The sequence below is a fragment of the Mirounga angustirostris genome, unplaced genomic scaffold (genome assembly GCF_029215605.1).
Source record: "Mirounga angustirostris isolate CCGP_5_RB_7025 unplaced genomic scaffold, mMirAng1.0.hap1 SCAF_2, whole genome shotgun sequence".
NCBI classification, from domain to species: domain Eukaryota; kingdom Metazoa; phylum Chordata; class Mammalia; order Carnivora; family Phocidae; genus Mirounga; species Mirounga angustirostris.
Genome location: NW_026991710.1, coordinates 100762167 through 100976738, shown reverse-complemented (window position 1 = coordinate 100976738; position 214572 = coordinate 100762167). Strand labels below are relative to the sequence as shown.

The following is a 214572-nucleotide window of genomic DNA, read 5'->3' as shown; positions in this document are numbered from 1 at the left end:
GCCATGTTTTTTTGCCCCTTTTATTCTGGATTGTTGATATTTAGAAGAAATTTAATACAAAAATGCAATTATTCCCAAATGCATCACACCGATATCAGATTTTTTACATAATGAATAAAAATAATATATCCCAGAACTTGTGAATAAGGCTGTGAAGTCATATCTAAAAAAATTGGTCAAACTGATGATGTCTTATTGCCACCCATTGAAATTCCATATGTGCTGTATTCTACCTCTTCAGTTTTAAAACTTGCAGTTGCTACCAATGTGTATAAAATCTCTACACCCTTCGAAAATTGAACATATTCATTCATATTTTTTTGAGTAGAAATTTAGCCAGGCATTAAAAGTAATATAAAACTAACACAAGATACAGTTGTTTACCACAGGAATTTGGATTTGCTGAATAATGTATGAACACACTGGCATAATTCCTGACGGTGCAAAGCAGCATACGAGCCAATGTCTAGTAGGGGCAAGCGCTCATGTAAAGAACAATTAATTTGAGATCAGGAAGGCTTTGTGAAATTCTGGGAGTGGAGAACCCAGATGGCTACCTAGTTAGTGGGTGGAAACGTAGAGACCAAGGAGAGGTGAGGATTATAGTTAGAAAAGTGAGTGTGACTTATTCAGGGACCAGTAACGTTTCTGACCTAGCTAAAGCAAAGGATCTACAATGGGAAAGAGTGAAGACAAAATTGATTACTAGAGCAGGTTGCATTGTGGAGGATCTAAAAAAGGACATTTTTTTCTGAAAAAAAAAAAATTCAAAGATCTATTGATGGCTTCTTAGCAGGTGAGTGAAATGGTAAAATCTGTGAGTTAAGAAGAAATAAATTCAGAGCGATGTTTATTAATGTATGTTCCCAGGATCATTAATTAATGGGGTTACTCCAAAAGGGCCAAGTAATGTCAAATAAGTATGGAAAAAACTGGAGCATTTGACTTCAAAAGGAAAATACAGAATTTCCCTAACCTATTTGACCAGGGAACCCTTTCTAGGAAAACTGTGCTTGGATCATATATTCTATATATATTGATACCAACCTCAATGTATACATTGACATATGTAATAAATGTCCAATTCTGTGTTTTTAAATAGCTCGCTTGGTGTCTAGTTTGATTCTCTGTTCCCAGATTGGTAGAAATTCAGGATCTCTTAATTTCCCCCAGGAGTGTGTCTATGTTCTGGAGTCTTCTAGTGCCAGGGAGTTAGAAGGCTATGAAATGGCGAGGTGGCACTTATCTGCTGCTTTGGGTCATTGATGTATACTAGCATCTGCTGAGATGTCCTAACTGTTCTCTGGTCCTGGGGAATTGGTCAGTACTACTGTTGTTGAGACATGTCTTTCAAACCTGGTGGCTCTCTGTAATTCTTCCATACTATTCTGGAATTGATGGGAATACTTTTCTTACTGATCTGTTCCACACTGAGGTATAAGAAACTCTATGTGGACCCACAGGGGCCCCGTCTTTCTTAGACAAGTCAATTAGCTATTCTGTGAGGTCTTCCTGCTTTCTTTTGGCTTCTATCCAGGAAAAGGGGCAGATGTCCCATGTACCTAATGATTTTGGGCTTTTCCCATGAGATTTCCACCTAAATCTTCTACTCTATGCCATGAGTAAGTTTTGTTTCCTAGAAAGCTAAATTTTTAAAACTCATAAGCAACAAAGGGCTCCCTTTTCCTCATATTCTCCTATAGCTTCTATTCCCTGAGGAAGTGATTTAGTTGTCCGTAAGACAGCTTAAGACCGGGACAAGGATAGAGGCAAAGAATACCTGAGGTAAAAAATCAGTTATTATTTCAAAGATACTTCCTACCACACTTTGAATGCCTTTTAGGAAATGCTGATTATAATCCACTGAGGATTAAAAGCCGATGAATAAAAGGATGTGTGTAGTAGTGGTGCTGCCTTGAGCTTTGATTATCATGTGTGGTCTTAATAAATAATGAATACCTCCTTGTCTTGTAAATCACTGTCTTTGGCATGGTGCTTTGCACAGTCCTCTCCCACATTAACTCTTGAAAAGCCTTTCTTGCTTCTGGCAACTCTTCCTCCACCATATGCAGAAGGACAGGCTAGCTCGTTGAAGACATGGGGACCAGCTGAGAGCCAACACCAATAAACAGACTCCTAGGTTAGCTCGAGATGAGCTGCCAGCTGACTGCAGGTGCTCAAGTGACCTCAGCTGAGACCAGAACTGCTCAGATGAGCCTCCACTGAAGTGTTGATATGAATCATAAACAAGTAAAATGGATGTCTAACCCACTGAGTGATGGAATTACTTTTATTGCATCAGTATAAAAATATGCAATACACTACAATGCAACAAAGTACATAATATGAGATGGTAGGTATTGAAGACAGAGGAGATACTTTGTGGGAAGATTTCCTCAATATGGGTAATATGAGATGAGGCAAAAGAAAAATTCTAATGGGATGAGCAAGTTCCTTGGAAGGGGCTCATTTTTCATTCATTGGAAAAACAGTTCATTTTATTTTCTATTTTATAGGAACTAAAGAAAACGGAAGAGTCAAGTGTCATTATGTAGATGGTAGTCTTCAGTGACTTAGAAAACTGTAGACAGGTAGCTGGGTGGAACCATGCCAGATGGGGTCTTCGTATCATTCTGCAGTTGTGCCTTTTTGTAAATCACTCTCACTCTCACTGGCTTGGATTCAAGAGGTTGATTTCCTGACACTACTGAAATGAAAAATAAACAGTTGTCTTATATAAGCATATTCTCAGACACTACACTAGATTTATCTTAATTCCTGATGACATGTATTTTCCTAAAGATTTCCTCAAAGCAATGACAAAAACGTCATAAAAGCAAGAAATGTCAAAAATATAGAGGGATTGATGAGATGTGTCTCCAAGTTCTGAATCGAAAGTCTATTATAAGGTGGACTGCTACGAGTTAGCTGTGATTAGCTAGGCTCAAATATACTAGCTCTAGTCTCAGGGGCACTTCTCCTAGTCCTATTAATGGCTTTTTTTTGAAATTTATTTTACATCCATCACCTTATTTAATCTTTACAACAATTCTAAGATTTAGACAATATTTTTATCCACAATTTTAGAGAGAAAGAACTGATGCCAGTTCTTTTCAACCCAGTTCAAAGGGCACTGGAATCCTGTGGTGCCTCAAGAGCCCCTGAGCCAAAAGAGGAGGGAGGGGAAGAAAGGCCACTTGCTCTGGCTTCAACCAGAGCACATCTAATATACATAAGTATATATATTCTGTTTAAAAATTAGATATTCTAAATTTCTAATTATATATTATACATATAACTAAACATATATGTATGATATGACATATATATATGTCACCCATTCAAATTTTGTTATAGAAATTCCCAAACACTGTAGCATACCATGATGAGTCCTAATGCCCTTATGATCTACACTAGAAACTTCTTGAAGTCAGAGACCTCATCTTATCCTTTCTTTGGTCTCACAACAGTGTGGAACCTCCCTTGACCTGTGAGCCAGCCTTCGGAAGAAGGAGCCCATGGAACTCCTTGCCCTGGCGATGCTCTGGGCTCCAGAACAGCTCTGTCTAAGCATCTCCCATGACCCCTGGCAACCTTGCTGTCTGCTTCTCACTAAAGCCAATTAAATTACTCCCAGTACCTGCAGCCTTCTCGCTGTTACCACGACTCATTGAATTCTCGTCCAAGAGGGAAGTGATGTCTTCTCCAAATATCCTGAGGCAATTTTCAATGAGAAATTGTACAAGACAAATCTGTAACACAAAAAGACAAGAATGGGGTGCTCTTTTCCATACGGCATAGTTATAAATCACATTTTGTATATAGACCTTGGATCTAAGAAAAAATGGGAAGGACTTCCCAGTAAAATTCAGAGTTGATAAAAATATGTAGAAACCAGGGGCACATGGGTGGCTCAGTCGGTAAAGCGTCTGCCTTCGGCTCAGGTCATGAAAGCAGGGTGCTGGGATCAGCCCTACATCGCGTTCCCTGCTCAGCGGGAACCCTGCTTCTCCCTCTCCCACTCCCCCTGCTTGTGTTCCCTCTCTCGCTGTGTCTCTCTCAGTCAAGTAAATAAATAAAAGCTTAAGAAAAAACCAAAAAAACAAAAACACATAGAAACCAGAGTTCTCTCAGAAATAACTTAGAAAGAGTGATACTTGCCCGTGTACTTTGGGTACACATTTTAAAATACTGCCCATACGTGGGCTAAAGTTACAATGCGTGGCCTAGTTTAAGAGCTAACATTTTGGGATCAGTGGTTACGTCTTTATGCCTAGGATAAATTTCGGGGCCCCTCAGTTGAGCGTCTGACTCTTGATTTCGGCTCAGATCACGATCTCATGGTGGTGAGATCCAGCTCCACATGGAGCCAACTATGGGCTCCGTGCTCAGCGGGGAATCGGCTTGGGCTTCTCCCTCTCCCTCTTCTTCTACCCCTGCCCCGCTCACGCTCTCTCTTTCCCTCTCTCAAATAAATACATATCAAAAAAGTAAATAAAACTAGGATAATTTTCAAAGTAGCCTACCTTATTAAAGTTTACTTATTTTTTGCTTTTAAATTTTGTTTCCAGTTTTACTGAGCTGTAACTGATGTATACCATCTTATGAAACTTTATAAAGTATGAACAAAAAGTTAAGAAAACCATTTCTTAAATGAAGAAGTATCATAAAGTTGGGAAGCAGGGATTTTGGTGGGGTTGTGAGGGAAAACCCACACAGCTGGAGAGAAAACGTATCTGTCTGTCTAACTTCAGTCCCTTCTCACGCATTGCTTTGCCTCATGCTGGCTCTCTCTGGGTGAGCTTGGGGAAGACCTGTCATCTTATTAGGATATTCTGGAATCTCTTGCTAGTTTCCATATGACGTAGCAGAGGTGAAATAGTAGCTGAGTACTTTCCTAGATGAGCCACAATTGGCAGAGGAAGGCCAATGTGTTTGGAGGCATGGGGGCTCATATTGCCCAGGCCACCCAGGATGTGCCAGTGATGACCGGAGGAGCTGGCTGTTGTCGCCATTGTGTAGTGAGGAAACCATGGCTTTGCCCAAGGTTACGAGTCCCTCAGGGATTAGGCTGAGAGTTGAACCTTGACTGGTGAAGCTCCAAAGCCCAGGTTCTTTTCTATCGTATCACACGACTCTTCTCTCCCTCATTTAGTCAGTCTAGTGTTTAGTCTCCTGGAGGGGGAAGAAGTGACTCGACTGCTCCGAGTTTCCCATTTAACGACACCCCTTCCCAGACCCCGCCAGAGTAGGATAAAGAACTCTGCCACTCCACAGGGGCCTAATGAAAATGTGCACTTCACAAAGTTCCATCCGTCAGAGTTACTACTGCACATGTCCGGTTCAAAGTAGGGATTCTACCCCCTGGGGGACAAAAATGAGAGCTCTCATTACCTTTCTTATCAAGTTGTCTTCCAATTCCAAGGTGCTGGAATCAGGTGGGTAAAGAACGCTTGGGGCTATACAAACGGATAAATTATAAGCTGTCATCTGATTGGATGAGGAATGTTGCTCAATGTTGTATAGCACTCCAAAAAGGTATCGCAAGAGAACAACATTTGCTCTTGGCAGCTGGGCTAAAAGCCTAAGGTCAGAAAAACACACTTTTAAATTAGGCAAGTGATTCCACTTAGGAGATTGGAAAAACAGAGACAGGGAACAGGATACATCCTTGTATATCTAGCACACAACCCGCTCTAGCAGAGTTCCAGGCATGAATGTAGACAAAATTGTTGCACTGAATTCAGTCCCTGAGCCACATAAACACTTCTCTGGTTAGTTAAATGTTTGACAGACTTTTAAGGCCATAGCCCTGGCAGTTGATGCTCTTGCATGTGTCTTGAACCAGGGAATTTCGTCTACAAGTTTCATGGATCCAGAAGGTGTCAAACGGCCAAGGAGTCCACATTAATAAGATCAGGAGAAGAACAATAATAGCCCTAAAGCGTGCCTCTATTCTGAAGCTGGGCCCCATGGGTGTGAAGACTTGAAACTCTTTGGCGTTGGTCATGATTATAGTGGGCAAAGCTGCAAAACGTAAGCCAATGTTTTCCTAATAGTATGTTGGCTGTATTTTGGAGATGTGACCAGAGTAGAGTAATTATGGCATCATTACCTCTGGGCTGCAGTTATCTTCTCCTCTTTGTTGCCTTGATCAATAACACCGAGCCATTTGTCATAGAGATCAGATAAAAATACACTTCCCGGGATATTTCTTAGAAAGTCCTTAGGGAGATAAAAAAATATGTGTATATATTATAGAAAATATGTATTGGAAATATTCCAGAGAAAATATGTAGTTAAAAAATTCAGTTCAGCCCCCACTTCCTTTACAGAGACCCAAACTGGGACCCACACGGAGCTCGGCTCTGACTCTCCATTGACTTGCACACGCAGGAGCAGGTGCTTGGATTTTCTCCCGCTAAAACTTAGAGGCATAAAAGCAGAGCTTAGCCTGTGGTGGCAATGAAGATAAAGCTCCCTTCTATCATCTGGAACTTATTTTGTGTGTGTGCTTTTTTTTTTCAAAGTACCACAAACTGACAGGGTCTGGCTATAGACCATCCTAAATCCTATTAGCTTCCTGGACAGAAATACACATACCCATGTTGCTTGTTTTAGACAAGGTGCTAGCTCTTAACTCTAGCAAGAAAAGGCCTGAAACCATCAAAACACAAACAGGTGGGCTCTTGCACACATATTAGGAAAGAACTAGGTCTTCTCACTCGGGGTATGTGTGCTCCCTGGAAGAAAGCTACTCGCACAATTGCTTCATTCTTCCTTTTCTTAACTGTCTAAAAGTCGAGAGTCTAAAGGCAGACTCACTGTGGTCCTGAGGATAGATTCATTTCTAGTTTAGGCCAATTGTCCAGTTAGTTTGCCATGATATTATCAAGGCCAAGGTCGCAGAGTCTGATTCTCCACCAAGATCCGTCAACTTCAGGAAGAGAAAACTTTAGAAATGTCTAAGCACTCTCCCCACAAGTGCTCACCCTCTTCCTAGTCGGTGCTTATAACACGGAATCAGGAAAGAACCTCCTAACTCTTGCTAGAAAATCGATTCCATGTGTGCACCTTACAGAGGGCAACACTCATCTTGCTACCTAGTGTATCATCATTCTTCTCCTGTCTCCTGATGCCTGTATGTATATTACTACTGGATATCACTATGACCCCAGTGTAGGAGTGGTTACCTAAGACATTTCTGGACCTTGCTATTGATCCCATCTTCGAACATTAACGGGGGACAAGGGAAGACCAAATGTGACTGAGATTCTACGACTGTAGTCATTACTACGTTAACATAGGGTTGTTCAGAGCTGTTCATAAGTGCCAAGGTGGATGGATTAAATTCTTTCCCTGTTCTATTTCTTTGGGAAAGTTTGCCTTCATTAGGAGGGGGGTGAGGATGTTTTCATGGGTAAACTGTGTGTATGTATCGGTGCGTATTTCGAAATTTATTATCATGACTAGTAGTCATTTCAGTATTAGTATTTTGCATGGAGTCTTCAGGAGTGAAGGTGGGGAGGGCGGTGTGTAGTGAAAACAGAAAGTATTTCTAACACATGGGGCTTTTAACTCCTAAAGTAGCTTCCTTACATTTTGATTTTGTCAAGCGTTTTTCAGCTTGTCAGGTTCTTAATCTATTATGCCCGTTATGGTTCTTGAGCAGTCATGATGAAGGACACCAATCATAGCTTCAGTTACTCGTGTGTGGATAATGCTAGAACCTTCCCTACCTTTAAGACGGATGCGACCACATGAACAGATTCGCTGTACGGGTTCACTTTGACGCCAGAATTTAGTTTCTCCTTTAGCACATGGCAGGATTTTATATTGGCTGATTTTCTGAAGATGCCTTTTGTGAGTGGCCCTTTTTGATGAATAAAGGAAAGCATACCCTGTAGGAAGAAAAGAAAAGTATATGGTATCTCATATCCACAAACGCAGAGCACAAGCTTGCCTCCGTTTTGAAAGAGGAGGGGAATGTACTGGTACACTGTTTTAGAGCGGGAAGGACCAAAGGCAATTTAGATTGTTTTGGTTTTTTTTTTTTTTCCAGTGTCTCTCTCTATACTTTCTACCCAAATATCCATTTTACAGTCATACACTGAAACATTTCAAACACTTCTTTTAATCAGATTTTCCTTTCCATTGAGTTTCCACTCTTAAAGCAAACTTCTCTGCTCCAAGGCCTTTGCGGAATCACCGTCCTTTTCCTACTTTACCATTCTTTTCTCATTATTCCCCTACGTAGATGCTCTTCCCCAAGTATGGAAGTCTATTTAGGGAATACTCATTTCCCATTTGTTTATTTCTCTTTAAGTGACTGTATACTCCTTTCCTACTTGTTCTATTTCCTTCCCTCTTTTAAAGCCAGGCTCAGAAACTCTCTTGTCCTTCTCTGATTACCCTCCCTTCTCATGAGTCTTAAATTGTCTTTTGCTCTATCTTCATGTCCTCTCTCTGCTGTGTAGAATCTTAATAAGGGCTGGACTCAGGGAATCCAACGGATCTGAAGTCTATTATGCTACTTATCTATTGTGTGAGCTGGGGCACATACATCCTGTACTGAGGCTTCTCTGATTCGGTTAGGAAGTGTGGAGGATATTAATCCTAGCTAGCCCCTAAATTTGCTGTGATGCAAGGACCTGCGGTTGTGGCTAGCAGGTAACAAAGTAGCTAATATGATACATTTCTTCATAGCTAGCAGAACGTTCCCTACATCCCGGACAGTGCTTGCAGAGACACCGAATACTCAGTGAATGTCCACACTGACAATTCACTACAGCAGCTTGAGATAACACAGGCCAAACTCTGTGGCTTTCATTTGACATATTCTGTTAGGATTAACAGATTCCTATTTGCCAGAGGATGAGTCTATGCTCGTGTCAGATGTTTGCAGTTGTTAGACTGAGTAGACTCCGTTGAAGGAGACTTGAGACTCATGTGAGTGCAGGAAGGCAATGAAGGGAGAGTGTGAAGATGAGGTGGACTCTCAGAGACTCACATACACAGAGTCATTTTGACTGATCTGAACAGGCCTCGGTGGGTCTTTGCGGAAACAAGACCCAAGTGGAATGGACAAGAATGTCTTTCCCTGTTGTATTTGCCTCATGACTCTGCTGGACCTAAGTCAGATTCTGTTCCTTGAAATAACAGTAACAGAGCTTCTCAGCCAAAGCCAGGGGCTGTCTAATGACTTCTCCATTTGGGGATAGATTTGGATGAGGACACGTGGCCTCTCAGAGTGTCCCCTCCTCAGGAGGGCTCTAGAAGACCAAAAGGAGATGACCTACCAGAATTGGGAAGGGCAGGTTGTCTTTATCACACACATCAATGAGGGGAACTCCAAAGAGCTGTCCTGGCTTTGCGGAAGGTGGGGCTGTGCACTGGTTGTGCTGACAAGTGCTGGAACCCTGACAAATGGCCCTGTCACTGAGAAAACGGCTTGTCACAGTCTTCCGGCCGGAATCTAAGGAAGAAGAGAGAGTACTAGTAGTAGTAGTTGTTGTTTAATACGCTGAACCTTCCTTTTCCTTTTTTTTTTTTTTTTTTTTTTACAGATTTTATTTATATTTTGACAGAGGGAGAGAGACAGCGAGAGAGGGAACACAAGCAGGGGGAGGGGGAGAGGGAGAAGCAGGCTTCCCTCGGAGCAGGGAGCCCGATGCGGGGCTCGATCCCAGGACCCCGGGATCATGACCTGAGCTGAAGGCAGACGCTTAATGACTGAGCCACCCAGGCGCCCCAGACACAAATTAATTCCTGATGACTTGTATTTTCCTAAAGATTTCCTCAAAGCAATGTGGTAAGCATCATAAAACCAAGAAATGTCAGAAATATGGAGGGATTGATGATACGTGTCTCCAGGTTCTGAATCGAAAGTCTACCTTCTAAGGTGGACTGCTGCCAGGTAGCTGTGATTAGCTGGCTCAAATCGTACTAGGTCTAGTCTCAGGGGCACTTCTCCTAGTCCTATTAATGGCTTTTTTTGGATTCCATCCATCATCGTATGTAGTGTTTACCACAATTCTAAGATTTAGACATTATTTTTATCCACATTTTAGAGATGAATAAACTGATGCTGAGCTAGAAAAACTGATCAAAGGTAATATAGCTGGTAAATGGGGGCACAGGATTTTACACTCTGGAGAGGTTTTTTGACATCAAGTCACGTCCTTTTTTCTCAATGATGCCAGTTCTTTTCAACCTGTTTCAAAGGGCACTGGAATCCTGTGGTGCCTCAAGAGCCCCTGAGCCAAAAGAGGAGGGAGGGGAAGAAAGGCCCCTTGCTCTGGCTTCAACCAGAGCACATCTAATATACATAAATATATATACTATGGTTATATTTATATAGTATAAGTATCTAATTATATATATTATATATATATATATATATATATATATAACTACATATATATGTATGATGTTGTATATATATATATAGATATATAGCACCCACTTAGAATTTTGTTAGAAAAAATTCCCAAACACTGTAGCATACCATGATGAGTCCTAATGCCCTTATGATCTACACTAGAAACTTCTTGAAGTCAGAGACCTCATCTTATCCTTTCTTTGGTCTCACAACAGTGTGGAACCTCCCTTGACCTGTGAGCCAGCCTTCGGAAGAAGGAGCCCATGGAACTCCTTGCCCTGGCGATGCTCTGGGCTCCAGAACAGCTCTGTCTAAGCATCTCCCATGATCCCTGGCAACCTTGCTGTCTGCTTCTCACTAAAGCCAATTAAATTACTCCCGGTACCTGCAGCCTTCTCGCTGTTACCACGACCCATTGAGTTCTCGCCCAAGAGGGAAGTGATGTCTTCTCCAAATATCCTGAGGCAATTTTCAATGAGAAATTGTACAAGACAAATCTGTAACACAAAAAGACAAGAATGGGGTGCTCTTTTCCATAGGGCATAGTTATAAATCACATTTTGTATACAGACCTTGGATCTAAGAAAAAATGGGAAGGACTTCTCAGAAAAATTCAGAGTTGATAAAAATATGTAGAAACCAGGGGCGCCTGGGTGGCTCAGTCGGTTAAGCGTCTGCGTTCGGCTCAGGTCATAATCCCAGGGTGCTGGGATCAGCCCTACATCGCGCTCCCTGCCAAGCGCGAAGCCTGCATCTCCCTCTCTCACTCCCCCTGCTTGTGTTCCCTCTCTCGCTGTGTCTCTCTCAGTCAAGTAGATAAATAAAAGTTTAAAAAAAACACACAAAAAAACAGAAACACATAGAAACCAGAGTTCGCTCAGAAATAACTTAGAAAGAGTGATACTTGCCCGTGTACTTTGGGTACACATTTTAAAATACGGCCCATCCGTGGGCTAAAGTCATAATGCGTGGCCTAGTTTAAGAGCTAACATTTTGGGATCAGTGGTTACGTCTTTAAGCCTAGGATAAATTTCGGGGCCCCTCTGTTGGGCGTCTGACTCTTGATTTCGGCGCAGATCACGATCTCAGGGTGGTGCGATGCAGCCCCACATGGAGCCAACTTTGGGCTCCGTGCTCAGCGGGGAATGGGCTTGGGCTTCTCCCTCTCCCTCTCCCTCTTCTTCTGCCCCTGCCCCGCTCACGCTCTCTCTTTCCCTCTCTCAAATAAATACATATCAAAAAATAAATAAAACAAGGATAATTTTCAAAGTAGCCTACCTTATTAAAGTTTACTTATTTTTTGCTTTTAAATTTTGTTTCCAGTTTTACTGAGCTGTAATTGATGTATACCATCTTATGAAACTTTATAAAGTATGAACAAAAACTTAAGAAAACCATTTCTTAAATGAAGAAGTATCATAAAGTTGGGAAGCAGGGATTTTGGTGGGGTTGTGAGGGAAGACCCACACAGCTGGAGAGAAAACGTATCTGTCTGTCTAACTTCAGTCCCTTCTCACGCATTGCTTTGCCTCATGCTCGCTCTCTCTGGGTGAGCTTGGGGAAGACCTGTCATCTTATTAGGATATTCTGGAATCTCTTGCTAGTTTCCATATGACGTAGCAGAGGTGAAATAGTAGCTGAGTACTTTTCTAGATGAGCCACAATTGGCAGAGGAAGGCCAATGTGTTTGGAGGCATGGGGGCTCATATTGCCCAGGCCACCCAGGATGTGCCAGTGATGACCGGAGGAGCTGGCTGTTGTCGCCATTGTGTAGTGAGGAAACCATGGCTTTGCCCAAGGTTACGAGTCCCTCAGGGATTAGGCTGAGAGTTGAACCTTGACTGGTGAAGCTCCAAAGCCCAGGTTCTTTTCTATCGTATCACACGACTCTTCTCTCCCTCGTTTAGTCAGTCTAGTGTTTAGTCTCCTGGAGGGGGAAGAAGTGACTCGACTGCTCCGAGTTTCCCATTTAACGACACCCCTTCCCAGACCCCGCCAGAGTAGGATAAAGAACTCTGCCACTCCACAGGGGCCTAATGAAAATGTGCACTTCACAAAGTTCTATCCGTCAGAGTTACTACTGCACATGTCCGGTTCAAAGTAGGGATTCTACCCCCTGGGGGACAAAAATGAGAGCTCTCATTACCTTTCTTATCAAGTTGTCTTCCAATTCCAAGGGGCCGGAATCAGGTGGGTAAAGAACGCTTGGGACTATACAAACGGATAAATTATAAGCTGTCATCTGATTGGATGAGGAATGTTGCTCAATGTTGTATAGCACTCCAAAAAGGTATCGCAAGAGAACAACATTTGCTCTTGGCAGCTGGGCTAAAAGCCTAAGGTCAAAAAAACACAGTTTTAAATTAGGCAAGTGATTCCACTTAGGAGGTTGGAAAAACAGAGACAGGGAACAGGATACATCCTTGTATATCTAGCACACAACCCGCTCTAGCAGAGTTCCAGGCATGAATGTAGACAAAATTGTTGCACTGAATTCAGTTCCTGAGCCAGATAAACACTTCTCTGGTTAGTTAAATGTCTGACAGACTTTTAAGGTCATAGCCCTGGCAGTTGTTGCTCTTGATCTGTCTTGGACCAGGGAATTTTGTCTACAAGTTTCAAGGATCCAGAAGGTGTAAAACGGCCAAGGAGTCCACATTAATAAGATCAGGAGAAGAACAATAATAGCCCTAAAGCGTGCCTCTATTCTGAAGCTGGGCCCCATGGGTGTGAAGACTTGAAACTCTTTGGCGTTGGTCATGATTATAGTGGGCAAAGCTGGAAAACGTAAGCTAATATTTTCCTCATAGTATATTGGGTGTATTTTGGAGATGTTACCAGAGTAGAGTAATTATTGCATCGTTACCTCCGACCTGCAGTTATCATCTCCTCTTCGTTGCCTTGATCAATAACACCGAGCCATTTGTCATAGAGATCAGATAAAAATACACTTCCTGGGATATTTCTTAGAAAGTCCTTAGGGAGATAAAAAAATATGTGTATATATTATAGAAAATATGTATTGGAAATATTCCAGAGAAAATATGTAGTTAAAAAATTCAGTTCAGCCCCCACTTCCTTTACAGATACCCAAACTGGGACCCACACGGAGCTCGGCTCTGACTCTCCATTGACTTGCACACGCAGGAGCAGGTGCTTGGATTTTCTCCCGCTAAAACTTAGAGGCATAAAAGCAGAGCTTAGCCTGTGGTGGCAATGAAGATAAAGCTCCCTTCTATCATCTGGAACTTATTTTGTGTGTGTGCTTTTTTTTTTTGCAAAGTACCACAAACTGACAGGGTCTGGCTATAGACCATCCTAAATCCTATTAGCTTCCTGGACAGAAATACACATACCCATGTTGCTTGTTTTAGACAAGGTGCTAGCTCTTAGCTCTAGCAAGAAAAGGCCTGAAACAATTAAAACACAGGCAGGTGGGCTCTTGCACACATATTAGGAAAGAACTAGGTCTTCTCACTCGGGGTATGTGTGCTCCCTGGAAGAAAGCTACTCGCACAATTGGTTCATTCTTCCTTTTCTTAACTGTCTAAAAGTCGAGAGTCTAAAGGCAGACTCACTGTGGTCCTGAGGATAGATTCATTTCTAGTTTAGGCCAATTGTCCAGTTAGTTTGCCATGATATTATCAAGGCCAAGGTCGCAGAGTCTGATTCTCCACCAAGATCCGTCAACTTCAGGAAGAGAAAACTTTAGAAATGTCTAAGCACTCTCCCCACAAGTGCTCACCCTCTTCCTAGTCGGTGCTTATAACACGGAATCAGGAAAGAACCTCCTAACTCTTGCTAGAAAATCGATTCCATGTGTGCACCTTACAGAGGGCAACACTCATCTTGCTACCTAGTGTATCATCATTCTTCTCCTGTCTCCTGATGCCTGTATGTATATTACTACTGGATATCACTATGACCCCAGTGTAGGAGTGGTTACCTAAGACATTTCTGGACCTTGCTATTGATCCCATCTTCGAACATTAACGGGGGACAAGGGAAGACCAAATGTGACTGAGATTCTACGACTGTAGTCATTACTACGTTAACATAGGGTTGTTCAGAGCTGTTCATAAGTGCCAAGGTGGATGGATTAAATTCTTTCCCTGTTCTATTTCTTTGGGAAAGTTTGCCTTCATTAGGAGGGGGGTGAGGATGTTTTCATGGGTAAACTGTGTGTATGTATCGGTGCGTATTTCGAAATTTATTATCATGACTAGTAGTCATTTCAGTATTAGTATTTTGCATGGAGTCTTCAGGAGTGAAGGTGGGGAGGGCGGTGTGTAGTGAAAACAGAAAGTATTTCTAACACATGGGGCTTTTAACTCCTAAAGTAGCTTCCTTACATTTTGATTTTGTCAAGCGTTTTTCAGCTTGTCAGGTTCTTAATCTATTATGCCCGTTATGGTTCTTGAGCAGTCATGATGAAGGACACCAATCATAGCTTCAGTTACTCGTGTGTGGATAATGCTAGAACCTTCCCTACCTTTAAGACGGATGCGACCACATGAACAGATTCGCTGTACGGGTTCACTTTGACGCCAGAATTTAGTTTCTCCTTTAGCACATGGCAGGATTTTATATTGGCTGATTTTCTGAAGATGCCTTTTGTGAGTGGCCCTTTTTGATGAATAAAGGAAAGCATACCCTGTAGGAAGAAAAGAAAAGTATATGGTATCTCATATCCACAAACGCAGAGCACAAGCTTGCCTCCGTTTTGAAAGAGGAGGGGAATGTACTGGTACACTGTTTTAGAGCGGGAAGGACCAAAGTCAATTTAGATTGTTTTTTTTTTTTTTTTTTCAGTGTCTCTCTCTATACTTTCTACCCAAATATCCATTTTACAGTCATACACTGAAACATTTTAAACACTTCTTTTAATCAGATTTTCCTTTCCATTGAGTTTCCACTCTTAAATCAAACTTCTCTGCTTCAAGGCCTTTGCGGAATCACCGTCTGTTTCCTACTTTACCATTCTTTTCTCATTATTCCCCTACGTAGATGCTCTTCCCCAAGTATGGAAGTCTATTTAGGGAATACTCATTTCCCATTTGTTTATTTATCTTTAAGTGACTGTATACTCCTTTCCTACGTGTTCTATTTCCTTCCCTCTTTTAAAGTCAGGCTCAGAAACTCTCTTCTCCTTCTCTGATTACCCTCCCTTCTCATGAGTCTTTCATTGTCTTTTGCTCTATCTTCATGTCCTCTCTCTGCTGTGTAGAATCTTAATAAGGGCTGGACTCAGGGAATCCAACGGATCTGAAGTCTATTATGCTACTTATCTATTGTGTGAGCTGGGGCACAGACATCCTGTACTGAGGCTTTTCTGATTCGTTTAGGCAGTGCGGAGGATGATAATCCTAGCTAGCCCCTAAATTTCTGTGATGCAAGGAAGTGGGGTAGTAGCTACCAGGTAACATGCTAGCTAATACGATACATTTCTTCATAGCTAGCAGAACGTTCCCTACATCCCGTACAGTGCTTGCAGAGACACCGAATACTCAGTGAATGTCCACACTGACAATTCACTACAGCATTTTGAGATAACACAGGCCAAACTCTGTGGCTATCATTTGACATATTCTGTTAGGATTAACAGATTCCTATTTGCCAGAGGATGAGTCTATGCTCGTGTCAGATGTTTGCAGTTGTTAGACTGAGTAGACTCCGCTGAAGGAGACTTGAGACTCATGTGAGTGCAGGAAGGCAATGAAGGGGGAGTGTGAAGATGAGGTGGACTCTCAGAGACTCATATACACAGAGTCCATTCTGACTGATCTGAACAAGCCTCCGCATGTCTTTGTGGAAACAAGACCCAAGTGGAATGGACAAGAATGTCTTTTCCTGTTGTATTTGCCTCATGACTCTGATGGACCTAAGTCAGATTCTGTTCCTTGAAATAACAGTAACAAGCTTCTGAGCCAAAGCCATGGGGTGTCTAATGACTTCTCCATTTGGAGATAGATTTGGATGAGGACACGTGGCCTCTCAGAGTTTCCCCACCTCAGAAGAGCTATAGAAGACCAAAATGAGATGACCTACCAGAATTGGGAAGGCCAGGTTGTCTTTATAACACACAACCATGAGGCAAACTCCAAAGAGCTGTGCTGGCTTTGCAGAATGCGGGGCTGTGCACTGGTTTTGCTGGCAAGTGCTGGAGCCCCACCAAAAGGCCCTGTCTCTGAAAGAACGGCTTTTCACAGTTTTTTGGCCGGAGTCTAAGGAAGAAGAGAGAGTACTAGTAGTAGTAGTTGTTGTTTAATACGCTGAAACTTCTTCTTCCTTTTTTTTTTTTTTTTACAGATTTTATTTATATTTTAATAGAGGGAGAGAGACAGCGAGAGAGGGAACAGAAGCAGGGGGACGGGGAGAGGGAGAAACAGGCTTCCCTTGTAGCAGGGAGCCCGATGCGGGGCTCGATCCCAGGACCTCGGGATCATGACCTGAGCTGAAGGCAGTTACTTAACGACTGAGCCACCCAGGTGCCCCAGACACATCTTAATTCCTGATGACTTGTATTTTCCTAAAGATTTCCTCAAATCAATGTGGTAAGCATCATAAAACCAAGAAATGTCAGAAATATGGAGGGATTGATGAAATGTGTCTCCAGGTTCTGAATCGAAAGTCTACCTTCCAAGGTGGACTGCTGACAGCTGTTATTAGCTAGGCTCAAAAGATACTAGCTTTAGTCTCAGGGGCACTTCTCCTAGTCTTATTAATGGCTTTTTTTGGATTACATCCATCATCTTATTTATTCTACACAACAATTCTAAGATTTAGACATTATTTTTATCCATATTTAGAGATGAATTAACTGATGCTGATCTGGTATAACTGCCCAAAGATAATATAGGTGGTAAATGCGGGCACAGGAATTTACACTCTGGAGAGGTAGTTTGACATCAAGTCAAGTCCTTTTTTCTCAATGATGCCAGTTCTTTTCAACCCATTTTAAAGGCCACTGGAATCCTGTGGTGCCTCAAGAGCCCCTGAGCCAAAAGAGGACGGAGGGGAAGAAAGGCCCCTTGCTCTGGCTTCAACCAGAGCACTTCTAATATACATAAATATATATATTATGATAATATATTTATATAGTATAAGTATCTCATTATATATTAAATATAACTACATACATATGTATGATGTGTTTTACATATATATATATGTATATACAAATATATACATACATATACATACATCCTGTACTGAGGCTTTTCTGATTCGTTATTACATATATACATATATATACAAATATATATGTATATATATGTATAGCACGCTTTTAGAATTTTGTTAGAAAAAATTCCCAAACACTATAGCATACCATGATGAGTCGTAATGCCTTTATGATCTACACTAGAAACTTCTTGAAATCAGAGACCTCATCTTATCCTTTCTTTGGTCTCACAACAGTGTGGACCTCCCTTGACCTGTGAGCCAGCCTTTGGAAGAAGGAGCACATGGAAATCATTGCCCTGGTGATGCGCTGGGCTCCAGAACAGCACTGTCTATGCATCTCCCATGACCCTTGGCAGCCTTGCTGTCTGCATCTCACTAAAGCCAATTAAATTATTCCCAGTACCTGCAGTCTTCTCGCTCTTACCACGACTCATTGAGTTCTCTCCCAAGAAGGAAGTGATGTCTTCTCCAAATATCCTGAGGCAATTTTCAAGGAGAAATTGTACAAGAGAAATCTGTAACACAAAAAGACAAAAATGGGGTGTTCTTTTCCATAGGCCATAGTTAGAAAACACATTTTGCATATAGACCTTGGATCTTAGAAAAAACGTGAAGGACTTGTCAGAAAAATTCAGAGTTGATAAAAATACGTAGAAACCAGGGGCACCTGGGTGGCTCAGTCAGTTACGCGTCTCCCTTCAGCTCAGCTCATGATCCCAGGGTGCTGGGATCAGCCCTATATCTGGCTCCCTGCTCAGCGGGAAGCCTGCTCCCACTCTCCCTGCTTGTGTTCCCTCTCTGTCAAGTAAATAAATAAAATCTTAAAAAAAAAAACCCAAAAAACATAGAGACCAGAGTTCTCTAGGAAATAACTTAGAATGACTGATGCTTTCCCGTGTACTTTGGGTACACATTTTGAAATACTGCTCATCTGTGGGCTAAAGTTTTAATGCGTGGCCCAGTTTCATAGCTAACATTTTGGGATCAGTGGTTATATCTTTAAGCCTAGGATAAATTTCGGGGCCCCTCAGTTGAGCGTCTGACTCTTGATTTCGGCTCAGATCACAATCTCATGGTGGTGAGATCCAGCCCCACATGGAGCCAACTTTCGGCTCTGGGCTCAGCAGGGAATCGGCTCGGGCTTCTCCCTCTCCCTCTTCTTCTGCCCCTGCCCCGCTCACACTCTCTTTCCCTCTCTCAAAGAAATAAATATCAAAAAATAAATAAAACTAGGATAATTTTCAAAGTAGCCCACCTTATTAAAGTTTACCTATTTTTTGTTTTTAAATTTTGTTTCCAGTTCTATTGAGCTGTAACTGATGTATAACATCTTATGAAACTTTATAAAGTATAAACAAAAACTTAAAACGATTTCTTAAATGAAGAAGAATCTTAAAGTTGAGAAGCAGAGATTTTGGTGGGGTTGTGAGGGAAAACCCACATAGCTGGACAGAAAATGTATCTGTCTGTCTAAGTTCAGTACCTTCTCACGCATTGGTTTGCCTCATGCTGGCGCTCTCTGTGTGAGCTTGGGGAAGACCTGTCATCTTGTTAGGATGGTCTGGAATCTTTTGCTAGTTTCCATAAGATGCAGCAGAGGTGAAAAAGTAGTCGAGTACTTTTCTAGATGAGCCACAATTGGCAGAGGAAGGCCAATGTGTTTGGAGCCATGGGGGCTCATATTGCCCAGGCCACCCAGGATGTGCCAGTGATGACCGGAGGAGCTGGCTGTTGTCGCCATTGTGTAGTGAGGAAACCATGGCTTTGCCCAAGGTTACGAGTCCCTCAGGGATTAGGCTGAGAGTTGAACCTTGACTGGTGAAGCTCCAAAGCCCAAGTTCCTTTCTATCGTATCACAGAACTCTTTTCTCTCTCATTTAGTCAGTCTAGTGCTTAGTCTCCTGGAGGGGGAAGAAGTGACTCGACTGCTCCGAGTTTCCCATTTAACGACACCCCTTCCCAGACTCCGTGAGAGTAGGATAAAGAACTCTGCCACTCCACAGGGGCCTAATGAAAATGTGCACTTCACAAAGTTCCATCCGTCAGAGTTACTACTGCACATGTCCGGTTCAAAGTAGGGATTCTACCCCCTGGGGGACAAGAATGACACCTCTCATTACCTTTTTTATCAAGTTGTCTTCCAATTCCAAGGTGCCGGAATCAGGTGGGTAAAGAACGCTTGGGGCTATACAAACAGATAAATTATAAGCTGTCATCTGATTGGATGAGGAATGTTGCTCAATGTTGTATAGCACTCCAAAAAGGTATCGCAAGAGAACAACATTTGCTCTTGGCAGCTGGGGTAAAAGCCTAAGGTCAGAAAAATACACATTTAAATTAGGCAAGTGATTCCAGTTAGGAGGTTGGAAAAAAAAGACAGGGAACAGGATACATCCTTGTATATCTAGCACACAACCCGCTGTAGCAGAGTTCCAGGCATGAATGTATACAAAATTGTTGCCCTGAATTCAGTTCCTGCACCAGATAAAATCTTCTCTGGTTAGTGAAATGTTTGACAGACCTTTAAGGTCATAGCCCTGGCAATTGATGTTCTTGCATCTGTCTTGTACCAGGGGATTTCCACTAACAGTTTCATGTATCCAAAAGATGTAAAACGGCCAAGGATTCCACATTAATAAGATCAGGAGAAGAACGATAATAGCCCTAAAGTGTGTCTCCATTATGAACCTGGCCCCCATGGGTGTGAAGAATTGAAACTCTTTGGCATTGGTCATGATTATAGTGAGCAAAGCTGCAAAACGTAAGCCAATGTTTTCCTAATAGTATGTTGGCTGTATTTTGGAGATGTGACCAGAGTAGAGTAATTATTGCATCATTACCTCTGGGCTGCAGTTATATTCTCCTCTTCGTTGCCTTGATCAATAACACCGCGCCATTTGTCATAGAGATCAGATAAAAATATACTTCCGTGGGTATTTCTAAGAAAATCCTTAGGGAGATAAAAAAAAACTATGTATATATATTATAGAAAATATGTAATGGAAATATTCCAGAGAAAATATGTAGTTAAAAAATTCAGTTCAGCCCCCACTTCCTTCACAGATACCCAAACTGTGACCCACACGGTGCTCGGCTCTGACTCTCCATTGACTTGCACACGCAGCAGCAGATGCTTGGATTTTCCCCCACTAAAACTTAGAGGCATAAAAGCAGAGCTTAGCCTGTGGTGGCAATGAAGATAAAGCTCCCTTCTATCATCTGGAACTTATTTTTTGTGTGTGCTTTTTTTGCAAAGTACCACAAACTGACAGGGTCTGGCTATAGACCATCCTAAATCCTATTAGCTTCTTGGACAGAAATACACATACCCATGTTGCTTGTTTTAGGCACAGTGCTAGCTCTTAATTCTAGCAAGAAAAACCCTGAAACAATCAAAACACAAACAGGTGGGCTCTTGCACACATATTAGGAAAGAACTAGGTCTTCTCACTCGGGGTATGCGTGCTCCCTGGAAGAAAGCTACTCTCACAATTGCTTCATTCTTCCTTTTCTTAACTGTCTAAAAGTCGAGAGTCTAATGGCAGACTCACTGTGGTCCTGAGGATAGATTCATTTCTAGTTTAGGACAATTGTCCAGTTAGTTTGCCATGATATTATCAAGGCCAAGGTTGCAGAGTCTGATTCTCCACCAAGATCTGTCAACTTCAGGAGGAGAAAACTTTAGAAATGTCTAAGCACTATACCCAGAAGTGCTCACGCTCCTCCTAGTCAGTGCTTATAACACAGATCAGGAAAGAACCTACCAACTCTTGCTAGAAAATCGATTCCATGTGTGCACCTTACAGAGGGCAACACTCATCTTGCTACCTAGTGTATTATCATTCTTCTCCTGTCTCCTGATGCCTATATGTATATTACTACTGGATATCACTATGGCCCCAGTGTAGGAGTGGTTACCTAAGTCATTTCTGGACTTTGCTATTGATCACATCTTCGAACATTAATGGGGGACAAGGGAAGACCAAATGTGACTGAGATTCTAAGACTGTAGTCAGTACTACATTAACATAGGGTTGTTCAGAGCTGTTCATAAGTGCCAAGCTGCATGGATTAAATTCTTTCCCTGTTCTATTTCTTTTTTTTTTTTTTTCTTATTCATTTGAGACACAGAGATAGAGAGAGAGAGCATGAGGAGGGAGAGAGGCAGAGGGAGAGGGAAAAACAGGCTCCCCGCTGAGCAGGAAGCCCTATGCGGGGCTCGATCCCAGGACACTGGGATCATGACCTGAGCCGAAGGCAGACGCTTAACCATCTGAGCCACCCAGGCACCCCTCCCTGTTCTATTTCTTTTGGAAAGTTTGCCTTCATTAGGAGGGGGGTGAGGATGTCTGCTTCGGTAAACAGTGTGTTTGTGTCAGTGCGTATTTTGAAATTTATTATCATGACTGTAGTCATTTCACTATTAGTATTTTGCATGGAGTCTTCAGGAGTGAAGGTGCGGAGGGCCGTGTGTGGTGAAAACAGAAAGTATTTCTAACACATGGGGCTTTTAACTCCTAAAGTAGCTTCCTTAAATTTTGATTTTGTCAAGCGTTTTTCAGCTTGTCAGGTTCTTAATCTACTATGCCTGTTATGGTTCTTGAGCAGTCATGATGAAGGACACCAATCATCGCTTCAGTTACTCACGTGTGGATAATGCTAGAACCTTCCCTACCTTTAAGACGGATGTGAACACATGAATAGATTCCCTGTACGGGTTCACTTTGATCCCAGAATTTAGTTTCTCCGTTAGGACTCTGCGGGATTTTATATTGGCTGAGTTTCTGAAGACGCCTTCTGTGAGTGGCCCTTTTTGATTAATAAAGGAAAGCATACCGTGTAGGAAGAAAAGAAAAGTATATGGCATCTCATATCCACAAACGCAGAGCACAAGCTTGCCTCCGTTTTGAAAGAAAAGGGGAATGTAATGGTACAATGTTTTAGAGCGGGAAGGACTAAAGTCAATTTAGATTGCTGTTTTTTCAGTGTCTCTCTATATACTTTCTACCCATATATCCATTTTACAGTCATACACTGAAACATTTTAAACACTTCTTTTAATCAGATTTTCCACTAAGTTTACACTTTTAAATCAACCTTCTCTGTCTCAAGGCCTTTGGGCAATCACCGTCTCTTTCCTACTTTACCATTCTTTTCACATTTTTCCCTTACATACATGCTCTTCAGCAAGTTGGAAGTCTATTTAGGAAATACTCATTTCCCATTTGTTTATTTCTCTTTAAGTGACTGTATACTCCTTTCCTACTTGTTCTATTTCCTTCCCTCTTTTAAAGCCAGGCTCAGAAACTCTCTTGTCCTTCTCTGATTACCCTCCCTTCTCATGAGTCTTAAATTGTCTTTTGCTCTATCTTCATGTCCTCTCTCTGCTGTGTAGAATCTTAATAAGGGCTGGACTCAGGGAATCCAACGGATCTGAAGTCTATTATGCTACTTATCTATTGTGTGAGCTGGGGCACATACATCCTGTACTGAGGCTTCTCTGATTCGGTTAGGAAGTGTGGAGGATGATAATCCTAGCTAGCCCCTAAATTTGCTGTGATGCAAGGACCTGGGGTATTAGCTAACAGGTAACATGCTAGCTAAGAAGATACATTTTTTCATAGCTAGCAGAACGTTCCCTACATCCCGGACAGTGCTTGCAGAGACACCGAATACTCAGTGAATGTCCACACTGACAATTCACTACAGCAGCTTGAGATAACACAGGCCAAACTCTGTGGCTTTCATTTGACATATTCTGTTAGGATTAACACATTCCTATTTGCCAGAGGATGAGTCTATGCTCGTGTCAGATGTTTACAATTGTTAGACTGAGTAGACTCCGCTGAAGGAGACATGAGACTCATGTGAGTGCAGGAAGGCAATGAAGGGAGAGTGTGAAGATGAGGTGGACTCTCAGAGACTCACATACACAGAGTTCATTTTGACTGATCTGAACAAGCCTCCACATGTCTTTGTGGAAACAAGACCCAAGTGGAATGGAGAAGAATGACTTTTCCTGTAGTATTTGCCTCATGACTCTGCAGGACCTAAATCAGATTCTATTCTTTGAAATAACAGTAACAGAGCTTCTCAGCCAAAGCCAGGGGCTGTCTAATGACTTCTTCATTTGGGGATAGATTTGGATGAGGACGCTTGGCCTCTCAGAGTTTCCCCTTCTCAGGAGGGCTATTGAAAACCAAAATGAGATGACCTACCAGAATTGGGAAGGACAAGTTGTCTTTATCACACACATCCATGAGGGAAACTCCAAAGAGCTGTCCTGGCTTTGCGGAAGGTGGGGCTGTGCACTGGTTGTGCTGGGAAGTGCTGGAACCCCGACAAAACGCCCTGTCTCTGAAAGAACGGGTTTTCACAGTCTTCAGGCTGGAGTCTAAGGAAGAAGTGAGAGTACTCGTAGTAGTAGTTGTTGTTTAATATGTTGAACCTTCTTTTTCCTTTTTTTTTTTTTTTACAGATTTTATTTATATTTTGACACAGAGAAAGAGACAGCAAGAGAGGGAACACAAGTAGGGGGAGGGGGAGAGGGAGAAGCAGGCTTCCATTGGAGCAGGGAGCCCGATTCGGGGCTCGGTACCAGGACCCCAGGATCATGACCTGAGCTGAAGGCAGATGTTTAACGACTGAGCCACCCAGGTGCCTCAGATTCATCTTAATTCCTGATGACTTGTATTTTCCTAAAGATTTCCTCAAAGCATGTGGTACGTGTCATGAAAACAAGAAATGTCAAAAATATGGAGGGATTGATGATACGTGTCTCCAGGTTCTGAATCGAAAGTCTACCTTCTAAGGTGGACTGCTGCCAGGTAGCTGTGATTAGCTAGGCTCAAATCATACTACCTCTAGTGTCAGGGGCACTTCTCCTAGTCCTATTAATGGCTTTTTTTGGATTACATCCATCATCTTATTTATTCTACACAACAATTCTAAAATTTAGACATTATTTTTATCCACATTTTAGAGATGAATAAACTGATGCTGAGCTGGTATAACTGGCCAAAGATAATATAGCTGGTAAATGGGGGTAGAGGAATTTATACTCTGGAGAGGTTGTTTGACATCAAGTCAAGTTCTTTTTTCTCAAAGATGCCAATTCTTTTCAACCCGTTTCAAAGGGCACTGGAATCCTGTGGTGCCTCAAGAGCCCCTGAGCCAAAAGAGGAGGGAGGGGAAGAAAAGCCCCTTTCTCTGGCTTCAACCAGTGCACATGTAATATACATAAATATATACATTATGTTTATATATTTATATAGTATCAGTATATAATTATGTAATATATATAACTACATAGATATATATATAGCACCCATTTAAATTTTGTGAGAAAAAGTTCCCAAACACTGTGGCATACCATGATGAGTCCTAATTCCGTTATGATCTACACTAGAAACTTCTTGAAGTCAGAGACCTCATTTTATCCTTTCTTTGGTCTCACAACAGTGTGGAACCTCCCTTGACCTGTGAGCCAGCCTTCGGAAGAAGGAGCCCATGGAAATCCTTGCCCTGGCGATGCTCTGGGCTCCAGAACAGCTCTGTCTAAGCATCTCCCATGACCCCTGGCAGCCTGGCTGTCTGCTTCTCACTAAAGCCAATTAAATTATTCCCGGTACCTGCAACCTGCTCGCTGTTACCACGACTCATTGAGTTCTCTCCCAAGAGGGAAGTGATGTCTTCTCCAAATATTTTAAGGCAATTTTCAATGAGAAATTGTACAAGAGAAATCTGTAACACAAAAAGACAAAAATGGGGTGCTCTTTTCCATAGGGCATAGTTATAAATCACATTATATATATAGACCTTGGATCTAAGAAAGAATGTGAAAGATTTCCCAGAAAAATTCAGAATTGATAAAAATACATAGAGACCAGGAGCGCCTGGGTGGCTCAATCGGTCAAGCGTCTGCCTTCAGCTCAGCTCATGATCCCAGGGTGCTGCGATCAGCCCTACATCGGGCTCCCTGTTCAGCGGGAGGCCTGATTCTCCCTCTCCCACTCCCCCTGCTTGTGTTCCCTCTCTCGCTGTGTCTGCCTCTGTCAAGAAAATAAATATAATCTTAAAAAATAATAATAAAATAAAAAACAGAGACCAGAATTCTCTAAGAAATAACTTAGGAAGAGTGATACTTTTCCGTGTACTTTGGGTACACATTTTAAAATACTGCTACTCAGTAGGCTAAAGTTTTAATATGTGGCCTAGTTTAATAGCTAACATTTTGGTATCAGTGGTTACATCATTAAGCCTAGGATAATTTTGGGGGCCCCTCAGTTGAGCATCTGACTCTTGATTTTGGTTCAGATCACTATCTCATGATGGTGAGATCCAGCCCCACATGGAGCCAACTTTGGGCTCTGTGCTCAGCAGGGAATCAGCTTGGGCTTCTCCCTCTCCCTCTCCCTCTTCTTCTGCCCCTGCCCCGCTCACGCTCTCTCTTTCCCTCTCTCAAATAAATACATATCAAAAAATAAATAAAACTAGGATAATTTTCAAAGTAGCCTACCTTATTAAAGTTTACTTATTTTTTGTTTTTAAATTTTGTTTCCAGTTTTACTGAGCTGTAACTGATGTATACCATCTTATGAAACTTTATAAAGTATGAACAAAAACTTAAGAAAACCATTTCTTAAATGAAGAAGTATCTTAAAGTTGAGAAGCAGGGATTTTGGTGGGGTTGTGAGGGAAAACCCACACAGCTGGAGAGAAAATGTATCTGTCTGTCTAACTTCAGTCCCTTCTCACTCATTGCTTTGCCTCATGCTGGCTCTCTCTGTGTGAGCTTGGGGAAGACCTGTCATCTTATTAGGACATTCTGGAATCTCTTGCTAGTTTCCATATGACGTAGCAGAGGTGAAATAGTAGCTGAGTACTTTTCTAGATGAGCCACAATTGGCAGAGGAAGGCCAATGTGTTTGGAGCCATGGGGGCTCATATTGCCCAAGCCACCCAGGATGTGCCAGTGATGACCGGAGGAGCTGGCTGTTGTCGCCATTGTGTAGTGAGGAAACCATGGCTTTGCCCAAGGTTACGAGTCCCTCAGGGATTAGGCTGAGAGTTGAACCTTGACTGGTGAAGCTCCAAAGCCCAGGTTCTTTCCTATCGTATCACACGACATTTCTCTCTCTCGTTTAGGCACTCTAGTGTTTAGTCTCCTGGAGGGGGAAGAAGTGACTCGACTGCTCCGAGTTTCCTGTTTAACGACACCCCTTCCCAGACCCTGCCAGAGTAGGATAAAGAACTCTGCCACTCCACAGGGGCCTAATGAAAATGTGCACTTCACAAAGTTCCATCCGTCAGAGTTACTACTGCACATGTCCGGTTCAAAGTAGGGATTCTACCCCCTGGGGGACAAAAATGAGAGCTCTCATTACCTTTTTTATCAAGTTGTCTTCCAATTCCAAGGTGCTGGAATCAGGTGGGTAAAGAACGTTTGGAGCTATACAAACGGATAAATTATAAGCTGTCATCTGATTGGATGAGGAATGTTGCTCAATGTTGTATAGCACTCCAAAAAGGTATCGCAAGAGAACAATATTTGCTCTTGGCAGCTGGGCTAAAAGCCTAAGGTCAGAAAAACACACTTTAAATTAGGCAAATGATTCCACCTAGGAGGTTGGAAAAACAGAGACAGGGAAAAGGATACATCCTTGTATATCTAGCACACAACCCGCTGTAGCAGAGTTCCAGGCATGAATGTAGACAAAATTGTTGCACTGAATTCAGTCCCTGAGCCAGATAAACACTTCTCTGGTTAGTTAAATGTTTGACAGACTTTAAGGTGAGAGCCCTGGCAGTTGATGCTCTTGCATGTGTCTTGAACCAGGGAATTTCGTCTACCAGTTTCATGGATCCAGAAGGTGTCAAACGGCCAAGGAGTCCACATTAATAAGATCAGGAGAAGAACAATAATAGCCCTAAAGCATGCCTCTATTCTGAAGCTGACCCCCGTGGCTGTGAAGAATTGAAACTCTTTGACGTTGTTCATGATTATAGTGGGCAAAGCAGCAAAACGTAAGCCAATGTTTTCCTAATAGTATGTTGGCTGTATTTTGGAGATGTGACCAGAGTAGAGTAATTATTGCATCGTTACCTCCGCGCTGCAGTCATCTTCTCCTCTTCGTTCCCTTGATCAATAACACCGAGCCATTTGTCATAGAGATCAGACAAAAATATACTTCTTGGGATATTTCTTAGGAAATCCTTGTGGAGATAAAAATAAATATGTATATATATTACAGAAAATATGTATTGGAAATATTACAGAGAAAATATGTAGTTAAAAAATTCAGTTCAGCCCCCACTTCCTTCACAGATACCCAAACTGGGACCCACACGGAGCTTGGCTCTGACTCTCCATTGACTTGCACACGCAGCATCAGGTGCTTGGATTTTCTCCCCCTAAATCTTAGAGGCATAAAAGTAGAGCTTAGGCTGTGGTAGAAATGAAGATAAAGCTCCCTTCTATCATCTGGAACTTATTTTCTTTGTGTGCTTTTTTTGCAAAGTACCACAAACTGACAGGGTCTGGCTATAGACCATCCTAAATCCTATTAGCTTATTGGACAGAAATACGCTTACCCATGTTGCTTGTTTTAGACAAGGTGCTAGCTCTTAACTCTAGCAAGAAAAGGCCTGAAACAATCGAAACACAAACAGGTGGGCTCTTGCACACATATTAGGAAAGAACTAGGTCTTCTCACTCGGTGTATGTGTGCTCCTTGGAAGAAAACTACTCTCATAATTCCTTCATTCTTCCTTTTCTTAACTGTCTAAAAGTCGAGAGTCTAATAGTAGACTCACTGAGGTCCTGAGGATAGATTCATTTCTAGTTTAGGCCAATTGTCCAGTTAGTTTGCCATGATATTATCAAGGCCAAGGTTGCAGAGTCTGATTCTCCACCAAGATCCGTCAACTTCAGGAAGAGAAAACTTTAGAAATGTCTAAGCACTCTCCCCACAAGTGCTCACCCTCTTCCTAGTCGGTGCTTATAACACCGAATCAGGCAGGAACCTCCTAACTCTTTTTTTTTTTTTTAAGATTTTATTTATTTATTTATTTAAGAGAGAGAGAGAGAGAAACAGCATGAGAGGGGATAGGGTCAGAGGTAGAAGCAGGCTCCCTGTGAGCCAGGAGCCCGATGTGGGACTCGACCCAGGACTCCGGGATCATGACCTGAGCCGAAGGCAGTCGCTTAAGCAACTGAGCCACCCAGGCGCCCGGAACCTCCTAACTCTTGCTAGAAAATCGATTCCATGTGTGCACCTTACAGAGGGCAACACTCATCTTCCTACGTAATGTATTATCATTCTTCTCCTGTCTCCTGATGCCTATATGTATATTACTACTGGATATCCCTATGGCCCCAGTGTAGGAGTGGTTACCTAAGTCATTTCTGGACTTTGCTATTGATCCCATCTTCGAACATTAATGGGGGACAAGGGAAGACCAAATGTGACTGAGATTCTAAGACTGTAGTCATTACTACGTTAACATAGGGTTGTTCAGAGCTGTTCATAAGTGCCAAGGTGGATGGATTAAATTCTTTCCCTGTTCTATTTCTTTTGGAAACTTTGCCTTCACTAGGAGGGTGGTGAGAATGTTTGCATGGGTAAACAGTGTGTATGTGTCAGTGCGTATTTTGAAATTCATTATCATGACTAGTAGTCATTTCAGTATTAGTATTTTGCATGGCGATTTCAGGAGTGAAGGCAGGGTAGGCGGTGTGTGGTGAAAACAGAAAGTATTTCTAACATATGGGGCTTTTAACTCCTAAAGTAGCTTCCTTAAATTTTGATTTTGTCAAGCGTTTTTCAGCTTGTCAGGTTCTTAATCTGTTATGCCCATTATGGTTCTTGAGCAGTCATGATGAAAGACACCAATCATAGCTTCACTTACTCGTGTGTGGATAATGCTAGAACCTTCCCTACCTTTAAGACGGATGCGACCACATGAACAGATTCGCTGGACAGGTCCACTTTGACCCCAGAATTTAGTTTCTCCTTTAGGACCCTGGTTGATTTTATATTGGGTGATTTGCTGAAGATGCATTCTGTGAGTGGCCCTTTTTGATTAATAAAGGAAAGCATATCCTGTAGGAAGAAAAGAAAATTATATTGCATCTCATACCCCAAACGCAGAGCTCAAGCTTGCCTCCGTTTTGAAAGAGGAGGGGAATGCAATGGTACACTGTTTTCGAGCTGAAAGGACTAAAGTCAATTTAGATTGTTTTTTTTTCAGTGTCTCTCTATATACTTTCTACCCATATATCCATTTTACAGTCATACACTGAAACATTTTAAACACTTCTTTTAAGCAGATTTTCCTTTCCATTGAGTTTCCACTCTTAAATCAAACTTCTCTGCTTCAAGGCCTTTGCACAATCACCGTGTTTCCTACTTTACCATTCTTTTCTCATTATTCCCCTACGTAGATGCTCTCCCCCAAGTATGGAAGTCTATTTAGGAAATACACATTTCCCATTTGTTTATTTCTCTTTAAGTGAGTGTATACTCCATTCCTACTTGTTCTATTTCTTTCCCTCTTTTAAAGTCAGGCTCAGAAACTCTCTTCTCTTTCTCTGATTACCCTCCCTTCTCATGAGTCTTTCATTGTCTTTTGCTGTATCTTCATGTCCTCTCCCTGCTGTGTAGAATCTTAATAAGGGCTGGACTCAGGGAATAAAATGGATCTGAAGTCTATTATGCTACTTATCTATTGTGTGAGCTGGGGCACAGACATCCTGTACTGAGGCTTTTCCGATTCGTTTAAGAAGTGTGGAGGATGATAATCCTAGCTAGCCCCTAAATTTGCTGTGATGCAAGGACCTGGGGTAGTAGCTAGCAGGTAACATGCTAGCTAATACGATACATTTCTTCATAGCTAGGAGAACGTTCCCTACATCCCGTACAGTGCTTGCAGAGACACCGAATACTCAGTGAATGTCCACACTGACAATTCACTAGAGCAGTTTGAGATAACACAGGCCAAACTCTGTGGCTTTCATTTGACATATTCTGTTAGGATTAATAGTTTCCTATTTGCCAGAGGATGAGTCTATGCTCGTGTCAGATGTTTACAGTTGTTAGACTGAGTAGACTCTGCTGAAGGAGACTTGAGACTCCTGTGAGTTCAGGAAGGCAATGAAGGGAGAGTGTGAAGATGAGGTGGACTCTCAGAGACTCACATACAAAGAGTCCATTTTGACTGATCTGAACAAGCCTCCGCATGTCTTTGTGGAAACCAGACCCAAGTGGAATGGAGAATGTCTTTTCCTGTTGTATTTGCCTCATGACTCTGCAGGACCTAAATCAGATTCTATTCTTTGAAATAACAGTAACAGAGCTTCTCAGCCAAAGCCAGGGGCTGTCTAATGACTTCTCCATTTGGGAATAGATTTGGATGAGGACACGTGGCCTCTCAGAGTGTCCCCTCCTCAGAAGGGCTATAGAAGACCAAAAGGAGATGACCTACCAGGATTGGGAAGGGCAAGTTGTCTTTATTACACACATCCATGAGGGAAACTCCAAAGAGCTGTCCTGGCTTTGAAGAAGGTGGGGTTGTGCACTGGCTGTCCTGGCTAGTGCTGGAGCCCAGACAACAGGCCCAGTCTCTGAAAAAACCGCTTTTAACTGTCTTCTGCCTGTAATCTAAGGAAGAAGTGAGATTAGTAGTAGTAGTTGTTGTTTTATTCGCTTAACCTTCTTTTCTTTTTTTTCTAAAGATTTTATTTATTTTTTGATAGAGAGCCAGTGAGAGATGGAACACAAGCAGGGGGAGCGGGAGAGGGAAAAGTAGGCTTCCCACCCAGCATGGAGCCTAATGCAGGGCTCAATCCCAGGACACAGGGATCATGACCTGAGCCCAAGGGAGACGCTTAACAACTGAGCCACCCAGCCATCCCGCTTAACCTTATTTTCACCATTCCCATTCTACGGTACATTCACTGCAATGGCTAGAAGAGGGAAACTGAGGCATTTTTTGTGTAGAATTTTCCATGTTTTGAAATTGGCCAATAGCATTCTTATGGTGTTAACAGTTGTTCCCCAGATCCTGCAAACTGATGGTTAAACCTAGAGACTTGATCAGACTTAGTGTCAATGCTTTCAATCCCATCTATTGCCCGTTGTGCTTTATCATGAGGCACTTAACTTGTTGTTTGTTTCCTATTGGTAAGTATGATTAGTGGATTCATCCAGTGTCAGATCTGATTTTAAAAGCTCAAAAGATCTGGTATTCAAATCAAGCTGAGTTTGTTAATCATCTGCTTTCACAGTGAGTCTCCTTCCAGTCTTAAGTTTCCTCTTTGGCTTTCTGAGTGCTCAACTTTTTTTTTTTAATTTTATTTATTTATTTGGCAGAGAGAGACAACGAGAGAGGGAACACAAGCAGGGGGGGATTGGGAGAGGGAGAAGCAGACTCCCACTGAGCAGGGAGCCCGATGCAGGGCTAGATCCCAGGACCCTGGGATCATGACCTGAGCTGAAGGCAGACGCTTAACGACTGAGCCACCCAGGTGCCCCTGAGTGCTCATCTTTCTATGATCAAAAGGATCTGCCTTTCATGACATGATCCGCCTGACCCCACTTCTCAGGCAGCCTCTGGTGTCTCTGCTCTGGGCCATCCCCAAGGATGACTCCCTGCAGTCAGGGTTCTTGGGAAATAGTCATTACATGCTGGCTATGTGGTAAGATTCCAGGTGACTGTGTTCTCTTGTGATACCCCACCAAGCTACCCAGAGATGACTTTTTTTTTTGTAAATTATGTTTGATATTTACGGAAAAGAGTCTGATCCACAATGAATTGCACCCAATTCCTCACACATACTCAAACATACATGTATATACACCATACCAGTATAAGGCTAGAAAGAAAACATACAAAAAGAAAAACAATGAGAGATTATGAATGCCTGATTTATCCCCAATTTCCAGAGATGATTTTGAATTACCCAACATTCCCTATCAAAGGAATGCAGAAGAAGAGCTTTACAAAGAAAAGGTGATCTGCAGTGAAAAGCTGAGTTGAAAGTTTCTACTGCTCAGCTATGAATGTTTTCCTTATAAGATACCTTAACATTTGCTTATAAAATCTGCTTAAATAACTGAATTCTTTAAAAGTCCACAGAGGAGCCAAGCTGTAGAAGGATAAACAATTGAGCAACATTTCACCAAACACCCATAAACACCTGTCCACTGGGCTTTTCTGGGATGTAGTGAGTGCATCACCGTATCCACTCACGTGGGTGGCAACACTCATGGCACTTGACCAGAGAGACCAGGATCTAAGAACCAGAAGCATCCTGGTTCTGCCACCTAGTTAGATTACTCAAAAATTCTTAAGCTTTGGTTTGCTTAACTTTAACATAAATGCTGCTGCCTACAACTCGTTGAACTAAATGTAATGTACTACTCAGCACAAGGCATGGCTCGTGGCAGCCTTGATAAAAGTAATTTCCTTGCTCAGAAGGCCTCAGGCAGTCTAGACATCAGTCTCTTCCCCCTCCAAAGCAGACATCACTCCCATTCTCTATTTGATTTTGCAACCTCTAGAAGGTAGGCAATCATGAAGGATGGCTACCACTTTACTTAACTAAGGCTCTTTCTTCCTGCTCTGAAATTGATACCGCTACCATTTTAAAAGGAGAGAAGAAAGAAAGCAAACACATTCTTAAATCCAGGAGGAGATTCCTGTACATCAAAATGTATGCATTTGCTGAAGATACGTGTTAATATGTAAGTTGAGTTGTTGTATGCAACCTGGGTTCCCTACTCTTCCCCTAGTTTTATTATTTCTAAAACTACCCAAATATATTCCATTCTTCAGCTTTAATAAGAAGAATGCTCTTAAGAAGAATGTTGTATCCCTTGGTACAAAGCTATATATCTAGCTACTCTATGAGTATACAGAAAATAAGTACACATTGAGTCCTATACTTTCTCCAAGGTATTTTCAGGCTTAGCTGGATGTTTCATAATGTACATTATTTGCTGTTAGAGGTCATGTTGCCTCTATTACTAATAAAAATATATGCTATAGCCATGAAAAATATAGGAATGATTAAACAAGCTAACTTTATGGAAACCTATTCTTTCTTAAACAGTCCTGGCAAGATTTGGGTTAATGTTTCCTAATGCTTGAATTAGGGTATGAATATTAAAAAATAAAATTTTTGAAACTTTGTGCTTATAGAATCACAATCATAACAATAAAATACTTTCTATTTTGGCCCAATACTTCTCAGATGAATAACACATTTTCATCAGAGAAAAAAATATCAATGGGAGAATACTGGAATGGTAGGGAAAAAAATAGCAAGAAGGAAGATGAAAAAGCCCTGACCATAAACATTCAGTCTAGCTCCAGCCTTGACCTGTGTCTGAAGCAGACATGGAAAGTGGGGGCAGAATTGAGACTTGAATTCTAACTGTAAGCCCAAGGCCACTTCAGCCTAAGCCCAGAATAAATCCAATTCAGTTCCATAACTCTTTACTCCACTGGAGTTCTTCCATTCCAGGTGCGTCTAAGCCATGCAGTCATTTGATTCCATCCTGTGATGGCCTGAGATACTAGATAAAACCCTGGAATAGGGAAGACCTGTTTCCAGGCCACAAACAGCTTGTGCTCTAAGAAGACACACAGATGTGTACTCACATAATTATATGTAGAAAGTGTTCTGGGGATACAGAGAAAGGAGCTAACAGTCTACCTAGGAGAATTAAAACAAGCACACAACCTTCCTCGAAGTGAGTTGGGTCCTAAGACCTTTGGGTTTCTCTAAGCTCGATTCTGTGCAGTTTTGGGGTTCTTGCCTCTACTGTTCCTCCCCACCCCCCACAGAGAGAGTGAGCTCTGTGTCCTCAATTTGTGGGCAAGAGTGGAGACATGAGCCAAGAGGAGACACCTGAAGAAAGGGAAGGGGCTCACCTCTCCCTTGCTCATTCTGCGCCGGGTGCCTGGGCTTCAGGATGAACCGGCCTTGCATCTCTGCGAACCCCTGCTCCAGAAGGAGGGACTCCTGGAGGGTGGAAGGAGAGATGGAGTCCTCTGGTGTCTGCGGCAGCAGTGTGGTAGATGGAAGATGGCTCATTTTAATTCCATAGGGATGTTTATGTCCTATATGGAAAAAATACAGATTCAGGCTGATGGTGATGGCTCTGATCAAATCCCCCTTCCCATGAGTGTATGCATCACACTGGTATATGCTGCTATTCTCCTGGGGCTTCTGGCACTCACTCTGTGCCTCCTGAGTGAGCATCATATTCGCTCTTGTTGGAGACACCCTGCAGAAAGCAGGTGCCCAAGGAAAAGATTTTAAAAAGAGAAAAAAAATGTAAAGCATGTTACTTTACTTGGAATACAAAGATTCATCAGTGCATTGCACAATGCTGACTTTTGCTGTGTTTCCATCTGAGAATATTTAAGGCCTTCTAGTTTCTGCCTTGACACTAACGAGATCTGCACATCTTAGGCAAATTACTTGACCCCTCTGAGCCTTACATTCATCCTTTGAAATGCTTGCCCTCACACAAACTTATAAGGATCAGAGTAAATATATTAATATGCATTGGTGGGTAATATTTTTTAAATAATTGAACATATATATTAAGAATTGCTATTCTCTCTCACATAATGTCAGTGGAGCAGATTTTTTTTTCATTTCCTTTTGTCAATTTCTAGAGGCAGAGCTACTCAAGGGCAGTGGGATGGGTTGCCTTTATGCTTTATACTTCCCTCCCACTGCTGCCCTTCCTCCAAGGGGAGTCCTGCCAGGTGATGATCAGAGGGAAGGCTGAACAGTGTTGGGAACCCAGAAGCAAAGTGCAAAACGATGTTTACAGAGTGGAAAACTGCACCCAGAGTCAGTGAGAGTTGCCTGCCAAGTGATTTGTTTTGTTCTTGTATGCTTTAAATTGTTTCCTCTCTATAGAATTCTCAAAGACCCTGTGCTATAGGATATGGATCTCATTTTTTAAGAACAGAATGGAAGTTCTCTTTCTGTCATTTCTGATTTATTATTGAATGTAACTTGGGGAGCTTTTGCTGTTCCTTCTCATCTGTCATAGATGCAGTGTCAGTGATGTGTTCACAAGAATCACAGTGACTTCCCTCTTTTAAGGAAAAAGAAGCTTCTACGACAGCAATACAACCAAATCACAAAGATAACCAGGAGATAATCCGCAATTGAGAATTGAGAGCATTGGTAAAAAATGCATTTTGAATGCTGCCAATGGATCATCATGAATGACAGGCTCTCCGGATTCCTTAGAGCTGCCTTGGTGTGTGAAGCTGCTCAAAGTCTAAAAAGTTATCATCTCTATTGTTTTACCTAAATTAATGCACTTTATTAAAATAAATATATTTAAGTATTTGACTTTTTTCCTTTTTGTGGTTGGCCGACTTTTACAGAGATGTCAATATTAATATGAAACATGAAATGGTGGGGGGGATTTTTTTCCTCAGCTATGCCCTTGGTGACTCTCTGTATTCTAAGACTGGGAATATACATTTTGTAGAAAGAAATTGGTTATTTAGATTTCTAGATCACTTGAAAATATTCTTTAGATAACTTGAAAAAGAGTAATAGCCTCACGGGATTATTTTCTTTTTAAGATTTTATTTATTTATTTGTCAGAGAGAGAGAGAGAGCACAAGCAGGGGGAGCGGCAGGCCAAGGGAGAAGCAGCTCCCCACTGAGCAAGGAGCCCAGGACCCTGGGATCATGACCTGAGCCAAAGGCAGACACTTAACTGAGCCACCCAGGCATCCCGCCTCACAGGATTATTAAAAAGATTTTGAAAAATGCATGTAAGAAGGAATGCTCTAAGATTTCTAGCAGAAATCATTGTCACCATTACCATACATTACTATACTTCAAGGTCTGCTACAGATCCTCTCTTTTTTCTCTTGTTTTTTAATCCTTCTATTTTTGGTAAGCACTGAACAATTTTGCTAATCCAAAGATTTTTTTTTAGAGGACTTGTGCTAATAACTATTTTAGGAGAGGTGTAATCTGTTTATCAATAACCTTAAGAACAGTGATGGAAAAAGCCTGAGAAACAACAAAGTGCAGGTAGTTTAGTCAGTGAAGACTTGAGGAGTTTAAATGTGATTATCTCATTCTCTTTATGATGCTGAGAAAACTTCTGGGCACAGAGCAGGTGTTAAATACATACCTATACCTGGATTCAGAGACATGATTGGATTTTAGCGGATTCTCACAAAATAGAGGCTATTTAGTTGTTAGGAACTGGAATTCAAGACTGGAATATGAAAAATAAATGTATGGGAAAAAGAAATTCCAATTCTATGCTTTCATACCTAAGTGAGTAAATAAGTAAGTAAACAATAAACAAAAAAAATTTTAAGACAGCTCCGTTTGTCAGGTAAAATGAAGTAGAAACGAAAAATTTACATTTCTCTCCCTAACTAGACCTTAAGCTGATGAATGAAGAGATGTCCTCAGTGCCTGGGAACAAGTAAGCACCTGGTAATTCTTTAATAAACGTGAGAGTGAATATTGCATGTGATTTTCACTTTTAAGGGTATTTAAGCTGAAGACAGAACAACCATTACTTTGAGATGTAGAGTTACAATTTTGAACCTAATCAATCCCATCTTAGATTTTCCCTGACACTTACCAGTGAGTGGGTGTGGGGACGCTTCCTTGCCAGCACTCACCCACAGCTGGTAGTCTTTCTCAGAGCCCTTGGAAACAAAAAGAACTATGCATCATAACAAATCTTTCACAGTACTTGAAGAACACATTTCCTTTGCATTTCTCTGTTTCCAGAAAGAAAGAATTGGGGCCAGAATAAATGCCATTTGGTCCATGGAGGTAGCTACAGTACTTGTTAACTTGTTCCCTCATAGCCTCCAGTGGACCGTCCCAGGTTCTTGTCATTTTTGATAAAGGCCAGGAAACCACAGTACAATCAGCCCCTCACGGTGTGGGTGGCCCATGGCCTAAGAAATCACAGTTGTGCCCCTTCGCTAAGGAGGAAACTTCTAATCTCAGAGTCCTGCCTTCCGCTGTCTCTAGATTCCTTGGATAATGCTGGCTTTTGCCGCCAAATGTCCCTGCCCTGACATGCATATTGTCCAGAGAGCCATATACCCTGCTATGACTATTCCTGAGCAAAGTAACTTGAAAGGCATCAATAGCTCAGCAGCCCTGGGCAAAAGGAGACAAACGCCCAAGAGGCCTTGAGGAGATAGTGGACTGAAGTCAGCCACTGGCTTTGGTGCAGGCAAGCCCCACTTCAGGGAGAGAAAGAACAAGGACTCTAACCTAGACAACATATCAGATGCAGAAAACAATTACTCCCAGCAGAATTACCGCCCAGTAAACCTGGAAGTCCTACTTGAAACAAACACATCTAAATTATAAAGACCGCTGAACTATTTTAGAGAGTCTTCCAGGAGACTAAAGCAAAAAATGTTTGACATGGAGTTGTTGGTGATAGGTACTATGCTTGACCTGGACTCCTGATTAAAAATCATGGTCTTGCCCTTATGAAGAAAGGTCATAGGTATGGACACAGACACACACACAGACACACGCAGACACACAGACACACACACATAGCTAAATCTGCTCAAAATTGTATTGCAAATAACTCGTGAGAGCTAGTAAGGTAGGGTAGGGTTTGGAAATGCTATGCTGGAATCCCTTAAATCAGGCATACATAAAGCCAAATAACCCCAATTCTTCATTAAAACAGAAATTCTTTGTGTGGTGAGATTGATCACTTTATGCAAAGGAAAATCACAAACATGAAATAAAATGAGCTTCATCATTAATCAATCTCCTCAACTTCATCCCTAAAACCACTCACTCTCTGTCTAAGACTTAATTCCTATTTAGGGTATATATATCATACAGGTTAGAAATCAATGCAGATATGTGCTTTACTCAGTACATATAAATTCAATTTTATTTCAGATATATTATTAAATTTTGTTTGTACAGAAATCATTGATTTCTTATGCTAAATTCCAGTTGCCCTGAATTTTTAAGGGGCTTTATTATACCATTGGGTCAGACAGAATTTAAGTAAGAATCTTGTAATTATGTCATGTCATAATAGCAAGACATTTTTGCATTTATAGAGGATTTTATATAAGAAGCTGTGCTTTACAAGTGCTCCCTTCAGTTCTGTCCATCTGACTATCACTCTCCCTCTCTTTTCCCTTAGAAAACCTCATCCTCAAATATGTCCATGTCTTTCATCAAAAAAAAAAAAAAAAAAATCCAGCAACTCACACCAGCACCATCAAAACATAAAGGAACAGGCCGTTAAAACCAAAACAAGATGAAAGTGATATGTACGCAACTGCCCCCAGATCATGGTCTTATTCAGAACTTGTCCTCTTTACCAGTTCATAAGGGGTGTGAGCCGCCTCATCCCAAGGAACTGCATCAAGAGGAGGTAGCTTCTAGCCATGTGGTCTTTATGTCAAAATGTACAACAAAACATATAATTTAGGATTCATCTAACTGGGATTGAGTCCTTGGGTGATGACCAGGGTAAACAGGGATGGGGAGGATTCAGGAATGAAGACACAGACAGAAGAGTCCAATAGAGGAGGAAATATTTAGAAACTTAGAAATATTTTATTGTCTGTGTATAAAATATATACAATAAACTGCATGTTGTTATTAGCACTCTAAAATTATAGCCCAATTTTATGCTATGATTTTGAATTCGCAGAAAATTTAAAATGGGAAGACAAGAAGAGCACCCATGTATAGGCTAATAATATAGCTTTGCTGCCTTCAATTTCTAAATCTGGGGGACAAAATATGACTATGATATGTATAATAATCAGCTGTCTTATAACGGGAGGTACACAACACACACACACACACACACACACACAAATCTCAAAAGTCAAAGATGGTTTTTAAATTAAAAATAGTTTGCAAGGGAACTTACAGTTATTCCTAGCATTGGTAGTGACATGTTGATAATGTCATTCACTGTGTCTGAATTTGTTACTGTTACAGTTACAGACTGTAAAAAAGAAATGAGAAAAATTGCTATAAATTTTTAAAAATTTAAAGCAGGTGACCAAATAATTATTGTCAAATTATTATCCATACTCTAAAGGCAAAGCTTGTTTTCAGTTAATGACAAAGTAAAGCATATGTAGAGCACACACCCTTGATTACAATATTTTCATTTCTTTACATAACATGAGGCTAGTAGGAAACATTTCAGTGAAACATATATTTCCCTTCAAGGATTTGTGGCTTACAAAATATAGCAGCTTAAGCAAGAAAGAGAAAAACAGAATTCCACGAGGGGACATGAATTGACCCTCAGCTCCATAAGGCTATTCCCAAAATAGAGAGGGGAGATAGTTTAAAAAGGAGGAGCTAGATACTTTTCTCTCTTCGCAATTACATACTCAGTTTCAGCAAAATCAGAATAAGAACCGTCTGTGACAGACATTTTTTTTTTTTAAACTACTATTTAGTCAGTACTGTCTTTGTGTCATCATGGTTACTAAGATTTCCATTGTTGAAATCTGTTGAGACAAATAAAACCAATGAGTCTAGGAAATGAGACTGAAAATTTTAGAAGTTTATATTCCATTCGCAACTCTGACAGTGAGTAGTTACTTATAATATCTCTCTATCACACCTTATATTGAGAAACTGCTCCATACAACAAGGAAAACAGTTATTGAAAATTATCTGAAAGGGATGGATAGGAATCTGAGATGATATCGATAAAAGTACCCGAATTCCAAAAGACATTTTAAAAGAGGACAATATGTAACCAACCACGCATACACTTTTTATAACATTATTAGGCAATGAGGCCTGTGTTCTTTGAGAAACAGTGCATGAAGAAGACAAGCAACAGAAGTGGACACTCACAGTCCTTAAAAATATTAAAAACAAAGTTAAAAGAAACTTGTTCTTTCATTGTATTTTTCTTCTTATGAATTGAAATGCAATTGCTTGATATGACAGATGGCCCAAAAGTTGCTTGATAATCGAACTTGTATAAACAAAAGTGTTCATTGATTTCAAACTACTTGAGCTTTAAGGATTATAAAAAAAAGTGTTCAGAACCTAGCAGTAGGACTCAGAGCACCCAAACTCAAGGATATCCTATGTTAAATTGTCTAGGAGGGGCTTCCTATGTTCAATTGTCTAGAGGATTCAAGACTGGGTCTTAGCTTGAAATTTAGTTAGAAGTAATGGCTCTGCTATTTTTTTTAAGATGTCTGAAATCCTTTCAGTACAACTTAAAAAGTTTCCCACAAATTTTTTTTTTTTTTTAAGATTTTTGTTTATTTATTTGTCAGAGAGAGAGCACAAGCAGGGGGAGCCACAGGCAGAGAAGGCAGAGGGAGAAGCAGGCTCCCCTCTGAGCAGGGAACCTGATGCAAGACTCCATCCCAGGACCCTGGGATCATAACCTGAGTCGAAGGCAGATGCATAACTGACTGAGCCACCCAGGCATCCCTCCCATGAAATCTTTTTAAAGAAAAAAAAATCTCTTTTGAAATACTAATAATCACTTTTTAATTTATCTGGTCTGCAAGATAATGGTTTTCATGGTATAAGGAACATACTATGTTCAAAATAGTAATTCCAGAGATGTATGTATATTTTCCTGCATGTTGTAGGTTCTCCAAAACAGATAAATTCCAGTAGATAGAGCTCTCTGTAAACAAATGACTTCAGAAAAATAAGCTGCTTTTTGAAATAATTTAAAAGAAAAAGAAATGTTACTTTTTTTTATATGAGTCAAAGTGTTACTTAATATATGAAGAACAAGGAATATGTGATCAATTCTCAAGAGCTGAAGCCAACCCTGAGATGATCTAGATGTTCAGACTGTTAGCCAAAAACGGCTATTACAATAATGCTCAATGATACAAATGAAAATATGCTCACAATAAACGAAAGAGGCATCTTAGCATAGAAACTAAAAATATTTAAAAACAGAAATTTTTTATCTGAAAAATATCTTAAAGAAAAAATTTACTGACTAGGCTACATTGCATAATGGAGATGACAAAAAGAAGTCAGTGATTTGAAAATAGATAATAGAAATTATCCTGTCTGAAGAAGAAAAGGGGAAAAAAAGATTGAAAAAATTAAGAGTCTGAGGGATCTATGAACAATATGAAAGGGTCTAATATACATATAACTGGACTCTCAGGAGGAGAGGAGAGAGAAAATGGGGAAGAAAATATTTGAGGTAATCATGATTAAAATTTCCCAAATTTGGTGAAATTAAATTTATAAATTCAAGAAGTTCAGAATATGCCAAATAGGACAGATTCAAAGAAAACCATGCTTTGATACTTCATAGCCACACTGCTAAAAACCAAAAATAAAGAGAAACTCTTGAAAGCAGCTAGAGAAAAATGACAAATCACCTACAGGGGATTAATGTTTGATTGATCACAGACTACTCATCAGAAAGCACAAAGACAAAAAGACAGTGGAACATCTTTAAAGAGCTGAAAGGAAAAAGTTTGCGAACAAAATTCTACATCCCTCAAAATATCCTTCAAGAGTGAGTGTGAAATAAAGCCATATTCAGATAAGAGAAATTAAGAAAATCTGTTTGCACCAGGTCTGCACAAGAAATGCTAAGGATCATCTCTCTAGGATGAAATGAAAACAGTGTTAGAGGGAAACTTGGATGTTCAGGAACAAGTGAAGAACATTAGAAATGCTTATTTTGTGTAAATTATACATAAATAAAGTTGATTTTTAAAGATTTCAAGGTAATTTTCCATGGAAAATTCTGAGTGTAACCCACTGCCACAGCTGAAATCAAAGCAGGCAGAGACAAGAGTGTGCTCTGCTGCTAGAGAACCCTCTGGCCTTATCTCCTTCATGCAATGCATCTACCTGGTGCTTAGAAACCAATCAAAATATTTGCATGGCTTTTGCTTTGGCCAGGAATAACTACCCCTTTTTCCACCTTCAAATACTATTTTGTGTGACCTAGAGCTACTGTAAAGTATAACAGGAAAAAAAAATGTCACTTAAAGATACCCAAAGTATCTTGTTCATCATTGCAAATGTCTTGGCTACTGCACTACAATTTCAGAAATCAAATTTTATACCAAGAATGGGCAACTGGTTTGATTTTTTTTCCCCCAACAGCCAAAAGAAAATGAGATAGAAATATGCTGATCCCTTAAAAGTGTCATCCCTCTGAGCTCAATTCAACCCTGATATTCCTTGGATCAAAAGACCTTTCAAAACCCCTCTGCAGTTGATATAACTACTAAGTGAAATACCTGACCCTTGAGTAGATCCTGTACTGGAAAGGAGACATTATTGAGGTCAACTGACAAAATGGGAACATGGAAGGCAGAGTAAAGTATTACACCGATGTTAAATTTACTAAAGGTGATAACTGTGTGATGGTGATATAAGAGGATATCTTTATTCTTGGGAAATACCTAGGTTTAAGGATAAAGGGCCATGGCATTTGTATGACCCTCAAAAATAAGTATAACATACACATAATAGGGACAGAGAAAGAAAATAAATGATAAAGCAAGTGGAGTAAAATGTTACTAATAGCTGAATCTAGGTAAAGGGTGCATGGGGTGTTTTTTGTTTTATTTTTATACCTACAACTTTTCTGTGAGTTTACAGTTATACCAAATAAAGCGTCAATGGGGGGAGGGTGGAGAACTGTGGAAACAATCCAAACCATTCTGTACATAAGTAGTAACCATTGGGAAAAAATGTTTACTTCTAGTAGGAAATACCTGCATGTGAAAATCACCTTATTACAAGCCAGTGTTGTTGCTATTAGAAAGAGCCAGGGAAATATTATGGATATTTAACATGCAATATTCTTTCCATGCTTAAGTACTGTGGCATGGATTCCTCTCGCTTCATATTACCTAGGATTCACTCTTTATGTATACAAAGACACGTGTAGACAGGAAAATACATTTTCCCACATGGTACTTTTCCAAATACTCTCTCTCTTCTTATCTCTTGCTCTCTCCTTCCTACCTCCCCATCTCTCCCTCCCTCCCTCTCTCTATCTCCATCTCCATCTCCATCTCCATCTCTTTCATTCTATCTGAATCAGGAACATGGAATTTAATTTTTGGTCTTAAAAACACTTACACAGGCACAGTTCTTGATGTCCTCAGTGAAGATTCTGAGAGGAATGCTTTTGGGCTGGTCCTTCTCTTTGGCCAGATTGATGTACCTAATCAAATTCAATAATAACCCCAAATAGAGTAGGATGAATTAGCTATTAGCTTACTTTCAAATTGATCTATGTGGCTAAAATTTTCAACATACTCTGTTATTTTTAAATGCATGTAAACAAACTCAGCAACATCAAATTATGGGTTGGAAGAAAACATGCAAAACTATTTCAGGAAAATAAGACATGACTCAGAAAACAACAGGTTGCTCTCGTCATGTAAGATGTGAGTAGCGGATCCAGTCATCAAAGCTTTCCTGCCTAGACTGGAGGGCCCAGCACCTTCAAGGGTAGGAATGAGAAGGTGCTTTGAGCATCACTCAGGAGAGTAAATTGCACTTAAGAAAATTTAATATGTATCTTTTGAGAATAATGTTAGCTCCAATCATTAGGTCTGAGAGAAGGGGAAGATGAGAGTGATAACCAGAATTTCATCAAAAATAAGCAATATGTGCATGTAAATAAGAGCAGATTATTTGCAGTAGCAGCCAGGGTACATCTAAATAAGAAATTATTTGAGGATAGTCTAACAATTTCTACTAAGTAGGGGAAGCATAGTGTGTGGGGGCACTGCTTTGAAGAGATTTATTCTTTTCTCATGGGTTAAAGATGTATAATATGTATAGTGACAAGATACCTTTGAAGGAAAGAATGCCATTTTTCCTTTTGTTCCGAAGAACTGCAATTTAAAAAAAATGGGAAGAAAAAATTAAGATACATACAATACTTATACTAGCAAAATAAGATCACCATTCCAGAAAAAAATAGCAGCAGCCAGTTGTTAAGGATGTGGATGCATGTGTTAATATCATACTGTCCTCATAGTTGCGCTTTGGAGGGACCCCACTCTTTTATGAGCGTATTAAAGCAATGGGAAGTAGATCCTAAAGTGGGAGAAAAGTTGGTTTTGAATCTGAACACTTAATTGTAACTATGTGATGCAAGCTATGTGATCATGGGCACTTTGCTTAACTGCGCTGATCTTCAGTTTCCAGAACTGGAAAAGGGTTAATTATACCCCGAGTGTTCCTGCAGCTGCAAGTGCTATTCAGATATAAAGAACATTATTATTCAAATTAAATCATACTTAAGGAATTTGGCATTTGGATGGAACTATCTTGGCCCAGAAACAAGAATAGCTTTTTAGGAAGAAACACCTGTAATATTTTTATTTCTTTATACACATAGCAGATTGGAATGTGTTAAATTAGTTTCTAGAAAACATTCTTCGTTACTGTGATCCTCTGAGCAAGATCGATCCAGCTAGTGCTAAACTACTAAAGGTTAGTCTTTTCTCAACTAAAGTTTTCACAGCATTTAATACCCAAAGTTGCGAATGTTTTAAGCCTCATGCATACATGGCCTTACCACTTACTAGCGTTTTTTTACCGTGGTAAACTACACAAAATAAAATTGACCATTAGTGACCTTTAGTACATTCACAGTTTTGTGCAACTACCGTGACTGTTTAGTTCTGGAACATTTTTTCACCCAAAAGCAAACCTGTGTCCACGAAGCAGTCACTCTTCCTTCCTTCCTGTTTCTAGCTCCTGTACCATATTTTGTGTATTTGTTGATAAACACGTGGGTTGTTTCTACTTTTGTTTGTTTGTTTGCTTTTTGGCTATTGTCGACAATGCTGCTATGAACGTTTGTGTATCAATTTTTGTGTGGACCTACGTTTCTCTTGGGTATCTATCTGGGGGTGGCATTGCTGGGTCGTATAGTAATTCTGTTTGACTTACTGAGGAACCATCAAACTGTCCACAGTGGCTGCCACATTTTATACTCCTCCCAGCAACACTGCTCCCCAACCCCTCCATCGCTGTGTCAGGATTTGTCCCATCTGGAAAATGGAACGCCCACTTAGCGTCCCAGCCTGCCTATGCGCATGGACACAGCTTCTAGTTAGCCATGCTGATCTGCAGAACAGTCATAACCACAAATAGCAAAAGCACTAGGTGCCAGGAATTGTTATAAATGCCTTCTATATGTTTACACAGCTTTTTAACTAATATAACATGTATAAGCCTGGCTTCCACATTGTCCTCCTTGTTAGGGAAAAAAAGTCTCTTGGAAACTCCCCTGTCAAAGACTTTATACATTCCCAATTGAAACTGTTTCCTTCCATTTGCAACATGGAGAAGACAGGAAGCAAGAGGAACTGAGAATCTTTACAGAAATGCGTCGTGGAAAAGAAGACATGCGGAGAGCATATAAATACATATTTCTTCCCAATAAGCTTTGAAAATTTCTCCTTAAGTCAACGCTGCATTATAGGGCTTAATAAATTAACAACTTGTAAACATTTTCGTTGTCTTCCCTTTGTGATGACGTGGGACATTTTGGTGGAGTGGGGTGAGGAGAAGAAAGAAGGGTGTTAAGTGCATGTGATGAACACTCATTGTGCAACACAAGAATGAGACTTGGGGTGTGGTTGTTTCAAACAGCAGATGTAAGTGTTGCACCACCCCTGTAAACTCAGGAGTGTCTGCTCAGGATGTCCGGGGTAGAGAGTCACATTCCCCATCCTCGTGTCAGCCTAAGAATGTGTCTTGCACAACTAACCTCTACTCAATGCAATCATACTTTTGTTTTAGATGGTCACCTCTCTAGAGACACGAACTAAGATAATCAGTACACACCAATTCAGGCAACCTCATATTCAATGACATGATTAATTTATTTGTATAATTCCATACTATTTTTAAAGGAATGACCTTGGGAGTATAAGAGCAATTTTTCAAATTTAATTGGACTCTTTAATAGTACTTGCTCAAGAAAAATATGCCAGTGATTTAGAAACACACATACCCCCTGGGAATTAGGGGGCAGGATATTGGAGAGGGGTTCTAGAACCTCACTCTCTTGATTCTCCTTCCATATGCCTAAAACACCCAATTCCTCAAGTGGCTCCTAGAGCCCATGGGAAAAACCACTGATCAAAACCAAAAGAAATTACTCCAATAGTTCCCACTCTATGTTATCTACTTGCTCCCATTTGTACATACCTTCTGGGGGGAAGTACAAGGCAAATGAGTGTCATTATGGGAAGTCAAAAAGGGAGTCACTGGCTTGACATATAATCAGATTAAAATGTTTTTCTTTTTATCCCATGTAAATACAAGACCAAACGGTCGGTCTTACCCGAAGGTGGCCACAAAGGTCACCGTGGGCCAGCCCAGGATAAAGGACCTCCCAGGACAGATGTTGGCATCCTCCACTCTGTCCATACAGTTGGCAGTCCACATGGTGTTCAGTGGTATTTTCTTTTTTATCTTAAGTTTTTTCTTATACCTAGAAAGATACCCAAACAAGACCTCTGTTAGTTTGTTTCATAAATGTTATGGGAACAGCTGTGCTCATCAGAGACCAGTTCTCACTGCTCCAGGGCACAGCATGCCTCCCTTGTCTCTATTACCCTCTGTGCCCAGCACAGCAAATGGTGACATGACCTTTACAAAGTGTGTGTTGAGCGAAGTCTGGCCCTAGGAAGGCCCTGAAAACACTTCCTCAAATGGCAGCAAGTGGCCATTTTTCTGAATGTTGAGTGTTGAGTAAAGACTATATATTCCAGAGCTTTTTAAGAAAACCAATTCATTTATTATTGTTAGAATTTGTTTCTTATTATATATAGTTTTATGGTTATTATTATAGTTAATTATTCATTTATGACTTGCTTACTTCAAAAAGTATTTGAGGGGCTGAACAAAGCTACCTGATACACGATTTATAAAAATAGTCATACAATTTTTTGCTTAAGAGACACAAACCAGGGGGCGTGCCTGAGTGGCTCAGTCGGTTAAGCATCCAACTCTTGGTTTCGGCTCAGGTGGTGATCTCAGGGTCTTGAGATCGAGTCCCCATGTAAGGCTCCCCTCTCAGTGGGGAGTCTGCTTCCCCTCTCCCTTTGCCCCTCCCCCCGCTCACGCTCATTCTCTCTAAGATAAATAAATACATAAATAAATCTTCAAAAAAGAGAGAGAGAGAGAGACAAACCAAGAACAAAAAATAAACTTGGATCAGAAAGATTTTTTTTTTTGGGGGGGGGGATCAGAAAGATTTAAAAGTTATTTTCAACCTTAATTTAAAAAAAAATACTTTCTAGCCTTTAAAGCATAGGTTATTTTCAATTTCCCTTCTTAAAATTTTATCCATATCATTTTCCCTTAGATTCTGGCTAAAACTGAAAAACTGTTAGCCTACAGATTGAGCCCAATTTAAAAATCATCAATCCATCCATCAATCAATCCCAGATCAGCGGTCAGGAGGTCTTATATGTGAGTGATGGATACTTCCCATTTCTCTGAGGAGTCAGAAGGTGATCAACTTTGTCAGTGGTGAAATTGCTTTTTGACAATTTCTGCCTAATCTTCTTTGATCTCTAACATGAAAACCACCATATTGATTGATTTGGTTAATTCACAACTTTAACTCTCAGGTGGGCTTGGGATTTAAATAGTTATAAGCCCTCTGAGGGATGCTTAGGGAACTTGGACACACCACTCTGGAACTCCTTACTATTCAGAAACACATGTGGAAACACTAAACTAAAATGAGATCAAAGACACCTCATGTGCAAAAATCCCTGTGACTCCAGTGATTCATGGAACAATTAAAGCTAAGACTCTCCAATGGGTTTTATGAAATAAAAATAATTTTGCTGGACGCACACTTGAAGGATAATCTAGATTCAAAGTTTATGACACAATGAATAAAGTCATCGGATAAAATCATTATCAGATATCAGATGTCTGATTATCAGATAAAATCATTTTTCTAGATAGTAACTCCAAAGGCATTGTCAGGGTAAAAATAGATGGCTAATGGGAAAGATAGACATATATCTGTTGGTTTTTAAGATTTTTTTTTTTTTCCTAATGTAGGTATCTGTGTGTATACAGACACCCAAGGTACTGTGTGGGAACTTCCAAATACATTGACCTGGAAAAAGGCATTTCAGTAATTCTCTCCTTAGTTCAAGAAAGCACCAAGATTATCTACTCCAAACCAAGGAGTTATCCCAAAGCCCAGAGCATGGTTTCGACTGTCCTATCACATTTGGAGCACTTATCATATGCCAAGCACTGTTCTAAATACTTTATAAATACAAATATAAAAAATGTAATCCTCAAACAACTACACTAGGTGGTCTTTATTAGCTCCATTTTACAAATAAGGAAACTCACAGAAAGGTCAACTAAATTGCCAAAGGCAAGAGAGTTTGAACCCAGACAGCCTAACTCATGAGCCCATGTTTGTAACCACTTGGCCTCTGTGGGTGCTGACCTATCGTTCCATGAACTACCCTTCTCATGTTTCCTACCCTCACTCAGCCTCACTTTGGTCCCCAGAGCCATCAGGCTTTCTCATTGGATTATCTGGGGAGTGAGAGGATAAATCTCAAGACATTATATTAACAAAGCTGGTTACTAGCTTGGAAATATTTAAAGTTTATTACAACAAAGCTTCATACTTCAGTGGATTCTTCTAGGGTCTTACTGCATTTCTTCACTCTCAATCACTGACCCAACTGGATTATCTCAGTAGAAATTAGAAAGTATTAATCTAATGTAAACTGACTTGAGGAGAAGAAAGAGGAGGAGAAAGAACTGTGGTTTTTATTTCTAAAATAGTCCTTTATTATATTTGTATTAACATGATGGATATCACTCTTGCTTTCTGCTACCTCAACCTTTATACCAGAAGGGAAGCCCCAGTGCACTGAGGAAATTTACAGGATTCTAGGGGGATTTCCCCTGTTCTAAGATAGGGGTATCCTTTTACAGATGTTGGGAGTGGGGGTCCTGTTATATTCTGTAAGTAATTCTTTGTAATTTCACGGATAATGAGTTAATAGTCATCTTCATCTTTTGACCTAATTTAAATTCATTTTTTGTTTCATTTTATATTCTTTAATAACTACATATGAGGAATGTGATGTCTAAAGAACTAAGTTCAGTCCCTTCCTTTTTGTAAATTCTTCATGGGCCTCTACTAGTATTAATATCTTAATATTTATCAAGCAGATACTGTTCTTAAAAATAAAGTAATAATTTTCTTTGAAAAATAACTTATTTAGTATTCTAATGAATATCAAAAGTAATAAGGAAGGTTCCATCTGACCTCAATTCTTGAGAAATTTCTGAAGGCGTATGAAAAGAATCCCCAAACAATTTTCACTATTATTAACATCTTGTACGACTAGAGAAATATAATTTCTTTGTGAAGAAACAAACATTTAAATTCCTTTTATTATTACACACAAACTAAAATTCACTAATTTTGACAGAATACAGAGGTAGCAATTAGTCAACTACTTACCCAATTTGTGTTAATTTCTATAGCGTCAACCTAAAGATGAGAGTTTCCAGCTGAAGCCTGCAGGTGAGCTGAGGTAAAACAGAACCTGGGTCACCCCAACCCCTTCTTATGGCTAATTGGAAAACGTAGGCCCTAAATTCAGATGATTAATTTGAACAGATTGATTCAGGGCATAACACAATCCTCCAAGAACAAGGATGACAGGGATGAAACAAGGTTGTTAATGCAGGAGCTATTTCTTTTTAGTTGTTTCCTTCTAGAAAAAAAAAATGTAAACTTGTCCAATATTCACAGTGATCATAAATATACCCAAATGTTTACTATGGGAATGTTCTCATGGTCGTTTTCTAAAAACTGTGGCAAAAACTTGTACGCGGCCACAGCATGAAGTGCTGCTCGTGACTGCTAGGGACAGAATTGTGTCCCCTCCCCCACTGCTCCCCACAGTCTTACCGTGAAGCCCTCTCTGCCAATATGACCATGTTTGAAGAGAGAGCTTTTAAGCGGTAACTAAGTGTAAATGGGGCCATCAGGGTAAGGGCTTAATCCAGTAGGATTGGTGCCCTTGTAAGAAGAGGGAGAGAGAGCTCTGTGTGTGTGTGTGTACATGCAGGCGCTGAGGAAACCCCACAGGGCATAGGCGAGAGGGCAGCCATCTGCACGCAGAAAGACAGCTCTCGCGGGAACCTGACCCTGATGGTGTCCCGAACTTGGACTTCCAAAAATCTGTGTTCTCTCTCTGTCAAGGGCCTTGGTTTTAGAAGCCAAATTCAAGTGCCTGAGATCACTTACATTTTCTAATATTCCAAATGGATGTAAAAAGTATATAAGATAATCTTTCAGGAGCTGAGTCTCTTAAAGAGAACATTATTAAATACATTGATGTAGATTTTGTCACATCATAAAAACCCTTGCGTAGACACAAAGACCTATCTCAAAAGCAATATGTGAAGAGGAAAAATGTTGCACTTCTTTTGTAATAGTGAACCAATCAAAATAAAAAATTCAGCTCTTAAAAGGATGCAGTTCTCTCATGGGGAAAGAACACTGCCTTTATATAAAATCTTTTCAGCAGAACACCGTAGGTTCTGTAAAACCCGCTGAGAGGTAAGCAGTATCCAGGACAATAAATGGCTCTAGTAAGAAAAGAAAGGTCTTCTCCTCTCCCTAAGTGCTATAATAATTACAAAGATGAAAACAAAGTGAAGGACAACCTGTTCCCCTTATAAATCGAATGGGAGTGGTCTGCAAGGTCCCAAGGAGCAGGAAAGGAGTTTGCTGTTTGTTAGCGTGTCTCGGGCTGAGCATGCAAGAGTAGGTGTGGCATGGTGTGGCAGGAAGAGTGTGGCCTTGGGATGAAGGCAGGCCTGGCTTGGAGTCTCTCCCACCATTTCCCTGTGGATGACAGGTCCATTCCTGAGACTTCCTCCATCCCCACTTTCATTTCTGCAGTCGGTGGATGGTAACAATACTGGCCTTGGAGGGCTGTGGGGAAATTACACGAGGAATCTGTAATGCTCCTCGTGTGGTCCCCAGCATGCATCCCACACATTTTAGTCTCCTGTACTCACCTTGGTTAAATAAAGGGAATGGTAACTAGTCTGCTTTTTTAAAAATAATGATGTGGCCCTCTATCAGGAGGAGCAGAGTGCGTCATACGGACCTCATGCCAGGACCTGGACAGTCTTTTTCTCTCTGTCCTCCTCATGACATCACCACCTCCAAGGCTACATCTGTAGGCAATATCACTCGTCTCAAATATATTTTACTATTTCTGTCTTTGCCTCTGATTTTTTTTTTATTTATTTATTTTTTTTTGGACAGCTACACTACCTTCATTTCTCAGTTCACTAAGCATTCTGACCTATTTCTTACCAGATACCAAGCAGATTGGAGTTGTTTACTCAACATAAAGGAAAGGTTGATTTCAATAATGAGAGAGAATCTAGGTGTTCATGGAATGTTGTATGAAATTCAGAAAAATAGAAATAATAGAAACAGCAGCACCACACGTAGAATAAAAGCCTGTACTTTGAAAGAAACGGACCTAATTTCAAATGTAGACTCTACTCATCACTAATATGGTGACCTGGGCAAAACCTTCAGACCTCTGATTTTCAGAGGTCTTCTCTAAAATAAAAATAATCCCATCTCACAGGGTAGTTGTAAGGTTGGAGAAGATTGCATACATGAAGTTCTTAGCATAACACCTGTCATGTAGTAAGCCCCTGATAAATTATCATTAATGTCACTCAGATTGAGTAGAGCATTTTGCCAAATTAGTACTTGCATGGCTTACTAATGGCATGGCATAACTGGGAGCTGGTGAGGGCAGCAAAATAAAGGGGGCGTAGTTTTTTTTCTGGTGACTAAAAAGCTTCTTGATATTTGGTTGGTTGGAATAGTCTTTGTCTTTCATGATGTTTTGTGAATAATGAAAACAGAGACAGAGCAAGTAAACAGCTGACCTCCCATCCACCTGCTTTTGGACATTTATTGAGCAATCATCAGGTTCCAGGCTGGCTATCAGTTACCTTTGTGTTCGGGGTTGAGAGGAAAGTGCACGCAGTTAGTTCTGTCTCCAGCATATATTCCCAATCTGTCTGCTGCCTCCTTCCTTTTTACTGCACTCCTATCCTGGAGCCCTTGAGAGCAGGCAACAGGACTACTGCCTCCCCTCACCAGTCTCCCTGCTCCCACTCTTGCTCAACCATCCATCCATTACCTACCAACAGTCAGAAAAATTTGCGAGAGCTATAAATCAGATTCAGTCAGTCCTAGTTAAAAATGCTTTGGCAAAATATTTCCACTTTTCACCATGGCCTGTGAAGACCGTGTGTGACTGGACCCCGAGCGCAGTTTCACATCTGATCGCATGCCCCATGCTTTCGGCTCCCATCAAATCAGCCTTCCTGAGCCCCTCCCCCCAGGGGTCAGGTTGCACCCACGTAGCCTGCCGGTCCCTCAGCCTAGAAGGTTCAGGCACCTTGTCTAGGACTGTGGCTGCTTCTCATCCCATAGATCGAGTTTCAGTGCTGCCACCTAGGAGAGGCCCTCCTGGACTACCCCTCTCTCATACGTTCCCATCATCTCCACACGGCCCCCTGCCTACTTTCTATCAGAAGCACTAATCACAATCTATAATTGCCCCTCTTATTTTTGTCATTTGTAAGTTCCAGGCAAGAGACACACTGCTTGTCACATTCTCTATTGTATTCTCTGCAGGCGGGGGGGGGGGGGGAGGGGGGTATGGCACAAAACAAGACCTCCATAAGTACTTGTTGAATGAATGAAGGATCCAAACATGGGCAAAAACAAAAGAAAAAAAATGTCATGTCTTCTTATGGTAAGGGTTAATGGAAATGTAACTTCGTGATCATCACAAGGGCACGTTGCTTAGTATACATACTTGGTATCGGACACCAGCAAGAAATCGCTGAATAAGAAGAGGTGCCGCTTCTGCCTCCTCCAGCCTCTCTTGAGCTCGACGGGGCCGTGGATAAGCAGGGTATGGGCGGCACCCTCAGATGATGTAGTGCTTTTGCTGCAGGCATCCACCTCAACAGAAGAGCTCTTCCTGCAACCCACCAAACACCACGGAGCAGCTAGTTACTAGTCAAATACACAATAGAGTTTTATGCTAAATGTCAAGGTTCGCATAACACTAAAATTTAGTCTCAACCCCGAAAGCAGAGCTCCAGAGCTCACATTCAGGGATCGCTGAGTTATAGAAAGCTATTGAAAGAGATGAGGTCGGACGTCTGGGTGGCTCAGTCGGTTAAGCGTCTGCCTTCAGCTCAGGTCATGATCCCAGGGTCCTGGGATCGAGTCCCACGTCGGGCTCCCTGCTCAGCGGGGAGCCTGCTTCTCCCTCTGCCTCTACCCCTCCACCCTGTTTGAGCTCTCTCTCTCTCTCTCTCTCACATGCTCTCTTTCTCAAATAAATAAACAAAATATTTTAAAAAAGGAGAGAGAGATGAGGTCACTTGGTGAATTGATGCAGATGGAGAACAGTTTCAAGGACAAAGCCCTTGGGCATGCCAACACTTAGACGTGGGGTGGAGAAAGCAGCAAAGCTAATCATGAGCTTTTAGGAAGGGGAGGATCAAGAGGTAGAGTGTATTACAAGAAGGCAAACAAACAACAACAACAAACAGGACAATTGGTGGCCTAATATAAAACAAAATGATACGGTGTGTGTGTGAAGAATTAATTACAATTTGCTTTCATGTTAAGATAAAAATGAAGACAACTGAAGATTCTGGAAATTTACTTATCTAAATCTATCTAAATCTTATCTAAATCAATATTCAAACTTGGGGGAAAAATTCTCAAAGATCGGCAAAAATACTGGAAACATCAAAAAGTTTCTAAACACAAGAGTTTAGCTATTACTTGGCTGAGCTCTGACTGAGCTCTGATAGGACTTTCGGTCATCATAGGTAAAACAGCTAAATTGAACAGAATGCAAAAGTTCTTTCATAAATAGGACAGATATTTTCATAGACCTGGGAAAATTCTCTCTCGTGGAGCCAAGAAAGTGTCTCCTCCGAGAATGTAAACCCTGCTCTCTTCAGCTCAGCAGCACTGAATCTTACGAACCTGAGTAGCCTTTCACGAAGCTGGTGCTGAAGTTACTCATTAGTGTACACGTATTAGAAGAAACAAAAGAGAACAACACTTCCTGTTATTGTCAGTCTGTTTTGAGGCTCAAAAATAGTATATCAAAAGACTACCTTCTGCAGTGAAGCCTTGAATGACCACCTATAAGTTCTGCATACTTTCTGAATGATGTGAACATCCTTTTGTCTTCAGTTCTCAGGACTGAAAATCAAGTGAGTCTACAGCACTAGGCAGAGTACTGTAAAATGCTTGAAGCCTGAGGATTCCATAGTAACCTGAGATCACTACCATTATGATGTCACGGATCTAAGGCTCATGTCGTAACTGCCAAACTGACATACTTGTTTCCCTGATTTGGCCTGCACGTTTTGATTTTTTAAAAGTAATCTTTTTTATTTTGAGATAACTATAGATTCATATGTATCTGTAAGAAATAATACAGAGAGATTACATCAATTTTCTACAGATAGAGACTTCCAGACACTTCCATCACCACAAGGATCCTTCCTATTACCCTTTTACAACCACACAAACTTCCTTCCACCTCCCCCACCTCTTTAATCCCTGGCAATCACGAATCTGTTCTCCATGTGTATAATTTTGACATTTCAAGAATGGTATACAGAGAGGATCATATAGTATGTAACATTTTTGTGATTTGCTTTTTTCCACTGAACATAACGGGAGAGTCATCCGGATTGCCACAGGTGCTCACAGTTCATTTCTCTGTGTCTCTTAGTAGTATGCCAGGATATGGCTTTATCACAGTTTGCTTCACCACCTGCTGAAGGAATTCTGGATTGTCTGCAGGCTTGGGCGTTCACTAATAAAGCTGCTGTAAACATCTGTGTACAGGTTTTTGTGTCAGCGTCGGTCTTCTCTCCTCTGGGCTAAATGCCCAGGAGTCCAATTGCCAGGTCCTAGGGTAGCTGCTCTGTTTTGTTTTTTAAGACACTAACTGTTTTCCAGAATGGCTCTGCCATTTCACATTCTCACCAGTACTGTGGGAGTGATTCAGTTTCCCCACATCCACACTAGCATCCACACTGGCAACTAGTGTTGTCATTTTTTATTTTAGCTGTTCTGATAGCTGTGTCATGATATCTCACTGTGGATTTAACGTGCATTTCCCCAATGGTTAGTGATGCTAAACATCTATTTGCCGTGCGGACATCTTCTTCAGTGTGACGGAACCTACAGTAGTCTGTTAAAAACATTTTCCGTGGAGACGGTGTTCCCTGTCCACTAGAAAACTGACCATTTTACAGATGAGGAGGTGCTTCACGGACAGGTTAGACGCTTTCAATTCAAGCAGCTGCGACATAACATGAAGGATTCAAATCCAGCTGACTCAGGAGGTCACTCAGCTTCCTGTGAGGGCCCCCCACTCTTCTCACACGGACAGTGTCTTTCCTTTGACAACAGTGGAGGACTGAAATTTGATCCTACTAACAAAGTTCATGGTTTCCCTTATAGGCACCTCGAACAGGTATGTGAATCCCTCTCTTTTATTCCCCACTCGACTCTATGGGCCTCAAGGAAAGAGTCTATGTCTGATTTATCATTTTAATTCTCACAAACATTGGCACATTGGAGGAATTCAAAAATTCTCTTGAATGGGTGAATGAAATAGTTTTCTGGCATGGATGGATGGGGAAAAGGCATGACCTAAACTAGTCTCTCTCTCATTTACTTCATTCTTTCAACAGATAGTGTTTGAACCTGTACTAGGAGAAAGACACTTGCTAGGTCTGGGCAACAGAGAGCCAGGCCCAACTCTCACAAAACCAGGATTTAAATGGGGGGGTGGGGGGCAGAAATTAAACAAAGAGTGTCATCAATAACTGTGTAACACCAGACTCTGGAAAGTACTGCAGAGAAAAATTAAAGAGTGAGATGAGAAATTAAAAGAGGGACCTGACACCTGATTTCAGTTGTGAAGAAGTCTCCTTTGAAGAGCTCCTTTAAAATGAGCTTTAAAGAATAATTAGGGATTGATTAGAGAGAGGAGAGAAAAGAGGAAGGCAGAGGGAAGGGACAAGAAGAGAAGTGTATTGGAAGGGAAGATACATTTTTCAGCTGAAGGGACAGAATGCGAATATGTGACGTTTCAGAGACATGGAAGAGTTTGCTAGTTTGGAGATACAGGCAGAAGGTACAGGAGCATGAAATATGCCTGAAAAAGTAGGTAGAGGCAAGAGCACAAGTCCTGGTAGACCTTTTAGACTTTACTGAGGCCTCTCATCTTAAAACCAAACTAGCACAGAAGTGACATGTAGATAGTGGCCTTCAGACTTTTCACCACTTTTATTTTTTTTAAGATTTTATTTATTTATTTGGGTGGGGGGTAGCAGAGGGAGAGGGACAAGCACAAACAGTGCTGAGAGTGGAGCCTGACCTGGGGCTCGATCTCACAGCCCTGAGATCATGACCTGAACCAAGATCACGACCTGAGCCGAGATCAAGAGTCAGAAGCTTAACCGACTGAGCCACCCAGATGCCCCTTCTCACCACTTTTAAAGGGACAAGTGCTAGTCTGGACATGTTTGATTGTATTAGAACCATGGAGGCTCATGGGGCAACACTTTCTGGCCTCCCATCAAGCATCTGTCAACAGTTATTTAATGTAAAAATGTAGGCAAACTTATCTCTGCACCTTCCCCAACTCCCAGATTATGTCCCATTTCTCTGCCTCTCCCTTCAGAGAGGTTAGAGATTTAGAGACCAGGAAAACTCTCCTTCTAGAATCTAGTATCTGCTTATCAATACTGATATGCATCAGTCTCACTTGGGGGAGTTTTCAGGCACTCCCTCTCTAACCCCCAGAGGTTCTGATTCATCAGATCCAGAAAACCTGTATTTTGAAAAATTTTTTGAGTGATTCTTGTATGTAACCAGGATTGTGAGTTACTAATCTTCAGGAATTAATTGAGAAAGATGTAGTGTTCTGATTCTATCTTCCCCTTGTAGTAAAGCCAAGGAGAGAAAAGTTTTCTTAGAAAGATAAAGGGAGCTTTCCTTAGTCATGTAATAGTTACATTTACAGTAATAGCTAAAGCTTAATTTCTTCTAAAATACCATTGCTACTTATTTTAATTTGATGAATGAGCTCTAAATAGAATCACAGTGATAGGGTTTGTTTTCATCTATTTCATTGAACACTTAACTTTTCACCCTAAATATCAAATAGAAGAGATAGTATAAGGTAATCCTATGCCCATAATACCAATATTTTTAAGCATGTTGCAAAGACAAGACTATTTAAAAATTTTTTTTGAAGATTTTATTTATTTGAGAGAGAAGTGAGAGAGAGAGAGAGAGCATGAGCAGGGAGGGGGGTCGGGGGGAGGGGGAGAAGCAGACTCCCCTATGAGCAGGGAGCCCGATGTGGGGCTTGATCCCAGGACCCTGAGATCACGACCTGAGCCGAAGGCAGATGCTTAACTGAATGAGCCATGCAGGTGCCCCTAGACTATTTTCTTAATTCAATTTCTTTCTTTTAATTTTTTTATATTTATTTTATTTCAATTCCAGTATAATTAAGTGTTATTATTAGTTTCAGGTGTACAATATAGTGATTCGATAATTCTATACATTACTCAGTGCTCATCATGATAAGTGTACTCTTAATCCCCATCACCTACCATCCATCCCCCCACCCACCTTCCTTCTGATAACTATCAGTTTGTTTTCTATAGCTAAGAGTCTGTCTTTTGGTTTATCTCTTTTTTATTTGTTTTGTTTCTTAAATTCCACATATAAGTGAAATCATATGGTATTTGTCTTTCTCTGACTTATTTCACTTAGCATTATACCCTCTAAATCCATCCATGTTGTTGCAAATGGCAAGATTTCATCTTTTTTATTGCTGAATAATATTCCATTGTGTGTGTGTGTGTGTGTGTGTGTATATCACATCTTCTTCATCCATTCATCTATCAGTGGACACTTGGGCTTGCTCCATAATTTGGCTACTGTAAATAATGTTGCAACAAACATAGGGGTGCATATATGTTTTTAAATTAGTGTTTTTCTCTTTTTAAAGATTTTATTTATTTATTTATTTATTTATTTATTTATTTATTTATTTATTTGAGAATGAGAGAGGGTGAGCAGACAGGTGGGGGCAGGGGCAGAGGAAGAGGGAGAGGGAATCTCAAGCAGACTCTGTGCTAAGCACAGAACCCAATGTGGGGTTCGACCCCATGATCCCGAGATTATGACCTGAGCTGAAACCATGTGCTAGATGCTTAACCGACTGAGCCACCCAGACACCCCACAAATTAGTGTTTTTCTATTTGGGGGGTAAATACTCAGTTATGGATCATATAGCAACTCTATCTTTAATTTTTTGAGGAACCTCCATATTGTTTTCCACAGGGGGCTGCACCAGTTGGCGTTCCCACCAACAGTGCACAAGAGTTCCTTTTTCTCCACAATCTTGCCAAAACCTGTTGTTTCTTGTGTTGTTGATTTTAGCCATTTGGACAGGTATGAGGTGATAGCTCATTGTGGTTTTCATTTGCATTTCCCTGATGATGAGTGATTTGAGCATCTTTTCGTGTCTGTTGGCCATCTGTGTCTTCTTTGGAGAAATGTCTGTTGATGTCTTCCGCCTATTTTTAAATTGGATCATTTGGTTTTTTGGTGTTGAGTTGTATAAGCTCTTTATATATTTTGGATACTAACCTTTTATATCATTTGCAAATATCTTCTCCCATTCAGTAACTTGTCCTCTCGTTTTATTGGTGGTTTTCTTTGCTGTGCAGAAGCCTTTTATTTTGATGTAGTCCCAATAATTTATTTTTGCTTTTGTCTCCCTTGCCTCAGGGGACATATCTAGGAAGATGTTGTTACAACCAGTGTCTGAGAAATTACTATCTGTGCTCTCTGCTCGGACTTTTTTGGTTTCAAGTCTTACATTTAGGTCTTTAATCCATTTTGAATTTTATTTTTGTGTATAGTGTAAGAGAGTGGTCCAGTTTCATTCTTTTGGATGTACCTGTCCAGTTTTCCCAACACCAGTTTTTGAAGAGACTATCTTTTCCCCATTGTATATTCTTGCCTCCCTGCTTGTACATAAAATCATGGGTTTATTTCTGGATTCTCTATTCTGTTCCGTTGATCTATTCTCTACTTTTCCGTCAGTACCATACTGTTTGGATTATTACAGCTTTGTGATATACCCTGAAATCTGGGATTGTGATACCTCCAATTTTGTTCTTTCTCAAGATTGCTTTGGCTATTTGGGGCCTTTTGTGGTACCATACATATTTTAGAATTATTTGTTCTAGTTCTGTGAAAAATGCTATTGGTGTTTTGATAGGGATTGCATTAAATCTGTAGATCATTTTGGGTATGGGACATTTTAAAATATTTGTTCTTCCATCAATAAGAATAGAATATTTTTCCATTCATGTTGTCTTCAATTTTTTTCATCAGTGTTTTATAGTTTTCAGAATATAGGTCTTTCACTTCCTTGTTTAAGCTTATTCCTAGATAGTTTATTATTTTTGGTATAATTGTGAATGGGACTGTTTCTTAATTTCTCTTTCTGCTTCTTCATTAGTGTATAAAAATGCAGATTTCTGTATATTGATTTTGTATCCTGTGATTTTCCTGAACGCATTTATCAGTTCTAGTCTATTTTTGGTGGAGTCTGGAGGGTTTTCTGTATATATAGTATCATGTCACTTGCAAATAGTGAAAGTTTTACTTCTTCCTTACCCATTTGGATGCCACTTATTTCTTTTTCTTGTCTTATTCCCGGGGCTAGGACTTCCAGTACTATGTTGAATACAAGTAGTGAGAATGGACACCCCTGTCTTGCTCTTGATCTTGGGGAAAAGCTTTTAGTTTTTCACCATTGAGTATGATTTTAGCTGTAGGTTTTTATATGGTCTTTATTATATTGAAATATGTTCCCTCTAAATCTACTTCGTTGAGAGTTTTTATCATGAATGGATATTGTACTTTGTCAAATGCTTTTCTGCATCTATTAAAATAATCATGTGCTTTTTATCCTTTCTCTTGTTGACGTGATGTATGATGTTAATTGATTTGTGAATACTGAATCACGTTTGCATCCTAGGAATAAATCCCACTTGATCACGGTGAATGATTTTTTAATGTATTGTTGGATTTGGTTGGCTATTATTTTGTTGAGGATTTTTGCATCTGTGTTCATCAGAGATATTGGCCTGTAGTTCTCTCTTTTTGAAAAAAGATTTTATTTATTTGCGATAGAGCAAGAGTGAGAGAGCGAGAGCGCACAAGCAGGGGGAGTGGGAGAGGGAGAAGCAGGCTCCCCGCTGAGCCAGGAGCCCGATGGGGGACTCGATCCCAGGACTCTGGGATCATGACCAGAGCTGAAGGCAGACGCTTAACTGACTGAGCCACCCAGCCGTCCTCTTTTTTTTTTTAAGTGTCTTTACCTGGTTTTGGTTTCAGGGTAATGCTGGCCTCACAGAATGAATTTGTGATTTTGGAAGCTTTCCTTCTAACTCTTCTTTAAATGTTCGGTAAAATCCACCTGTGAAGCCATCTGCTCCTGGACTTTTGTTTGTTGGGAGTTTTCTGATTACTGATTCAATTTCATTCCTGGTAATCAGTCTGTTCAAGTTTTCTATTTCTTCCTGATTCAGTTTTGGGAGGTTATATGTTTCTAGGGATTTATCATTTCTTCTAGGTTGTTCAATTTGTTTGCATACAATTTTTCATAATATTCTTATAATCCTTCATATTTCTGTGGTGTTGGTTGTCCTTTCTCCTCTTTCCCTTCTGATTTTGTTTATTTGAGTCCTCTCTCTCTCTCTCTCTCTCTCCTTTATGAGTCTGGCTAAAGGTTTATCAATTTGGTTGATCTTTTCAAAGAACCAGCTCCTGGTTTCATTGATCTGCTCTATTGGTTTTTTTTTAGTTTCTATTTCATTTATTTCTGCTCTAATCTTTATTATTTTCTTCCTTCTTTAGGTTTTGGGTTTTGTTTGTTCTTTTTCTAGCTTCTGTAGGTGTAAGTTTAGGTTGTTTCTTCAATGTTTTTCTTGCTTCTTGAGGTAGGCCTTGATTGCTATAAACTTGCCTCATAGAACAGCTTTTGCTGGATTCCAAAGTTTTTGGACCATGGTGTTTTCATTTTCATTTGTCTCCATGTATTTTTTAATTTCTTCTCTGATTTATTCCCTTACAATTTTAAATCTTTGATTAAATGTGTATATTGGAAAACATTATGTAGTGTCGAGAGCATGAGCTCTGGAATCCAATTACCTAGTTTTAATCCTTCCTTATGATTTACTACCTACATGACACTGGGTAAACCAGTTATACTTCTAAAGCCTCAATGTCCTTATCTGCAAAATCAAAATGATGATAAAAGCATCTGCTTCATAGGGTTGTTGTGAGAATTAAATGAGATCATACTGCAGAAATGTTAGTATGGTACCTAACAGATTAATCCTTCAAATAATTTAGTTATGCTTACAGGAGACAATGAGACTTTTTATTCAAAAATAGCAACAATATAATGGGTATTCCCCCCATGAATAAAGACAGGGAGAGAGAACAGGTAGTAATGCCAATTGAGTAACTACAAATTGCCAAGTTCTTTGCCAGGCAGTTTATGGACATCATCTCATTTGCTTGCAGCAGATTTGTGAGGTAAGAATCATTATTTCCATTTTATAGATGGAGAAACTGAAGCTCAATAAAGTGAAGTAACTGAGAACCACATACCAAATAATCTGCAGAGTCAAGTTTGTCTAATTTCAAAGTCATATAGTTTTTCCTCACCTAAACAATGTTTTCCTTCTGGAGGAGGAAAGAAAATATATTTTAAGCCACATCCCATTTAGGTTGGCTCCCAAATTATTTAACTGACACATATGTGAGTGTTTTCATCAGCTGTCAGTGTTTGCCTATGGTGCCCCTATCCCACTCAGTCTCTCCTCCCTGAAATGGCTGGTTGAGGAACACTTAGCCACTGCTGGTACCATGTCCTAACTCTCAGTCAGGAAGTTTGCATCAGCTCCCAAGATGGACAGGAGACTCCTGTTATTTTACGGAGCCAGATCTGAGGTTTTAGACAGGCAGGGAGTAGGAGGAGTCAGGACTGGGAAAGTCGAATGATTCCCCTCCTGATGTCTAGTGGTTCACATCGCTAAGATAGATACCAGGCTGTGAATTGTGCCTCCTCAGCTGATCCCCATTCTGGATCAGTATCCCTATGAGTAATTTCTCTCCTGATTCTGGCACTCTGGACTTTCTACTACCACTGATGGGTTTTTATCTCTATAGAGGGGAAAAAAGGGATGCCCAGGCCTTGGCTGCGAGTGCTCACTCCACTACCCTTTGCTGCCCTCTACTGACCATACCTGGAAAGTACATTTAACCTTTCAGGCCCTTGGCCCAAATAGATACTACAGTGAGTGAAACCAGGCACACAAAATTTGAGGTGCACCAAAAAACTAAGTAAATAAGATATGATATTTTAATTTTAATATAGTATTTTAAAAAGTCAATTTGCAAAAAATACATGGTGAACAAAATATCTAAATGTACCCTAAAACAGTACTACTAGCTTATATGTACACAGAACCTGCCATCCATCTTTTCATTCAAGAAAGAGGTCTAATACTGCAGTGGCAAATCATGCTATCAATACTGGTCAACCTTTTTCATCACTCACATATATGGGGGGAAAAAACCCAGAAAATTTAGAGTAAGTGAAAAACAAAAATGAGGAGGTCTAAGTGGAACAGATATTGTAACAGTCGAATCCTAAAGAAAACAAGTAAGAGAACAGGGAAAAAAAAAAAAAAAACTGATTAAGAAAACAAAACCAACTAACATCTTCAGAGTCAAGAAGCCAAAGAATGGGTGGCTATAAAATAAGAACAAAGAAAAAGATTTTTTGGAAATTAAAGATATCATCGACCAAATTAAATGTACTAGAAAGTCTTGAAGATTGAGTTTAAGGAATCCCACTTGACTTTGACACTTGGAACATTCATCTTTCAGTTTTAATGACATAAGATTACCCTTTCTTTCTCAGTAAGTAGAGCTATTTGGTCCTTCGGTAAGGAGTAATTTAATCATTGGAATAATGGAAATGCTATTTTAATTTGTAGAATCAACGTATAAACAAAACTTGGAAGACAACAACTGTAAAAGAATCTGACTAATACTAACATTGATAATATAAAAAAAATGGAAGTCTGAATATTAAGGCAGCAGAGACGTGGAAGAGATAATGTCACAGATCTTTTTCACCTATTTATTTATATAGCAAAAAATCAAGATACACTGTCTAAAATTGATGTAACAAAATACAGACGTAAGCATACTCTTTAAAATGGTAATAACCAGAAAAACCAAAACAATGTAACTGGAAAATGTAGAAGCAGATGGATAAAAGAAATAAGTTTCTCATCTTTCAATAGATGCTATTTCAAGTTCATAAAACAAGAAATGAAAGTATTAACATAGGTTTCAGAGGTATTGTGATAACCACCAGCAGAACAGAAAATATTTAAAAATAGGGAGCTGGAAATGAGGAGTTGGGGAACAGGTTCAGGCAGGGAATTTACTTTTCATTTGGTACCACTCTGTACTGCTTGTTTTTTAAAATGTGTGTATGTATTAATTTTACACTATAAAAGTTAAAAAAAAAAACAAACCCTCTTTGCAGCTGCAGCTCTTGGCATCATTTCCTTCCCAGCTGCAGTCTCTTTCCTTACACCAGTGGTCAGATCCTACTGAGACAGGAAGGAGTAAGAGAGAAAAGAAAAGTTTCTGCCCTTAATTTAAGTGTCTTGGAATCTTTTTTATTTGTTTGTGCTTGTGTTCTGTCTTTTCAAATGGCGCCACTCTTTGGAATACTAACTTTTGACCACTTTCATCTGTGATGTCTAGAATCTTCTTAAAGTCTTGCTAAACTTTGGTATCCTTCTGTTCCTTCTTGACAAAGAGTAATCCTGACTCATTGGCTCTTACTGCGACCGTGGTATTTTATTTTCTTAGAATCTTGGTTCTGGTCAACTACTTCCTAGCCAGGTCCAACTCAGCCTGCCTAGGTAGGAATGAAAAGTCTATGGAAGAGTGATGACAATTACTACTATCAGAACAAGTAAGACGTGGCATATTTGTAAGTTAAACATAGTGCTAAGGGAGCAGGGTGACGTTCATTACCCCATTCCTCATGCACTGACAGAGGAGAATGTGTTTCACTCCACTGTTCTGGAGAGAACACACTCGGAGGAATTTGGGAGTAGACGTTTTCTCTAGACCACAATCTTGCACCAAAGTGCCAAAAGCATGGGACACGAGACACAAGGAAATGAAACCAGAATATCTAAATTTTCGAAGAAGGCAATAATGTCTCAGGGTCACTCTCTAAATTTGAGAAACAAGGCAGAGGATCATAGGGGAAGGGAGAGAAAAATGAAACAAGATGAAACCAGATGGAGACAAACCATAAGAGACTCTCAATCTCAGGAAATAAACTGAGGGTTGCTGGAGTGGTGGGGGGGTGGGAGGGATGACGTGGCTGGGTGATAGACATTGGGGCGGGTATGTGCTATGGTGAGCGCTGTGAATTGTGGAAGACTGATGAATCACAGACCTGTACCCCTGAAACAAACAATACGTTATATGTTAATAGAAAGAAAAAAAAAGAAAAGAAAAGGTCACTCCCTGACAGTAGGCAATATATATGGGAGATAACTACACACGAGTCACCAAAACAAAACAGTAACAACAACAAACACAAAGAAATACACACACATATTAAACATAAACCGTTGTGGAAGCACAACAGTTGCTGGGCGCTGTGTGCTCAGTGAATACGGACTCACAGGCTGTGGACTCAAGGCGGGTGCCTCTGGCTGGCTTGCCGTGGGACTGAAACCCAACAGTTCCCAGGTCCTCGCTGTCTCCAATAGAGGGAGCACTAAGTTACCTGCCACGCCATTACCTATTCACTTAATTGGGGGACCACAGTTTTGTTTGTGACAACTTTTTTTTTTTTTTTAAGATTTTATTTATTTATTTGAGAGAGAAAATGAAAGAGAGAGAGAACATGAGACGGGGGAGGGTCAGAGGGAGAAGCAGACTCCCTGCCGAGCAGGGAGCCCAATGCGGGACTCGATCCCGGGACTCCAGGATCATGACCTGAGCCGAAGGCAGTCGCTTAACCAACTGAGCCACCCAGGCGCCCCTGTTTGTGACAACTTCTATAGGGGAGATGCAGTTTCTTTGGTGACTGCTGACCCCTTGGAGACTAGAACTAATTCGAGGTTCGAACCAACTTTGAAGAGGCTGAAGAAGCTACGCCCATTCCTGTGAAATCCCCGGACACCGCTACAGCTACCGGAACCCAGGCTCTGCGTAAAAGCCTCTGGCTGACACTGAGCCAACTGTATACGATTGAGAATGAAGGCACTTGGACTTTAATTTCTATGGGCTTTTGTGAGGGGATTTAGTTTGGGGGGAAGTGGAGTCATAAACAAAGAGTGTCCTAGTGTTCAAATCTGGGACATTTTCATGTGGATACAGTCTCTGTGCTCATTTCATCAAAGGCTGGTGAGCCCCTTTGGACAACATGACTGGACGTAATTAGTGATACGAAATGGAACGGCGAGTTAACTTTCAGCCTAGGGCGCTGCATGGCGTTCTACCGGACTCATGGGGCCGGAGTCTTTTGTGGGCAGAAAGCAAGATGCCCTTCAGCAGTTCCCGAAGGACTCTGTGGGGAGGAGGCGAGTTCAGGCGTGTGTGAGCGCAGCAGTAGCGGGAGCAGGCGCGGCTCCGCTAAGGGGACTGCTGCCCTGGCTCCCTTCGGAGGCTGGAGCACCATGGGCTACGACACTGCTTCGCAGCCTTCCATCATGAGTGCGCGGCCTTCTTCCCTTGTCTACATTTGCATCATCCATACAAAATACTGATCGGTTTTTCTTTAAATATTCAGAGTGGACTGTAGAATCTTCGCTCATGGTAACGTGTTAGAACATGTTATACGTTTTTCTGAATACAGACTAAAATACATAGCTACTAAAATTAAAAAAAAAATGCCCGTGAGCATGCTACCTAAAGCAACTCACAGGACGCCTGTGGAACGCACAGTGTAATACACTAAAAAGCTTAAAAAGCTGGCAAATATTCAACGAGAGGGATGCATGCTACTCCACTCTCCGGGTCTCCACTCCAATCCTGATGACAGAAGGTGGTGTTGGGCAGAGATTTGGGGCCCCTCTCTCCACTTTCTCTCTCACACCATCCCAAGCAACAGAGAAAAGACCTTTCTAAGACTTATAGGAGTTCGAGTCAAGTGCTTTCTTATTGTGCCCTTGGCGTTCAGGACGCAGGGCTTCTTGCTCCCACGTTGGAGTGGGCTTGCGCGAGGATGCCTGCAGTTGCCTGGCCATTCCCGGCTCATTTCTGGAGGTGTAGTAGCAAACCCTGTTTCTGCTTGAGATCTAAGCCTCACTCTACCCAGCTTTGCTAGGGAACCCCATGATTTGGATGATAACATACATCTCAATCGCCTTCTGTCTCCTCTTTCTCACTCGTTCAAATTCCAACACAGCATGTAGTTACAAAAACAAGTGAAAGAATGAGAGAAGAAACTGTTGATGGAAGAAGATGCATGCAGCTATCGTACAGCAAAATACTGTGTGTATATAAACATCTAATGATCGCTTGTTATGAAAAAGTGTTTTTTAAAAAATTAATGAAACTTGATACTCAAATACTGTTGAGTTCTCCTTCCCCAACTTGGGGTTAGAGTCATGTAGCAGTCTAGTCTTTTTGGCTGAGTCTGTGCACACTGGGGCAGGGGCACCCTCCTTTGTTCCCTAGTCTCTGAGAAGCAATGAGATATACTAGAAAGAATATTGGCCTTGGGGTCGGGCCTGGGGACAGATTCTGGATGTTTGAAGTTGGGCAAATTACCTAGGCTCCCTGAATCTCAGGCTTTACGTGTGTAAAATGGCAACAATAACCCTCCTAGGGTTGTTGTGAGGATTAAAGGAAATGAGTGTGAGTCAGTGAGACTGCCATTCAGAAAGAAATTCACATCCATGTCTAGGTATCCACTGGGCATGTCCATATCTAGATAGCTTTTAAAGAGGTTTGACATCTTTCCCCTGCATGGAAGTGGAGCCTGAGCGGTCGTGCTTATATTCAGAGGCCTTTTTCAGCACAGATAAAATGCCAAAACAATAAAGATTTTGATAGGATGTGTACCTTTGTGCAAACAAGCTTACACAACAAAATGGTGCAGATAAACGCAGATGACAATGGACTTTATACAAATAAATGAAATTATGTTTCTCTAGTATAAAAATAGATCAAATGGTAAGAGCACAAAAATAGGTGAAATGGTAACATAAACTGACTTGTGTAATCAGAGGGTCAACTCTTGACATTTTTCTCTCTAGGCCTTTTCTAATAGTTTTGTTGCTAAGGCTACAGTGTTTTTGCCAGATTGGAACAGCATTGTCCACTCTAATGAAGCTTAAGTAGCTTTCCCAACTAGATTTTTTTTAATAAGCATCAGTTAATACTGCTGGCTTTCAAAGCCATGTTCGTGATGAATGGAAAGATCTTTAAAGATCTGTTCTTAGAAAATGTAGCTCATAAAATTTGGAATTTAGCAGCATTTCTATTCCATAGTTATTCCAACACAAATTTTTATCACGGTTACACTGAACAAAATAACTTAAAATCTAATTTCACATATGTAATTAAAAAAAGAATAAGAAATTATTATTTACAACTTTAGCCAAAAATTAATTCCCTAAAGAGTAACTGAGGTTACTTAACGAACAATTCTTTTGACTAGTGGGTCAAGTGTCTCACAACTGCTCACAAATGCACACTTGATTTATTCTTTGCACAATATGGATAAGTTACAGGAAGTCATCTGAGGAAAGTGTAAATACAAATGCACCCAAAGAAACGTAGAGTTTTGTAAAGCGGAGTAAATGAAAACCAGTTTGCTCTGGACACTCAATTGCTAAGAGGATGTCAAAGGTAAGAGCCATTAGGAAACGGGTGAAGAAACACTCCTTTTGATGTGCTTGCTGAGGAGCCAGATGAGCTTCCTTGGTCATGGACAGAAGAGACCATCTAAACTCTAAAAAATGTAGTGCAGTTTGCATGCCCGCTGATTCCGCAATTCTACTTGTGCACTAAAGCATGAGAATTAAATTAAATAATTCATGTGAAGTGCTTAGCCAATTACAGATGCTGTATTTCCTTCCTTGGATGTCTATATTTTTGTAGCCAGAAATCCCACTGTTGATTTCCAATAAGAAAAGCTGAATATTACAGCCTTTAAAGTCAAAAGTTCACCTTAATTTGAATATTGCAGCATTAGTGACATCTGGTGGAAAATGAGTTACAATGTGGCATTATAGCTATTCTGATCTTTCCTGTCTAATAATAATATTATCACTTTCATCACATTTTCACATACCCCTTTCCCCAACTCCATGGGAGGAGTATACTTCCCTGCCCCACTGAAGTTTGGCTCAGCCACAAGACTTGGCCAAAATCAGTGGAATGTGGGCAAAAATGTCAGTGTCAAAGTTTGGAAACTAAGCTTTAAAAGTCCTGGCTAGCTATTGCCCCTTCAATGGTAGAATGAAACATGTGACCTGCAGATTTGCATGAAATAAAACAAGCACCCCAGATAATCCACAGACTTACAGGGAAAAAAAATGCTTACGGTTATTCTATGGTTGTTTGCTATGAAGCAAAAGCCAACTAAAACATGAGATCGTTATACCTCTGTGTAAAATTCCCATCAAGGCTTGACTTCTCTGTCCAATTGATGACACTGGGAGAAGAGTCCTGAAGACCGGGTGTGGTTCAGTCCCATCTGGGGCTCTGTTTCAGACCTCGACAGGCCCAATCGGAATATGTTGTTTTCATTCCTGTACCTACGGTAAGCAAAACCGAGTCAGAGTCCAGGCCAGGCCTATCAGAGGCCTATCAGACTCTCTTGGAATCTTGGCTTCTCTGTTTAACATGGTATGGAAGTCACGCACGTTTTGTTTTTGTTTTTTTTTTTCCTTCCAAATCTTTATTTAAATTCTACTTCATTAACATATACTGTAATATTAGTTTCAGGAGAATTTAGTGATTCATCACTTACACGTAACACCCAGTACTCATCGGTCATTCACAATTCTTGAACCTGTTGGTTTAAATAGCTCCCTCCTAAGGTGAGCTTCAGGTATAGGAAAGAAGGCAGGACAAGTTTAGTTGGAGCCATAGGCCAAAGCTTTTCCAATTGAGCTTTACCAACAAAGCTCATAGCTTTGTATTTGTATTTCTTAAATGATACATAATCTATAAGGGGGGGAAATTAGCAATGTTAGAAATCACAAATTAAAAGTGATAATATTAGGGTCATTTAATTTGGTAAATAAAAACACAAATGACAGAAATTTAAGTATTACCAATGATATATTAAGAAAGTTGCTACCAGTGAGCTTTTGTGGGGGAAGAACCACATTATTTCCGGCCATTTAGCAGAGGCATTGTGTTTCCTAAAGCAGTTACTGCTTTCTGAAAAGAATTTCAAACTTTTGTCCCAAAAGTAGTTCCAGAATTTTCAACTCTCTCCATATTTTTACTGAACTTCCATTTCTGCTTTCTTTCTCAACCTAATGTGTCATGTTATGAAGGTTATGTACAGCCAAGAATGCAAATGTTTTAATCTTACTAGTGACCACTTTGTACTATATCTCATGTTGGAAAACCAGACTCTTGACCATACCTAATTCAAAATCATTTCCATTTCTGCATAACTACTTTTCTTATTCAGGCAAGAGTTGTGGGTGGACCTCTAAAATTAGATAGCTTCAACTCTCAAGGGAATGGGCTTTCGCAGAAGCATTCACTATACCCATCATCAAATACGGGGACCCATACTTGTCTTGTAGTGAAAAATTGCCCTTTATTCTTAACAAGCAGGCAACAGGATCAAACAGATCATTCAGGTGAAATAACAAAGACAAATACATATGTGATAAATCTGTGTAGTTACTTCTTGGAAGCTTGCCATGTACTTTCCTCTCCTTCATATCTCAAACTTCAGAAAGGCCAGGACCCTGTTTCATTCATCCCAATACTTGGCACGTTAACAGGTGTTCACTTTGTAATTTTTGAAGGAATGGATACAGGCTATGTGTTTTTACTTTATAGTGAAGATTAACGAGTTAATACATATAAAGAGCTTAGAACAGTGTGATACTAAGCACTTAATTATTACAAAATGAGATAAGATTTAGAACAGAGATTAGAAGAGACTTTTTAGAAGTCTGCCTTCAACTGACCTTGGCAAAATAAGGAAGACTAGGCTAGCAATAAGGCTAGGAGTATAGAAAAGTTCTACAGCCCAACATATGCTAAAATGAATTAATTCCAAATGACATGTATTATTTTATACAAAGAATGATGCTTATTTTAAGTCCACAGTTATAAGATTAAAGGGGTATAATCAAAGCTTGTCCATTAAATTGAAAGCACCTCCAGACTGACTCAAGTTTGTATTCTTAGGCCCTGGTAGGTACAAGATATTATTTGCTATACTGAATCCATCCTACTATTTAACTGTGTTAATACCACACCAATATAAAAATGTTAAGACAAATTAAAATATACATACTTAACTTTATTACATCATTTAAAGCTTGATTTTATAAAACAAAAAAAAAATTTTAAGTGTTCTGTATCACAGGAATTTAAACAGTGGCAATATACATAGCTTTGTAAGTTCAAGTTATATAAATTAAAATCAAATAATTGGAAATGCTTTTAATACGGAAAATATACGAATAAAATAAATGGCAAAAGGACCTAACAGGAGCAGCATTTCATTACTTACAGATTATCATTAGATAATTTCAGGATCTAAACAAAGACTCTGAATATTCGGACTTCTTTTGCTGTATTTTATATTTAAATATCTCCCTGCCTATATTCCGAATCAAGGTACTTGACCAAAAGGTTTAAGAAGGCATTTAGCTTTATGGCAAAAGTTTTCCATCTACAGTTACCACCTTTAAAGGAATTGACATTAACAATGCTGATGTGATCTGCTAGTTCCCTTCTGAACAATGCAATAATTTATACCAACCCTGTATAAAGTCATACAGGTACCAAAAAATGTAACAATTATGCACAGTTCAATAGAAGTATAATGTTAAGTTTTCCCCATCTAAAAATTAACCAGTGAAACAAAATGTATCAACTATAGTTGACTTGGTTTCAGGAAAACCACATCTGAGAGTTATAAGTACATCACTGTCCTTGTCTTATCCTCAGTCATTGACAGGAATTTTGTAGGCCACCATGCTATTTACTTTGTGGATTGTAGTAGTAAATGAACGAAGACGGACTTCCTCAGAATTGGTAATAAACTGTGGTCCCGACTCTTCCCATTTTTCAGGTACAACCAAATCTTTGTCTGTATATATCAGTAGATCAAATGAACCTAAATTGGGGATAAGATCATTAAAGTACAATTATTTTTTTCTAAAGTACAACCACCCTTCCTGTGTCTTTCACATTTGAACCATCTATAGTGTCAGAAAAGCTAGTTTACCTTGATCTCTAATCAATTATATTAACTAATTGCTTTTCCTCAATGAATAATTTTAGTACAGAAAATACTGCACTCCTTTTACTTTATGAAAAACTCAAGTTTTTTTTTTTTAAAGAGAAAACCACTAAAAATATTTGCAGAAAGTATAAAATTAATCATGAGACAGCATGAATCTAAGCCATAGAAAAGATAACACCTTGGTTCTGTGACAGCTGTATCCCAGTGCCCAGAACAGCATCTGGCATGTAGTAGGTATTTAGGATATATCTGATGAATGAAGGAGTAACTAAGAAAACAAAGACACAATTATAGCTATAAATCTTAATTATATACATAGAAATGTGTAGAAAATAAAAATAATGACAGAAATTACATCAAAATATTCAAGAGTGAGTACTGTAGAATACTTTCATTCCTTTCCTTTTCAGCACTTGTAAATAAAATGCAAATAGCATTACTTTAGCTTTACCACAGTTTTCTCATTCATATAACATGACATTTATAATTAAGAAAAAACTTAATGAGCGCGTTAATTCTTAAAGTAGTAGCTTAGTCTTTTCCACAACAAATTTAAGCCAGTGTGAAGTTGTATAATACTTACAAGAAACTTCCAATAGTGGCAGAAATGTCACCGTAGCTGTGATCTGTCTGATCACTGAACGGATTTCATCTTGGATAGCTTTCTGAGACTTTTCTCTGGGTGCACTATCAAAGAAACCAATTAATTCATTTTAAGTTTTAACAAGTTATTTGAAACACAGGTAAGATTATTTATCTGATTAAATGTTTCCAAAATCAAATAAGTAATGCATTCAAAAGGAGTTTTTTTTCAATGAAAATAAATATACGTCCTTAAGAAACTTAGTAGGCACAATATGTATCTCTATTATTTCATTTATCCTTCCAATCATTTTTTAGGGTTGTTCTTAGTATCAGGTCATTAAATAACAGATGACTAGAAAACCTGCCAAGTACTTCAAGTCAGGAAAGCTTCAGCATGTCTTAAAATAAAGATAACAAGCAGTATCTAAAATATTGAATCGGTATAATCATTTTGGCATTTTTAGTAATGCCTAAATGTCTAATTTCCTATTGCCTCAAATAAGATGTTACTCGTGTATGGCGTTAATAATTAAACATTTTCTAAAACAGACCAAAGGCTTCAGGAGCAAACTCCATCATTTCATTATGAGAGATAGTTCAGAGTTTACAGGTAAGAATGCCTAGGACAATGCTAGAAATTAGCATATAATGATGGGCATCTCCCATCCAGATAATCTAAAAACTTCAGTTTAGTAAGTGTCTAAGGAGGGGCGCCTGGGTGGCTCAGTTAGTTAAGCGACTGCCTTTGGCTCAGGTCATGATTCCCGGGTCCTGGGATTGAGCCCCACATCGGGCTCCCTGCTTGGCGGGAAGCCTGCTTCTCCCTCTCTCACTCCCCGTTTATGTTCCCTCTCTCGCATGCTCTATTAAATAAATAAATAAAATCCTAAAAAAAAAAAAAAAAGGCAGTGTCTAAGAAGTTTGTAGCATTAAATGAAATACAGTAGAGCTGCACAGTAAGCTGGGAGAAAGTCTAGGATAATACTTCATGGTTAAAAGTACCTTTCTACAATTCATGAAATGGCCCACCTAGGACGGACACCATGGTAGCTTTACATACAGCATCATAAACACTAAAGTTTGAAATTTATGGATTTAGCCTAAGCGCAATTATGTTAAAAGTCCGTGATAGGCAAAATTCTTTCGTGAGCACAATTTGTGAGCCCAATCCTTCTCCACAGGAGATTAAAGATCACATCTAACATACTTAGAAACAAACTACCTTATATGAAACTAGTTCAATATAAGTAGAACTCATCTAGTAAAAGAAAACAGTTTTGGAAAAAGATCTGTAAAAATGGAAGCAATTTACTTCATACTTACCTGTCATCTTTTGCAGTCTTGTCACACTCAATATCAAATTGCCACCTTTCAAGGACCTCACCACTTTCAATATTTGAGATGACAACCACCAGTTTCTGAACTGAACACTTGTATAACCAATCTGCAATACATAACAAGGAATCTTTTTTGTTTCACTGCATTACAAAACAACTCTCTTCCCAGGTCTCACTTTCTATCCTCAGCAAATTCCTACCGCTAGTATTTCGGAACTCTGCCAACCTGTACAGAAAATCTGCCCCACAATAACCTAGCTCCTGTTTTCAAATTCTCAGTATTTGTACCAGATATAGTACTGAGTGCTGAAGACAGAGTAGAAAACATGAAGTACACCCTAATCCAAGTAAGATGCAGGAGATGGCCATTAATCTAATCACTGCACCGATAAATATAAGATTATAATTGTGATAAATGCTATGAAGGTGCAGTATGTGACGCAATGAGAGCATAAGAGAGGAAAATTGGACTCACTCAGGGAGTTCTCACTTGACTTCAGTTCTACAAATAAATTATCATTAAATATGCAAAATGATACAGAAAAGGGTACAGGTCTTAAATATTGAAAAGGGAAGAGCATCTGACCAGAGGATTGAAAGAAGGGTAATACAACTGCAGTAAAGAAAGGGGAGAATGAACAAGGTCAGTTTGTGTACGATACACAGGGGTCAGACCATGCAAGGCCATATGGGCCAAATTAAAGAAGTTACACTTCAAGAACCAGGGAAGTCATTACTGTATTTGAAGTATGGTGTGATGTAATTAAATTTGTATTTCAGAACTATCCTTCTGGCTGTGATGTGGAAAGTAGAGTAGAGGTAAAGAGGGGATCTAGAGACACCAATTAATTAGCAATTCAAGCAAGAGGTAATGAAGGCTTAGAGAAGGATAAGCTGGTAGAGATGGATCAGTAGATAGATTCAAGAGATTTCATGGTTCAAACTGTTAGGATTTATTGACTACTTATGAGTAAGCAAGAAGAAAGACTGAGATAGCTCCCAACTTCCTAGTTTATATCACTAGTTGGATGGCTGATCCATTCACTGAGAAAAAGAATGCAAATGGGAGATGATGCTTAAGTTTTAAGATTTTATTTTTAAGTAATCTCCACACCCAACATGGGGCTGCAACTTCATATCTCGAGATCAAGAGTTGCATGCTCCATTGACTGAGCCAGCCAGGAGCGCCTTAAGTTTAGTTTTCAGGTATCACTGCGATAGCCAGATGAAGATATCAACGGAGCCACGAAATATATGAGCACAATTAGGAGAATTGGGTTGGATGTACAGTTGTGAGTCAACTACACCAAGGTTGTTAGTGAAGCTATGTACATGTCAGAGATCATCCTAGAGAGAGATTATAGTGAGAAGAGGGCCTCAGGACAAGCCCTGAATTAATCTTGGAAATTGGGATAGTATACTCAGGAATCTGTAGTGGTTTTTTTTCTTTTTTTAAGAGACAAAACAATTTTGTAATATTTAGGGCTTGTGGGCCACCTAGGTCTCTGTTGCATAGTCTTTAAAAAACAGCCCTTTAAAAATCTGAAAACAGGGCACCTGGGTGGCTCAGTTGGTTAAGCGACTGCCTTCGGCTCAGGTCATGATCCTGGAGTCCCGGGATCGAGTCCCGCATCGGGCTCCCTGCTCAGCAGGGAGTCTGCTTCTCCCTCTGACCCTCCCCCCTCTCATGCTCTATCTCATTCTCTCTCTCAAATAAATAAAATCTTAAAAAAAAAAAAAATCTGAAAACATTCTTAGTTTGCAGGCAGTACAAAAATAGCCACTTGCTAGACACGGGCTGTCGTATGTATCAACTTTTTCTTGACATATATCGATTTTTCTCAATTTAGCTCTGAAAAGGAAGAAATTGGGTAGTAACTTAAGGATTTGGGGTGGGTGGAAATTTTTTTCTTTTAAAACTGAAGAGAGATCAAAACAAAGAAATCAAAAATACCAGAGAAGAACTAGGATAAAATCCTTAAGGCTAGAGGAATGGGGATTCAGATTGAACAATTTGCCTCTAAGAAGAGCAATTCCTCCATTTTAACTAAAATAAAAGGGAGAAATTAAATAGGAAGGTCTGCATACATCCGAGGTGAAGAAATATCCTCAGTGTAGTCTTAAAGGAGACAACCCAAAAACCAGTAGCTTAGGTGGGGCTTGCTTCTCCATCAAATTAAGATGACATAGATTATTAGTTGCTTACTAATAATCTTACTTTTTAGCCCTGAATAAAAAAAAAAAAAACAATTAATCTAATTTTAAAAATAAAGCTACTTGATACAAAGAAATATATATGACTCATGAATTAAGAAAAAAAGATGACTAGTGTTTTTTGGAACTAGTTTTGGAAGATCAAATGGGGAGCTAGGGAGAAACATCCTACAACAGAAAAATTAGAAGTGGGAATCCTAAGTAGAGAAAAATATGAGGGGAAAAAGGAATAGATGGAGAACAAGTATTGATTCAATATAGTAATTTCTTGAGCTAAAGAAAAACAGTGAGTGCTCAGATAGAAAAGGCTTACTGATTAAAGGCAGGATTTTAAAAAAGACAAATGGAAATATATAAAAAATAAAACTCTACTGGGTGCTCTATTACTTAGTAGTTCTTTTCTTTAAGTTTAGTTTCCAGGTTGGATCCAATTTTATTTTCCTTTAAGTAATGATGGCTTTAAACTCTAGGCAGTTACAGAAAATATATGTTAAAAATATACAGTGGATTTTTCTCCAATAGTGAACACCATCATAAGGACAGAAAATTCCAACTTGTTCCATCTGGCTACATGAACTGCAAAAATCATTTCTAAGGAAGTTGATGGAGACAGTTTTGTGAAGCCATATCAGATTCCTAATATCAAAATATTCAACCCACTCAAACTGCAGTATGGGAAGGGTGGACTTTCTTTCAATTTATATATTATTTGCTTCCTTCCAATTAAGAATCACTATATTTGAGGTTGTAGTGTTTTATACCTTTTTGTACAGAGCTGAAAAATGACCACCAAGATGCCAGAAAATATGGGTTCTACAAGGCCTGCAAAACTCAAAATGGTTTGCAACAATTAAATACCTTTCAGCTGTTCCACCACATTATTTAGGTATTTTATGAGCTCAGGATCAGTTGTTACAAGCAAGGTGAGTCCATATTTCTGCACTCTAGTAAAGGTTTCAGATGGATATATGCCACGCTGATATAAAATGCTGTTGATGCCAAATGCTGGAAACAAAAGGAATGTTAAAGAAAAGTCATTATCACTTTGTAACTCTGGAAAATAAAACATTTAGATGTGGCTACGTTTCATTAATGGCATAAAACCATAAATGCCTTAACGTGTTTGTGGGTGTTTTGCTGAAAGCAGAGTAGGTAAAAAGTGGCATTAAACATTCTTAAAACCTTGCTTCTAATTAAGAGAGAACACGATACCTGCATTTCTGTGGCAAAAAAAGAGAAAAACGCCAAACTGCATTAATCTACTGTCAAAGTAGTACTACAACTCACTGTAATCCAAGTCCCAATTCAGATTATGTGGTTAGAGGCTGTCAAAATAGGCTTTTGCATCTCAGTTAGCAACTGATTAACTGTTCTCTGCAATGCTCTCAGCAAACCTTTCCCTCTTTTTCCTCCTTTTCTCCTCACAAGTCCTGCCAGATCCTATCAGAAGGCCCAACTGTCCTGGTCCGGAATGGCGTTTCCTAACTCTAGTCCATCACCGCCAATACCAGAATCAAAGAGGGGCCGAGGGGTTGTTAAAAATATACGTGGCCCCCACCCCGGTCCTACTCCGTCTGAAGTCGCGGAGGCTGGGGGCGGGCGGAAAGTGCCTGGCTCTGTAGTTGAAAGCAACGCTGCAGGTGGAGGGGCTACATCGCGCCGCAGGCCTCAGCAGCACCTAGGCCTCAAGCCCCACCATTAGCAAGGAGCCCGGAGGCGGCGTCTGCATCCGCTTCTTCCTAGATTCTCCCGCCGGGCAGGAGGCTGGGGCAGAGAGAGCTTAATTCGCGGCCTCGCGGCCTCGCGGCCTCCCCTCCACCCCCTCCCGCTTCCCCCGCCTCCGCGGCTGAGCCCCGGGCCTACCGGGCGGCCTGGCCTCAGTTCACCCCGCCCTCCGGCCTGCGCGAGGACGACTTACAGAAGAACTCGGCCACGATTTCGGCGCTCCCGCGCAGGGTGATGCCTTGCTCCCGGGAGAGCTGCAGCGCCATGGCCAGTCCTACAGACGAAGGAGTGCGCTTCCCCCGGCAGAGAGCGACAGCAGAGACGCCCACAGCAGTTCCCCGCCACTCGTTTCAAAAGTAACGGGCAGCCCGCGCTCGGGCCTCCGCGCAGGCGCGATGAGCCTCTAGGCCCCGCCCCGTGGGGCGGGGCCTGCAGGTCCTCTGGGCGCTTTTCGGAGCTGGCCTGTCCGCAGGCGCAGGGGGTAGGCGTGGTCGCCCAGTTCTGGGTGGTCAAGCTCCGCAGGGTCCCGGCTGGGCGTGTGTAGTTGTGGTCTACTAGACCGGCCTGAGGGAAGAAGACGCCAAAACCTGGTGTGTTTTTTTGTTTTTTTAAAGATTTTATTTATTGGGGCGCCTGGGTGGCTCAGTCGTTGGGCGTCTGCCTTCGGCTCAGGTCGTGGTCCCAGGGTCTTGGGATCGAGCCCCGCATCGGGCTCCCTGCTCCGCGGGGGGCCTGCTTCTCCCTGTCCCACTCCCCCTGCTTGTGTTTCCTCTCTCATTGTCTCTCTCTGTCAAATAAATGGATAAAAATCTTTAAAAAAAAAAGAATTTATTTATTTATTTGAGAGAGAGAGAATGAGAGAGAGCACATGAGGGGGGGAGGGTCAGAGGAGGATCCATGATGACAGTGGCTAGTCCAACAATATTTGTTGAATGAATGATCATTTGAATACTTGCCTAGGAAAATTTCATGGAAGAACCCAAGACATTTTCAAATTGGAGAGCAGGTTGGATGGATGGGGTGAGGCCACATTTTGGGAGCTTTGAATATCCATCTGAAATAAGTTGGACGTACCAGGGATTTCTAGGCTCTTAGAATTGACATAATTAAAGGGGTATTTTTTTCAAGTGTAAATTCAGTAGTGGTTGTAGAATGGATCGTATATAGGACGGTCTCGAGTGGTGGTCCTCAAACTTGAGAGTGTGAAAGAATCACTTGGGTATTTTGCTATATGTAGATTCCTGACTTTTATTCTCCCTTCTCCAAATCTAATTCAGTCCAGTACCATAGCCACTAGCCACAGGTGGCTCTTAGGCACTTGAAATGTGCTTGTCTGAACTGAGATATGCTACAAGTATAAGAATACCAGATTTCAAAGACTTAGTATAAAAAAAAAGAATGTAAAGTATCACAGTGATATGTCTTTCAATCGATTACATATTGAAATGATATTTTCACATGTATTGGATTTATTTCACTTGTTTCATTTTAGTTTTTTAATCTGACTACAAGAACATTTAAAATTACATGTGTGACTCATGTGAGATTTCTGTTGGACAGTGCTGGTCTACTTTATGGGGTCTAGGAGATGACATGTTTTAACCAGCATCCCAAATGATCCTTACATTACTTTTAGAAAAGCATTAGACCATAATGGATATTTTAGTATTGCAGGCCCAGGAGGGCCTAGGAGGTTGAGAACCTGGACTAGATGGATGCCAAAGAGTTGGAATAATGAATCATGGAACACTACATCAAAAACTAAAAAAAAAAAAAAAGAAGGTATACATATACATATGTATATATATGAGAGCAAGCTATTTGGAGGCAAGAATTGAATCGATGACTTAAAAGGGAGAAGAATGTACTGGTAGTACAGATAAATCCAAGGTGGCAAGCCTGCACTACAGGCTAGTGTTGGTGAAGTCTATGGGTATGTTAGGAAGAACTGCCCAAACTCAGCCTATTTTATTTCTTATTTACCACATAAACACTTAAGTTTCCAGAAGCTTTGGAGAGATGTCTTTCCTATTAATTTTAATTGCTCCATTCGACATTGACCTATCTTATCTAAACCATCTTATCTTTATAGAATGTTTTTTAAAAACTTGTTTTCAGTTACTTGAGTTTAGATTTATTTATAATTCAGTGAAGTCCTTCTAATATTTGGGGGAAAGCTATTTGGACAGTGAGAAGTATAAATATAAATTAAGATTTATTTCTGAAGAAAATTCAAGCAGAGAGCATAACCAAACAAACCCATATCACCAAAAGAGATAACTATGAAAAAGTGTGTCATAAACAGGCTTAAATTCAATATTAGGATGCTAAAACCAGAAATGAAAATTTCTAAAGCTAGAATCAAATGGAATTTTAGACTGAAAGTAACTTAATTAATGACTTAGTAGAACAATCTTATAGTTGAGGAAACTGAGGTCCTGAGTGGATACATGGTTAGTCTAAGATTCAATATCTAGTTAGAAGATTTAATAGTAGAATCTAGAGTTTCTGACTTAGTCTCTTGTTAAATTTTATCAATTTGAAGACATGCTAATTAATGCTATTGTTTTTAAAGGCTATTTTTAAAAAAATCAACTGATTTTAGATTAAGGTTTTTTTTTTTTTTTTTTTTTTAAGATTTATTTATTTATTTTAGAGAGAGAGAGAGGAGCATGAGTGGGAAGGGAAGAGGGAGAGGGACAGAGAATCTCAAGCAGACTCTATGCTGAGCGAGGAGCCCCACACGGGGCTCAGTCCCAGGATCCTAAGATCATGATCTGAGCCAAAACCAAGTGTTGGACCCCTAACTGACTAAGCTACCCAGGTGCCCCAAGATTAAGGGTTTTTATTCAATAAACTGTACATATAACTTGTCAAGAAAACGGCAGTTACAATCCATAATGCATTTTATGTTAATACACAAATTGTTTCAACTGCGCCAGAAGATGGCGCTATTTACACGTGAAATAATACCTTTTAAAAATTCAGTGCATATGTTTCAATTTGTGCTTCAGTTCAAAGTAAAATTAAGGGAAAATGTATTTAGTGGCTTCTAAGGTATCTGTATATGTGAAATACATCAGAATGAAAGATTGATCATAATATACTACAGAATTCATATATTATAAACATTTAGTATATGGATGCTCACTATATTTACACTTAATTTACATATTGTTTTTTACATGGAAAAAGGAAACATTTTAGGTAGTTGAATCATTATTCTTACAGACTTAAGAAAGTTTTCCTTCAGATCACTAGGTGTTATTTTATTCTTGAGGCCAACATCTTGACATAAAGCAGTTTGTTCTAAATCTGTTAAAGCAGAGGGATAGTTTATGATAATTTTAATAAGGTGCATTTACTAAATTTTGAAAAAATTACTGTGCACATAGGTAATAAATTAATTATTAATTATGTCAGTTTGCAGAATTTGCTTTTTTCTTTTTAAAAAAAGGATGTTGTCATAAAGACCTATTTTCCTCACATACTTTCCCGCTAAGGACTTTCTTTGATTGTTGGTCCACATGTTCAAAAAGATAGCACAACACATTTGAATCATGACATTGTATTAATAAGCAATGGCTTAATAGAGTGAACAAATATAACCCCATACTGGTGTAATTTATAATTTTTAATGATCCAGTTGATATATAGGATATTATAATCTTTTCTTTAGTAAAAATTGAGAAAATATTATTGAGAACCAAATATTATTGAGAACATAGTAATAATTCCATAAGTTCTTATAATGAAAAATATGGGCTGTTTCTTATCAGAAAGTATTACTGTGTTTTGTTATGATTTTGTTTTGATATTATAATTCTCTTATGATAATGGCATATAATCACTTAGAAGTCTTTTCATGGCTCAACCAGGATTAGGTGTCAAAGGTATAATTTTAAAGGCAGGTGATAGTCTTATGCATAGTTAATCCCCAGACTGATGGAATGTGTGTGTGTGTGTGTGTAACATATATATGAAGAATGGGTTCTGCAATCAGTTGGATTTGACAGCACGGTGTATTTTGAAATGTAATTGAAGCTCAAAACAACTTAGAACAGTTTCAGGTACAGAAACTATCAACACAAAGCCTCTATGAAGAATGAAAAAGCCATGGTTGCTATTAAATTAATAAAAATAGATTGAATTTCTTAAATGATTTTATAATTATATATTAAATCTCATCAAACATTCTATGCCTATCATACATTTTTTGTTTGTTGTTTCTGAATATTCTGTATATAGGATTATTTTTATTATTGCCCATATGTAAGTAAAGGTGAATTAGTTCTGCTAAATCTGTCAACTAATAATTAGACCAAAATTGTATCTGAGTGAATAGAAAGATATTTTTTGAGGAGTTCTACAGACAAAATAAAATAAACCATAAATTTGGGTCTTTCTCAAATATTTGTGAATACCAACTTATAAAACACTCATGTGAAAACATGGAAAATCACTTTACTTTAAATTTATATTTTTCTATTTAGATAAACTTGGTTCTGTCAACTGGAACTGTTCTCTTATAAGCTGCCTTGTGTTTATAGCTCATTCAAACAATATAGTAGTCAAGCCATATTTATCAGGTTACAGATCAGTCATGCACGTTAATTCTATTATTTCTGCTGGGATTTCCCACTTCAAAATTGATTATGACAGTGTTTTTTATTCTTGAGTAATGTACATAGTCTGTTTAACATCAACTGACAACAAAACGTCTTACTGAACCCTAGAGTTTTTGGTTTAGTGTTGGAGATCAAGTGGATTAAAAAATAAATGGTATCTTTTTATTATTGCTTAGTTTCGGTATAGTTGTAAATAAAGATGCTAACTTTTCACACTGAAATAGATGGCAATTATCTGTTGTAAGGCTGTCTTTTGGATGATCCAGAATATACCTTTTTAAGCCCGTGTTACATTCATATCAAAAGGAGACTTGAAATGAAGTTTCATTAATTCGTTTATCTCCAAGAATATTCTTGCAGACCCTTGTCTGAGAAACAGCAGGCCGTAGCATTCAGATATTCAAAATGTATTCACAGAATTTGGATATTCTTAAAAGTGAGGTGTGGTTATGAGTTTGTATAATTAAGAGTTATTGATGAGATGGGTTCCTTTTTGGGTTTGGAATTTTACATTAAGATTCTTATTAAATTTGAGTTATCTTTAGTTTCCATTGAATTAATAAGAAATTATAATATTTAACTCCTAAAGGCAGCCGAATATACTACTGTAACACTGTTAAGCGTCTTAGGGACTTAAAAAGTTCTGTGCTGCTCTCAGATGGCTGCCTGCCTGAGGAAAAAGATCAGGAGTGTGGGAAGGGCAGGCCATTACTTAATGCCTCAGGTCCCCCTGGACCTTGACGGAAGGTTATTTGAAGGACCCTGGAAATGTGTATACACCTTCCTCTTTTCTTTCTCAAAGATCTTGTTTAAAATAGTGTATCCCATTAGGAATAGAAAAAATGATGAATATACACCAATATAGGTTTATTTATCTCTAAATTATAAACTTTTCCAGACTATTAGGTACATGTAGTATATACTATATATTTATATATATTTAAAATATATAGGTATTTCAAATGTTATATTTTATATATGTTATATTTAAACATAATAAATATGTATATATTTAAAACATACACAAGTTAGAAATTAAAGAAAGATGAGATGAATGTTTCTTTCGTTTTTTTTTTTTTTAATTTATTTATTTGAGAGAGAGAGAATGAGAGAGAGCACATGAGAGGGGGGAGGGTCAGAGGGAGAAGCAGACTCCCTGCCGAGCAGGGAGCCCGATGCGGGGCTCGATCCAGGGACTCCAGGATCATGGCCTGAGCCGAAGGCAGTCGCCCAACCAACTGAGCCACCCAGGCGCCCGAGATGAATGTTTCTTTTAAAAATGATACTTGTTGGAGCACCTGGGTGGCCCAGTAGGCTAAGCGTCTGACTCTTGGTTTCAGTTCAGGTCATGATCTCAGGGTTGTGAGATTGAGCCCCCACCTCTGGCTCTGAGCTCAGCTCAGCTCTGAGTCTGCTCCAGATTCTCTCTCCCTCTCCAGGCTCTCCCACTCTGTTCCTCCCCCCCACTCAGGCTCGCTCTCTTTCTCTCTAGAATAAATAAATAAAATCTTTAAAAATGATTCTTGTTATATCACTAGAAAATAATTTATTTTTATGTTCACTAAATGTATTAATAACTCTATTAAAATTTATGTGGTTAATATGCCTCATTTTTAAAAAAAATTTGGTTTAATTATTTGTAAATGATTTAAAAGTCTGATACTGAGTTCAGTTTATTTTAATACTTGGGAGTCTTTTGGTTTGTTTTTGAAGTTTTTGTTTTTAGGAGGATACAAATGGAAGAAGTCCATTAATGACTTATTTATTTATATTTATCTGTATTTTTATAGTTTTAACAAATGGATCTAAAACCAAAGATTTAAGCAGTTTTCGCCCATTTCTTAAAAATATGAAAACACATCTTTCTATTAGTTTGGAATTAATTGTTCCCATCTTTTAATTGCCTTTGGAACTAATTTGTAATTTAGAAAAATTACAAATGGATTAGAAAAATTTGTTTCCAAGGTTTTCAATTGTACAGATGAAGTTTTTTTTAAAAAAATAATCGATACAAACATGCTGTCTCAGCAGCATGACTGTCTTTTGAAAAACATTTGCTCATTCATTTAAAAAAGTCACTTTTCCTTTTTAAGAACATATTGAGTGTTAATTTTTCTGAAATTCTTCTTAGATAGCACAGTACCGAGTGTTGCCTACATAGAGAAAGGGTGAGTAAATTTGAAACAGTTGACCTTCATTTCCTCAATCTACCAACAGTGACCTGTAACTTTCTGATAGGGTGCTGGTGTCAATCTATTTGTTACATTTTAGTACAGTTTAGTGTATTTTCTTAGATTAAAAAATCAATATAAGTAGACATTCTAACAGTTCTTCTTATACCCCCAAGGGACTATTTTGTGCACATATTCCACTTTGGAAACCATTAGTTAAAAGTATGTTTACAGGAAGGATAAGGTACCCTGAGTTGGGGACAGTAGTGTTCCCTGCTTGCCCCCCCCTCTCAGGTACACATGGAATAGACAAATGTAGCTTGGATGACTGACTTGCCTGTGTGGAATGTGAGCTCTCATTCTCCATGCCAGCTTCTGCCAGATCAATCCTGTGAGGAAAAGACATGATTTTTATTGGGAAAAGGTGCCCCAGACTTTTGAACACCATTCATTTTCCACTTAAACCTGCTGAAGGCACAGAATAAAAACCCTCTTCGGAGTTTCAACAGATTCTTATATGGTAAAAGTCCACTTGGAACACATGAAAAAACTTTACTACTTGTAGCATAGAGGTGGAAGGTCATGGCATTGTCTAAGGAAGCAACAATGTCCAACCAATCTACCAGAAGCAGAGTTCACAGGCACATGTGCAAGTAAAAGGTGTCATCCTCGCATGTTCTAGAGAAATATTTTAGAGGTGGAATATCTGGACAATTTAAGAAGAATTCTGTAAGGATATTTTTTCCCTCACCTGTAAAATGGAGGTAACGATAATACTTGTGACAAAATTTTTGTGAGGATTACAGGAGATAATACAACTGAAGCTTTGGTTTATTGTTAATATATTATTCTTGTTATTGCTATATTCTTGTTATTATAAATTATTGTTATTATTATTTAGATAGCTTTTCTTCCACTTTCCCAAGTACCTTTCCTGAGTCTGATACATGTGTAGTCTAGGATAACTAGAGGAGTCCTCAGGTAACGCAACTTCAGGAAAAAGATGAGGACAGACCCTGTCTTACCACTATGGTAAACAAAATACAATTATAATAGCTAGCATTTATTGAGCACTTCCTTTCTGCCAGACACTCTTCCAAGTGCTTTATGTGAATCTACTGACTTAATCCTTTCACAAGCACACAAGTTACGTACTTTAATTACCTGTGTGTTATAGCTAAGAAAACTAACTTATAGAAGGAAGTTGAATAATTTATCCAAGATCACCCAACTCAGAGAACTGAAGTCAAGTCCAAGCAATCCAGATGGTAGCAGGATATGAATCCTGAAAGTATGAAAGGTCTGGCTATATTTTAGATAATCTATCATGAGGTGATGCATAGTGGGTCCTTATGTCCTGTCCCTCCCTCCATTCTTGATGTGAAATATTAAGTGAAGTGAGGAATTACCTTCAGTTTCTCAGTGGAGGAGGAGGCAAGATAGGGGAGCGGGGGAGGGCAAAGATAGGCAGACAAGAAAAAAGGGTTGGAAAGATTCTGGGGGCAGCCATTGTGCGGAATGGGAAGAGAATTCAACCAAGAAGAAATAATAGTACAGAGCATTGTTCCTCGATAGATGTTTACTGAGTACTATTTATCTCATGATGTGGAGGTATATGGATGCAAAAAAAGAGCCTTTCTTTTCCAGGCAAATGTAGCTGGGGACCCAATATACCAAAATAGCTGCAGAGAAGGAGGGATAAGATAACAACCAAGTGAATGTATGCAGTAAATGCAAAATGAATTCAAAAATAACTATGGGAATGTGTCTTGGAGGACATTGCAGTACTTGAAGAGTGTTTAGAACTTTAGCAGGCAAAGATGGGTGGCTGTTAGGGAAGGTTAAATTGAGAACAATTAAGTCTGGTGTGGGTCATAAAGAAAAGGTAGGACAATAACCTTTTTGGATGTAGACATAAAGGTAGGACATTACAGGCACAGAACTTAACATCAATAGACCAAAAGTATGGAAGCACCAAACCAGCTCACTTTTACCCACGACACAGTCTTGATGTAATTAGATCACATCTGGGTCCTTTTTCTAGAGAGCCTTTGTGTGGCAGGCTGAAAAGTTGGGACTTCTCCCAGGAGACATGAGGAAGCCATTGGAAGTTTGGGAACTTTGGAAGAATTTAATTATAGTGATGTTTTAGTAACATGATGGTAGCTGACATGAATTACAGGTTGGAAAGCTATGTAACAGTCCAGGCAAGAAGCACTCAAGACTGTTTCTTCACTGTTTAAATTGCAGCACGTGCTGTAATCATCAGGAGAATCCTTCCTTTGGCCTCATTATCATAGATTCATCAGTTTCCCCCCTTTTCTCCCTATCTTTGGTGTCTTTGATTTCTGGTTCTTTAATTCCTCCAAATTTTTACTCTTCTTCTTAGCTCCTACCCTTTCCTCTTGGCCTTGTTAACTTGTCTTCCACTGCTCTATGTGTATGAGCTGTTCTGCTCTGATCTGACTCGATTCAGAGAGTAGGCCTGCACATTTCAGCCCCACCACAGAGATTTCAATCAACTGAGGCCCTAACTCACTCCATTCCTTATGTTACTGCCATATCCCATAATATTTGCTTAGCTGTAATGGTTACTAATGTTTGATGTCATTTTATTATTTAAATTCAGTAAAATATTTCTGCCTTTTTTCATGGGATTATGACTAACAGAGGAGCATGTTAAACTTTGTGTTTGTGAATAGAAGATAAGGATAGTAGCTCTAGTAACCCTGTCTGTTTCTTATCATTTTATTAAGTTTTCACATAAATTTATTCAAATTTGAAAGTCTTTAAAATTAAAGACAGAAAATCATATACATTAACTTGATGTTCCCCTTAAAATACTAAAATATTGCCATTGGTTTCTATTGGTTACATTGTTTTTCTATTTAAGAAATTATCAGTTTCCGCCTTCTCTTACAGTGACTTAGTATCCAAAACATAGTGAACATTTAAGTATATGAGGTGAAAATATATTAAAAAAAAATGAATGAAAATGAATAGAAAGAAGTCTTGAATCTAGAATATGGATATATCTACACACATACACAATATGTCCCTATGCCATTTGAATCCATAATAACCTTCCTTTAAAAGCATCATTGCAGGGGCGCCTGGGTGGCTCAGTTGGTTAAGCGACTGCCTTCGGCTCAGGTCATGATCCTGGAGTCCCGCATCGAGTCCCGCATCGAGTCCCGCATCGAGTCCCGCATCGGGCTCCCTGCTGGGCGGGGAGTCTGCTTCTCCCTCTGATCCTCCCCCCTCTCATGTGCTCTCTATCTCATTCACTCTCAAATAAATAAATAAAATCTTTAAAAAAATAAAAATAAAAAAAATAAAAGCATCATTGCAGTAGTTTCTAAGTATCTCAAAATTATTTTTAAGTTAAGGCTTTAGGAAAGTAGTAATTTTGAGTAATTAATGCTTAATACAAATTTACCAAAGGCAATAAGAAAGCATTTATAAGATCAACTTTTTAATTATGAGATATTTTATAAATGATTCAGTCCTACACTTCTGCTTGCACAATTCCACATGAAACCTTTTTTCTTCTTTTTTTTTTTTCAGTGGAAGAGGACAATCAAACTTGGGTTTTATCTTGAGAGCTCAAGAAAGGGTAAAAAATGGGTAGCAAGAAGTCTTTTTTGTAGAAAATGAATCCATTTTGAAGTTCAATGGGAAGAAGCAATTTTTGAATTTTGTATAGAAAATTTATCTAACTTCATAATTAACTTGATTATTTGATTTATTATGTAAACAAAGTATAATGTTTCTTAAAGCCTACAAATAACCACTTTTTCTAACCATGAAAGATTAAGTGAAAACAAAGGGAGTGAACAAAAATGGGAGGGGGTCACAGATCTGTATCTGCATGGAGGAAGAGGGCAGTACTTTGGGGGAGTGCAATTTACATGAGCATCTGGGTCTTTTGTCATGTTTTGGATGGATGACCTGAGTCTGATATATTGGTGAATAGCATTAAGAAAGGTCTGGTTGTCAAAGGCTAGAAAGAAAAATGCAATTAGCCACAGCAATGAGGTGATGTCTGTGTTTGGGGGAAAAAACTGACACCTAACTGGCAATAGAAAACACTGAAATGATAACATCAGTAGAAGGCCAGATTGTGTGTGTGTGTGTGTGTGTATCTATTATATAATGATCTTAACTCAGTAGGATATGACAAAAATGTCATTTTTTGGTACTATTTGGCTTATGTGATGAAAGTGAATGTGTACCTGTTACCAAAGAAATGACATGAACTCAATGCATTTTTCACTCATAACACACTAATTTCACCAACCTGACATTCGCAATACTGTTTGTTTCTATTAAAGAAAATTAGAAATAAATAAAAGTGCACTTGGAGTCTAAAAGAAGTTTGCTCTTTTTCGGTCCAATTTTTTTTTTTTCTTTATAAACCATGCCATCCATACTAGAGAAGCATATCTAATCTCCCAATTAGTCAGGCCCCAGGATAATCAATCTCTTTAACAGCAGATGCCTTGTTTTAGCAAAGGAATGCTTGGTTTCAAAAGCAGTTTTGTGTTGAGAGAGGAGTGCAGTTGGCACGGGTGATTAGAACTCTTTTAAACCCTATAAAAAGCTTCTGTAGATTGTTTTATGCCCACACTTTGTGAACTGAAGTAAATGTTGTATATCTCCATCTTAAAATGAACATGGTGGGGACTTTATACAGTCTGTGAGAACATCTACATGCATATAAATGGAATTATTTGAAGTCCAACATTTTTATGGCCATTTGAATTAAACTGTGATTTCAATAACATCTAAAACTAGTGAATATGTTTTTAGTAAGTGCTCTTCATGTTAATTAAATATACTCCTTAACTAGTATAACTTAATTATTAGGTTAGCATTTTTTAAACTGAAAATACAATGGCAAGTTAACACGATTCTTACATTTATTGTTTGGCCTACATTTACATTAGTCTGTAAATGCCTTTCTTCGTGTCTGATGCCTTTTCAGTTCATAGTCACATCCATGTGTAAATGAGCAGTGTGCAAGCCAACTTTGAAATCAAGAAGAAATCATTTAACAGTAAAGTTTATAAACTGTATATTAAGTCAAAACTATAGATTGACTTTATTTTGCTCAAAACAACTCATTTAATATATGATAGACTGAAATATAGTGACATACCTTTCACTGTGGTATAACAAAAAAATCTCTAAGACTTCAGTAAATTATTTCAGATAATATTGTTCAAAATCTGATTGCTGGAACTCATCAGTAAGGCCTCAATGTGATACATAAAATAATTCAGAAGGCCACAAGAGTATGTATTTCCTTTTTTAAGAGAGTAGTCACATAATTAAAAGCATTGAGTTGAAACATTTGCAAGGTAGTTAAGAAAAAAAAGCATTCACCTGCATATTTGGGATGTTCTCATTTCAACTTTATTGTATAATGGTCAGTTCTACCAGTTTTTCTCCCCTCTTAAAAATTGTTTCAATCATGCCTAATCTGTGGAAAGTTAATATTTTCCATAGTGAAGGTGGATAGGACATCTGAGGAAAAATTAAAAGCAGATGGCCTTTAATTTAAGAAACATTTGATACTAATTACTTCCTACCTTTCACATGACTTAAGTGTCGGTGAGTGTATAGGATTACATTACTTTTTTAAGAAAGGTTGTAAGGCTAAATTTGGTAGATAAGGTAGAGATCCAGTGAGATGAGATTTTTAAAATACAGGCATTCTTTTTTTTTTTTTAAATACAGGCCTTCTTAATAATACCAAATACCAGAACAGAACTGTGACAATTTACTTGTGCTTATTCTAACTCATAATAGCATTTTAATATGATTAGTAGAATGGCTTCTGCGTATTAAGATCCCTAAAGTTTTTAACTGGAAAACAGTTTAATGACCAATCTGTTACTCAGCTATATTTTATTTTTTTATTTTTTAGAAGATTTTATTTATTTGTCAGAGAGAGAGAGAAAATGAGTTCTTAGAGGGAGAAACAGGCTCCCGCTGAGCAGGGAGCCTGACGTGGGGCTTGATGCCAGGACCCTGGGATTATGACTTTAGCCGAAAGCAGATGCTTAACCAACTGAGCCACCCAGTCATTTCAACTCAGCTATATTTTAGATTTAAAACTTCATTTTATTGCTGTAGCATGTAAAGCAGTTTACGTTTGATTTAGTGGAATTAACACTTAGCTTTATATGATAGCTTTCTTAGACCCCAATGATTTTCAGAATCCAGAGATTTCCAAGCTGAAACTTTTTCTGATCATAGAGCTTTCGTAGCTAAGTTTATACATGGATTATTTCTTCCTTAGACATGCACACACATTCACGCGCACACGCAAACACTAGAATATAAAAAAAAAAGTCAGAAAGAAAACATACCAAAATGTTAACACCATCTTTGGGTGATGGATAAATTTGGGGTTATTTATAGAATTGGCTTCCATTTTTAATGACTTTTTTTATACTTAGGAAGAAATGTAACTATTTTCAGTTTCAAATAACAGACATACTAGGATCCCAGCATAGGTAGTGTATAGTTTGACCATGATTTTCTCCGGTCCTCTGAAATCTCTGCAAGGGCAAATACCTGCAAGGGCAAATACTCTGTTCTTTCCTTGGCACTACCACTTTGGCCGTGATATTGAAGCAAACCACTCCGTGAAAGTTACAGTTTAATTCCAAAATGGAAGAAGTAGGTTGTGTTTAAAGCATCCCTGGAATGATCCAAAATAACAACTAGTAACCATGGTAAACAGGAATTGTACCTATTCAGGATCTCAGGAGCACTTTGCAGTTCTATTATTGAAGACCCCCAAAGACATTTTGTTGATATTGTATCTATGGGTATTTATCACATTAGATATTAAATCTGAGCTATTTTTGAAATATGTATTAATTCATTTAAAATATTCATTTAATTCATTTAAAAATAACAGTGAATACGCGTTACATGTTAACACACATAATATAGTTTTTTGAAAACAAAGTAAAATATATCGAGAAGAACGGCACTATTTTCCATTTTTGTAAATGTCTTTTATGTATGTATGTCTTAGCAGAAGACCGTTAGATTCTCTAACCCGCTTCTGCATTCAATTTCTTAGAGTGTGGTATTTTGATTGAAGTATATGAAGAAAACTCGGCTTCATACAAATGTACAGGAGGAAAACGGAGGGACATTTTACTAATTTTTTCAGATAATTGTGGGTATTCTTCTTTAATATTACTCCAAATCTCCACAAGTACTAGTTTGCTGAAGATCCCATGCAATGTGCAATCTGAAACTATATCACCAAACTTTTAATACCTTTGAAACTAGCCCCAAGAAGATTTCTAAAAGGAGTCTAATTTTTGCTTTAAAAAAATAAATTGTAATGTTGCAACAATAATAACACAACCCCAAGGTTAAGAGGGTAACATTTTAATATGCACCAAAGTTGTTTCCTAACAAACACTGCTCACATTTCTGAACCTGATTTCTTTTCTTTTTTTTTTTTAGATTCTATTTATTTGTCAGAGAGTGAGAGAGACAGAGAGAGTGAGCACACAAGCAGGGGGAGCAGCAGACACAGGGAGAAGCAGGCTCCCCGCTGAGCAAGGAACCTGATTCAGGGCTCCATCCCAGGACCTTGGGATCATGACCAGAGCTAAAGGCAGACACTTGACCAACTGAGCCACACAGGCATCCCTGAACCTGATTTCTTAATTCTTTAGGTGAATCAACTTTCACGTTTACTTTTATTGCATGGATGAGGTCTTAATGCCTTCGCTTTTTATCTTTTTTTGAGATAACTTTATCTCTATGTATTAAACAGATATGAGCTGCATGGGAATATCAATAAATGTTTGATCAATGGTTGTTGGCATGGTGATCTACTTTCCCAGATTTCTGTCTTCACAGTCAGTATACAAGAAAATAATTTCCAAATAAAACCTTTGCTTGAGCCCTGAGAACCAAAATATTGATTTCCAAAAGAAAATATTTGTTTCAGTGGTGAATTTGTATTCCAGAAATCAAAGCCAAACTACACATTTCCTTTTATGGCACTCATATAATATGTCACATATTATTAAAAATAATTTAGAATGTTCCCACACATTGTTTTGATGATGTCTCTTTTCCTTGTAAACATTGGTACAAAATGTTCTAACAATGAACTAATTATAAAAAAAAAAAAAAATCTTTTTTTTTCTTTAATCTTTAAAATCCCTTTTCTTTTAAAATTGATGTCTGGTTGTTTCCACTAGGAAATGTAGATGATACATTTTCATGTATTTTTTTTTTTTAATGATGAAAACAGTAATGTCACTCTTTGCTTGTGAGTCCAATAGCCACGCTAGAGGATTTCTGCAGATGTGGCTATCAATATATTCAAGACCCAAGGAAACCATCTTTTACCTTTCATACTCTCCCAGAATAGATAAGGTTCCCCTATTGTGCAATCTCATTTCTACAGCCTTGGATTTCCACACACTGCGCTCATTGTAGTTGATAATTATTTATTTGTACAATCAGTTGATTTTTTTATGCCTAATTTTAGCTAGGTTTTTATTTTTTTATTTATTTTTATTTTTTATTTTTTATTATGTTCAGTTAGCCAACATATAATACATCATTAGTTTTTGATGTAGTGTGCAAAGATTCATTAGTTGTGTATAACACCCAGTGCTCATTATAACACGTGCCCCCCTTAATACCCATCACCCTGTTACCCCATTCCCCACCCCCCTCCCTTCTGTAACCCTCAGTTTGTTTCCTGGAGTCCAGAATCTTTCATGGTTTGTCTCTCTCTCTGATTTCTTCCCATTCAGTTTTCCCTCCCTTCCCCTATGGTCCTCTGCACTATTCCTTATGTTCCACATAGGAGTGAAACCATATGATAATTGACTTTCTCTGCTTGACTTATTTCACTTAGCATAATCCCCTCAGTTCCATCCATGAGGCAAATGGTACGTATTCACCCTTTCTGATGGCTGAGTAATATTCCATTGTATATATGCAATAGGTTGATTAATAACTGTTTCTTTCACTACACTGTAAGCTCCAAGAAAGAAGGGTCTGAGCTGGCTTTTCTATTTTCTGCCCAGGACAAGGGCACAGTGTTGGGCACAGGTTAAGAACTCTGGAAAAGCTGCTGAATATATGACTAAATCAATGCTGTTGAACATTTGATGCACTTTAGATTCCCCAGAATATTTTCTTGAACCTTGTATATTTTGAGATTAGCCATCCTTCTTGAATTAGATTTTGTCATAAATCTCAGTTGCTTCTTTCTCACCTCCTTGACTATTCCTTTCTTATCTTCTTTCATGGTTTTTTTCCCCTTATGTATATATTTTATTATCTTTATTTTTTAAGTTTTTACTTAAATTTCAGTTAGCTAACATTCAGTGAATTATTAGTTTCAGGTGTACAATATAGTGGTTCAGCAATTCCATACATCACCCGGTGCTCAGCACGAGTACACTCTTTTTTCCCCATCACCTATTCCCCCCATCCCCCTGCCCCTCTGGGAACCATCAGTTTGTTCTTTATTATCAAGAGTCTGTTCCTTGGTTTGCATGGCTTTTTGTTTTAATTTCTAGCTCCTTAAGGTAAGCAGGAAGTTCTGTATTGTTCCTTACTATTTTTCTCTTTTTACCTACTTTCTCTCAATTAGCCATAACCTCTGTGATTCCCATAGTTAAATGTCCAATCCCAGTCTCTCCCTCAGACTGTTTCTGCATTTTCCAGGTATTCTCTGTACATTTCCAACCAGATGTCCATCTTTTTGCAGCTCACAGGCCTAGGACATCTTCCATACTATATCAGTGATCTCTTGTGCTCGCTTTGTGTACCAGGGAAGCACTGCTTTTCCAACTTTTGTGCTGCTTCCATCCGTGCTCTCACCGAGTCCTCTCAGGTCCAAGTTTTCATCCCAAATACCATCACACTAGCTCACGCCTTGACCATCTCATGTCTGTCCTTGTGATAGCCTTTCCACTCCTCCTTCTACATGCTGGTTTTCTTGGCTTTAATATATCCTGCACACTAGTATGGGAGTAGTCTTTCTAAATCACATAATAATTCCTTTTTAAAAACTTTCAGTCTGGGTTGCCTGAATGGCTCTGTCGGTTAAGTGTCTGCCTTTGGCTCAGGTCATGATCCTGGGGTCCTGGGATCGAGTCCCATGTCGGGCTCCCTGCTCAGCGGGGAGTCTGCTTCTCCCTCTGCTCCTCCCCACTGCTCACACTCTCTTTCTCTCAAATAAATAAATAAATAAAATCTTAAAAAAAAAAAACAACCTTTCAGTCTGACACTCTAGGTAGTCATAATTATCATCAAAGAACTCTCCGTAACTTTTCCCTCTGTTTCGCTCACCTTCTTCATCATTTATTTGCTGTGTAGGCAACAGAAACCTCCGGGATGCATTTGCATCTGCTGCTAAAGACTCTTTGACTGGAGTGGACCTTGTGAAAAGATGTAGCTTCCCCCACCCCCACGCATTCTGCAACCACATGGCTCTTATTCCAAGAAGAGTGACTATATACTTGAGTTCCCAGAGCTGGTGACACATATCTCAGAACCAAACCAGGCCCAGTTAGCAGCCACATGTTAAGGCCATGCCACATGTCTGCCTTTGGACCTTAAAATGAAGGCCTGAAGACTTGACTCAAAAACACTACAAAAGCTGCAAATATTATTACACCCCAAAATGCCTGAAAACACCTAATCCCTGCCTCAGCCACACCTGCAGGGTCAGCCAGAACTGTCAAGAGTCTCAAGTTACCTGCCAGACTCCATGCCCCACCCAGGACCAAAAGCCCACATAGCCCAACACACTAAATCTCCAGCCCTGATCAAAACACTGTGATTTCCGGGGCAATTTTGTCCCCTCCCTCATCCATCTCTTATTTATTTCTCAAGGTTTCCTGCCCATTTACCAAGGTGTTGGAGTTTGACTGGATCACTAAGTACTACTCTTTTGTCCTTACCCTAAGTCTGGAACCAATCCACAGACAGATGCAGGATTTTGAGAGAAGAAAATAATCACTTAATACATCACTTTTATTAAAGAGAAAGCTGCTTTCTAGAATCAGAGTATTCTAGCATAGTCCTTTTAAATTGAACTCTTAGCCTCTGGATTCCATATGTTCATTGAGTAGTATTTTTACTTTTCTTAACCCCCAAATTCAATGTGTTCTTCTCATAATATAAGCCTTCACTAATTGTTATTTATTCATTAATAAATTGTTATTTATTCATTAATCCACTTTTACCTAGATAAAATGACAGTTTGGATTTCTTACAATCCATGGCCAAATAGGTATGTGCACCTCCAATTTAGACAGGGTTACCCACTTTGCCACTGGCACAAGCCTCCCTCTCAGGGCAGATCCCTTTGTCCACCACAGAGAGCTGACCCCAAAGCAGACTTTCCAAGGTCAGGTTGCCACTGAGAGAGGAATGGCCCATATTGAACCACCCGGTTTGTTCTAAAATTTCCAATCCGGTAAGTCACTCCTTACCTGGTTGGAACAGAAGTCAGAAAGGTTACTGCAGTGGATAAACTTCCATGTGGAACCTGAAACCAGGTAAGTGGAGCTCCCCTCCCAGTAGATATATTCTCTATCCATATGTGAGAGGTAATTTCAGCACCCATCCCCCAATCTTAACTCTGGGTAATTAGCAAAAAAGCAGCTAATTCAGTAGATTAAGCAGTCCGCAGAGGAAAGTACCAGGAACACATCTAGTCTCATCCCTGAACAGAAATGATAATAGATGATGAAGATAACCTACTAGTCAGTGGAAAGGTTCAAATTTAAATAACAGAAGGTTTAGTTAGAAAGGACAAATCAAATTTATTGTTGTTTGACTTTCATTTTGTCTTCTCCAGTTTGAATTACTGAAAAAGAAATGGGAATGACCAGTTAGCATTCCTCATGCCACCAGGAAGCTTCCTGCCAAATTCTGTGGAAGCTTCCTGCCAAATTCTGTGGAAGCTAGGTATAACTTGGGGAAAATGTTCTTGTTTTGTTTTATGAGACATCAAGATATCTGTCTTCTATTATTTTTATTTTCTATAGAGATAATTTGAGAAGTGTTGAAGAATGAGAAACATGACAAAAAGAAGAATAACTGATTATATTTGGAAATAAATGTTGCAATTTAAAATACAGTGTGGTACATGATAAGATGTATTGATTTACATTTTTAAATAACTGACTGTGGGATTTGAAGTGATTGTAATATAGGAGGTAGAGAGAAAATTATATTATTGTGACTATAACCCAGTGCATTAAGAGCAAGAAATATCATAAAATTCCAAAATTAATTTGCCATATCGGATATATACAATATTCCTTCCCCCTCTTTTAAATTTGTGTTATTTAATAGATTGCTAATATGCTAGTTTAACTTAATGGGATTCCATTTTACTTCCTTTGTGAGTTTATTAGTTATAACTCTCTGCTATATTATTTTAGTGGTTATTTTAGGGTATATATTATACCTCTTTAACTTCTCACAGCCTACCTGTAAGTGATATTCTAATACTTTACATATAGAATAAGAACTTTAAAGTGTTCTTCCTTTATTTCCCTCTCTGTCTTTGTGGTATTGCTGTCATGCATTTTACTTATACATCCTTTTTTTTTTCCTTTCACTTATACATGTTATTAAGCCCCTTGGACCTTGTTATCATTTTTACTTTCAATAGTTGATTATATTTTTAAAATATTTAAGTAACAAGTTTAAACACTTGGGATGAGAGTGATCTAAGCAAAGCATAAGTGCAAAGTCCTGAAAGGGGAAAAAAGCTTGGTGTTATTCAATGTACAGTGTGATGAATACAGTGATGGGGGAGTGTGTCACAAAATGAGATCTCAGATAGAGGCAGGGGCCAAATTATTATGGGCCTGTGGACTTGGGTTACAAAATTTACATTTTATTCTAATTTGGATGCTAAACAGAGGATTTCTATTTTTAAAAGATCATTTGGGGGACGCTTGGCTGGCTCAGTCAGTAGAACTTGTGACTCTTGATCTCAGAGTTGTAAGTTTGAGGCCCACGTTGGGGATTATGGGAAGATTACACACAACACATATAAAATATAAATATAAATATAAAATATAAATACCATGATGTCCGGCATGTACTGGGCACTCAATAAATAGGAGTTATCATTCTTATCATGTTATTGTAGCCCATCACTGAACTTTCCCTGTCCCATGCTCTCTTCACAAACATATATCTCCACATGGCCACTAGAACTATCTTTATAAGTCACACATCACGTCAGTCCCTTGCTTAAGAAAACCCTCCAGTCCTGCTCATCGGTACAAACTTCATGGCACATATGAAGGACATTATTTGTCTTTGCATAGTCATTTCTCACATCATTCTTCTCCCAGTTACGCTTGGCTCTAGAGTAGTACTTCTCAAGTTTTCATGTGCTTACAGCTTTCCAGGGGATCTTATTAAAATGCAAACCCTGATTCTGGGGATCTGGGTGAGGCTTGAGGTTTGGCATTTCTAATAAACTCCCAGGGATGCTTTTCTGCTGGTCTGTGGATCACACTTTGAGAATCATAGCACTAGAGTACATCAAGTTCGGGCAAGGTTATTTTGGGTTTCTTTAAAAAAAAAAAAGTTGTGGGGCTTTTTTGGCTTAAACTATTGACCTTACATTTCTTTATGTAAAATAATCCTACCCTTCTTAAATTTTCTTCAGTGTTGTAGCTGGGCACCCACAACAACTATATAGCCATAACCTATCTATTAATTATTAACAGAGCAATATACCTTTGCCAGGTTGGAAAGCCTCAGGCTTTCTCTTAGCTAATGCCATGATAAAAATTTATAAATATTATACATACTGTGACTTATAATTTCATGATTTCTTTTAACTGTGCTACCAGAGGGTAACATGGTTAAAAAGTTTTTTGCCTGAAGCTGGTAAGGAATGAGAAAAAGAATGGAAATATAACTGCCTTTTTAACATTTAAATAAAATAAAGAATGGGAATGCTACTTAATTTATATTTTAATATCTATAGCCAAATCCCCACAAAAAGTTCATTTCAAACTTTTAAAAAAATCCTATTTGTCTAATGGAAAAATTTAGGAATCACACGGATGAAAAGTGTCTTCAGGGCATACATGTGTAATTACTTCCATTTCTCGAGAATACTTTAGCCTTTATGAAATTTTCTCAAAGAGAGAAATCAGGTTTGTCTTCTGCTTCTGGACAGATACACCCTCACACCACCAGTTACCAACCAGGGAAAATCTCTTTGGAGTCAATTAGAACTCCTCGCTTACACTGTAACATAGAATGGGAGCAATTCCTAAAATGGCCAAGCTGGAGATAATGTAGAGCTCTCAGCAGATTGGACAGCTCTGTTCTTGGCACTGAGGAATTGTGTTTTCCATATGCACAACTCTTGGTGTTACTGAGTTACTGATTTCAGTTAAGTTAGACTTTCAAATTTTAACTTACATAACATTAACACGTTTCCCTGAGAATCGACAGTTTTATGGAGACATTTCCTTGTCTGTTCTCATGAAGTTAAAAAAAAAAAAAAATCCACAGGGCATTCATTAACACTTCTAAAAGTGACAGGCTGTGTCTTTATGCCATTTTCATTTGCGCTGCTTCTGATCTTGCCATCACTAATTAAAAAGGGAGTTTAGGGTAATATAAACAATGCTTTTTGGCCATACTAGAAGCTATTTCTTGTCTGATAAAGAAGAAAAGTCCACAAGGCCTCTTGGACAAAGGATAAGGATATGTTCTTTATGGCTTGGCTCTCAAAAGGCCTATAGTCTATGATGTTTGAGGTCCCTTCCTTGGGAAACGTTCTTCTAGTGTAGCTTCTATTACTTATCATTCTGTTCTTCTATCTCAGCCTGGGAGGATACCCTTAAACCAATCATTTGGGAGGGAAGGTAGGATTTAAATTTGGCCTTGAAATAGGAATATAATTTTAATATAAGGAAGGAAGGTAGTTGGTTATGCTTGCTCAAGGAAAAATTGTCAGCTGAAGCCCCAAAGGTGGGGAGAAGTCAATAATATTTCAGGGACAGCTCAACGACCAGCTTTGTTGGATAGTAATAGATAATTGAAAAAGGAAACTTGAGACCAGATTGCTGAGAAACTTCAATTTGGAGCAAGTTGTTTGGACTTTATTCAGTATGTATTGATGTTAATAAAAAGTATTCCTAAATGGCAGGATGATCGTCATATTAAATTTGGATGGGCGTTAAGTTTGAGATATCCTGGGATGAGAGTGATGTTCCATCAGAAAGGAAAAGGAGGAAATAGTGTAGATGAAACAGCCTTGGCAAGCTGACTCCCATGTATATAGTTTGGTCCATGGAAAGGCATAAGCCTAAGTAACAAATGGGAAATTATAGTAACAGGAATCATTCTTTCTGCTGGAGAACAGCAATAAAGAATATTAAATAGCAATTTTGGAAGTCAGGAAAAACAGGGTGCATGTCTCCAAATCTCCAGATCCCCTGCCATTGGTGGACAAATTCAGAGTATACTAATCAGGTAAAGAAAAGGGCTTATCATAATTGAGGCAAAAGACTAGGGACCTCTTGTTATTTATTGAGGTTCAAGGCAGAATCCCAATTCTACAGTTTGTGTGTGGGGTGGTATGAAATAGGGTAAACATGGGCGCTGGAATTCTAGGCCAGTTATTTTGGCAGAATGTAGAGAGGGAGATAGAGCCAGACACTCAGTCTAATGGATTAGGCCAACAGGATCTGGCTACATGAACACCCCAGACTTATTCCTCACTCACTGGGCCCTGGGTTTGGTTGGTGATGAAGGAGGCTGTAGGTTGAGGAAATTCAGCTGTCAGTGATAGATCATTAGATCTGCAGAGGCCAGTCTGATAGCGGTATTGAGGTTTCAAACTGCTATGGGGCAGTCTTGTCAGACTGGTCAGGAAAAAAAAGAGAGGAGACACATATTGCAAGTGTCAGGAAAAAGAGAGGTGCCATCACCACAGATTATACAAATATTTAAAAAGATAATTAGGGAAGAAGACATACAAATGGCCAACAGATACATGCAAAGGTGTTCAACATCATTAATAATGAGGGATGTGAACCAAAACCACAATGACCTCACACTTGTTAGAATGGCTGTTATCAAAAGGACATGAAATAACAAGTGCTAGCAAGGATGTGGAGAAAGGGAACCCTCATGCGCTCTTGGTGGGAATATAAATTAGTGCAGCCATTTTGGAAAACAGTGTGGAAGTTCTTCAAAATATTGAAAATAGAACTACTCTATGATCCAGCAATTCTACTTCTGGGTATATATCTAAAGGAAATGAAACACTAACTTGAAAAGATTGATGTACCTCCATGTTCATTGCAGCATTATTTACAATAGCTAAGACATGAACATTTCCTAAGTATCTATCGATGGGTGAATAAAGAAGATGTGGTATATATATGTACTTTACATTCATTATATTACACACACACACTATATATATATAGTAATGGAATATTACTGAACTATATAAAAGAATGAAATCTTGCCATTTGCAACAACATAGATGACCATGAGGGCATTATGCTAAATGAAATAAGTCCAACAGAGAAAGACATATACTGTATGATTTCACTTAGATGGGGAATTAAAAAAATAAAAAAATTAAATCCATAAGTACATAGAACAGATTGGTGGTTGTCAGATGTTGAGGGTGCAGGTGGGGTATAGAAAAAATGGTTGAAAGAGGTCAAAAGATCTAAACTTCCAGTTATAAGATAAATAAACCCTGGGGATGTAATGTACAGGATGGTTACTATAGTTAACAATATTATACTGTATATTTGAAAGTTGCTAAGAGAGTAAATCTTAAAAGTTTTCATCCTAAGAGAAAAATTGTACCTAGGTACAGTGATGAATGTGAATTAAACTTATTGTGGTGATCATTTTACAATATATACATGTATCAAATCATTATGTTGTGTACTTATTTTTTTTTAATTTTTTTTTTCATTATGTTGTATACTTAGAACTAATACAATGTTATATGTCATTTTGATCTAAAAAAAGAAAGATAATAGGGGAATATTATGTATAATGTCATGTTAATAATTAAGGTAACTTAATTGGTATAGACAAATTTCTTGAAAGACATAAACTATCAAAGAAAATTTTTAAAAATCAATTACAGCAAACAATGAATCATGGAACACTACATCAAAAACTAATGATGTAATGTATGGTGATTAACATAATAAAAAAATCAGGGGCGCCTGGGTGGCTCAGTTGGTTAAGCGACTGCCTTCGGCTCAGGTCATGATCCTGGAGTCCCTGGATCGAGTCCCGCATCGGGCTCCCTGCTTGGCAGGGAGTCTGCTTCTCCCTCTGACCCTCCCCCTTCTCATGTGCTCTCTCTCATTCTCTCTCTCTCAAATAAATAAATAAAATCTTAAAAAAAAAATCAATTACAGCAGTATACAGAAGTGATAATATGTCATGACCAAGATAAACCCAGGAATGCAAGGTTAGTTTAATATTTGAAAATCTATCAATTTAATACCCAATGATAAGCTCAAATATATGCAGAAAAAGCATTTGACAAAATCCAACATCCATTCCTCATTAAAATCTTTCAGAAAGCTAGGATTAAAAGAGAGCTTCCTGAGCCTGCTAAAGAATTATAAAAAACCTTATTTAAAATTATACTCCATGATGAAAGACTGAGTATTTTCCTCTCTAAGACCAGGAACAAGTGAAGGTTGTATGCTTTCACCACTTATATTCAATATTGTACTCCCTCAAAATCCAAAGGCCTACAGATTGGAAAGGAAGAAGTAAAACTATCTTTATTGACAGATGGCAAGATTGTCTCTGTAGAAAATCCAATTGAATCTGCAAAAACTTATTCAAAGTAGTAAGTGAATTTTGCAAATTTGTAAGACACAAAATCAACACACAAAAAATCAATTGTAAAATGGCCTTTACCAGTAGAGTTTTGCTAAATTGAATTGTTTTAGGATTAGTTGAAAATCAAGTGCCTCCCTATGAGTATATATCACTTTTTCATGGATACCAAGTTGTTAATACCCACATAGAAACCAAAATCTAGTTTATTTTCTCTCTTGAGAAATTTATTGCTCGTCCTCTGAAACAGCAGTGATTGGAGTTATACTTAGGATTCTTCAACTCTTCAACTTTGTTCCATTTATTTGTTCTGTTCTTTATTTGTTCTACCTAATGCTATTTTACTGGCAAGTATATTACCTCACAAAAATCAAGGATCTTATCTGATGTGGGGATTCATAATGTTCTTCAACCTTTTGTTTTGTCTAACTTGCTTACTTCACTCAAATATTCTAAATTGCAATATTCTAGGATTTTTTATGTCAAGTATTTAGACGTAGAATAGAATTCCAAGAAGTAAATAAACATGTTATCTGCATCACATGATCCTTACCTCTAGACCAATTTGACACAGGTGGGCCTTAAAAAGTTGGTCCATTTCCAAGCCATCTCCTACACAAACATTGACGAAGAAACTGGTTTCGGTGTCAGTTATGGTCCATACGAGTGATTATGCTTAACTGACATTAAGAATGTTCCTTTTTTGTATTTCCATCCAAGCGGTCCGTAAGTACGTGACAGCCTATCTATGCATTTGAGTGAGAATAACACTGATTGATTTGGGTGTATTTTTAGGATGAGAGAGGAGGGTTTTTTTGTTTTTTTTGATGGAAATATTTCATATTGTGAAATGATGAAACATAGTAGAAAACATTGAGTCAAAGATATAAATACAAAATAAGCCATAAATCTACTTATTCTAAAATAGCTTTTTATGGCGCCTGGGAGGCTCAGTTGGTTAAGCGACTGCCTTCGGCTCGGGTCATGATCCTGGAGTCCCGGGATCGAGTCCCGCATCAGGCTCCCTGCTCGGCGGGGAGTCTGCTTCTCCCTCTGACCCTCCTCCCTCTCGTGCTCTCTGTCTCTCATTGTCTCTCTCGCAAATAAATAAATAAAATCTTTAAAAAACAAAAACAAAAACAAAATAAAATAAAATAGCTTTTTAGGTTCTTTGACACATGGGAAGTAAGAAACTAATGACAACCATTATTATATGGTAAAGTGTTATATAGTGAAGCAAAGATGTCCCATGTACTCCAGCTTTTTGATATTACCTACAGTTTTTTTCTATGTCCAAATGTAATAGATGAACTCCCATTTTAAGTATTGTGAGAGGCCTATTGCCTTACTCGGTATTTCTATTAATTCTTGGTTAGTGTGGATGATTTCCAGCCTGCTCTAAATTACTACTCTTGTATATTTCTCGATTCCTATTTGTAATTTTCCTTAGGTTCTGTCCTTTTCCTACTCTTCTTTCCTTTTTCTTTCCTTCCTTCCTTCCTTCCTTCCTTCCTTTCTTTCTCTTCTTTCCTAAGTATAGGACTCAGCCTTGGGTTTTTAGTTTCCCCAAGCTATACTACAACAAGGGTATTTATGTAAGTAGCATAGGTTTCATGGTTAATACAGGAGGATTAAACACAGAAAGAATTAAAAAAGCAAATTAAATCAGGACAGTAGTTCCTAAAAGTCCTCTCGCCATGTTGGCTACTAGAAATTTCTCATTAGCCATCTTTCTTCTCTGTTGTCATTTTTCTGAATTCCTTTTCTTCCCTCCCTCTGTTGGATGGTCCTGTCATCTCTAGTAATTCAAGTAACTGGTCACCATATCTCTATCATCTCTTGCCTATCAATGGAAAATGTGCACATCTTTTTGTAAACATTTGATCCGTCCAAGAAAATGCAAAAATCTTCTAGTAAGTAAAACAAACAAAAAGTAGTAGACATCTTTCATTTATTTCTCCCATATATTGGGATGTTGAGCAATTGGTGGAGCACATCACAGGCTGACTTGCTGGCTTGGTATCCAGTTGATAATACATATGGTTGTTCCGGCCATTGAGAGCAGTGCCATTCTCATTGATTGGTGTCTGTGCCCAGCACTTACAGATTTTGAATATCATCTCAAGCTAAATCTACTTTCCTATTTGAAATACAGGTACATGCTAATGTAATTTCATTTTTAGTGTTTCGTTGTTATTATATATATTTTTTCAGTTGACCCATTTTAGATTGCTTTTCTTTCATGCTTTTAACTAAAGATTCATAAAACTTATGTTTCTTAAAGAAGTAATAAACATACATGAAGAAAATGTCTAGTAAAACATATCGTTCACTCTTTACTTTTTTTCCTAATCCCCCTTTCTCAGAATCTAGTTGCAAATTATGTGATTTTCCCAGTGGCAAACAGATCAGAATTTAGCATGTAAAAACATTTTACATTTAAATTCTAAAAAATATTTTGCTATTTCTGTGTTTTTACTTTCTGGGATATTTGGTAAGTTTGAAAAAAAAAATATCAAAGCTGATCTGAGTTATTACCGCTATGAACGCTAAAAAACTAAAATTTCAGAGTACATAATATATTCCGGCATACTATTTGTTTAGATTCATCTTGTAGCTGATTTTCTCTGGTTTAAGTATAAACTTGCAAAAGTGAGCACAGCAATGCCTTAATCATATGTATCATACTAGTCTGACTTCTAGGATGTTTACTTCAAGAGTATTGCTTGGCTCGGTGTTTATAGCCTCAAAAAATTTGAATCTCATTTCTAGAAGTCAGTCTATAACTTGAAATAAGATGACAATATTTTCTCAAAACAAACAAACAAACAAACAACCCCAACAGAAAACACCATTTCCCTTAGATTTACTTATAACCTCCGAGAAGCAAGGACTTTGCTTGTTTGTTTGTTTTAAAAATCTTGGGAATGTGGGGATAGGATGAGTTCAGTTCTACATAAATTTAACAGGTCCGAAGACGTAAGTCCAAATAGATGGTTTTGCCTTAGCTGGTGAGGATGCCGGGGCTGCTTCCTTTGTTGGTGTTGACATCATTGAAGCAGTAGAAAGGCCACTGCTTTCCTTTTTAAAGTTCCAAATTCACCCTTTAGAGTAGGTTAACACTTTGCAAATGTCAGATTTACAGTTTCTGGTGAACAGCGAAGAAGGTCCAAGAGCCTGTAAGAAATTAGAGCTGAATGGTGAGCACAGCACCAGGTGTAGAGTCACTGAATCACTGGGTCGTACACCTGAAACTAATGGAACCGTGTGTCAACTTTACTTCCATGAGGGGAGGGGGTCAGAAATTAGAGCTGTAAATCAAATTTCTTTACTATATCTTAGCTCTTAAGATACATCATATTTCAAAGATTCTAACATTTACATTTCTTTTTACATTTTCACATTTCTGGAAACAGGTTGTGTCTTGTGGTTCTGATGTCCTTGTCATTGCTAGTCCACGTGCATAAAAACTTACAGTATGAATATCAGCAACTTGGAATAAAATTGCAGAGACGATACTGTAGGACCAGCACTCTTGATAGCATAGATGATAGTATTGTGTGGGAAACATGGTCATCCATGACTCTGAGTTGAACATGTTTGGAAATACTGGATTTGGGATGGGAGTAAGCTTTAGGAATACCCTAACCGATTTGTTTTGCTTATACTTTATAGTTTTTCTAAGATTTTATTTATTTATTTGAGAGAGCTCGAGCACACATGCACGTGAACAGGGAGCAGGGGGAGGGGCAAGGGTAGGGAGAGGGACAAGCAGACTCCTGCCCGAGCCTGGAGCTCAATCTGGGGCTGGATCCCATGAGCCCCAGACCATGACCTGAGCCCAAACCAAGAGTCCTCCGGATGCTTAACTGACTGAGCCACCCAGGCGCCCCTCTTATAGTTTCATTTTTATATAGATTCAAGCAGGGCATAAGATAAAAACCTATACCTCAGTAGGTATTATAAAGCTCTTTCAGTAAGTATGTAGTGAAAGTTCTGAGCTACAAAAAACACGTGTTATAACTTGTGTAGCTTTGTTTTTATTCCTTTCTTTGTGGTACATACAATAATGTCATCCTTGCAATCATTATGGTATTATGATTTTGAGGTGAACATAGATTATGAGATTTTAGAATTTTTGATTTGCTAATTTTAAAGAAGTTTTTACTGTTGCTATGTCTTTTAAAGTGGTGATATGAGTCATATATCAAAGGAGGCATTGAAGCATTTCTTTGAAAATAAAATTTTACAGGACTTAATCTATCCTTTCATTCTCATAATTAACATTCTTTTGGAGAACTACTAACAAATACGTTCTTTAAAAGTGAACTTCAAAGTCTAACTTTGGGCCATAAGTAAACTACTCTGCCTTGTTTATTATAGACAATCATCGTTGAGGGTTTTGAAGTTTAGTTTGGAAGAGGATTTAGCACTCTGCAAGTTTATATTTAAGATTGCAATATCGACTGATTGTCTTTCTGAGAATGTAATAGACATAATAAATTGCTTGCAACACTTAATATTTTCAGAGTGTTTGCCATTACCGTACTTGATGATTATTATTAAAAAAAATCTCTCTGATCCCCCCGTTCTGAAAAGGAAACCAAAATTACTTCTCAATCCCTTCACTGTCTACATATAATCTCTGATTTAATATCGCTAACCCGATACAGCAACACCTCATTTTCCCAGCATTGCTCAAGAAAAGTTTGTTCCATGCCAGTACACTTCCCAGATATCCGAAGAATATGCATTTAAATGACAAGCCTATTTTTTTTTTTTACTATTTCTGATAGAAATATTTCTACAACACACTGTTATTCTTATATAGAGAATACTGAAAAAAATCTCTAAAATTTTGTGCTTCGTGGCAATCTCAAGAGACTGCTTTATTCGTTGATGGGTCTTCAGCACACAGTAAAGAATGGAATAAGAGGAAGCAGTTAGTGGACGTGGACTACACTCAAAACTCAATGAACTTCTTTTTCGTAGAACACGGGGACTCATTTTTGCGAATATCAGTTACAGCAGATGGCGTGCTCCACCTGGCCCAGCAGGCTATGTGCACAACCTCGGCGCCCCCCCACCCCCACACCCCCACCTCCCGGGTTCGGTCACGGTGTAGGCGCAGGACTGCATATACTTTTCTCCAGAGGGCCGCGTCCATAATCTCAGTGCGCTATTTGAGAGTTCCAACGTATAATGAGTAATAATCGAATTAAGCATCACCTCACTCTAAGTTAGGAAACACGACTTTCTTCTTTCTAGTCATGGCACAACTATTCACTTAGCCATCCAATTTTGAAATCTTGGCATAGTCTCTGATTTTTTCTGTTTCCATCTTCCAGCTAGGTCAGTTGTACTGCTGCTTTTCTCTTTATGTCTCTACTATTAACACCCTTTTGACTTTTACTTTGTATTTCTTACCCTATTACTGCTTTTACCTAGAATATTCTAGTTTGTCATATGCTTGATCTTTAGGCCTCCAGTCTCTTCAATTTCCAGTGTATTAGGTACAGAACTGACTGATCTTTATCAACGAGAGGTGTTTCCCGTTCAAAAATCTCCAGTGGTTCCCTACTTTTGTTAAAAAAAATTTTTTTAACCAAATAATGAAAGACAATTACCAGCAGAGGCTGAGTTCTGTTGGGTCACATATGGATAAAAGGATATATAATTGTTTTGACATTAAGCACGACAATCCCTTCTGATCAATCACCTGTATGGCAATCTGCTCTAACATCTCCTTGGTCTTTAGGATTGAATGTATCGAATACATCAATTTTCATTTCCAGGATAAATTATTGGAAAATCTCTACACACTCTTCTGAAACCGTTCAAGAGATTCGTTGATGTTTTGAAATTTATCTACAAATACTGAGGACATACCTGGACATTTTTTGAGCAACTCGATATATCACTGAATTTTTTTGAAGTCCTTGATACTTTAAAAAATATATATTTAAAAAATTTTACCCCACTTTATTGAGAGAGAATTGACATATAACATTGTGTAAGTTTAATGTATACAGGGTGTTGATTTAATAAACTTGTGTATTACAAAATGATTATGACTAAGTCATAATCCTATGGCTAACTCCTCTGTCCTGTCACATAATTACCATTTCTTTTTTGTAGTGAGAACATTTAAGAGTTACTCTTTTACCAACTTTAAAGTGTATTATTAGCTATAATAATATAAATATAAATAAACATATATAATACAAAGTATTATTAGCTGTAATCACCATGTTATACATTAGAGCCCCAGAACTTGTTAATCTTAGTTTTTTTCAAAATTTTATTTTTTTATTTGAGAGAGACAGAGATAGCGAGAGAGAGCAAGAGCGAGGAGAGAGGGAGAAGCAGGCTCCCTGGCAGGCTCCCCACTGAGCAGGGAGCCCAATGCCGGGACCCCGGGATCATGACCTGAGCCAAAGGCAAATGCTTAACCCACTGAGCCACGCAGGTGCCCCTGAACTTGCTAATCCTGTAACTGGAAGTTTATACCCTTTAATCAATTATCTTTGCATATCTCCCACTTCTAAGCTACTGATAACCACCATTTTGGATACTTCTCAGCGTGTATTCATTCTTATACTTAGTTGTTTGTCACAAGTTTAACTGAGATGGTATTATGTGCCAATGTGCCCAGTGTCATAGATGTGATGGTACACAAACACAGGATTTTTATCTTTATCTAAACTATGGACTACTAGCTTTCTTCACCATTTGGTGTTGAAATTTACGTTTTCTTTGCATATTCTATTTGTAGAATTTGAAGATCATTTTCCTGGCTGGAGAAAAAGAAATTCTAATGTTTGTTAGCAAATTGCTCTCTTCCCCAAGCAGTACGGTTCTTTTCCTGCCTTGTCTTTTCTCATTGCCTAAAATATGATGGAAGAGTATTTTATATTGTCCTAAGTATTTTTCACAAGTCTCGGCTCATTTTGAACGTAGCACTTTTGACACTGATTTAAAACATACTATATATACGGCTGTGCATGTTTTTTAACTTCACAGTATCTCGTATTTTTCCATTTAATTAAATATATTTTGAAAACATAATATTTAATGTCTGTTTAATAGTCCATCTTATTTAACTATCCCATATTTTGGGCTATTTGGTTTGAGTCCAGGTTTTTTTTTTTGGTTGTTCTGCAACTTTAAATAATGCTTCTATGAACATCCTGGTACATAATTCTTTGCCTGTGCTTCTGATGATTTCCTTATGTTGTACTCTTGCCTCCAAATACTGTCCATGTCTTGGGCCCAGGGACTAAGCAGACTGGCTGTTTTTCCAATCTATGTCCAGTGAATATATTTTTTACTCAATGATCTTTAGAACTCTTTTGATGGCTGACCAGATGGAGTGTTGCCCAGTGTGCCGCAAGATCTTCCATAAACCCCTTTAACTTACCCCTTGCAGCAGGCTAGGACCCCTGTAAGGCCTGGAGAAGGAAGAGAGGGGCCTACACAGCTTCCCCGCTGCTGACGGTAGGACACATAAACTCTAGTGCCCTTTCCCGGGGCCGCGCCTTGTGAGTGCGTGCGTGCGCGAGAATGCGTGCGTGCGTGCGCGGGAATGCGTGCGTGCGCGAGAATGCGTGCGGGCGTGCGCGAGAATGCGTGCGTGCGTGCGCGTGTGCGTGAGTGCACGCCGCGGTGGGGAGAGCTGAACTATTGCTGCTTGCCACAGATTGAATTGTGTCTCCCTCCCACACCAATTCGTAGGTTAAAGTTACAGCCCCTGATGGGAGGGTATTTGAATATAGGGCATTTGGGGAGTGATTAGATTTAGATGAAGTCATGAGGGTGAGGCCCTCGTGATGGGATTGGTACCCTCATAGGAAGAGCCACGAGAGACCTTGCTTTCCCCTCTCTCTGCCATGTGAGGACAGCAAGAAGACAGCATCTGCAGCCGGGAAGAGATCTCTAACCGGGACCCCAATCGGCCCACACCTTGATTTTGGACTTCCCAGCCTTCAAAACGTGAGAAAATAAATTTCTGTTAAGTCACCCAGTCTGTGGTATTTGTTATGGTGGCGCACCCTAACATACTGTTTAAGTCAATTTGTTTATGATTCCCTATGAGTTGGGAAAATGGTGATACACAGATGTTTTAAACTGCTAGTGAAGATTAGCCTAAAAAAGCCTGAAACTCCAAAGCCAAAAGCTTAGTCAACTAGAGTAAAATATTTGGACTCATTTTTATTAGTATTTTTTTAGTGTTGCTACTTTTTTCTTATTTCTTCCCCATTTTCTTTATGTAGTATTTTATAGATGTTTAAACTAGGTAAACCATACATGCTATTTCAACTTCAATCTCTATCGGTTTTATCCTATAGTTCAAATCAGGAAAGAATAGACTGATAATCATTTCAAAGAGGGTCTTTTTAAAAGGCATACATCCAGTCATTATATAGACTATTTTCAATTCTTGCTAACCAAAAAAAAAAAAAAAAAAAAAAAAAATTTGAATGCGGAACATTCTTTTTAGCTCCTCCTTTTGGTTAACACTTCCTGTTAAATTATAATATTACAATTTTTCATTCTTACGAATTTTCTATAATGTTTCTGTTTTGTTTGCTTCGTGATTGAGAAGGAAGTTATTCACGTAGAACCATGTTTCTGGCTCCTTGTGGCATGGAGTTTTCTTCTCCATGTTGACTGTTTTGCCTCATTAGGCATGCTGTTGTAAAGGAATTGTTGGACGTAATTCATACCAGGAAATAGTTCTCTTATGTGGCCGCTGTATGTTGCAGGGAGGTAGGAGTGGAGAGATCTGCCTGGCTGTAAGTTTTCCTTTAGAATGTGTGAAGAGCCCTCAGGTGCTGTTGAAAGTGAAGGATAGGACTACTCTCAGGAAAACAAAGGTTTTATTACATTTTCTCATGTAATGAGGATATCCAGAGGCGGGGGGGGGGGGGGGGGGGGGAGGCAGTAAAAGTCGCACATGTAGTGCCATGTGCCAACAAGAGAAGTGACTGACCAAACAGAAAAAAGTCCCCAGTGGGTCTCCGCTAGCCTATGTTTATTTCCTTATTCAGCTTTTGGATCTTTCAGAGAGGAAATCAAACACCCTGACTCACACCAAACAAGTACATGTCCCTGGAGTCTGTGTGTGTCCCCCCCTGTGAATCCGACTATTTTCAAATAAACAGAGTAGGCTGTAACGGTAGGAAATTAAACCTTGACTGGCCAAATATCACTGGAGATTATGGCAGTTATGTGAGTTCAATATGGATATCTATTTGGTGTGATTCAGTAGGGATCTAAGAGTTGATACCAAAACAGATGCTCCTAAATTCTTGGGTATTTTTATTACGTGAAAAAGTCTGATAGACTTAAGATAAACTATCATGCTAGTAGGACAGTCAACAGCATCTGTGTTCCTCTGGCATGGCAAGCTAATGGAGTTGCCAGGGATGGAGGTGAAGAAAAGTCTTGGCTCCTATATTTTCCAGAATATGGAAGCAGCAGGATTTCTGAAGATGCCAGGTTAAACATTTGGGTATACCTTACATGTCTGAGAAAATAAGGAGCACATTCAGGATTCTACTGGATGGGTTCTATGAACTCAGCTCCATAAATAAAGATCTTTCATTTTATTAGCCACCCTTCACTCCTACGCTGGGATGAAGATGAATTTTTTAAACTTTTTTTTTTTTTTTAAAGATTTTATTTATTTATTTGACAGAGAAAGACACAGCGAGAGAGGGAACACAAGCAGGGGGAGTGGGAGAGGGAGAAGCAGACTCCCTGCCGAGCAGGCAGCCCGATGCGGGACTCGATCCCGGGACTCCAGGATCATGACCTGAGCCGAAGGCAGTCGCTTAACCAACTGAGCCACCCAGGCGCCCCTAAACTTTTTTTATTTTTCAATTCTACCAGAGTGCCCAAGATACTTTGGGCACTCAATGAGAAGTCTGATGGGTGGCGTGCCTACTTGTATTTGTTCTAACTGGCTTCAGTAGCAATTACGTCGAAATAAGTGTGGATGAGATGACAATTCTAATCTAATTTAACTGGACACGCACCAAATCCAACTTCTCGGTTCTCAGTGTAAAAAAGCAACTTGTGACTGCTATGACAAAATGCAGCTTGTTCTCCTGACCACTTGATTGTTTTCTCTAAAAGAAGATTCATTCTTGGGACACCTGGGTGGCACAGTTGGTTAAGCACCTGCCTCTGGCTCAGGTCATGATCCTTATCCCTCTCCCTGCTGCTCCCCCCCGCTTGTGCTCTCTCTCTCTGACAAATAAATAAATAAAACCTTAAAAAAAAAGAATATTAATTCTCAATGAAATATAATAGGAGGTGGGCTCTTTCTAGTTCCCTGCGCTTTGGCTGAGACCGCAGAGGTGGTGTATACACTTACATAGTTAACTAAGGGCAGTTCTCAGATTGAAACATGGATGCAGACATTCTCAATCAAGTCCCCAAGCTATGGAACACCATCAGTTACTTTTTTGTATACACTTGTCCTACTTTACTTAAGAAAGCACATCCTTTAAGCTCTGGATCTCAACTGTTTCTAGAAAAGTGCTGTTTTATTCTAATATCCCGTGTAAATCTGGATGTTCTTTTTATGTGTAATTCTGGAATGGTTTAGGTAGGAGAGCCCTTGGTCTTTCACTTGAGTGCCATGCCTTACTGTCTCTGAAGGTTATGGGTCTCTATCAGGATAAACAGGCATTTGAGTCATGGTGGCGGGCAGGATATTTAAAGTTCCTTTCCATGGGAGTCACTTTGAATTTGAAGTCTAACCTGAAATGTCTTCACTGGTGCCCAGCACCATGACAGTTTCTGTGTAACAGCAGGAAACCCGCAGGAGACAGCAATGATGGGCGATATCATTTCGATGCTTGGTGACCACATCATTCAGTGTCCCTGTTCGCATTATGAAGAAGACACTGGAAGATGCACAGCATCTATGTGCCCTTCCTTAGGTAGAAAAAAAACCTGAGAAAATGACTGATAGAACAGTTTTAGAAATAGAGTCTGGGGCTATGTCTGGACAGTAAAAGGAGCAGGTAAGGAGGCTTATATTTCAAGATTCGGGAGACAGTTTGGAATGATCAATATGAGCAGCAAGAGGCGCTTACATAGAGAAGCGACATTCTAGATTTTTTGTTCCAGGGTCAAGCTAAATCTTTTATCAGATAGAGAGAAGCTAGGTCCCACACAAGAACAGATCCCAGGGGGGTAAGTGAAATCTGCATCAGGGAGCTGAATAGGCATCCATGTGTACCAAGAAAAACAGGGTAAAAGTAAGCAAGGGTGGCTCTGAGAAACTTGTCAGAGGGTGAGCTGCTTTGCCGATTACTTTTGTTGGTGGGAGATGCTCCCATAGTGAGGTGAGCAGACCACTCTGATGTAACGACTTTTCACATTCATTTTGATACAGTTATTTTGCCTGAGAAAAAATTTCATAACGTAGCTTTGGTGAAGCCACATCAAAATGACTCTGAAAATATGAAAATTCCAGCTTTTTATTAGCAAAAGGTATCCCTTCTATTTATTCTATCCCTATTCCATGCTTTACTTACAAGACAATTTTTACTTCCTCCTTTCCTAATTGTTTCATTTTTAAGCTTTTTATAGCCACGTTTTACCTGTCTTTCAAATCTCCAACATGTTTTATGTTGTAGAAGTAAGATGTGCTTCTGGAGGCAAATAAATAAACACAAAAATATATATATATTACTTTATAATAAAGAAGTGAAAATTCTCTGATCCTCTCCATTCCCACCTCCTAGACTTAACCACCATTAATAATTTACTGCAAACATCCCAAGGAGAGTCAGGAAACATTTCTTGTACAGCAGTGAAAAAGTTTTCTTTAAGTCCTCAGGAGATAACCCACTAGTCAAGTCTTTAGTAAGATGCTCTGCTGCAGCAGTATGTACAAATAATTAAAATTTGATTGAAATTTTGGCTGAGGCACTAAGATAAAAGGTTTATGAGAATTAAAGATGGAGAGGAAGATTTTGAGAGGGGGCTACTTGGGTGCTGTTAACTCTCCTAACCCACAGTGGGCAGGATGGAGATGTTTGCCCCTTCCTACTCAGTCAGTAGAGAAGAGCTTTGAAAAAACCATTTGAGTTTCAGCCATCTGCTGGTCATGGCAGACCAGGTAGGGTCTGACCCGTGCCTGAGCAAGCCAGTGGGTGAGGGATCAAGTCTGATAAGTTGGATGAAGATGTCCTAGATGACTTGGGTTAGTATATGCAATTGCTTTTCAAGATGATATGAAAAGTAATGAATAATACCACATTCTTGATTTAGAAATTAAATACAGAAGCTGCATTTTATTTACTTTTTAAATTAAATTTTATTTATTTATTTAGTTAGTTTTGCTTTTCTACTACCAGGTATCTTATCTTTTGACTATTTCTCTGAGGTAATAGGGAAAACTCTTAATAGGGGAAAAACCTATGTGGTTTTAAAAATTCACTTTCAAAAGGAATTTTTGATCTGTGAAACTTAACACTTTTAGTTTTGTTTGAAAATGTAACATTTATGTTCCAGAATAAGGGGAAATAAAAATGTATGTACACACCAGTACGCTCTTAAATAATTTTAAATAGAATGCCATTTCATATCATATACATTTTCTTTTCCACGAAATTTACAAATTTAGTTTGAAGAAAAAATATGTTGAGACTACATTATAAGTCATTGAATTGAACATTTAAAATAGGCAAATTTTACTGTATATAATTTATACTTTAATAAAGCTGTTTTAAAAATGCATTCCCTGGAAAAAAATCTGTTAAAAGTTATTAGAGTGGAATAATGTGAGTTCCTGAAGCATAATTCAGAAGTGCTATTAAATGTGTGCTCATGATATTCATATGTGAAAACCTTGATAATCAAGTCTACAAAATATAAAATTTTCTCTTGCTTTGGGTCTACACTAATCATTTATGTTTGCTGTCTTTTATGTTTACTTTCCCACTGATTTGACATCGAATCTTAGCACATTACATTTAGAAACTGAGCAATCGTTTTTAAAAATATACGTTCTGTGCTTGCCAGATGGATTTGGAAGCTCTCCCAGTAATGCTTTCATTGTCATAACCCACTTCACAGTTCCATCATGAATGAGGTCATTAGGGAATGACATCATTTTCAATACCTCCCAGATTGCAAAATTAAAAAAAAATACAATAACCCTTGTATTTATTTGTTTCTCTTAGCATTATCATGTCCTAAGTTAAGCAAGACAATTCCTAAATCACACACAAATATATGTGTGTGTGCACATTCACACACATGCACAAACACACAGTGCAACTTAAAATCATGTAACTGGAGGAATTTCTAAGGACATATTTGGTCGTGGGTGGTCATGAAGTGCTAAACGTTCAGAAAGAAAGGGTATTTAAAGGTAAACCAACAGGAAGAGGCCACCAAGATTGGGTGGATACATCCAGAGGGGAAGGAAGAAAGCACTTAGGAGCTTTTCTGCCTTTTTTCCTCCATCAGGAGATTATATAGAAAGTTGCTGCTCTCTTTAGAAAGAGGAATTATGTAACAAGAGTCCCCAACCCTCATTTATTTAGGCACTTATACAGCCATATATTCAACATATGTTTGTGATATATATAATGTGTAACACATAGAATAACCATTGGGTATACAGTTGTGAAGAAGTTAGGTATGGACTCTGCTCTCATGGAGCTAAAATTCTACTTGGAGAGACAGTCAATCATTACCAATTACAGACATAATGTAAAATTTTCAAGTATGGTCAGCATTATGAAAAAGAAATACGTGTTTCTATCAAAGGTCACATCAGAAGGTCATAAACTGCCAGGGGTCATGACAATCTTCCCTTGGCTTAGCTTTCTAAGGAATTAATTACATGAGGAAGTGTGGTGTGTGGAGGAGAATGCTCTAGGAAGAAGAACCTCATGTCCATTGTTCTTGAGACAGAAACGAACATCCTGTTCTGTTCTTAAGTTGATGGGACAGAACTCTGAAGTTGGGAAGGGAAAAGCAGTTCTCTGTCTCCAAAATATTTCCTTTACAGAAAAACAGACTTGGATAAAAAGATGTCTTCCTGTAAAATCAAACATATTTTAAAAGGATGAAATCAATTACATCTTAGATTGAATTATTTTTGAAAGTAAACAACATCATTATATACTTAGATCCTTAGACAGTGGTTTGGGAGTGAAGGGGGTGAGGGCCATGGTGGAACTATGTTGCTTACCTACTCAAAATCAGCAGGTTGGCATGATGGTGGGGACCACTTAAAGATTCGAGCCCATGCTTTGGTAACGTTAGATGATTTAATAGCGTTCAACAAACAGCTACAAAATGTCTGTTATATCCCAGTCACTGGCTGGCCTCAGAGGCCTTGGCATGTCTTACTGCAGTGCCCATATCGGTAATGACAGTGATGGTCGTAAGGACACGAATGAACAGCAATGACGAGATTTGACCTCTGAACTTGTTTCCTGTTGGGTGGCCCTGGTCTTCAGATGTGTGCCAGAGATCATTGCAAATAAGAGTCTTAGAGTCTCAGCTGTGTTGAGCTGCCCTGATGGAGATAAGAGAAAGGGAGGTTTTCTGACACAGAAAAAGAACCTCCTAAACAGTGCCTATGGATGATAGAAATTTAAAGCAAGACTCAATACCATTTTTTAAAACCATGGGCTGTTTCTGAAGCTCCATTGATGATTGGCTTTTCTGGGAAAGTGGCATGAGTGTATGGTCTTATTTTTACTGTTTTCATTGGGGATGTTTGCATCATACAAAAAAATCATATTAAAAATCATTTGAATCATTTGAAGAAGTTGCTAGCCTATACATCGAGTAGGTTGTATTACTGCTCATAATTATACATGGTACCCACGCCTCATAAGCAGTTTATGCCTCCCAGCCCTTGGCCTTGGGACTTGCCTGCTACCTGTTGCGGGGAGTATATATGCTCCCTTCTTTGCCATTGATTTTGGATTTAACCATGTCATTTTTTTCTCACCATTGGAATGTGAACAGATACGACTATACTACATCCAATTAGAAGCTTTAAAGGAAGTTCTGAGAATTGGCTCAGCCTCTTGCTTTTCTTCTTAGCCTCTAAAATGGTATGCTGCACCACACGCAGCTTTCAACCTCAGCCTGGGTCTTCAAGAAAGACCCATGGAGCTGAGCCAACTAGAGCCAACATAGCTGCATCTGTCCAATAGCTGCCTCTATGAAACATTAACAAGAACGAAATGCTTATTTTTGAAGGCTCATGAGATTTTTACAGCTGTTAGGCAGCGAAGTTGAAAAGTACAGAATTTGATACTTAGAAGTGGAGTGTTACCATAATACAAACTTAAAATATGTAGCCTAGATTTTAGGGCCTAAACAGCTAACAGTTAGCAAACTTACTGGAGGTTGGAATATTGGTGACACATTTTATGCAGGAGCAAAACATTTGGTAAAGCTGTCACCTGAGATAACTTGGAAGGCAAACACTTACATAATAATGTACCCAGAGCTTTCTGTAAAGAGGATTTGAAATGTTACTAAGGTGAATTGGTTGTTAAGAGCTGCATTTGATATGGTAATACAAGAAGGAGAATGAACTCAAACATTAAGTGACTTTAACCTAAAGGATGACAAGGAGACTAAATTGCTGAGGAAGTCCAGGACTTACAGGTTAGAAAATCAAACTGTTCCTCATCTCTAACCAGTTAAAAGATTAAGTACTGTGAGCCGCCAAGGCTAATTAAGACGCAGATTAAGACTCAGTTTAGGGACAAAGACCAAATTACTGGCTTGTGCACAAAACCTGATTGGATTAAGGTGGCCCTCAGTAAATCCTTTCAGTTGGACAAAATGGCTCAGGAAGGAAAAAACCAAAGATCTCATGAAGCCTGAGCTCAAATACCTGTACTAAGTTTAGAGAGAGAAAACAGATTTGTTAAAAAAAAAGGTGAGGGTGTCCATTAGTACATGGAGCAGAAGAGATCAAACAGATATATATAAAGATAAAATATTGAGAGAGTTTTAATGCCAAGACTATTGCCAGCCTTGAAAGAGCAGATGTGTGGGTTTTTTTATAGCTTGAAATGACATGTGAACTCCCAGTTTTCTCTGGGCAGGAAGTAGGCCAGAAGAGCCACTCAGCTCTAAGGAGGGCAAATTTTTATTCACATGTGGTCAGGAGGGTAAAGGAAAAGGATGGAAGAGGTTGGAGTCAGTTGCCCTGGAGAAAATTCTCTGAGGAGCTCATTTCAGGTTATAGACTCCTAATCAAAGACTGACTGAAAGTAGTTTTCCCTCGCCCCAATGCTGTGGTGTTTGCCCAGTGGGCTTTCAGAGCGTCTATGAACCAGTGAGTGCTGTGTGTTCTCCACTTTTTCCTCCTTCAAATGGGAATGCTTATGTGTTTATCTTGCCTCTCTTCAACCATTGTATGTCGAGTGCGTGTGGAGAAGGTAGTTTGTCTATTTAGTTCACATGTGTCCATATCAAGAGGAGTTATTTTGATTTGATGTAGATAGAATCATGAACTTCAGGACTGATGTTTTGATTGGCTGAAGCTTTTAGGACGTCTTCCTTATAGGTGTGAATGAATTTTGTGTGTGTAAGTGTAGAAAGTATCTGTGACCAAGAAGGTGAACTGAGATAGATTATATTCACAATTCCTCACTTCTTCCTTCGAAGCAAGAGGATTACATATCATTGCCGTTACTGTGTGACTTGCTTGCTCCAGTAGGAGGAGTATAAATCCTTCCCCCCTGTTCTTTGGTCTTGGTCATGTGGCCTACTTTGTCCAATGAAATACGATGTTTGCCACATAGAAACCAACGCCTTCAGTGCAATGATGTTGCTTAAGCTAGCTAGGCCTCTTGCTTTTCTCTTCTGCAAGTATGTATGAAATTGTCTCATAAAGTGCTGCTCCTTTAGCCGGGCTGCAGGAATAAGGAGACATATGGAGCAGAGACAATCAGAACCAAGCAGTTAACCCTCAGTCATTGACATGTAATATGAGCAAGAAATAAATGTTTATTTAGTAAGTAACTGAACTTTTGGAGTATTTGTTATGCAGCAAACCTGGCTAGGCTACTACAGCACTTAAAAAATGGAGGCATTTTTCACTATTAATTTATTTAGCCCCATGAAGTTGATCTTGATTTATAAATCTAAGCCATTTTTAAGAGAAGAGTATTAATGTAGGCTTTCATTGTGTGGACTTTTCACAAAAAGGCCAGAAATAAACCATTGCTTATATGGTCAATTAATCTGCAACAAAGGATGCACAAATATAAAATGGGGAAAAGACAGTTTTTCAATAAATGGTGTTGGGAAAACAACAGCTACATGCAAGAGGATGAAACTGGACCACTTTCTTACATGGTACATAAAAGTAAACTCAAAATGGAGTGAAGATCTAAATGTGAGACCATAAAACTCCTAAAAGAAAACATAAGGAGTAATCCCTTGAATCTCAGCCTTAGCAACATATTTATAGATATGTCTCCCGAGGCAAGGGAAATACAGCAAAAATAAACTATTGGGTCTACACCAAAATTAAAAGCTTTTGCATAGCAAAGGAAACCATCAACAAAACAAAAAAGCAACCTACTGAATGGGAGAAGATGTTTGAAGACCTATAGATGACCCACAGACACATGAAAAGATGCTCAACATCACTTATCATCAGGGAAATGGAAATCAACACTACAATTAGATATCACCCTACACCTGTCAGAATGACTAGAAATTAAAAGACAAGAAGTAACAAATGTTGGCGAGGATGTGGAGAAAGGGAAACCTCATGAACTGTTGGTGGGAATGTAGATTGGTGTAACCATTGTGAAAAGCAGTATGGAGGTTCCTCAAAAAATTAAAAATAGAAATACTATATGACCCAATAATTTTAACACTTGGTATTAACCTAAAGAAAAGGAAAACACTAATTTAAAAAGATATATGCACTCCTATGTTTATGGCAGCATTACTTAAATAGCGAAGACATGGAAGCAACCTAAGTGTCTATCAATAGGCGAATGGTTAAGGGAAATGTGGTATATATATATTACATATATATATATAATACATACACACACACTGGAATATTACTCAACCATAAAAAAGAATGACATTTTGCCATTTGTGATAACATGGATGGAGCTAGAGGGTATTATATGAAAAAAGTTAAGACCGAGAAAGAAAAATACCATATAATTTCACTTATACATGGAATTTAAAAAATAAAAACAAACAAAAAACAAACTGACTCTTAAATACAGAAAACAAACTGGTGGTTGCCAGAAGGGAGCTAGGTGGGGGTGGGTGAAATAGGGTGGGTGAAGGGGATTGAGAGGTACAAGCTACCAGGTATAAAATAAATAAGTCACGGAGATGAAAAGTACAGCCTAGGAAATATAGTCAATAATATTGTTGTATGGACATTTTCAGTAACAAATGGTTACTATTCTTATCGTGGTGAACATTGAGTAATATGTAGACTTGCTGAGTCCCTATATGTACACCTGAAACTAATACAGCATTGTATGTCAACTATACTTCCGTAATAAATAAATAAAATAAATAAATAAGAAAAAAAGTAAAGGGTTTTCCAATATTCATTGGTTTAGCCCCATGAATTTGATCTTGATTTATAAATCTAAAGCATTTTAAAGAGTAAAATATGAATGTAGACTTTCACTGCTGTTCTATAAAAGCTTGCATATGCTCTTATATTTATGTTTTTTTGAACATAAAGTTTAATGATGACAGGCTATATACAGAATATTGTTTCTAAGGGCAAAACACTGTCTTTTGGTCAGAATGGCTGTCCCCAGTGCTTTGGTTGCTGTTAAGTGTCAGACCGTCTAAAGCTGTTTAGCATCTCTAAGAGCCAGCCCTCACTGAATTACAGTGAGAGGTACAAGAACTCCATTTGACAGAATGTCACTGGTAAAATTCACTTAGAATCTCTGCAAATTGCCATTTATTTATCTCTTTTGGTTCCTTTAAAATCTCTGGGCTATCTACTCAGGAGATATAACAGAATAAAAAGTGGTGAAGAAATGAGTGTGAGATATAGCCATTGAGTGGATAGTCAATGAGCAATAAATAATATATTTATTTAGAGTCAGCAAAGAGATCACCTAATCACCTGTAATTTTAATCTTTTGCCTTGTGTTTCCAAAAACCAAGTGCCATTTATGCTCATTTTCTTTCACATTTCTAAAGTGTATTTTGTGATCAAGTTGCAACTTTTATTTATTTATTTTTTTAAAGATTTTATTTATTTATTTGACAGAGAGACACAGCCAGAGAGGGAACACAAGCAGGGGGAGTGGGAGAGGGAGAAGCAGGCTTCCTGTGGAGCAAGGAGCCTGATGTGGGGCTCAATCCCAGGACCCTGGGATCATGACCTGAGCTGAAGGTAGACGCTTAACGACTGAGCCACCCAGGTGCCCCCAAGTTACAACTTTTAGAAAGCCTGTCAGTTTTGAAAATTCTTGAGTTCAGTTTAACTCTTCATTTGTGTTACACAATCAAGCATAATATTTACTAAAACAGGTATACAGTTCATAATGTGGATCTTTTTCAAAAAGAAAAAGAAAACCTTGTTTTGTTCAGAAAAGTGACACTCATTCTAATATAGTACAGTATAATTATTATAGTATAGTTCTGTAATAATATTAGAGGTACAGTGTTATTTTGAATATTCAAGATGACTTGAAGTTCTTAGAAAATGTATATAAATTTGGGAAAACAGATACCATCTTTTCAGTGATTCATAGAAGAAAATATTTCCATAGTCACAAAAATCTGTTCCTAGAAGGGAATAGGTATAAATTTTAAGGGCTCAGTAAAAAGGCATCTGTATTTAGAAGCAGTATTTAGTGAAATTTTTCCTGTTCTGTCTTGGATGAAGATCTTTGTAATATTTGGCCTTATTCAAGCTTCTCAGAGGTTAAATGCTGAAGATTCTAAGACTAAGAAAGTTATCACTTATCTTTTGTCATTCTGAGAGAAATATCCAGAGTTTGAAATATTATTTTCCAGGAATTTGGGGGTCTTCCTGGAAATCTGGCTTTTTAGAATTACAGATGTGGAAAATTAGTGTGATGATAATTTGATTATGAAATCAACAGGGCATGACCTCAAAAAAGGATTTTGAGGAATCTTCCATAACTTTGATTTATCTGGTGTAGAAGCTAAAAATCTTTTTTTTTTTTTTTTTTTGAATCTTAGGAAAGAATTATGCTTACCTTTGACATTTATTTCACTCAGTATAAAGTATGTACTTATACAATATGTATAATCCAAAAGCAAAGTTTAAATTTTTCAAAGGCTTTAATTTCTACAAAAATCTTCCATGAAGCTTTATTGTTTATTTCTCGTAGGAAGAGATATATTTTGGAATTGGATTTACTATATTGAGCCTTTCTCAAACATGGTGGTTGTTTCTTACCACAGGTACATCTTCTACTATACTTAGCCACAAAAAGCCACATGCCACTATGGTCCCAATTATATACTATCCATAAATGGTGTTGTGTAAAGACCTAAATTTTGAGGAAGAATTCTAAAGAGTTCTTGAGGCCTTTGGAGAGATACAGAAGATCTACAACTACCCCCCAGTGGGCTGATATATTGTGGAGATTTACAGCATGGTAGTGAACAGCTTAAGCTTTGGGTATCCAAGGATGAGGTTTGACTACCAGCTCTATCATTTCCCAGCTCAGTGGTCTCAGGTAAGTTTCTTATTTCCTCTACACCACAATTTCTTCATCTGAAAAAGAACCATAAAAATATCGAACTTCTTTAGTGAGCTTTGCTGGGAAGATGAAATAAGGTATTTAAATGGGAACATTGGCTGAGATTCAACATATAGTCGGAATAATTTGTCTTCTTATTTATGTCTCTAGCTCGCATTTGCTTATTCAGTGCTGTGGTTAATTGTTCAGAATCTTGGAAGAATAATATATAAACAGTTTACTTTTGATGGCTAATTAACATGCTGCCCATTAACATGTATTCTGTAGCATAAAATATTAATCTGATAAACTAGGTGTGTATCTTCTTTAGCTACAGGACGGGCTTTCTTATGTTTGTTTGGCTGCCAGTTATTTTTGCTCTTGTACCTGCTAACTAAACAGTGCGAGAGAGGGGCTGGGCAGGAGCGAGTGCTGGGGATTTAGGTTAGTGAACGAAGTCAGCCAGCGAAGAGTTAGGGCTGTTACAGAGCTTGGTGGTAGCTCCAGAGGGGAGGAGCAGGGCCCACCCATCAGGGGGCGGGGACACAAAGCATAAGGCTTATCCAGAGAAGAAAGGGACTGGGGCCATCACAGTAGTGAGTAGGGAAAGAAGGCGAGGTCAACTGCCAGTGGGAGGTGGCCAGCAAGACAAAAGATGTTCACGTTGAAACAGAGAAAATTCACCCTGGTCAAATATCTCTGGTTCTGAAGTTAACCAATTTTTACTGGAGTGCAAGAAAATTTTCCTCTTAACTTTGTATTGAAAAGTTTATACACAGATCATAGTGTCAAGTATTTTATTCCCTTTTTACAGATGGATAGATATATTTAGTGACAAAACGTTAGTAGATCATTATATCTTTATAACATAGTGAAGTAGAATCCAGTATCAAAAATTAAACGTTTTTATTATCTTCTTATTTTTCTGACTATACATTTTTATCTAAATCTCTTACCATTCATCTTGCTGCCTTCCCAATTCAGTAATCCTAGAACTACAATGTATCTCTAGACTGGTGCTTGCCTCCCAAAGGAAAGGCTGCAAATAACAACTGTGTTCAAATACGTAGAGAATTGTTATGAAGAGAAAAATGACCAGATTTTTTCCCCCCATTTTTCATTGAAAACAACCAAGAGGAATGTGTTAAATTTAAAAAAAGATCTAGGCTAGAAATCACATACACACAAGCACATGCACGTGCACACACACACACAGACACAGACACACACACACACCCTTTGGTACCAGCTAAAGTTTTGAGAGGATAGTAAAAAAAAAAAAAATTCCTGGAAATTTTAAAGATTTGGTAGGTAATTATGGGAGCAGTTATTACCTAAAATAAAATTAATGTCACTGAAAAGTATAAAGACATTGGATACTTGATGTAGTTTTAGTTTGTGCTTTCAACCACAAAAATAGTTGAAGGCCACCTAGCATTGTTATAAATGGATAGGTTTTGTAAGAGCATCTATATATTGAATTACACAATGTTACAGGTCACTAAGATGATACGACTGAAAAGAATGTTTTACCTCTGTGTAATTATAAAATATATCTCAGATGTTCCTGTAATATATAAAATACCTAAATGTTATTTCTGATGGCTGGGAGATTTCTTGACCAAAATAAGAGTATAGAAAATGTGGCTAAGAACACAGGCCCCAAGTCAAATAGCCTTGGTTCATAACTCAGTTCTGTCACTTATTAGATGTGTGACCTTGGGTGAATCATTTACTTTTTCCCACTTCAGTTTTCCCATGTGTACCTTGGGAATGATAATAATATTGATAATACCTTCTAAGAATGGCATGTGTTACAAATAACAGAAGGTAAACCATTTAAAATTACTTGGCATAGAGTGGTAAAGAACTCAATATTTGACTGTTTTCATTATTGTCATGAACTGATTTTCTAACCTTGGGCAAGACACTTAATTTTTGTGAGCAGCAGTTTCTCACGTGTAAGAGGGAGTTAAACCCCTACTTTGTAAGCTTGCCAGGAGGAGCATAATAAACCTCCCATACATAATTCAGGATTAATACAATTTTTCTCTTAGTCTCATCTTAATGAAAATTATTAATTTTCATCTACAAAATGAAAGTAATTGTCTTTCAGCAGCAGTTTGTCTAAATTTGAAGAGTTTGCCAGAGGGTGAGTAATACATGCATAACTCTGCCCCGTCCTTCCACCTGATTAGGTACCAGCACTATCACTCTGTTCGATGCGGGGGCTGTCATGAACCACTTCTTTTGGGGCGATGAGCAGGGCTAGGTTATGGTCCCAGGGGGTAGTTCAGATGGGCCCCAGCAAAGTTATATAGCACAGGCTGACTCCCTTTTGCTGGATGATCCACAGATGGCTTCTGTGGCTGATCCCTCCCGTGGATGAGGAGCTGTGCGTGCCAGGAATGGTCTAGGGCATTGGCTTGGTTCCCACATGGCCTCTTGGCTGGCCATCTCAGATACTCTACTGGCACTCTACAAGGCATCTCCACTCTCTCTGAAGATCGATCTCATCCTCCCTCTCCTGGCCTTCAAGCCCTCCAAGGCAAGGCCCCATCTCTTCTGTCCACCTTGAGGTCCTTTTCTGTCTATTTTCTCTTTGGTCTTTACTTTGGCATACAATCCATGCTCTGCTCACCTCAGGGAATTTCCTTTTAAAATGTAAAAGCCTAGTTTGGAAATCTTTTCTTTTCTTATAAGACTCAATGTTCTTGGAGGCAGTGGGGGCGCTGCTGCCTACTAGGCAGAGATCCAGGAGGTGCAGGGAGGAAAGAAAACCCCAACAATGACGGTAAATATTCTAAGAATTTCTTTCACCACTCGTGTAAGATCAAGTGGTGTTTTCTGGTCCTCTAAGTTTGCAGGGGCCTGGGCCGTTGTATCTACTTGAGCACAATCACTGGTATTCAGAAATGCCATCAGCTCTGCATTTTAGAAAGCTGTGTGAGTTAGATTGTTAAAGCAGAGTACCCCGAATTGGGTAGTTTAAACAACAGAAATTTATTTTCTCACAATTCTGTAGGCCAGAAGTCTGAAATCAAGGTTCTGGCAGGATTAATTTCTTCTGAGATTTCCCCCTCTCGTCTAGATGGCCACCTTCTCCCTGAACCCTTACCTGGTCTTCCAGGCTTCCGTCTGTGTGTGTCTGTCCTGATCTACTCTTCTGATAAGGACACCAATCACACTGGATTAGGGCCCACCCAAATGACCTCATTTTACCTTAATCACCTTTTTAAAGCCCCTGTCTCCAAATACTGTCACATTTTGAGATCCTAGGGATTAGAATTTCAACATATGAATGGGAGTGGGAGGGCATGGTTCAGTCCATAGCTCCAAGGAACCATCACCTAGGCTCAAGCTAGTAAAATTACCTATAAAACCTTGGTTCAAGAACTTTATCAAGTTGCCCATGTCATTTGGCCCATAACTCATAATTTTAACTATAAATTGTGTGCCTATACTGTGCCAGGCACTATTTCTACAGTCAGTCTTTATATACATTATCTCTTCCAACAGCTCCATTAGTTCAACATCAGAACTATACTAATAGGAGCTGAAATTCAAAATGATCTGTCTGACTCTAATATTGAGATGAGTTCCACTGTGCTATATTGAGATTGCCAGCAAATTAGACTCTCAGTTGGACAAGACCATGGTGTAAATTTTACTTTGGGATCAGGAAACAGTTTACAAAATGTGAACACTAGTGTAGGGCCAATGGTTATACACGCTTGTTATTCCTGAGGGTGTTACTATTTTAGAGTTAGTACAAAAATGTATTTATGTACCATGTACCTTATTTTAGAAGACAAGAAACTATTACAAATTCTAAGAAGATATTTGATGAGGTAAAAAATAAGTTATGGTACATAAAATGTATTGACATTAATATTAATTAATATTAGTATTTTAGAAATCTAGAAAAATACCTCAGCCAGCCTTCTCCCTTTGCTCCCTGCCCCAGGAGGTTGATTTGTATAGACTACATCAACAGACTTCTTTGACTTCTAGTTGTCAGTGAGGGATCCGGTAGGACACCCTCAGGAGGGACATAATGAGGCCAGAGTGTCCCCTCCCCTCCCTCCCTCCCTGCCTGGTCACTTTGGGTTGGCTACCTCTTTTGACCCGATCATTTTACCATCAGGGGGCTCCCTACACAATTTGCTCCTTCTGGGTTCCAGTAAGATTCCTTCCTTCTGTACTTTCTGATCTACTCAGCCTCACTGTTTCTGACCTGAGATACTCTCCTCTCTCCTATGGCTTCCCTATGGCCTGCTCACACTTTTGTAAATTGGTTTTTCACTTAAACCCTCCTTGAAGTATCCTAATTGTGTATCAACGGCTTCCTGTATATTGTTAATCTTCTTCTTGAGTAATTGGTTATTTGAAATATGCCTATATAATTTGATAATACAGTTTGCAATCATCTTGACATAATTTTTCAAAGCTGGATTCATATTATTTCATTTTAAAACATCTAAAGGAAACCTTAAAAAAAAAAAGTTTTGCTAGGCAGTTCATAGACAACCCTGACAGTAGAGCTTGATGGTTAGATACAGAAACTCTAGAATGAAATTGCCTGGGTTTTAATTTTAATTCTGTCTCTATTAACTGTGTGATCTTGAGCGAGTCATTTAACCTCTCAGGTTCTCAGTTTCTCTATCAGTAAAAGAGAGATAATAATAATAGGTGGCCTAAGGATTGTTATGAAGATTTTCAAAAGTTAGTATTTGTAAAATATTGCAAATAAGGTTAGGCTTATGTTAAGTGCTAAACATTTGCCTAATAAACATGATGATTTTATTGAGTGCCTATTGTGTTCTAGGCAGCTTGCTAAATACTTTTTCTTTTTTTAAAGATTTTTATTTATTTGACAGAGAGAGGGAACACAAGCAGGGGGAGTGGGAGAGGGAGAAGCAGGCTGCCCTCTGAGCAGGGAGCCCAATGCGGAGCTCGATCCCAGGACCCTGGGACCATGACCTGAGCCAAAGGCCGATATTCAATGACTGAGCCACCCAGGCGCCCGTACTTTGTCATACTTTAGCCCATTTATCCTCAGAACAATCTTGTGAAAGAGATATTATAATATAACTCATTTAATAAGAAATTAAAAGCCAGAGTAATTAAGTAATTTGCCCCTGTCCACCTGGTAAGCAGTGAAGTTGAGATTTGAAGGCAGATTGGAATATCATTATTGAAATAAATGACACACACACACACACTGTGTGTATACAAACACACACAGACATATCTTTACATACTATATATAATACTGAATACACAGTATTTACATTTATAGAATGCTTGTACCTGGCACATCGTGGATACTCAGTATGATAGCTGCTTCATCTCACTCCGGATTTCAAGTTCGCTGCTTTTTTCACTTTACCACACTGCCTTCCATCTTACAGGTAAAGGAGTAAAATGAACTTCCCAGAAGTTCTGTGAGTATTAACCAGAGAGGAGAAGAATCTAGTTTATCCCTACTGCTGAACCTCCCCTTCCCCTTCCAAGGTAATAAAAACATGCAATTAACAACATACTTGAAAAGATACCAAATTTGCATTTTCCCAAATGTACTAAGTTGTTAACTTGGATAGCCACAGAAGCCTGTGATTGCTGCAGTAGATGCATCCCAGATAAAAAGATCCGAGGTTATCACGAGACTAGCCAGATGTCACCATAAAGAGCTCTGCCTGTTTTCAAAGTCACTGATGGATGATGTGAGAACTTCCACTGGAATGCTTTTGACTGTTCTACACAGTGTCGTAAATATTAGAAATTTTATCAATGGGTCAGATGGCTTTGAGCAATAAAACTTTGTTAAATCATCATTCACTGAAAACATTATCTCATTTTATACGAACACAATTAGGAATTCTTTAAGAAGGGGCCTTTTCTAGAAATCATTATAAAATTTATCCATACCCCTGCTATGGCAGTCTTCCACACTGAATTTGAAAATACCTTTTGAGTTAAAGATCTCTTTTTATTCTAAAGTATTACTCTCTTGTGTTAATTCCCAAAGGTTTAACTGTCAAATGTCACATAGCTAGTAAGTGGCCAAGAACAGATCTAAACAAAAGTCCTTCTGTTTCCCAAGCCCATGTACTTTCTTGTGTATGATACTGACTCCAACTTTATATATATATATGTGTGTGTGTGTGTGTGTGTATGTGTTTGTATATATATGTGTGTGTGTAAGAGTCTCTAGCTCACAAATCTGGAGTGTTTATTAGATATAAGTTTTTTTTTTTTTTTTTTAAGGTTTTATTTATTTGTCAGAGAGAGAGAGGAGCACAAGCAGGGGCAGTGGCAGGCAGAGGGAGAAACAGGCTCCCCGCAGAGCAGGGAGCCCAATGCGGGGCTCGATCCCAGGACTCTGGGATCATGACCTGAGCCGAAGGCAGATGCTTAACCGATTGAGCCACCCAGGCATCCCTAGATACAAATTTTAAGTTTTATTATTTATTCATTATTTATTAGCCAGTTCTACCCTTTCCCTTAGAATAGATCATATCTATCTATCTACCCACCTATCAAGATTTGCCTTGAGTCTAAACTCTCATAAATGATTTGTCAAGGTGACTTCTTGTGTCTTCCAGCTTCATTTCTCCCTACTTTGTGACATTCAAAGGTCTTTTCTTATTAATAAACAGGAAGAAAAAAAGAAAAGTTTTGTTTTCTAGCTTCTACGTTATCTCATTGAAAGAGGTTTTCGGAATCTACATTTTATTTTATTTTATTTTCAATTTCTTGACTAAATGTGTCTATTTTAACTTCAGGGATAGAAATTATTATAGTAGTGAAACTCTCTTTGACTTCTGACTTTTGTTTTAATTGGACTTATTTTTAAACAGAAAGCAAGAAGTAATATCTTTTCATTCCATACAATTATTATGGACACTATTCTTAATCTTTAATGGAATCACTATGTTATATGGCTATTTGCTAAATCTTTTTTTCTGGGAATAGGGGCTAATTCAACTCTGTTTCCAAAAGAGACCAGTGATTGATTCAGCTTCTGGCCCCATAGGATAAACTTGAATGGTGGATGAGAAAACTCCTATTCTCTTCCCAGTTCTCCCCTGAAACAGGATGTCTATCTGACCTCCAGACTGGAGCCTTCCTGGTCACCTTGGTTACAGCCTACGTGTAAGTGCTGACAGAATTATATAACAGTTGCTAAAGCTATATGAACTTACGGACTAACAAGTCATTTGTCATATATCAGAGATAAGTGGGAGCCTCAGAACCAAGGGGAAAGGCAGGAGCCCTTCGTCCTGTGAACCATGACCCAGACACTGGTTGGGTTTCTTACAGTCGTGAATATTGAATAGTTTCTGTAGAGACCTGAGCCTTCTGCTCAGTTCCAGGTGGGCAGCCTTGTCCCTTTGAGGGAGAAAAGCATTTGATAATGTCTCAATGATAACCTTAGCATTTTATTGTGGGGAAAATGCCAAGATTCTTTAGATTTATTACACACTGTTGTTTCAAAATGTTATATACTCTTTTTCTTTTAGGATAATTTCTCTCTTTCTCAGAGACCCTATTTTACCTTGAGATACTTAGTTCATTTTTGGAAAGTCGAATGATTTTCTGAGGAATGATTTTATTAGAAAGGCAAACTATTTGATCTTACCTCTAAAGAATGAAGCAGAAAAGGGGATGTTTCTTTCAGGGAGAAGGACATTATATAAATGAACTCATCCACATTCGATAGAATATTTTGTATCATTATTTTTCAAATACCAAGTTGCTATTACTGGCAAATTTCTATGTCAAATGTATAAATAATTAGCCAAATATTAGAGCCTCAGAGAGTAAAAGAAATTACCTGGATCAAAAATAATTAAGACTAGGAGCATATTAGAATTTTGATGAAAATAACACAGCAACAGGTACTGATACAGGCTTCAATCACTAGATGCTATTGCTCTTCATCTAAGTGGTATGGCATAGTACTTAAGTGGGTTGACTCAAGATCCGGGTCATTCAGATTGGAATCCTAGCAGTGCCATCGAGAGCTGTGTGTCTTGGCTAAGTTACTAATCCTCCCCATGACTCAGTTGCCCAGATTTAAATAAAGGGTAGTAATAGTACCAACTTCAGAGGAAATATTATAAAGATTAAATTAGTTATCATGAAGTACTTAGCACTAAATCCTACACCAATAAATGTTGTGTAAATGTCTGTTAGGTTCATCGCATATTACCAATCTATTTAGAATGTTATAGGTCTGTGTTCAAAGATACTGTACTACAGGATGGTCCTTGCCTACAAGGGATGTTTAGTCAGAAAAAATTGATGTCATTCAGTATAAAAAAGTGGAAGCTGGATACCTGCTCTCAGAGATAGTGATATAAAATTTTAAACTTTAATTTTAACTAGAAAATTTAAAGTGGTTACTTTTTATTAACCCTCTAAGACTGTAGGATTGCCTGGGTGGCTCAGTCGTTGGGCGTCTGCCTTCGGCTCAGGTCATGATCCCAGGGTCTGGGGATCGAGCCCCGCATTGGGCTCCCTGCTCAGCGGGAAGCCTGCTTCTCCCTCTCCCACTCCCCCTGCTTGTGTTCCTGCCCTCACTGTCTCTCTCTGTCAAATAATATCTTAAAAAAAAAAAAAACCTCTCTAAGACTGTCCATTATATATACATATATTTAATAATTCCCAGGGCATAACAGAGGATTAGATACAATGGTAGAAACCAAGTAATACTTACTTTTGTTTATTTTATTTTATTTTTTTTATTAGATTCAGTTAGCCAGCATATAGCACATCATTACTTTTTGGTGTAAATACTTACTTTTGAAAGTAAATTAAAACGTACTCATACAGATATCAAGCTACTTTATTTTGTCTTATAATTAGAGTAAACACAGCCTGTGGAGTACAGACATGACCCTGAGGGTCATACATCTCCACTTGCTGAGTTACTCATGTAAAATTCTCACTATAGTTCATGTTATAGGGGATTTGTTGAAAACTAAAACCAGTATGCTACATTTACACTGTCTGCAAGTGGAATAAAATGTAGACAATGTATTCATTACATTTAAATAATCTATATTCATAAAATAATATCTTAGGAATTCTAATTCTACCAAGCTTCAATATACACAATTTCATGTTCACTTAACTAACAGCAATTAAACGAAAAAAGAAAAATTTCAAGCGTATTTTAAAAGACAGACTAAATTTATTTATTTATTTATTCATTTATTTATTTATTTAAATATTTTCTTTATTTATTCGAGAGAGAAGGAGATAGCATGAGCAGGATGAGGGAGAAGCAGACTCCTTGCTGATCAGGGAGCCCAACTCGGGGATAGATCGTGGGAGTTTGGTATCATGACCTAAGCTGAAGGCAGACGCTTAACCAACTGAACCACCCAGGCGCCCCAACAAACTAAATTTAAAATGGAAGCAAATTACTCTTAAGAATCACACTTAAATGTTCTACATTTGTGAATTATTACCCGAATCATACTTCTATCAAGCTTCCATTTGGGTAAGAGTATAGTCACTTAACAGCAAGGAAGCTAAAAGAGAAAGTGCAAATTTTCTTTAGAAAAGTTTCTTTAGAAAGGAATTTTGCTGCAGTTCAGAAACCTTCAGAAGTAGGCTCAGTAGAGGGCTGGATTTTTCTGCTTTCAGGATGTGGGACCGGGGAAATACTTCAGTGCTTAGTGTTAGAAACGTTTTTTATGCTAATGGCAGATGTGTTAGGCCGGGGGCATCTCTCAGTGATGATTATTCTTCCGGGTGTCCGTGCCTACCTTGCATTAACTACCCCCCCTGGCACTCTCCTTTGGCAACTGACTGGAGGATGAAGTAGAGGAAGAACAGCTGAACTTGAGTCAGGTGTACATAAATGGCCAAGATCATCTTTGGTGTCATTTCTCCTGGATTCCGTTCTTGAAGATGCATCATCCTATGGTGTTAACAAAAGAAGGCGTAGTAAATTTTTAAGTCTCCTGGTCCAGAGAGAGTCTGCTAAGTTCAGCAGGATAAACTGTAGAGGTCTCTTGTAGAGAAATTATTGGAAAAATATAATGACATTCCATGATCCTGATCACATGGAGCTGACATTTGGTCCACAGAGGATACATTTAGATACTTCATCCCTCAGCCATCACAGCTTAATGCTTCCTCTTTCTTGGTGATCTGATAATCCATACGACTTGGTCCTCTCAGACCTTTGACATAGGTGCCACTTTAAACATTGGGCATAAGAAGCCCCTTTTCATCTAAAAGAGTAAAGTTAAGCTTTGCTTTGTTGAATTTTTTCCCCCTGTCATATGCGTGTTTTTTTCTTAATTCGTGGAGTTTTCTCTTGGCCAATAGAGTTTTGACCAATTATTATGAGCTTTAGTCCTCATGGGAAATCATTTGGCTTTAATAAGAACAAATGCTTCGGGCACCTGGGTGGCTCAGTCGTTAAGCGTCTGCCTTCGGCTCAGGTCATGATCCCGGGGCCCTGGGATCGAGTCCCGCATCGGGCTCCCAGCTCAGCGGGAAGCCTGCTTCTCCCTCTCCCACTCCCCCTGCTTGTGTTCCTGCTCTCGCTCTCTCTCTCTCTGTCAAATAAATAAATAAAATCTTTAAAAAAAAACCAAAACCAAATGCTTCTTTTTGCTTTTTCTGTTAGAATTTTTGCTTGTTTTCTGAAGGTGTGCAGCTGCGCAAAATTATGGTTGATTTTCATCTGTTTTGGACAGTTTCTCCTCTGTCATTAAGCAGTAAATTCCCTATTAAATGAACATTCCAGTGTATTTTATTTCATTTTCTCAGTGAAGGTCAGAAATGACCACGTTTTTGGTGAAGATTCTGAATATCACTTTCAAACTGTGTATTTTCTGTCTTCCCTGAAATCAGCTTAAAAAGTTTTAAATTCCCACTTTGGAGAATTTTATTTTGACATGTTAATTCCTTATGTATAATACAAACATGTTTGACGAGGTGAAAACTGTAGAAGAAAATAATTTCAGTAAATGCTGATTTTTCAAAGAAAAACTTTGAACTTTTAGAGATTTTAAAAATCAGCTTTATTTTTTTATCATGAAGACCTTTCAAATGACTATAGTTGAAGATACTTTCTCAAATGCAAACAAGGCTTAGATAATTTTCCCAATGTCTGCTGGTGTAAACATTGTCCATAGTTATTAAAATACTTTTTTCTCATCAAAGTGAGAGTTAAATATGTGACTGTATCTTCCTGGCTTTGGCTCCTGCAGGAAACGAGTGAATTTCCTTTTTGGTATTTGTAATATGAAATATTTCTGCGGTCACACTGTGGTCACAGAGTCACCAACTTAAGTCCATAGTTTCTCCTTCCTGTTTTGCAAAGTAGTTGTTAGGGAATCAATCTCAAATGACTTAAGTTTATATGCCTTCGTGAAACAGTTCTGTGTGTGAGTGTGTGTATTTGGGGAAAGGCTTCAATATCTTTCTATTGATCTTACTGCCAGTTGATCTGCTAATTTAGTCAAAGAGTGGCAATATTATTATCTATTGCTACGTCTGCTATGAGAACCCAAATAGTATTGCTTATCAGAGCCTGGAATTGCCATAAGACTAACTTCTTGTTTCTTTTCAAATATGATGAAAGATGGCAACAATAAAATACTCTTGTAAAATGATCCTTTTTCCCACTGTATTTCATTATAGGAAAGAAAAATTTTAAAGGCATTTTTCAAAAGCCTCTTATATATTTCACCTAAATAGATCCCTCTATTCAAAGATATGTATATACAGCATATGTATTTATGTAAAAGCAGCATTTTTGTTTATGTCCATGTATACAATGTCCTTACCTCTTTTCATTATAGGATAGAACGCAAATCTAGGAAATCCTCTCCAAGGGGATTATCTTTTAACATATTTGAGTCCATTTTAAGAAATAAACCACAAAACTTGATTAAATTACCAGCTTTATTTGATTTTGTTTATTTTTAATGAATTCTTCTGTGATTTTTGTCTGGATAAAATTCAGGCTGCATGCTGTACCTTTTGGAACCTACCCATCAACAAATTGCAAACTTCTGTAACTTGTACCATTTTGAGATTATCTTCCTTTGTTAAACTTTTTTTTACAAAATCACCCCGCAAAAATCAAGAAAATATCCTCTAAAATGGACTCCATATAACTTTTGTACTTATACTTGTTAGTGCAAATAGATCTGGGAACAAACAGATTCCCAGTGTAAACTTAAGTGTTTTTATTAAAAAGTTGTGTTTCTGTTAGTTTGAGGTCTTGTCTGTTTACTCACCACTATTTTCCCAGACTCTGGAATAAAATATACAAGTAGAAGAAGAATAAATACTAGACCTTCATAAAATCCTAGGAAAGGGTGGGCTTTTGAGTTGTCATTGCCATTGTCAGCATCAACATAAGCGTCTATTGTTGAGCGGTATTTTATACTCACCATATGCCTTTGTGTACAAGTTGGTCCTTTTAAAAAACATATGGGAGATGAAAAAAAAAGACACTCAGAATGTAACTATTTTGCTGATGAGGAACTTAACAGATGGCATAATTAGGCCAGAACTTCTGAGCTGTGATTCACCACACTTTTCGTTATACTGCCTCTCAGTAGATACCGGCTCTAGCCGGTGATCAAATGAAGCATAACGTCTACTGTATCTGCAGGGAGAGATGTTGTTGACCTTCTGTTTATGGTATAGTCCAATATTTAATCATCCTCATTGATCAACAATTTATAATTTATTCAAATTATTTAGCTGAAATTGAAGTCCATTTCTCCATAAGAAGACTCATGCATTAATGACAAAGCGAGTTATGTTTTCCACATAATAACTTTCTCTATACTTAAAACATTTGAAAAAAGTTTCTTAGACTTTTCATCTCTTTTCCAAATATCTTTAGTATTTTTTGTTGGACATTCATTGCTTTCTTGCAGTAATTTTTTGGTCCACTCAACTAGCTATCTTTTGTTGGTCAGTTCTACTCTACCTTCGGTTTTTGCCTCTCCAGTTCACTTTATACACTTCTTTCAAACTCCCATTTAGCACCATTACATATTCAAAACCTTTTTTTAAAGAATATTTATTTATCTATTTTTAGAGAGAGAGAGCACGCTCGAGCATGGAGGGGTAGGGGGAAGGGCAGAGGGATAGGGAGAGAGAGAAGCTCAAGCAGACTCCCTGCTGAGTGCAGAGCCCTGTCTCTGGGCTCCATCTCAGGACCATGAGATCATGACCTGAGCCCAAGTCAAGAGTCAGAGGCTTAACTAACTGAGGACCCAGGCGCCCCTCATTTTTAAAATCTTCATTGACTTTCTGTGGCATGCAGAAGAGATGGCATACATCTTTAGCCTAGCGTTCGAAACCTTAAATGATCTAATTCAACCTACCCTTGCAATGTTATTTTTCTCTACTCTTACTGATAACTTTTGTATAATTGAGCTTCAGCCTGAACTAGGATGGACTTATGGAGTTGTGGTTTTATCATGATAGTCAATATCTCAAATGATATGGTTAATATTGCTTTGATTTCATAGGCTCCCTGAAAGAGTCTCAGACACTCCCCGAGTGGTGTTTGGAGCATGCTCCAAGAAACATTAACGTAGGGAGTACGAGTTTAAGCCCTTCCCCACTGTCTATGTGTGCAGACAAATTTTCTTCACTTCTAGCTTTATGATCCTGGGCAAGTTATTAAACGTATGCCTCAGTGTGCTCTTCTCTAAAATGGAATTAATAATACCTATTTCTTAGAGATGTTTTGAGGATTAAATAAATTAATGCAGGTTTGCAATTACAATAGTGCCTACCTCAGGGAATAGTTAACCTTTGTGATGAGGAAAATGCTTTTTTTCTCTACCTTCCTCTATTCCTGGTTTTCAATGTCTTTTCTTATCCAAATTAATATTTATTTGTTTTAAAGAGAGAAAAGTATGGAATATCTTTTAGTTTGATCAAATCTTTTGGCAGTGTTAATCTTTTGATATTCATTTAAGTATAGCTAAAGTATCCATAGGTATTTCAATGTATACCTGAGAAAAATAAGAGCAAGTTCTAATTTTTTTTCTTAGCCTATAAAATTTAATTCATTCCATTTATGTGCACCAGTCCTCTCTTTCCTTCAGCAACCTGTCAATTTAACTTAATATTTCCCTTCTCACTAGGCTAAGAGAACAAAAACAAGTCTAGAATGAATTCATTCATTCACTTATCACAAACCTATTGTGCATATGCCAGGCATTCTGCTGAGCTCAAGTATATGATATTATAATCTAGTAGAAAAGGACATACATCAAACCAGTCAACAATAAAAAGATAGGATTAAAAAATGCAGAAGATTTTGAAATACTCTTTCTCATTGTTTTTTATGTCTTGGATATTATTATTGTTAATTGAGATATAATTGACATACAGCATTTTATTAGCTACAGGTGTACAACATAATGATTTAACATATGTATATATTGTGAAATGATCACCACAATAAGCCTAGTTAATATCCATCACCATATATAGGTACAGTTTTTTTTTCTTGTGATGAAAGCTTCTAAGATCTGTTCCCTCAGCAACTTTAAAATGTATAATACAGTATTGTTAAATATAGTCACTGTGCTGTATATAGTACATCCCCAGAACTTACTTATTTTAATTTTATAATTAGAAGTTTGTATCTTTTGACCCCTTCAGCCATTTCTTCCAACTTCTACCCCCCTGCCTCTGGCAACCACCAGTGGGTTCTCTGCGTCTTTGAACTCAGTTTTTTGTTTTTTAAATTTCACATATAAATGACATGATATGTTATCTGTCTTTCTTTTTCTAACTTATTTCACTTAGCATAATACCTTCAAATTTCATCCATGTTGTCGCCAATGGCAGGATTTCCTTCTTTTTATGGCTGTGTAATATTTCATCATATGTATATATACATACACACACACACACATATATATATTCCATTATATGCATATATACACACACACCACATGCTCTTTTGGATATTATCTTTATGACATATCATAGGCCTTTATTTTTATTAATATTTTTACCTTCACTTTGTCATCTGTAAAATAACCAGTAAGAAATCCCTGTGCAGAGAGGGGAAGCCATGGAAAGAGCACTGGTTGCTCTGGGTTGTGGTTTGAATAAGATATTTTAGTTTTAGTTTTCTTGACTGAAGAAGTAGGCAGTTGTCTAAAATCCCAGAATTACTGTTCTCTTTGTTATTCTAAGAGTATATCTTTCCATCAATTTTCACATGTTTGAGTGATAGAATTATTCTTTTGCACCATTTTTATTTCATTACATTTCTTTCTTTTGACCTACCAGCCCATGAGACTACTAGTATTTTGGTTTTTTGTTTCTTTTTATTATGTTATGTTAATCACCATACATTACATCATTAGTTTTTGATGTAGTGTTCCATGATTCATTGTTTCCGTATAACACCCAGTGCTCAATTCAGTACGTGCCCTCTTTAATACCCATCACCAGGCTAACCCATCCTCCCACCCCCTCCCCTCTAGAACCCTCAGTTTGTTTCTCAGAGTCCATAGTCTCTCATGGTTCATCTCCCTCTCCGATTCCCCCCCTTCATTTATCCAGAATCTATAAAGAACTTATCAAACTCAACCCCCAAAGAACAAATGATCCAATCAAGAAATGGGCAGAAGACATGAACAGACATTTTTCCAAAGAAGACATCCAAATGGCCAACAGACACATGAAAAAGTGCTCAACATCGCTTGGCATTAGGGAAATCCAAATCAAAACCTCAATGAGATACCACCTCACACCAGTCAGAGACTACTAGTATTTTGAGGGCAGGCTGCTGAGCCCTCTTCATCATGTGTTCCCAGAATACTCAGTGCATGTTTTGTTTGAATGTTGAACGTACTTTTAAACTCTATTCTCTGTGGAAAATACTCCAAAAAAACCTTTTCGCTTTATTTTCTGCTACACTCAGTTGAAACGCAGGGCTGAAACTATTTTTCTGGGGACAATGGAAACAAGAATGAGTGTTTTTACAAAGGTTAGATTTTAAGGAACAAGGGCTACACACTTGGTTGGACTTTTCACACACCCAACAATGGTTCCCCAGTCTTCAATTTTATTTGTGTCCAGCAGATGGCACCAGTGCCTCAAAGAAGAACCCCGTCTGAGGAAAAAACAATGGTATCAGACACTGAGCACATTTAAAACGAAGCAGATGTCATTAAAATCCAGGCGAATATTACACAAGTATTCAGACCTATACAGTTAAATACAAAATTAAATAGTTGGAGGAGTGTTTATCTTTTTAAAAAGTTTCTCCAAGTTTCCAGCTTGTAATTCGTGGCAGTTACTCTGGGGAGTAAAGACTGGAAAAGAAACAGATACAAACTGGGTGATGATTTCCGCAGAAAAGCCTCCATCAAGGTCAGGACATTTTCTAAGATGCTTTCGGCTGTATCTTTTTCATAAAATTTATAAAGATAATCACAAAAAAAGGAATAAAGATTAATTTCTCCTTTTCTTAAGTTGTCCCTTGCTTTTGTTACACTTTGGTAGCGCACCAACTGTGTACAACTATGAAAGAGAGCCACACACCAGGTCCTGCGGAAAATCAGAGAAGAAGAGCACGAGGCACTTGCAGAATTTAACCCCGAGCAAATTAATGTTGTTCAAAGTCTTCAAGAGGAAATTTTGTTCAAAGCCTTGCTTCATATTCTTAACATCCTCCTTCCTGAATATTGTTATGTTCCTTTCCCCAATCACCCAAAGGGGTGATTGACAGTTTTCCTTTCGTTTAAACTCTAGAATGAACAAATGTTTACTCACAATTTTTTGAAATGTCATGTCGTTTTTTTTTGTAATTTTATTTTTTAAATCCCCTTCCTGCCTTTCTTATTACGTGAAACAAGACTGGGATATTAACTATATATAACTTTTAACTATAATAGATTCATCATTTCTTATATTCAATTGTCCAAATTTAATGGATTTTGTTAGTTGATTAAAATGAACAACTCTTAGAAAACAGGATTTCTTAATAAAGTATGAGTATGTGATAGCATATTGTGTTAACATAATAACTAATCTTTATTCAATTAGATCAAATTAATGGTTGGGGGGAGTGCATAAACATTTAGTTGCCTTTACGTAGATCTTCGATTACCACCTCTACTTAAGAGATTTAAGAAATACTCTGAGAAGCAATTTAGAAAGATTTTATCGTTCTATCATGCTTTCAATGAAATTAAGGATTAACATCTAAAAATATGAGTGGAAATGGGAGAAACTTACTCGTTTTAAAATTCAATAATTTAATAATGGTGTTCAAAGAAAGAAACGGAATTCTTTAGTCTCAAAAGTGTAGTTTGTTGTGACTTCCCTGCAATTGCTGAGAGATGACTCTCATCCCCTGACTCAGTGCCTCATCCATTTTGCACTTCCATCTGGTGTCATCAGCTTGAGTACATAAAGAACAGAGAGAAGGACAATCAAGAATGAGGACCTTAGTGTAGGACAAAGAACCATATGATCGTACATTGACGATTAAATCAAAACAGACGGTAAGCCGATACAGTCCTCGGTGCGCAATGTGTACTTACAGACTTAAGTTTTCTTTACTAATTTCATTGTCATCAGAAAAAAAATTTACTGGTGATGGGTGTTTTAAAGCATTTTGGTCTCTATTTTGGTATTATGTACTCTGTCAGACTCATCCACATAGGCACGTAGGCTTTATATGTTCCTTTAGAATCTTAGGTTTTTCTGTTAATTTTCTTCAGCTTTGATTTCTTATGAAAATAGACATTTACTCATGAGTCCGGTGTTTTAAAGAATCAGGTTGGAGCTCATAGAAAAAGAGACTTTTCTGTACTCTGCCTTATACTATTCTCTGTGTGTTCAGTGGTAATGTGGAAAATACGAGAATTTGGTGGGTCGGCTACATGCAAGCAGTTACCTAGAGGCGGAGTGGTTAGAGAAAGAAGTGGGATGGTTGGGAGGGGCTGGAAATAGCATTGGGAAATGTGGGTAGAGTCTATACAAATTTTGTGAGCTAGATAGAATTCTGGTGGTTGGAATGTTTTTTCAAACTATTTTAAAAGTTAATTTACATGTTTCTGGGAGTAAATTTCTACCCCCCTGTTCCATGTCTTCCTGTCTTAAAAATGTCCTAAAAATCATTTTCCTTCCTTCCACTGTCACTGATCTATTCAGAAGCATTAGCAAGGTTTTTATGATTTTACGAACAATGGGGTAACATCGCTAACTCAAATTGTTTTTACGTTTCTATTTTTAAAAGCAAGTAGGTTATTTCAAGACAGAGTATCTACCTTAAAATAGTACTCAAAAAACCCCCAAAACCTTGCCAGCTGGGGTGTGCTACATTTGTACGACAATCTTGGGCAGTAAATAAAAATCTGGTCCATTTAAAAGTATCTTTGCTCAGAGGCGCATCCTATCAAATGGGGCTGTTTTATAGTCTACCTTGTATTTCACTGCTTGCGAACTCTGTGAGCAAACAGAATTTGTTCACAGGGTGAAACACATATTTATGGTCCTGAATAAACTGCTCAGATTCAAAAACTAGTTGTGTGACAGTGCTAGACACAGGGATTCTGCAGCCCAATGGGATGTTTGTAGTCCACATTTGCATATCAATACGCAGACTCCTTTTGGGAGTACTGCTGCCTCATGACAATGCTGTTGTCTGAGGTCTGGGGGAAAGAAAACCCATAAAAGTCTGGACTCACTTTTCAGTGCCCTCGATTCTTTTTTTGTGCTTTGGAAAACTGTGAAACAGGGTCACCAAGTTCCATTCTCCATCGTTTTATTATGTTTTCAATGAAGCGATTGAACCTGCACAGAACCCAGACAGACAGACATCACAAGGCCACTTTGTGGAAAGGCAGCTTCTTTAGAACCTGGAAGCTGAGGCTCCTCTTCCGTGTTTATGGATTTGGGGGCCAGTGCGTCGTTCCCTTAGTTTAAAGAACCAAAGGGACCAAAACCCTTAAGCAAAATACTTAGAACCCTTTTGCCTGGAGAAAAAAAAAAAAAATTAAATAACGGGTTCTTTTAGCTATTGAGAAGCCAGCCTAAGAATGTCATAGTTATTTGAAAACCAGGCCACGGATGCGGAGGGGATTTTATAAGATGATGTCATCATTTTCTACCTGGCTGACAACCTAATGCCTGTCAGTCCCAATCTTTGAAATGGAATCAAACACAGCCTGTTCATTGTTTGGCTGAAGTTTAATTCAGAGAAAGTCTTTTCTTTTCTTTCTTTCTTTTTTTTTTTTTTTTGAGAAAGTGTTTCTTATTTTTAATTTTTGTCTGGTAATCCTTTGGTCCTCCTGATGGAAATTTTAGTAGAAAGTTTTACCATATATTTTATACTGTAGTCGACTTAGTTAATTGCAAGCGCTAAAGAAACCAAGATAAAAAGAAGGACATGTTTTTGCTATTGCCTTTGCTCACTACTGCATATTTGAAAACATCTTGTGAGTGTGAGTGCTAGGATGGCAGATGTCAGGTTGAGCAGTATTTCTTCTTCACATTTTGACTCGTGATATATCGAACACACAACTACACTGTATTGTGTAGTATAAAAAAATCCTTTTTCAAACCTACTCCATTTTAACGATTATAGATATTAGTTTGCCTTGTGATTTTGTCATTAATTTGCTTTTTCTATGTAATCCAGAATATTTCTTCTTAATATTCTTTTATAGCTGCCTCAAGAATGATTCATACCTTATAAAATTGTCTTGAATATAGGTAGTGCTGTGTTAACAATATTTCAATTGCTTTGCCCAGACCTCTGAACAATTTCCTGATTCACCTCCTGTTACCTATCTTACTACTTCTCAGCTTCAAAGAAAGAACACCAAAAATCTATTTGATAAAAGACCCTTCACCTGCTGTAACCATGTAGAATCCAGAAGTTATCATTTTGGCCCCAAATCTATTTCAATCCCTAAGTTGTCCATTTGCTATTATCGCGAACTGAATACTATAGACTGTTTTTCTGTGGTGTTTTTATCTTCCTATGTCCAAAAATTCCTTGACACTCTTCAAAAGAACGTGCGAAGAACTTAATCCCTTCTAATGAATAGAACATTGCAGAAGTGACATGTGTGACTTCTAAGGCTAGGTCGTAAAAGATGTTGTTGCTTCTGATTTGCTTCCTCTGAGGTCGGTCCCTCAGGGATAAACTAGCATATTGTAAGGACAGTCTCCACAGTCCGTGTGGAGGGGAACTGAGGGCTTGCAGTCATAGCCCCAGCAATGTGCCAGCCGTGTGTGTGTGTGTGTGTGTGTGTGTGTGTGTGTGTGTGTGAGCTAGCCTGGAAGGGGATCTCCAGCTTCCGTCAGCCTTTAGATGGTAGCCTGAGCTGACATCTGTCTGACACAAGCCCGTGAGATACCCTGAGCCAGAACGACCAGCTAAGTTGTTCCAGAATTCCCAGCTTACAAAAATGATTTCAGATTGTAAATACTGTTATTTTATGTCTCAAAGTTTTGGGGTCATTGTTTGTGCAACAATTGATAGCTATTCCATCACTTTTCCCACATTCACTTCTTTGCCAATATCAGAAGAATATTTAAGTCTTGTCTTCTTGCTTTGATGTGATTTTGGTATCTGTCCCTTCTTTGACATGTGATTGCCATGTTACCCTCAATTTAGTTCAGACTATCCCTTCCCAGATGGCTGCAGTGTTAACCTTTTAACCAGTCTCCCTGATTTCCTTCTTCAGTCTCTGTAGTACACCTATAGATTATTTTTCTCTGAAACCTACATGGATACCATACATTTCTTCTGCTCAAAACAAACAAACAAACAAAAAAACAAAGAAAACCCCAAAACTAGAATTTTCCCATTTGCCTTCCAGATAAAACCTTGTGTTTGTTAGTGCGGTATATTCGATTCTCATTCAGAATTATTCACCCCTCCTCCCTTGGTTTTGCTATGATTTCATCTGAGACTTGTTTTGGAATTGTGATGGGCAGAGTATACTTTCCACACCTTGCTAGTGGGCCTGGCCACATGACTGACTTTGGCAATAGAATTGTAGCAGACACGACCAAGTGGAGGCATGAATGCACTTAGGTTGCTGGGTTTGCCTAATTGCATTTCTGCCACTGCCGTGAGACGCACGTGGCCCAGCTAGACTGCGGATCCAGGGAGGATGAGAGAAATGTGGAGCAGATGTGAGCCCGACACAGGGTGGAGAGCGCAGCCCGGCCAGACCTGTGGCGTGAAGCAGAGCTACCTACCTGTGCCCACTCTAGATTGGTCAACACTCAGCCAACCCAGTGAGAATAAAGAATTTTTTTTTCTTTTTTTTTTTAAGATTTTATTTATTTATTTGACAGAGAGATAGACAGAAGAGCACAAGCAGAGGGAGTGGCAGGGGGAGAGGGAGAAGCAGGCTCTGCACTGAGCAGGGAACCCGATGCGGGACTCGATCCCAGGACCCTGAGATCATGACCTGAGCCGAAGGCAGACGCTTAACCATCTGAGCCACCCAGGCGCCCAAATAAAGAATTGTTTTAAGCCACTGAGGTTTTGGAGTGGTTTATTATGCAGGAAGCTCTGTTTACTTTAGCTCCTTCTCATCTTTTCAAATATATCATTTGTTTCTGTTTATGAATCCCTGCTTGGTTCATTTCCTAAACACACTTGCCCATTTCTGTTGACACAGCTTTTCCATTTTTTTCACATATTCTTTATGGTCTTTTCAATGATAATATTTGCTAGGTTACTAATAACTTATTAAGCTGTAGTATTATCACTTTAATGACAGCCTGATAGAAGCAATATTATTTTCACTTTAAAGGTGAGAAAGTTGTGCCTTAAAAAGGTGTTTTAAAACTTGTCCAAATTCACACGGTAAATAAATCAAGAATGGGATTTAAGTTCAGGACTGTGTGATCCCAAAATCAATACTCGTAACTAAGATTCTATATTCTTATTTTAGCCCTAATGCTTTCTTTTTGACAACTCTGGTCCATAAATTATGCTAAAAGTTTTCAACTCCAAATACACTTTATTTTTCCAGCACTAATCATTTTTATAATCATTTTGAATGGTTTTTTCCTTTAGCATTTTGTAGTTAATATTGCACATTACAATCTTTTATTCTATTCAGTTCTCACAATCTCTTTTTGAAGAATGAGTGATTATTTTCTCCATGAGGAAAATGAGAATCAGAGGTTGAATAATTTGGTCCTGGTCATTCAGCTATATATGAAAGAGAGCTGTGATGGCTGAATTAGGTCTCCCTCCTGCTTCCCAAATTCAAATGTGGAAGCCCTAATCCTCAATGTGATGGTATTTGGAGATAGGGCCGTCTGTTTGGTAATTAAGTTTTTTTTTTTTTTTTTAAAGATTTTATTTATTTATTTGAGAGAGAGGATGAGAGGAGAGAGAGAGCACATGAGAGGGGGGAGGGTCAGAGGGAGAAGCAGACTCCCTGCTGAGCAGGGAGCCCGATGCGGGACTCGATCCCGGGACTCCAGGATCATGACCTGAGCCGAAGGCAGTCGCTTAACCAACTGAGCCACCCAGGCGCCCCGGTAATTAAGTTTAAATGAGGTCATAAGGGTAGGGCCTTAACCCCATAGAACTGGTGTCCTTATAAGAAGAGGAAGAGACACCAGAGCACTCTCTCTCTGTGCACACAGAGGAAAAGCTGTGTGAAGACATAATGAAAAGGTGGCTGTCTACAGCCAACAAGAGAGGTCTCATCAGAAATAAATCCTGATGTCATTTTGCTCTTGGACTTCCAGCCTCCAGAACTGCAAGAAAATAAATTTCTGTTGTTTGAGCCATCCACTCTGTGATATTTTGTTTTAGCAGCCCAAACAGCCTAATATAAGAGCTAAGGTCTCTGTCCTTAGCTTCTTACATTTATTCTACATTATTTTTATCATTAGCTCTCAGAGGACAGTGACAATAGTTTTGTATCCTCCAGCGTATTTGTATAGTATATCCTTAGATATTTCATAGGCTCACAGCACGTTTAAAAGTGGAAGAGGTCAGGGCTCAGTGGGTTAAGCGGCTGCCTTTGGCTCAAGTAATGATCCCAGGGTCCTGGGATCGAGTCCCACATTGGGCTCCCTGCTCAGCGGGGAGTCTGCTTCTCCCTCTGCCCCTCCCCCTGCTTGTGCCCTCCCTCTCTGTCTCAAAAATAAATAAATAAAATCTTTAAAAAGGTCAAAAACTTAAAAATAAAAGTGGAAGAGGTCTAAGATGTCAACTTATCCGCTCATTTAAAGCTGAACAGCTCAGATCCAGTGAGTTCCTAAGACTTGGCCAAAATGGCTTTGCAGTTAGTAAAAACCAGAGTGGAATCCAGGCCCCACCTCCAGCCCATGAGATACAATGTTTCATAATTGAAACTGGTAGACATGGGTATTGAATGCATCACCCTCACTGCTATTATCATGTCTTATTTTTATTACTATTGTACGATGAACCCAAACTCCACAGAAATTGAACAGTTGAAATTACATCCTAACTAGAGGAAGAAAAATGGATACCACATGATACACCAAAAAGAAAATAGAAATCCAGGATTCTCAAGGACAGTGACAAAGCAAACATATTTAGCAAACACATTATTTATTTCTTAATGACTTTATTAAGTGAAAAATTTAAAAATGTTATATTTGTGAGAGTGAAAAATGTAAACATGTTTATGTGGTTAATCTAATTGCACATAATGTCCTTGTTTTTATTTTTCAGAAGGGAAACCCAAACACAGGGACTCAAGGACACGTCAGAGGCACATACATATGTCCCCCCTTCTATCAAATCAGGCTGTTCAGGTGGTTTGCTGCTCTGTGGTAGGTACAAAATATGTAAATGACTAGAGTTGGAGTGGAGATCATCAAGACCCCTGTACAAATGATGAGAGGATCTTTTGCTATTATCAAGAGCTATTTTAAATACTAAATCAAAAGGATGCCAACTAGTGGCCTTGTTGATAGTCTCAGTAGAGAAGGAAATGATTAAATTAACATGAAGCTTCAAATCCATTCCCACTTGGTAGAGAGGTCTGAAATTGATCATCATGGTGGCATGTGAAAACTTGCACAGCTGCAGTTGGTGGTGCCTTTGTTTAATGGGTAAACCACGCTCACAAGTTGGTAGTGCAGTCTCTTATGTTTACTCAGTTATGCATCCAAAATTTAGACCAGTAAGTTAAATCACAAGATTTCAGGCTTTCTCTCTAATTCAGAGATGAGGATTGAATCATGTTGTATGCAAAGCCATCAGAAAGGTGGCAAGGTGCAGAAGGGGCACTGGAAAGAGAGGCAGGTCACTGGGATCCAATCTCATTGCATTCTCTCGATGTGTTCTGTGGTCCATGAAGAGTCCTTTGGCCGTATGGAATCTATTTCCTCATCTGTACAGTGTGCACAATGCAATCCTTGCTCACTGCAGAGCAGTGTGGTGACAATCAGATCTAAGAGTAACATTTACATTTGTATGATCTTCTGTAGTTCCTGCAATCCTTCCTGTCTGTTTTTTTTCTCATGAAAACACAATGAATTAAGAAAGGCAGTAATTTATTTTTCCCATTTCAGTGATAAAGAGGCTCAGAGGTTTTATATGCTCAAGGTAAGGAACTGAGAATAGAGACTCTTTGTCCCAGTCATTTAATAGTGCTCTCTGGCCAAATGTGCAGATGAACACCATGCGTGTGCAGGAGAAATATTAGGCCATGACAGCTCTGATTTTTAAAATTGTTGACAATCTAAATAATAACACTGGGCATAATTTTAAGAGTACAGAATATAATTTATTTTTTTACTTATCCCAGTTTTGATTGAATAGATTACTGAATTTATGTTTCATTTTGCACATCCATAAGATGGGGATAAAAATATGTAGAAAATGAAAGGTTGTGGTAATTAAATGTATTAAATGATAAAAATGAGTAGAACTTAGCATATGTTAAGGATTCAATAAACACAATCATTTTTATTGTTGAAATTGGATAAAGAAAAATTAGATGTGTATAGGATGGGTTTTAACCCTGGGAAACCACTTGTAACTGAGTAAGTCCTTCAGGGTAGTTACGTGAAATTGCCTTTACATTCCTGTGACTGGTTGCTGTGAAAACAGCCCTATGGAGGGGATGGTAGTGACTCGCTGGACAATGTCCAGAGGTTAAGATCCTGATTGCATTTGTCACTGATTTTTTTTTAAGATTTTATTTATTTAAGATAGAGAGAGAGAGCATGCGAGCATGAGCAGGGGGGAGGGGCAGAAGCAAGCTTCCTGCTGAGCAGGGAGTCCAATGCAGGGCTCAATTCCAGGACCCTGGGATCATGACCTGAGCTGAAGGCAGACGCTTAACCACCTGAGCCACCCAGGTGCCTCCTTGTCACTGATTTTTTAACCTGCTTACTTTCTTATCATAGCCTTGATTTCTTTGCATACAAAATAAGAACATGTGATTTTGTGTTTGCCTTATTTAAGATTTAGGCACTGATTCATTCACTTCTCAAACAAAGGTGCAATGTGCTAGAAGTTAAAGAGACAGAGATTAAAAAGAAATAATCCTTGACCTCATGGGTCTTAAAATCTAGTAAAGGAAGTTAAATCTGTAAAGTGAAAATTATAGGAAAGTGTTATATTATACAAGAATTGAGATGTGTGTAAAACATAACAGTGAAATAGAGGTAGGAGCAGAGATCCTTACTTTTTTTCAGTAAGACGGCGTGGAGATAACTTCAGGGTTGCTCTCTGAGGAAAGTGACATTTGAATTGAGTCTTAAAGAACGGGGATGTAAGGTAGGACTTACAGAAAAAGGTGCCAGCATGTAAAACTTTACAAAGACTCGAGATGAAGAGGTACGCCGAGAGAGCTGACCTGTGGAGTTCCTGGCTGGTCTCTTCTGCCCAATGTCCGTCAGCTTGCTGTAACCCCAGACCTGTGAACTCCAGTGTGCCCACTCACCTGAGCTTTTGTGGGATGGGTTGTGGACATTTCAGGGTTTCCTGTGTTCCCCGGGAAGAGTGCACATAAGGACCACACACAGTCTCCAGCTTCAGTTGGGTGCCCCCTGTCCCCTGGCACAGACAGTACAGAAACTGAAGCAGGTGTGCAGGCAATAGGTCGGAGTTGCCTACGTATCCCCACCTGACAGCACTTCTCTGCTCTGGCTCCATGAGACCCGAAGTTTTGAACATCAGCATCTGAATCATTGATGCAGCTTGTCACAGGACATCAGCGTTCAGAGGAAGCAGCAGGTACATTTGGCACAATGTCATCTTCATGTCAGGACTGGAGGGAGGAGTAGGGGACCTAAATTTCATCTGGTCCCAGGAATTCAGCTGGATAGGGATCAAACCATTCTGAACACCTACAAACTCAAGAGGAGAGCGAAGAAAAGCATAGCAACAACTCTCTGAACAGAAAAGCTTCCACTTTATGGAAGGTAGGACATGCGGAGAAGTGAATCCGAGGCGATATTCGGGAGGACAGACAGCGGGGGAGGGGGCCTCCGTCGGCCGCTTCTGCCAAGTGATAGAGCCGCAGAGCACAAAATCAGAACTTTTAGAAGTCGGCTCTGCTGAGGGACGTCGCTCCAGTGGCTAAGCTGGGGGTGGAACGCTAGCTGGGACAGTGCGGTCTCAGGACCCTCGGGGTCACAGAAAGACCGGGGGTGCCTGAGTGCGGCAGAGCTCCCAGGTATGGGAGCGGGGAAGCCGGCTGCAGAGACGGAGCTGAGGAGCGGGCTCTCAGCTCAGGGTTGCCATAAACTGTGATCCACGGCACAGTCAGGCCACTGCTCCTCCAGCAGGGACCCAAGAAGCGGCAGATCCGGGGAGACTCCCCTTCCTCCCCCGGGAGGAGTGGCGCAGGAGCACACCGCAGGGATCTGCTGGGTTTGGAGACCACATGGGGTCGGGTGCCAGAGATAGAAACACTCGGTCACAGGCCAGGTGAGCATGGAGTGCGGCCGGAGGCCGGGGAGATGGGAGTGATTGACTGCTTTTCTCTGGGGGCGCACTGAGGAGTGGGGTCCCGAGTTCTCGGCTCCTCCGGGACGGAGATTGGGAGGCCTCCATTTTCACTCTCGTCCTCCAAAGCTGTAGGGAAAGCTTGAGGGAACAAAAGCTCCCGAGAGCAAACCGGAGCAGATTACTTAGCCCGGACCAGGCAAGGGCGGGGCAATTCCGCCTCTGGCAAAGACATTTGGGAACCATGGCACCAGACCCCTCCCCCAGAAGATCAGCAAGAACAGCCAGCCAAGACCAAGTTTACCCATCAATGAGAACGGCAGAACTCCAGCACTAGGGGAATACTGCACATAGAATCCATGGCTTTTTTCCCATGATTCTTTAGTCTTTCAAAGTTAATTTTTTAAATTTTATTTTTTTCTTTTCCTATTTTTTTTGAATTTTTCTTTCCCCCTTTTTCAACCAACATCTTATCAATCTCCTTTTTAAAAATCTTTTTTAATTTTCATTTTTGGAATCATATTCTATCCCTTCATAGTAGTTAACCTTATTTTTGGTATATATATAAGTTGTTCTCTCTTTAAAATTTTGGGATACGGTTTCTTCTAACAGACCAAAATATACCCTAAATCTCTGGTGTATGGCTTTGTTCTAGTCTGACTGATCACATTCTCTCCCTCACCTTTTTTTTAAATTCTTCTTCTTTCTTTTTTCAACTAACTTCTTATCGATTACTTTTATAGAATCTTTTATAATTTTCATCTTTACAGTCATATAACATCCCTTCATCATATTTACCGTTATTTTTGTACATATATAATTTTTTCTTTCTTTAAAATTTTGGGAGGCACTTTCTTCTTTTTTTTTTTTAAATTTTTTTATTCTTATGTTAATCCCCATACATTACATCATTAGTTTTAGATGTAGTGTTCCATGATTCATTGTTTGTGCATAACACCCAGTGCTCCATGCAGAATGTGTCCTCCTCAATACCCACTACCAGGCTAACCCATCCTCCCACCCCCCTCCCCTCTAGAACCCTCAGTTTGTTTTTCAGAGTCCATTGTCTCTCATGGTTCATCTACCCCTCCGATTTCCCCCCCTTCATTCTTCCCCTCCTGCTACCTTCTTCTTCTTTTTTTTTTTTTCTTCTCATATATTGCATTATTTGTTTCAGAGGTACAGATCTGAGATTCAACAGTCTTGCACAATTCACAGTGCTTACCAGACACATACCCTTCCCAGGGTCTATCACCCAGTCACCCCATCCCTCCCACCCCACCCCCCACTCCAGCAACAGGAGGCACTTTCTTCTAACAGGCCAAAATATGCCCAAAATCTAGTGTGTGGCACTGATCTATGCACCAGCCTGATCATATTTGATTATATTCTGTTTTTTTTTTTTTTAATCTTTTTCTTTTTTTTTTTTCTTTTTTTTTTTCTTTCCCTTTTTTCTCCCCTGGTTTCAGGTCTCTTCTGATTTGTTTAGTATATATTTTTCTGGGGTCGTTGTTACCCTGTTAGCATTTTGTTCTCTCATTCATCTATTCTTCTCTGGATGAAATGACAAGATGGAAAAAAATCACCTCAAAAAAAAGAACAAGAGGCAGTACCAATTGCCAGGGACCTAATCAATACTGACATTAGTACGATGTAGGAACTAGAATTCAGAATGATGATTATAAAGATACTAGCTGGGCTTGAAAAAAACATGGAAGTTATTAGAAAAATGCTTTCTGAGAAATAAAAGAACTAAAATCTAACCAGTCGAAATCAAAAAGGCTATTAATGAGGTGCAATAAAAAATGGAGGCTCTAACTGCTAGGATAATGAGGCAAAAGAGAGAATTAGTGATATGGAAGACCACATGTTGGAAAATAAAGAAGCTGAGAAAAAGAGAGATAAACAGCTACTGGATAACGAGGGTAGAATTCAAGAGATAAGTGACACCATAAGACAAAACAATATTAGAATAATTGGGATCCCAGAAGAAGAAGAATAAGAGAGAGGGGCAGAAGGTATATTAGAGCAAATTATAGCAGAGAACTTCCCTAATTTGGGGAAGGAAACAGGCATCAAAATCCAGGAGGCACAGAGAACCCCTCTCAAAATCAATAAAAATAGGCCAACACCCTGACATCTAATAGTAAAACTTACGAGTCTCAGAGACAAAGAGAAAATCCTGAAAGCAGCTCCGTACAAGAGGTCTGTAACCTACAATGGTAGAAACATTAGATGGGCAACAGACCTATCCACAGAGACCTGGCAGGCCAGAAAGTACTGCATGATATATTCAGAGCACTAAATGAGAAAAATATGCATCTAAGAATTCTATATCCAGCTAGGCTGTCATTGAAAATAGAAGGAGAGATAAAAAGCTTCCAGGACAAACAAAAACTAAAGAAATTTGCAAACATGAAACCAGTCCTACAAGAAATATTGAAAGGGGTCCTCTAAGCAAAGAGAGCACCTAAAAGCAACATAGACCAGAAAGGAACACAGACAATATACAGTAACAGTCATCTTACAGGCAATACAATGGCACTAAATTCATATCTTTCAATAGTTACCCTGAATGGGGCGCCTGGGTGGCTCAGTTGGTTAAGCGACTGCCTTCGGCTCAGGTCATGATCCTGGAGTCCCTGGATCGAGTTCTGCATCGGGCTCCCTGCTCTGCAGGGAGTCTGCTTCTCCCTCCGACCCTCCCCCCTCTCGTGCTCTCTCTCATTCTCTCTCTCTCAAATAAATAAATAAAAATTAAAAAAAAAAATAGTTACCCTGAATGTAAATGGGCTAAATGTCCCAATCAAAAGACACAGGGTATCAGATTTGATAAAAAAACAAGACCCATCCATATGCTGTCTGCAAAAGACTCATTTTAGACCCAAAGACATGTCCAGATTGAAAGTGTTGGGGTGGAAAACCATTTACCATGCTAATGGACACCAAAATAAAGCTGAGGTGGCAATCCTTATATCAGACAAATTAGATTTTAAACCAAAGACTATAATAAGAGATGAGGAAAGACACTATATCATACTTAAAGAGTCTATCCAACAAGAAGACCTAACAATTGTAAATATATATGTTCCTAACATGGGAGCAGCCAATTATATAAGCCAATTAATAACAAAAGCAAAGAAACACATTGACAAAAATACAATAATAGTAGGGGACTTTAACACCACCCTCACTGAAGTGGACAGATCATCTAAGCAAAAGTCAACAAGGAAATAAAGACTTTACATGACACACTGGACCAGGTGGACTTCACAGATATATTCAGAACATTCCATCCCAAAGCAACAGAATACACATTCTTCTCTAGTGCCCATGGAACATTCTCCAGAATAGATCACATCCAAGGTCACAAATCAGGTCTCAACTGGTACCAAAAGACTGGGATCATTCCCTGCATATTTTCAGACCACAGTGCTTTGAAACTAGAACTCAATCACAAGAGGAAAGTCAGAAAGAATTCAAATACATGGAGACTAAAGAACATCCTATGAAAGAATGAATGGGTCAACCAGGAAATTAAAAAAGAATTTAAAAATTTCATGGAAACCAATGAAAATGAAAACACAACTGTTCAAAATCTTTGGGATGCAGCAAAGGCGGTCCTAAGAGGAAAGTATATAGCAATACAAGCCTTTCTCAAGAAACAAGAGAGGTCTCAAATACACAACCTAACCCTACACCTAAAGGAGCTGGAGAAAGAACAGCAAATAAAGCCTAAACCCAGCAGGAAAAGAGAAATAATAAAGATCAGAGCAGAAATCAATGAAATAGAAACCAAAAGAACAGTAGAACAGATCAACGAAACTAGGAGCTGGTTCTTTGAAAGAATCAACAAGATTGATAAACCCCTGGCCAGACTTATCAAAAAGCAAAGAGAAACGACCCAAATAAATAAAATCATGAATGAGCGGAGAGATCACAACCAACACCAAAGAAATACAAACAATTATAAGAACATATTATGAACAACTATATGCCAGCAAATTAGATAATCTGGAAGAAATGGATGCATTCCTAGTGATGTATCAACTACCAAAACTGAACCAGGAAGAAAAAGAAAACCTGAACGGACCTATAACCACTAAGGAAATTGAAGCAATAATAAAAAACCTCCCAACAAACAAGAGCCCAGGGCCAGATGGCTTCCCAGGGGAATTCTACCAAACACTTAAAGAAGAATTAATACTTATTTTTCTGATTCTGTTCCAAAAAATAGAAATGGAAGGAAAACTTCCAAACCCGTTTTATGAGGCCACCATTACCTTGATCCCAAAACCAGACAAAGACCCCATCACAAAGGAGAATTACAGAATATCCCTAATGAACATGGATGCAAAAATTCTCACCAAAATACTAGCCAAGGATCCAACAGTACATTAAAAGGATTATTCACCACGATCAAGGTTGGTTCAACATTGGCAAATCAATGTGATACCATACATTAATAAAAGAAAGAGCAAGAACCATATGATCCTCTCAATAGATGCAGAAAAAGCATTTGACAAAGTACAGGAACCTTTCTTGATCAAAACTCTTAGAGTATAGGGATAGAGGGTACATACCTCAATATCATAAAAACCATCTATTAAAAACCCACAGCGAATATCATTCTCAATGAGGAAAAACTGAGAGCTTTCCCCCTAAGGTCAGGAACACAGCAGGGATGTCCACTATCACCACTGCTATTCAGCATAGTATTAGAAGTCCTAGCCACAGTAATCAGACAACAAAAAGAAATAGAAGGCATCTGAATCAGCAAAGAAGTCAAACTCTAACTTTTTGCAGATGATACGATACTTTATGTGGAAAACCCAAAAGACTCCACCCCAAAACTGCTAGAACTCATACAGGAATTCAGTAAAGTGGCAGGATATAAAATCAATGCATAGAAATCAGTGGCATTCCTTTACACCAACGACAAGACAGAAGAAAGAGAAATGAAGGAGTCGATCCCATTTACGATTGCACCCAAAACCATAAGTACCTAGGAATAAATCTAACCAAAGAGGCAAAGAATCTGTACTCAAAAAACTATAAAATACTCATGAAAGAAATTGAGGAAGACACAAAGAAATGGAAAAACATTCCATGCTCATGGATTGGAAGAACAAATATTGTGAAGATGTCAATGCTACCTAGAGTAATCTACACATTCAGTGCAATCCCCATCAAAATACCATCCACTTTTTTCAAAGAAATGGAACAAATAATCCTAAAATTTGTATGGAACCAGAAAAGACCCCGAGTAGCCAGAGGAATGTTGAAAAAGAAAAGCAAAGCTGATGGCATCACATTTCTGGACTTCCAGCTCTATTACAAAGCTGTCATAATCAAGACAGTATGATATTGGCACAAAACAGACACATAGATCAGTGGAACAGAATAGAGAGCCCAGAAATGGGCCCTCAACTCTATGGTCAACTCATCTTTGACAAAGCAGGAAAGAATGTCCAATGGGAAAAAGACAGCCTCTTCAACAAATGGTGTTGGGAAAATTGGACAGCCACATGCAGAAGAATGAAACTGGACCATTTCCTTAACACCACACACAACAATAGACTCAATATAGTTGAAAGACCTAAATGTGAGACAGGAGTCCATCAAAATCCTAGAGAACACAGGCAGCAACCTCTTCAACCTCAGCTACAGCAACTTCTTCCTACACACATCGCCAAAGGCAAGGGAAGCAAGGGCAAAAATGAACTATTGGGACTTCATCAGGATAAAAAGCTTTTGCACAGCAAAAGAAACAGTCAACAAAACCAAAAGACAACCAACAGAATGGGAGAAGCTATTTGCAAATGACATATCAGATAAAGGGCTAGTATCCAAAATCTATAAAGAACTTACCAAACTCAACACCCAAAGAACAAATGATCCAATCAAGAAATGGGCAGAAGACATGAACAGACATTTTTCCAAAGAAGACATCCAAATGACCAACAGACACATGAAAAAGCGCTCAACATCGCTTGGCATCAGGGAAATCCAAATCAAAACCTCAATGACATACCACCTCACACCAGTCAGAATGGCTAAAATTAACAAGTCAGGAAAAGACAGATGTAGGTGGGGATGAGGAGAAAGGGGAACCCTCCTATACTGTTGGTGGGAATGCAAGCTGGTGCAGCCACTCTGGAAAACAGTATGGAGCTTCCTCAAAAAGTTGAAAATAGAGCTACCCTACGGTCCAGCAATTGCACTATTGGGTATTTACCCCAAAGATACAAATGTAGTGATCCAAAGGTGTACGTGCATCCCGATGTTTATAGCAGCAATGTCCACAATAGGAAAACTATGGAAAGGGCCAAGATGTCCATCAACAGATGAATGGATAAAGAAGAAGTGGTGTGTGTATATATATGTACATATATATGTACATATATATACATACATGTATATATACATATTGTATATATATATATACATATTGTGTGTGTGTATATATACACACACACACACACACAATGGAATATTATACAGCCATCAAAAAGAGTGAAATCCTGCCATTTGCAACGATGTGGATGGAACTGGAGGGTATTATGCTGAGCGAAATAAGTCAATCAGAGAAAGACATGTATCATATGATCTCACTGATATGAGGAGTTCTTAATCTCAGGAGAGAAACTGAGGGTTGCTGGAGTGGTGGGGGGTGGGAGGGATGGGGTGGCTGGGTGATAGACATTGGGGAGGGCATATGCTATGATGAGCGCTGTGAATTGTGTAAGACTGTTGAATCACAGACCTGTACCTCTGAAACAAATAATACATTATATGTTAAAAAAAAAAGAAGGTAATAGGAAGGGAAAAATGAAAGGGGGAAAATCGGAGGGGGTGATGAACCGTGAGAGACTATGGTTCCAGGAAACAAACTGAGGGTTTTATAGGGGAATGGGGGGGGATGGGTTAACCTGGTGATGGGTATTAAGTAGGGCATGTAATGCAAGGAGCACTGGGTGTTATATGCAAACAATGAATTATGAAACACTACATCAAAAACTAATGATGTAATGTATGGTGATTAACATAACATAATAAAATAAAATAAAATAAAAAGTAAAAAAAGAAGAACTTTATAAAGATTTAAAAGTCAAGATTCATACTTATAGAACTCTGTAAAGATATATTTATAATGTTTTCCTTAAGATTCACCAAACCAAATTCAGAAATTTAAAATAAATTAGGGAGATCAGAGCAAAGAAACAGGGGGCTCAAGATGAGATGAGGTTCAGAGTGATTAATGTACTTAATTGTTTTTATTCATGTTTTTTGATTTCTCTATTGAAGAAAATATCCATTGGATTTCTGATGTTTTTCTAAGATACATTTAAAACTATGATCATGCTGTGCCTGGGTGGCTCAGTCAGTTAAGCAGCCGACTCTTCATTTTGGCTCAGGTCATGATCTCAGGGTCCTGCGATGGAGCCCCACATTGGGCTCAGAGCTCATTCGGGAGTCTGCTTCAGGATTCTCTCTCTCCCTTTCTCTCTGCCCCTCCCCCCACTCATGTGCTTTCTCTCTCTCTCCCTCTAAAATGAATAAATAAGTCTTTAAAAAGTAAAAAAAAAAAAAACTATTATCATAATAATCAATGAGCTAATTAAAAAATAACCTGTTGACGATATGGATATTTAAAAATCAGTGGAATATATTTTCTCAGATAGCAATTTCCATCCTGACTGGGGAGAGAAGATATCTGCATTTAAGTACACAAACCACACATGCACACATATATGCACACGCATGAATTTACTGAATATCAAATAATCATTAATGATAACAAATATTTTTTAGGGTTTGGAAGAAGCATAATCAGCAAAATCTTCCTGATGGAGATGGGCTGTGTGCTAGCCTTTGAAGGATATGGTGCATTTCTGTTCCAGTAAAAGAGGAGAGAACAGGAGAGCCATGTATAAATATACAGAGATGGAAAAGTGCAATATATAAAGTAATTTTGATTTGATCAGAAAATATGTTTGTACAGGAGTAGTGGGGGAGTTGAGTCCATATTACGTATCAGTGGTCTTTAAATGCTCCACTAGTAATTAAGATGTTATCTTGTAAATAGTGGGGAATCACGGTGAGTGAGTAGGTGAGTACATGAACTCATCAATGGTAGGTCCTTTTTAAAAATTAACTCTTGGGTGCTCCTAGATGTACATAAGGAACACTCTATTATAATTAATCTTTTAAGAACCTATTCATGGTTAACTCTAGCAAAAGTGTTGTATATTTAAATGTTACTGGTGACTGATTCATACAGACTTAGTATTATAATCTGGCTTTTATAATTTTTAAGGCACCAGATCAATGATGTCAGTGTCCATTACATGTTCTGCACTTAAATCAAGGTGAAAACTTCTGAGCATAATCGGTTGATTAGGTGGACAAAGTGAAATAGAGAGCATATAAGCAACATCATCAGAACTGTATAGTCTTCCTTTAATCTTTCCTTCCAAGTATGGATTGATTTACAACTTAAGACCATAATTCAATATATATCATCAATGTATATCGTTAATTTACTATATATCCCCTTTATTAGCTAGGTGCTGAGGATTCAGTATGAATTAGGCTTGACTTCAAAGATACATGTGCTTGGATAGAGCATAAGATACATCTACAAGTTAGATGGAAGAAAGAATGGAATGGAAGAAGAATGGAAGAAAGAATCGTTCATGGAAGAAAGAATGAGGGAATGGCTATTCTGCCATGTACATGACTTCACTCCAGGCAGGATATTGCCTGAATCATCTCCTGTTACTTGTCATCTCACCCAAACAAACCAGACAAAGTACGCATCCCTCTACCCCTCCCCATCCAGCCCATCTTTTTGAGGTGGTAGGTTGAAAATGACTGGCCTCCAAACTTTCCTATTTGCAGTATGTAGAGAGTGCTTCACTCTGTTATCTCAGCAGGGCAAAATCTTAACCGTTTTTCAATATGCTATACATTTTGTGTACACTACTATGGATCTTTGCCACAAAGTCTCTCCACCTCAAGGTAGTGTCCCCTAAAGGAAAGAGGTGATAACAGCTGCAGAAAAATTTAGAGGACTCCAAAGAATAGAGAAATTAAAAAAGGACTTTCCATATTCCCACTGAGAATCTTAGGAAGCAGCTCAGTGTGTCTAAGCAGAGGGGGCTGGGATGGTCCCAGAGTCTTCTGTGCCATGGAAGCGATATGGGAGAGGCCTACAAGTGGAGGTGAGGAAGACAATAAATTCAGGACTGTTGAGGGAGACCATGGGGGAATTTGGATGTCCCAGCAGATGCCCGTGAGGTATGATGCCATTGACCAAAAACTATGAAACTAAGCTTGTAACATTTTTTTAATGCATACCTGAATATGTATATTGAAAACATCATAACTGCTATATAGATTGTGGAATCAAATGTCTTTTCCCTCAGCCTTCTCTATTAAGAAATTATCTCCGTCCTCTACATGTCTATTCCTTGGTGAAATCATTCTTGTGACACTTTTGGGGGGAGATTATAGTAGAGTAATTAATGCCATTTGTTCTGTTTTCTTTATAAGATTGAAATCTTGTTAGATTATGTCACATTTACCCTGTTATATCCCCATCCCTTGTAGGGTCAAACACAAGGTCTTGTACTTCTCACATAGTAGGGATTTTGTATATATTATGTTATGAAATTAACTGAATTGTAAAGAAAATACCGTTTAGTTTGTATTCCAGAAAAGACCCTTTCATATACCACATTATAGGACAAAGTAGCATCACATAGTTCTTTATCACATATGTGAATGAGTTCCCATGTAAACAAGACCTTTAAGCAGAAGAACAAAACTACGAAAATTCTGTCAGTTACATAATTAGAGTTTTGCAGAGAATTTACCCTGAATTCTGTAAAGCAGATGATTCAGTCTTGTGGATCCAAATAGGTATTCATTATGTCTCCAGAATGCCCTTTTCTTTATCCATCATTATAGAAGCTCTAATGGTAAGGCACATTTTAGAGAATATGTAACTTTCCATGAAGATTCAGATTTCCACTTACAAAAAATTGTGTATGGAAAAACCCTGGCTGTGATTCCTATATAAACATCGAGAAAATGAAGAGAGAAACTTTAGTATGAAACCTTTACCTGGACGAATTTTCTTCTTATCCTGACCCTGGCTTCATTACAGTAGGTTGTTGGAGTAGTATTTGTCTTCCTTTGTGATTTTTTATTTTAGGCCATTCTCATAAAAATTGATTTTGTCTGATTTATTAATTTCTGAGACTTAAAATACCACTGAACTGTATTTAAGTTTTCTTTATATTGGTAACCAACATCTCCATGCATCTGTATGAGACTGTCCCACAAGTCGACTTACCTCATACTGAAAAGATGAGATATTGATTCTTTCATGCATCCAGCAAATTGTTAGAATAGGGTCTTTTTTTTTTTTTGTAATTAAAGGTAACTGTAACTATGAGGATATGATTATGAAATAAATATTGGAAAGTCTGCTTGAGAAAATAGAAACTACTCACCCTATTAAAAATAGTTTTTAAGAACGCCTGGCTGGCTCAGTTGGTGCAGCATGTGACTTGACCTTGGGGCTGTAAGTTCGAGTCCCATGTTGGGTGTAGATATTACTTTAAAAAAATAATTTTTATGTGTCTCAAATTGTAAAACATTCATGATGAACATGAAATCCAAAGTGCATTTTTACAGTAAATTTGTAACTTTGAGAAGAAATAGCTTAGTATCTAACTAAAGAATATGACACACCGGAACTTTTAGATTCTGGAACTAATTGTCTTACTGTTTGACATTTTTATATACATTTATTCATTTTATATAAATATAGACACTTATAGAAATATAAATGTATTTCACATTTCTCCCTAAACATATACTTACATATTTATATTCTTTTTCTGAAGTATTTGTATTCTTGACGCACCTCACACTTTAGAGGTAGTAATAGTTAACTCGTTAAAAACCAAAAACAAACAAATAGAACAACAGCACAAAACCCCTTTCTCTAGCCTAAGAATGCATGGGCCTTTTATATACGAATCTTTTAAGTCTCTCTTAACACGGATCCCATGGCATCACAGTAAGCAAGACAAATACTTTGGATGGAAGCAAATGCCTTTGCAATGTTCGTACAAATTTATATTCCTATTAATACAGATATACCAGGAATAAAGTGTATTTTTAATTTCTTTTAGGAACACGACTATATTCCTTCTCATAGCTAATGGTAAGATATCATCACTATTGGGAATTGAAGTACACAAAGGAGAAAAAAAAATAGTTCTTCAATGACCAAATGTGATTTTCATAAATTGCATTTAGTGATTAATGTGATTAATCCTGAAAAGAAGAAATCCAGAAAAGAAGGAAGCAAGAACTCCTTACTTCTTTTGAACTACATTTCACTCCACAAATACTAATATCAAACAAAGAGTAGAGAGTTATGTGAAAGGCCTGTAAAGGATAATTCTGTACAGGAACTTGCATAGAATTATTTTCCATCAACTAATCACAATCTTCATTAATGTAAATGAAATCTATTTTAGCTTCCAGGAATGTCATTGATTCTTTAAGGGATCTAAAAGAATAAAGAATGAATGTATAAGAATAGTAATATGATGGTAATGTGTAATAATTATACATCTACCTAATTGCACAATATAGTGCAAAGTGTAATCAGTACCTTGAAAGAGCAATTTAGTAATCATTAAAAATTCTTAGGTGTTTCCCTCATAGTCCAGTGATACAAAGCAAGTGTTGCACATTTTATACCGATATCAATCATCACTTTAAAATTGATTTCAAGTTTATCTTACTGAGTACAAAAATTGGCTGTCTTTGATTTTAAATAACTCTTAAATATGAAAATACTTTGATATTATATTACCTATGATGTATTTAAATTACATGCTGTAGCTTTCCACAACTCATCCTGCTACTTTTTGTTTTCCTACATACAAACAGAAACGTCCTTTGAGTAAAATCCTTCATTAGCTGATAGGTCTCTTTTTGTTGATAAATCCTAGAGATATGCTAATTCCAGAAAAAGGATAAGGAGACAAGAATCTTAATCACTAAATCACAAAATCTTTTATAGAATTGAATAACCTCCAGATGCTATCTTCTTTAGCCTTGTAAACTGATGTAAACGTATTTCAGACTGTAGATGTTTCTTCCCTTTAATGAAGTCATTTTTAGCTTTTAGTGGTCTACAAATAGCAAGCTAAATAAAATAATGTCTTCTTTTTTATACTCCAAGAGCACTAAAAATGAACAACAGCCTCTTTGCTAAGCTGGTCTACTGTATCTCCAACTCTGTAGGCATATTTCATTTAAATGATTCCTTGTCTCGCACAACATGCACATTCAGTCTTGGCACGCAGTTGGGCCAGCGGCCATTTATAACGTTGTGCATAGATTTGTGAGAGGAGAAAATATTGTTCTGTTTGTCAGTACTTCTTAAACTTTCGTTTGCATGCAAAATTACCTGGGGAGCTTGGTAAAATACAGCTTCTGACTCAGTAGCGCAGGGGTAAGGCCCAAAAGTCCACATTTCCAAGAAACCCGAGGTGACCTAGTGCTGCTGGCCCACTGATCCTCACTTTGTTTGCCAGGCATGATCGATGTGATGTATTTTCAACTTTTCTCTTGAATTAAATGAAAACTTGAGGAAAGAAACCCAGCCCATCTTCATCTGTTCTCCAGCAGGGCCAAGCACAGCACTAGGCATCTAGTGGGTGCTCGATAAATGTATGTTGCTTGCCAGAAGATATATCAAGAGTAAAGACTCATTGCTCTCTGGTGACCTATTTTGTTTTCTCTCAGGATGCATAAACAACAAGCGACCCTCTTCTCAACTTGTAATTTGATCTGGAACAACTCCAGTAGCAAACTGAAATGATAGGGCTGCGCTAGAAGTCACAGAACTGGGATGATGGCTTTGTTCACCTCTCCCCTGCTTTCCCTGTCTAGCTAGAATGTATTGTAGGACTGGTGCCCTCTTCAACTCATGGAAATAAAAGCACTGCATGGCCCAAAGTACTGAAGTCATAAGCCTCTTTAAGGGAAAGTAAGGGGGAAACAGGAGGCTGAGGATAATACCATGCAAGCTCTCTTTAATTTGAAAGCATCAATAGATAATTCACCCAGAGTTACATATGCATTGCTTTGACCTTCTTCTAAGATGTGAAATTGTTTGGTCCTGAGGCCGTTTATCCATAGTATTTTTTAGTTAAAATTGCTCCTCAACATTTTTGAATACTGAAGAAGTCACAGGTGTGTGGCTGTTGTGTTTTTCTCCTAGATCATTAGGCATCCATTTTCAAGAGTGTACAATGAGGGCAACCTATGGGATGTGTGGGCAGCTTGACTTCTCCGCGTGACGGGTAGGTAACTCTGCTTAACGTGTCAACAGTCTTTTACACACTCTGTGCTTAGAAAATCATTGTTGGTCTGATTTTTTTCTAGTATTCCATATAAGTAATGGCTTCGTTAAATGAGAAGAATCGTTGAAAATATACTAGCATCAAGTCTAAATATAAAGAGGTTAAATGACCTTTTCGAGGTCAACACACTGGTCATTGACAAATTTGCACCGGATCTCATCTCTGTATCCCCAGGTTACTTTACCAAGTTAGCTCATTTTTTCTTCCTATTCATCGTATTTTCCGGGAAGTAGTGAAGGTCTATAAAACTCTTGAAAATAACAAATATATTTTACTGTCAGACCTGAGACTAGAAAAACAAGGGTTATACTGTTAAAAACCTTACAACTTATAGCAGACTTTAAAATTGACTTCTAGCTATGTTTAGAACCCTAAGGAGATAATGGCAAGTCATTCTTCTTTAGAAATATGTCATCATTAAGGGATAGAAAATAGTTCTCCATTCTAAAGAATAGCTCTCTGTAGGATTTGTTGAGCTTTCTGTAGCTAAAGTTACTAAACAAAATAAATGACATCTCATAACGTTCTGTTGTCTTTGGTTTCAAATAACGTATTTTATTATGTTTTTCACTCCTGGCTACCATAAACGGCAGAAAGAAAACCTTTCTTTAAAAAAATAGTGCCTGTAAAACAAATCCTTGTGAATGTTGGGTAAGTGTAAATTCAGGGTACAAGATATCTTTCTTAGCTTTAGGTACTTTTCCAATGCTTGCTTTATTAAACATGGGTGATTTGAAAATATGAAGTTTCTGAGAAGGCTCATGTCATTGGCCAAAAAGAATGAAATCACAAAGCTTGAAACACATTCCTGTTAATGGGGCTCTTTCTGAGAATCTTGCTTTTTCACATCAGCTTTCTTTTTTCAACCACTCTACCCTGGCAATACTAATACCAAGTGTTCTTTTCTTTATTGCTCTAAATGGAGAAAACAAAACAGAAAGCTTAATGAACTTGCCTTTTTAAAAAAGCTTTTACAGAAGTCAAAGTTTAAAAAACAGTATGAACTAGACGGAAGACCAGCTTGAGCTTAATGTGTTTATGTATCAATTTGTAAAAATATAGCGCATTCAACGGCTTAATGTCAGAAGGGTGTATGTCTAGATGGTGGATCATTGATGTATTTATTTTATATTACCTTTATCCATTTTCTTCAATCAGCATTCACTACCTTTGTTATATAAAACAATAAAAAGTTTGTAAAAGGTTAAATATATACATATTTTAAAGTTATCCATAGTTATATTAGCAAACAGTGGTACAAAAATCTGGAAAGGTCCAAAGGGAAGTCCTGAGAGGTAGCTGGAGTAGAAATTGCCACTGAATCATAGCTTTGACACAATCCCATCAGTTTGGAGAGTAGCTACCTCCCCTCCTGTTCACTTCCCTGTCCCAGCTCATCACCAAATCTATCCAGGCAGTGATGCTGGTCAGCAGCCTTGAGCTTAAGCATGGTGGATCCTTGCCATTATTTCTCAATTCTCACCACCCACCTCCCTTCCAGTATTGGCAGGCTGGCTCATGTCCTCAGCCTCACCTCACAGATACTGCCCTATCATACACACTGACTTCTCTGCCTCTAGGCTTTTATTCTATTGACACATCTCTGTTACATCAACTAATCTTTTCCAAATATTTCTTTACCGTGTCGGACATCTGTTAAAGAATCTCACAGAAGCTCCATTTCTTGTTTTCTCCTATTCCAAGTTTGAATTTTTTTCATGCCGTCTAGTTATGCTATAATTGGCTATAAGTCACCAAACTATTTCTCTGAGCTCACATTCTGCTCTTCACCATGTCTCAGTTCTGGTCAAGCACTTCTCTCTCTCTCCCATGTAACTCAGGCACAGTTCCATATTTCAATCCTTATTTGTTTGGCTATGTAGGAATATCTTCCTCTTCTCAATCTACTCAAGTACTAATGACCCTTTGATCTGGCCCAATTCCTACTTTCTCCACAAAGCCTGACAGACAAGTCCAACCCAGGGAGCTCTCTCTTACTGATTCTCACTTGTTCATGTAACATGAAGATAAAAAAAAATTATATTCAAAACCAGAACTGACTAAACTGACTATAACCACTTTCACATACTAGATAAGTAACATTTTTATATAAGGGGAGATGATTCTTTTCTTTGGATTTTTTTATTGTTATGTTAATCGCCATACATTACATCATTAGTTTTAGATGTGGTGTTCCGTGATTCATTGTTTGTGCACAACACCCAGTGCTCTATGCAGAATATGCCCTGTTTAATACCCATCACCAGGCCAACCCATCCTCCCACTCCCCTCCCCTCCAGAACCCTCAGTTTGTTTTCCAGAGTCCATTGTCTCCCATGGTTTGTCTCCCCCTCCGATTTCCCCCCCTTCATTCTCCCCTCCTGCCCTCTTGTTCTTTTTTCTTTTTTCTTAACATATATTGCATTATTTCAGAGGTACAGATCTGAGATTCAACAGTCTTGCACAACTCACAGCGCCCACCAGAGCACATACCCTCCCCAGTGTCCATCACCCAGTCACCCCATCCCTCCCACCCCACCCCCCACTCCAGCAACCCTCAGTTTGCCTCCTGAGATTAAGAATTCCCCATATCAGTGAGGTCATACGATACATGTCTTTCTCTGTTTGACTTATTTTGCTCAGCATAATACCCTCCAGTTCCATCCACGTCGTTGCAAATGGCAAGATCTCATTCCTTTTGATGGCTACATAATATTCCATTGTATATATACCACTTCTTTATCCATTCATCTGTCGATGGACATCTTGGTTCTTTCCACAGTTTGGCTATTGTGGACATTGCTGCTAGAAACATCGGGGTGCATGTACCCCTTTGGATCCCTACATTTGTATCTTTGAGGTAAATACCCAATAGTGCAATTGCTGGATCATATGGTAGCTCTATTTTCAACTTTTTGAGGAACCTCCACACTGTTTTCCAGAGTGGCTGCACCAGCTTGCATTCCCACCAACAGTATAGGAGGGCTCAAGGGGAGATGATTCTTTTTAAGGAGAGATTGCTTGACAGGCTCTTTGGGAGTAGTGAGACTTCCCCACAGCATGTATTACAAAAGGGTGCCAAATTGTTCTTCAGAATTAAAGGGTAGACATGTGGATTATCTGAGATTGTGTATAAGAGAGAGTAAGAAGTTTGGAAATGCTGGGGAAGAAGACGGGACAGGAAAGTCTGAGACAATGTAGCTAAGTCCATAGCCCTAGGGAAGTATGGACAGTGAAAAGTCACTCATGCCTGGGACTGGCTAAGAATATACACATTTAATTTTAATGTTTGTCCTGTGCTGTAAACCCCACCTTCCATTCTCTCCATTTTTAAGTAAAGTTCTGTCTTGTATCAATGGCTTCTGGAGGAGTGAAGGAATAAGAGCTATGGCCGGGTGGGGGCAAAGCTGCGCAGCCCAAGGATAGCAGCTGCAGAGGTGAGATGCCACATATAAAATCATTAAAGACTAGAATAAGAAAACTGAACCAAGGGCACCTGGGTGGCTCAATTGGTTAAGCGTCTGCCTTTGGCTCAGGTCATAATCCCAGGGTCCTGGGATGGAGCCCCCAGTCGGGCTTCCTGCTCAGTGGGGAGCCTGCTTCTCCCTCTGCCTCTGCCTGTCAGTCCCCCTGCTTGTGCTCTCTCTCTCTCTGTGTCAAGTAAATAAATAAAATCTTAAAAAAAGAAAAGAAAACTGAAGCAAGAGGAAATTAAGAGATATGCCTCACCAGTAATTCTCAGCTATTGGAATGGTTACTGGGTTTTTCATAGTACATGAGAAAAAGCCAAGTTGTATTTAAATATTAAAGAGAAGGGGGATGCCAAAGAGTTGGGGACACCCAGGTAGCTGTCTATGGAGGTCACACAATTTTAAGCCAACTTTAATTCATCTCTTAAGTCTGTGATAGTTTCATATCTGTAAACATTAACTCCTCTACCAGATTATAATCTAATTGGGGGAGCAAATTAATTTATAATCTTTTAAATCTCTACAATTGCTGCCTTAGGTCAGGTGCTCAATAAATACCAGTTGGATGGCAGTAAATTAAGTTGAATTAAGAGACTGTTTTTCACGATTACAAGAAAGCTCATCAAACATTATTGTTAGTGTAAGAACACCTACAGAGTCAACCATTTTTAAAGCGTGTATATTACTTTTTTAAAGACTTTTAGAAGATTATGTTGAAGGGTGCCTGGGTGGTGCAGTTGGCTAAGCATCCGACTCTTGGTTTAAGTTCAATTGTGATTTCAGGGTTGTGAGATTGAGCCCTGTATCAGGCTCCTTGCTCAGTGCAGAGTCTGCTTAAGACTGTCTCTCCCCCTCTGCCCCTCCCCACTGTGCTCTCTCTCCCTCTCCCTCTCTAAAATAAATAAATGTTTTTTTTAAAAAAGAAAATTATGTTGAAATTTATGTAAAAAGACAAATGAAACTGTTATCAGAATTCATATAAAATAGACTGTTCAGAAAATATTTTCCCCTTGTAATGAAAAGAGAATAATCGTTAGAATTTACATTTCTAGCTGTTTGCATTATGGTTCAGAGTTTGAATAAATCATGAACTAAGACTCCTAATGTTGTCTTTCTCTGAATGTTATACAACCAAAGAAGTTATATAAGGAAGGGGGAAACGTTATTTTATTCAACTTACAGCCTATCCTTGTTTTCAACATAATAAATTAAGTCATTCTATATGTAAGTAATACATAGTTAAGATATTTGAAGGCTTATAACTCCTACCATTAAGAAGTTAGCCTGTCATTTTTTTAAAGGTTTTATTTATTTATTTGACAGAGAGATAGAGGGCACAAGTAGGCAGAGCAGCAGGTAGAGGGAGAGAGAGAGAAGCAGGCTCTCTACTTAGTGGGGAGCCTGACAGGGAGCTCCATCCCAGGACCCTGAGATCATGACCTGAGCCAAAGGCAGATGCTTAACTGACTGAGCCACCCAGGCGCCCCTAGCTTGTCATTTTTAAACTATGATTTAAGGTAGTAATATATATGATTTTATATAGGTATTAAAACCTATAGAATATAACTTATATCTAGCCCCAGAGATGGTCTCAGTGAATATATATCTGCTAGTGAGATCAATTCCAACTTTCAGAAAGGAGAATCAAAACTGAAGATGGTTGGAAAGCTTTTATTCTTAGAGTATGATGGGAGAAATGTCATGTACTTTAACTTCTGTTTTCTCTCATGGCCTCTAAACTTGATTTGGAAAAGTGGGGGCTTTCTGTAAAAAAAAAACAAAACACCTAGTTTTTAAAGATTTTATTTATTTATTTGAGGCGGAGGGGAGGAACAAAGGGAGAGGGACAAACACTCTGAGCGGAACATGGAGCCAGACATAGGGCTCTATCTCAGGACCCTGAGATCAGGGCCTGAGCAAAACCAAGATGCTTAACTGATTGAGCCACCCAAGTGCCCCTGTAAAAAACTAATTTGGTGAGTGAATCTGAAGAAGTCAGGTGTGGCAGAGGTTAATAGACTTTAGAGATTTGTGCTTATGGGTGTTGAAGGGAGGAGGGGAGAAGCAGGTAAGCTGAAGGTGGGAACTTCTAAGATGATTCAAAAAGTGGTATTTCTCAGGAAATTCCATTTGAATGTGATGTCCAAGACATTTTGGACACATTCCCTGGAACTCCTAGTCTATATAAAGTGCTCAAGAAATATCATTCATTTATTTATTTGTTATCTGAAAATAGATCATCAAATTGTGTTGAGAAGCACAAATATTCAAAATACAAAAATATTAATTAGTAACTGAGTGTCAATAAAATTAATGCCCAATCAAATATCCCTCTTTTTGTAACACCTGTATTGGTGTTAATTCACATCTTTGTCAATCAGTGCCTTGAGATTATCAGACGTATATGTAATTCAAGAATACAATTCAGTTTGATGGAAAAGTGAAAGCACAAAAGAGCCAAGCTTTCCAAAGTGACATGGGAGAACTGCTTGACTGTCAAATGGCCCAAGAAATGTGAGGCTTAGATCTGAGGAGAGGAGCAACATGGTTTGCACATGATGGGCTTTCAACAAGGAATGATTTGAGAACCATAAGATTAAGAGGTGAACCTGGAAGACAAGTAGCATCTTTGCATCTGTGATATGAAATTTAGATTTGGAGGATAGAACGTGTCATAACACAATTTCCATAGAAAATACATACTTCTCAACAGATCAAGGAACACTTGATTCATTGTTTATTTGTTCTAAAAACTAGTGCAAAATTGCAATTATGACATGAATTTTTTAAAGATACAAATTAAACCAACTTCTTTTCATTATTCATACTTTCAGTTTTCAAGACTGAAGTTTAATTCATCTCTCTTCATGATGTAATATAAAATTTTTCATCCCCAGTTTAGGCAGACTCACTTAAATGATTTTTTTTTTTTTTGTAGCACTAATTATCCTTGGATTCAATTGTGCATTTTTCTGGTTTAGTTTCTTTTCTAGAGCACTATTGAGATAAAAATTGAGTAAGAGATAAACAATTTCTTTTTGATTAAAAAGATATATTACATATTCTTTAGAATTCTTCTATCATAATAGAAAGGAATGTGTTATGCTTAATGTTTGAGCTACGAGTCAGAATACATGAGTTTCAATCAATCATTTATTCATTTAGTTGTTATCTGAGTAAGTGCTTACTGAACACAAGGTAGTTCTCTGTTGCTGGCCTTACAGCAGTGAACCAACACAATCCTACCTGGCTCTTCCTCTTCATGCTCTCGGGCACATTCCCCTGGCCTCTAACACTGCTTATCAGAGAAATGAAAGGAATCATTAAGTTCCTATCCAACTGTAACTTTCTGTTGTTCCATTTAACTCTGACAAAGATCCTATTCTAAAATATGAAGTTAATGAAAATATAGTATGGCTTCCCCCCCCCCCCCCGCCAGTGCTTCTCACCTGCATATTGGTAACTAGATTTTTTTTCCCTCTTAGATACTGCTTCTTAATACATGCTTCTGACACCTGGACAGTTCATGTACTATATTAAATTTTATTAATCCTGGCAGATCATTATTAGCTATATTGCTCTTAATTAGCTTCTCACTTTGTTATAAGCAAAGAGGCCCGATTACATGGGGGCATAACTATACTTGTGCCCCAACTGTCAAGTCAAGAAAGCGGCTGTTGGAACAAGTCAAGCAAAGCAATGATCACGGTGTGTTTTTGTGAAACCTGGTGCAGAGCCTTAGAGGGTGAAATATTTTAATATGTCTAAAGATGTCTTCTATATCCCATTACATTTGAGGTGAAACATGCTATCAGGATGTGATAGGTAGGTTTTTCTTTTCAGATCCTCACTGATCTAGAGAAAGCGTCATCTGATGTGCCCTCTGTGCCTTTAAACACATTAAAACAGCAAAAAACAAGATCAGTGACCAAAACTGTAATTATGATAATTGAAACGCTTGCTATTCAAAGAAAACTTTCAACATACATGTGCTTAGTCAGGCATGTGAGTTCCTCTTTCCAAGGCCAGCTTTTCCTTTGATTCTCTGAATCCCATGCCCTTCTGCCTCCTCCATGCTCAGTCCATCCAATATCCCGCCATTGGCTTTCATGTTCAGTAGCACCTGCTTCATCTCATATATTTTGTCTGTTCACATTCACTCAAGACTTTTTAAAAAAAATGTCTTTTATGTCTTAAGCACTGCATGGAGTACGTATCCATGAAAATGAAAATAATGACATGTGATCAGAATAATCATTAACATTTCTGGGGCTTTTCACACATTACTTTGTATTATTCTCACAACAACACGTGTGGTGGGCATTGCTTGTATGCCCTGACTACAGATAGAGATGCACAGAAAAGAACTTGCTAGTAAGGTGTGGAGTTGGCATTTGAACTTAGTTCTTGAGACTGCAGAGCAGTGTGGTCTGGGCCCTTAGGGAGGCACAGCTAAGTATAAGGAGGCAGACACAAAACAGCCAAGTAGAATTCATGATCAGTTAAATAATGGAAATACGTACAAGAAGCCATCACAGTTTAGAGGAGCTAGAGATAAGATTTTACAGAAGAGGTGATGCTTGAATTGAGTTTTGAAGAAAGACTAGGACTTTACAAGGATAAAAATTTTATTATTTCTCCCACAAAAATTTGAAATCCTATTTGACTCCTGTAGTATATTGGTTGTATTTTTGGACCCAGTTAATGGCTTCCCTGTATCTATACTCTTTGCTCTGTAACTTTTTTAGTCCTCTCCCACCCTGATCGCCAGCTTCACTGTGTAATTTTCTTGGGTCAGTGAGACCAAACATGATGCAAACAGTCTTCAAAGCATTCTGCACATTTATACTCATGCTTTTATTTCTTTGCCTTTCCCATGAGGACATACCCACACCATTCGGCTAGAGGATGAGACAGTGGGAAAGGCAGAGTCAGCCTTGTTGTCCCAGCGAGGGTCCTGGGTGGAGGAGAGAGCCTGGCAGAGAGCCTGGCAGATGCCTGAGTCAGCCTTCCTTCCCCTCCGCCAGCCTAGCTCAGGTAGCTGACCTGTCTAGCCAACCCGTGAACACATGAGCAAAAATAAATGTTTTCTGTTTATTGTATGTCACTGAGGTTTTATGATTCTTGTTACACAGGATTATGGTGGCAAGAGATGACAGATATAACTCCTGTCTGTAACTCATCTCCCAAATCCAAATCTCCCAAATCCAAGTCCAGTGATATCCATTGTACTTCTGTGATATCACCTCATGCACATTTCTGTCCTTTTCAATTATCATTACAACTATTCTAGATAAATTCCTCATTGCAGGTATATCGGGCTACTGTAATAGCCTATTATCTTGTCTCCTTGCCTCCAAATCTTTCCCCTTTTCAACTTAACCTACACAGAAGCGATTAGGCATTTTCCTTAGAACAGAGTCCTGCTATTGCCACTCACCTCCTCAAAACCCTTCAATAGTTTCCTTATTTCCCTAACAGCAAAATCCTTAGCATTCAGTCCCTCCACACCCATCATCTGGTTGCACACTTTCTTCTAGCTTCCCCCTTCATTCTCCTTTTCCCTTATCATGCTGTGCTTCTCCTCTTTGCTCTCTGACATTTATCCAAATGCAATTCCCTCCATCTAGAATTCCCTGCACTCCATTTCCAGACATCTATAACTTACCATTCCTACATATCTTAAGATCTCATGTCTTTACCCCAGGAAACTTTCCCTGATTCCTAATTCTGAGTCTTCCTCACATCTTTATCCCACTTCTAGGATTCTGATCACTCACTCTTTACCACTCATTTGTGTATAGGACTTGTGTATACCACAGTATTTGTTTCCTATGGGGCCAAAACAGAGTACCACAAACTGGGTTCCTTAAAACAGCAGAAATGTATTCGTTCACACTTCTAGAGGCTGGAAGTTCAAAATCAAGTTGTCGGCAGGGCCATGTACCCTGTGAAGCCTCTGGGCGGGCGGGTGGGGGGTGGGGGGGTCTGTCCTTGCCTCTTCCAGCTTACAGAAGCTCCAGGTATTCCTGGCTGTGGTGGCATAACTCCAGTCTCTGCCTCTGTCTTCACATGGTGTTCTCCTATCTGTGTAGGATCTCCTACAGATAGGTGTATCTCCTATCTGTGTGCTTCTGCCTTCACCTGGTGTGCTTCCTGTGTGTGTGTGTCCAAGCTTCCTTCTTAGCAGGACACCAGTCACATTGGATCAGGGTTCACCCTAATGACTTCATCTTAGCTTGATTACATCTGCAAAGCCCCTAATAAAATTACATTCCTAGATATTGGGGGTTAGGATTTTGACATATCTTTTTGGCGGTGATGGTTGGGGGACACAACTTAACTCATATACAGGTACACTTGAAGGCAAGCACGAAGTCCATTTTTAACTTTATCTTTGTACCACTCTGACTAGTAAAGCTCTCCCTGGGCAGAGTGCCTCTTTACTTTGTACCTGCTTTGCACATAACATTTGCTCATTGTTCAGCTTTATGCTGAACTGAATCAAATTGTTTACCTAAACATATTTGGAAAGATCATAAGAAATATCCCAAGGCTGCCAAGAAGGATTTATTAAGAATCAGTAATACGTGAGGTGTCATAAAGCCTCAAACTTGGGGGTGTTTATTAATCAACACATTTTAAAAATCTCAATTTGGCAGAGAAGAGAGTCCTAAACATGCCACCAGAGACTGGCAAATTCAATTTGGGGAGGTCTGAGTGAGGGAAGAAAATAATTATCAGTTGAATATACTTTCAGATGGGTTAATAAATTAGCTAATTTGGAAAATTAGGTTGAAACTCTTGTGTTCTCTTCAGTTTTTAAGTAGTAAACTTTTAAAGAGAACATGGAGGCCTATCATGCCCAGAAAGTGCTCACATGGGGATCAAAGCGATGAGGTTATAAAACCCAAAACGTCCAATAGAGAGTAGCCAATGCGCCTGTTAGAGTCAAGGGATATGAGGACTCACTAATCTTTTCACTATCTTCTTGGGAAGAGCAACAGTGGTGGCACCACCTCTGTAAGCAAAGGCCAAGAAAATGGTGTCTAGATGTCACAAGACAAATCAGGATAAGCACATATTTTCCATATTCCAAACTGTCACCACAGGAGGATGGACAATTCAAACTGCTGCGCTCCCCAGGAGGCAGTTGGTCCAAAGATGGCCGCACAGAGGGCAGGGCTGCGAGTTGATTAACACGCAGGGTCTTGGCTCACAGAATTAAGTTTGCTTCTGGTTACCCATTGAACAGCTGGCTTTCCTCAACCAGCATGTTTATGGGAGTTTGTTGAAAGAAGACTGAGTAGGGGAGGGAATGATAGGCGAAACTAGAAATTGTAAAGAAAAAGTGGTACAGTTTAGTGGGGTGAGCACAGATTTAGACTAGTGTTTGGGTCTGGGATCTGTCACTTATGAACAACAACCATGAGCAAGTGCTTTAGTCTCTCTGAACCCCACTCTTCTCATCTGTAGACTGGAGACAGCACTATTTTGTAGGAATGGGATTAGAATTCAGTGAAAATATGCACTTAGAATGCTTAACTCTTGGAAGGCATGCAATAAATAAAATATCATTCTATTGGAAACAAAAAAGTCAAGGCATTTATTTGTCATTTATTGTGGAATAATACTGACATCTTTTCATACTTTAGGTCCACATTTTAGAGTAAACAGGCATGATGATTGACAGTTACTGGTTTTACTTGTAAAGTAGAGGTGACTTTTTACTTTAATTGACATGCAAGTTGAATAGAAACTTGGACCTTCAAGTTTAAAAAAATAATAATTGGGGCACCTGGGTGGCTCAGTCGTTAAGCGTCTGCCTTCGGTCAGGTCATGATCCCAGGGTCCTGGGATCGAGTCCCGCATCGGGCTCCCTGCTCAGCGGGAAGCCTGCTTCTCCCTCTCCCACTCCCGCTGCTTGTGTTCCTGCTCTCGCTATCTCTCTCTCTGTCAAATAAATAAATAAAATCTTTAAAAAAATAATAAGTATATTGAAACTACAGAATAGTAGCAGCTAGAGGTACAATTTCAAATTATGCAGGATCACAAATGAGAACACTAGCTCCCTTAGATGATGCTTATTGTATGTCAGACTCTGCTTCTAAGACCTTTATATACACTCATCTATAACTCACTCAAATTCAACATGAGCTTAGTTAATTTAATATACAACTGCTGGGGAACTCTAGCAAGCTTATTTGATGAACTGGAAAGTATGTTCTGGGTTCTGTGTCTGTTCAACCTGGAAGCTGCTACTAGATCTGGGCTTGTCAAACTTATTCTGTAAATGAACAGATGGTAAATATTTTGGGCTGTGCAGGTTATATAGTCTAACTATGTAACCTTGCCATTGTGGCTTAAAAGCTACTTTTCATAAACAAATAGGTGTGGCTCTTTCCAACAAAATTTTATTTGGGGGCATTGAAATTTGAATTTTATACAATTTTTGAATGTCACAATATATTCTTTTGATTTATTTTCAACTGTTTGAAGGTATTTTAAAAATTCTACTTGGCGAGCAGTAACAAAAAAGGCAGCCATCAGCTGGATTTGGTCCAGGAGCTTTTGACAAATCCTGTGTTAAACGAGCAAACATGGATATGTTAACTAACCACTTATGGAAAAGACTACATTACATAACCCGAAGTAGCACAACTTTTCCTCAGGTGTCAGCCTTTTCCTTTGCCTCTGTAATCATGGAGCTTATGGAATTGTTTCCTGTATCTAGTTAGACAGCAGATCTACTCAAGTTAGTCTTTCATACAGGAAGGGAGTATGAGATTCGGAACCCCAAACACATACATGCAGAAAGGTCAATTTCAGTACAAATATGTCCTCTATAACAGAACTTTCTTGATACCTCAAAATCCTTTCTTTAGGCATTGAATGCTCAGTCCTGAGCAGTTAGGATTATCCCTCTGCCTATTCTCCCAGCTTGTATCTAAATTCTGGAAGACTACATAACACTAAGGCAAAGCCCCATGTATAGCACTTAGTCCTTCTGTGGCATCTATCCATGCTTGCATCTGTTAAAATGTCATGGTCCATGGTCCAATGACCATCCATGGTCATTGTCAACCCTCCACGATGATACGTCGGACACCCCATTTCCTATCTTGTCTGTAGTGATAGCTGTGATTGTTTCTGCGTCCTCTTCATCTGTACTTGAGGCCTCTTAAAGTTCACCACTCTTTCTCATTTAAATTGCATCCCCACTTGGGGCTTGTGAAGCGTTGAACTGTTCTACAACACTACACGGGGATTGTGACAAACTCAGCATTGCTGTCCCCAGCACTGTCATCCGTGCAGCCATCTCTGTACGCAAGCTTACACACTGTAGTGGGGTGGGAGTCTTGCAAGTCTGCCACCTCCAGGGCTCATAATGGGAAGTGAGGCACCTACTTTTGGACCCCAAACTTATATAGGGCTCTGTTGCCCTGTGCTCCCTGCCTCTTCTCAGAGCCCACATCATCCTCTCACATTTCTCCTCAAATTCAGCTTCACCTCCAGTTCAGAGGGATTCTTTTTTTAATCACTGAATAGCAAAAGTCTGCTCTTATATCTCATGTGTTCTTCCAAGTATGTTCTTTTTGGAATTAGCTTTGGGCTTTGATTCCTTCAGCATCTGGCCTTTTGAGATTGAAAAGCTTTTTCTTTAAAACTACTGCCCCACTATGTATTTCCAAAGTCAATTTGAAACTCAAAAGCTAAAAATTGACACTATCCTCCCCCTTCCCCCCAATCCTTTAGCGACCCCATCTTGAGGGCACGGAGTATAGATTGCCCTCTTTTATGAGCGAATGGAGGCAAAAGCGTGGAACCACAGATATTCCCTCAGCTAGTAGACGGCATTGTTACCAGAGCACTGTTGTATCCGCCACTATGCCCCAATGAACTGGCTGTACCCCCAACATTTGGGGGGATGAAGCCCACCCCAGAGTCCCCAGGAACATTCCTTTAAAACATTCGACTCGAGAGCCCAGAATTTAAATTTAAATACTTGAATGAAAGAATATATTTGGAATGTGTTAGATTCCTTGCCACATCTCCAAAGGAGGCAGATCGCCAAAACTTCTCATGGCTTTTCTTCAAGTTTTGTCTCTGGAAGTTAACATATCCTGTAACTGTGCTTAAGTTATGTATTGCCCGCATCGATTTCCATTTTATCTACTATGTTAATTAATTGGGTCCTTGGTGTTGTGAGCAAAAGCAAAAGAATGTGGTTCCCGTGAGTACCATGCCTCAAATAAGCAAATGTTGTCAAAATTAAGAACAGAAAAACAGAAAACACCGTCTATTGAGCATGAAATGTCAAAGACATATGATGTTTTTGTTCGATATTCTTTGAAGGCCAATAACTTGTTTTATGTTTAAGCCATGAAGGAAGAGCTGACGTGTGGATCAAGCAGAATTTTAATGGCAGCCTTCCTTGCAATTTGACTGTGAGGAGCAGCAGTATCAAAAGCATTTTGCTTATTCTCATGTGTTGTGATATAACCTCAATCGTGGAACTTGAAGTTACCATGGGGAGATCTCACATCTTTCTGCAGGAGCTTCAGAATGTTTGAGACAAAAAATTGCTAACCTCCTAACTGTCGTCAAGTCAGAATTGATCATCAAAAGTTATTGACGGTCTCAAATAAGAATGCCTAACAATTAAAAAAGGTTTTAATGTTTTCAAAACATGCAGGGTAATTTTTTTGATCCTTTAGAAATCCCTTTGGTTTCTGTATTCATTTTTGTCGATCATTCTGAATGTGGGTGGTGGGTTTGTTTTGTATAAATTTTACTCGTAGCCTAAAGAGTAAATCAAAGCCATCAGGTGCACAAACCTTTCTTATTATCTTAAATGAACAATTCTAGAAAGTCCTGCAATTCATGGGACTTGGTGAAAAGAGATCAGAGCTTTTCAGAAGTTTTTTTTTTACAAAGTTGGTTTAATTTTATAAAACTGCTTCTAATTTAGGAAAATTATCTTCTACCCAACATCTAAGTGCTCTGTCCAATTAACAAGACTTTGGCCACCCATGACAAAGTTTATCCACTGGTTATTTCACTTGCAAAAATGATATTGATGGAATGTGTGATAAGCTCTGGTTTCTTCAAGTGATACTCAACTCTAGCCAATTCTGAATATAAAAGCTACAGAAATATTTGGTGATCCCTAACAACTGATTGATTGGGGATGACATTTCAGGCTCTGAGCTGGAGATGCAGTGCCTGGGTCTTGTGACCAGGAGCTTTAAATTCTCATGTCCTCCCCTGAGCGTGTTTGGGAAACATGTAACAAAGCTGCCTGGTTAGTTGACATTAGCTCACTACTGTTTGCAGCTTTGGGCATCTTAGTTGACTTGCCCATCTTTTGGCGAGGATAGGCACAGACAGGCCTGGTGTGTGAAGCTGTTGACATGAGCAGTCCTGCATCCTGCAGAAGCCAGAGCAAAAAGAGCTAATCATCTCTGGCAGTGAGGATGAGGTCACCTGCCTTCCTTCCTAAGTAAACAGATGGAAAGAGTTTGCAGTTCATTACTTTCCAAGGTTAACAACTTATTCCACTTCCATGTTTTACAGTAACAGAACGAGAAGTTCTTCTCTTCGGGGAAGTTTTATTTTTCCTTGATTATTCTACCCACACAGCAAGAGAGCTGAGTCTTCTGGGGATAGATGCAGTGAAGTCAAAGTTAATTAGTTTCCTCGCTGTGCACTGCATTCGGGTAAAATATCACTGGAGGGGCACACCGAACCAGTCAGGTTACCTGATCAAATGCTGTGTTCCGAGAAAGACCGAGTACTATCAGAAAAATCTGCATGGAAGTAATATTTCACCTTCCTTGAGAGTTAACAGCATTTGATACTCACCTTGTAGTAATTTCTTTTACCTCCACTTTGTCTTTCCTTTAAGATGTCAGATGGCAAAAGGAGAATGACAGAGTGGCCTGCAAGTCCCTAGTGAACTCCAGAACCACGTTCCTATTTAGCTGTAGTGTAAACTCACAAATCAAATGCAGTTTATGTTTCTCTTATGATTGTGAAAGTGATACATTCTGCAAAATATCAAAGCTAAACAAAGAAATCTACCTTCATGATCTTTTGTCATTTCATAGCTGGAGGTTCAAATCAGGCCATCAGCATTACAGGAATACATCTATGGCACGAAAATGAGCTTTCAGATGAAGTGTTTGTTCGTTTCTTATCTGATTACGGGCTGATTACATGCAGCATGCCAAGTACATGATTTACATTAGGAAAATAGAAAGCTTCAGCATTGAGTGTTATTCCCAAGTGATCCTATTATTAACTTATTAACCATGTGTCTTGTAATGGACTCAAGGTTTCTATCACACAAAAGAAGAGCATGATCAGGTACTAATAAAATAAGCAAAGTCTGAACATTAGACTAACACTAAAGACAAGTTACACATTGCTATCTTCAAGTCAAGATCTAAGAAAGATTGCCATGTAATTAAGGAAACATTCTGAAGATAATCACCTCAAGCATGGTTCTGTTAATTTTAAAAATAAATTAGCAATTAAAAACCAGGTAAGTAGCTAAAACCAGACACCTCCTTCAACAAGTTTGCTTCTCTGTTCAACTCATTTCTTCCTTAGGAAATGGCAGATAATAAATAGAAACCAAGAAAACAAGAGTCCTTTATGAGGTTTTCATAGCTATCTTTTTCCTTCTTGGCTCTATCTTATACAATATAGTAATAAACACTTGAATGTACGAAATCTTCACTGTAAGAAAATTACCTTCTTTGATGGGGTTTTCAAATTTCAAATCTGAGGACTTAATATCTCTCTTATCTGCATTTTTATCTGTGTAAAGAAAAAGAAAAAGCATTTTCCACAAAATTATGGCCTTAAGAATATATCCAGTGACTTTTCCTTAGCGTTTACCTGCTTGATTCATGGATGGATCACTGAAGGATGAGGTAAAGGAGAAAGAGTGTTCCTAAGTGTCAACCAAGTGCCTTCTACTCATTTTCCTTACACAGTTGACAACAATGAAAACCCAGAGTTATTAATTAATAATTAATTAATTATGTGCCGCAATTATAGATGCTTTCTTTATATTTGCCCTGAGTAAGGTCAGTTTATCCTGGTTCATTTTTTTAATGCTGTAATTAACTCATAACTTAATAAGGATTCTTATCGTCCATGCTTTCACAAAATCTGATACACAAAGTGTGAGACTGTTGACAGCCTGATGTGAGGATGTGAATTCCTATGATACACTGGAGCAGACTTGATTTCTGTTTCCAATTATGAAATAAAATAGAATTTATATTTCTTTTAGGATGAGAATTAATCCACTATTATTAAATATCTGACATGGCCACTTCAGACCCATTTTTTAGAACTTTGAGGAATTACGAGAATAAGAAGCCTTTTCTTGAGAGACCAATGGTGCAGTGACATAATAGTGGAAATGATAGATTTGAACAATGCAGATTCACGACTAGCTTTCTTTGGTTGGCAGTTACCACAAAAGAACAAATCTCATATTAGGATTTTAAAATCTGTTCCTATTTTGAATCAAATCTAAGGAGAGTAAGAATCAAAAAATACAAGTCACTGATAACATTATGTATAAAGCTTCCAGATTTTCCTGCAGGCCAATGCTAGAGCAGGATAATCATGCCCGAAGCCAATAAGCAACCTAAGAATTGAAAGGACAAAGATCTCTCTGCTCTGTAGGCTTGCCTCCTGTCTTTTCATAGCACTTTGTGATTTCATTTATTTATTCAGAAAATATTTACTGAGAACCTATATCATGCCAAAGCCCGGGCTAGGCTGTGGGCATACATTAATGCCTTCATGGAGGTTGACATTTCTCTCTCACTAGTTGTAATGAAATAATTGCATAATGAAAAGCATACAATTAAAAACCCACTTGATAGGTGCTATTATACTTACAACAACAGTTCAATGATAATGATATTGTGATAGAGTGTACCTAGTCTGGAAGGCAGGGAAGGATAGTCGGAGGAAGTGATAGTTGAAGTAGGGCTAAAAGTACGTGCAGAAGGTCTTACAGCAGAGGGGAGACTGATCACGTGGGGGCCTAAAAAAACCCCTGCTTAGCCGTACTGGACGATGAGAGCTGAGCCTAGAGAGGCAGGCTGCATAATGCAGGGCTGTTCTATATGGAGAATTTTCATCCTCATCCTTAAAGTAATGCAAAGCCATTGAAACATTTTAAGAGGGTAAGGAGTCTGCAATAAATATATTTGCAATTTTAAAAGATCATTCTGAATATAGAGAGGTGAATAAATGGGAAAGGAATCACTCATTATAGTGAGGCAAGGGAAAAGAAGGAAAATAAAACAGTTTTAATATTAAAATGGTCTGGTTTTAAGTAAGCATGAGAGAGAGACCTCAATTATTTAGATCATCTGTCCTTCTTCAGCTTAAATAACATAGCAGGGATAAAAAGTATAAACTCCTCAGGACTAAGAGAAAAGCAGTAGCCAGAGCTGATAGAGGGGTGGCAGCTAACATAGCGGTGTAGAGTAGAAAGCCATGAGAATACACCAATTTGTGCAATTTGTTGAGTATCAACAAAGACTCAGAATTTGGAGGCCTCAAACACCCCCAGACAGTATGGTTGAGATGCTGGGCTAAAAATGTGGACATAGGTTTTAAAAACTGTGTTTGGAATGGAGGAGACAGGAGATCCAGCTGGAGAGTCATGCAATTCTATCCTCTCTCCCAGTTATCCCCCAATCTGCATTTTTTTTTTTTGAGAAATTTGCTGATAGAAAATTTAGATCTCATTTACTTACATATTCATTTATTTATCCAGTGGATATTTGTTAGTTACTTACTATGTACTAGGCAGGGAATAAAACAGATGATAGATGGCTCAGGTCTCATTCTAGAAGGGGATAGAGGTAAAATAAAGAAATAATTAAGTAAACAAGAAAAATATTACTGATAAGAATTATGCAGAGGATTAAACATAACATGATGTGATAGTGAGTGACTATCATCAGCGTGGCTGGTTAAGGAAACATTAGTTTCATCACATTGGCTGGTCAGGAAACATTAGCCACAGGTATGGGTGACATCTCTAAAAATGGTAGTTAAGAGCCAATCTGCAAGATACTCTTTCTCCTACTATTCAAATTCCAGGATATCAGCAGAATATCTGGAATATATGGTCTATCTCCCCTAGAGTAAGAGAAACTAGGCTTCTTCTCTAAAAGGTCACAGATAAACTACATCTAGATACTGACATAGAACTATCCCCAAAATAAAAATGAAAATATGGTTTGTCACATAAAGACCTTATAGTGAAGGCTCAAGTTAACAATTACTACCTCTAAACATAAAGGTTCCAGTCAGCTTTAGTGCTTTACTTTTAAATATGAATGGACAGCCAAGGATAGCTATATATTCTAGGGGCACTTTAGTTAAGGCAGACAGATCAAAACAATTGGAAGACTACATCTGAGGTAAAAAAGGAAGTCAGGCAGCAGGGAAAAAAAAGAAAACTTAAAAAAAAAAAAAAACCTTTAAAAAATAACCCTTGAATTAATATTCCCCAACACATAAGAGAAGGTATGTTTTTCCATAAATCGAAACCTGAATCTATGAAAATGAAACATGGTAAGAAAAAAACCGTGGGAAATTAAAAATATAAGTGCCAGAAATTTTGCAAAATAGTGTCAGGTATTTTCCCAGAACCAAAGAGAAAGAGGTAGAAAATTGAAGAGAGTGTATAAGAAAATTAAATGGTCAGAGCAGGAAATCTAAATAGGTGATAGAAATTTTAGCTCCTTTCCCCCACCATCGTGGTGTGTGCAGTTGAGTATTCCTCTCCATGACTTCTCACAAGACTTTCAAGACCAAGTGATTCCTGGCCGTGAAACAAAAGCAGAAGCATCCCATTCCCCAGTAAATTTGGATGAAAACTGGCAATAAAATCAGGTACAACTCCAGGAGGAGGCACTGGAGAAGAGCCAAGCTGGGTCTATAAGGGATCACACATGAGATAGCACACATTTATGCTGTGTGAAGGTCACCTATTCCTATCCTATCATTCTGTAAACACCCCTACTATCTGAACAATAGACATGTTGTAGCCAGAAAATGATTTTTCTCTGTTACTATGCTTCTACACCAGTAGGTTGATTCAGTAGTAAATATGTGAGACCTTTTGTTTGAAAAAAAAAAAAGTGATAAAAATGTTAATAAGGAAGAGCAAGAGAGAGAGGAAATTATAGAATAGAAAAAGAGACCCAGATATTAAAGATTTCACTCTTTAAATTAAAGGGCCCATGGAAAATCTTATGATGCGAAATAAATACTAGTAGTAATTACAAGCCACACCAAGGCACATAATTGGGAAATTTTGGGACATGGGAAAAAGTACCTAATGACAGTTTACAGAGTGGAAGGACAGGTAGTGTACAAAGAATAGTTATAATGGCGGGAGGGAATCTCAATAGCAGCATTTAGAAGACAGAAGAGAGTGGAGTTATAACTTCATAATTTGAAGAGAAAAGTATTTTCATTTCATAATTCTCCTCCTAGCCAAACTCTAAATCAAGTGTAAGAGTAGAACAAATAAAGCAAGGATTCAACCTCCCATTGTATTTTAGCTGAGGAAACTATTGAAGGACGGACTCTAGCAAAAATGATTAACTCAAGAAAGTAGAAGAAACCAGGAGATTCCAAATTAAAGACTGTTGAACCAAACAGCAGTGATGACTGTTGGCAGTTCCAGAATGACAGCTGAGCAGTAGGCTCAGGAAATATTCTGTCTAAATTGGAGCAGGAAGATAAAGACTTTGGGGAGGAGATCTCAGGGAAACGAAAGGGAAAGCAATGATAGGTGATATGTGAGCATTCATATAATAATATTGGTAGGTATTTGACACATGTACTGGAGAAATTAATAAGCTGGTATTAGAAGTTGGAGCACGTTGAAAATTAAGAAAAGTGGGAAAATAGTCCATTTTTTTCCAGGAGAAATTAAAATATTCAAAAAAGGAAAACATTACTTGACTATGTAATGAATAATATTAAGATAGTCACAGTAATGTTAGCAATGCCTATTGAATTAATGAAAAATTTGGTATTACTCAATGGAAGAAGGATAGTAGAAAAAGCAGTGGTTGATGGTGTAAGAGAACTGAACCTTCATCTAATTTAATGGAAGTCAGTAAACAATTTCTAAAGTTAATAAATGAGTAATTTTCAGGGTAATAATTTAATCTTTTTTTTAAAAGATTTTATTTATTTATTTGATAGAGAGAGACACAGCGAGAGAGGGAACACAAGGAGGGGGAATGGGAGAGGGAGAAGCAGGCGTCCCGTGGAGCAGGGAGCCAGATGTGGGGCTGGATCCCAGGATCCTGGGATCATGACCTGAGCCGAAGGCAGACGCTTAACGACTGAGCCACACAGGTGCCCCATAATTTAATCATTTTTAAACAAAGTAACCAACAATCATGTCAATGAATTAAAATTAAATCTAAATATATTAACCAAATGAAATTGGGATTGATTAACTTGCTTTTGTTAAAATTATTAGTGTGTCTATAAAAACAATATAACCTATGAGTATGTTTGACTTCCACAGTTGTTTTTTTTTTTTTTTTGAGATTTTATTTTAAAGTATTCTTACACCCAACATGGGGCTCAAACTCACAACCCCAAGATCAAGAGTCGCATGTTCTACCGACTGAGGCAACCAGATGCCCTGACTTTCACAGAATTTAGAAGGGATTAAAAATAAGTTATTGTTTTCAAATGATGCCACCTTTAGTAAAATTGTAGGATCTTGTTAACATATACTACCCTTTTAAATGAAATTATAAGCAGAGTTCTGATTAGTGATAATGTTAGCAGTTTCTCCTTCGAAAAAAACAATTACTGCCATTGGGTCTGTAACCACAAACATGTATAAGAAATGAAGTACATTTTCATCTGAGAGAAGATAACACCATAGTATTTCTCAGGGTGTGTATTGTATGGATCCACTCAACAAACATATATTGAAGAGCTACTAGACAGCTGTCTTTTAGGAATGAAGGATACAGAAAGGAGCATAACAGATGAATAGCCTATCCTCATGAAATTATGTTCTAATAAGACCAGGAACAAATATATAGATCTAAATATATAGTAAAATATATTAGTAGTAATAAGTGTTATGAAGAAGAAAAAATGATTGGGAATTTATGGAGAGAGGGTTTGCAATTTTAAATATGGTGGTTAGGGAAAACCTCACTGAGAAAACATTTCAGTAAAGATCTAAGGGAACTAAGGAAGCTAGTGATGACAATATCTGGGGGAAGAGCATTCCAAGCTAAGAGAATGTCAAATGCGTAGGCTCTGAAGTGGGAGCATGCCACACATGGTTAAGAAACAGTAAAGACGCTGATTGACTTGTGCAGTGAGTGAAGGGTGAGTGGTAGCATGAAACATTAAAGTTATTAGGTTGCATGATGTTGTAGAGCACCATAGACCACTGTAAGGACTTAGGATTTTACTCTGAACAGAGAAATAAGATCTAACTTAGAGACCCACTCTAGCTGCTGTGCTGAGAAAAGATTGAAGAGGAGCAGAAGTCAAAGTCAAAAAATCAGTTGGAAAGCTAATATTCCAGATGAGAGGTTATGGCAACTTGAACCTGAGGGATAATTGTGAACTTGAGAGGCTCTTGTTGGACTCCAGATATATTTTGAAGATAGAGCTAACAGGATTTACTTATGAATTAGATGTAATGAGGAGGAAGAAGGATAAAGAACTCTACAATTTTTGTCCCAAGAACTTGAAAGGATGTGGTTGTTGTTAACTGAGATGGGAAAGGCAGGTCATTTCTGGTGTTCTGTCGGTAGTGGTAGGAAAGATCTGGACTCAGTTTTGAACATGCTAAATTTGAGATGTCTGATATATATCCAAGCCTACTATATGAATATAAATGTGAAGGTAAAAATTCAAGCTAGAGACATGATTTTGGAAGAGAATATAGTATCTAAAACCATGAGACTTTAGAGGCAGAGAACACGGGCACAAATGAAGGCAGGGGCATACATAAAGGGAGGGCTTTAGGGAGTTCTGCTGTAAATTCTCAGTGAAATAGGAGGCAAGGTCATCAATTGAGAGTGGATTGCAGTTGTTGGGGGTTTGAAGAAGGCCAAGAATATTTGGGGCATTTTTTGCCTACTCTTTCACACTTGATTTTCAATTTCTCATGGAATTCTATGCCAAAGACATCAAGAAGCCAAGCATCATTCATCACCTACACCACTACCTCACTGGTTCTAGTTGCACCATTCCCTTTTCTGGATTATTGCAGTCATTTCCTAATTGGTATCTTGCTTTCACCCTTGGTCTCTATGGTCCATCGAGAAAAACAGCCAGAGGGACCCTTTAAAAACATATCAGATGACATCACTCCTCTGCTGAAAGCCTCGGGGGCTTCCCATCATTCTCAGAACATAAGCCCAAACCTGACAATGAATTTACTAGGACCTACAAGGTTTTAGCCCCTGCTTCCTCTGGGACATTATCTCCAATCACTCTACCTCCTGCTCACTGGACTCTATGGTGTTCCTGGAACATGCCTAATGTGTTCCTTCCTTTGGCATCTGCATTGCCTGATCCTCTGCCTGGAAAGCCCTCCCACAGATATTTGCATGACTAGGCACCTGGCCTACCTACCAAAATTTGCAAATTCCAGCAAGCACATGTTCCTTTTCCTCCTTTTTTCCCCCATAATATTGGAAGTTTATATTACATAATTTACTTAGTTTTAAATTGCCTTCCCATGCTAGAAGATAAACTCCACAAGGACACAGGTTTTTGTGTTGATTCTGGCTGTGCAACAGTTCTTAGAACAGTACCTGAAATTTAGGGAGCTCTCAATAAATATTTTTTGAGTGAATGGGAGAGAGTGAATAGATTAAGGAAATACAACAGGATTAATTGGCAACATTAAGGGCCCACTTGAGGCTAGCAATCATACATTGAACCTCCACCACGGGATGTGTTGGTAGGATGAATTGATAAGATGCTTGGGGTGGGTGAAGGGGTGAGGAAGGCTTGAGCTAATTCCAAGGACTGCAGCAATAACAATAAACAATCACGTATAAGTGAATTGCCTTATAAGGAGTGTAGGTGCGGTTAGCTTCTTGGTTTTTCCTTTGCCCTGTATAGCTTGGGAGCTGATGCTAAATTGCTTCTGAAGATAGCTTATTGATTTGAAGCTGTGGCAAATTATTGGCCTTTCTGGAGCTTCTTTCTGTGCTCATCTGCCTCTGAGTGAAATCAACTTTGGCAAATATTTTGCCAGAATAGAAAGTTTGAAAGACTCTAGCATTGGAATAATCTGAAAACAAACAAAACAATTATTTATGGCTCTTAAAAATGACCTTTGTACGGTGTGTGTGTGTGTGTGTTTGATGTATGCCCCAGTATTGAAAACACTACAGGGCCCATGGAATGACTCCTTAAATAACATATAGGGAGTTTCTGTACAGGCTCGCTTCCTGGACTTCAAGCTGACTGGATGACTCTATGGTGTCTCTATCGTCCACACTTTATTATACTCAAGAAAAAAATGATGGGTTTGGTTTAGACCATATATAGAATGAGGATATGATAGTACTTTCCAGTATAAATTTTAATACATTTTCTTTCTTTGAGAAAAACCGATGCATTTATTTCTCCTCTTCAACTCTCTCTCTTTCGCACACACACACACACACACAATTGTAACCACAAACTTTGCATTTTTCAGATGATTGAAAAATGTAGCCAGAGCAATTTGGAAATCCTAACTCTCTTCAAGTTTGCATAACAGGGGTGGAGTGTGTGTGTAATTCCCTTGTCAGCCAGCAGAAGTAGAAGCCCAGGGGTGATCTGATGGAGAGAAACATTTGCTAAATATTGGCTCACCCCTTTAATACCAGCTTTTTATGTTAAAGCATTAATTACAATAAAGTGATCTACCCTAAAATTGAAAAATGTCATAGCAGAAAGTCAAGTAGCCCATTAATTCCTCCAACTTTCGGCACCAGATGATGTAACTAACAATATTTAACTTTATCTTTTTAAAAAAAGAAAAAAAAATCTTTGAAATAATGTAGTTTTAAAAAAAGATTTTATTTATTTATTTGAGAGAGAAAGAAAGAGCACATGTATGTGTGTGTGGCGGGGGGGAGGGACAGAGGCAGAGGGAGAAGAGAATCTTAAGCAGACTCCACGCTGAGTGCAGAGCATGGCTTGGGGCTCGATCTCAGGACCCTGAGATCATGACCTGAGATGAAACCAAGAGTCAGCTGCTCAACTGACTGCACCACCCAGGCGGCCCTGAAATAATGTAGTTTTAAAGACAAAGGACTAAATTTTAAAAAATTTAAATAGAATTACTTTGGGGGATGTTATTTTGCGGAAGACAGCATGATGTTATTTTTAATCACAGAAAAAATCTTTTCTCCTGCTGTTCATTTTAGTGAAGAGGAAATTAATTTACAATCCCTTTGATGGTCTTTGTTTTCATTAAATTAATTTGTTTTACATGTTGCGATCAGAGATGCTGAAAGAGATGTCAGTGACATCATTCTTTAGTTGTAAAACCAGCCCAGTGGGGGCTTTTTTTTTTTTTTAATTTAAAGAGGATTGTGGTAACAATTTTCCTGCATTAAATAATACACTGCAGAAAATAAAACAGAAATGGCATAATGAAGAAAAATTAAAGACAAATCTTAGGAAAAGTTCATTTTAGAAAAAATAGCTTTAGCTGTGACATTGTCTTTTTACACGAATAGAAGTTGAATTGTCATTCACAGGTAGTAATTCTTGGTGTTCAGGATGTGAGAATCACCTGCGTGTTTGGGCCATGTGGGGGTTCTTGTGCCATTCCAGCAGAGGTTAGGACTCAGTGGGTATGGGATGTAGCCCAGGGGTCTGCATTTTCACAAAGATTCCAGATAATTCTCATTCAAATGATTTCGGTTTGAGAAATGCTGTTCTAAATGATGAACTTTCTTTTTTTCTCTTCAGCCCAGCTAAGCCCAGGTATCTTCACCTTCTAGCTTGAGACTCAGCAGAATTTTTTTTTTTTCAAAGAAACGTGAGGAGCAGAGACAAACAAATAAGCAATCTTTCTTTTCTGTGAGGAGAATTAGAAGGCTCAAATGACAAATGTCTGGTTCGTGGAACATCTTATTGTGAATAACTTTTGTTCATCTTATAAATGTGCCATGTCCCCATCTATAAATCGATACTGGAAGGTCAGGAGAGAGTAAGAGAACAAGAGGGCACTGGGGTCCTCGAGGGCTGCGATGTTAGGAAAGGAGGAAGGACACTGAAAGAGAAGGCTGGAAGCTAAATAAACTTTCAGAGGCTTTCCAAGCATGCACAAATTGTATATTCAATATTCACTTAGGCAGGAGATAAATAAAAGGTCCTCACTGAAGTATTTCTGGTGTCGTAGCTGCTACAAACAGAGTTTTCAAGTTTTATGATTTGTTTGCTCGTTGTGGTTGGTATTGTGTAACTTTGTATGACTTTACATAAAGTCTTTTCTTTGTATAAAGGAGTTTTGGTCTCAGATAATTCATTAATTTAGGTTTCTTTGGATATACAACATACAAATAAACAAGAATCTGCCTACAGATTTCCTTCCTCCCTTCTCTTCCTCCCTCTCCTCTATCTTCCTTCACCTCCTCCCCCTGCCCCTCCTGCTCCACCTTCCTCCTCCTTCTCTCCCGCCTCTCTCCTTCCCTCTCTCTCTCTCTCTCTCTCACACACACACACATACACACACATGAGACAAGTTTAATTAAGTAGTTTGCTTATTTCTGCCTTAGTAGTGAAAATTGGGCATCATCTTGTACCCTGTTGTAATTGGTGAAAGACTTATTTCAGCCATTTCTATAAAGAGAAAGAATTAGGTTGTATCAAGGTGTCAGGAATAATAATGTTACAAATGAGGGCATGAAATCAGAATTAATGATTTAGAATTGACAGAAGAAGAATTTTGACTTTTTTTTTTTTTAACACACATGGAAAAAAAAGGAAAACATAACAGAGGTTGGAAATCAAAAGGAATATTGAATAGAGTGCCCAGCCTTTGTTACAAAGGTGAGCTGGTTAAAAGACAGAGGGATGTGCAATATTCCCTCTATCCAGTTTCATTTAGTATCCCATCCACCCTGAGCTTTTGGAGATTTAAACATCAACAAATGGCTTTATGACTTCAGTTTGAGAAGTGCTGGCAGGGATTGATTTGGTGTATAAATCTTGCCAAAATGTTCTGAGATACTCTCTTTTGGCAGAAAGAGCCATAGATGCAGGAACCTGATCAGGTGTAATTGAAATCAGACTCCTAGATGAGATAGAAATATTCTTTCTATAAATAAAATGAGTACCCTCAATATGGAATTTGCTTGGGCTGAAGGCTTTCAATACAAAGTGGAGGATAGTGTGTACCTCCTTATGAATCAAAGGTGGAATAACATTATCTATAAATATTGCTTGCCAATGTAGGGGGGATTGTGTTGGATATTCAGAATACATTGAATAGAGGCGCCTGGGCGGCCCAGTCAGTTAAGTGGCTGGCTCTTGATTTCAGCTCAGGTCATGATCTCAGGATCCTGGGATCCAGCTCTGGGTCTCGGGCTCCCTGCTTGAGGATTCTCTCTCTCCCTCTGCCACTCCCTTTTCTCTCTTCAAAATCAATCAATCAATCTTCAAAAATACATTAAATATATAATGAATTAATAATATATCTTAGTGTTACTTTCCCAGAATTTTCATTTAGAATACCTTTTCTAGATCTTAAAATCTATTTATTACCTAATGATTTTAGGATTGATTCTGTTCATCTTGAGAGAAATACCTTCAGTGCTCTAGTTTGGGGATTTTATCAACTAAAGCTAGAAACTTCAGAACATATATATGAAATAAAGAAAACGCAGCAAAAATCATTGACTGTTATCCTTATATGAATGCAAGCATGTATTGTTTCGACCAATATATATTTGTATCAGCCATATAATAGACCTGAAAATAACTAGAAAAGTAACACTTGAACCAAGGTTCATTTGAAGTTTTAAACTAAAATTATGTAGTATGGCTCAGTCGTTGGGCGTCTAACTTCGGCTCAGGTCATGATCCTGGGGTCCTAGGATCGAGCCTCGCATAGGGCTCCCTGCCCTGCGGGGAGCCTGCTTCTCCCTCTCCCACTCCCCCTGCTTGTGTTCCCTCTCTCGCTGTGTCTCTTTCTGTCAAATAAATAAAATCTTAAAAAAAAATAAAACAAAATTATGTAGTATGATATGCAAGTTCCTTATCAATGAAAACTACATTTTGCCTGGTTTATTTAATTTTTTGGTACTTTTTAAAAATTTTTCATATCCATCTCTATCCATCATGAAATTCTTTCCATTCTCTTTCTAGCCTACTTCCTTTTAAGGATCTATCAGAAAGCACGTTTGATTAACATAGTTATAGAAAAGTAAAAACAAAATTTCCAAATCAAAATAGCTAAAAGGAATGAAACAGAAAGTTCCCATTTCATATCTGAATAGTATTTATCTAAGGCTATTTATTTCATCATATATGGTATTACATAATAATAATAATTCATTTTTGTGATTTTTGAAATAACCATGCCTTACATTGAATCACATGAGATTGAATTTTATTTAGGTCAAAACAGTCAAATGTCAATAATTTCGAGATATTTGATATATAAATGTACCAGATGTTGTATGTATTATTATTGTTCTTGTATGTATTATTATTGGGTAATGGTTTTGGAGTATTGAGAAATCTCTGATGTCTTTGGTTCATGATATAGTTTCTTATGCACAGTGTTATAAATTTAGGTTAATGTGCGGCTCAGACCATTTATCCATTCTCTGGTTATACTCGTACCTTATAGGGATTTGCAGTAAATAATCAATTGTTGTGGTGTTATTATGATATTTTTTTCTGAATTTCCTCTAAAGGATCATTTAATGGAAAGGGAAGAGGGAAAGATCTGAAATTTAAAGAAATCTCAGAAAACAAAAGGAAAAAGATTTATTTGATAATGTAGGAAAATATGAATTTATGGATTTTACAAGTTCCCCAAACAAAAATCTATTTCTATTGCATGCTAGATTATGTTTCTTTAAAAATAGCAATTTTTCTGTCTCAAACAACACTCAGGATCATAGACATTACGTAATGGAAGGCAGATGTAGAGGTCACCATTTAAGTAAGTTTTACTTGACCTGTTCCAAACTAATCTGTCTCTATCCTATTTCTTTCTTTTTTTTTCTTTTAAAGATTTTATTTATTTATTTGATAGAGTGAGAGAGCACAAGCAGGGGGAACAGTAGAGGGAGAGGGAGAAGCAGGCTCCCCGCCAAGCAGGGAGCTCGATGCGGGGCTCGATCCCAGGACCCTGGGATCATGACCTGAGCCGAAGGCAGACGCTTAACCATCTGAGCCACCCAGGCACCCCTCTATCCTATTTCTAATAATCTCCAGGGATGGATATTTCAGAACCTCTTGCAGTAAAATGTTTCAATGCTTAAGAACTAGGAGTATGGAACATTTTCTATAGTTATTTATTTTATTTTCATATGATTATAAAAGTAACAAATGTTCATTTGATATTTTGAAAGTTACAGAAATTAATAAACTGTGAATACCCTCCCCTACTCCCATAATCTTCAGGATACCTAAATAATTCCTCTTGATATCATATTCTTTAGTTCCGTATGTGTTGGAAAAAGGAAATATCTAGGCATATTTCCCATTTTTACAGTTCCTTTCTTCATCCCAGGTTTTCCTTTCTTAACTTTTGGAATTATGATACCTTTTTGTACCCTTTCTAAATTCTTCATATCTCTCTTATGTTGTGAAACTCCCAACTGGATAAAACATTTTATTGGTTGTTGTTGTTGATATTGATCCTACATATTTTTCCTTTGGACCTTTGTTATTCCCTGGTAGTTCATTAAAATTTTGAAGGCTACATTCATTCCTTTTAAGCCATCAGAATATCAATTAATGCCTTTTATTAGGCTTTGAAACATACTGGAAATAATTTGACAGCATAATAAAGGGGATAGTGAACCTAAATATATCTCTATTTGAAATTCCATAGCTTGCTAAAGTGTAATTACTAAGTGAATGCCTTATAATAATCCTCTTTGAAGGCTGAAATCATGGTTATGTTCAGCGGAGTGGGGGAGGGAAAATAGATGGTTTATTGTTCTAAAAGCTAGGTAGGTGGATTAATTCACACTGAGAGTGTCTTGAAAAGAATATGAAATATATATATATAACATAATATATATATATATGTGTGTGTGTGTGTGTGTGTGTATAGGAAGTTCAAGAATACTTAGGAAAATTACCATGAGGCAATCATTCATATATTGATTCACTTAGTAAATACTAACTGAATAATCACCATGGTGCTAACACCATAGATATAAAAATGAATGCCATATTTTCTACTCTGGGGGAACTCATATTTTAGATAGAGAAGACTGGAATATGAACCAATAATTGCAGTACAATATGGCTACATGAAAGTATAGAATGTGAACCTCAAGGTGTTCTTGGGAAGTCTTGGGAAGACTTCATAGATGAGATGTCATTTGCATTCCTTTTTGTGCTTGGTACATATGATATATACAGGAGGAGAGAATAAGAGGAGATAAGGAACTTTTTTTTTCTGGTGAAGAAATCTTATTTGTAAAGAAAAATCATATGTTTGGGTAAGGTTGTCCATGACACTAATTTATAGATAGTATGGCAAACATTTGGTCATTATTTTTTTCCTGAATTTCACCAGTCTAAATTATTTTTAAGTTCTTTTGTCTTTATTATTATTTTGAAGCTAAAAATTGTTAAACAGCCTTAGATTAATACTCATTAAATGAGTGTACTACGGTGGAAAACCAAAGAGATTTAGTATTGTCCACTAACACCATACTGAATTTTCCACTTTGTTTCTTGGCTTTAGTTTTCTATTCTATAAAATGATTAAGGTGGATTATATAATCTTATTTTATTTCTCCCCCAAAAATATTCTAAATGTTTAACTAGACATATAGTAACACATTGCTTCAAATATTAGGATGATAAAAATCATCTTACTATTTTTTTTTAAGTAGGCTCCACATCCAGCATGGAGCCCAACGTGGGGCTTGAACTCACAGCCCTAAGATCAAGACCCTAGCTGAGACCGAGAGTCAGATGCTTAACCGACTGAGCCACCCAGGTGCCCCACTATTCTTTTTTCTTGATGTTCTAAGTTGAATATTGAGAGGAACAATGCTTTTGAGAGATGAAATGGAAATGTTTTGGTAAATAGTACTAGGAGCAGTGAAATATCCTTAGAATCCTTAATAAAGAAAATGTTCAGCCTTACAAAGAAAGAGAGAGCTGGATATGAATATTCTTAAAGAAAAACAACTTTGATACAGCAGAGCTATGTTCAAGTACAGACAAGAAACATAAAATCCATCTACTATGTGGGAGCTGTGGAAAGCTATGCTCCATTCCCACTTTCTTCTTAGCAGTTATTCCAGATCCTAATTAAAAGTGGTTTTTATTATTATTTAAATGTTCCGCAGGGAAAGGCTTGTCACCTTTTAAAAATACTTTTGCAGAACAAAGTACCTCAATGTCAGGACATAAAGATACAGGCAGGAAAAGACAAATGAGCTTTGGCAGTGTTTTCCCACATGGATAAATCCAGAAGGAGAAGCTAATAAATCAGGAGGGGCCATTGCCTTGAAAAGAAACATTGTCCATTCCTGAGTATTTAGACTTAAAGAGATGGGATGCATTCTCAGGGTCATTCTACCTTTCATCATTTTTGCATCAGGAAGGGTGGGGGGAGCTGAAAGCTAAACTAAGGGAAGCACTAAAGCAAATTATGTTTAAATAATTTCAACTCAGAAAAAAATTTCTATTTTTATAACAATGTACAAATACAAAAGAGACTCAGCATTTTGAAATTGGGTAGATAGAAATGGATAGAAATTTGGCCAATGGTCAATGAAACCTGAAGAAAATGTAAGTGTAAAGTGTGTTAGAAGCAGCAATTTGTTTTAAGTTTTGAAATTTTCCATTTAAGAAAATGTCTTCAAGAGGTTTAGTCATAATTTTATATAATAAAGCTGAAAAGTAAAAACAATTCTAATATTTTATATAAGCAAGCACACTTTCCAGAGGTAGCTAATTTTACATATTAAGTTATTGAGGAAATTATGCTTATTCTCAAATTTAATTACAGCAGCATTTTGGAACTTAAATAACAGTTGGTATAAAATATTTAGTATGTTATTTATATTCTTTTGCATGCATTTTCTACTTTCTTAAAATTTTAACTGTTAAAAAATGTAAATATGTCATCTAGATTCTGTTTGTCAACAGTTATTCTTCTATGAAATATAGTTACTAGTATTCCTATTTGTTTTTCTTCATTTCTGGATATTAGAAAAGTAATTTTTAAGTGCCATTAGCTATAGTCAACTATGTGTCTTGTATGGAGGGTAATAATAAAAATGTACTGTATCTCACATATAAAGATGATGCTTAACCTGTTTTTCGTTTTTCTTTTCTTTTTTGCTCAGAGGAAAGATAAAACTTGATATTATAGTCTAACTCCATATAAGAATTGTCTGCCTTGACTCTATTCATCTATTTTTCATTCTAGAACTAATAGATGTTTTAATTAGTTACTTTAAAGGGCATTCCTACATTCCTTATGTTTTTTTATTCACTTACCATTCTTTTTAGGACTTGCTCGAATTGGTTCCTCCAGTTATTTACTTTAGGTACTAACAAGGTCATGGGTTCAGGCCACATCTGGCCCTGTGAAGTGATGGCATGCAAACCTGGCCAACTGCTTTATAAATGCTTCATGTTAATCCCTATGGCAACAAGGCTAAGGAGTAGGCACGGTGCAGCAAAATGCATCCCGCTCCTGGAAAAACTCAAGGATATTCTCTACAATGGGAGACAAATCGAGTGGGTGAGCAGTGGCTCAGAATGGAGTGATAGACGCTGCGGGGATCATGTCCTTCCTCCTTACCTCATCATATGTTATAGCTCATTAATCAGATGATCAAAGGACCTGGATGCTTCTGATACAGAAACAAACGCCAGCTTCTAAAAATCCTTATTTTACTGTGAAATATAATACATGTAAAGCATAAAGATATAAATATGTGAATAAGTAAATTATTATAATGTGATCTCCCATGCACTTACCTCCCTCTTCACCGAAGTCAAGAAATAGAACACTGTGAGCAGGCCAGAGGCCGTGGGATTATTGGTTATACCCTCTTACCTCTGCTCTAGAGGTAACTACTATCCTTATGTGATAATTGTTTCCTTGCTATTTTTCTTCATAGTTTTTTTTCACATATGCTTGTTTGCCTAAATAAGATAGTTTTGCTTTACTAGATTTTTAAGCTTTATATAAATAGACTCATACTGTATGCATGTGTCATGTTTCTTCTGCCCAATATTATGTTTATGAGAGTTATATTTGTTGTGTAGCTGTATTCTGTTTACTTTCCTTGTTATGTGAATGTGCTTCGTTTTTCTACCCTTTCTATTATGGATGGGGCTATCGGGAACAACACTGCTGTGAACTTTCTTATAAATGTTTCCTGAAATTTGTGTGTATTAGATTTCAAAGGAGTAGAATTTTATTGCCATGGAATATGTTCATATACCTAGCAAGCGGTCCCTTCAGGTTTGCTACCAGGTTTATTAGATTCCCCTGCTACCCAGTTCTATCCTACTCTTAAAATTAATCAGACAGGCATATGTATAAAGACAAACTATACTGCCCAGCAACCTATTTTATTTGATAATAGTTAAACATATTTCTTAGTGATAAAAATTAGTATACAACGTATATTCATGCAGGGATCCAGTTGAATATATTGTGTATTTTATTTGCTGAATATATTGTGTATTTAGGTTGCTTTAAAATTATTTATCATAGTTAAATATAAATGCAGAAAATTAAAAAAAAATTTTTGAACAAATTCCTAGATGTGAAATTGATAGGTTAAAGATGAAACAAGATTTTTAAAGTCAGAAAAATAGCACAATTTACTCAATAATAATTTATACGATTGACTATTTTCTCTAAAAGGTCACCAATTTTAGTATTGCAAATAATTATTTTATACTTGCCAATTTTATGATGGAAAAGTATCTTATTAAGCATTTCTTTATTAATAATGAGGGTAAATAATTTTTTTACATAATATTTGTTGCTTATATTATTTCTTTGTAAATATATTCTTCTTTTTTTTTAAAGATTTTATTTATTTATTTGAGACAGAGAGAATGAGAGAGAGAGAGCACATGAGAGGGGGGAGGGTCAGAGGGAGAAGCAGGCTCCCCGCCAAGCAGGGAGCCCGATGCGGGACTCGATCCAGGGACTCCAGGATCATGACCTGAGCCGAAGGCAGTCGCCTAACCAACTGAGCCACCCAGGCGCCCTGTAAATATATTCTTATCTTATACTTCCGTTATTATTGGAAAGATGTGCATCTTTTTTATTTGAGGTTTTATAGAAACTTTAAACTTGGTATATAAATATTTTGTCTGGTAAATATGTTGAAAAATGTGTTTTCTTAGTTTATCATTTATCTTTAAATGTTTTCAGTTTTTTAAAAACATTTGTTTACTTTAGAGAGCTTGCATGAGTGGGGGGGAGGGGCAGAGGAAGGGAGAGAATCCTCAAGCAGATTCCCCACTGAGCGCAGAGCCCAATGCTGGCCCAATCCCAGGACCTGAGATCGTGACCTGAGCTGAAATCAAGAGTTGACGCTTAACTGACCGAGCCACTCAGGTGCCCCAAATGTTTTCAATTTGTGTGTTTTTCATTATCTAATGTTAAAATTTTACACAGTAAAGTCATTTTCCTGTCATTATCTTTGCTCTAAGATTAGTTGATCACTTGCCCATGTATTTTTCTAGCATTTTTGTAATCTCTTATTCCCAGGCTGCCACATTACAAAAGTTTGTAGGGCACCACTCTTGCATCATACCATATTTATTACTTTCAATTATTATTACTCTGGAATTTATAGTAATGTATATAGTAAATATTTGGATTATTTAATTTTTTTCCAAGTGGTTAGTTTCCAAATACCAATAATTAAATAATCAATCATTTTCACCATTGATATGCTGTGATCTCTGTATCATCTACTAACTTTGTTCCTGGACTTTTTATTTCATGCACTGATTTATCTATTTCTGGTTTAGGAGTATATATTACCATCTGGACAAATTTCTTTAACTTTATTTTTTTTCAACATTTCTTCTCTTTTGGGGTGCCTGCGTGGCTCAGTCAGCTAAGCGGCTGCCTTCTGGTCAGGTCATGAGCTCAGGGTCCTGGGATGGAGCCCCACATTGGGAGCAGGGGGAGGGGCAGAGGGAGAAGCAGAATCCCTGCTGAGCAGGAAGCCCCATGCAGGCAGTTTGCTTCTTCTTCTCCCTCTGCCACTCCCCCTGCTTGTGCTCTCTCACTCTCTCTCTCTGTCAAATAAATAAAACCTTAAAAAACAAAACAAAAAATTTTCTTCTCTTTTTATTAGTCATTTTTTTAAAGTGAATTTTAGAGTCATATTGTCAAGCTCTGAAATACTATCTCATGGGATATTGATTGGTAACACATAAAATTTTCAGGTACAGTTTTTGAGAATTTACAGATTTCAAAGTTGAGTTTTCCCAACCAAGAATGTTGTTAGTATTTTTACTTATTCAGTTCTTACGTGTCTTGACACTGGATATTTTATAATAAATATCAGTTAGTTTTAGAAAACATGCTTAAGTGTTTATGTATATTGAGAGTAAAAATGAAGTTAACTATGTACTGTCTTTTTTTTTCACTCTTTTTTTTATTATTATGTTATGTTAATCAGCATACATTACATCATTAGTTTTTGATGTAGTATCTTTTATATTGACTTGGAGTAAACAAAATGAAGAGAGGAGAAATCTCAAGCAAAGTATACTAAATATACTTTGTTTTTCCCACCTGTGTGTTTTTCAGCAAAATTTTATTACAAAAAAAGAAAAAAAGCTTTTATAGACAATTCCTAAAATATTGTGTGGCAAAACAGCTGTAGAACAAAACATTAAGAAACACATTTGCTCTCCCAAATAGTTGATGAATAAGTGATTATTGTAATTGCAAATACCATAATAAAGGAAGATAGGCAGATGTATGGGACTTGCTCTAATTTCTTAAAGATTAAAGATTAGAAACCACTAAAGAGACGACATCAGCCAATGCTTCATTATACCCAGCTGGTCTGCCTTCGTGTGTAACTTTGAACTAGAGTAATGAGTGGTATACAAATATGCTCAAACACACCAGGAAACAGCAAGGCTCAGCAGAAGCACACATATCAGAAAGAGACCTGCTGAGATTTCAGATATTGGAATGATCAAGTCATATTGTAGAACAATTATGGTAATATATTTAAAGATGGGAAAGCCAGAGAATGGGAAATGTTCACCTGGAATATTAAAAATAATAGAAATATTAAGGATAAAAAATTTTAACAACTCAAAATAAAGGGACACCAAGTGTAAAGTTTTGAGAAAAATACCCAGAGCTTAGTTAGGGGCATGTTAACATTGGGATGTTTATTATACATTGAGGTCTAGATGTCAGTAGTCTGTAATTCTGTTAATGTGGAGTTCAGGAGAGAAGTCCAGTCTGGAGATAGACATTTTGGAGTTGGCATGGTGGTATGTTTCTTTCCATATACAACTAAGAGTCAATGCACAGTAATGGAAAAGGCAGAGATTTGTTTCAGCTTAGAGTAATGATGTTTTCCAGACAAAAAACTTAGAAAGAAAGGTGTAAGTGTTAGGAGTCTAAGGAAGGAAGTGATTATAACCTGGTGATTTAGAAGAGAGGAGAAAGTTAGTAGATGATACAGAGATCACAGCATATCAATTGGCATCGCGTGTCCTCCAGCACATTCATGTCTTCATATGCAGTTTGAAGACATGATGCTTAGAGCTGCAGTTATCTTGAGACAAAAATCAAACCCATTTTTCTAAACCACTGACATTTTCCCAAAATGTAAAATAAAAGAACTATCTTTACCTTCTAAAAGTAAAAATTAGTTCACATCTCTCAGGTGTTGTAACAGCTGTTAAAACAACGGTAAGAGACTACAGTAAGAATAGAACAGTTAGAGCAGGATCAAGAGGCCTTCTGAGTCTTGTTCCTTTTACTAGTATTCTATATAATCTTGTGCAAGTTCCTTAATCTTTATGAGTCTTAATTTCTTCATTTCTAAAATAAGCACATGGGGCTAGATAAAAGATTATTACATTTCTTAGTTGGAATGCTGTAAGTACATATAGCAATACAATTTGTTCACAGTTTCAACAATGACAGGCCACTGACAATTCAGAAACCATAAATAAGCTTTTGCACAATTTTTGAAGGTAGAATTAAAAAGCGGATGGGTAATCATTCAAAAGACACCATCATCTTTAGAAGCCAAAAGGTATTTGTTAAATGTAAGTTTTCCAAAATAAATCCCATTTTCTTTAAAAATAAGCACTAGACTTTTAGATCAGAGAAAAACATGCAAACTACCTATATCTGTCTCAACAAGTTATTTGACAATTTTTTTAGGATAAATTTTGCCCATAAAGGATTAAGAAGTGCAAATGTTCCATAGATGGTAATATGATTATATCAATTATTTGCTGATTGAGTAACCAAATCCCAGGAATTCCAGCAGTACATTTTGCCTTGATATTTCTTTATCCTCTCTTGAACCAACCCAGTAAGAATTCTACAAATGTTTGATGGGTACCACATATGTGACTTTATAGTGGGTGCTGGGTGCACCAGAATGAACATATGTTAGTCCCTGCTATGCGGAACACATAGTTCATAGTCTAGCTTTTTGACCCAGTACTTTTAGCCTACATATTACTTTGGCTCTTGGAGCCAGGATCTACTTGTTCCACTAGATCCCTCTGCATTCTTTTTCTGTAGCCACATTCTATATTGCTATACTAAGAAACGAAATACTTATCCAAGTCAGCAGCAAATAGATACATTATATGAAAATTAATTACTAAAATGAGCAAAGTGGGAATTCTGATTTTGGGTAAGATGGGTTAAGTAGATTCTACCTTGTATATCTCATCAGATATAGCTCTAAAACCTGGACAGAATTCAGGGAACGGAATTCATTTGAAGTGTTTGAAAAATAAGTAGTGGCTGGCAGACAGGGGAAGAAGAGCAGAATTCAACATACACCAAACTGGCAAAGGGTTTCCCATTTTCCTCTGGTATACCCTGGCCTGAATGTAAGACAGCTCAAACACCAGAAGAGGGCAGCAAGGTGCAGACAGAGTTCCAGGAGAAACCCTCTTCTTCCATCTGAAGAGTGGAATAAAGGTCTCCAAATATTCAGAGAAAGTTGGGGGAATCCCCTCATGTTTTTCTTTCTCAGTTCTCTCATACTCTAGCCTCCAGACAAACTTACAGTGGCTGTGGAATGAGCAGCACGAATATGTGGCAATAGGAGCCTGGAGGTGTTAAAAATTCAAAGGGAAGAAGATCTTCCTCTCTAATTGGAGAAGCTGTGATTCTAAGAAGGTTGAGTGAACACCTATTGCTTTTCTTCTTTCTGTGACACTGCCCATTGTTCTGGATGTGCACACAGTTACTGAAAGAGTGCAGCGAGTGGAGTACCTAAAACCTCAGCTTTCTGGTAAAGGACCAAAAAAGGGAAAGGACTTGGAAAGGGGAGACCATAAAGTCATTATAAACTCTTGGGTTCACTCCTGAGCTCTGAATTTGTGGATCTGATTCTAAACACATAACAAAAGATACTGAGAACTAACAGATGGACCACCAGTGACCACCCATGTACCAAGCTAAGGGGCTCATATATGCCACAGATATGGGCAACCCTGAAAATGTTTGAAAATGAAACTGACATTGAACATAACCTTCATGTCATTAGACTCACAGAAGAAGAGAAAGAATATGGTGTTTAAAAGTATTTGAAGAAATGATGGCTGAAAGCCAGTGAAATTTGACTAAAGATATAAATCTACAGATTCCAGGAGTTCAACAATTCTTAAACATGATAAACCCAGGGAAACCTAGACACATCTTAATCAAATGGCTAAAAACCAAATACAAAGAAAAAAGTCTTGATGGCACCCAGGAGAAACGACCCACTACTTTTAGGGAATAATGACAAATGGTTTTCAGAACCTACAGAGCTCAGAAGGAAGTGGAGCAAAAATTTTAAAGTGCTTCAGGAAGAGAATTGTTAACACAGGATTCTATATTTAGTAGAAATATCCCATCCCAAGAATGGAAGTGAAATCAAAACATATTTAGATGAAGGAAAACTAAGAGAAGTTGCTGCTAGCAAAAATTGTATAAAATAATTGCTAAAATAAATTCTTTAGAGAAGGAACATGATACCAGAAGGAAAGTTGTACCATCTGAAGGGAGAACAACAGAAATGGTAAATATCTGTGTAAAAACTCCTGAGTTCTTTAAAACATATTTTATAGTTAAAATAAGAAATTATAACAACTTGGATGAATCTCAAAGGCATTATTCTGAGTGAAAGCCAGTCTCAAAAGCTTACCTGTGACACAATGCCAATTATGTGATATTATTTAAAAGACACATGTCACCTCTTCTATGACATTTACTTTAACCTCCCAATCTAAAGTGGCTACAACCTCCACGTCCATCACATCTGATTTTATCTTAATCACAACATAACCATTGTCACAATATAAGTTATTTGTTCATATATTTGTTTTCTTATTTAGTATCCATATCTCCCCCTACCCCATCTATTTGTTGGTGAATTTGATGGTTTTATTTGCCAACAATGCCTACTATAAAACAGACACTCAGGGTGCCTGGGTGGCTCAGTCAGTTGGGCTTTGGACTCTTGATTTTGGCTCAGGTCATGATCTTGGGGTCATGAGATTGAGCCCCATATTGGGCTCTGTGCTCACTGGGTAGTCTGCCTGAGATCCTCTCTCTTTCTGCCCCTCCCTCCACTCGCACTGTCTCTCAAATAAATACATAAGTCTTAAAAAAAAAAAAAAGCAGACACTCATTTGCTAAATACATTTATAGTTAATGGCTGAATTAACTGATATTTTAGTAAGGCTGATGCTGACACATTTGGGTCAAGTGGATTGGAATGTGATGTCTTAGTAACTAATATCTTATGAATGCTTGCTAGAATTCCAGATGTTGTTCTAACACTTCCCATGTATTCCTTCATATAATCATAACAATTACATGAGGGAAGTACTATTCTTATACTTAGTTTCTAGATGAGGAAAAGAATCATAAGAAGAAAATAATTTGCCCAAAACCACACACACATATTAAGTGGTGGACCTGGGAAGTAAAAGGAAATCTGACTTAAGAACACTACTTACCATGATGATATCTTCCCTGCTTCTGCCTAGAGGCAAGGTGAAACTGAGATTGTGCATCAATACTCTAAGCATGCTGTGATGAGGGCTAGAACTTAGAAAAAAAAGAAAGGAACACATATGAGGCATAGATCAAAGTGTTGATGACAGACTGGACATGGAGCATTGGAAGTGGAGGTTAAAGGGTATCTCTGACTTGGAGAGCAATGATAGCACTCTTTATTTACTATTTCTGTAAATTGTAAGAGAAGAGAGAAAACAGGGTTTAGAGATGGAATATACACCTGAAAAGGACTAGTAGGCAATTTGATGGGAATAAAATTTTAGATTTGGGAATCATTAATACACAATATTATGTTGCCTGATTGAAATGTTTCTATGCTTCACATTTTCACAATTTTTTATTTGGGGTACATTTTAATATTGGGGTGACATGAATCTTTTGCTGATGTCTTGCCTCACAGTGAAAGATCTTTGGAAATACATATTAAGAGAGAGTAGAGAAAGAAAAAAAAAAGTTTAACGATTGAATCTTAAAATCTAGGGTATAAGAGGAGAAGACTTAAGAATCATAGGAATCCATGGAGGAGAGTAAGATCCCAGCCTTCTCTGGTGTCACCTCAGTGCGTTAACTGATTTTCTTCTGGCCAACTACCCTCATCACCCAGTCCAGAGGGACTAACACCACATGTAAACTAGCTCAAGTCGGTTTTTTTCTTTTTCACCAATAAAAGTTTAAAGTAAATTTCGATGCAAAAGTTTGTGAAATAGATACAATGTTCTCCCTCCTCCAACCCTTGACACCAAGAAACATTCCCTGCTTTGTCTTACATACGACAGCATAGGGTAGGTGGAGCTGGGGTATTGTTCCCCAAAGGGGACGTTAGTCCCAAGTCAATCCCCAATACACCCAATTCTCCTGGAAATCATTAAGATTTCTACATTGATGAGTTTTGCCTTTCTGTGTCTGATTAATCTCTTGCTGGGCATTAAACATTTTAGTAGAGCTAAATTTAAGTCTTACTTCCTGAGTATCACTGGGCTACCCTTCTCTCTTAGGTGAAAACCTTAAATTTGTTTAGGTCCAGGGCTTACCTGTCCTTTTCTGTTACTTTTGGCCCTCTTTGCAAAATAATAATAAAATTTCTCATGCGTTTTTCATAGCCACAGAGCCAAGATCAAAAACTGTGAGCTTTAAAAGTTTGGGGATTCTATGAACCATGTGAAACAGGTATTTTTGTACAAAACCGAGGGCAGAAAAGATTCCAAAAAGATCAGATTAAGGATGAGAGAAAGATATAATAAGGTTTCATTTTTCTTGAGAACTCCAAGGGGGAAGTTAATATTTAAGGGAAAATACTAAACGTATTGAGAAAAGAAGTTAACTTGAAGAAAATTCTCCCATGTTTAAAGGATTTCAGGAGAAGTCTAATTGAATGTTTGTAAGAATGGCTAAAAACAGTTCTAAACTACCAAAAATTATTTTTCGAAGTTTCATAACATTTATTTTCTGGCTAATGGGATGATTAAAATGTCAACCAAAAACGGGTACAGTTCAATTATAGTCACACACTATGCAATTAAAAATGCCTCACAGCAAAATAAACTTGTTATTATTATGGGGGGCATTTTTATTAGATTAAGAAAACTATTGTCAGGTTTGATTGAGGTGATACAGTAATGTCACCTTAATTCCCATAAATCAAATAAGGAGCCTGGAAAGTGAACTTTTAAAAACATTTAAAAAGGGGCGCCTGGGTGGCACAGTCGTTAAGCGTCTGCCTTCGGCTCAGGTCATGATCCCAAGGTCCTGGGATCGAGTCCCGCATCCGGCTCTCTGCTCAGCAGGAAGCCTGCTTCTCCCTCTCCCACTCCCCCTGCTTGTGTTCCCTCTCTCACTGTGTCTCTCTCTGTCAAATAAATAAATAAAATCTTTAAAAAAAAAAAAAACATTTAAAAATTTTCAGCCTGGGGGCGCCTGGGTGGCTCAGTCGGTTAAGCGTCTGCCTTGGGCTCAGGTCATGATCCCAGGGTCCTGGGATCGAGCCCCGCATCGGGCTCCCTGCTCAGCGGGAAGCCTGCTTCTCCCTCTCCCACTCCCCCTGCTTGTGTTCCCTCTCTCGCTGTGTCTCTCTCTATCAAATAAATAAAATCTTTAAAAAAAAAAAAATTTCAGCCTGAAGGAAAATAAAGGCATATTCTATTGCTTTAGCAATCTTAGAATGGTAATTACCCTCCCAATAGGTGAGTGACTAGGAACATTTGGCAGACCACAGGAGTTTAATGCTTATAAAATGGCCTTTTCTTCAGTTTAATAGCAGGTGTGTAGTGTTGGTTACCTCATTTTCACTCTCATTAGGCAGAAAGTACAGTGATGTTAGATTATTCAAAACTAATCTCCAGATTTTTCTGTCCTCTGCATTGGTAGCTTCATAGATAATATTCATTAAATTTTTAATTAGCTTTTATATATAACACAGAAAAGAAATATTAAATAAAAACATATATATCTTGATTTAAGCTGTAGTTTCATGTCTGATATGATGTGCCAAAACCTTTATTTCCATTATATTTTTAATGCACATGTGAAACTTGGAAAGAATTATGCAGTGATTTCTTTCAGAAAACAAATAAGAACCTGCCTGGTAATTATTACCTCAATTTGCCTAGTTGCTTAGGAAATAACCTAGGAGCCATCCTTCATTTTTCATATCTGACATTCAATTCATTATCAAATATTATTCACTCTGTTTTAAAAATGTAACCCTCGGGGAGCCTGGGTGGCTCAGTCTGTTAAGTTGTCTGCCTTTGGCTCAGGTCATGATCCCAGGGTCCTGGGATGGAGCCCTGAGTCAGTCTCCCTGCTCAGCGGGGAACCTGCTTGAATCTCCCTCTGAAACTCCCCCCGCCCCAGCTCATGCTCTCTTTCTCTCAAAAATAAATAAAATCTTAAAAATAAATAAATAAAATAAATAAAAATTTAACCCTCAACCGACCTCTACTGACCATGTCCTCTACTGCTGATCTAAACCAACATTTTATCTAGCTCTGGACCCCTCAGGAGCCTCCTACCTCCATTTTTGCCCCTACATTCTGTTTTGCACTCAGCAGTCATAACCGTCCTGTAAAATTAAAGCACATAAGGTCATTCTGCTGTTTACAAATCTGCCATAGCTTCTCACCACACATAGAATAAAATTCAGCATCCTCCCTGTGGCCTACAAGGCCTCTGCGCTCAGGCCTTTGGCTTTTTCTCAGACTCTTTCCAACTCTTTCCAGACTCAGGGTCTTCCACCCAGATCATTTCCCCTCATGCCTTTCCATGTCTGCCACTTTATTTCCTTCGGGAGTTCGTTGCTTCCTGGAACAAACCAGGCTGTCTCCCAGCTTAAGTCCTGTATATTGGCTCTTTCTGTGTTAAAAGCTCTCTTTCTCCAGATATTTCCATGCTTCACAGCATTTCCCCTGAGGGCTATCTGGTCATCCTATCTAATATTGCCAATTCCTCCCAGTCCCAGCCCTCCTGATCTTCTGTGTCACCTTCTGTGTTTTCCTATAGCACATTGTCATCTTTTAAAATACCACATAATTTAATTATTCCCCATCTCTATTCAGTATTTGTCTTCCCCTGCAAGATGTGAGCTCTCTGAGGCAAGGATTTTTCTGTGTCTTTTTTTGTTGTTGATTTTTGTATCCCACATGCCTAGAACAATGTCTGGCATAGAGTAGCCCCAAAATAAATATTGTTGAATGGATGAATGAATGATTTAGACTTAGCTGTATGGCAGTGTGTCAGAGCATAATGCAGATTTAAAGAAGAAATTTAAATTAAAATTAATAAGCATCATGGCAATAGTCTCATAATAGCTTAAAAATCTTCTATCTTCAGGAAATAATAAAATACAGTACTATCTATTGTTATTGAATCCAGTTGTTGATCCAAAAGAATTTTTTAAAGGCAAAATATACGATTGAAGAGATTATTTGAGTAATTCAAGCAAAACACTGATGTTATTTCTATCATTCCATGTTAGTAGATAACTCTCTACTTTCAAATTAATATCAACATATTTTTGGTAATTCAATCTTTTTGTAGTTAATTATAGCAACTTTTTTACATTTTTCTCTATTTTTCCTTAGTAAATGAGTACATCCAAAAGATATTTTATGGATCCTTTTACTCCTTGATATTCTGCTTTCACATAGTTTAGGTCTATTTTTCTCAAAAATTGGAAATCTTTTCATTAGTTTATTTGTACCCTTTTCTTCTTCCTTAAAAATTATTAAGATGTGGAGCACCTGGGTAACTGAGTTGGTTAAAGTTCAGGTCATGATCTCAGGGTCCTGGGATTCAGTCCCATGTTGTCGGGGGGGGGGGGTGTTCCCTGTTCAGTGGGGAGTTTGCTTCTCCTTCTCCCTCTGCCCCTTTCCCTGCTTGTGCTCTCTTTTTCTCTCTCTCAAATAAATAAATAAAATCTTTAGAAAAAAATTTTTAAGATATAGCTGATTTAAAAAAAGGTGTTCTTCCATATACATGCTAATAGTAATTATTAAATTAAATAATTTAATTAAAGTAATTAAATAAATAATTAAAAATAAAACAATAGTAATTATTAAAATGAATTAATAAAGGAAAAATGCCACATAACTTGAAATAATTATATAAAAATTTTCAAGAGCTTTTAAATAAATTATTTAATAGTATTACCCACATTTGTACTGGGAATTATTCTGTTTTTTTTATAAATAATCTTATGTAATACCTTCTATTTATCCACTGCACAGTAGACTTTTATTTGATTGATTTGGTTTCAGTAAATAAAGCATATTAGTCAAATATCATCTTTGATATCTATGTCTATCTAGTGAGTTATATGGCAAAAAAAAAAAAAAGAAAGAAAAAAAGAAAATGTCCGAAAATGTCCCAAAATGTTGCAGAAGTCTAGAAAGTATTATATGGTTCTTGGTGAAGACCAGTGAAAGAGACAGCTACTTTTCCACGAGGATTAATTTATCTCTTCTTTTTTTGAAATTACATTTCCAAGTTTTAGCTGGGTGCATAGTCACTCAGCAAGGGCCAGCAAGACTCACTTGCATCCAGATTTGGCCCTATGACAAATTTATACCTGAAGAAAGGTGAGCCAAAATAATATGTGGCTATTTTAAGTCATGTCCTTAAAAGGAATAGATATATATACTAAACTTGGTTTTCACTCCTTCCCCACTGCATTATGAATATGTTGGAAGATCTCGAGAAACCACAATGGGTGTAGAAATCCTACCAGTCCTGAACTGCAAGCCTCCAGACTGTTCAAGGTTTTCTGTCTTATGTTGAAGCTTTTATTTCAGGATCATTTTTTTAAAGAGTTTGTTTATTTATTTGAGAGAGAGAGATAAGAGAGGGCATGAATGGGGGGAGGGGCAGAGGGAGAAGCAGACTCCTTGCTGAGCGTGGAGCTCAAAGACACAGGGCTCAATCCCAGGACTCCAGGATCATGACTTGAGTGGAAGGCAGACACTTAACTGACTGAGCCGCCCAGGTGCCCCAGGGATCATTTTGTTATAGTAGTACAGATTTAACTAGTAAGACCAGTGAATACAAGACAAAACTTATAAAAAAACAAATGTGCATTCAGGATTTTCATACAGAAAAGACAAAATCAATTTTTGAAATTTTAGGATTTGGAGAACTTTGAAGATATTACTCTGTTGCTTCCTAGCATCTAATGTAGTCAATGAGAAGCCAGTAACAGTGCTGGGGGACCCAAGATGAGTCCATTGTTTCTCAACTCTAGAACATTTTCCTTCATTATTTCTTTAATAACCCCCGCTCCCCCATCTCTTTTCATTGTTTCTGGGCTTTCTGAATTTGTTTTTAACGTCTCCTACATTTTTTCTCATATTTCTGTTTATTGTTTTCCCTCAAACTCCTGAACTCTAGGGTAGCCAGCAGTAAACATATTGAAAAATAGCCCTTCATTTGAAATCTTAACTCTCATTGTGCGAGGAGTAAGGAGGGACTATAAGTGCTCTCTATTTTTTTCAATGTGTTTTGAAGTGAGTCTCATCACTTTCCACAGACTTACTGTTGCTTGTTTCTTACAAGTTAGAGTTTTAATGGCCAGCCGCTTTAAGGTGCCACCTCACTAGAATAGTGAAGATAATAATAAAACTGGAAATAATAGCTGGGATTTAGTGAACATTTACTGTGTGACTGGCCTGATTATAAGAATTTTGCATCTATTCTTCATTTAAGACTTCCCTGAGGTATTTGTCATTATTTCCCTTTACAGATGAGGCAAATGGGGCAAGGAGATGTGAAAGGACTCACCCCAAGTCACATAGCTAACAGCAGGTTGAGCTGAGAGGTAAACCTTCCAGGTCACATGCCCTAAAGGTTTTAATTCCTAGTAAATGAATAAAATAGTATATGTTTATCTTTTGTATTTTTCCACAGAACCATGCTGGATATTTGAGTTCACTGCTTCAGGTAAGTAGAGTTTTGCAAGAAAAAAGTATTGCCTGTGTTTATCTTTGGAGCCCTGTAGGAATCCTTTGAACATTTTATTGGCATATGTTTTAAATGGTTCTACTGCTGAGGAACTTCCTTTGTTTATTTCTCACTCATGACTTCTGTCCATCTCCTGAAGCCTGCTTCTGACCTTTATCTTTTCTTCAAGCTGTAAGAAAACAAGAGGTATTTCAAATTAGCCCTGAATTTCTCATTTGGCTGAGCTATACCAGAGACAATGGGCTGATAGAGAATAAGCAAAAGGGATTGTATTTGATCTGGGGATTGTTTAATTAAGAGTTCTTTTTGGAAACTGCCCCAAAAGATGTTAAATTGATTGGGAAGCTAGGAGGAAGTGTGAGAAGGATACAAAATTAATTTTAACTATCTCTTTTCCTATTTTCAGAGACTATTGAGTTACTAAATTATTGCCGAAGTGTGTCAATATTAAATGATGCTTCAGAAACCAGTGTCACCAGAAAGTATAGAGAATTATGATGCCTCTAATCCTGGAAGTAGAGATATAATTGGAAAAATTTTATCCAATGTGTTTGAAATTCATAAAGTTGTTTCAAGTCACTTGATATTTTAAAAAGTAACTTTCTTTGATTCTTCTACAGAGTTAAAGATTAAAGTTCATATTTTACCATAAATATTACTCTGTTTTTGTTCATTGGTATTGGTTGTAGTAGTTCTATCAATTCTATAAATTAATATTCTCAAATTCTATCTAATTCTCCTTTCTTTGCAAGGGATTTGTTGACTTATGTCTAAGACCACTTTTTTTTGCCTTCACTGAAAACAGTAAACATATTACCGAGAAACAGATGGAAAATTGTTACAAGATTCTTAGCTAGATCCTTCATGAATCTCCTACTTTCCATCCCCATTTGTTTACATTTTGCGGGGGAAACATTAAGCAATTGTAACATTCATCAGATCACTTCATACTGATGGATGAGACAAACTTTCAGAAAAGCCAGCTGGGGAAAAAAAAAAAAAAGGAATTAAAAAATGGTTTAATGGAAATGTACTGAAGAAGTAGGGAAATATTAGAATGTCAGTGAGAGGGAAATTATTACAAAGTGTCACAAACTATTAATTTTGAAACATTACATTTAGGCACTTTCTGTTTTGTTATTGGTGTGAGAAACCCATTCAGTGGAGATATAAAATTTAAAAGCCAAATTGGACACTTTGAAAATCAGATCCAAGTGTTTGTGTGAATATGTGTCTGTGTGTTTTGGGAGAAGTTGTAAAGAATACTTTCAATCACATGATCTCCATTTTAATTTTATCCACATGACCTGGGATCCTACAGGGACCCCTTAAGAAGAGAGAAGTAGGTTGGTGCAGGTGTCAGAGCAAGATCAAAGGACAACAGGCTATCTTTTAAAAAAATAAAACAGGAAAATAACAATCTGGAACCAAGTGTTCCAGTGCTTTGATAGTGATACCTAGTGTAATGAAGCTTTTTGTGCCTTTGTGATCCATGTTTTATAAAAACTTACAAATACACTTGTATATTAAAAACAGTTACCAATCAGGACATATGAAACAATATGAAAATTGCTATAATTTTAAAAAGAGTTATGATGAGATCTGTTTTCCAGAGCCATAGCTTATTTTAAGAAATATTATCTGTAGGTGCAATTTATCTTTTTTGGAGATAAAGATGAGCTAAAACATTGTTCCTGGAGCTTATACTTTGGAGGGGAAGCTGTTATTATGCAACTGATCAAATTAATGAATATATAATTTAAAATGTGATAAGTTTAAAGAAAATTAAAAAAAAAAAAAAAACAACTCAGCTCTGGAAAAGTACATAACAGACAAACATGACCTAATCTGGAAAAGTAAAGATCCATGAGATCAGACGATTGAGTAAGGGTTAACCAGGTGAAGGTGAGGAGCAACAAGAGAATTCTGTATGGCAGAACCAGTACATTTAAGATCCCTGTGGAGAAAGGAAGCCCGGAAAGAAGAGAGTGGTGAAAAGAGAGGAGGGTGGAAGTGGACGGAAAAAAGCTAGAGAAGTTGGCAAGAACCAGACCATACAAATAATAGGGCCCTGTTTGCCATATTCAGGATTTCAGTCATTATTTTAATACAACAGGAAAAAAAAAGTAGATTATAATGGGGCTGTGTAGGGGAAGAAGGATTGCAGGTGTGTTAAAATCAGATTTACATTTTGAAAAAGTTACCTTACCATGGAGAACAAACTGGGCAGGGACTAGAATAAATTTTGGGAGGCCAGTTATTGCAGTAATCCAGGTGAAAGATGAAGACAAATTCGATTAAAAGAGGGGCAGTATAGCTGGAGAGAAATGAATGGAATTTAGAAACAATGCATGAGTTGCCTGAGCTTAGTTCATTCCTTTGATGTGGGAGGTGATGGAATGGGAGGGGTCAAGGATGCTTGACCGCAGGTTAGGTTTTAAGGAATTGGACGGGATGTTGCCATTCACCAAGATAGTGAATACTGTTAAGATTGTCCGGTTTGTGTGGGTAGGATCATGCTTATCCTAAGGTGTACTGACTTTGCAGAACTATTAATAGAGAAATTCACATGGCCTGTTCCATAGGTGCCTGGAGCTTAGGAGATAGAAATTGTGAGATATTAATTTAGAAACTATGGAAATGGGTGCAGTGAGGGCTAGAGAAAGAGCATAGTGTGAGAAGAGAAGGCAATTAAAAGTAAACCAAGATAGCATTTAATGGCTGGATTAAGGATGATGAGATCTCAAAGGTGAAATAGAGGGAAGTATCAAATATGTAGGAAGAAAACAAACGGGGCGCCTGGGTGGCTCAGTCGTTAAGCGTCTGCCTTTGGCTCAGGGCATGATCCCAGGGTCCTGGGATCGAGTCCCGCATCGGGCTCCCTGCTCCGTAGGAAGCCTGCTTCTCCTCTCCCACTACCCCTGCTCGTGTTCCCTCTCTCACTGTGTCTCTCTCTGTCAAATAAATAAATAAAATCTTAAAAAAAAAAAAAAAAGAAAAGAAAGAATATGGTTTAGGGAGGACAAGGAAAAGAGAACTGAAAGTAACGAGCAGTCAGGACTGCTAATGACTGACTGAGGAATCAAAAAGATCAGGACTAAAATTAGTCATCATAGGGGCGCCTGGCTGGCTCAGTCTGTGGAGCATGGGACTCCAGATCTCAGGGGGCATGAGTTCAAGCCCCATTTTGAGCATAGAGATTACATACATACATAAATATTTAAATAAATTAAAAACATTTAAAAAGAAATTTAGGCATTACATTTTGTGACAGGATCATTGTCAATCTTAGGAACATTTTTTTGTTATTATTGTTGTTGGCATATGTTTTTTATATCCATTAAGTAAATATATAGAAGTGGGATTGCTGGTCATATGTTTAACTTTCTAAGAAATGACAAGACTTTTTCCAATGCACCTGAATCAAACATTCTACCAAAAATATATATGAGAGTTCCAGGTGTCCCACTTCCTCACCAACACCTAGTTGTGTCAGACATTTTAACGTTTTAACAGCTTTTTTGATGTAACATTGATAAACCATAAGTGCACACATTGTAAAATCATATTTAAAAATAGGTACCTATGTAAATATTTAAATCATACAATTTAATATTTTGACATAGGTATAACCCCTGTTAAGTCATTACCACAATCAAGATAGTATACATGTCCATCACCCCAAAGATCCCTTTTTGCTGTCCCTCCCTCTCACTACTCCCCCACTCCACCACCCTAGCAACCAGTGCTTTCTGTCTCTCTGTGTTAGTCTGTATTCTTTAGAATGCTGTATAAATAGACTGTACTTAAGTGGTAATTCCCATTGTCCTTTTTGTGGTACTATCAATAACAATCTGTGCTAAGATTGTAATCGTTTACAAAATCTGTGTAAAAATTGTATATGAATTAACTTGGAAGAATTTTCATATTCTTCCTTGATCTACATAATTTTAAGGTATTTTTATGTGGCTTGGATATATTACATATGCATATCTTAGCCAGACACCTCTGGCTATATACATTGGTCTATTATTATTTTGG

General features: G+C 38.3%; 3 protein-coding genes and 1 pseudogene across 8 annotated transcripts; 1 reads left to right on the top strand and 3 right to left on the bottom strand.

Moving 5' to 3' along the window:
* Positions 1 to 13189: 13189 nt before the first annotated feature.
* On the bottom strand, positions 13190 to 25944 carry LOC135363644 (rho GTPase-activating protein 20-like). 2 transcript variants are annotated; one of them, XM_064585007.1, is made up of 8 exons: positions 25198 to 25944; positions 23785 to 23960; positions 20407 to 20516; positions 19687 to 19876; positions 17970 to 18081; positions 16430 to 16605; positions 14874 to 15035; positions 13190 to 13357 (listed from the first exon to the last, which is right to left on the bottom strand). In XM_064585007.1, exons 1-8 carry the CDS (start codon positions 25226 to 25228, stop codon positions 13244 to 13246), a joined length of 1071 nt encoding a protein of 356 aa, XP_064441077.1. In that variant the 5' UTR covers positions 25229 to 25944; the 3' UTR covers positions 13190 to 13243. The 2 variants fall into 2 exon arrangements, with proteins under 2 accessions (XP_064441077.1, XP_064441078.1); XM_064585008.1 differs by having other exon boundaries at positions 17991 to 18081.
* A 1658-nt stretch (positions 25945 to 27602) lies between these two features.
* On the bottom strand, positions 27603 to 68849 carry LOC135363542 (rho GTPase-activating protein 20-like). Its single transcript, XM_064584023.1, has 11 exons — positions 68650 to 68849; positions 53528 to 53695; positions 46942 to 47091; positions 44432 to 44473; positions 43710 to 43794; positions 39517 to 39594; positions 37219 to 37285; positions 34505 to 34693; positions 31052 to 31227; positions 29509 to 29670; positions 27603 to 27781 (listed from the first exon to the last, which is right to left on the bottom strand). Exons 1-11 carry the CDS (start codon positions 68847 to 68849, stop codon positions 27668 to 27670), a joined length of 1431 nt encoding a protein of 476 aa, XP_064440093.1. The 3' UTR covers positions 27603 to 27667.
* Positions 53524 to 110464, bottom strand: LOC135363645 (mitotic spindle assembly checkpoint protein MAD2A). 5 transcript variants are annotated; one of them, XR_010409525.1, is made up of 8 exons: positions 110346 to 110463; positions 85368 to 85419; positions 78425 to 78795; positions 77365 to 77511; positions 74279 to 74399; positions 72954 to 73057; positions 69527 to 69680; positions 53524 to 53695 (listed from the first exon to the last, which is right to left on the bottom strand). XR_010409525.1 is itself a non-coding variant. In XM_064585011.1 (7 exons), the coding sequence occupies exons 3-7, from the start codon at positions 78495 to 78497 to the stop codon at positions 69610 to 69612; spliced, it is 516 nt and encodes a 171-aa protein (XP_064441081.1). In that variant the 5' UTR covers positions 78498 to 78795; positions 85368 to 85419; positions 110346 to 110463; the 3' UTR covers positions 68289 to 69609. The 5 variants fall into 5 exon arrangements, 3 of the variants coding, with proteins under 3 accessions (XP_064441081.1, XP_064441079.1, XP_064441080.1); XR_010409526.1 differs by lacking the exon at positions 53524 to 53695 and adding an exon at positions 56828 to 65367 and having other exon boundaries at positions 110346 to 110464; XM_064585011.1 differs by lacking the exon at positions 53524 to 53695 and having other exon boundaries at positions 68289 to 69680.
* A 72-nt stretch (positions 110465 to 110536) lies between these two features.
* Positions 110537 to 186097, top strand: LOC135363646 (large ribosomal subunit protein eL39-like; annotated as a pseudogene).
* Positions 186098 to 214572: the final 28475 nt, after the last annotated feature.

Excerpts from the sequence above, each read along its gene's own strand:
- LOC135363644 (XM_064585007.1), bottom strand. The coding sequence starts at position 25,228 with ATGAGTCGTGGTAACAGCGAGCAGGTTGCAG. Across the intron at positions 18,082-19,686 it reads AAGACAACTTGATAAAAAAG|ATTTCTCTTGTACAATTTCT; the intron begins GTAATGAGAGGT and ends TTTGTGTTACAG. Across the intron at positions 13,358-14,873 it reads TGGTCGCATCCGTCTTAAAG|GACTTTCTAAGAAATATCCC; the intron begins GTAGGGAAGGTT and ends TATCTCCCTAAG.
- LOC135363542 (XM_064584023.1), bottom strand. The coding sequence starts at position 68,849 with ATGACCAAGGAAGCTCATCTGGCTCCTCAGCAAGCACATCAAAAGGAG. Across the intron at positions 44,474-46,941 it reads ACCTTTGTGGCCACCTTCGG|TTCTTCGGAACAAAAGGAAA; the intron begins GTAAGACCGACC and ends TTTAAATTGCAG. Across the intron at positions 29,671-31,051 it reads ACTTGCCCTTCCCAATCCTG|GATATGCTTTCCTTTATTAA; the intron begins GTAGGTCATCTC and ends TTCTTCCTACAG.
- LOC135363645 (XM_064585009.1), bottom strand. The coding sequence starts at position 78,497 with ATGGCGCTGCAGCTCTCCCGGGAGCAAGGCATCACCCTGCGCGGGAGC. Across the intron at positions 77,512-78,424 it reads AATCGTGGCCGAGTTCTTCT|CATTTGGCATCAACAGCATT; the intron begins GTAAGTCGTCCT and ends TTTTGTTTCCAG. Across the intron at positions 74,400-77,364 it reads TGTGGTGGAACAGCTGAAAG|ATTGGTTATACAAGTGTTCA; the intron begins GTATTTAATTGT and ends TATGTATTGCAG.